Below are 231,193 nucleotides of genomic sequence, written 5' to 3'. Positions count from 1 at the left end.
CGTGTGCTTGTTTACAGTCACACCAAGGGAGTGCGAAATGGGAGCATTCCGAGCTTCCCGTGTTTTTCACGGCTTTACACCAACTCTACAAAACTGTGCTCAGAGCAACACTGTGAAGAACAAGATCCCCTGTATTTTGCTTGGATTTTATAGTGACGGCTTCAAAAAATACAATATTCCAAGGGGGAGGCAGGGAATGTGGAAAAGTCCTGTAAAGATTATTCTTCCTTCAGCACAAGGCATTGTGAGCTTTGTGAGAGCCAGGCTTGATGAGATGGTCAGGCTTGTAGGGCAGCATCATTTGTCCTGCAAGCAGTATCAGATCTGGGTATCTGATGTTTGCTCTGCAGTTTTTTGGGCACAGGTAGCAGTGGTGGCACAAGACACAAGACCCTGGGAAAGGACAAACTTACTGCTCAGCCTCAGACTCTCTTTAAGCTTCACAAGACTTTTGTTTTTCTGGCACTCACTGCAGCGTAGGAAGTACCTGCAAGTTCTTCCCATCTGCCATGTGCTCTGAGGGCTCAGTGCAATTGTTCTGAGCCAGGTGTGGCCACAAGAACAAAACCACCACGGTGCTCGGGCCCTGGGCTGACTGTTCAGCGCGGTGACCACAGAGCCGAGCTCCCTTGGAGGGGCCGCCTGTGGTTTCAGCGTGTTTGCTGTCCCAAGCTGGGCTGCACCGCTGGAGTTGTGCTCTGCACATGCAAGCTGAGCCTGGAGTGTGGCAGCTCCAGCTCCCAGGCTGTGTGCAGCGAGCTGCAGGTCCCTGCTCTGCAGCCTGATGGCTCGGTCGTGTTCGCTGACAGCAAAAGCAGCTCTTCATCACCAAGTGGCCAAGTCACAGAGCAGGAAATACAGCAGAGCCATTTTATCACACAGGTGACGTTTGCAAGGCTTCTGCACACTAAGGCATGACTTAAATGTGCGAGCTGCTGTTTTCCAGCAAGGGAGGATGGACAGGAGGACATGTGTGTCTCCTCAGTCACTACAAGGAGCACTGATGATGTATTTTCCAGGTACAGCTGCCTCTTCTCAGTTGTGTAATATCTGCAACATTCTCTCTGTCCCCCTCCCCTTTCTTCTCTTGGTATTTTCTCTGTTCCCTCTCCTGGTTTGACTTCCTCACCTCTGCTCCTCCCAAACCACTGGGAATACTGAGCAGCCAGTGTTTCCACAGAGTTTGCCTCCAGCCCCTGCTTAGCCAGAGCTCTGACTGATCTGAAGGAGGTTTTCCCTTTCCAAAGCTCTGCGGGGTCGGTGCCACGGCCCTCGGGGGAGGGTGTAAGGAGTATTCATGCAAAGTGGGATGCTGGAAGGTGCTGGCAGCTCTGCCACAGAGCCGGGGGCCTTGGGCCATGCTGTTAAACAAACTTGTTTGTCCCCTTTTATCTGGAAACAAAACGAAATAGTCATCACAGAGCTGTGCTGTAACACTCCCGGGGACCTGCAAATGAGGAGCACAAACTAGGCTTGTTCCTTATCACCTTGGGTTAAATCAACAATGAGAAGAATTAAAGGTGGCACAGTAAGACCCTCTTTTTTTTCTGACATGTCTTTGACATGTGTAAAACATTAAATTTGCGCATTAATTTCAATGTAATTAATTGTTGTCAGGCTTAATGAATTGAGTGACTTGGGGATTTTCTAACCGTCCTTTACCCACCACAGAGCCCCGTGTAGCAGCAAGGGGAAAGAGGTGGGAAGTTTGTTCCTTTTCCTGGAGGGAGTTTATATTCAAATACTTACCCCACAAATTTTGGTGATCCAGCATCATACATAAAACAACCACAGATGCACCTCCAAGTTGCTGAGCAGTAATTTAAAAATCTTTGAGTCTCCAAACAGCTCTGGTGCTACAACTAACATGATCGACCAAAATGAAAATACTCTGATAGACCTAGACTGAAAATCGGGGTTTGTAAGTCTTGGGTGAAGGCAAGATTTAATTTCTGTGGAAAGCACAACTGGTAGAGGCAAGTGATTGCCAGCTTGAACAAACAGCATTTTCAAAGATGCTTTGCAGAGCTGAGCACCTTTCTCACTGGGATTGTAATGAGCCAGCAGCTCCTGGTGCAGAGCCCTTCCTTCCGCAGGACACCCAGCACGCCCCTGGGGCAGTCTGGCACCCTGGCACAGAGGGAAAATTGTGCATTTTGTGCTTTCTGGCATCAATATTGCTCCTTTCTTATCGCTTTGCTATAGCTCCTTGCATTCCTGTCTCTGTTCCCCACAACTGCTTCCTGCTGATGCTACAAAGTTTCCCTCGTGCTTTTTTTGTTCCCAAGAGAAACCAGCCCTTGGTGTCCCTCCTCTGTGATCTGCTTCCTACTGCTCCATCCTCGCCAAAACGCACAAAACCCACCAAACCCTGAATAAAAACACAAGTTCAATAAAAACACACGTTCCCCAGCTCCACCCTGTTGCCTTCTCACACCTCAAAATCCTCCTGGAAGCTCTGGATTGCTCCCCTCCATGGAAAGAGCCCTCTGAGACTGTAAGGAGGGAGGTGATGCAGTGTCCAATGCAGGAATGCTGCAGCAGCAGCCAGAGCCAGGCCCCAGGAAATCCTGTCCCAGAGCCTGGCCACATCCCCAGCCAGCCTTGCAGCAATTTCAGGTGGAAGCCCTGATGCCTATTCCAGCCAGGCTTTCCCCCTTAAATCCTCCCTGACAAACTTCTTCCCAGCCCAGCCCTGCTCCCCACTTCGAGATGGTTCCTCCCAGGGCCAGATGCCGTATTATCTGGAGCGACTTTCCCTCCCAGCCTTGTTTTCCTCCTGCTCCTGAGTCCTTTGTCTGGCTGCCAAGCGGAGCAGCCCTGCCAGGCAGACAGCTGCTCCGCATCGCCGCACGGGTGCTGCCCTCTGGGCTCAGGAGCCGATTCCAGGCCCGTTCCATCTCCGAGGGGGACGCTGTGCCTCGGAGCTGCCGTGTACCAGCAGGACAAAGAGCAAATAGCACCTGTAAGGCTGTGCTGAGGCGCTGGGGAGGTTTAAGATAAAGAGGCCTTGATGGCTTTCTGGGTTTACCTCTGAGACAGGGTGAGCAGAGAGCCTGCTCTCTCCTGCTCTGGCTGGAGGTCTCCCTGGAGGAGCACGGAGAAGGAATGAGAAGTTTCCAAGCCCTCAGCCACATAAGCACAGGCCTGGAATTTCTCTAATGAAAGTTTTCCTCTTTGCAGTTTGCCAGGCAAACAAGCACCAGGCACCAATATCAAAACCAGCCCAGATTCCAATGAAAACCAGCAAAGAAACAGAGTAGAAATGAAACCACTTCATTTAGCTTGGTGAGTACTGGGAAATAAAACCACAGAGAAGGAGAGAGGGAGAGGGAGAGGGAGAGGGAGAGGGAGAGGAGAGGAGAGGAGAGGAGAGGAGAGCTCTCCCTGTGCTGCTGGGCACAGGCAGCCGAGCTGATGGTGGGACTCGGTCCAAGGGGCTCCTCCTTCCTTGCAGTTGCTCGCAGGGATGGAATATCACTTTATCCCCACATTACAGGGCTTCTTTGCATCATTTTTCCAGACAAACGTGTGCTCCACCCTGCCCGATTCCTTCAGTTTGCCTGGAAGGACTCTCCCTGCTTGCCCTGTGGGCTGGACTCCCGCTCCCCTCCCACTCGTGAGCCCTTGAAGGCTGTGCCAAGGAGTGAGCTGGCACTGCCGGGCTGCGGCACGGCCCTGCCTCTGCCTCCCTCCCCGCTGCTGCGGGCCCGGGGCAGGGAATACCCCGCCCTTTGGCTGGGGCAGAGGAGGCTCCGAGACTTCTTTCATCCCAGCCCTGTCTGGGAAATCTCCTGAACCTGCTCTGCTCTGGGAGTGCAGGAATCCACAGAGGCAAAGCTGAGTGCTGGCTCACCTGCAGTGATTCCTGGGGGCTGCTCTCAAACACCCCTTGTCCATGTGGAATAATCATCCACGTGGCACCTGTGAGAGCTGCAGATTCAGATCACAGTTTGAAGGGGCACACTGGGGTTAAACTCCACAGAAAACCTTCTGAGTGCAAAGCAGTGTCACCTGGCCAGTGTCATGCTTGAAACAAATAATGAGAAGCACAAACCCCTCTGACCCTCAGAGCCTCCTTGTAACACCAACTGTGCAGCCTGATGGGAGCATCCCCAATTGTTTTGTTACTGGTCATTTGAGCAAAGGAAGTGGAGGACAGAGTGGAAGCAAAGCCCAGGGTTGGAAAATGGAAATGACTGTGAGGAAAGGAATGTGGAGCTTCACATCGACACGGAGTTGGCGGGGGAGAGAAGAGCAGCGTGAAGGGGGAAGGAGGAGAAGCAGGAGGTAAATCACGGTGACAGGACAGAGCTCTCTGGAGCGGCCCCTCGGTGTCTGTGCCGGTGCCATGGAGCCCTCGGCTGGCACTGCCGGGCACGGCACCTCCTTCCCTCACAGCCCAGAGCACAGACACAGCTTCTGCCAGGATGAGTCTGACACCTCTGCTGAGCTCCTGCCCCAGGACACTGCTCAGAGCAGAAGGGAGAGCCCTGAAATCTCTTGTCAGGCTGGTGTCTGTGTATGAGGGCCACTGGTTTGAAGCCTCTGTGCCCAGCCCTGTGAGAATGTGGGTGCAGAGTCTTGCAGTGCCAATTCCCTCTCCCAGTGGAGGCAGGGTGATGCTAAACACAGAAGTATTTTTAGCAAGCCAAACAATGAAACTCTGCCTAAACATCTACCTGAATAGAGGCCAGCAGCCTCCTGCCCTGGCCCACTGCCTAAAATCCCTCTTCCTCTACAAAAGCAAAAAGGGGAGGCCATGGGGTCCCTCCAGACCTCTTGGAGTGTTCACACTGTGGGTCCTCCCCACGGCAGATGCTGCAGCCTGGCAGCCACCCCGCTGTCCCCGTGTGACAGAAAGGGAGGGACAATCCCGGATGGGAAGGATTTACAGCCCTGGCAGACGCTGGTGGGGGACAGCTCGGTCAGGAATTCAAACCGTGCAGGGTGAGACCAGTGATCAAACACCAGCCACGAGCCCAAGGCCCCAGAGGGGCTGCAGGAGCCAGGCCAGGCCCTGGCATCCTCTCCAGAAGCTTGTGGGGCTGGGATGGGCTTTTCTCTTGACACAGGGGAGGGAGGAGAGCAGTGCTGAGCTCAAGGCCACCCTGGGGGCAGCAGGACTGGGACCCCTCACTGAAGCAGGCAGGAGCTGTGGCTGGGAAGGTCCCAATCCCTGCATGGATCAGCTCTGCCCTGTCCCAAAGCCCAGGCTCCCCACACAGAGAGGTAACACTGGGAATTGTGCAGACCAGCTGCAGGCTCAGATCCTCACCACTCCATTGCTCACATCCACGTTTGAATTCCCTCCAGGTAACTTCAGGGGAGCCCTTACCAGGAGGGATTAAACCACTTGTACCCTGGTTTATGGTTTAACTCACTCTGGCCAGGCTGATACAGAGCTCTGCTCCATGCCCTGCAATTCATGGTGCATTTCACAGGCAAAGTCAGTTCTTCCACTTCACAAACGTGGAAGGAACAAACCAGAGCTGGACTTCCAGAGGAGGAAGCCGTCAGCTCCCGAGCTGCCTCGTTGGCATTTTTAAGGTGTATTATTTACATGCTGGACAGGAGCCAACCAAAACCTCTCCTCAGAAATTTCTCCCCTACTTACAGAACAAAGTCTACTGCTTTGTTAAAATGAATAATTAAATTCTGAGGTTTGGGCATCTCCATTTATTGCTGAGATCTTGGCATCATCACTTTTCCATATTTGGACAAAATGAGAATAAAAGTCAATGTTAAATGATGTACAAAACTAAGATTAGTCTGTTTACCCCAGACTAACTCTTTGGATAAAGGAAAACTATTTTCATACTTTGCATAAAATATGCATAAAATATGAAGTTGATACTTTCCAATCTTGATACAGTTTTTATAAACCCTCCTCTCTTTTTAAAGCCCAACACAATTAGCACTTCGAGAATGTTGTGAGTCTGCTCTTAACTACCAATAAAACCAGTTTAATTAACCAGTAACATTAACCAGATTAAGTGCCAGGATTCAAGTGGATTGAAAGCAAAGCTGGATCACTAGAACATGACTTCTGCTAGTCTGAGGGATCCTAAAATGGCGTGACAATGAGTGTGTTTAATGGATGTGTTGCTGAAAGGCATTCCAGCATCTCTGGGGGCAACTTCCAGAACAGAAAATTAAAAGGGGAAAGAGGAAAAAGAATCCCAAGATACCAATCAGTTTAATTTATTTAATAATTTTTTACCAAAAAAGAAAGAACTGAGTACAGAGTCCATCCTGTTTCAGTTTGTAATTTTGGGGGGTATAAATCTTTCTGGTGTTTTACTGCCAGGCACTCCGAGTGCTGCTGCTCTGGGGACATTTGGCACACGCCAGGGTTGGCTGCAGGGAGCAGGGACACAGCACAAGCCCAGGCTGCAGGGTGGAGCCTTTCAGCTTGGCAAAGGTTCCCATTAGGGCAGGCAATAAAACCACCTCACACAACTCAGCTGAAATCCCACATGGCTTTGGGATTCTGTCACCTCAGACTGTTCAAGGTGGAGAATGAATAAGTACTCACAGCAAAGCCCTGCTCAAAAAAATCAGAGTATTCTTTGTGCAGAGGCAGATTCCCAGAGTTACTGCAGGGCTGGGGTACAGGGAAGGTGATGAGGCAGCAACACCCACCTCCAATAAAACTCAATATGTCAATGACTGAAAAATAAATCAAATTACTTGGCAAATAAAAATGTGATTCTGTGACTTCAAGGAAGCTGGCATTTTCCTGGTTATCTTCTCCAAGCCAGGAAGAAGAGACATAAATATGTATGGCATCAGAAATGGCAGCAGAAATGTCTCTTTATCCCTCCCAGTACAAATTAAGTGTAGGAACACTCCTCCTGCACAGAGGCCCCCTCACTGAAGTGGTGCCCTAAGCACAGCTGAGTTCAGAGGCACCAACCAAAGTCAGCTCTTACAAAATAAAATGTAACCCACGTTGGTTCAGGTATTGACACTGCAGGACATCGCTTAAATGGGAACACACTTCTGTATTTTGGTTTAGCTGCCTGCTCTAAGTGCACCAAATGCTTTACTTTGAGCTTCCACACAGACATCTCAGCATCCCTCACACACAGGGTGCCAGCTTCACAGAACCCTGGATAAAGCAGGCAAAAAATTTCTTCCACGAGTTGTGGCCTCAGCTTAACCCTGTCCAGTTCCTATTCTTGAATCTTAGTGGTGCCTCAAACCTCTTTCACTCAAAAATTATTTTGGGCCAGTAAAGAAATAGCAAAGCACATCAGATCCAGGAAGTTCTCTCCATGTTTTTCACACCTCACTCTCTTCAGCACAAGCTTTTAGGGGCAACCTGCCTGCAGCTGTTTTAAGTGGGGCTGAGAAACAGCACCTTGCAGTTTTTCCTTCCCTGTTTTTATCCAGAAGAGAGTTGCTGCTTTTCATTCTACAGCCCAAGCAGCACCTGGGGCTGTTCCCAGGGAAGTGCCAGCCCCGAGAGTTCCCAGGTCTGGCTCTGCTCTGGTTATTTTGCTCCCTCTGCAGCCCCCAGCACTGCCAGCACCACCCCCTCAGCTCTCAGCATTCCCCGTTTAAAGCTCACACTGACCACAGAAAGTACCAGAAGAATTTTGTTGCTGTTTGCAGCTGCACACTTCTCCCACCCTGGCTCTGGTCAGCAGATTTGGCAAATCACTGAATGCAGGAACAACTGCACGGGCACAGTCCTTCCCTGCAGCTGGGAGGGGCCAAAGCCACGGGACAGCTGCTGGAAGCTCAAGGGCTCAGTATGAGACAAATTAATGGGATTTCTTATTCATCTCCAACTTCCTTATAAATATATTATTTTTACCTGGCAAATTAAAATCTGTTTTTTTTCCCCAAGGTAAGAAAGTCTCATTAGGTTCATTTTGCACATTTAGACATGACAGGAAGCTCAGAATCTTCCCAGGAAATAATGTTACAATAGACACATCTTTTCTCCTCTCAGGCACTGCCATTCTAGAGCACTTTTAAGACAGTTCACATTTAATATAAAAACAGTAATAGACTTTGATGTGTTAAAACTTAATTCTAGAACTCTGATTTTTGCAGCTCACTGAAGATACCAATAAGTAGAACAAAATAGAAGTGTTTCTAGGATTAAAGCTCAAGTTCTGAAATACTGAAAAGACTGAAGGAAACAATCTGCATGAAACCTCAAATTCTTGTTCCTGTGATACAGGCACTGAGAAGTGAACATGCATCACTGAAAGACATTGGGTCCATTTCTCTCAAGGGAATGCATTTTACACTAAAAATTTAGAATAAACCCACAGAGCATCAAAAGGATCATGGGAGACAGACAACAGAATCTTGAAAAAAAAATTGATGACAACACAGAACATCTACAATGCACACACACACCCTGGAAGGTTTATATATGCTCTATATATATTTCAAAGTACACACAAGCTGCCCATGTGGCAGGTTGAGAAAATAGGAATACATCTTGGGAAGGTCATGAAGGAAAAAACCACAGAGGAAAACAAGAGTTATTTACATTCAATAATTCAGTAGCCTTTAACACCTCTATATACAAACAGGCTCTAGTTATGTACAGACTGCGCTGGGAGCCGAGTGAAGTTATTCCAAACACAAAAGAAAAATACAAAACCCCTTGATAATTCACTTGAACAAGCGTTTACAGGTTGCAGAGATTTCTCCATTTACAAAGAAAATACTACACATGGAACAGAGAACTCGCATCTTTGGGGAACTTGGAGTCCTTACAAGAGGTGTGTGTTCCCATGAACCACAGAGCCCCTGGAAAAGTGGAATATTTGCAGTGCAAGGAGGCTTGGAGGGGGTTATAATTGCATTTATCATGCCAGACATATCTTAATTATGAAACTAGTTAACAAGTCATAATTTAGCTGCTGTCAAGGGACAATTAGAAAAGAAAATCCAAAATTTGGGTTTTCAATTCCCAAATCAACTCAAATATGAACCTTCCCCTCTGCAGCACAATTCCCAAATCCACACAGATGTTGCTGCCATTTTACACCCTTGTTACCAGAGCCCTCTGTCCTTTATAGGTTTTATATCCATTTCAGATGTACAAAGCATTTTGTATTTCATTTTGTACAAAGCAGATCAATACCCCACAAGCAGGAAAATACAGAGACCACCCCTGCCTGCCCTGGTAATTTATGATGCAATAATTGGTCTTTTCTTCCTCCCCAGGAGGATGTTTGTCTCACAGGCAGTGCTGCACAGGGACACCACTCTGCTCTTACCCCATCCAGAGCAATTTCTCTTCCCTTTCTCCCCAAGCTTTACCAGCAGCTCATGCAGGGAACAAATACCAAAATCCACACCCCAAGCACCGAGTAGGAATTTTCAAGAGAGAAAATGCTGCTGTGGCTTGAAGGCTGTTTTCTTTTTTTTTTTTTATGTTAAATTTCAAGATATTACAACAGTCCAGAGCCATGGCTGCAGCTGTTAGTAAGTGGATGGCAAAGCCAAGGCAGTGATAGTGCAAGGAGCAGGTAAAGAAGAGCAAGGAGAGGAATGGATTTCTGCAACAGGAACAGTTCTTATGGATCTTGGAAGTACTGTCAACTTTTCTCCCCTGCAGGGGATACAAGTCCATGGGAAGTTTAAAGGTTGAAGCAAAACTGTGTGGTTTGCTCATCAATACAGGGAATATCAGATTTGCTCATCCCAACAAAGTGAGCAGAACCAGGCTGAGAAGAGCACTTAGGAACTGAGTGTATTTAAATCATTATTAAAAAAAAAATAAAAATCACTAATTATGAATCTACCACTTCCAGAACTATTTCACTGAGAATCAAGACCTAAAATGTTATGTCACCATCTCAGATGGTAGAAGTTCCTACAGCAAAGAACAATTCAGCAGCAGAGACAGGGCAGTCCCCACACAGCCTGCTGTTACTGGCAGTTTGGTTCTGCTGCAGTAGTAATCTGTCAACACACTCCTCAAAATCCCAGCCCTGCTCCTGCAGTGGGTGCCAAATTCATCCCCTGGTGGGTACAGAACACAGGAACAGCCTCCCCCACACCCTGTGCTCGATGCTTTGCCAGGGCAGCACCAGCTCCCAGTGCTGTGGCAGCAGCCAGGCTCCCTTCCCTTGCTCCCAGCAGCCTGGAGATCCCCACAGAGCACCTGCACTCCAGGTATTTACAGAGGTGCAGCAGGACACAGGGAGCAGAGCATTTATTCCAGTTATCCCAAGCATGAGCAGGGGATTCCTCCCTCCTGACCACTTCAGCTGGGGCTGAGGAAGTGAGCAGATTTCCTTGCCACCCTGAGCTGCTGGCACAGGGGACATGACCAGAGCCTCAGGAGCTGCAGTTCCATGAGGGAACCCCCTTCAGCCCTGTTCTTTCTGACCCTTGAGTGGCTCACCGAGTGCTTCAGAGGTGCCACACCTGCAGTCACCCTGCTCTGGACCTTCCCTAAAACACACACAGAGGTTTAGACAGAGCTTAGTTCTTGCCTCATGAGCGAGTTCAGCTGAGAGATTTGGGCTGCAAGACAGAAGCCTGGTTAGAGCAGCCTGGAACATGCCAAGTCCTGTCCAATTCCAATTGTACAGACTTGTTAGTTTTTTTTGGAATATGGTGATTGCCTAAACAAGACTCCACTTCTTGTTAGTACAATAACTTTTATTTGACATCTACAAGATCATTATCTTGTAGTTTTTTGGACAGGTTTATACAATCTCAATTTTTCAATAGTGCAACCTGTGCAAGCAAGAAATGACAAACATTGTCCTTCACTTTCTTATAAACATCTACTATTATAGGCAAAACAAAACTTACCCATATTATAGATAAGTGACTATTCACATTTGTACATTACAATTTCTTTTAAACAGCTCCAGATAAACTCTACAATGTCTTACAACATATTAAACATAACAGAAACAGCACATACAGCGGAACCCTCAAGTGTTTCCCATTCTCTAATTTACAGCTCAAGTAAGGTTTCATCTTACAAGTGACAAATTAAATTATGTTAATGAAGTAAAAAATATAAGATTGTATGAGAGATGGAAGTGAATTTGCACTTAAGTTTCCATAACCACCTCAGATTAAGGAAATGCTTCAATTTAAGGAAAACAGGCATCCAGCCATCTTTGCAGTACACATTAGGAATACCATTAATACATTAAAAATGAACTAATTTTAATTTAAGATGTTTATCACAAAAAGAACATGTTGTAGACTCAAATATATAACTCCCAGGAGAGAACCAGAAAAAATGCAACACCTGGGTATAAACACTATAAAAATGCAATAACCAATGCTGTACAACTAAGATTGTGTTTCTCTCTGAATTCCTGTCTCGTGTGTTTATGCTGTCCATGCCCGTTTCCAAAGACATGCACTGTCAAACAGAAACTGGGAAGGAACCTGAATGCATGATGTGCAACCTCTAGGTTTCATGCTTTTATGAACTCAAATTGAAGAGAAAAACCCAATATATATTTTCTATATATATACTCAATACATGCATTCGAGATCTCCCACGGCAATGGCATCGATGCACTGCGTTAAACCCTGAGCACTGTATGACAAGATAAAAATAAAGCCTGCTTGGGGATTTTCAAGCATTTTCAAACAAATTGTGGTTTGTAGCTGAAAAGGCCAAAAGTAAAAGCAAACAGGAAGCACTACAGAGAGCATAAGGAAAGACAGATGCACCACCATAAACAACTGCTGGCTTTCAGTTCTACCAACCTTTTTAGATCTCTTTATTCCCAAAGTATTTGAGACACAACTGAACTGAAAAAGTTATATTTCTTTGGAATCTGTCCCTGATTTTTATGCAAGTGATATGCTTTTACAGCCTTTTCCTCAACCAAAGTCAACACCTGTAGCTTGTCCTCTCAGGCGTTGTTGAGGTTGGTGATGCTCTGGGGGTGGTGCTGCTGCCAGATCTGCTGCTGCTGCACTGCCAGCTGCTGCGACTGGTCGGACGTCGACAGGAGGTTCACGAGGGGGGACACACAATTTGCAGGAATGATCAAACCTGAGAACAGCAACACATCAATGGTTTCATAAAAACAACAGCAGCTGTGTTCATTGAGACCTCAGGTTGATAATTCCACCCTTTAATTTATGCAACTTTCAATAATGACTGTTCTCATGTCAGGTCTATCAGCACAGACACAAGTCTTGCTCCTCAGCCCTTCACACCCTTTAGTTGTGAAGCAAGAGAAAGAAATTCCCATTTTGCCTGACAAACTTTGTTCTCATGTTACCTGCTGTCACCACAAGTCAGCTATTTTTGCTTTTCTAGTCTCACAGAAATTACATCAACATGAAAGTTTAAACACAGAAAAACCTACCTCCAACATCCTAATTGGTAAAAATCCTAAATATCCTAATTAGAAAACTGGTACTAGAGGAGGAGCTGCCATGATATTGGCACATCCCACAGCAAGTCCACACTTAAGAAAACATTTGGAGAGTTTGGTTTCTGAGGTCCCTGTTTTGAGGGCCTCACTGTGAGGTTCAGTGATGAAACAATCATCTTGAAGTCATTCTGCACACTTCCAGTAGCTCAAAAACCATAAGAACAATTATTTCAAAGGCCTACTATTCATTGCCAAAAGTGGGGGGGAAAAGTGGAACCATTATGATGTCAAAGAACCTTGGCTGGAGCAGGCTGTGCATGACATTTTTGCTGCAGTAAATCCAAAAGAACTGAGGTAAGTGCTCCAAAGCCTGACTGAAAAAGAAACCTACCTCAATATATTGTATTTAGATTTCTCCAGCGGCACTTCTGCCCCTCCACAGCACACAAACCTGTTCTCCTTTAAACATCTTTATCCACACCCAGCCACGTGGCTGGCAGTAAGAGCCAAGAGCTGCAAGGAGCAGCAGAGCAGCAGCCCCTGCACCTACCTACGATCCTCTGCCCATCCTCTGTCCTCAGGCGAACAATTTGCATTTTGACGTTGGTGCCGCTGACCGAGGCCAGGACTCCTTCCACCTTTGTCCACACGCTCAGCACGGAGCCACACAGCACGTAGTAGGTCCTGCAGCGCAGCCCCACCTCACAGACCAGCCCCAGGCCTGCCTTCTTGCAATTGCCTCTCCTGCAGACACACAGAAAAGCTTTCAAAACCATTCACAAGTAAAAGTGTTTCATTAAAAGTGAGACTTGTGGTTATTTAATGTGAGTTCAGAGTTGAGCAAAGGCTGCACACACACTAAGGGAAGGATTCTCTGAGCACAGGTAATGGTAAAGTTGTGGGAAGGGTTGGCCTAGTTAAGGCCCCATCTAGAAAATGACTCAAAGCTCTGTCTGTGCAGAGATACCATCACTGAGGTCACCTGAGAGCTGGAGTGTTACAGGACACTGGTATCTGATCAGGGCATTTCAGAAGCTCCAATATTAATCTGAAACTTCTACCAGTTATGCAGTTCCTCAGGAATTCAGCCACCAGCTGAGGCAGCAGAGGAACAGCTGTTTCTGACATCCATCTCATCTCTAAACATTTCAACTATCAGACTACAATAACAGAACAGATTAAGGCACTTCAAGCACGAGCTACTCCTGAGTAACTCAGTGCAATTTATACACTAACATTCATCTCATGTATTTGGATTTTAGGGCAAGTGCAAAGCTGCATGTTTTCACTCAGGAGTTGGGTTATTTGGCTGGTCATTGGGCAATTTCCCTTACACAAGAAGCACAAGACTTTAGAGGAGGGACAGAAGAACAGAAGCAGTGATAAAGTAGCAGAATTAAAGCACAAACACTGACCAGTAGGCGTGGGTGCAGGTGTCTGCAGAGGAATTGTACTGCTCCAGCCAGTGTGGCAGAGCATCCTCAGAAGGTACCTGGAAGAGTCATCCAAAGTGGGAATAAAGTAAAACACATCAAAACTTCCATAGAATAAACATAATTTGGTCATGATCATGAGAAAGAAGTGAGCACCAACACCAGGACTGGTGTAGAGAAGTACAGCATCCTACATTATAATAATTTCAAACTATCCATCTCAAGGGAGGAGGAAAATGCTCAAACACAGCAGAACCTCAGAGTTTTTTCAATTATCCACCTGATTTTAGTTTCTTTAAGTTCTTACAAATTCAACACTTGCCAGACCCTAAGGAACCTCATCTTTTATTACCACACCACAGATATTTTATATTCAGAAAGAAGTTCAGAAATGGATCTAGGAATGCCAAAATCATATAGACCTGCTTAAAAAGACCCCAAAAAACCTCTGCTCTGGAGAAAGAGCCTACTTTGACTTGTCAAAATTACACTTTTTTTTTGTATTTATGTATAAGTATTTTCAAACTTTTCTAAGTTAAAAACAAGCATAACTTCAATGATTACCTTCTTATATTTCTTTTTCAGGTCTGCACATGTTTCTAGTTTGAGTTGTTTCCCAGTATTTGGTCTGTATATCAAAAAAAGCTTCTTTTTAGGATTCACTTCTTTTACTAGAATTGCTGTTTTCTTGTTATTTCTTATCTGAAAAAAAATTAAAGTTTTAAGTAAGAGTTATCAGTTTGGGCTCATATTCAGAAAATATCCTGAGGAGGTAAAAGGAAGAATTTAATATTCAGTGTTAAAAAATGCTTAAAATTAATTTTAATGTAAGACTCAATGTATTTTGCAAAACTGAACAATAAATTTTTCAGTTTAGCCCCTAAAACCTCTGATCATAATCCAAGAATCTTACCTGTAGTGACAAATAAAATCCATCATCTGGACCTGTCTGCTCTGCCCACATCTTTGTTGCTTCATCCCAAGACATTCCTCTCTCCACACTGATCTACAAGGGAGCAGAGCAGGGGTATTTGAGTGGGAACAGACTTGAAAATAGTGACACACATGGGAACACATTGTAAAAACTTACTGACAAATGTTAGTTCCTACAGAGATGATACAGGATTAACTTACTGTGTACAGCTCTACATGTCCAGAGGTAGAATATCCAGGAGTTAAAAACTTCTTAACATCTGCCTTCCTCACCTTCTCATCCCCAGAGCCCAAATCTGAAAAGGAAAGCAGAGTTTTATTCTGTTGCTCTGTTCTCACTGAAGTTCAAGTGCACTGTGAAATGATTTACTCACCTAAGATGCCCATGTCATATCTGCCATTCTTTTTAGCATTTTGAATAACTGCATTTAATGTATCAGAGAAGTACTGGAACAAAGCATTCTGCTGATGGACTTCCATACCCAGAATTCGATTCAGAAACTTCCCTATATTGTTGTAATCTTTAAAAAAAAGAGTAAAGAAATACATGTATTAGGTCCAAGATGAAGTTTGATAACCACAAGCCCTCAATCAGTATTCAAAGACTCTCACAAATGTTCCCAGGGACATTGTAAAGATGCACTGAAAACCCAAGTACCTTTATCAAGGGTCAGTATTCCAGATCTGTCTTCTACATTTATCAAGCCTACTCCAATCAATCCCTGACGAACATCTAGGAAAGAGAAGGAAGTGAAATCATAGCTGCTCTGCCATCTAAAAATACCAAGTGAAGTAACAGCTTGTTGAGCCATAAGATCCCATTCCAAAGCTCTGACACCCCTCACTTCCCATTACTACCCAATACATCAATAAACAAAACCCAGCTTTGCCTTCAGCCCCTGCAGGAAGCACAGGCAGGGGAAAGCACCAATGGCACCATGCACGAGAACAGTTCCAGCAGGCAATGGGAAAATGAAGATAAAAATCTGTTTATAATCCAGTGGCCAAGCAGATACAGAACATTCCTTACACTGAGAGTTCACAGATCTGGTTTCAAGTGTGAACTTCAACATTCAAGCAATGTGCACAAACTCCCACTGGGCATTTACTCCCATCTGTCTCAGCTGATCATTTTAAACTGTAACAATGTTTTACAGCTCTAACAGTATTTTCATTTTCTGCATACTGGAGAAGGATCAAAAGGCAGCTGAGGCAGCCAGTGCATTATCTTACCTTTGAAGAAGTCCCCAGGAAAATCAGGAGGAGGTGAGACCATTGGGGAGTCCAAGTTCACAATGGATTTCATAACAATCTCCAGAGCATTTCTGCCATACTGTGAAAGAAAAGAAAGTTGTTCTATCAATGCAGTGTTTGTGCCTCAGCCCCAGGCACACTTGGTTTAACAGGTATTTATAATTCACAATGAAAAGTTTCTCTGTGTAATAGTGAAGGGAATTGTTTATCACCTTTATGTAGTGCACTTTATAAATGAAAACAGCCCAGCCTTAATTTTTAATTAGAACTGCCAAATTAATCTTTCATTGTGGCTTTAAGGACACACACCATTTACTCCAGACTTTGATTGTTTGCAAGAGCAGAAAAGTGATTTTCACACGAGTGTTCCACGTGGCTTCACAAACAGAATTAGGGGTTACAGAAAGAGGCCTCCACCAGAAAATGATACAGGTAAAGGTAAGGGATAGAGGACCCTTCCTCAACAGGTCATTTGTGGAATAAACACCACAGCATGAGGTCCCCAACAGAAACAGAATTGTCACCTTGTTGTCAAAATTAAATCTGCTGAGGTCTCGAGTTTCTGTGGCCCGTCTGTCCCCGTGGGTGAGGGCTCCCTGTTAAGACACATTATTACATTAAATACAACTTTTTAAGAAAAAGAAACCTAAGTTGCATTTTCTCAAAGGAAAGAGAAGATCTCTTGAAACATCTTACCAAACTCTCCAGTCTTTTTGCAACTATAGATGCAAATCTTTGCTCTCCTGCCAGTTCAGAAATGAGGAACACATACTCTGGAGCAGTCACTTGGTTGGATCTATGAGTTCTTCCTGGATAATTAAGTAGAAGCATATGTATTAGAGAAATTCTGTTTCATTGAATATTTCTAATAAAACATGAACTGTGAAGAGCAAGGAAAAAAGAACTTAGTCCTGCTTAAAGTTAGTTTCTGCTGTAATACAGCAAACAGAAGGCAGCACAGGAATGCTCTAAAAGTTGTGGCAACTTCTATGAAGACATTTCACATGTGAATGAAACTCCAAAGCTGCAGCCTAGGCTTGTTTGTGATGAGATTTCTTTCAAAGCTTTCAAGCTATGATCACAGATAAAGCTGATTCTGTTCATGGGTACAAGAGACTGGAGGGGTCCTTAGGAGACTGCCCACTCAATCTGATTTTCCACACAGCAGTAAGTTCAGTGATTATTGCTGGGAAAGGACACACAGGGAGTGATTTACCAAACTGCTGGATTGCTCTGTCTGCGCTCCAGGGCAGCTCCAGGGTCATGTGAACCCTCCGCCTCTGGTTCTTGGCCCTGCGGTCGGCTTGCAGTGAGATCCCAGAGCTGGCAGCCTCGGAGATGATGGCAATGTTCTTCATTGGGAGAAGAGATGTGAGTTAGCAATCAATCCAACATCAAGTTGCCAGTTTCTAAACCCCCCCTGGTTTTACAACTATTACCAAACGTGGGTCTGGGAATGGTTTCACTGTTACTCCCAAGGCAAGGGAGGGCAGCAAGGTGTGGCTTTAGAAATGCTAATAACTGTTCTGAGTGAAAGGAGGGGGTTTGCTTTACTTTCCAACAACTCCCAGGGCAAACAAAGACTTGCCACCCCAGAGGGCAGGACTCCCTGACACTGGCCTGTACTTCAGAAGGGAAAGGGGAGGGACACAGACTCGTTCCAATAACAAACCACAGAAAAGACAAAACGTTGCTGCTAGTGCTGTACAAGGAAGAGGATCCAGCCACTCCAGTGCCTGAATGCATTTGCCTTGAAAGAATGTAAATGTTTGGACTGTGCACAAGTCACTTAGAGGAACCCATCTTTACCCTCAAGTGTCACAAGTTCCATGCACAGTGACATTTACTCCATTTGCCCTCTTGTGGCAGCATGACCCAAGTGAACCGCTGGGAAGGGTTTCCAACCCCCCACTCCTTTTATCAGAATTCTGCCATTATCCAGGCCAGGATTTTCTTTCAGAGTGCAATATAAAGGACAGAAGCCACCATTCCTCCCAGTGTTACTTCTCAATCCTTGTCAAATTTAACAGGCCCCACCTTCTCCCTTCACCCCTCACTGTAAGACTTCATACAGTGGTCTTCCCCATTTCCCAACTGAATTATTTCCTCTTTTGAGTGATCCAGATCAATGAATCAAAGATATCAATCTCAAATCTGCCTTTTAAACACATACTGTTTTACAAAACCAGCTTAAAGGTGCCCCAGCTTTCAGTCTGGCACATGGGTGCACACCAAGCACAGGCCTCTGAGGTCACCCAAACACAGCCTGACCTTTAAACACACTGGCCTGCTGAATATACTAATTTGAAAAACAAAACTGCAGTGAACTGAAAGTGCTGCTTAACTAACACTTCCAGCACCTGCAAGTGACTGGTGAACAGCTCAGAGTTACTATGGCATCTGGCACATTTATCTGCAGTCCATCTCTTCAGGGATTACCTTATCTCCATCCATGAACCTCTGCTTTTCTGTGATGTTCAGGATTTCAACGGGCACATCGAGTTCAGACCTTGACTCATAGGAGATGCTGCCATCATCATTGCTCACCACTCTCCCTTTGCGCCCTGTCATCTTTGGAAGGGAACAGAAGCTCAGTGTGCCAACACCAAAACCAACAAAAAAGCTCCAAGCAGTATTATTTATCCATGCACCCACATCCAAATGCTCAGTAATTTACTCCAAGTGCAAAACTACATTAGAGAACCTGGGTTATTTTTGGGCTGATGCCATTATCTGCTATGTGGAACATGACAGAGCAAATCTATGGAGAAATGATGTTGTATTATGCTCAAATCATAAGGGATTTACCAGCAGCAAACTAAACAGACAGCTTAGGCTGCCACTGATCTTAACAGGGTCTTTGAAATCACACTGATGCTGCTACCTGATAGAGACAGGAAGCTTAAAGACACGTTTCTGAAGTTATTGAGAGATTAATTAACCAGGTTTTTCATTAACACATAAAGGTTATTAGTCTCCACTGCCTTGGAGGATGCTCCTGTCAGTTTAATACACAGCAGCAGCAAATTGACTGCAGCCAGTCAGAGAAACAACCACAATAAAGAGAAACTGGTGTGATTTACCCAACTAGAAACTATCAAACCTCAGAAACAATGTGTTCACCCACTCAGAGCTCCCCCTGTATTCTAACACAACTGTAAAGTTTCTTCCATTCAGAGGCATCAGCAGAGTAATGTCTGCTCTCATTCCCAAGATCACTGTCCAAAACTGATAAACAACCTCTTTAAAAAAATTTTTCTCTATATGTTAACACCAGCCTACCTCTGCAACATTTTCAGGACCACCCAGTTCATCTATAAGCTCATCCAGTGTATTAGGTGGAAGATCTTCAGCCAGCTTTTCCAGTTTATCCAGCAGTTCTTTTTTCATTTGTTGGGCCCTTTCAACAGCATCCTGACTCGTTACAAAGCTGCTGTTTGTGTTACTGTTTGCTGAAAGTTAAGAAAGACTCTTTGAGATTTAGAATTTTATTGCCTAACTGCTAGGAAATGAACCAACATCAAAGAAAGTTGCTCTTACCAGACGTGTTGGTGCTAGAAGTGGTGGTTCCAACAGTGGAAGTGAAACAGCTGGGTCGTTTGGATCCCAGACCAGAGGCTAGTAAGGCACTTTGAATAGAATCTGGGTCTATGCTTTTCTTCTTCTTCTTTTCTTTATTTTTTTTATGCTCTTTTCTAATCAACCAAGGATCTGAAGTTAAATAAAAGTTTCAAACATTTACTAAGCAGTCATCCATCCCTTTGAAACAAATACATTCTCATTGCATAAAGTGACTTAAAAGTCTAAATTTGAGTGTACAAAAATCAAATTGAGGTTTCACATTCTGCTAACTGCAGTCTCACTGGAACTGAACTGCATGCTTAGCAAACACTTATCTGTGGCTCACTGAAATGTTTGGGAAGACTTTCTGCTTACTCTCTGCAAATACAGACTTGATGAAACAAACTCTTACCATCTTCATCATCTTCACTGGATTCATCTCTGAACGGGTTGAAGTCATCATCATCTCCAGAGCTCAAAAATTTGGAGCTCTCATTGTCACTTTCTTCATTGTCTGAAGCATCAGACTCGCTTTCACTCTCATCAGAGCTGCTGCCTGCAAGGCCACCTGTTTTGCGAGCTTTTTTGGCTTCTCTGCTTATTTCTTCACCTGATTCCATCATCCCAGAAGAAAAAGAAGTTAGTTTAAACCTTGTAGTCTGCACACTTTGAGGTCTATTTTACCATACACACTAGAAAGATACTCTATTTTTGAAAACAGAACTATTTAAAAGAAGCTAAGTTTTAAGCAAGACCTCTCTCCCAAGTTCTTTATGATTACCTACTTTTAATACAATCACTTTGGGAAGGGGGTGGTATTAGGCTTCTCTTCATTGAACCTCAAGATAAAGTTACTTGAGTGACTGTATCAAGTGGTCTGACACAAGCAAGGCATTTTGGGATTTGCTTCCATAGCAGATCAACCCAATTTTGAGCAAAATTAACTAAAATTTATAGGTTATATTGCTTCAGCAGCAATAGAACATCTATTAATGGCAATCTCTAACAACAGCCTTCAGACATCTGCAATACAATCTCACTCATGGATGACTGCACAGATTATTCCCTTTTTCCTCCCAACAAAGTTCACTCTTGGGCAGCTCTGGTTGCCATTTTCACTGTGGCATTAGTGCAGGAACTCCAGCATTACCTTTTCGTTTCTTCACTTTGTTCTCCTTGCAAGGGCTGTCCCGGGGTGAATTGTTATTACTCTGAGCAGTCAGGTCAATTCCCAACAAGCTAAACAGCTTCTTCCTGTCAGGAGCTGGAAAGTGCTTTTCAATAAGAGACTGGAATACTCCTCTGTTTAAGAAAAAAGGGTTGCTTAGTGGAATTTGCATTTATTTAAAGCACAAACCTGTAACATTTAACAACTTGCTTGACTTCTGTGAAGAATGATTTCTTGTGAGTGCAGCTGGGCACTCTCTGTATTATCACCCACATTACTGTACTTGTCACCTTCTTAAAAGTAGGAGACATTTCTTTTACAGCACTGTTATAATTTGTTAAATTTAGTTTTGGTAACAAGTGGCATTGCTACTGCCATTTTTTACCGCTCAATTTAAGTAAAAGATTAAGTTAATAAATTAAATCTTCAGCAAGGCAGCCTTGGGATTGGCTCTGGTCCATCTGGTCAAAGGGGGAAGTCATGGTCTGTAGCTTGCTATGGTATAAATGCAGCACACACTTGGCAGGTGTCCCCATCCTCCCAGTTTAGGGGAACAGTACAAGCTGTTCACACCTGAAAATACCAGTTTGGAATGCCAGGAGAACCAGGAGCTAACCAGTGCTGCCAGATTTTAGGTACAAGCAGCTTCAGTGAAGGACAGCAGTACCACAGGATTCTCAGCCTGCACTGACACACATTTGACACAGAAAGACAAATGACTGCACACACACACACTAAGCTGGATGAAGAGTAGTTTTGTAAAGAACAGTTTTAAAATCCAGTCTTACTTTGCTGTAGAAACAAAGTCATTCAGTTCCCCACCACCTTCCTCCAAGGCTTCCAATGTTCTGGCCTCTCCTGTCGACTGCAGGCCAATGACAACGCACTGAAGGACAAAATGAATACCACTGTCACTAGGATTGAGCTTTAAGTTGATTTTGCCTGAATTTCTGTTCATTAAACACCATGAACTACAAATGTTCCTACTATGGCTGAAATTATTTGTACTATATGCAAAAATAATTAATCTAACAGCTTTACATTTAAGACAAATGTTTGAAAAAAAGTCTCCATCAACTCACTTTGCCATTCTTGATTTCCTCCCGAGCCAGCTGCACCACCCTCTTCACCTTTGAGGCTATGCAAAGGTACTTGAAGAACCTCTGGTGAGCTGACCAGAACTGACCCCACATGGATTTCTTCATGCGCTGCTCCGCATCGATGAGATCGGCCGCTTGCTGGAACCTCTCTCGAGCACTGACCCACTGAGCAAGAAAAGGAGCATTCAAATTTCAACCAAATCCAACCTCTCAGAGCTCCAAAGAGAAAGCAAATTTAACAAGGGGTTCTTACCAGTTTCACAGATTTATTGTACATTTTAACGTATTCCTGTGAGAGCAGAACTTCGTCGATTTTGAAAGTTACACCTGAAAAACTCAACTGTCTGGCTATGTACATTCCCCTCAGCTTCATATCCATAGCAACTATTTCCATGGCACCAACACCTCTGAAATAAAGGAACAATTTAAGTCCATATTAGAATTTTCAAGAGCGAGGACTTGTTAAAAAACGCCTCAAAACACAACCTCAAGCACTTCAGAAAAAAAAAAATCTTACAAAAGTGAAGTAATATGTTCTCAAAACAATCTGAAATTTAGTCTTTACATAAAACTGTATCCTTGCCATGTATTAAGTGTATCCCAAGAGGTAAAACTCAGTTACTTTTTCCCAAATGATCTAGCATGGATTAGGAGACTAAGATTTAAATTGTAACTGGATAATAGTTGGTCCAAGTATTATCAAATTCTTGTATTCTAATTTTATAAACAGCTGATGATTTATAATAACACATACCATTTTAAGTTATTCAGATTTATGCTGCTATGAAAATTATTTAATTAGCAAATAACTTCAGTTCTCTTCAACAGCAACAGACCTTGGGAGCACAGAAGTCACCTGCAGAACAGCTGACTGCTGCTCCCAGGCTGGGGGCTCTAACTTCATTATTGTTCATTTGAGATGCACTCAGTAATGTAGTGAGGCTACACTTGCAGAGTCCAGAAAAAACAAACATCATGTAGATGGTAAACAAGATGCATCCTAAGCCTTATTGTGGTATTTTGAAGTGCTCAGAATTCTTTTTGAGTAGGCAAAGCAAGATGCTCACCCACCACAGAATGCAGCAGCAGTGTTTTCTACTGACCTCTCACATTTAGTATTATTAGTATGTTCTGAAACACCAAGTACCTTGTAACAGCACAAAGAATTTCCATGAACTGGGTTCTTATGCCAGGAAGCACAAGATTTCCTCCTGTTAAATTGCCCAAGATGAATGCATAAACATTAGAGGCCTTCTACAAATAGTGAGCCATTAACTGCACCGAGCATACTCACTGTAATACAGGGTGTTTTCATGGGGAGTAGCAAAGGATTTTGCTTTCCTAACACCCACATTTTTGAGAGGCCTCTTTTCCCAGAAAGCTTTTAAAGCTCTCAAAATTTTCTGTGAACAAAAGCAACATCTTATTTTTCACCACTTATGATAAATTATGTTTCTGCTAGATTTAGAAGCCAAAGTTCTTAGTGTGACAGGACAAGCTTGTCAAGGACTCGAGAGTAAAGACAAGGAGCTGGAGAACACAGTCAGCCACAACCCTGTGCATTCTTGCTGTAGGTCTTTGATATTTTACCTTCTTTCAACAGCCTGAATAAAATCACTGAATTCCCTAAATGGAGTTCCTTCCCCCCATATTCCAAGACGGTTCATGTATGCCATGTTCCTTGGCTCAGATGCACCTAAAAAGAGAAACATAAATCTGTACAGTGCCTGCAAAACCATCCAGAAACATTTAACACAACCCCAGCAGTACATACCTGTGGCACTGGCATAAACAACCCTGGCTTTTGGAAGTTTATTTTGAAGTTCCAATACAGCCAGACCTGTTTTTGTTGGTTTTGATGAACCAACAGGACACAGATTCTTTGCTTTATGACACTCGTCAAATACGATCTGAACTGTAATTAAGGAAAAGCTTTGTCCCACTAATGTATAGAATGAGGAGCTGGAATAGAAGGCAAGAAAATCTATTCACAATAAGGGGCAGGTGGAAATTGTAAACTCAGACACCAGTCATTTTAAAAACCTTAGAAAAATATTTAGATAGTAAGTATTTCAGAACAAAATTGCCAACACTTGAGTTCTTGAAAATGGTGATACTCCAAATATATATTAAAATAAATCTGTAAAAACATCAGGGTAAACTTAAGGTTCTTAAGGATATTAGTTTAATTTTATAGGTTTGATAGAGAAAAAAAAATCAGAAACTTCACTCTTGTACCAGAGTTGTGTGGCAACAAGTTGATGGTAATGCTTGGCACAAATTTTGTAAAACTGCAAGTGTAATGTCAGAGCCTGCACATAACTGACTGCCATTACAAATAAAGAACACTTTAAAATCTAAAGATACAAGTTGAAATAGCAATTTGGTTATAACCAAATGAACTCCAGGAAAAGGATACAACTCCATCAAAGTCTTCACCACACCAGTGCAGAAGCTGCTTTAATCGGGTTTTGTATTTACCACCAGACTGACTCTCCCCAATGAGAGAGGAGTAAGTAGCAAAGATGACACCTTTCTTCACACTTCCATTATGTTTGGAAGAAATCTTCCCATACTTGAACTGCAATAAACAGAAATCACAGAAATTAATCAAGAGACCCCTCCTCAACCCCTCCTACCAGATAATTAAGGGATGCTGGGGGTCTAAACTTAAAAGTGTGAACACTTGGGGCCACCCAAAACTCACACCATGATCAGGGCACAGCTGATGGCAGTGTGCTGAAGGGGTTTTACAGAGCCTTACTTAAACACTGACCTAAGCAAGACTAAATCTGAGCCTTCAAAAGCTCAGCAGCCACATTCCTTAGCTACATGGTTTCCTCAGTTAAAACACAGTAGAGATTTTAGTTTCAGTGTATCCCTTTAAGAGCCAATATCTCAAGGGTGATTTACAGCTGCTACCTTAAATGATTTCTAGAGCCTTATTTTAGAAATTAAGAACTCACAAAGCAAAAATATCAACTTAGACCAAACTTTTAAGTTCAGTAAATTCAACCAGTAATTACACTTCACAATTTAAGCAGCTAATGCAGAGCAGTGTCTCCAAAAATAACTGCACACACCACTGCTGATTTAATAAATTACTGAGCAAGTCTATTATTCAAGTATTACACAAAATGTATTACATATAAAATGTGCACTGAGAGATGGAAAGGAAAAAATTCAAATGCTACAAAGCTTTAAAGATGTAAAGAATATTTCAACTTCCAGAAAATACTCTACTAATAGTGTCAGTGGTGGCTTGAAGTGCAATTTTTAAAAAAAAAAGTACACATGCTGACTTAATCCTACAAGGGGCCTATTTACATGATTAACTTAAAGCTCTGTGTGGTTCTTTGTAAGATTTAGGCCTGTCAAACAAGACCTAGACAGCAAATTTATTGAAATTAGTACATTCTTGCTCTGAGAACAGTCAACATGCACAACTCGTCACACAAGCGTACCTAAAGGTTTGCCTCAACTGTACATAGTAAAAAGTTTCCACACCTTGTTTAATGAATGCACCAAAATGTTTTTTGCTCCAATATCTCTCAAATCTCTTTCAGCATCGTATTTCAGATCGTTTGACACGCTAAACCTGAGGACACAAAACAAAGCACATTCTGTGAGCTGCAGCAGCTCCAAAGGCAGGTGCTAGAACATTTGTCAGAGGACAGATGACCCTGAATTTAAGTCATAGAGTCACTGGAGTGTCTGCTCTAACAAATCCTGACACACTTACCAGACTGCTCTTTTTCTGCCTAACAAGTAATTTTCATAGATTATTCCAGCTATGGTCCTTCCTTTTCCTACACCAGCACCATCACCTATCAAGAATCCAGCTCTGTCTCCATTGGGCAGGAATGTTTCATGTTGCTGTAGGAGAAAGAACAAAAAACTTGTACCCATTCTCCAGAACACATCACAAGGGATTGTCAGAAAAGAGCAAACATAAGAAACATCCTATTGGAGGAGACCAGTGGTCCAAGTAAACTCCTGGCAGCAGGGAGAGGGGATTTTATCTAGGGAGAGCACAGCACCCCTAACTGCATTGTGATTCATTCTCCCTTTTCTTCCTTCAGCACCCAGAACTGCTCTAAACATCTGTCCAGTATTTTGTGCCTTTTCCTAACCCACTGATAGGTACCTGGAGCAGCAAGACCCAGACTTCCACAGCCTGGGGAATGCAGAATTCTGAATCTACCCATTTTAAACCACTCTCCTGTCAGTGTCACCAAGTTCTGCTTTGCTCTTAGTTTTGTGTGACAATCACTCATTTCTTGATTATCTTAATCCTGATTTCATTCCCTTTCCTCTCTCCTCTCCAGCCCCAGGTGTCCCAGCTGGGTCAGTCTCTTTTCAAGAGGCAACTTTTCCCTCCTGTGGCCATTTGAGTTGTGCTCTAACTCCACTGCCTCCCTCCCCAGCACACAGAGTGCTGCACACACACCTGGGGTGGGCACACTGAAGTTTAACCCAGCAGCAAAATAAAAACCAGTGCTGTCCTGTATTCCCCTCCCAAGGATGTCAAACAGGGCTGGCTTTCTCAGCCTGCTGCTACTGCAGCCATTAAATTATTTCAGAGACATAAAAATGACTAACATGCTCTAAGACAGTTAAGAGATCAGCACAGTGGAAGTGTTTTAGAGGAAGTTTTCCTAGGTGTATTACCTCACATTTATCTGAGCTGAAGCTCACCTGCCATCTTCTAATGCAACTCAAACCTTTAAGCTCTTATTATTTTATCTCCTTGTAAAACTGACATAGCTGCACTTGTCAGATTGCAGTTTTTCTTCTTAAATTCTCTGTTAGCTTTTAAGCTGTGCTGATGCCTGGCATACCTGGGCTGCATAAGTGATTGCTTCCAGCTGCAAAGCTGACAACCAGCCACTGTCAATTGTTTCCTCTGATATTGATGTCTGGTACCACACATCAGGAGGAGTCACACTGGATAATGAGCTGGTTTCCACTACTGGGTCAGGATGACGTAGACCAATTTTTACTGGTGGAGAAAGAAGGGGAAGGAAGGCAGAAGATGAAAACAAAATACAAAGTTCTGTTGCTGCAGCACAAGTTATTGCATTTATCCAAACAACTTAAAATTGTGATTGTAAAAGCTGAACTGAACAAGTATGTTTCACTGCAGCAATGTCCCAAGTGTTAAACTGCATTGCATATAAAGGAACACATTAATATAAATTTGTAACTGCAATCTTAAATTTCTCTTACCACCTTCCCACAATTTTTATGAGATTCGATAAAATTCACTTTACAGAAAATTATTGTGTACTTGACTTGTTTGAGAAAAATCAAAACCAGTCTGAACCTTGCCTTCCCAGAAAGGCCACAAGCAGCCTCAGGATGCCAGAATCACAAAAGCAACATTCTTCTCACTATTTATACAGTGCCATTTTTAAGCAGAATAAGAAGAGAAAAGATTTAGAACAGACATGGTTTAATTGCTGACAGATCTCATCAGCAGCAATAAAAATTAACCATTTAGTTACAAACTCCCTGCAAAATTTCTGCCTTGCTTTTACAGCAAGTCACTGTATTTAGCAAACAAGGTAACAGCTTGTTGTCAAAGGGTACAACAAAGAAAAGATAAAAAAGGGGAGATGGCAATTAACAGCAGTAAAAGATTCACTCAAAAAAACCAACCAAGAGGCAGCTCTAAGCAGTCAGCCAGGAACAATGCAGGAAGAATGTACTTAAGAGTGATTTCACACCAAAAGACTGAAACTAGATTCCTAAGTGTAGCAGTGAGCACTAAATTCCTTTATAAAATTTCCTCTGCTGAGGCACAAGGTATCTTAACAGAGGTAAAAAAAACCCTGATTTTGTTTCATCAGTCATATCTGTGAAATAAATACTGCTCAATGATACAATGAAGAATTCCTCTTCTGTTTAAAAATCCACTTATCTTCCAAATCTAAGAGCTAGAGAAGATAAATTTCCTAGGAAAACCCACAACATATTCAGGTCCTGTTAACTTCAGACAGGATCTGTTTTCTGTGTTAGTAATTTCACAAGAGCAAATAAATTAACTCTCAAAGCATTCAGCCTTTTGATGTAACAGAAGATCAGGTCATACATTTTATTGGCATGTATTCAGCATAGGTCTCTGCATGGCCCATTTCTTCTTCATCTTCTTCCTCAGGTTCCTCCTCTTCTTTTACTGCTGGCACTTTCTAGAATAGAGAAATACCTGTGTTAGTCAAACAGAACATCGTTAATATTCCATCTCCTGTAAATTAACAGGAGAAAGGAAATGAGGACAAACTTGCACTTCAATTTTTTTAACACATGTAGGGGACAAACCAGTGAATCACTGGGGAAACTACACACAAATGTAGATTTCTTACACTCTGAACAACCCTCTAAAGACACAAAAATCAGGGAACTTCCTCTTCTTTGCAAGGACATCAAGTACTCCAAACTCACATAAGTAGAATTAAAAAGAAATTCTTCTTACAGCATATTAACACCATTTCACAACTTTATAGTTAAATAGTTCTGTCCAGTAGTCTCTGAAACCTGACAGTTACTCCTTTACTGTGACCCTGACCAATGGAAATACATAAATATTTGTAAAGCGCTTAATAGATGAAAAAAAATCAAACCTCTTCCACAACTGCTAATGTTTAATACCAAAGAAGTGATCTGAAAAACTTCTATATGGCAGTCACTGAGCAGCACAGTTCTTCCCAAACATCAGCCTGAGTTCAGCCAAAACTCAAGTGTTTACAGCATCAGAATGGAATTTTATTACATTTACAAAATTGAATGATACTTAATTTACATCTTCAGTTCAACTGCCCAGGACAGCCATGCTAGAAGGAAGTCTCTCAGTTTCCTCATTGCTAGTGGTTTTAGAAGAAAATGTTTTAACCCAGAGGAAACGCTGTGCTTATCACCTTTCATCAGAGCCACACCCTTCTTGGCCCACAGCAGTTTCTGCTAAGGACAGTAATTTCTTGAAATTGTCATTTACCATCTAAGCCTGCTCTGCACAGCTGTTAACTTCACTCATCTCACCAAGTTTCATCTTGTGGAGCAACTGACCTTCTGAACAAACAGATGCACTCAACACTTCCACCACACACAAGACAAGTATGAGTAACTCCTGCAACTGGTCACAACTGTACATTGGTTTGGCAATGATTAATTTGTGCCACTTACCACAGTAGGTGAGAAACTTCTCATTTTAATGTCATTTATCCATATTCTTGCTACCTCTTTTGTAGAAGCCTCCTTCTTCACTGCACCATTGCTTAGGTCAGCTGCAAAAGAAAAGCTGTGCTTTACACAGTTCCCTCCAAACATGAACTCAGATTAATGAACTGCAAGTTTAAAGTATCCAGGAGCACAATGATGCTCCAAGTACACGAATGTGTAACAGGATCCTTTAAGAAGACCATTTACTAACCTTCCTGTCTTCAGTCACATTTGCAAGGAATAGAGCTCAGCACACAACTAGAATAATTTGCATAAGGATGGATGTAAAATAGTGAAAGCAGCTGTCAAACTTCCATCATACCAATGCTTGTAATAAACTTAGCATAATTCCCCCTAAAAACAATTAGGGCACTTGCACAAATAAATGTTTTCCTCAAAGACATTGCATAATTTAACTTCTTAATATTTTCCCATCTAGAACTCCTGCTGCCTGAATTATATAAGTAGAACATTTTCCAAGTATTTGTCATTTTTTTAAATAAACACAAAGAAAAATCCAGAGCCACAGGAACACAAATAATATTAGGAACACAGTTCCAGAAGTCACAGGTCTCTTTTTCTCTTTATACAGCAGCTACAGATTCAACTGTTTCCTGCAGCAGTGCCACTCTAACAGTTACTGTGTGTTGATGTCCCCTGTTCTGTGCTTCTGAGTTTTCACTTGGTTTAATAGCACTGACTTCTCCCTTTCTGCTTTCTCCCCTCCTTTATTCCCTGCCCCAACTTCAGTTCATGTCCCAACTTGGGTTTTGGAAGCCACTCCCTAAGAGAAAGCAATGACACAAGGAGGGACATTCTGCTTTTTGTTTCAGTTCTAACAGACAGCTCCTGCACTGCACTCTCTCTGCATACAGAAAAATAGGTTATGCCAACCACACCTATAAAATCAGCAAAGCTTGTTTCAGAGACAATGAAAGTCACAGAAATCCACAAAATGCCTGTGTAGCTTTCAGAAAGAAGCAGGAAGAAAGATATTTTCAAACTGAACTAGTCTGATCTTCATCTCATGCTAAAATCAGAACAACCTGAAAGAGTTAAAGTTTCACACACATGCAGCTTTTTCCATATATAAGTTGACCAAGTGTTAGAAATAACATACAAGAAAATATTATGGAAGGAATCACAAAAATGATTTAGAGTGTAGTAAAGTACTTATGGCATTTAACATTTCAAAAGTAATATGAAAATAAAGAACAAGTTTTTAGGACTGAATTTCTTGAACAATAGATCTGATGCCTCCAATGAAACAAAGGGACAGATTTTCCTTTTGCAGGAGACACTTCACACGAGCACCTCATGTGCTACAAATCCAGTCTGGAAGGTGCTAAATAGAAAGAAGCACTAGTTTGATGTAGTTCCAAGTATACACTGGAACAGCAAGTGGTGGAGACTTCAGTAATACAGTTAATAGACTTCAGTGACATCCACAAATTAATTTTACCAATTTTCCAGTTGCAATCTGTCATTTTCCTCATTCCATGCAGTAAATCAAGGGTTTAATTTTTTAACTCTGTTATTTCATACTACTTCACCCTGAATTCTAGCACTGCTACAGCTAGAATGAAGTTTATCATGTTTTCTGAACCACTTCACTTTTACCAGGATATTGTACTAATCAATTTAAAACACTGTAACCACAAAGAAAGAAAACTCACTGGCTGCTGTTGCTACCGGTTGGGCAATGTTAGGAGGTGGCTTCAATTTCATGAGTTCATTAAGACTATTGTTCTTGAGCAGATCTTTCAGCTGAATCTGGTCCTTGGAAGGTGCAGTGGTCAAGGCATTGCGAACTGCTGGTGCTGCCACCGAGGGCCGGGTGGTTGTGCTGGTCTGGATGATCTTTGCTACAGTGATCGTCTGCCTCGAGGTGGTGACAGGCGTCGTTTTTGTCACCACTATTGTCGTCCCCAAAGTTGGAAGCTGATTTATTTGATTCAGCACAAAGGTTGTGGTGGATGGTGGTTGCTGGCAATGAAGAAGGAGGGAAATTTTCAGAAAACAGTCAAAAAGAAAACTTTATTAGACTTCATTTAGCACACCAGTTTTAAAAGACACTTGTAAGAAATGTTGTCAAATAACAGACTGAAGATGCCAGAGTAGTTATCTTGTGCTGCAACAGTCTGAGCAAAAAGTATCTCTCAATACACTGTACATATTTCAGAAGGTTATTTTTAGATTTATTTATTTCCTTTTCCATAAAATACAAATGAAAAATGGATCCCTGTGTATAAGGTATCACCACTACAGTTTCCCCCATATCTGACACACCCAGTCCAACCCACTGCAAGACAGAGCCACCACCAGCCAAGGCTCAGCCAGACAGTGTCACTGGCAGTGCCTGTGAGAAGGTATTTGTTTAACAGGCAAAAACTGTTACACAGCTGGGATGGAGGAGTGAGCACAGGAGAAAACCCTGCAGACCCCAAGGCCAGTGAAGGAAGGGGAGAAGGTGCCCCAGGTTCTGGAGCACAGACTCCCCCTGCAGCCCTTGGAGGACCATGGATGCCAGGAGTGAAGTTGAGTCCAGGACAAATCAAGGAGTGAGGGGGAAGGTATTTTTAGATTTGTTCTTATTTCTCATTTTCCTTCTCCATTGTTAACTGGCAATGAATTAATTTCCTCGAGTTGAGTCTGGTTTGCCATGACAAATTGCTGATCTCCCTGTCCTTATCTCAACCCACGAGCCTTTCAGGATCATTTTTCAGCCTTTGTGCAACTGAGGAGGAGTGATAGAGCAGCTCAGTGGGCACCTGGTGCCAGCCCAAGCCAAGCCCCCTCCCCATCCAACCCTGGAGCAGCAGCTCTTACCCGAACATTTAATAAGGCTGGAGTGGACACAGTCTCAGGTTCTTGTTTCACAGCAGCTGCAGCCTCAGTCTCCAGGCCCAGTTCTAATGCACTAAGTGGTACTGACTGCACAGGGAAGAAAGCAAACAAGTCAGCAGGAATAAAACCTTAGGGTTTTTGTTCTCTCAAGTGGCTACACTGCCAGAGTGAAGGCCATCATGGAGCTTAAACATGGTATTTTTCATTACATTTGTTATGCATTTCATTGGAGAGCAGCTAGTCCCCAATGACATGAGAGCTCTCCATGGATACCTGACATTCTGTCCCCATGTCATGAAGTCCCCATGTTCAGAATTAAGCATATTTCTGTTTGTACTGACCTCAAGTGTTTCAGATTGGAAAATAACTTGCAAATTAATTTTAAACTTCTATACAAAAAAGCAATCTCAGTACTATGAAGCAAGAAACTTAAAACTCCACATGCTTCAGCCATTTTCTATGGACATCACCTCCTTTAACTCCCCCAGCACAGCAAACCCAAGCCCTAAAAATCCCCTATGTTCTTGTTTTAACCTGCTGAACAGCTGGAGTCGGTGCTGGATTTGCAAGAACCACGTCTGGAGAGTCAATATCAAAGAGATCATTTGGACTGATTCCACTCTCACTCAAAGCAGCAAGCAACAGATCTTGTCCTGGCTCCACCATCTCTGGAAAAAAAAAAAAAAAAGAAATGAAACTGTAAATAAAAGTACATTTAATTCTGATTTATTCTTTGTCCACACACAACCATTTCCTGGATTTAGGGCATTCACAGTGCAGTCTTTTGTACACACAGTTTCACTTTCTAGATTTGCTCTGGTGCTTTCATTTAAAAGCAGGGAGAATGAAATAAGTTTACTACACAAAGTGCTATCATACCCGTAAACTTCATTCACCTTTTCTAGTCTTTGAGGCACTACATTTTCAAGCATTACAAGAAATTCCAAGGGCAGAAATGGTGAGACCATGTTATGCTAATGATTTGTCTTTGTCAGTGAAACAACTGCACTAGGGAAGCACAATTAAAACTCATTTACTTTATCTTGTAACAAGATAGTGATAAAGAACTTATAGGGAAAGCTTTGATTTCTTGCTTGCCCTTACATTAGGTTACATTCATTCACTGGAGAAATTTTGTTGTGCATAGTGGAGAGAACAAATGTGCCACTATTGTAGTATCTAACTGCTTATTAAATAGGACACTAACATCAGGTCACAGACTCCTTTATGTGTAGGACAAGCAAAACTAATTTCAAAAAGCTATTCTAGACAGCATAAAAACTTATTAAAAAGCCAAATACTCCATATTTAAAGATGAAGAGAGAAGATAACACATTTCACTTGCTTAAGAAGGAAACCCATCTGCCCTAGTATTAAGATAAAAATTAAATGATTTCACAGAACTTTAACTGTTGCTTATACAGCCTAAAATGCACCTCAAGCAGATCTTAATTTCTCTTACCCTCCACACCCCTTAACACCCACTGGGAACAAAACACCAAAACCCAGTGAAGCCAAACACCTACTCTAAAGCAGGTAAGAGAGCAAAATGATTTGCTGGCATTTTCGAGGTTCATTCACAAGACTCCAAAACAGCACTGCCTCACTTATCCCTTCTACATGCCCAGCTAAGCCCCATGCAGCAGGCTGGTCACACATATTCCTCAGCACATTCAGCAGAACAGGTAATTCTTGTAACAAGCTCAGCCTCAGGCACTCGGTTCTTACTCTTCCCAGTTTTTAGTCTGTGCAACAGCAGGGAGAAACTTTTGGTTGTGGATTCATCCTGAGATGGTGGCACCACAAGGGCAAGGTACTGGGACAAAGAGACTCAAAGATGCTCCAAACAATACTGACCACACACAGCCCCATCACACATCACTTGTCAGAACCAGATTCCTCTCAAATGCATTTGAGGTGACCAAATAAATTGGCAGAATGGCCTGGTTTGCTGCTGGGAGGTATAGACAATATTAACAAGCCACCCAGCAGGTTTAATTGATATGGCAGCACCATGAAAGTGCATCACCAGCCACTAGCCTGTCTCCCAGAACCCTGAATGGACCAATAAAAGTGGTAAGAACTGACTTTTAGTTTCACCTCTCATTCCAGAAAGGCTGTGCTTCCTCTCTCAATAAAGGGGACTATATATGTATATACACACATTAACTAGGTAGGATAAACCTTTAATTTTCAGACTAAAATCTTAGCAGTGATCATCACATCTAAGTTCAGAAGCATTATTTACTAACTAGAACCAGGTGAGGAGAGGAAGGTTTAAGTCTACAGATGAAATTTTTTTGCTTATCAGAACTTGAGTAGCTACTGAAGATGAATTTCTCTACAGAAGGGGAATTAACAGAGGTCACCCCATCAAAACAGCTCCAAACCACTTTGAAATCAAACTTCACAGGATCTATTTGGGAAAGAGGCACAAGCACCACCTTTGCTCAAAGGACAAATAAACTAAAATGTCTAAATGGGAAAAAAACCATCAGTTCAGTTAAGTCATTCTTTATCTGTATGGAGCTGTGATCACCCCACTGCTAAACAAAGATATGACTAAAACTTGCTTGAGAGTTAAGGGACTGGACTGAATAGAGGCACAAAAAGGCAGAAAAAGATTTTCAATTAGGAGAACTAAGAGAAAATGAAAAGACTCAAGAACTTCTAGTCTGCTCTCACAATACAGAAAAGGCTTTCTATGAAGTTGAGACTCAAAGCAAAACCAAGGCTAGAAGAAAAAGCCACAGCACCACCACAAAAACACATCTTCCCCAGGCCACCCTACAATGGTGTCACAACCCATCACATCTGTTTCAAGTCCAGTTTAACACATCCACGATGCCACTGACCTCGACATGTTTAACCTTTAAAAACATCATGGATGATATCTTAAAAGTTTCAGAGTTCAGGAAAAGAAAAAATCATAGCAGTAATGCTTTAGCTGCTTATTTCAAAGTTTTCAGTAGATGACTGGTGATAGAAACCAGAAAAGCAATTCCTACAATTTCAGAGTAAATATCTCCAGTTTAGAAGCATCCCTTTCTAGCAGGGCTGTTTTAATGTAAGAAACCCCCCTGCACTTCTCCTGATACCCCAAATTTTAAGTCTTAAAAATTCATAGTTGCTCACAACCCAGCAAAAAGCTCAGGAAAACAACAGCAATTGTTTGTCTGTCAGTTTGGACAATGAAAGTTTGACTAGTTTCACTTATTTTGTTTCTGTACAGTAGGAACAAAGCTGCATTGTTTGAAACAAAAGGAATTCTGAACTTCTAGAATTTTTACATTAGAAGTCACTGAATACTTAGCACCCATTTTAGGTTTTGTGCAACTTCCAATCACCCAACGCTGCCCACCCTCCTCATTTTAATTTAGCAAGGAAATTAAATGAGGAAGAAAAAAAAAAAAAACCACAGGAGAAGCTGCATTGTGACAACTTAGTTTATTTTCTGTAGCACATCCTGGTTAAGTTTAAAACATTATCAGGCTGAAGCAGCTCCACAATCTTGCAAGGTAGGAGGCTCCTCAGTTAACACAAGTGAAAGTGGCTTTATCAAGCTCTGCAGCTCAGCCTGGCAACACTATATAAGGACCTGCTTGCCACATCTTCAAAATCTCCAAAAGAAAATACTTATTAAAAAGTTGTGAATATTACAAGCTGTTCTCTGAGCATTTCATCACTCGAAGAACTGTTTTGAGCATGTAGAATCTTGCAGATAAGACTGTCTATGTTTAGTGAGGTAGTCCAATGTCACTAAGCAAGAATCAGCCTATTAAATAAAACTAAATAAAATTTCAACAACAGAGTATTTTAATTACTTTCTTTGTATTAAGAAAAAGCAAACTGCTGCTATTTCAAGAAGGGTTACCAAACACAAACACTTTTGTAAGGTGCTCTCCTGATGAAGAATACAGCTTAAAACTTTGATGAAGAGACAGTTCTGTGATCACTGCACATTATGTAAATAATTCCTGATTTAAAGATACAAAACCAGAATGCCATGTTTAATATCATGTCATGTATCCATGCCAACCTGGCTCTCTCTCCCCTTCCATTTTAGCTTTGGTACAAAGAAACAAAACAAAAAAAAGAAGAAAAAAGGTTCTAAAACACATGTCGAGCAACCTGCTCCGTTTCCCCTGAGAAAGATAATGGTAGAATCCCAAACAATGAAAAGCCTTTTGATTTCTAGGTCTGTGAGTTACACATTGCAACACTGCACGCCCAAAGTGCTCATTTTAAAACCATAATCAATTCCAGGATCATAAATTGGTCCAAACCAAACATCACAATCACCCAGGCACTGCTATTCCCAAGCCCTTCAGACACCTGGTGCTGCACCCAACTGCAGAGCTGGCTGAGAGTGCTTGGCTGGGACACAAACAGCATTCAGCAACTTTTGTTTTTACTGGAAAGGTTTGTCCCACTGCCTTTTTGAGGAGCACCTGTCACCTGAAGTGTACTGGAAGCCATTTATAATATCACACAAATACTGGAGTTGTGGAGACAAGGCAGCTCTGCCCTGCAAATTCTCTGCCTGTCTAAACCATGAGTTATTATTGACCTGAAAACTGCACATCTCCCTCTGCAGCCTCTCACAGCAGAGGTGCAAGGGCTGCTGAGCCCCATCCCACCCAACAGGATTCTCTGGATATCCACGTGGGTTCTGCTCATTTCACAGCTTTTGCCTCCGGAATGCAACCTGGGTAACAGTAAAAAAAAAACAAAACCCTCAACCAACCCCTTCTGGTCCTCTCCAAGCCACCACCCAGTCAAAGAGCAAAACCCTAATTGATGAACTCACTCATCCTTCCATGACTTAACCTCAAGACTAGCAGTTAATTTTACATTTACACGTACAAAGGTGTTCTCACAGAAATCCTAAGTTCACTCCAAAACTGGAAAAATCATTTCCGTTTTCCCAAGGCTGGTTCCACTCAAACGTCAAAGCTTTCAAGGACATGAGGGACACTTCAGGGCACTGTGGGGGTCAACTCTGCCTCAATGCTTTTTAATGACTGTGCTACAGAATTTACAGCTGTCACGTTACACAGTCTGCAAATGTGAAATCCAGAAGTTTTGAAAACACCAAAAGTATTAACAATGCAATAATTTGGCATGAAATCAGCTTTCAGACTAAAAGGCTGGAGCTGGTAATTTGGTCAGTAGTGAAAGTTTTTAAGAAGTAAAAACTCAAAGAAATAAGAACAGCATGTGAGCACCAGGATCCTTAGTTTTAGCCTGGGAGGCAGTTTCAGGTGTGTCTCAAAGCACCATCACCTAGATCCATGCTTCAATGGCTTTCAGAGTCGTTCTCAGCCAGTTTTGAAACCAAAGAAATAGTCTGGGCTAAAAGACAAACTGCCCACATTTTATTTCTAAATAATATTAAGATTGCATACAAATATAACATCTCATGGCTGTGAGGCAGATACAGAATACCAATTCAAATGTCACGCTGTTACACAATTTCAATTGTCGCTTTACAACACCAACTACAGATTTTCAATTTTGGGAGAGGGCAGCTTACAAAACATTAATGTACGTTTTTAAATTATTTTAATCCAGACACAACCTGGGCAGTCTAAAGCCAAATAATCTACCACTGAGTTAATTCCTAACTTTACACTGTGTCGTTTGATCACACTAAATATTTTTTACTTACTCTGGAGTTACCTAATAGATCAACTCAAGGTTTGAATTTTTTAAGCATTTACAAAATTTGACCAAACATGTAGAACCAGGCTACGAGTACCTGAAAGAAAGTTAAAGAGCTCTCAAATGCAGTGTGGAACCTGGACAGCTAAAAATAATACAGAAACAACCTAAAAAAAAACAAAAGAAAAACCCAAAAGGCCTCTTCCCCATCAGACTGTAGGGGCATTTCTACGTTAAACTATTACTCACCCTAGCAACCTCTGTTTGAGGTGCGCTCGTTAAGAGTCCCTGGACTTTGAGGCCGTGTCTGTGGCCGCGGTTCAGCTCCCCGGGAGCAGCGGGGCCCCGGAGGGCTCGGCCGGGCGGGGAAAGCCCCCGGGGGAGGCCAAGGGAGAGCCGGGGGTCGGCAGCTCCTGCCCCGCCACCTTCGCACCAACACGTGTTCCCGACATAAACTTCCGGGTTGGGCCAGAATCGGCTGCGTAATCCTGTCCCATGCGCGACTTTTTGTTTCCAGATCTTCACCTCTTTAAAGATCCCTTCAACAGCACCGCATATCCCGGGGAAGGGCGGCAGGGCTCCTTCTCACGGCGGCTTTCGGAGCCGCTCCGGCACCGTAAATCAAACCCCCCCATCCCCCCCGCCTGCTCGCTCCGTTCAAACCTCAACAATCAGCGGCCGCGGAAAGAGCGCACAAAGGCGCGGGCCGGCCCGGGGGGCTCTGCCCGCGCACGGATGCGGCGGGGGGGCGGCCAAACCCACCGCGACACCCGCCCCCGTTAGAGAAGCGCTGCCCCAGAACCGGGGGGGCCCCGCCGCCCACCCCCGCACGCCTCCGGGCACGAAGTTCGCGGGACAACCGGGGCTCCGCCGGGGCGGCGGCGGCGGCGCCTCCCCCGCCCGCCGCGCCGCCCCCGGCCCGCCGGGACCCCTGCGGGGGCGGACGCACAGCCTTCCGGGGCTGAGGGACCGAGGGAGACGCGGAGCCGCTCCCAGCGCAACGGGTCCTCCCCGGACACCCCCGCGCTGCCGCCGCGGGCCCCGGTGAGGAGCGGAGGGGAGGAAACCCCCGGGGCGGCCCCACAACGCGGGGAACGGCCAGAGGCGGCCAAACAGGCGCAGCGCCAGGTAAAAGGACAGAGCGGGACTTACTCTCTGTCGCGCTCGATCCTCCCGCGGACTCCTGGAAGTCTCCGCCGCCGGCCCCGCCGCCCGCCGCTTTCTAACTCACAGCCGCCATCTTTGCCCTCCCTCCCCTCACAGGGGAGGGGGGGGCCGGGGGCCGCCCGCACCACGTGACCCGGGCCGCGCCTCCCTCCTCCCGCCGCGCCGCGCGCGCTCCCCGCCCACGTGACCCCGCCAGCCACCGCCCGCCGCTGGCGCGCGCTCGGCACCACGTGACCCGTCCCCCCGCCCGCGGGCTCCCCGGTCACGTGGCCGCCGCCGCCGCCGTCTCGCGCCCACCCCCCCCCCCGTTTCCACCGCCGCCGCCGCCGCGCCCCGGCGCGCGCTACCCGCTCTCCCCCTGTCACGTGACATGCCGCGCCCTAGTTTTTCCGTGCCCTCGGTAACGGGAAGGCAGGAAGCTTCCCGTTCCCTCCCCCCCAAGAAAACCCGGCGTATCCACCGTCCTTCGAATCAGCGAAGTCCCCGCGGGCGGGCCCCAGGGCGGCGGCCGCAGTCGAGCCTTGGCGATCCGGGCCCGGTTCCCGGTAGGGTGGGGGGAGGGGAAGGCGGAGGCGAACGGCTGCGAGCGGTCACGTGATCGAGGCTCCCGCAAGATGGCGGCTGCCGGCGAGAATTCGGCAGCGCGGCGGAACTCTCGCGAGATCTCGCGTTTCTCGCTGCATCACGCGGAGGGGGGGGGGAAGGCGCCGTGCGCGCGCCCCCGCCTGAGGCGGCGTTGGCGGGAGCGGCCTCGGAGCGGCGGGACCGGGCCGGGCGCGGCGCTTGGGCCCCGGGGGCTGCGGCGTGAGGGCAAACGGTGTTAGCCCAGCTCATCCCGCCCATGCTGAGCGCTGGTGAATGCGTCTCACTTCAGGCGGCCCCCCCCGTTCCCGTTCCGTCCCTCCGCGGTTGGCGGCTCCGAGCGCCCCGGTGAGGCCGGTGCCGCCCCGCCCTGAGGACTCCGCGCCCTCAGAGCAGCGCGGCTCTGCAGTGTTCTGCACAGAAACTCCCCCAGGAGAATGCGGGGGGACATCTCTGCTGCCCTCCCTGGGAGTGCTTCCCGTGGGGATGTGCTGGCAGATGAGTTTTCCCTTGCGAGTATTTTACAAGCTGCTAACGTGAAACTTGCTGCTGCAAAAAGTGAGTGAAAATCCATAGACCACTCATGCTAGCTTCACATTTGGAGACTTTTTAGCGCTGGAGGCCCCCAGACTGAGAAGACTTGTTAAGAGACAATCTTCCAATAAAATGCTTTCCCAGTTGTGTAAGAACATCAACATTTGTAAGAACTTTCACACAGAATTGAGCCAGACCTAGATGAAGTGTCAGCAATCATGAAATTCCTTCAAATGTTCAGTGCTACTCATTCAATCTTGTGCAAGTTTGCTTATTTTGTCATTAGACAAATTTAACAGGGATTAATATAACCAGTAAAGGATTAGACAGATTAAGGCTAAACTATTTAAAGACAAAGCAACGTTAATTAAACTGACTTAAGTAATTCAGATTAATCAGTGATGCTTCAGATGGAGAAAAAGACGACAGAAGTGTGTGGCCAGAGACCAGAGGAACAATTTAAATGGCAGCTTTTATCTTGATTATTGCCCTCTTCACACTTCAGATGAAGGCATGATGAAGTGCAGCTCACACGTGCTGAATAGAACTTTAAATCTCAGCAGCTCTGTACAATCGTGACAAGAAAGTGAGGGTTTCCATGTCTTGAATTGAAAAGGGAGTTACCTGTCAGCGTTTGTGATCATCCTCCACTGGAATAGGTGAGTAATGTGCTGGAAATGCTGCTTTCCATTGGCTTGGAATTAGCACACGCACATTTGTCTGCAGGACTCTGTTTCCATAGAATTTTGCATGTAATTCACGGATCTCACTGCATTCTCTAGTCAGAGATTTTTCTTTTTTTTTTTTTTAAGTCATTGGTAGATACAATTCTGGATGTAATTTCATTTTATAATCTTTGAAATGCAGTTAGCACCTACTGGCATTTTACTCAGTGACTTTATAAAATGATATTGCTTAATGTAATACTCAGCACTTACCCTCAGGGATTGTTTTTACTTGATTTCTAGTGGCTGAAGCTCAAATTGTAGGGATTTCATCTTGTGAACGAGAAATTTGTGTAAATGCCGTCATTTATTTTGCAAATTGCAAATATGACAGGTGCTTTGTGAGAACTTGCTCTCAGGTGGGAATATTTAACAAGCATCTCCTTGATATATTGGACAGAAAATGAAACTATGAATTCAAAAATAAAATAAGATTTTTTTTTAAGTGGATGAAGTGTTCATCTACACCGAAGAGATTCAGCTTGACGATTTTCTTCCCTCTCTGAGCAGATCAACGCCTCGCTCGTTCTTCCTTCCCTTCCCCCACAAAACAATTTCACATTTCCGCAGTAAAACGTGGTGCTCCCGGGATCTGCTCATGCGGCACCACGGGAGGGAATATTTAGGTCACTGGGTTTTAGCGCTGGTTCTAGCGGGAGCCGGCAGCGCTCTCTCCATGTGCTGTCCTGAGTCGCAGTGAGGGCGGCTCCAGCCACGCTCTTTGGGGCTGTTTTAACATTTGAACTTCTCCCCATCTCTGGTTTTTGGTGCAGCCAGCTGAGAGGTAAAGCCAACATGTTTTGCCAATTCACAGTGTGATCCCAGCGCGCTGAGCAGCGGCCAGTTAGAGATGACGTTGTTTTCTTTGTTGCTCTGGGGAAGAGAATTCCTTGGCTTCCTTTGCCCTCTACTGGTGGCCCGCACGGCTTCGATGCCAACTCGGTTGCTTTGTTTAATACACATGATAAAATAATTATTCAAAATATACAACGGCTGAGCAAAACCGCAGTTGAGGGCGTTTCCAGAGCTTTCCCAAGACATTAGGAAGAATGTTCCCTATTCCTGCAAGAAGGAAATCAACTTAGTAATTGATGAAGATTTTTTTTTCCCAGTTGCATCCCAGCTGTGTGATAAGTACAGTGCAAACTGGGGTGGAAAAATCAGAGCAGTGTCTGCTCTGGTGCTTTTGCAGAGAGTTTGGAGTACCTGCCTTGATGGAGGAACACCATGGACATGGATGTTCGTGGACATGATGCCTAGAGGATGTTAGCTTTGAGTTTACAGGAAAATACTAAGTGGGTTTTGGTTGTCTCTGTGTAAAATTCATGTACCTGGTGATCAAAGACCCAGATGTAACAATGACAGTGGCCATGCAGAGCTGGGTTTGTTCTGTCTTCTCCCAAAGTGCCTAAATGCAGAGCTAGCACAAGAAGAGGAGGGGGTGGCCTGGAACGCTGTGCTGCCTTCGGAGATTCCTCTGCAGTCGCACAATTCCTGTCCTGTGAGCCCCCAAATGCTCTGGCACAGCTCGGGAAAGTCCAGGCCCCAAGTTCTTGCTTAAGATGAGAAGGGTTTTTTCCTGTTCTTAAGGGAAAGGATGGTTTTCAGCTGAAGCAGCACACTGGTTGTTTATGTCACTGTGGGAATGCCCAAGAGAGAAGCAGCAGCCTGTGGCCTCAGATAAGCCTTGGGTGGGAAGCCACCCCCGTGGTGATAGCGCTTGGGGCAGTGCAAGTGCCACCTCCTCATGTCCTGAGCACACTCAGGTAGGCCTTGCTGCAGGAGGGGCAGCACAGATAAGAAACAGGAGTCATGCACTGTTGCTCAACAGAAGTGTTCTGCTTATCATGGAGCACCAAAGTCCTGTGTGGTGATTTCCTGGCTTCCATGATGGCATCCACCCTGATCCCCTGATCCCAGTGTGCTGTTGCCTCATTGCTGTGTTATTCTTTGTCATTGTACTTTCCTGATTTCAAAGAGTGTGTACTAGTCCTGTTCGCAGCTTCTGACCAGGAAATCGATGCCGAAGACAGTTCCAGCTCTCCTGGTGATAATGACAGCTCTGTCAATAGGCTTTGTAATATTATAGCTGCCCTGGTTAAGGAATGGGGATTTACACGAGGTCTTTAATGCTTTAGTGCAATGCTTCACTATTACCTGCCCTCCAGGCGAGCTTGGGAGATGGAACTAATAGACTTAAATTTCAGCTAAACATTGCGTAAAGCAGCCTAATAACTTCCCACAGCAGAGTTTTACAACATCGCCAGGATTAGGGGTTCCCCGAATCCCCGCTGCGAGGTTGCGGGGGCCGAGCGCCGTGCGGAGAGGCGCAGGAGGGAGGCGGCGCTGGCGGGAGGGCGGCGGGAGGTGCCGGTGCCCCGGCAGGGCGGGCGGGGACGGGAGGAAGCCCCGGCCCTCCCCGCGGAGCCCGGAGGGTCCCGGTGCCGGTGCCGGTCTCACCCACGTGGCGCGGGCCGGCCGCGGGAGGGGCGTTCCCTGCCTGGCCGCCAATCAGAGCGCGGCTCGCCCTCGGCGCGGGCCAATCAGCGCCCAGCGAACTCACATTTAAACGCTGTTCCCGGGAGCCGCCGCCACCGCCGAGTGACAGCGGGAGGGCGGGTTATGGCCTCCCGCGCCAATCAGAGGCCCGATAGCGATGATTGGCAGGAAGTTAAACCAATGGGGTTGCCCAGGGTAACGCGGCGTCTCCCTGCGGAGCGGTTGGCGGCGGCGGCGGGGACTCCGCGGGGACAGTCGGGGCCGCCTGGCGCGGGGGCTCCGGGGCGCGGGGCCGCCGCCGCCATGGCCGGAGGTGCGCGGGGCGGAGCGGGCATGAGCGGAGCGGGGCCGGGGCGCGGCGGGGCCGGCAGGGCCGGGCCCGTGCGGCGCGGGGCTTCTCCGCGGCGCGGAAGCTCCTCCTGGGAGGTGCGGGGAGCCGGGGCCGGCGGGACTCCTCCCCCGCGCGGTGTGCGCAGCTCGCCGGGAAGGGGCTGGGCCGCCGCGGCTCGCCCTGCCGCATCCAGCCCTTTAAACATGGCGCAGGCCGCGGCGGCCGGGCGATGACCGCGGGCGGCAGCGCCGGACATGGCTCAGGCGCCGATCTTCCCTCGTTGCTCCTAGGGAAGAACATGCCCAAGACCAGGGCGGGCGGCGTGGAGAAGGCAAGCCCCGAGAGCGCTGAGAGGAAGGGCTCTGGCCGCCCCCGGGCTGGCGGGGTAAGCAGTGCCCGGGCCTGGGCGGGCGGAGCGGGGCGGGCGGCTCCGGGGCTCTGCTGTGCCCTCCGCTTCCCCCCGGTGCGGGAGAGCCGCTGTGCGGGCTGCCCGGGGAGCCGCGGGGCCGCGGACCCCTCCAGTCATTCACAAATCGATTAACTTTAAGTATAGCCGGAGTCTTGCTGTGTTTCTCTGTGCCCTACCGCAGGCAGGCCCTCGGTTCAGTATTCCCTCCGTGCCATCTTCCCCGTCCTGTAGTTCTGTCACAAACAGCTGGCCGGAGGCTGCTTGTCTCTTTGCATTGAACTCCTAATGGAAATAACTGTAGCTATTGCATCAAACCCCGGAGCCCCTCAGCAGCCTTTGGTGTGCTTTGATGTGCTGAGAAAATCCCTGCTCTCCGGGGTCTCCAGCCTGGCACAGACAAAGACGTGGCAGCGGCGTCTCGGTTGCGCCAAGAGCGCAGCAGGCAGCTGGAGCAGGGAGCTGGGAATGAAGGGAGGAAGCTGTGCTGGAAAAATAGTTCTTCGTTTCCTGTTCTTGGTGTATTCAGAACTTGAAGGCTCAGCTGGCAGGTGGACTGCAGTTCAGTCCTTTGGGCTTTCTCCCAAAATGCCCATGTTTAAACTTCTTACTAAATCTTGAGGACTTTGAAGCTCAGGGTTCATTGTTTGCAGTTGTTAAAACGGAGTGTTTTGGTAGTATTTTATGCTTTGAAGCCCCAGGTTTTTAATAAGCAAGTTATGCCTTTCACAGACCTTTTAGAAGTGTTAGAGGTCGGGGGGTGTCCGTCTGATTTGCTTCTTCTCAGGCTGTTCTATTGTAGTGTCAATCTTTAGCAGAGTTTATTTGTGGACTAAGATTTGAGCCCTTAACTGGTGTGTTTCTGTGTGAATTATGTACATAGGAAGCTTGTTATTCATGACTACGTTAATTATTAAAATTCTCCTATCTGTTCTATTGTGTACTTTGTTTACTTTTTCACTGTCTATGACTGAAATACTGAGGTATTTGTTTCGTCAGCTATCTTTGAACTATCTTTTTTTAACTACTGGGACCCTTTGTTCCTTGCTTTTCTAAAAAAATAGATCCATTTTTTTTCTGTTTTAACTGGCTTGCAATGTCTGAAAATTGGTTTTGGTTGTGTCAAGCTATAGCCAAGATAAACTCATTCTGCCCAAGTTGCATTTACTTGTCCAGACACTGAGATTTCATGGTTGGAATCCCTGCACAGGCAAACAGAGCCAGGTGGTAGGAGACTAAAAGCAAAGGTGACAGGAATCTACTAATCTTTGCTAAATTTGACACTGCTCACTGTTGGCATTTTGGAGCCTGAGCCAGTGCTCAGTGTTCTGTGGTGTCTGGCTGTGCCAGAGGGTTTTGCCGTTTTCATGACCAGGCTTTATATAGACCTTTTAAAGGGCTTTTTTGCCATAAACAACTTCTACACTTTATTTTTGTGTCACATAATGGATAAAAAGCTAACACTGCTTATCTCCCATGCTTTGCTGAGAGGTGTCACTCAAGGTAAGGCTGTAAAAGTGATTCCTGTGCTGCTCAGTTGAGCATATAATTTGCTGCAGCAACATTTGACACCTCCTGAGAGTAGCTGGGTTGCTCAGACCTCTCTGGCTGTGAGAGCTCTGTACTGGGCCTGGACAATTTTTGCTGCATTATTCATATTTTTTTTGGCTTGAGCTCTTTGAGGCCGCCTTCCTCCCCAGAAGCTCAGGCTTGGGGTTTTTTTTAGCACCAAAGTTCATACTGTGAAGCACAAGGGTGGAGGCTGGAGTTAGCTATGATTACCCCATCCTGCCACATTTTATTTGAAAGCTCTCTGGGACTGAGAGCTTGCATTAGTTGAGTTCTCAGAGTGCTGAGCACTGTTCTGTTTTCTCTTAGGAATCACAAGCTCAGTGAGGGTGATGCTTCAAACAGTGTAATTTGTGTCAGCCCTAGTTGCTGCAGATTGTTGTGATCCCAGCTTGAGGTTCCTGGAATCTCTGTGCTGAACTGATTTTTTTATGTGGATCTGTTTTAGGAGAATGTGTTTATTGGTCAATCCAAAATCTACAGCTACCTGAATCCCAACAAAGCTCCTGGTGCTCGCCCCCCGCTTCAAGAAGAAAACTCTGTCATGTATCACGAGGTGAAATGTCAGGGCAAAACACTAAAGGAAACCTACAGGAAAGGAGCTGGTAAGATTGATCTTTGGATTGTTGATCTTGGTGAATGTGCTCCCACTCCCTCAATTCTTACACTTTCATCAAAGAACAAAAGCAGTGAGGAGGAGCCCAAATTGTGGCTGCTGAGTGCCAGGCTTCACACTGACAGTGCGGTGACTGGAAATGGGAATGTTCTCTAAGTCTGTGCAGGGGGAGAAGACCCATCTGGCTTGTGTTTCCAGGTGCATTTAACAGCCTTGGTAATTTGTCAAAGCACTTTGATGCAAACACTTTTAGCAAGCCGGCATTTTAAGTCCCATTTGACACAGGGAGCGTCTGGCTTTCTGGAAACTTGGGGCCTTTAGTTCCTAATTTGGCTCCCCAGTTTTGACAAGGAAGTGAAGATGGCTTTAGCTTGTCCTGCTGCTGAGGCCTTGCAGCTGTGCCTCTTTTCTCCACTGAGACTGAAACATCTGTCTCAGCAGATGGGACTGCTAAACCTGCTGATTTACTCTACATAAAAACGTTATTCAGCTCTAAACCACACTCACCTACCTCTGAGCCGGCTGTCTGACGAGGAGGATGTGGTTCTACTGGGGTAGGATGCAAAAAAACAACCAAATGTTGGTTGTGGGGTGTGTAGCTTTGTTGTCAGTGCCAGCCCTTTAGCTCCCATGGATTTAGTCTGGGTGGCATTGGCCACTTGGTACCAACATCTGCAGCTGCTGAGCCCAGCAGGGTCATTGCTGTCCTTTTTCTCTCATTTGACCACTACAAACCTCTGGAATTCATTTAAAGCACTCAGGTATAGTTGGCCCTAAGTTCAGAGCCTTATTCTATTTCCTTGTCACCAGGAAAAAAGAATGGTGGCAAAATCGTTGAAGGTGCTGTGAAACCAGAAGAGCAGAAGGATAAGGAAGGTGTGTGCAATCCTTCTGTGCCCTCTGATCAAAACCAAGAAACTGTGGAAACCCAGAAGACTCCTCTGCCTGCAGGCTCTGCTGAGGAGGCCAATGCAAAGCCAGCTCAGAAGAAGATGGTTAAAGCAAAACGAGGACCAAGGAAAAAGTGAGTGATTTGTGCAATTGTGAAATTGCTCTTTGTTTTCAATCAAGAATATCAGGCTTTAAAAACCCTAAAATAGCATCCAAGTACCTACTTTGCAGAGCACTTGTTTGTCTTGAAAGCAAGGTTAGTGTGTTCTATTGTTCCATCACAAGTGAAATATTTGCTGGTCACCTGTGATAAAAAAGAAATTAATGAGCCATTAAGACCTACTTTCCTGTGGACAAATGGGAATGTGTCTTGTTAAAAACAGAACAGTTGGAGGCTTCCTGGCTGAGCTGATATCCTTTCTCATGCTATCAGACTAATGTGACCTAACATTAATGAATTCCTTGCCAAGCAGTTTTCCTGACCTAAATTTTCGATGCCTTCTGGCGAGGCACGCAGGGGGCCCCAGACTTGTAACGTGACCTTCAGTTGGTTTCCAACGACATCTCACTTTTATTGTTCAAGAATTAGTGCTGGAGTAATGGAAATAGTGTGGGGAAGAAAAGGAGATGTAGCTTGAAGCTAAGAGTACATAAAAAATGCTGATTCATTTTGATCATCTTTTAACTTACCAAGCTCAAATAAAAATTTCTTGCACATACCTTTGCTCTAGAGATGTAACTTAAAGAAATAGTCTGAAATGTGTGTGTGTTCTTTTTCTTGCTCCTTAGAACACAAGGAAGGACACCAAACCGAAAAGTGACAGATTATTACCCAGTTAGAAGAAGTTCCAGGAAGAGCAAATCTGAACTGGAGGTAGTGATTCTTGTTAAAATGACATTACTTATAGCATGCCTGAAAATTTGGGGAAGTTAATTACCATTAACTGCTGGTAAATGGTCTCCATTCCAAATGCAAATAATGTTGTGCACTTGACATATTGTTAAGAAAATGCTTAAGATTTGGAAATGCTGGTCCAGTTTAGAACAAAATCTAGCTGCTTATGCATTTTTGGGGGGCAAAAATCTGTCTTTCTGCCATTCAGCCTGCTGGAAATACGAGATAGTTTGGAACAATGAGTGTCATTGGTGGGTAATTTCCTTCCAGCTCTAGAATAAGCTACAAAAGCTATCAACAATATTGTGGTTTTGTTTGTTCTTGTTTATTCTGCAGACTGAGGAAAGGAGGAAAATAGATGAGCTGATTACAAGTGGGAAGGAAGAAGGAATGAAGGTAACTACAGTGCCAACCTAGTCATGTAGTGTTTATTATACAGTATCTTGATGTTCATCTATTTAAACAGAGAGCAGCAGAACTCAGTCTCAGGACCCAGCAATTCTCTGATGAAAATGCAGGAAAACTGGAGCACACAGATCTTCCTTTTGAGTGAGCAATGTTGGTCTCTAAAGGATGTGTACGTGCAGCCTCACTTATAAATACTGAGGAGGCTTTAAGATCTTTTCAGAAATGCACTCTAAAGTCCTTTAATTGGAGGACTTTGTGTCCAGCTACCCTGTAACTCAGTGTGTCCCAAACTCATCCTGCATTTCTTCCAGTGTCATGCATTGTGCTTCTACAGCTTTGTCTGCAGTACACATGAATTCCCTTTTGCAGCATTTTTTTAATGACAAATCATTTCCCAGTAATCAGCATATCTGCAATGATGTAAATCAGCTGGGAAATGAGAAAGTATTTTCTTTTCAACTCCACAGATTGATTACATCGATGGCAAAGGGAGAGGAGTAATTGCTACTAAACATTTTAATCGAGGAGAATTTGTGGTGGAATATCACGGGGATCTCATTGAGATCACTGATGCCAAGAAAAGAGAGGCTGTGTATGCTCAAGACCCATCCACAGGCTGCTACATGTACTATTTCCAGTACCTCAGCAAAACCTACTGGTAAGCTCAAGTTTCCAGTGATGCAGGCTTTGAATGCTGCTAATCCTTTTCTTGTTTTCATGCAAATTTTTTGTTTTTAATGGGAACTGTGATTTATGAAATCTCTTGGAGTGCTGATCCATGCTCTGAGAGCCTCCTGTATGTCTGGGCTATGAGGAATATAAGTGACTCAAAGCCCTGTTTTTTGAAGTACAGCACAAGCTGTGTGGACAGTTAGATCTGCTTGAATGGCTTGTAGTTCTGCAGTGGTTTTCTGCCTAAATTATCCTCTTGTAAAATGATCTCCTTTGTCTGAGTTGTGAGGAGTTGGTTTGGGAAGCAGGATGGACAGGCTCCCTGGAAGAGAAACATTTCTTTCAACTTGCACTGGGTGTCCTTATTTCTCCAGTCTCTGACACCCACTTCTATCCAAGCTTTATCATTTGTGTCACATCTGGATTCTGCTATTCCAGTCCAAAGATTTCAGTTTCTGGGGTTTGTGCTAACTTAAAAATCTCCCAGAGCTGATTCAGTTTCCCTGCCTTGCCATATTATGGCTGTTGTTCCATAATGTAACATGTTAATGTTCTGTTTCTCCTTAATTTTTCAAGACTTGTGTGGATTCCTCCTTCTTTGCCTGACTGGCACTTTGGGCTTTGCCCACCGAGGTGCCCCTGTCCCAGGCACAATCCCCCCTTCTGTTCTTGCTCTTTCAGTGTTGATGCTACGAAGGAAACGAATCGTCTGGGGAGGCTCATTAATCACAGCAAGTGTGGCAATTGTCAGACCAAGCTGCACGACATCGATGGTGTGCCTCATCTCATCCTCATCGCTTCCAGGGACATTAAGGCAGGTGAAGAACTGTTGTACGACTATGGAGACAGAAGCAAAGCTTCCATTGAAGCTCACCCGTGGCTGAAACACTAACTCATCTTCCTTGGTTTGGGGTTTTTATTTTTGGACTGAGTGTTCTACAAGGAGTCAGTGAATTATTTTTTTTTTCCCCTGTCCTGACTTCCCTCAGCTTTCTTAGTGGACTGCTTATGGTCTTCCAAGCTCCTTAAAACTGCCTTTTTGCTTTGCAGTATTTAAATACCTATTACAGTTTTCCAGGCAGGCTTGAATAATTGATCTTAGATTGCCAAAACTTTTATATCATAAAAGGAAAACCCTCCTTAAGATTTGAATGCTTCTGCACAGTGACCAGTGCCACTTGAGCAGTGAAAGACTTGCACAGAAACTTAATCACTGGGGTTGTGCTTCTGCTTTTGCAAGGAAATCTCAGGCTCCAGTTTGGGGTGCTGAACTTGGCTTTATGACAGAAGTACTGCTGTACTCTGATCTGGTCATCCAGTGGCTTGACTGCCTGTCAGACTGCTCTTCACAGCCCAGTTCTGACAGGCTTCTTCTGAGATGGATGCTACTGTCATTCTCAAATAATTTGTGGTAGGAATCCAGTTTCTCCTGTGTCGTACATTCTGTTGGCAATGAACTTCAAATGCACTGGCACTGAGGGAAAAGGATGGTCAGACTGGCTGCTTCCTTTGGAGAAATGGCTCCCAGCCAAATGAGGATAAATTTTGATAGACTGGGTTGATACTGATTACAGATGTGAAGGTAGAACTTCACAGTGAGAATTGATGTTTGACTTTTACTTATTTTCTAAACTTTGAGAAGGTACCTTTTTTATAGTTGATGGCTGATTCCTGGAGGTGTCTCCCAGAGGATTTTAAAGAAGTAAAAGCTCTCTCCAAAATTTTTTATATTACCTTCCTATGCTAATTAGCCACATCAGAAGCTATTTATTTACTGTGAATGCTTGAAGTAGAGCATAGTGGTTCCAAAAATAGGAGTCATCTTCATATGCAGCTTCAAACTGTAGTGATGGAGTTGATGCAGTGAAGAAAGCAGATTCCTTATTGCCTGGTCCTGTAGGTCTGTCCAGCACGGTCTGGTCCCGCTGTCTCACATGGGGTTGGCATCTCGTGGGTGTTGGAATGTCACTGCTGGAGAGCCCAATCTGGGATATAGGCAGGCAATACAATGCAGGTCCTTTATGTTAAAGATGAATTCTTACCAGTTGGAATTTTTGCCAAGGCAGGCTTGGCATGTGTGTAGATGAAAATGGCTGTGAGCCATCAGCCACGCTTGCTGCTGGGAGATGTCAGCAAGGGATCTGTGGCTCTGTTAATGTCTTCTATTCCTCATGTCTTGAAGGCTGCTGCTGTTCCAGCTGAATGCCCTCTAGACAATCTTATGCTTGCCTATGTGATAGGTCAGATAGCAACAACATCCTGGTTGTGTGCTCCAGCAGCAAGAGAGGTGGCTTAGTGATGTATTTTTTAAATTAAAAACTTGAAGACAATGTCTCTGTAAAATAAAGAATATATTTATTATTGATGAAACGGCTGCTATACTACCTGTCTCCATTGCAGTTCATGAGCATTTTGAAAGAAAGCTGTGAAAATCATTAGCTGTTAAATGCTTTATATTATTTACTGCTTCACATAAGGCAAACTCGTCAGAGCAAGCCTGGGTATTTTCCCATTTCTGAAGAATTAACTGGAGACCTGTTCTATTTCAGGTAAGCCTCATTGGCCAACTTGTCTGAGTTGGCACTGATTTTTCTCTGGTCTCAGTAACAGAGACCTCAGCAATGTGTACAGTGTCCTGTTAAACTAAAGCACTTCCCTCAAGTCAAAATTGGAATAATTTTTTGTTTATTTTATTTAAACATTTACTTGTTCTCTATCAGGTTGAATAGCTTAAAACCTCTGTACTTCAGCATCACTTTTGTAAACAAGAAAGGGGGGGAAGATCTCCCTGTTTTACATAAAAGGAAAATGTCTTCTCTGAAAGCTTAACTGGTAATTGAGTAGCACTGCGTTGGAGGATGGAAATAAAGCTCATGTTGCACTGCTTATGTATCCTTTACTTTTCTAGGAACACATATAGACATCTATAAACCTATGTAAATGTACTGCTCACAGGACATGTCATTTGGATATTTATCTGTGTCTCACAGGAAGGCTTCATCTTTTAATAAGGTGTCACAGGGAAAAATACCCTTGGGTTGGGAGCTAAACTGCTTTTTTTAAAGATTGGAAAACACATCCCTGGATAAACCATGGAAGAGGATGGAATTCAGATCACATGTAAGCATCTCTCTCCAGCTCAGAGCTGTATCCTGGCTGTTGCTGATTGATTGTTTCTTTGTTTAATTTTTCTGTGTACAGAATCTCTGCTCAGGCAATGCAGTAACTGCCCTCCCTGCTGCCATGCTCTAGGAAATACACAATGAGGGCATGGCCAAGGCTTGCTGATATTTTGAAGATGGCAAAAGGACTTGAGTGGTTCTGTGCCCTGGCTGAACCAGCTGGCTCAGGTCAGCCTCTGTGGTGTGGCCTTGCTCACAGACAGTTGTTCCTGCCCTCTGAAGGGAGCTGCAGCTCTGCCTTCTGCTGAGCCACATTCACCTTGTGCAGCTGAGCACGTGTGAGCTGTCCTATATTCTTCATGCTGCCAGTGTAGGAGAGGGAATCAAAGGACTTCAGAGCCTGCTTTTATTTCTAAAGAGAGTAAGATCACAGTTTGATACCTGTCACTGCTGCTTTTATGTCTGTTCAGACTTTTCTGCTCTGGATATTCTCCCTTTCTAAATGGAGAACCTAACTGGTGTCTTTCAAGCTTCTTTTCCCACTCCTCTGTTTGCCCTATATGCTTCCACTGGTGCTAAATCTGATTACTGGGGCCAACACACAGCTTGTGGCAGGTGATTGAAAGAACAGAGCTTATGCAAAACACAACTGCCTAGCACAGGAGACTTTTAGCTGTCAGAAATGAAATGTTTGGTGCATCTGTTCCAGTCTGAGCATTGCCTGCACCTCAGTCCTCATGTGGGCAGAGCCCAAGTGCAGCAGCTTTTCTTCCTTTACTGTGCTTTTCTCCCCTGTTCATCTCACCCCCAAACAACCACTCATGAATGGCATGTCTCTCTAAACTTACCTTCATCTCACAAAATCATTTGGGCTGAATGTTTTGACACCTGGACAGGGTAAGTGTGCTGTAGTACAGATCATCACAGGCTCTTTTAATAAGAATAAACCACAACTTTGTATAAATGTTTTATTTTCTACATGTGGGTAATGTCTGACAGTAAGAAATATAAAAAGTATGTTTCAAACAGTTTCTGAAAAAACAGAGTAAGATCTATTCTGAGAGAATATTATACAACGTGATTGAAATGAGATTGCTCATTCTCTACAGCAGGAGTGATGCTGCTGCTTCCAGCCATTGTCTTTGCCAATGCCTCTGAGGCCCAGCAGTGCCATTCTCACCAGCAGCAGTTAAGTCCTTGAGGATACTCATTTTCCATGTTTAAAAGAAAACCTAAAAAAAAAAAAGAAAAAATCAATAGCAGAAAGGAAACAATAATGTACGACTGGAAAACAAGGAACAGGCCCTGTCAATGTGCTATTTTGGGGGACTTTAGGGACAGACCCTGAGCTTGTGTGTTCTGTGTGCAATGTAAACAAAGCTGGGGCCAGCTGGGGTGCCCTCACAGCACAGCCCTGAGGGGCTGGCAGGGGAGGCAATAGACTGCTTGTTTTTCCTAGGAAAAAAAAAAGTGACTCCCTGCTTTTGCCTGGGTGGAGGTTGCTTTCCTGTGCAGTGCTTTTTCCCCAGGAAGAGATTGCTTTATCAGGTTTTTAACTTTACATGGAGAGCAGAGAACAATATCCAGCCAACTATGCTAAAGTTCAGCATCCATCCCTGGATTCAGTGTAAGGAGTGGGTCCTGTTCTCACAAATTCTGCCCCAAAGTCCACAGGCAGACTTACAGCCGTTTGATGATTGTCTTCTCTTCACTGTTCTTGCTGCTGCCAGCACTGCTGCCACTGGCTGCTTTTTCCAGTTCTTCACTTTGGTCCCTTTTCTGTGAGATGATCCCACTGGGAAAGGAAATGGTTTTGTTTATTTTTTGTGGGTTTGTGCAGAGTGGGACAGTGCAGGAGTTAGACCTCACTGGGCAGCTAGGACATGGGTGAATGAGTGTTCACAGGACAGGGATGGCAGCCCAGCCTCTTCCTTGTAGTGAACTGAAAATAGTGAATTATTATCCCTAAATACAGCAGTGTAATGGTACCAGGGTTATGCTTGAATGAGAACACTAAAGTAACAACAAGATGACTTCTCCACAGAGAAAAAATGGCAAATCATAATGGGGGAGAGAGGGAAGTGTAATCACACTTGGATTTGTGCAAAAGTCCAAGGTAAGAGGAGGGTGCAGACACAAATGGTGAATTTCTGTGTGGTACCTCCAGTGCAGCCACCCAGGCTCACACCAGGCCTGGGAACAGATGGGAGATTCCCAGCTCCCCTGCAAGCCAGGTGCCTGTTCCTCTTTCCACCCTACAGAGGAGAGAAGAAAGGTTTTGCCTCAGCTCTAGATTTTGTGATCCCACTTGAGTGTTTCTACACTCCAGAAGCTGCAACCTCCTACTCCAGGCAACAGTTTCAGTTTGACCAAAGGGTGTTTTCCCTGCCTGGACTGGGGCTAGATTTTCCCAGCCTGCACACTCAGTGTTTTCACAACATGTCCTGAGCTGACCTCAGTCATTTGGAGAGCTCAGTGGATCAAAGCCTGTGCCTGCAGTAGCTGCAGGGAAAGAGTAGCCAAGCAACACTCAACTGGATTTGGAAATAAAAACACAGAGCACTTAAAAACTGGTGTGACACCAGGCACGGGGTAATTTTGAGGCAGACTGTCCTCTTGGATAGATGAGACAAGGAGCTGTTGGGTGACACTGCAGAGCTCTAACATCTGCATGGTCACTTCTACCCAGAAATCATGGTGAAAAATGCAGCCCCCCTACACCCCCAGTCACTCTGAGCCAGTCTCTGAGATGTTTGTTACCTTGTGTTATACAGAGCTTATTTTCTAATGTGTGCAAGGCATTTTAGAACATATATTTATCTTCTTCTCCTGCAGAGTTGTTCTTTACAAGAATTGCAATTAGGATTTTATGTGACTGTTTAGAGGGAAAATGGGTTTTGGCTTAAGCTGTAGCACTGTATGAGGAGATAACCTCACAAATTACTCGACCTGAAAAGCAGCCCTGCCCTGCTCTTGATGCACAGCACTGACTCACATCACTAAAAACCTGAAACCACTCCAGCTGTTACATTTTTAACTTGGCCTGTACTAAATTGTGTAACAGCTGGGAAATCAAAGCAAGAAGCCATTCCACTGCTGCACAGCAAAGCTTCCAGCTGAGCTGGGGAAGTGCTGTCAGGCAGTTTGGAAATTCGTGGATTTAAGTGTAACTTTTTGGCTTAACCTGGCTATTACAGACAAGGCAAAGGGCAGGGCTCACTGTATCCAGGAGGGTGCTGCTGACATATCCCAACTGCTCAGACACTTCTTGTCTAGATTAAGAAGTAATTTCTTGACCCAAAGAGTTTATAACCCAGCTGATGAGAGGGGCAGAGGTTGGGAAGGAGAGCTTTTGGGGTGAATGAATTTGTAGCACGAAGATCAAGACCCTTCCCACATCCCACCCTTTGACTCACAGAGACTCTCCCTTCAAGGAGGAGAAACTGCTTGCTTTGCACTTCAAGGGCCTTACACAACCCTCTGCTGGCAGCCTTAAAACCCCCACAGCTTATCATGAATGATGAAAGAGCTCAATATTCTGTTTCTAGATCAGTGCTGTACCCCCGTGGGAGTGAAGAACCGGAGATCAACAAGCATGGTGCTGCAGGAGGAAGGAAACTTTGACTAAAGCTGAGCTGGAAACCCCCTGTGCTCTTTGGTATGTAGTGTGGCTTTAGACACAGTGTGTGTGCAGCTGCTGAGACTGCACAGATGAATTCCTGTGCACGAGAACCCAGCCTGGATGTGGAGTGGGAGTAGCTGTGCACAGGCTGAGAGTGGGACAATTATGGGAACTGTGCAGAGGAAAAGGGAGTGTGGGTTTTAAATCATGTTGCATAGAGATTTCATTGTTCCCCCATTTTTCTTTGCTCACTTGTGTGCTCTGGGGAGCACAGGGGTCACTTAGAAACCTGGACCTAGGGGCCCAACCTGCAAGACTCTCATCTGATAAACTTCCCAGACATGAAATACTTGTTAGTAGCAGTATTAGTTCTCTGCTGACTTCAAGCTTTACCTCTTATAGCACTGTAGCTCCTCTTGCACCACCAGAAGCTGAGCTTTCAGCTGGTTCCTCTCCTGCAATACATCTCGGAGCTCCTGCAGGGTGAACCGGGGCCGGTTGGGGTCTGTGAGGTCTATCACCATTTGATCTGGTCCAAGGCTGCTGGGCTGCAAAATAAACAGCAGTGGATCTTGTAGCCTCTCAAAAAAACTCAGTATTCAGAGAGTAAAATATCTGGATTTTATAAATATGCAATTTTTAGGACTTGTATGGATTCATCACAATCCCGATTTTTTTTTCCAAGCAGTTAATTATAGTTCTTCATATTTTTGTATTCCGTTAGTGACTGTGTTCCCCAGCCAAGTATAGGTCACAACTGTGACAAGCTCTGACCACAGTTAAAAGCAGTCTCTGTCCCAAAGAGTTTGCAATTAGTTGTCAAGAAGATGCTTTTATCAGATTGTTCTCAGATGATGAGAGAGGCTCAGCCATCTAATGCCACATCAAAACTCCGTGTCAAAGACAGGTGAGAACTGAATTCGCCGTTTTTAATTAAAAACCTTTGTAGTTATCAAGACCTGTTTCCCTCACACGGGGATAGCAAAGCCTCAGTGTTTGCATCCAGTTGTTTCTATGGGGCCGGGGCTGTGCAAGAGCTGAACACGGCGGGTTTGTACTCTGAACTCAGTGCTGGGTCAGTCACTGCAGTGAAACTGCAGCGAGGAATCCACAGCACCGCGACCCGTAACCACCCCGAAGGAAACAGCTTCAAGGCTTTCATGGCCAAAGACGGGAAGTGACTTTGTGAGACTCGTCCTGCTGACGAGTCTCAGACCCACAAGCATCGGCCGGCCCCTCTGCTGTGGATCTGAGTGTGCCCGTGCTGGGGAAGGGGCTCGTGTCCCCTCCGTGTGTCCCCGGGTCCCGCACCCACCTGCGGGTCGCTCCCCCGGGCCGCCGCCCGCAGCTGCTCCAGCTCCCTCCGGAGGCTGTCCCGCTCTCTCCGCAGCTGCTCCTCGGCCACGCTGCTCTCGCTCACCAGCGCTTCCAGCATCTCCAGCACCCTGACGATCCTGAACTGCAGCCGGGCGCGGGCGGCGGGCAGCTGCGGCCCGGCGCGGAGCTGCAGCAGGTCCCGGCCCACCACCGAGGAGATGTCGTAGACATCCGCGGCCGTCAGTTGGAACGGGCTCTTCTCCAGGGCGCTCTCCGGGCCGCCATCCTCCTCCTCCTCATCCTCATCCTCCTCCTCCAGCTCCTCCTCCCCGTCCCGGCCCCGCTCCATGCCCGCCGCACCCCGGCGCTCCGTCCCTCCCTCCCAGCCGGGCCGGGCGGAGCGGCCGCTCCCGCCCCCGGCGCTCCCATGGCGGCGGCCGCGGCCCCGCGCCGCTCCCCGCCCTGCCCCTTCCCCTGAGGAGGCGCCGCCCGCTCTCCGCTGCCGGTAAGGGACGGGGAGCTCTCCGGGAACCGGCTCCGAGGCGGGAGAACGCAGCGGCCTTTCCGCAGCGCCGCATCGGCCTCGGCGGCTCCGGGAGCGGGGCGGGGGCACTGGCGGGATCTGAGCGGCCGGGAGCGGGGAGAGGCTGAAATCCACCCCGGCGGGAGCGGGGAAAAGCTGAAATCCACCCCGGCGGGAGCGGCTGCGGCTCCCCCGGGCCGGCGGATCGGGCCCTGGCGCCGGGAGAGCCGCGTCCCGCCCGCCGAGGGGTGAGGGCTCGGGCGGGAGCGGCGCTGAGGGGCTGAGGGGCCTCCCCGGGCCGGGCCCCTCAGGCCGGGGAAACCAGGGCAGGATCCGGCTCCACAACACGGCTCTGTCCCGGCACGTGGACTCAAACAACAGCGACGCGGCCGGTTTATCCTCGTGTGTCACGCTTTGGGGGATTTTTGGATGAACAGCAGTGCTGGAAGCGCTTCTTTCACAGGCTGCTCCTGACCCAGCCGTGAGCCTGTGCCGTGTGTGTTCTCCCCCACTAGGCCATGGCCGACTGGGCCCCCATAGCGAAGGAGTACGACCCTCTCAAGGCTGGCAGCATCGATGGCACGGACGAGGAGCCCCACGACCGCGCCATATGGCGGGCGATGCTGGCACGGTACGTCCCCAACAAGGGCGTCACGGGAGATCCTCACCTCACCCTCTTCGTGGCGAGGCTCAATCTCCAGACCACAGAAGAGAAGTTAAAGGAGGTGTTTTCCCGCTACGGAGACATCAGAAAGATCCGTCTGGTTCGAGACCTGGTCACGGGATTTTCCAAGGGTTACGCGTTCGTTGAGTACAAGGAGGAGCGCGCGCTCCTGAAGGCACACAGAGATGCCAACAGGCTGGTCATCGACCAGCATGAGATCTTTGTGGACTTTGAGCTGGAGAGAACTCTCAAAGGATGGATTCCCCGCAGGCTTGGGGGTGGCTTTGGAGGCAAAAAGGAGTCCGGGCAGCTGCGGTTCGGAGGACGGGACAGACCTTTCCGAAAGCCCATCAATTTGCCAAACATGAAAAATGATTTATACGGAGAAGGATCATCAGAGAAAAGAAACTGGTCTCGTGAGGGAACGAGGGACTGGAGAACCAGGGACCGGGACCACGAGAGGAGCAGGGACAAACGCTGGCCAGAAAGGGACAGGTCCTGGGCTTGGGGTGACAGTGACAGAGAGAGGGACTCCAAAGAGGAGAGGAGCAGGGGGAGGGAGAGGAAGGACAGAGACAGGAAGGACAGGGATCAAGACCGGAGCAGGGACAGAGATACCAAGAAGCAAAGAGACGAAGATAAACACCGCTAGGTGACCGTGCCTTGTCCCTGGGGTGTGACAGCAATCCCAGAACAAGCTGTGGTGTTGCCACCTTGTGCCTGTGGCTCTGCTGCCAGCAGCTCTCTGTAGTTCGGTTCCTAATGCAGTTCAGATCTGTGTTGAATTGTTCTTTAGAGAAAATAAATTTTTGTATTAATGTTTTTGAACTGGTGAGTGCTGTAAGAAATGCAGTGTGTGTTCAGGCATCCCACAGAGCTGAGCACACACCTTGTCTTGCCTGGTAAGGGGTTGTCTGTGGGCCAGGTGTCCTCTTGTTCATTATGAAACAGTCCCGTGCTGGAAACACAGGAATGGAGCAGCAACAAACTGAAACTTCTGTGCCTCAAAAACAGAAGCTGATGGCTTCATTTTTGTGAAGACACTGGGACAGGCAAGACCATTATTGATACTGTGGAACCGATCCACTGTCTGTAACAGGGAAAGGTGAAACTCCTTTGTACAGAGGAATGAGCACCACAGAGGAGTAAGCACATCAGAAAATGCCTCATGTTCCTGATGAATCCATGGACAGTCACTGAAGGAGGGTGTCATGGGTAAATGTGGTTGCAGCTGCATCCACTCTGTCCTCATCCTTCTGCACAGGGTTTAAATCCATTCTGGAAACTGGGTTTGGGCTGATTGTAGCTGAATTGGGAAAAACAGAGGGCAAAACATCTTTTTCAGGGCTAGGATGTGTAAATTAAGCTCCATTAAGGAACTTGCAGTGCTTTCTAGAAAAGGCTCTGTCATGTTCTTTGTCATTGTAAGCCATTCCTAAATACATAATGTGTTTTAAATTGTGTTTCATCAGTCTTGGAATGGCTCTGTCCTAAACCTTGTCTGGTTTAAGGCTGTATTTCCATGAAGAGTTGTACACAGGCAGATCCATAGGCTGCATCCCCAGGAATGGATGGTATTATTTCCACAAAAAGAAAAAGGACACAAGTCATGCAGAAATACATGTTTTTCAGAAATATTTATTAAACTGTTAAAATGATTTACTGCCCAACCAAAAAAAATAAAATAAACCAACCCAAAAAATGTCAGTGATCCTGCACTAGACAGGCAGGATTGTTACACCCCTTACCTGCCAGCATCCTGGCCCCTTTTCTAAAAGCAGATTTTCCTTGAATATTGACAAACAATACACAACAGATCTTTAGATCTTTACAAACGCTTCCCTCCATGCCATCCTCCCCGACGGCACTTGGGGTGTGTGAATGCAGCATTGCAAACATGAGAAGGAGTGGTTAATGCCAGCAGGTCAGGAGGAGCTGTGAGGTTTGAGGTAAATGGGCTGCAGGGATGTGGGGAAGGCTGTCCTGCCTCGTGCTCTGGTTTGGTGTTGGCTGCAGAGCTGGCCCAGCACAGCCCCAGGCTCTGCTGTACGTGCTCCAGCCTGGAGATTTCCTTTGTGCTGCACTGGCTGAGCTTGGCTCTGTGCAGTTCCATTATCCCAGCTCGTTGCTCTCAGCTGATTTCCAAAGGCATCTGCTTACTCAGGCCCACATTGTGGCATTGTTTGTGCTCACTGCATCCCTCCTGCATGAGCCACACGACTGAACTGCACTCGAGATTCCATGGGGTCATCCACGATTGAACTGCCTGATGTGACTGCACTGCACTTTTTGTTTCCTCACATGGAAGTGAAGCCACATCTTGGCAATTTAAGTGTCATTAAATTAAGACACTCCCCCCATTTAAAAACTGATTTTCACAGTAGGGGTGAAGTGCTGCTGTTTTAAGGATGTTAGCAAAACATAACCAGGCAAAAACTCATCTACCCAATACCTAGGTAGGGCTCTGGTCACCTTGTCTCATAAAAGGCCACAAGTTCCCCCTGCCCCGAGCTGCAGTGACACCAGGGGGGCACAGTCAACACTTTCCCTGCCTAGAACACGCAGGAAGTCCTTGTTGGAATGAAGCAGTTACAGCCAGGAGCAGGGCAGCACACAGGAGAGGTTTTACTGCCAGGATTTTACTACAGATGTGCTAAGAACCATTTGCTGCTCACACACATTAAAAATCCACTCTTGGATCACCCTGTAACAACAACAACTGGCCTGCACTAAGCTCTCTGGATCCTTTGAGAATTCCTCCTACACTCAGTACCTGGAGTGGTTGGATCTTTGCTCCAGCCTGAGCTGTTTCCTGTCCTTGGTGCCACTCCTGAGAAGAGGCTCTAAGAGCAGCTGGAGCAGCTGGGGTGTGGTGCCAACAGCAGCTCCCAGCCCCTGGCACTGAGCTGCACCTGCAGAAATTGCTGGCACAAGATGCTCCCCATGAGCAGTGGTCTCCAGCCCATGGCCACAGAGACACCTCAGCCCTGTCCTCACATGGATACCTGCACCCTGTCCCAGCTGGCCAGGTTCCTTTGGAGTGTGTGGAGCAGAGGTGGGGAGTGCACTGGCACTGGGTGTGCACAGCACTGATGCTGTGGGGTTTTAGTGTTGGAAGAACAACCTCGCTCAGCCCGGGGCTCACCAAAGCTGATCCAGCCCCAGCCCCTGGGCTTGCTGCTGGGCTCTTGCTGCTGAGTTCAGCCCTGTAACAGGGGCTACACAGACATCTGCACCACCAGAGGAGCAGCCTCACACACAGAACTCATCTGCTCTGCCCATGTAGTGTTTAGTCAAGAGAAGAGGTTGGGGTCATGTCTAGGTCAGTGAAATAGTTCCTGTCAGCCAGGTGAGGATGTGTTTCCCTCTGAAGTTGGGCAGTCTTACCTAGACAGGAAACTGAAGTGTGACTTAATTAAAAACCTGTCTGTGGGAAGATCTAATCCCTTTACAGCAGCTGCCTACTACACTGTGAGGAAATCCCTGGTAAGAAGGGAAAAAAATTCACGAGTTAGGATTCCTCCCTGTAAGCAATCTGTTTTCCATTAATACTGCAGAACACAAGGCACGCTCACCTCATACATCAGCTCTTCATGCTTTAGGCACTGTAAGCACAAGGGAAATGTACACTCACTGTCCCTCTCAAGGCTACTCCAGTTATCTCTGTGTCAGGTGCATTTCCAAGGGGTCACTCTGCAAGACGCCGATGCCAGCGGCACTGACAGGACACAGCAGAGCTTGGGCTGCCACCAAGGGCCTCCAGCTGTCGTATCCCTCTTGAAAAAAGTCTTACAGAAATAAAAAGCAAACAACCAATAGTGTTAACAAACAGGGTAAAAGAGTCCTTGCCCTGTACTAGATATACACTGCAAACAAACTTCTAATAATGGCACAGGTCCTTTTTTGGTTTAAAGAAGCTTGTGTTACTGTAGTTAATGCATGAACGAGATCATAGACTTGTTATTCAGCACAAAACAAGTCATCTAGAAGCTTCCATGTCCCAGGGTGACAGCAGCTGTTACTACAAAGCTTGGGTTCTTGTTTGCAGCAAACAGTCACCAAGTGAACAGTGAGGGATCCCTTTTGGAGAGTCTGGAACAGCCCCCAAGGTGTGCAAGGCAGGTAGAAGTGACTGAGCTGCCACGATGCTTTACAGAAGCTTCTTGTTACCAGATCTACTGCAGCAAACCAAACACCTCAGGGTTTAGTCACAGGTGTTGCAGGGCTTCTTGTCCTTGTTCCATGTAGGAGTCATCTCTGTTTGAATGTGACCATTCTCCAAAAGTTTCCTGGAAGTGGACATTTTTCTGTGCCGCCTGCATGCGTTTCTTATCACGAGAGAAGAAACTAAACCTTCCGGGAGGGAGGGAGAAGAAATAAAGAGTCTTTACCATCCTGGAAGCACTTCAAACACCCACCCCAAAACACAGCACAACAAAACACCAAGCAAAAAACTCTGTTTGCATCTGCAGAAAGTCAAGGCAGAGCAGCCTGATGGGAGTGCAGGTCAGAGTGTTGTTAGGGATGGAGTCATTGCAATCTCAAGCGCTTTGGCTACGGAAGCTTCAGGTAAGCTCTAAATGCTGTTGACTCTACAAGGTGCAGGTATCATTTAGATGTACATTCCCCCTTCCCCAGCCCTCAGGTAACAAAGCCACACAATCCAGGTTAGTTTCTTGGCATAAGTAAAGTGGTATCTTCAGTATTAAATCTGTATATTTTACCACAAAAGAAAAATAGAATTTTTTTAAGGTTGTCAGCAGGGAAGTTCATAAGATAAGAGAATATTTTTTTTTCCCAGTATAGAGGTTTTGATACACAGACTTGGTTCCTGCAGAAATGAATGAATAAATGCACTATGTGCACTAGAGTTTGCAGGATGAAGGCTCTGAACAGATGCACACGAGTGTGCACGTCATTTCCTGTCACACAGCTTGGGTGCTCTAAGATAATGACGTACATGAACCAACAGCCATTTAATACAGCTAAAAATACAGCTGGAAAAATCCTTAGTATTGTTTTATTTGTATGGGATGGAGTTATTGGATTAGGCAAATTCAGTGTTCATTGTGGGTTCAGTACAAGAGGTGTTAGTGCAGTGTTTAGGCTGCAGGGAAATGCAAAAGTTGTGGTTCCAGCTACCAAAGCACTGAGCTGGCTGTGGATCCCTTTGGTCTCAGGGCTGGGTGGGTTTCAGGAGGTGAAGATTGTTCTGCCTGCACTGTACCAAGTGTCACACAGTTCCAGGACAGGAACTGCTAGATGTTCCACAGGAAGGGACTGTGCCAATATAAACTCAGCTTTGTTGGGTGGTGGAATATTGGTCAGGGCATAAACCTGACCCTGAGTCCACACTCACCTTCCTCAGGTTCTCCCTCCTCCCACTCCCCTTCACCACAATCCCAACCCTCCCAGCTGCCTTGTGCAGACCTTCCATGTCTCTCCATACACAGGGGGCTGGATGATAATCACTGAGGATATTAACAATAATTACTTGTTGATTAGAAAGGGAAATAAACCACCACACAAGCTAAATGCACATAAATAACAGTGCCAGCAGGACCTGAACTTTTGCATTTCCTGGCTTCAAATGTGCAATAGTGAAATAAGTTTTCTGCACTTAATTAGCCTCATACTTTTCTACCACCTTCATCACAGGAGCTCATGAGCTCACACACACACACTCTCTATTTTCAGGGCCAGAGATAGCTCCAGCTGATAAAAGAAGTGTTTAGTGACCAAGCCTTTCTGCAGAGCACATTTGGTGCTGCCTGCTCAGGGTTACTGTCTGGAAGCCCACACAAAGGACTGCTGTGTTTATACAGTCAGTTTCAAATGTCAAAGCTCAGTAATTTTTCACTCTATCAGAAAATTAAGCAGGAGAAAAATAAATTTGTGAATCTCTAAAGGGTTCAGCTTTTTAAATTCCTTCAGAAACAATGGAAATTGTTATTATGGCTAGAAAATTCTCATGGAGGATGTTTGGAAAAAGCCTGTCTGTGTGGAGAGGAAACTGTCATTGCTGTAAACATAAAGAACAGTAAAGCAGCAGTTCAAAGAGACTTTGCATTAACAATTATCAGTATGTCTTCCAGGGAGAGCCAAGAATTGGATGACAGAATTGATTATGAAGAGTTTACACTCTATTCCAAAATACATAATTAGAGACAAAATATACAGGGCCTAGATAGAAAGACATGAAAGCAACAGCCTGTAATTAACAGTGGAAATTAATGTGGAAATCAGCCACTCCATTCTGTAACTCTAACTAATGATTGTAACAAATTGTTAGAAACGAGTGAGAACTGTGAATAGCCTTGCTTAGGAAGCAGAATTAACAGTTGCTGATTAAAACTGCATATTGCACTGATTTTCCAAGGAATACTGTTTGGTTTAGCATGGCAACATTAAGGCAAAGGTGATAATGTGTCAGTTGGAGGATGAGCATGGAGGACTGGGATGAGTATTGGCACTGACTGGTCATTCTGATTGGCACTTTGATCCTCTGGGATCCCACTGGCAGCCAGGAGAATGAAACCAGCAGCGCTTGTTAACACGGGGTCATGCAGGAGGAAAGCACAGTACCAAACATTTTAAAAAATTCCTACAAGGGACACAAGTCTTCTTATTGGCTGCAATGTGGGATCGTCTGGAATCAATCCAGCTGCTACCATGGGCATTATGGCTGTAAAGATCCTGGTCAGGAAAGTACAGACACAGAAGAGATAAGACTGGAGCAAGGGAAAGAAAAAGCATTCCATTAAAAAGAGAAGAGGCAAACATGATACACGGGGTTACTTTGAATTACAGCACAGGACACGTTACAGAGAGAGGGGGATCTGCATCACCCAAGAGAGCTCTCAGTGAAAAACTCTTGTTTAGAAAAAAACAGTTATTGTAGCAGTTTCAATTGCTTTTGGATTTCTAAAAGATACCACTTTCCTGTTGTGAGGCAGCCTGCAACCTGGGTTGGATTTCATCAAGGTATGACCACGTCTAGCAATGCAGAGCAGAGTGCACTTCATTGTTCCAACAGACAAACAGGCACAGACACAGTGAAATGAAGGATGAAGGTGTATGTTAAGAAATACAAAACAGGACTCTGCTGTGACTACTGGACACTGGCACAGGGTTAGAGAGGACCAGCATTACTACATCACAGTTAAAGATTTCACAAGGATTACAGTTGGTATTTTCAAATTAAAATCCAGTATTGCAGGTGAACTTTTGAAATAACTTCCTAAGAAACCCCGTGGTTAAAGGGCCTGTCTGTTCCAAAAGAACCTGTGTTACTTCTCATGCAGAAAGATGCCAACTGCAGGCAGCTGAATGCTTTTGGGAAGCCTTGCAGCTGCTCTGGCAGGAGCACTTTGGAGCTGGCTCGCAGCAAGACGAGTTCTTTGTGAGGGTTCAGCACTTGCACTGAGCATTAGACAATCCATGCACACAGAGGCTGAGAGAGCCCAGCCCTGTGCCCAGCCAGCCCCACACACAGCTGCCAGCACACCTCCATCCATACCTGCAGCACCCTCTGTTTGTCTAGGGATTCTCTCTCCTCAGAGGTTCTCCCTTGTGCCAAATATTTTTTTGAACTGTGGACTAATGTCAATTAAAGATTAAGTTGAAATCATTTCACTTGTGACCAAATGCAGCTCTCCCCAACTCACTCACTGCTGTTCTGAGATTAAAATTGAAAACAAATGGGCAAACTCTGTTGGATCATTGGGAGCAGCCAGGATTGCTATTTTTATGCAGTGTGGCACGTCCTGAGCTGCAGAACTGACAGACACACCAGCTTTTGTAGACTGCAAGAATAGGAAGAAAACTCCTGGCTGTTTGAGGCATGACATCAGGGACAAACAAGCACGTAGTCTTAAGGAGAAAACAAAAGGGTGTTTTCTGCTCCAAACAGAGGGAGCATTTTTAATCCTTGCATTTTTCCTCCTCAGTAAAGCCTCCTGGTTACATTATTTCATTAAAACTCTGTCATGTGATGTGGGGAGACAAATGTACGAGTCAGTCAGTCTGAGATCAGAACTCAGAGTTTGCCCCAAATGTGCCAACCCAGAAAAAAATGCTGATTTCTGTAGCTTCTGTTTTCCTTTCTTTATGGATTTGCAGCACTGAATCACCTGAGCACATCAGGGATGGCACAGGCTACACCTCCACATGGCTCATTCCCTCAGACTCTGTGCTGAAGGGAAAAGGGCACACTGCACAGGCCAGCACAAAACTTCCCTTGAGAGGGCTCCTATGTTTGTACTTCAGCTTTTTGTTTAATCAGGAGGAAAACTCTGAAAGAGAGGGAAAAGCAACTCCACTTTCTCTGTGAAGGCACTCTGCATGCAGAGAGCAGCACTGCAAGTTTCCATCACATCACTGGGCACAGAGTTGATGTGCCAGAGCATTTCCCAGGCAGCCAGAGGGACCCTGGAGGGGGAGAAGGGAGCTCTGGACACACCTTGCAGCAGGGCAGGAGGTGTTGGGACAGGACAGAAGCTACTCTTGGCTTCTTTGGTTTACCTTTTTAAAAGGTTTTCCTGACCTTTTAAAGTCTAACTACAAATACAGTGTTGACAACACACAGAGAGGGAAGGAGGGAATAAAAATAAAACCCCACCAGAGAAATCCTATCCAGACAGGCTGCAAGAGTGAGACAAACCTGAAAACCATTACCATCCTTCAGATTACTCAGGTAGACAGTTTTATATTCCATTATTTAATATGATGGCTAAGTGGAGAGAGAGCAGAGTGAAACCTGGGGACAGAGCATGACATCTAAAAGAAGAAATTTCAGCTTAGGCAGAGTCAGAACTAATACCTCACCAACATGTGCTCTGCCTTACAACCTCTATTTACATTTTTGTGCTTCATCAAAGGCAGCATTTCAAATCAAACATGGAAGCTGCACAACACAAACTGTGTGAGCTGAAACCAGCCATTCCCTACAACACAATTAGCTTTAAAAAGCTCTAAAAGAAATGTAAAAGAGAAACTTTACAGTGAAGATCTTGTGCAACACAGTATTACCATCATCATCATCAGTTGCAGAATGAAAACTGAAATCCAAACTCAAAGTGTATTTTCTACTCATGTGAGAGGAAGGTTTCTCTCAGCACAGGCAGAAAGCTGCAGACTACTGCAGATAATCAACAGTGCCCTCCTGACTCCAGGGTGTTTGGGTCAGTCCAGATCTTCCCATGGAATTTACTCTCACAGGGCTGTGCTGTTATTAAACAAGGACTGAAGGTTGTGGACATGGGGACAGGATGGAAGAGCTCTCTAGATGGAAACAACTCTTCCAAAATCACTTATGCAGTTAAAAAAGTTTAGCTTCCAGTGTCACAAAAATCCAAAGAGCTGCTATGAGATTAGAAGAAGACTTATTTTGGAATAAATAAATGTACAGGAGGGAGATTCAACAGAGAAAAGAACTGGCCAGCACAGTGATTTTATAACTAAGTGATACTCCAGCACAGCACATCTCTGGCAGTAAGCTTTGGTTCCAACAGCAGCATTCATATTTCAGAAAAAGGTGGGGTTCTTTTAGCCAAGCAAGTGCCCATCCTCTCAGCAGCACATTTGCTCAGCAAACAGAAGGTTTTTATGTGCCCACATAGTGCAAGTCAGGGTCTGAAGGCTTCAGTCAACAGGGAAATGGGCACAGTGAGGTCATGGGAAAATGATAATCCAAGGCTGAAAGTTGTCCCAGATCTAGGCAAAAGTTTTGGCCAAAACCAACTGTTGTTTCACATCTGCCAAGTGCTCATTCAGTGGCTCTCTCATATACAGTAGGAATGTGGTTTTCTGAATTTTCAAAGTCTTTTAAATTGTCCTATGCATAGGAAACATTTGGTATTTCCAGACCATACCCAGTATATTTAGTAAATATGCTACTTACAGTCGTTTGATTCCAGATTCAGGCTGAGTTGAGGGTTTTGGCTGAATTATGGGTGTAGGCTGTGGGGATCTAGTTTCTTCTTCCATTTCCTCACTTGAAAGAAAGAAAAGATAATTAATGTTCTCCTCCCAAGCCATGGAAGCACTTTGAGATCCACAATTCAATCTGAGATAGCACTGTTGATGAAGGAATGCAAAGATCTGTTCAAAACCCATTCAAATCAATTGAAGATTTTTTATCAACCAAGAACTGGGTCTCCATTCAATATTTTCTTCCCTATGAGTTTATCATCCAGCAGGACAGGAGATGTAACCCACCTTTTGTAATATAAAAGCTCCTCTTGAAGCAAGAACACTCTGGATTTGAGTTCATTCCTCTCGTGCAGGACATCCCGGAGCTCCTGCAGGGTGAACCTTGGGCGATTGGGATCCTTTAAGTCCATTGCCATCCTCTCTGACTCAGAGAGACAATCATCATTGTTTGGTTCTGCCTGGGGAGTGAAATGTTGGCTTTAAATTCGCTGTCCAATTCAAATGTCCAGCTTTTGGTAAGTCAGTTTTAGGAATTCATACTTTTAACAAATGGAGTAAATCAAACATCAGTTTTTTATAAAAACACTGAGAGGTCATGCAGTTCCTTCCAGCTCCTCCCACAAAGAGATGTCTTCTTAAAATGTAAACATATAAAGTGGAGATTAAAGTTTCTATCCCCCCTTAGATTTCATTAAAAAACAGGAAGGGTGTTAGCACCAGATCTGGCTACAGAGGGGCAGAAAATTGCAGCTGAGGAGTTTATACACGTGTACCCTTCCCTCTTCCTTTCCTCTAAGAGTTCCCTGGAAGCTTGGAGGAATTTTATCTCCCACCACTCAGTTTCTGTGGCTCCCAACAAGCCACAATTTGCTCTCTACAAGTCTTGATTCCCAGGCCTGTGGGGCTGCTTCCTGTCACCTCAAGCACTTGCTCAGAACTCTGTGGCACAAACTGCTTGTGAAAACGTGGTCTGTGTAAGCACAGCACACAGGACACCTCTGCTCAGGTCCTGTGCAGTTGTTCCACTCAGTGGCTGCACAGAAATGATGAAAAATCATAAGGTTCTGGGTAACTGGAATCGAGATTCTGAAAAGCAGCTCCAAGCCTTAAGAGGTCTGCAGGAGTTATAACAATTCAAATAAACACAGGACACTCTGTTCCAGGAAAATACACTTGAAATGTAGCAAAGTCCATTTGAAATGTGATGCTTTCTGCAAGGACTGCTAGAGGCCAGCACATGAAATCAGAGCAGCCAGGTCAGCCACTCACCCTCCTGGGAGGATGCAGAGATCAGAGTCTCAGAGCTCCTGTGTGGCTGTGACAGATTGCTGGGATACAAGCTGGAAATTTGAGGAGTTGAGTACTGAAATTCCTACACAGTCCACTTTTTGTAATCCTGACCCTACCCTCTTCTAAGCTCCTGTGTTTGTGAAACAGTTTTGCAGTACACTGATCTGTGGTTTCAGGCTGAACTTGGCTAAGGCTGCTGCAAGGTGAATTTTAGGTGAATTTTAGGTGAATTTTAGGTGAATTTTAGTGCCTGTCCTGCAGGGATGAAGACATGGAGTGATGCTCACTTGGGCACTGTTTGATCACCCTGTTCATCCAAACACATTCCTTTGCACAGACTACAAGGAATCAAGATTGATGCAACCCAACAAGAGGTTCAAAGGAAATTACTCAAACACTTTTCCTCCTCTTCACCCCCTAGGTATGGGTCTGAACTGGTGTCTCTTCTTTTAGTTGCATATTTGTCCCACATCTCTGCCCCAAGAAGCTCTTTTTGCTAGATTTGGCTCAAACCAGCAAAGACTGAGCTGCCTGTGCTGGATGCAAATGTCCTTGACTGAGGCCAACAAGCAATGTCCATTCTGGAGCATGCAGCTATTCCAGCTTTCTGCTTGCCACTGCAATTCCTGGGGAAGCAGTGTCCTGGCAGAGGGAGTAGGGACAGCTCTCATTAGAAGAGGAGCCTTTGCCATGGAACTGATGAGTTAGAGAGAGGTGAAGAATGCATCCTTTCTGTGCAGACACTGAGGACACTTTCACTCCTGCTGGCTCCAGGCCTGAGCTCCCCAGCCCCGTTTCCAAAGCTGGGAGTGCTGGCTGAATGAACAGCAATGAAATAATCCTTTTCATGATGAACACAGTGCTTGCCCAAGTCAGCAGTGACATGTTAACACAACTGACTGTCACATTCCCAGGGGACCAAGGTACCCCATCAGCACTTGTCTCTGCTTTTGATGTGAATTCCTGCCTGTTGGCAGTAAATGGGTGTTCCACTGGATGTTTCACTGAATGTTTCACTCTCTGCTGCAGTCTGTCAGGCATTTACACTGTGGGGCTCTTAGCAGTGCATCCAGCTGAACAGCTCTGGGGGACAGAGCTCCTCTAAGTTCTTATCATGACACCCCTTATTGCATTTGCTACTCTGCTATCATTAGGAGAGGGAAACACAGTACATTTGCTTCAGGAATAAAAAAGTAATGTCACAGACACAAAGGAAAATACCAGGAACCATAAAGAGGACTAAGGGATCAATAGATCAGTGCATCTTTTTCTCAGGAAGCTTCCCTCAGTTTGCATTTGTGCTGCTCTGATCTCAGCCCAGCTCCATTTGCAGACTGTCACTCTGCCTGTTCTGCAAGAACCTGGCTCTGCCAGCAGGAATGTTGGCTCTTCATGAACATCTGTGCTCACAACACTTCACTGCACAAATTCTAATAGGAAGCAGAAGCAGAAATAAGGCCAAAGCTGGTTCCTCTAAAAAGTGCCTTAAAATATTTATATGTTTGGTAGCACTTAACCAGCTTATTCCTGACTGATCCAAAGTGCCATAAGCACTGCAGGGACCAGGTGTGCAGAGCTCTGCCCTGACTCTGGGACAGCTTCTGGCCCAGTTTCTGTTCCACTGTGGTTCATCTGCCACCATCACCCCCGTGCACCCCTGTGACCCATCTGGCCTTGAATATCTGCAGATCTGGCAAAGCTGAAGCTACTGTTGGTTGTTTGTCTTTGGAAAACCCAGACTCTCCAAGGAATTGGTTTTGTTTTCCTTTGGAGGAAGGGCTAGGTGTGTACAAACAAAATGAAGCAAACATGCTGCCACAGCCCTGCCAAAAGGAAAAGCTGTTTAAAAAGTGATTCAAGGTGCCTCTTACCTTTACCTCCTCCCCATTTTGGCTGGCCTGGCTGTCCTCACCCTGCAGCTTTTCTCTGAGCTTGCCCAGCTCTGCTCTCAGGTTGCCCATCTCCTGCTCCTTGGTTTGCAGATACGCTTCCAGCTCCACCTTCTGCTCGATCAGCGCCTTCCCCTGCGCCTCCACCACGGTGATGCGGTGCCGCAGGTCGTGGTTAATCTTCATCAACCTGTTCTGCTGCTGCTGAAGCTGCAAAACATCCAGGAGTGTCCATTCAGCCATGAGCCACGGTGGCCCAGTCCCAAACATCATCTTAAAGCAATGGGTTCCTGTTGCATTTAATCTGAAAAATTCCTCCCCCTCATCACCCCCAGATTAATTTTTCTAATATCTAATTATCTGCTACAATTTCAGTCACCCAAATTTAATTGATTTCTAGAGTAAATTCCCCTAGCACAGGGAGTTGTTCTGATAAAAGCAAATCCATCATTTCTGATATTAGTTCAAGGATAGGGTGGCTTATGGGATTCTGAATCAAATCTTAACCCAGGGGAGAAGAAAGACAAGACAGGAATCCTTAGTGTTCAGTTTGTAAGAACTTTGCTTTAAGCTCCAAGGCTGTCTCCAAGGCAGGATGTGACCTGCTGGGTGTGTGTGGACAGCCCCAGCTCAAAAGGCTGCAGCACCTGCCAGAGGGACTTGGACAGAACAGAGATCCCTTAGGCCTGGCCTTAACAGCACCAGGAAAGTCCCATGGCCCAAGGACATGAGGCAGTGTGAGGAAAGGGAAGCAAAATGTGGGTAAGGAGGTCACTCCACAGAAAGTGCCAAATCTCATGTCATGCCTGGAGTCACAGTGGAGTCTGTGACTCATCTGAGGCTAAGCCCTGCACAAGTCACTGCTGGCAGGGGTGGCCTGGGCTGAGCAGTGCCCTTCTCACTCAGAGGTGACCACACTGCATCCCTGGTGTGGCACTGCACTGAAGCCTGAGCACTCTGGACACTCCACAGCTCTGCTGGACACTGCAGCTGCAGGACTATTAATCCAGCACTGTTGACACTTTCTATATTAACTCCAAACTCAAAACCAGGCTATGGAAGTGTGGGAGAGAAGGAAGAGAAGCAGGAAGAGCAAGAGCCACTTACAGCCTCTACATCCTCATTTTTAAGTCCGAGTTCCCGGTCCTTTGCCCTGATTTCATCCCTCTGTTTATCTACCACTTCCTTCAGCTTCTTCATGACTTGCCGCTCTCTCTCTGACATCCCTGGTTAAAAAAAGAACACAGAACACAAACTAAGGACAGTCAGGAGCTGCTGAGCCTGAGAACAATAACAATGAGAAATATTTAAGTAGACTCTGGAAGATGCCTGCTGGTAGAATTACAGAGATGCTTTAGAGGTTACTTCAAGGGTAACAGAGAACACAGATGACAGAATCCACTCCATAAAGCTACTGCACAGAGACTCCTTAAAAAAGGAACTGACAGTCCTCAGAAACATTTATAACAGTGAGTGACACTGCTGCATCTTGCTGCCTTAGTAGTTTTACATCAATGTTCACACTGTGCCCCAGGGAGCTGGGTTATCTGTGTGATTATCTCTGGAATCAGCTGGCCAAGGCCCTGTGAAAATTGTAAAAAAGATTGTCTGGATCTTCAGCAGGATGTAAACAAGAACTGATGGATAATGGAGCAGAGCAGGACAAACCTCAGAGAAGGAAAGGGAGTAACTGGAGGGGACCAGAGCAAACAGGGGGACCCTCAGTGCTAAAGGAGCAGAGCTGTGGTGCTGCAGAGAACAGGGAATTCTCTGCTGGGAAAGGACTGGTGGTGATGGCTGCCCAGGAATTTGGTTCACAGGACGTGTTCCTGTCAAACCCCAGAAGAGAACTGTCAGTGACACAGTGTTCACATTCTAGTGTTACATTCTCATCCCTTTAAATTCTGTGGTACATTTGCCTGCTCTATTTCTGGACCCTGGTTTTTATCAGCTCTATGCTGCTCTGGGTTGTAGTTCTTCACAGGATAATTTTAATTCTTTGCTGTGGTACCAGCTCATACCCACCAGGGAGTACAAGTGTCACAAACACAAATTGCTGCTTGAATATTTTAAAAGATCCACATTCCTCTATCACAGCACAGGTCTGGTACTTGTCTGCACCCACAAACCTCACTGCAGGTTTCTGGATCCACTCACTGCAGCCAATCTCAGAGCTGGGGCCTGAAACATCAGCTCTATTTAAAACCAAAAGAATCCAAAACTTTGCCTTGAAGTGGAGGGACTGCAGTGAAACTTTAGAAGGAGGTAGCACTAGTGAATGCAGCTGTATCCATTCGTACTTGTGAGATGCTTTAAGATCTCTAGATAGCAGGTGCTATTTAAAGCAAAAGTACCATTCAGTGCTGACTACTTATCCTCCCACTGTGCTCATTTTTCTTGCCAACATTTGGTGAACCTAAAAGGTTCAATTGTGTGCACAGATCACTACAATTTTTATTTCAGGAAAGGAAAGGTGGGGAGTTTTGTGAAACAGTCACATCTCCTTCCATTTCCTCAGGCACTGGGAAAGAGGAGAGGGAAATCACTAAGTGCCCTAAATGTAAAATAATTATCTCTAAATAGTTCAAACTCTAATAACTGCAAGATCTTAAATGGCACACCCAGCTGGCTTCCCCAGGCACATCCTATGAGCAGCTTCCTGTGGGTTGCTGTGATCCTGGCATTGTTCCAGCAAGAGAAGGGAAAGCAGCTGGAGGGGAGGACACCAAAAAACAGAAAGAAAAAAACATTCTTTATGTTTAGTGAATAAACACCATCACTACAGGCCAAGTGGCAGGCAGAACCTGTGGCACTGCACCATTCCCTAAATACTCAGAAAAGTTCAATTCTCCTTCTGAAGGGAACTGTAGGTCCTGCAGCACAGGAGGGTCACACAAGTGCTGCCATCCTGCTCCCTCAGCACAGGCAGCTGAGGCAGCAGCTCCCCTGCATGGCACAGCAGCCTGCTCGTCCTGTCTGACACACTTGGGACAAGTTTGCATGTGGAATTTTCCTGGGATATTCCAATCAGTCAGGCAGAGCTGGGTTTGGGCTTGGAAGGAGTGGCTTTAATGGGTGTTACAGGCTCATCTTTAACCCCTCCCTTGTGTTTTGTGTTCTGCCACAGGTCCTTTCACCCTGCTCTGACAGAACACTCCTGTTTGCTCAGGACTGCCTCTGCCTCTCCCAGGAACACTTCATCAAGTGAGGCTCTGAGAATTAATTGGCAGGACTGGCTCTCAAGGTCTTGCACACCAAATCAGTGGCCTCTGTGTAAAATAACCCCTGTGAGTGTCTGGTGAGTAAGCAGTGAGTGCTGATCCCTGGGGCCAGCACTGAGGGGAGATGTGATCACAGTGCTCAGCCATGCTCAGATGGGAGCACTGGAGTCTGCTCAAAATTAGCCCTGAGTTGGAAATCCTGCCTCTCTGGACTCTGTATCAGACTGAAAAAGAGCAGCAAACTGCTTTCTGACACTATCCAAACAGGTCATTTCAGACAAACCTATCCCTGCTCATTAATGGCAATATATCCTAAAGGAAAAAAACAGCTGAGTTTGATATAATAGACCCAAATAATTAAATGGGGTTGATATAAATGAAAGATTTCATTTAGACTGAATATTTTGGCCAAAGAATAGAATTGATCTCAGAATCCAAGCTCTGGAATGGGCTTGTGGGTTTTGTTTGTGTTGTCATACATGGGTAGACACAGTAAAAATAACAAGAAAAGCACGACTGGCATTTGCTTGGCTGGCTGGATGAGGAGTGTGGCTAAATTTAAATGCAAGCACATGAGCTGCAGTGAGCCAGATAGCCACTACAGGAAGGGAAAAAAAGAAGGAAAAAAAAAAGAAAAGAATGGGGAAACTGGTTCTTTATAACCATGTGTTCATGGTCCATGACTCATTGCTGCCATTCTGAATTTGCATGGAGTTTGTCAGCCTGATGTTGAGCTACTTCTTTGCCACTAATTGACTCCTAAATTGAAAGCATTGCATTTATTTTAAAAAGTATCTTGAGAGGTTTACAATTTTTACTTTTTGAAGGTTTCATTATACTTTTCCCCAGTGCAAGTGAGCAGCACTAAGCCTCAGGGAGAGAACAAATGCAATTTCCACAGTGTTGGACAGAATTTCATCCACCTCCAGCAAGCCTGCATTAAATCCTAGCCTCCAGAGCTTGGAAAAGGATATTCCCTCATTCCCAATGCTCACTGGAGAGCTGGGATGGCTCAGCTGTGTGCTCTGCTTTCAGACTGCTCAGTCACCCTCTGCATGCTCCACTCAGGACACCAGGAAATGGATATGTGATCTCAGAACCTCAAATTCTGTGCTGGGAATGGTGGAGCAAAGGGACATCTGTTCCTCTGCTCCTGGGAGAGAGCTGTGGGTCAGAGCTGAGGCTGGCAAATGTTTCAGTTGCTGCAGTGAGATCTATCTGTACTTGCAGGTCTGTCTTGAACTTCATTCTGCCTCAAGAATGCCCACAAATGAATTGTTTGAACTCCTTAGATTCCCCCCCTCCCTGGATTATAAATCTCCTGACTTATTCTACATTGGCTATAAGCCTTCAAAAAAACAGGCAGGTAAATCAAGTAAAACCAGCATCTCCTCTTCCAGGAGAATATCATGATATTCTCCTAGAATATCTCCACATGAGGGACTGATAAAAATTTTCACAAAGAAATCTCGATGTGCTACTTATCAAACAGTTATCCTGAACAGATCAACAGCTGCTCTTGCTTTTGTGCATGATGGGTGAAATTAACACTTGAATGGATTTTTCTGTTTGTATTAAAAAAACATAAGGAGGGCTTAAGAATATTTTTTGCAAAATGAGAACCCAAACAAGTGATAAACCAAAAGGTGTATTTAGGCTTTACTTCCAGAGGTTGGTTTTCTTTCCCTCATCCCTCCACCTCTTATGTCTTCAGTGTCATCATGTATTCTGAGATTTTCTATTTAGGTAAAGAAAATATAAATAAACAAGTCTTCAAACCCCAGATCTGAATTAATCTACAGGAAAAAAACCCACACCAGAATATCCAGTCAAAGTATTTTGATAAAATATTGCTTTTTGTAACAAAGCAAGGACTGAATTTGAAGTAGCAAACTTGCCTTCGTGCTTCTGAAATTCCTCTTCTGTGAAATTAATGTCTTTGTGAGACAAGTTTGTCATCAGTTGCTTATTCTCCTCCTGCAGCTGTGCAATTTGGGTAAGAAGATCCTGTGCTTCCCCTCTCCAGACATCCTCCACCAGTTCTAATTCCTATGGGGTAGATCAGGACAACACATTTATATTTTAAAACGTGTTAGGAGTCTTTGACTGGACTTACAGATCAAACTAGCAATGATCCTACTGATTCTTATGGAAAACAATTAAATGAAGAGTACTTTGAGTTTCTTAGAAGACATCTGCTTTTCTAATGCCACCACCAGGAAAGCAGCCACCAGAATCCCCTTTGCTCTATGCTGAATGTAAACACCTGGGGGGATCATTCCTGATGCAAAGCAAGTTACCTAAAGGATGGCTCCTTATACCTTGCTTTGATGGCTGCAGTGTTAGACAAATAATGGAACAGGAGCACCAATTCCCTCCTGCACCCCAGGAACTCAGAGCTGTTAGAAATGCCCCCAAAGCATCCCACAGGGTGTCAGGGCTGGACATGCTGCTCCTGACACAACAGCCTGGTCTAAATTCCTGTTATGAAACACAAGTGTGAACTGCTGAGTGTGTGATCCAGGGCAGCAAAGCTCCTGGTGAACACCAGCCCAAAGTGTGCTGCCTCCCATGGAAATTGCTCTCCTGGAATGTCCTGAGTGCTGTCTGTGTTAGTGGCAGCCTGGCCAGTCAAAACAGCTCCCATTTGTTGGGACACTGTGTCAAGAGCAGCTGTCACCAATCCTCAGGAAGGTCAAGCCAGGACAAAAAGTAAAAAGTCCTCAAGGAAAACAGTTGTATTTAGAGTCTTGCTTGTTCCAAAAGCTTCTCTGCACATCTCACTTCTCCAGTGAGGGGCATCCCCTGCTCCATTTTCACTGAAATTCTTCAAACAAAAATTCTGCATACAAATCCCTGGAGCCAGGCTGAGTCACTGCTGACTTTCACATCCATCCACATGCCCCTTTCCTACCTAACAACAAAACACATTCAGACAACAACCCAGCCAAGCACAGCTCGGGGCTAAAATAAGCTCTGCTCAGAGATTAAAGGATAGCTCTCTGCTTTGATAATGGGAACTCATCTTCCTGGTCACTTTTGGGTCTAAATGCCACTTTATTCCAGCATTTATTACTGTATTGCTGCTGAAAGTGTTGCAGGAAACAAAGAATAATAAATAGCAAAGGTGTGGTAAGCTATGCAGACTTAACTATTGAAAAGGAAAGAAAATATCATTAATCACCTATTTTACTTGAAACTTTTTATCTTGAGAGAAAAATAAATCTGTAATGAAATGCGTATTTCAAAAAACCTGGATTATTTACAGTGATGCTGCCTGTTACAATTCTGTAGCTAAAATAATGCAGTGACCTATTTTAGCAATAAACCAGCACATTCATCACTTACAAGCATATTGATAAAACCAAAACAGAATGTACACAAACCCCCAAACAATCTAAACTCATACCATTTCTATGTGGCTGCACTGTAAACACACAATTATCCTAAGGTTTGCCTGGGCAAACTTTGTCATCTATTGCTATTGAAGAGCAGAATTGGAGCAGAAATTAACTTCTGAATCCTCATTAATGGAAGTGCCAGACAGGGGAGCACATCCCTGGGCCAGGCAGTGCCAGCCAGCTCAGGAAGCCCCAGGCAGTGGTGCTGAGCCAGGTCTGCACAGAAAACAGATTCACACAGAAAGTTTAAGTGCTGAAATCTCATAAAATGATGCTTGCAAGGACTACTAAAAGCTTTTCTGGGTGTTTCTTGGAGGCTTTGAGATCAAAAACTATTTCTCAGTATCTGATTTTTCCTGCTTATCAGCACCTGTCCTACAAAAGAGTCTTCAAACCCTCACACTGGAACAGAGAAGTGAGACCACAGTTCTTCATGCAGTTTATTTTCCTATTAAAATCTATTCAGACAGAAGTAAATTGTTTAAGCACTCCCTGAGCCACTTCACGGCCCTCAGAGAAGCTGCCAGAGCAGAGGTGGTTGTGGCAGGGAGATCAGCTGACACGTTTAGGAAACTTTTTAACACTTATAAAAACTTCAGAAACATCTACACAGAACAACTTGTACAGTGATGCTGTGTCAGTTCAGTTTCCACTTCACCCTCAGCCTTTGGTAAATATCCAACATATTTATATCTATTCTCTAGACCTATATTCGTGCTCTTGAGATTTATCAAGGCTTTGAACATTAAAGGTCTTTTACCTTCCTTTTCAGAGACATTGTCCTGAGACTTCCTCTGCAAAGTGTTGCAGGGTTTATCCTGCATTTTCCATATCCTGGGTGAAAGTCCTTTAGCTAACCCTTTTTAAAATATAAAACTGGGATTTATCCACTTAAGCCAAATCTTGAAGCTGGGGTCTCTCTTCCAGAATCCCCTGTGTCCTGTTTATCCTGATTCTGTGTGTGGAATGAGGAATGGCAGCAGTGATGATTTAGCACAGTCATTTACCAGAAGAACCATTTCTTATATCAGTTATGTGGATGGTTTAACGAGTGGATCTGCCACTTTTGCTGCAGTAACTGGAGCATGCTGTCCTGCCATAGGAAATGCTCTCAACTTTGGGTTTTATTGGGAGTGGGGCCAGGGAATGCTGTGACCACTCCAGAACAAGCCAAGGCACATCTTCCATCCGAGGATGGAGCAGCAACCTGGCAGAGTGCTCTTCCCTGCTCTTCAGCTCTAACTCTGCTCTGAAATCACTCGGTTCTCCATCTCTCTCCTAGGACTTGCCTAACCCGAAGTCTGCGCCAGGAAAACGAGACTGCTAAATCATTCCCAGCTCCGGAGAGGAAAGTGTATTCTTGTCAGTGACCTTTCCTGGCCTAGCAGGAAGCAGCGCTGCCCTCTCGTCAGGAGAGGGGATCGAGCAGGAGTCCTAATCGGGGACACACAGGGGAAGGAAACGCAGCGGCTGGGGAAGGGGTGGAGAAAGGGAAGGAGGGAGGAAACTTCCAGGAGGGAAGGAAACAAAAAACAACAACACGCCCAAAGGCTCGGCGGCGCTAAGGCAGCATCGGCGCAGATCCGTGAGCCCGGCCGGGCTGCACCGCACGCGTGCCCCGCCCGCTCCCGCGGCATCCCGGCCCGCGCCCCGGCCTCGCTCTTTGTTTTCCCGGCAGAACGGCGGCGGGGGGGCCGGAGCCCGGGGACAGCCCTGCCCCGCCGCGTCCCCCCGCTCCCCGCCCGCACCTTCTGGTGCTTCCGCTCCTTCTCGATGCGGTCCATCCTCTCCAGGCGCAGGCGGTCGAGCTCCAGGCGCAGCTCCTCCATCTCGGGGTTGATGTGGTTGCGGCTCACCAGCACCTCCAGGATCTCCAGCACCCGCACCACCTTGGGCATGAGGCGGGCGATGGCCTCGCAGCCGTGCTGATCGATCACCCGCTCAAACTCCTGCCCCACGGCCGAGGCGATGTCGTACACGTCCATGACCGTCAGCTCCGCCGCGTTCTTCTCCAGGGCGGGCGGCACCCCGCCGCCGTCCATGGCTCGCCCGGCGCCGCGGTGCCCGCATAGGCGGCGGCGGGGCGCGCTCCGGGCGGGGCCGTTCCCCTGCAGCCGCTCCCGCTGCCCCGCGCCCGGGCCGCGGCCCCCGGCAACTCCCGCGAACTCCGGGCGGCTCGGCCGGGGGTGTTTAAACTTGGCCGGGCGGGGCTGGCGGAGCGGCGGCGGGAGGCGGGCGCGGCGTCCCCGGCACCACCGCCCCGCCGCCCGCGGCCAATGCCCGGCGCAGGGCGGGCCGGGGGCGGCCCCGCGCATGCCCCGGCCCCCGCAGCCCCCGCAGCTCCCGGGGCCCGCAGCTCCCGCAGCTCCCGGTTCCCGCAGCTCCCGGTGCCCGCGGCCAAACCCGCGCGGTGCAAGTCTCGGCTCCGCGGGGTTTGCTGGCGGTGCGGAGAGGAGCATCGCCGAGCTCTCCGCTCTGTGCTTGTGCCCAGCACCAGCGGGAGGGTTCTCAGTACCGACCCCTCGTCCGGGGAGGAGAGCCGTGATTTGAGGGTCAGAGCTGGAACCCGCCCGTGTTCGGGGCTCGGGTCCCACGCAGGCGATGCTCACAGTCGTGATGTCCGGAGCAGGATCGGCAGGGGATGCTCCCCTGCTCCCGGGGGATCACGGATGGCTGCAGGGACATGGAAGGGGCTGAACAAACCCAGCAAAGGCCTCGCACACAGCAGCTGCCCACCAGCAACAGGGGTTTAGGCTCTGCTCTACAAGAGCACAGGAAGAGTCTTTACTGAGCACTTATTCAGAAGATCAGTGGAGATTTTACACATACCAGAAGCTTGCTGGCACGGATCCACTTACAGAGGAATTTAAATGAAAGCAAAATGTATTTTTCTGGTCAGGTTTTTCAGTATTTTTGCTTTCAGAAAGTTTAGATGTTCTTATTTCCATAGGGTTTAGGAAGAGATGCTCCAGATGAGTCTCTACAGACAAGTGCCTGGAAATAATTTTAGGTCCCAGTTCTGCCATTTGCTGTATGCAGAGTAGGAAGAATGCGTTTTATTTTGGACAAGATATGACGGATAATCTCAGACACTGGAACTCATCAGGAGAAACAGCAGTGGGGCTGCAAAAGCCAAGCCTGGAATGACTTGACACGTGCTGCATTTGTGATTACAGCATTAATGATCTGTTTTTGGCAGACACAAAATCACAGTGCAAGTGAGTGGAAGGGATGAACTATGAGAAAGAAATGTAATGCTGTAACATTCAGAAATTCAACACTGTGACACCCAGGCCAGCTTTTTCATGAAATTCTGTAACAACCTTGTTGTGCCACGAGATACAAAATTTTGATCTTCCTCATGCGCTGCCAGGGCAGCCAAGAGGGGAGCATCAGTCCCCAAATATCTGAGCTTGGCAATCAATTCCCTAAGTTAGAGCAATAACCCAGTGAAAATATAGCTATATATTGTTCATGAAACTTACTCCCAAAGCTGAACACCACAGGATATTGCACAAAGTTCCAGGGAGAGCAGGAGGATGAATAATGGTGTAGTCATCCTTTCCTGGATGAACACACAAGGAGGAGAAGCAGCCTGAGTAGAATATTTGGAGAACACTCTGCAGTACCTCAGGGGAGAAGCTATGTTGTGAAATCATCGTTTTGCCCAAGTTAGAGATGAGAAAAAGAGTTTTTGCCACAATAATTTGATATTACTGTTGTTCTGTTCAAGTGCAGGTAGAGGAAAAATAAAAGTGTAGGGAACACGCGTGGAAAGACTAAAACTACAGCTGAGAAAGGTGAAAAACCAGCACAGTCTGTGGTATGGGAATGAGTATGTTCGATGTTCATGGAAAACGACTTGGCAGGAAAAGTCTCTTATCCAGCCAGGTTCGTGACCTGCAGCTCCTCAGCTCAGCTGTCTCACAGAATTGTGTCGGCTCTTGTGCACAGGCTGTGCCTGCACGGACAGCAGCTCTGCCGGCTCACACCTGGAGCTGCAGGGGACAGCAGAGTGTGTGAGGTAAATCTGCATTTGTCGAATAAACACGTCCGAGTGTCACCTGGAGCACAATAACCGGCAAAAGTTATTGGCAAAACCAACATATTGGCATAAATATTTCACTGGAAAGCCAGATGGTGTGTTAGTCTTTAACTCTTCTCCACATCATTAAAACAGCTAGACATGAAACAGGCTGCCTTGAGCTCAAACATGAACTTCTGCATTTCTCCTTGGAAGGTTTAATTGAAAATTAGCGCTTAAGCATGGTCATGCAAGGAATGGGTTTTTAGACAGTTACTCTCTGGTGAACCAGAAACTGGACGTGCTCTGAATAACCCACAAGCTGGATTTCCTTATTAACGTCTTAAACGTTGGCTACGCCCCAAACCTCTCTCTGCCTGCAGCAAGTTCGGTTTCCCGGTTTTAGCAGCAGCAGCAGCAGCAGCAGCCTCGGCCGCGGTGATAACCGTGGTGCCGGATCCTTCAGGGGCCCCCGGATCCCTCAGGAGCAGCCCGGATCCCTCAGGAGCAGCCCGGATCCCTCAGGAGCCCCCGGTTCCCTCAGGGCCCCCGGTTCCCTGAGCCGCCGCCGCCCCCATCCCCTCAGCGCCGTTTCCCGCCTCCCGCGCTCTCCCCGCCCCGTTGCCGGGCAACGCCCCCTCATCCCCGCTGCCCGCGCCTCTCTCCGATTGGCTCTCGCCGCCACCGTCCCGCCTTTTCTCCGCGCTCATTGGCTGCTCCCCCGCCTGGGTCCCGCCTCCCGCGCCGCGCGGGCGCTGCCTCAGCGCTTTGGCGGTGCCGCTGTCCTTTGTCTCCCGGCGGCCGCCGTAGCGCAGCCCGTACGTGGCAGCGGGGCGGCGGTGGCCAATGAGCGGCGGCCCCGTGCGCCGGAAGGGGCGCGGCGCGGGCCGGAAGCGCCGCTCGGTGCCGCCGCCGGTCGCTCCGCCATGTCGCCGGTGCGGGCGGTGCTGGCGCTGGTGGCCGCGCTGGCGGCTCCGGCCGCCGCCTACTTCGTCAGCATCGACGCGCACGCCGAGGAGTGCTTCCTGGAGCGGGTGCCGTCCGGCACCAAGATGGGGCTCATCTTCGAGGTGGCCGAGGGCGGCTTCCTGGACATCGACGTGGAGGTGCGGCGGCGGCGGCGGCGCGGGCCGACCTTGGGGAGCGGGGCCGTCCCGGGTCCGGGCCCCGCGCAGTGCGGCCCCGCTGTGTGTGGGGCCTCTCGGGAGCGCGCGGCGGCACCGGCAGGAGCGGGTCAGAGCCGCCCGCGGGGGCTCGGGGCGGTCCGGAGCGGGGCCGGTGCCGCCCGCGGGGGCTCGGGGCGGTCCGGAGCGGGCCCGGTGCCGCCCGCCGGAGCTCGGGGCGGGCCCGCCGAGCTGCGGGGGCTCCGTGCGGCGGGAGCGCCCCGGGCCCGGCCTGGGCGGCCTCGGGCAGGCCCGGCTGCTTGCGCGGGGTGTCACCCCTGGCACTGCTGCACGAGGCTGTGCTGCTCCATCTGTTCACCCTTCCCTTGGGATTTTCGGCCTCCTCCCGCTCCGCGCAGTGAATTATTTGGCGGGAGGAATGTCCGGGGTTGCTCCCTGGGATCAGATGCTGCCTGTGCTTCAGAAGCAGCGTACTTCGTCTTGAATCCAAAAGTGTTGTCTTTCATCTTGGTGATTGGCATGGGGAAGGTTTTGAGCCAATAGTTATCTTCAAAGAGGAATCAAATCACGAGAATACTGAGTGTGAATTGCCTCCATCGTGTTATAGAGCAGAGAGGTTTTTGGTTGGGATATCACATACGTCAGAGTTGTTGCTGAGAGTTCTGTAATAGTTAAAAATGACACATGGTTGTGACACAGGACAGGGCTGGAAGCTGAGATCTCCTTCACGTGGAAGCTCAGCAGGAGTTTGGCCAGATGGGATGGGAATTTAGGATCACAGTGACCCTGAGAGCTCAGAACTCAGGTCTTCAGTCCATGGTAGCTGCAACAATGCTCGACTGTGTGTCTAAAGTCGATTGGAGAATGTCTTTTTTTTCCTTTTTGTTTTCCTTCAGACATCAGAGATAAGGTTTCCCCTGCAGTTGTTAATTTGACAAACAGCCAGGGTTTGTGGTTTGCTTGTTCTTGACGGCTTATCTCGACCATAGGAGGCCAGGGAGAGAGGCTTTTGTAAGACTTTCTTTACCAAGAAGTTTGTGGGGTTTAAAAAAAAAAAAAGATTTCTGTGCAGGGAGCTGCACCAGTGAGTTGTAGGAGGGAAAGAGTGAAGTGTGCCAAAGCAGCCAGAGTACAGCTGGTGTTGGTGCCTGGCTGCAGAGTGTGCTGGCAGTGCTGTGATGGTGCATTTGAAACCTCTGTGTCTGAAATAAAAACGTGTGATTGTGATCCTCTGTTTTCCCCACACAGATTACAGGGCCCGATAATAAAGGGATTTATAAAGGAGATCGAGAGTCCAGTGGAAAATACACCTTTGCTGCCCACATGGATGGAACTTACAAGTTTTGCTTTAGCAACAGGATGTCCACCATGACTCCCAAGATAGTGATGTTCACTATTGATATCGGGGAAGCTCCCAAGGGGCAGGACATGGAGACAGAAGGTGAGGAAGAGTCCTGGAAGGGAATCAGCTCCAGCTCAGGAGCTTTTCCCTACGTGCATGACTTGTGAACTCGAGTAGGGCTCTCAGGATTCCCGTTCCTTCAGGTGTAATTAGCTGTTCTCTTGCACAGTTAAAGTGGATGTTTTTAGATCTGGTTACACAATTTGAGGCAAAATCAGCCATCTGCAGACACTAATGCTTCCATCCTTTAGCCCTTCATCAGTGCCATCCTCTGATTCGTAGTAGGCTCAGCAGTGTGTAGCCTTAGTTGATAAATGTGCTAATATAAAACTTTTCCTGTAGCTGTGTAAATGACTGTTTTATCTGCAGCCTTTTGTCCTGTACCTGTGTTCATCTCTTACACTTTCCTCTAGGTGGTGGAGATACCTGGGATGGTATGTGGACTGCTTTTTGAAAGCTCCTTAGCATCTTGTCTCTGGCACATGTTCATTCACTAACAGCTAACTTGGCTTTTTCTCTGTAACATTGGTTTGGAGCATGAGAATGTCTTTTTAATAAACTACCCCAAAGGTCTGATTCTGAGCAATGCTGAGCACCTGCAGGCTCCCATTGGCAGGTTTATACCCTGAGCAGCTCTTGGGATCAGGTCCTTGCACTGGCCATGGCAGTTTGTCTCCAGGTGCTTATTTATGGCTGGCAGAAGATTTAATCAGTTTAGGTGAAATTGAATTAAAACACTGAACATCCAAGAATGCTGGATGGTTTTGGCAGTGTTTGCTCTGTTGCTTAAGGGGATGTTGAGTAATCAAAAGCTTTTGGAAGCAATAAGCTGCTCGTAGGTTATGAATTATTACTGATGTATCAGGGGAAAACCTCAAACTTGTCATTTGCTGTAAAAAATAAATTAATGTATTGTGTAGCAAGTTATAAAGTTTATTTAGAAATAACTTGGGCATTGAGTCCTTGATATCACTTAAAGTAGAACATTCCTAACTTTTGATTTTTTTTTTTTAAAGACTCACAAAAATCTTTTATTGAGTCTCCATTTATCTGTTGTAAAGAATATTTGTGCAATAAGACAATTTTTTAAAGTGAATTTTTGGAGTGTTTTTAGACTATTCCCTGCAGCTGTAGTTTCTTCTCTTACTAATAAACTGCATTTACTGCAATGACCAGTTGGCCATGAAAATAAGGGATTTGAGATATTAGGAAAGTGAGTGTGGTCTGCACAACTATTTAGATTTTAATTGTAACTTGTATGAGTGTTATTCTCTGGTCCTCTCTTTTGACTGTTCCCCACAAGGTGTGTGTTTTGAATAGCTCTATTTTCAGACTGTGATCTGAAACACTTAATTCACAGATAAAACTGTAGTAAGGTAGCTTCCAAGTCAACTATGTCCCTTGAAAGGAAAATATGTTGGGTTTTGTGACTTCTAAAGAGAGCTGATTGCCCAGGGATTGTCTGTGGAATGATTCCTCAACCTGATGCCAGAAAACTTTGCAAAGGACTTGCCTAATTTATACATTTATGAGTGGGCAGCTCTTTGAGCGTGAATGTATTAAAAAGATCCTGTGATTGACAGTCAAACCACTAAATCTTAGATCTCTGAGCCTTCCATTTGCTGAACTGTCTCAAGCTGGTTTTGTGCTGCTGGTTTGGTATTTAACTCCTCTCCTGCTTTCACAACACAGCACAAGTGAAGGCTGTGCCAGGCCCCCTGGGCATTGTGCCCCCTGAATCCTGGGTTTCAGCTGAACTTGAAGATCACAAGATGTGATTTTTTTGCTTCATGATTTGCCAGCATCATGATCTTGAGCTAAATTCTCAGTTTTTCTATTTTTGCAAGCTTAACAACTAGGAAAAGCTGTCATGTTTAAGATAATTTGCTTGGAATATATTGGATGATATTGGCAAAATAGATATTAGTGTGTGGTATTGATCTCATGCATTCTTCCATTCTGTTCTCCTGGAAAAGTGTGTGCACAGTGGAAATGTGGGGTCTGTACTGAGCCTGAATTGTGTCTCCTCCCATTTGGATGTGGAGAAATGTTTTGTTAAACACCACAGAGACACGTTAGGGAAGGTGGTGCTACAGAAACTGGACTTGGCTGTAAGGACAGAAAGTGTTCAGCTGTACTGTCAGACCTCCTGCAGCAGGAAATTACATGTAACTGTTCATAAATTCATTGGAACTGTTTTTTTCAGTCATTAACAGACTTTCTGATGCTTCTGAAATTATTCTGCAGCTCATCAGAACAAGCTAGAAGAGATGATTAACGAGTTAGCAGTGGCCATGACAGCTGTAAAGCACGAACAGGAGTACATGGAAGTCCGTGAAAGAATACATAGAGCAAGTATGTGTCTGACTCAGTCAATGCCTTTCCTCCCTCCAGTGAACTTGGAAATGCTCATGTTTAAATATGAGTCCATCAAAGCTATTCCAAGTGACTTAAAAAATAATTTAAATCCTGAAGGGCCTGCCCATGGAGTAAAGAATGTAGGTGTTGCTTGCAGTCATCTTTAAATTGGCTTCTCCTCATGTAATCAGGGTTGTTATACAAAATAACATTTGCTTAAGTGATGCAAATTCTGCAGTTGTTTGAATGGTGTGTTCATGGAGGTAGCAGTGATGATATTATTTAATCCATGTACAAGGACAGGACAAGGGGGGGGGGATGGTTTTAAACTGAAAGAGAGGAGGTTTGGATCAGATTCTGGGGGTAAATTCCTTCCTGGGCTTCACAGAGAAGCTGTGGCTGCCCCATCCCTGGAGGTGCCCAAGGAAGGTGTCCCTGCCCAAGGATGGGGTGGGGCTGGATGAGTTTTAAGGTCCCTTCCAACCCAAATCATTCCATGATTTGGCTCCCAGAGTTTGGTTGAGCTGTTACTTCACCTTGAAGTGGATATGGTTTAATAATTGAGTCAAAGTCTCTTTACAATGTTTTGTTGAAATAGAGCAGAAGTACTGCTACTTCCATGGGTGAGAATCAAGGACAAGTATTTTTCATGAGAAAACACATTATATAAAAGCAATTCTCCTCAATTATTTGAAGCTATGAATATTTCCAGTTTTATGACATTTGTTACTAATGGTCTGATTTAAGAAAAATCTGAATATTTGGAACCAAAGATGATCCTGCAGAGATCAGAAGTTCCCTGCTTGACTCTGAGACTGGAAAAGCAAGAGGCTTTGTTTGGCAGCTCAGAGGTCAGGAGGGTGGGCAGAATAGAGAAAGATGCTGCACTATGTGCCCAAAGTGGGTTTAAAAACAAACTGTTCAGAAAAATCCCCCCTCAGATCTCATTTCTGAGGCTGCAGGGCCCTTCTGGGACACCTTTGATGACCTGACACAAACCCAGTGCTTTATGTGCAGTGTTCCAGTTTTGTGGCAGAATGTTTTCAGTTTAAATGCTTTGTTACTTACTACTTTTTTTTCTTTTTTTTTTTTTCCCCAACAGTTAATGACAACACAAACAGCAGAGTGGTTCTTTGGTCATTCTTTGAAGCCCTTGTACTAGTTGCCATGACACTGGGACAAATCTACTACCTGAAGAGGTTTTTTGAAGTCCGAAGGGTGGTGTAAGATCTTCTGTGGTCCCGGATTTCAGTTCACTCTCTACCAAACATCCTGGTCACAAAAAAAAAAAAAAGTCATTTAGTTTCTGAACCCTCTTTACTGAACTGTAAAACTTATTTGCTTATGTTCCTTCCTAGTTAAGAAAGAAAAAAAAAAGAATTGTTTTTATATATCTTCTGTAGCAAAAGCTGTGCTGAAATCTTGTCACTTTATTGGCATCATATTTTTTCCACTGAGATCTGCCCAGTCTGTGTGCTAAGCAAGGTCCAGGCAAGCTGCAAACTCTGTAACTCACTAGTAACAAGCTGTTCTGTCTTTTCTAACTTTTTTCCCTGTTTCCAGAAGCACTTGCAGTTCTGTCCAGGGAAACGGTACAAGGCCCTAACGTGACTGTTTGCATTGTTACATCCTTAACCCTGCAGTAGGTGTTTTGAAATTGAAATAATCCCTTCTCCACTCACAGAAACTGCCAAGGAAAAGGTTAAAATTCACACCTAGTTACTATTTAAAATAGAGTCATCAGCAGTTGTCTTAATGATATCAACTTCTTCCCAAAGTTCTTTTTGATTGGATAGTTGATATGAAAATGCTTTTTTTTTTTTTCCTCTGCTCATCACCAAATGTTCCTTACACGGTTTTTAGTCTCTCAAAGGTTTTATTTAGAAGCCAATTGTGTGCAGTGTCTTGGCAAACACTCATGAACCCTTTGGCTTTTGCAGGTCCAAAGCTCAGACTGTTTGCCCAGTGCCCAGGGCAGAAGTGTTCAGGAAATCTGGATTCCTGAGGCCAAAGGGTTCCGAATTCTGGGGGTTTAATCCACGCTATGCAGCCCTTGTATTTAAGTGCAGTGGCAAACTCTGCCATGATCTGATCAGAATTAGCATAATGCTAAATACTGGTGTGTTTTCTTTTTTCAGGCACATGTAGATTTGTTTTTGTATAAAGTTACTTTCCTCAGTTATCTGATGATTGGTTTAAAAATTTAAGAAGCGTCTGATGTGGGTGCTGAGCCAGGATTATGTTGTGACTGATGTATATTAGTTGTAATCATTTTTGGGGGTGGGGTGGGGTCTTTTCCAGGGGGGATCCTCTACAAGTAACACACAGCAGTTTTGTACAATTAATTTAAAATTTGTTACAGGTTTTCATGTTCCAGGTAAAGTTTTTTCAACCTCGGGCAAACACTTGCAGCAGTTCTTCAGAGAGGTGGCTGTTACACCTTATTGCAACTGTTGTGTGCCAATATTTTTGTGTAAAACACTGAAAATTGAATTCTAAGATGTACATTTAAAAATTGCTCGTGAATCTAAATATGACCCAGGTTCGATAAATAAACAAATTCTTTAAAAAAAAAAAAAAAAAAGCTTTGTGGTTTTTTTTTTTTAAGGATGTACAGATTAACACAGAGGGGTTTTTATATATTATTTGTTTATGGCCATAAACTAAACCACAAGAAGTTCCATATTAACAGGAGGAAGAACATTCCAGAGCACTGGAACTGCCCAGGGAATTCTCTGTGGAGACATTCCAAACCCACCTGGATGTGTTCCTGTGTCACCTGCTCTAGGTGACCCTGTCTTGGCAGGGGGTTTGGACTGGATCAATCCAGAGTTTTCTCACAATCCTAACGATTCTCAGATTCCCTGCTTTCTTAGAATATCAGGAATTTATCCAGAGTCCATCCCGCTTTGGGGAAAGGTAGAAAAAATATCAAGTAACTCTGACCCTACATCTTAACTTGTGGTTACTCGTGTGGCACAGCGCTGCTGTAAGACCCGCAGAAGTACTTACTACGCTAGGCAGCTCGCCATAAAAATAGGAATTTGCTGCTAAATCCAAAGTCTGTGAAACCGGGCGGGGGATGGCGGAACTGATGTGCCCCGGAACGGGAGGTGCCGCGGTGCGCGTTTCCGCCGAGCGCGGGCGGGGCGGGGGAGCGGCGGGGCGGTGACACCGCCGGGCCAAGATGGAGGCGGTGACTGAGGGCGGCTGGAGCTCGCTGCCGGTGCCGCTGAGCCCGGGCGTGCTGCGGGCGCTGCGGGAGCTCCGCTTCCACCAAATGACCCCGGTGCAGGTGCGGGGCCCCGCGGCGCTCCCGGGGAAGGGGAGGCCGGGCTGAGGAAGGAGGGCTCGGGCGGTGTGAGGAGCGCTGGGGCCGGGCCGGTGGCGGTCGCAGCCCCGCGGTCGCAGCCCCGCGGTCGCGGCAGTCACCGGGTTCTGTAACATCGAGAGAAGCCGCATCCGTGACTTTCCCACCGGCTCTGCTTGGGTGATGTTCACAGCGAGCTTTGTTGTCTCGGAGGAGTTTCACCTCTCTGGGATTTACCACCGCTTCACCTGCTCATGTGACGCTTCTCTTTTTTCAGTCTGCGACCATCCCGCTATTCATGAGTAACAAAGATGTGGCTGCAGAAGCGGTGAGAAGCTTTTCCTTCGTCCAGCTCGTTGTTTTCCAGGCTTGTCTCTAGAGCTGAGGGAGGGCTGACGCTGTTTCCACTCTCACAGGTCACAGGCAGTGGGAAAACCTTGGCATTTGTGATTCCCATACTGGAAATTCTTCTCAGACGGGAAGAAAAATTAAAGAAAATGCAGGTGAGATGAAAATATTAAGTACTGAGTATATTTTTATGATGTGCCAATAAGATTTGAGAACTTCAAGAAAAGTATTAATGAGGAAAATTACCTACCCACAGAGTGACTGTGCTCAGCTCCTTGGTGTAAGAGTGACAATAAACTGTTTAAAACTTGGAAATAAAACTGGGGTGCTCTCTTTGCTCTTAGATACATCTCCTTCTTTGACATGATCAGGACAGGGTCCTGAGCTGTTAGAAAAATGTCCCAAAATATGGAATACACTGATACACTGCAAGTGAAATTTGAATGCTTTTTGGCATCCAAATACATTTTAGCATTGAATACATTTTAGTGTGCAGGGAACTTCACTGTCATTTGCTGTTAAATGTTGTTATTAGATGCTGCTCTTTGAGCAGAGGTATTTTACACATTTATGCAAAGTCTTTCATAGACATTTTGGGATGGATTTTATACTTTATTGTATTTCTGTGGAAATATTTTGTCTGAAACCAGGCTCAAAATCATGGCTCATATCCACTTAGCTGGAAAGAGAGGATTCTGCCCAAATGTTTGTTTTTCTCCCCACAAATTCCTGTTTTTGATGTGCAGGTTGGAGCTATAATTATCACACCAACGAGGGAATTGGCCATTCAAATTGATGAGGTGCTGTCACATTTCACAAAACACTTCCCCATGTTCAGGTGGGTGAACTCCATAACTTCCATGGCCACACTTCCTTCTGTCACTTGTGAGCCAGCAAAACTTAAAGAAGACCCAAATCTTTCTGTTTTATTGTTTTAGCCAGATTCTTTTAATTGGTGGAAGGAACCCCATGGAAGATGTTGAAAAGTTCAAGGAGCATGGGTGAGTTGTTTGTCAGTGTCTCAGAGCTGTGGTTTTCTCCTTGTCAGGGTTTTCACCCCTGCTGGAGCTGGGATGGTGCTGCAGAATCTTTTGGGGTGAGCTGGGAAATTTTGGGGTCTGTTCCTGGAGTGAGGAGATGCTCTTGAGTGACATCAGCACCACTTACCTGCTGTTTGGGTGGAGAGCAGGGCTGGAAAGTGTCTTCAGTGAATATTTCACTTCTCCCTGCTCAGTTATTTCCTGAAATTGTTTGGTGCTGATACTGGTGATGGAGTTTTGAAGGAGTCCTGTTTGCCACTGGTGGTATTTCCTGTGGCTGATAGTTACTTTCCATGCTTGCTGTTCATATTCTGAGCTGTTATTGCCACAGAGGATGTGCTTTCACCTGGGCATTTCCCCCTCCCATGGCATCTGACAGGCACTGAAATATGGATGCAGTTAAAAGTGACAGAATAAATAGTTTCATTGAAGAATGCAGGGCAGGGCTATGCTGTGATAACAAGATTGGGAGTTCTCCCAAATCCCTCAGCCTTGGTTAGGGAACTGCTCTGTGTGTTCACCAACAGTGGGAACATCATCGTGGCCACCCCGGGCCGCCTGGAGGATCTGTTCAGGAGGAAAGCTGATGGGCTGGACCTTGCCAGCTCTGTGAAGGCTCTGGATGTGCTGGTGTTGGATGAAGCTGACAGACTTCTAGACATGGGCTTTGAAGCAAGGTATGAAATAATAAATCCTGGTGGTTCTTGTGCAGTTTTAAATGAGTTGATGTGTAAATGAGCATGGCCTGCAATGACTTCCAAAGGTAATTTGTTCTGTTTTGTTCTTTCATCTTTGCTCTGTAACTACACAAAGCATTTGCTAAGGAGGAAGAGAAATAGGAAATGTGGAGCCTCAATGAATGCAGAGTTTCCTTTGTTGAAATGTATGTTAACATACCTCTGTTAATGCTTATATATCATTATTCACACACCAGAATGGCTTAAAACACTTTAACCAATAAGCTTTGATCTCTCTTTTCTGTCTCTCAGAGTTAAGATAATTCTTTCAATAGAAGTTTGACATGTGATAACAAAGCCTATTTTGCTTGTAAAGTCCTACTTCCAATGATGAAACCTCTTCCTGAGGGGAGCCTTGGGACAGTTACATTTTCCATGTGCTTCCTTTCAGCATAAATTCCATTCTGGACTTTTTGCCCAAGCAGAGAAGGACAGGTTTGTTCTCAGCTACCCAGACCCAGGAGGTGGAGAACCTGGTGAGAGCAGGTCTGAGGAACCCCGTCCGCATCTCAGTCAAGGAGAAGGGAGTGGCAGCCAGCAACACCCAGAAAACCCCAACACGCCTGGAGAACTATTACATGGTGTGAGCCTGGGCTCTGGCAGAGCCTCCTGTTCCCTCTCCTGTTTTTTTCCTGGTTCTATCAATAAGATTTTAAGTCTTGTCCACTTAATATTGTATTAAGAAAGGAGCCAAAGTCCATTTTCTTATGTTTTTCTTTTGCATTTTTTAGATCTGCAAGGCAGATGAAAAATTCAACCAGTTGGTGCATTTTCTTCGGCAGCACAAACAGGAAAAACATCTGGTGTTTTTCAGGTAATTCTGTTTCATTGTGAGAGCAGTGTGGTGTTTAATTACTTAAATTCCAAAACTCTGCCCTTTGTTGCAAAGGACACAACTATTTTCAAAGTGATTAATTGTGAGAGCTGTTTTTTAGAATATGGTGCCTAAAAAGAGATTCATCATTGCTTCATGTCAGGATTGTGTTATTAAGCAAAACATAAGTTTTATGCATTTTTAAAGTAAGACATTATAGATGATTATCTGTTAATTATAAAAATTGTGTGCATGTTTTAAATGAAAGTAGTGTACATTTTTGAAAGAGCTTGGGAAACTCTTGACTGTCTAAACCTGATGAAAAATGCAGTGTAACCTTTTGCTTTTATGCCTGTCTTTATCACAACAGCACGTGTGCCTGTGTGGAATACTATGGGAAGGCTCTGGAATCCTTCGTTAAGCAGGTGAAGATAATGAGCATCCACGGGAAAATGAAGCACAAGCGCAACAAGATTTTCACGGAGTTCCGGAAGCTCCCGGGGTAAGAACGTGGGAATGGGCTCAAGGAGGCAAAACAGAGGGGGAGGTGGTTTTGTCTGGCTGTTCTGCTGCTGCTTAGTGTGGAAGGATGGCTCAGGTGAAGGATGCTCCAGGCTGGCTCTGGTGTATTGATAATATCACAAATTGTGCTGAGGTACCCAAAGTGTGACCACAAACAAAGGGAAAATGTGACTGGAGCTTCTCTGCCCTGCTTTAGATAATCCATGTGGCAGCACAGGAGGTGAGCACACTGCACTGTCACTTGCACCATCACACATTAGCCCTGATGTTTAAACAAACTGGTAGCAAAAAAAAAGCTTTTCCTGATTAGCAACCAGAGTGGAAAGCCAGGATATTACTTTATTAGTGTATGAACAAAAACATGGCACCACAGTGCTGTCACCTACCCACAGGGAAATGTTCTTTGGCAGCTTTGCAGGATGCTGGTAAGAAACTCTTACCTCATCTTGTCATTTGTTTTATTGCATAGGACCTGAGTTTTGGCTTTTTATATTACGAAAAAAATAATTACCAGCAGATTGTAAGAACAGCTGTTGAACAGAACAACATGTCAGTTTTGCAAAAATTGTCACTCAAGTCTTTTAATTTAAACATTTATTATAGTACATTCAGCTGTGGTGGATGCAGTGCTGGTTTAAAATTTGAATTTGTAATGGGGAATTGATTTGTCTTAGAAATGTAATATAAATCACAATATTTTTCATAATATTTTGTAGAATTTTAGTTGGTGAAAGCTGCAATTACCTTATATTTTGTCTCTTAAAAAACCCAAATATTTTAAAATGTTTTGTTCCTCACTCTCCAGTGAAGGTGCAGAGCACACAGCTGTGAGGAGGCTGGCTCTTCTCAAATGGCAGGTTAATGAAAATACACTTTTTCTTCTTCCAGGGGCATTTTGGTGTGCACAGATGTGATGGCCCGTGGCATTGACATTCCAGAAGTGCACTGGGTGTTGCAGTACGACCCCCCCAGCAGTGCCAGGTACAACTTCAGATCCTGAGATGCTTTCTCTCTCTGGGTGGGCTTGTTACTGCTCAGGTATCAGTTAGGAACGAAAAGCTGCATAAAACACATTTAATCACTTCCTGGAGGTTAATCTGGGAGAACACACAAAATAGTGCAGGAGCAAGGGAGGCTGAAACAGCCTCATTGAAATGACTTTGTGGTGTGTATGTGTCAGGTGGGTGATTTGTGAGAGTATCAGAGAAAGTGTGAGAGGTGACAGAGGTGAAGGAGAACAGAGATGAGAGCAGGGACAGAGCTCTTCAAGGAATGTACATTGGAAGCTCACAGGAAAGGAGCTTTTCCATGGATTTTAACTTTTGCTGTCATAATGCTTCCTACAGCCTGCTTGAACTTCACTCCCTTGCTTTAGCCAACAGCTGAGTGGGATTGCCACACACCTCTTGTGTTACACTTTGCTAATTCCTGTTGGTTTAGTTCAGTATTTTCCATCCCACAAGATTTGCCCTTTGCTGCCCAAATCCAGCTGAGCTCTCCTGGGTTGTTTCAGTGCCTTCGTGCATCGCTGTGGCCGCACGGCACGGATCGGCAACGTGGGCAGTGCACTGGTGTTCTTGCTTCCCATGGAAGAATCCTACATCAACTTTCTCTCAATCAACCAAAAGGTGAGTAGGCTTTTATTCTACCCCAAAGCAGGAAAGAGGAAGGGCAAAGACTTGCTGAAAGGAGCCTTGAAATCAGAATTTGTAGAACTTGGGTAATGTTTTAGCAGAGGTGCAAAATTAAAAGACAAGAGCTGCTTATTAATCACCAAATGCAGCTGGAACATGATTGCTCCAGTGTTACTTACTGGGTTGTAAGAGGAATTTGTGATGCAATGTTCCTAAGGATGTAAATTGAGCATTTGCAGGAGGGCAGTGCTGGCTTACAGTCCTGCCCCAGCCCTGCCACCTGCAGCTCACAGCCTGCAGCCTCTCTGTTTCTTTACTTACAACTCCTGCCATCTCCCATGCCTGCTCCTGTGTTTGTGGGATTAATTGTGGGAATTCTCTGGAGACCTCTTAATGACACCAGAGCTTGATAAAGCAAGAGATGAAGATGTTGTCTCTGTGAGCTGCAGTGTGAGAACTCTCTGCTGTGTGGGGCTGATGGGCAGGGAAAGGGCTCTAAGCTGAGTGAGGATTAACTGGGCCAGAAGCACATTTGAGGTTTCACTTTTCCTTTGGTTTTGTTGTTTATTTTCTGGTTCCCAGTGTCCCATGCAGGAAATGAAACCTCAGACCAATGTGTTGGATCTTCTCCCCAAGCTGAGGTCCATGGCCCTGGCTGACAGGGCAGTGTTTGAGAAAGGGATGAAAGCCTTTGTGTCTTACGTGCAGGCTTATGGCAAACACGAATGTAACCTGATCTTCCGGATCAAAGGTAATTCCCAGCAGGGCTGCTGCCTCTCACTGCTTTTCTCAGGTAACAAAAGCATAGTGGTGGTGTCCACAAGCTTCAGCTCCTCATTCTGGATGTCAAATTCACTTCCTGCACCATCAGATTTTGACAAAATTATTTTTTTCAAGCAACTTGTTTCAAGAGAAAACACTCAATTATGGAGCTTGACCAAACTCATAAAAAGCACAAATAAAAGTGACTTGGTATTGTTGCTAGTATTAATGTATAGAGTACAAACAATACATTAAAATAATGTTGATTTTTTTTCCTTTCTCAGTTAAATTAACTTTTTATCCAGCAGGAAACTGACTTTATCATCTTTATTTCAACAGATCTGGATTTTGCCAGTCTTGCTAGAGGTTTTGCATTGTTAAAAATGCCAAAGATGCCTGAACTAAGAGGAAAAAGTTTTCCAGACTTTACTCCAGTCACTGTCAATACAGACTCCATTTCGTTTAAAGATAAAAACAGAGAAAAACAGAGACAAAAGAAATTAGAAGAACAAAGAAAAGAAAGAGAAGAAAATCAAGGGAAAAAGAAATTTGTAAAGAACAAAGCATGGTCAAAGCAGAAAGCCAAGAGGGAGAAGAAAAAGAAAGTAACAGCTAAAAGGAAGCGTGAAGAGGTCTGTGTCCATTCCCTTTAACTCCAAGTGATTACTGTTGTCTTTCCACTGCCAGAGCCCTGGGATTTTCGTGTGGTGGAACTGATAGCTATAAAATAACTTTTTAGGACTTGGACAAGCAAAGCTTAAAATAATTATAGAGGTTTTTAAAGCCTAACACTTAAACAACTTCTCAGCACTGATGCTGGTCAGTAACAGGATTTTTATTTCTCAGAGGTGCAGAAGTATGGCCTGAGGGTCCTTTTGTCAATTTTCAGCAAGTGCAGCTGAGAGTTACAGTTGCCTGGGCAGGAATTGAATATTATTTCCTGTTTGGATATTCCTGGCAAACTCTGACTTCTAACCTTGTGTTCAACTGTATAGAATGAAAACCTTTTGGTGTTGTGTTTAATTTGTTGTTTTCAACTTCCAACAGGGCTCTGATATTGAAGATGAGGATATGGAAGAGTTGCTGAATGACACAAGACTATTGAAAAGATTAAAAAAGGGAAAAATTAGTGAAGAAGAGTTTGAGAAAAAACTGACAGGCAACCAAAGGTTCAAAGCAGAAAGTGTTGAGGACGTGGAGTCTGATGGCTGACAGTGACTCTAACCTCATTTTTACATCAAAGCACTGCTTATTTCAATAAAACTGGATTTTTGTAAAAAAATGATGCAGAGAACAGAGCTGATCTAATTTCTTCATCGAGACACCTGGCATCCCTAAAGACACAGAGCCTGCAGTTGTTGAGAACAAAGCTGAAAGCACCACCCTGCTGTGGCAGGAGCTGCAGGTTTCCATCAGCAGCCTTGTGCATGTTTTAATTTTGGTTTTTTCAAGTACATACCACAGATCAGTAACAGCACACCTCAATGAGTCTGGAAATACCATAAAGGATTTTATTTTACTATATCAAAATACTCCACCCCTCTTTAAAATAATTTAGTTGTGGCCTTTAGAAGCTGTAATAACTTTGGGATTTTTTCAGTAGTGGTCCATAATTGTGTTGTTAATCCTTGCCATGTTGATGTATCATCCTCCAAGTTCTGAGAACCCTGATGGTCACTGAAGATGACCCATCCTGTGCAGGAGTCTCTGAGTTACAGGTAGAGTTTGATGAGTTCATCACTGACAGCTGAAGGAGTCAGCACTCCGAGGTCTGTGAACAGCAGTGTGATCAGTGATGGGGAGGTGTAGTCAATCCAGGGGTGCTCCTCTGTTAGATTCTGACCTGTTTTCAGAGTGTCTGCTTTGTACTAGAAGGAAACAGAGACCATTAATTACTACACAACTGCAAATTAAATCCTCTGGGCAAGAGCAGTGCTACAGCCTCGAGCAGATCTTTGTGGTAAAACTGAAGGAAGTCAAGTGCATAGACTGGTCCCACCTTGGTCTCAGCTCTTTTATCTTGTGTAAAACACAGTTTGTAGTTCTGGAGTTCATTGGTTTAACTGTTTCTTACCCTCAGCTGCTCCTGTGCCCTAAAGGAACTGCTTTAGGAACAGAGTATCAGTATCAGGAGTGATTGTACCAGGTACAACCCCTAATACACCACAGCAGAGAGGTTCAGACAATCAGAGATGCTCAGAAGACAATTTTTCACAGACACACCAGTGTCCACCTAGGCTGGGTAAGATGGAAGTTCAGTTTTTCTTACCTTAAACCTGTCAGGGACGTCCTGCTGATTGAGAGGGAAGAGTCTTACAAACTTGAAACTTTCTGCTACCACATAAAATGGTTTATTCTGGGCTTTGGCACACACAGCAATTTGATTGGTGCCAATCTGTGGAGACAGATGGAAAACAACATTGCAGACTCAGTGCTTGCCTGACAATATTTCCCAGTTTCCAACAATTAACAGACATTCACTGGGTAAAATCCAAATGGAAGAGGTTTTTCAAAAAGCTTTAAATACTTCAAAGAAACTGAACTTTAAAAGTCCAGAGTTTACAGAATGATGTAAGAAGCTCACCTTGTTTATAATGCCTCCACTTTCAACTACACCTTCAGCACCAACTAACACCAGGTCCACTTTCTCCATAATGTAGCTGTTAAAAGGGGGAAAAAAATCCAAGCTTTACTGGGTAATAGGACAAATGACTTGCTGAACAGAACAGAAAGGAGTAATTCAAACAATCTTTCAATTTTCTGCACCAGTTTAATCTACCTCCTGTAAGTCCACATGCTGTTATACATCCTTGGAGTGAGACTGCTTCTGCTTCCCTGCAGGAATATTTAGTAGCCACATCTTCCCCAGCCATAGCTCACCCTGGCAACTGTGTAAATGCTGGAAGAAGCTGAACTCTAACTAGGAATGCTCAGATTTATTGTAGTTGTCTCTTTTCTCATGTACTGGACTTGTACTAAGCAGTGGTAATTTAGCAAATACCTTAAGAAACCACAAAATGATCACACTTATGCAAATTAGGAAAAAATTAGCAGCTCAGTTCTTTTTTACAGATCTGTAAGAGTTCTTAGGTTCTTTCTTTCATTCCAACATGCAAAATCAAATGCTTGTGTTGTAGCTGACACATTCTAATTGTGCACCTAAAGCTGTAACTCGTTTGGCCTGTTGGATGACTACAACAAACTAAGTAATATCCCTGGAGTTTGAACAAGCTGCTTCCATGTAAGTTTATTTTGTCTTGCTCTCAAAATGAGATTGTGATGAAAAATACTAAAATTTATGATCAGACTTACCCAACTGCAGCATCCAGAATCACAGTCACAGGAATGTTCAGCTTCCTCAGGGCTTTTGCCATTTTTTGCCTATTAAAGAAAACGTTTGGACCTTAAAATTTTTAATTTTAAGATAATGATAGAAAAATATTGTCTGAAAAACTGAAGTCTGTGACTGCCCTCATCCCCCTGCTGGTAGAACAGAAAATGAGTGGAAGGAATTGTTATGTGTTGTTAGTGACATGTGTTACCCAGTGTGCAGGGTTTACTCCTCCACTTATACAACAATATCTGCTCTGAAGGAATTATTTGGCATCTCTAAATGACATTGTGAGCTGTATATTTTACTTTTCTTATGGTTAGCATAATACTGATTATTTTAGCCTATTTCTTAAAGAGACAATTAAAAAGCAGTTGTCTCCCATCTCCCAAGGTTGCCTGGCACTGACCAAAAGTTTGTGAACCTTTGAGGAAAACCTAGATAACACTAATTAGAATATCAAGTATGGAAAGTTAATTACCAATATTTTTTAGGATTTTTTTATGTGTCCAGAATAATACAAGTGACACTTGCTGTTCGAAATGCTCCAACCTAGCCTAGCAGCTTTTCTTAAGGCAGGACAAGCTGGATGGTAGCTGTAACTTACCCTGTTCACCAAGATAAAAACCAAATTAATGAATACTTGCCCTGCTTCATCTGGCTGTGATTCAGTAACATAAACACTGAATCGTTTCTTGGACTCCACAGCTGCTTCCAGCACCCTGAGGACCACCCTGGAGTAGGCGTGTGTCAGTATGCGCTGCAAAAAAAACTCACAAAATTTAATTTATGAGCCTTGCCAAACCTTTACTTTTGTTAGCAGTGTCAGGGCTGGCTGTGCAGAACAATGTTGTGCAAAAACCCCCATCAGACTCCTCTCCCCTCCTGATCCTTCTCACTGCCAGCAACAGCCAAACCCAACAGGAGTGACCCTGCCCCTACTCACTGCACCATCTCTGATGAACGGGTGGCACAGCTTGGCGATTTTATTCCTCGAGAGAGACACTTTGGTCAGGAAGATCTCCCCGCGCTCGATCATGATTTCTTTGCACTTGGAATAGTCCTGGAAGAAAGAGAAGGATGGCGCTGAGCGGCTGCAGGCTCCGGCAGAGCGGCGGGGCCGAGGGCAGCCCTTACCGAGTACTCCAGGGACGTGAGGCTGATGAAGCGCAGGAACAGCTCCCCGCCGGAGGACACGGCCACCGACGAGTCCACCCTCGACAGGGTGTCGATGGCGTCCCGCAGGCTGTTCCGCAGGCCCTGGATGGTTTCCCCTGAGGAGAGGCACAGACCTCGGTCAGGGCTCGCCCCGGGGCCAGCCGGGGCTCAGCGGGGGAGCCGGGCCCACCTCGGTCCTGCTTGAGGAACCCCAGCAGCGCGCGGATGGCGGCCACGGCCGAGGCGACATCGGGGTCATCCCTCAGCTGCGCCCTGAACGTCTCGATCAAGTCTGAAAGGCAACGAGGAGCGTCAGGCCCTGCCCGGCCCTACCCCGCTTCCCGTCCGTGCCCATCGCCGCCGCCGTTACCGTCCGTGCTCATCGCCGCTCCGCTCCGCACCGCTCCGCTCCGCCCGGCGCGGGGCGTGGGCAGGGCCGGCCCGGGGCGTGCCCGGATGGGGAGCGCCGGCCCGGGCGTCATCTGCGAGCGCCGCCGCCGCTGCTGCTGCTGCCCGGCCGGAGCGATGAGCGCGGGTGAGCAGGGCCGGGAGCCCCGGCGGCTCTGAGGGTGCTCCGAGGGGTTCGCGGCGGCGCTCGGGCTCCTTGTGGGGAAGCAGAGCCCGGGAGCGCGGCCCCGCTCGGGGCCCGGGGTGACGCTACTGTGTGTGTGGTTCCTTTGCTGGGTGACCCTGCTGTGTGTGTGGTTCCTTTGCTGGGTGACCCCGCTGTGTGTGTGGTTCCTTTGCTGGGTGACCCTGCTGTGTGTGCGGTTCCTTTGCTGGGTGACCCCGCTGTGTGTGTGGTTCCTTTGCTGGGTGACCCCGCTGTGTGTGTGGTTCCTTTGCCGGGGTGACCCCGCTGTGTGTGTGGTTCCTTTGCTGGGTGACCCTGCTGTGTGTGTGGTTCCTTTGCCGGGGTGACCCTGCTGTGTGGTTCCTTTGCAGATGATGAGCTGAGCCTGCTGATCATCGTCGTGGACACCAACCCGATCTGGTGGGGGAAGAGGGCCCTGGGAGAGGCTGAGGTACGGCCTTTGGGTGCTGGGACTACTGATGGTGTTTCTGGGGGAAATCGCACCGTTTTCTTTGACATCTGGACTGTGCTAATGTCTGCTGAAACACGTTTATAATGGGTTTCATAATACCTTTTGGAATAGCTAGGCAGCATTCTGCATTCATTGGAGGTCTTTCTGCATCTTCAAGTTTTTCTAACTGTGCTCATTTCACAGATTTCTTCTGAATTGCTTCTCTGTAAATGTTATTGTTCTCCATCTCTATTCTCTTTCCCAGCAGTTCACCCTGTCGAAATGCATCGATGCAGTGATGGTGCTGGGGAACTCTCACCTGCTCATGAATCGCACCAACAAACTCGCTGTAATAGCAAGTCACACTCAGGAAAGGTAGAGCTGCTTCTCAACAGTGTAAAGGTTTCGAGTTTCCTGTATCTGTCTCCTGATTTTTGTGTTTGATGGCAAGAAATCAAGTGAAAAGCATGTAATGTGTCATTGCCTGAAAAAAAACCAAATTAGCTGAAACTACATAGGAAAGAATCTTAATGACTTACAAAGCAACCAGAAGAAGACAGAAGGGAGGTTTAAATAGACTTAAAAAAAGCAGAGAGAGAATGGTAGATATGTGTGGAGTGGGACAATGCAAGTAGCATTGGGGATATTTTTCTCCCCAGATGCTTGTGAGTCTCAAAAGGAAGGAGTTGAATGTGGGTTTTACTCCAATTTAAATTGAAGGTCACTTAGCTTACACAGCCTCTTTAATGCCCCAAGTATCAAAATGATTTTAAATTAAACTTCAGAGTACTTATATCTGCAGCTGATTCATTGATAGCATTTTTTCTTACATGAATACTTTGTTTTTCCTCTTTTTCAGCCGTTTCCTGTACCCTGGGAAGCGCTGGGCTGCTGCAGATCCCTTTGGAGAGGGAGGCCCTTCCGTGGAATCTAATTGCTCCGGCAGCAAGGATGGAAAATATGAATTATTAACAGCAATAAATGATGCAATTGCAGAAGAGATTAAAGACCTCATGACAAAGAGTAAGGAGAAGAAAATTCTAGGCTTAATATGCAGAATTGCAAAGCACTTGGACTGTGAAGGAGTTACAGAAATGCCCTTTATTTTCATCATATCGATTTTAATATGCTTAAAGTAGATGAGTTTATTATGCTTGACACTTCAGGCCTCTGCATTAGTATTATTTGCCAAAGATTAAAATGTGTAGTATTTTGTATTGTTAGGTTCAGTAACTGTTTTTATATATAAAAATAACTTCTGCACTTTTTCTTGTATTGCAGCTGACATGAAGGGCCAGCAAACAGAAACCCTGTTAGCAGGATCACTTGCTAAAGCACTTTGTTGTATCCTTCTGATCTCAGAATCTTCAAAGCCTTTACGTGTTCTTAAGATTGTTTCTCATAACACTGACTTTTACTATTCTTGTTTTGTTATAATACTTAAAACATTTGCCTGATAACTGTGGCTCGTGTTTATCAAAATGTGTATTGGCCAAGGTGAATGTGTGGTGTGGATCATGGAGTTATTTCCAAGAATGGAAATAGATTCCTTAATGCTGGCTAATGTAGACATCAACAAGATGGGCAAAGACCTAAAAGGTAAATCCTCTTTTCCTGTTTCCAACACTCAGTAAATATTTTAACCTGAATAACAAATACAATATTCTGAGGTCAGATGCTACAGAATTAAAGGGGTGATACAAACAATGTGCTGATGCATTTCTCTTTCTTTTTAATATTTAGCCAATCAAGAAATTAAATCAAGGATTCTGGTAAGAACTTTTGCTGTCACAGTTTTCTTTTAGTTTTGAAATCCAGTGATATATGTAGGCTAACAAGTTTGAGTTTTTATTTAGGTCATAAAAGCTGCAGAAGACAGCGCATTGCAATACATGAATTTCATGAATGTGATCTTTGCAGCACAGAAACAGGTGAAGCTGGCCTTTCTTCCATTTATATTATCTTTTATTTCTCTGCAAAGATAACACAAATGTTAATTTCTCATATGATTACATGATTTATAGTGCATTTATCATGGAAATAAATCATGACAGTAACTCTGACAGAGCTATGTGTGTCCTGGCTAAATTTGTTTTGCATGTGTTTCATCTCTTGCAGAGTATTTTGATTGATGCCTGTGTCTTGGACTCTGATTCGGGTCTTCTACAACAGGTACAGACTTGCTGTTCTTATTTGCCATTTATATTAACTCATAAATACTTGGTATTAGTTCAACATGTTCTTCAGCTCTTTCCTTTAATCAAGTGTGGGTGTGGAAATAAATTCAGTGGATCTGACAGCTCCAACAGGCAGACCTTGTGCAGTACATGGATATTTTAAATGTCCTGTTAATGTCACCAAACAGCAATCTGATCACTGTCTCTGCTCTGCAGGCCTGTGATATTACAGGTGGCATATATTTGAAAGTGCCCCACATGCCATCCCTTCTGCAGTATTTGTTGGTAAGTCACTTAAAAAACACGTCAGTGTTTTCCGTGTGTCAGATGTGAAAAATGAAAAATGACTCATTTCACTGATGAGATGATACAGGAATACCAACTCACAAAATACTTTTCTCTGTCCATGCAGTGGGTTTTCCTCCCTGATCAAGAGCAGAGATCACAGCTTGTCCTTCCACCTCCTGTTCATGTTGACTACAGAGCTGCCTGCTTCTGTCACCGGAACCTCATTGAGATTGGCTACGTGTGCTCCGTGTGCTTGTCGAGTAAGTTTATAAATATTTAACAGTCTGATTTCTTACATTCGAATGACCTGTTTTAGTGAAAGCCAATTCTTTGATTTTTCAGTATTCTGCAACTTCAGTCCTATCTGCAGTACCTGCGAGTAAGTGTTTGTTCTTTGTATTTCAAGGGTGGGTGTGGGAATATGTTCAGTGTATCTGACAGTTGCTTTTCCATATTTTTTTCTAGAACTGCTTTCAAAATATCATTGCCACCTGTCATGAAAGCGAAGAAGAAGAAATTAAAGGTAGCTGCATAGCAACATTATGTAAATACATCATTACCTCCTCCAGTAATTTGATGAAATGGAACCTACTTGAGAAGTTGGTGGCACTTTTTATTGGATATGAAAGAGAACTGTATGCAGTGCTATCACTTGTTTCTTAGGGGATAAATATTTAAAATGTATGTCTTCTATGCAGCCTGTTCAGTAACATCACTGTATTACCATGCAATCTGTGCTGTTTTAAATACTAATTCTTAACTGTAAGAGGAATCAGAAGTTACGTCCTGGTAAAGAGACACAGCCTGTGAATTTGAGGCTATTCTGTCCACTGCAAAGTTTCACACCTCCAAGTTATTTTCAAAGTCAGGAAAGCTTCAGTTCTTTCTATATGTTGGTGTAAAGTTAAAAATGACCATTTCTAGTGTGTAGGATCAGAATTGTAGCACTGTGTTGTTCCAGGGACTTCAGCTCCTTACTAGCAATATGAGCCATCATTTTCAAGATGGTTTGTGAGCCACTTGGGAAAAAAAAAAATGGTGCTACTTGCCCTGCATGTGCACTCACATGTGTTCATATTTCTGTGACTACTGTCCTTGTGGCATTTCTTTATCAGTTTGATATCTCTTCATTTGTGAATGAAATGGCCTCCCTTTTTTAAAAATAACATCAGTAAATGCAGACTAGCTGGTTAGTTTTCTAGGTTTTATTTTGAAACTGGAAAACAAGAAATGTAGTTATAATATGATGACAGGCACACTTCTTATTTTTAATATGTGGGTTTCCATCTGATGTGTGACAAGAACAAAGACTTTTGGATTGGTATCTTTTCTGGCAGGAAGGTCTGCTGTGTGCTTCTGAATGTGGCTTTCATTTAAAGAAACAAACAGTATCTCCTTCTAAAGGAACAATATAATTTGGTAGTTTAACCTTTCTCCTGAAAGGAATAGAGATATTTTTTTTTTTCAACATAGGAAACAAATTATTTTTTCCTTCCCAGTCTGTATACAGGAATTTTTCAGGTCTTGATATTCACATCAGGTTTTGTCACTGTAACCACTGCAGTGCCAGTTTTTTCTGGGCTTGCCAATGTAACAAGGCGAGCTTTTCTTCATTGACAAAAGCCATTTTGTGTGAAGGCTGTATTTATAATTTATGTTGTATAAAACTTTTGTAATAAAGACAGTCTCTTTTGCAAATGTGGTCAGATATTGTTTTGGTATTTAAGGGTAGGCTACATGATTTTCCTGGAGTTTTGTTGAGTCTCGTGGTGTGATGTGGCTGACAATGGGAGATGCTGAGGGACAGACGTGCCTGGGATTGTCACCAAAAACCAGGAAATCAAACTCTCTAGCTGGAAGCTTAGAAAATCAACATTACTTTATTCAACATTGAGGTAGATGGGAACTGCTCCATAAAATGTACGTCAGATATGAAAACTTAACTATTTATACATTCTAGCAAACCAAGGGATTAGTGTTTATTTGCTACAAGTTACATACTCTTATTAATTAATACTCTAATGCCTATTGGTTAATGATTCTTGTGCTTCTTGTTCTAATTAATCCACACGCTCAGTTTCTCTCTTTCGGGTTTGGGGGTTTCTTGGGTCACTGGTCTCTTACCAGAATTACTTTTTACCAGCTTGGACCTGATCCCAGCACAGTTACTGAGCTGATTTCATTCGTTTCTTCCTTAACTTGGAAGTCCAGCCTGATGTCCTAATGCTCCATAAATTCTGCATTCCGTACTGACTCCCTCCCCCGGGTCTGACAGCCGTACACTTTAATTTCTCGCACACTTAGAGCTTGTTAGCATTGTTAGTTTTGTTATTTTGTGCCGGAGCCGTTCTGTCACCCCCCTGGCTCCCGTGAGGCGGCCGCGTTCCCGCCCTTTCCGTGAGGCGTTTCCCGCCCTCCCCGTTGCCATGGCGCCGCGCCCGCGCTGCAAGATGGCGGCCGGGCGGCCGCCCTAGCGCTATGAGGGCTGCCGGCCTCGGGGCGCTGCTGCTGCTGCTGCTGCGGGCGGCTCCGTGCCCCGGGCAGCTGGCCGGGGACACCGGTGAGCGGCCGCGGGGAATAGCGGCCTCTGGGGGGCAAGGATGGGCGGGGGTGTGGGGATGGCGGTCGGCCCGCGGCGGGTGTGAGGGGAGGCGGCGCAGCCCCTGAGGGCTCCCCAAGGAACCCTCCCAAACCCCAGCCCTGCCGAGGAGTTTCTGCCGCTGCTCAGCACAGATGGGGAGGATGGGACAGTTTATGTAGGACTTTTCAACTTTGGCAAGGTCTAGAAATAAAAATTCGGTGAAACTCCCAACTTCGAACCCTAAGCTTGGCACTGCGTCGACAAACTGAAGGCAAGAACCCACAGCTCCCGGATCGCAGCTAGCGGGACATCCCTGGCACAATTCATGGCCCCAAGAAATTCAAAAGTGTTAGCAGAAGTCAGCAAGAAATACTAAATGTGGTGTTGCCTAAGCTGTGTAGTATCTGTGCGGGCTGTAAGTGCTATAATGTTATTTTATTGCCTGTTTACTGGGCATCTTCACACACTGTGGCATAGAAAGCAACACCCACTCCTCCAGCACTTGGCAAGAATGGAAATACAACCCTGTACTAGGCCTTACATGATATTTTTCTTCTGTTTGTTACAATTTAAAGTCTAATAGTGTAAGGATATAGCCCAAGCACAAGATCTCTATGTCTTACAGATGTTACCTTTTCAGTCAACTTGTTCTTTTCTCTTTTTTTCAGTCTTTCAGCCTTCATTTATTCATATGTCAGGGCCCAGAGTGAATTCATTTTTCCTTGGCAATTCTTCAGGAGTTAATTTTTCTATAATTTTAAGTCCTAAAGATGCAGAGACAGGTAAGAACACTTCAACCCCTTTTCCCATGTGAATAAATACATTTGAATTGTTAATATTTTTTGACACAAAAATTACTAGAGAAATGGTAATGCATATAATTTTGTGTCTTAATAGTTAGAGAAACAAGAATTTCAGACATTCCTGTGATTAACCCCTTAGTTCTCAGTTGGTTCCTTGTCACTGGGCCTGAGGGTGTACCTAAAGGCACAAGAGGAGTTTAAATGTACTTCTCATTTCCTAGTCTTTTCTAAATGACAGTGGAATACCTTTATTTTTTTTCTTTTGTTATAGGAAAATTGCAACTTGCAAATTGCAGCGGAAGTAAGAGAGCTGGAGATTGGAATTTGGATGTAATTCCTGGTGTGGTATGTCAAATACTGATTCTTCTCCTATTCCACTTCATCCCAACTTCTCTCTCAGAAGCTGAAATCAACATTTATTTTGTGTTTTTTTCCAGAACACTGTCAAGGTGACTGTGAGCCTGAACAGAACTCTGGAGCTGTGTTTGCCCAATGCCACCGAGTGCTGCCCCTCACCTCTGTGCAAGGTGGAGACACTCCAGGTTTTAGCTTGTCGTGGTTCAGTGATGCTGGCACAGCTCCTGATTCAAGCTGAAATATTTGCCAACTCCTCCTTTGCAGGAAATGTGTCAGGTGAGTTCTAAAGAAGAAATGGCATTTTGGCTGTTCTTTTTCCTTTCTGTATGGAAATTTGGGGATTTGGACAGCAATAAGAGATACTGAGCAATCAAAGAAATTTAAAAAACAGTTTCTACATGGAATAAACTGCAGTGTGCATGGTCTTTTTATTTGGATCTCAGTCCACTTAATCTGATTTTCTCTTCTACTTCTGTTACAGAAAATGCAACTATCATCCCAAACCAGGCATTTAAGCCTTTGGGCTCTTGTCCTTGTAACTTAACAGCTGGAGCTTGTGATGTTCGTTGTTGCTGTGATCTGGTACTTATTTCTTTTCAAACTTTGATTAAGTGTTTGCAAAGTTTCTAGACTCTCTTAATCTGTGGGGAGGATGAGGTACTGAATGCTTCAGACTAGATGGGCCAGTAAATATTTCTAAAGTAAATGTGTTCTCTGCAAAGTTTGATTTACCTTTAAGTTTGGCTTTATATTGCCATAAGTATTGCAATTACCTTGCTAAAAAGTGGTCACTGTTCTCCCTTTCAGGAGTGCACACCAGACTTGCAGCAGTTGTTCAGTGGATCATGTTTCACTGGAGTGTTTGGTGGGGATGTAAACCCCCCTTTTGATCAGCTGTGCTCTTCCCAGTCAATGGAATATACCCCTGAGTGGTTTCCCTTCCTTTGTGTACAGTCTTCTCTTGACAACACACCATTTCTTGGCTATTTTTATCATGGCTCTACGTAAGTCTTAAGAAAATTTAATATTTTATCACACTCATTATGCAACCAAAAATATAACCTCTCTTTATAATGAAAGTTACTTTGAAATTAAGGAAATCTTAAATGCAAGTGGAGAAATGTCATTGGCAGAATATAAGAACAGGGGACATGAAAGCAAACCTGTAATTATTTATGTGAGGTGAAGAGTAAAGCAGTGTGTAATCTTTAAACTTTTTTGCAGTTCTACACCCAATGTTCCTTCATTTAAGATCCCTTTACAAACTTCTCCTGGGAAACCTTTCACTGGTTACAGAGAAGGAGATCCAATTATAACAGAAGAAGATGAGTATTTTACTGTTCCCCAGGTAATCACTTGGTGCTTATGAACTTTTGATTCCTCTTGCTTTGTTTGGAACTCCCTGCATCACACTGTTTATGGCTTTGCATCCAATTTCAGCTACTTGATGTTGGGAAGTGGTGGGGTGTATTTGTCACAAAAAACCCTCAACCAAACAAATAAAAAACCCAAACAAAACCACAAAGTTTTGCTTATAAAGTAAGCATCATCATTCCTCATCCCCTTGCCCATCTCTGCAAAAGGTAATATATTTTGGAGACACTTGTTAGTTGTAATTATTATCACAAATGAAGATGAAGTCATGGTGTACATTGAAACGACTTTTAAAGCTGTGCTCTCTTTTGCCAGAGGCTGAGGGGTTTTTATAACACCAGGTAGCTTGCTTGTCCAAGTGTTATGTAGTGCACACGTGGGGCATTTTATTAACAAGAAATCTTCAAATGAAAAGCAAGGGGCTGGAAAATCCTTGTTTGTGTGACCCACCCACAGCAATCCATGGCTGGGCAGTGTGTTGGGAATGCTCCCGTGGCGTTTCTCCACAACTTTGATGTCAAGTGCCTGACCAGTTTGGAGTCTTACCAGGAAGGCTTGCCCCATGACGTGAGGATAAACACTGGCACTGCAGGTATGCTGCAGAAATCCAAGCAGGAATGTGTTCTATGTTTCTCAGAGCTGCTGGAACAGAACAAACCCAAGGGCTGTTGGCACAGTCATTAAATGTAACCTGTGTGTTACCTGGTGGCTGCAGTTCAACATTTGGGGATGTTCTGTTCCTTTTCTCATGACCTTCTAGCAAGTGTCCCACCATTTCCCAAGGTTTAGGAGGTAAAAAATAATGGGATGGGCCTTTGTTTCCCATTTGCCTGTGCCTGGTGACTCATTTCCAGACTGTTGCAGAGCCTGTGTTCTGTCAGGAGGGTGCAGCATCAGCGTTTTAGAATTAGTGATTACTCTCTGCATTACAAAAGCCTGTACTTATGATAGAGTCATTCTGGAGTTTGAGATAATGTGATTACCAGCATGAACATATTTTATGCTCCATAATACCTAATTTTGTTAGTCTGTATTACCTCTGTAATAAAAGCTGTGTTTTCAAAACACATAAACAATCTGGGTCTTTACCAGAATTAATTTTCTAAATAATTTCAGTTTTCATAACAGCAAGGATTGTGCCTTGGATGTGAAAACAGAAGTCTTCGTTTGTTTTTCATTCTCAGACTTCATCCAACAAAATGTTGTCTATAGAGCCATCACTGACAGGGGCAAATTCATCACTGAAAGTGGTAGGTCTCTTCCATTTAATTAATGTTTCTTACTTAACCTGGATTGTGTATGAAATAGCTTATTTTGATGTCTCAAATGTTCACCTGCTGCAATTCTTAGGAGGAATTTTGTATGTTATCTAAGACTGAAAAAGTGAACTGGCTTCCTGCAAAGCAGGAAGTATTTAATTAACTCCAGTTGATCACAGTTGGTCAGGAAATCAGGTTCCTTACCTTGCATATATGGGGGATTGTACCACTGCACATTGAAACAGGAAAATAAATCCTCAAAAGATGAATGTTGTAATTTCCAGAATTTTGCCAAGGTTGTAATGTGTTCTTTCTCAGCTGCAGTAGCAGAGCTTTCTAATTAGAATGCTTTTCATTATGACCTTTTTTCTTTTCCTTCTGCCAGAAAACCTTCTTGCTGCTGAGGTTCAGTGTCAAAATGTAACTTTTGCAGAACATTATAAATTCACTTGGAAAGACGAGAACATTGAGCAAATGAATGTCACTGTCTTCCTTGGAACCTTGTGTGATGGAGGTATCATGACATTTAGGATTTCTGATTTATTTCTTTGTCTTCTGGATGGAAATTCTGTGATAGAATCTATTTACTAATTCTTCTTAAAAATAATTTCCCTCAAACTCTAGGAAGCAAATTATGGGGCTGATTTCCATTGATTTGTGTTAATTAGGCTCTTCAGTCACTAATGAAAGACAGAAGTTTGTGCCCTACACAGAAAATACATTTTGCTAATTTACTTATTTAAAAGTCATACTTTTCTTCTTTTCTTTTACCAGAAATCCTGACACAGAGATTCACAGTTGAATTTCTAAGTTTAAACAGTACTGATGGGGAGGAACTGTTTGAGAATCCAGGTATTAATACTTTATTTTGCCTAATAAAGTAAAAAATTTGAACTTTACAGACTCTTGTCAGTGATTACATTTTATATTTCTTTTGTATTTCTTCATGTTGCCAGCCTTCACCTTCCTGCCTTACTGCACTGCCAAAAGCAGTGAGTGGTTCTTAGGCTTTTGTTGCATAGATATTGATTATTTAAAGTGAGTCCATTCCCTCTGTAATGGGAATGTCTTGTCAGGTGCTTCAAGATTGATGACATGTAAAACAATGCTAATGCCTACAGATTCTTGGACAGTGTTCATAATTTACCCTTCTCTCTTTAGGGTATCAAGTTGGAAAACCAGTGAGAGCTGCAAATCTGAATGCTTCTGATCCTCTTGGAAGCCTGAACATTTGGCAGCCAGGTATTGGCTTGTGAGGTTGCAACTTCAATTGTAGTTAATGCTAAAATGTTGGAGTTTTAGTTGCGTTTTAGATTTTTAAAACATATTTTAGTTAAAAATTTCTGCCAGATTTTGCTTTTCTTTCCCAAACTTTCAAAGGTCAGTAAGAAAACCTTTAATGCTTTCTTGGAAAATTGAATGGACTTATATCTGTTTTTTAACTCTACCATGCTGAGTTTGCATTCTAATCTTTGATGTTTTGCACAAAATTGAAAGCTACAGATCCAAAGGTGGATAATAGGAAAGCTCAAGTAAGATTTTTTCATTTCACAGCTGGCAGAGGTTTATGTGCATCAGCAAGTTACAGACCAGTTCTGTTTGGAGTAGACTCATACTCTGGGTGCATTCTAGAAGTTGATATTAATGAGGATTGCAGCCTTTTAAGGTGAGCTGCACAAGCTGAATTGTTTATCCCTGCCTCATTCCTCTTGCTGATTGTTATGTGTCTGTCTACAAGTGCCTCCCATCAGCACTGGTGCATTCTTTTAAAATATTCATGTTTCAGCTTCCTGTGGTTAATAGTCTCACTTTTGGTTTTGATGGGAAATCATAATAATGGTTTCACTCTTTACTCAAATGAGGATTGTGTTGGCTGCAATACTTGGCCATTTCTTCCCTTCAATAGTCAAGTTTATTTTGGTTGTGTGATAACATCTTTCAGATTAAACTGACCTTAGGATACAGTAATATTGCAAGGTGGAGTGGTGACAGCAGTGATTTACATTCTGTGTGATACATTCTTACTTTGCAGAGGAAATGTGACTGAGAGATTGAATGCATTAATACAAGCTACTCACATTGGAAAGAGGGACAATTCCAGTTACAGTGATCTCAATGACTGGGTGGAACTGATACGTAAGTGAGGCTTGAGTTGTTCTTTGTAGGTGAAATATGACCATGCAGTAAATAAAGCATGTCAATCTAAATCCAAATCTTAAATTTAAATACCTAGAGCTAGTGATATCCATGTATGTGTACACATATATGTACACATAATTCAGTATATCTGTGGGTACTGCATATTTCACTGTACACATATGACTTGGTATGTATCCATTGATAAATTACTCCTTTAGGTGTTTTTTATAGAGAAAAACATTTTAAATATGTTCCTGTATATTTACATTTAAATCCCTCTGTTCTCCTTCATAGGTCTTGATCCATTTAGCTCTAATGTGAGCACTGGAGGTTTAAAAGGCATTTGTCCAGATATTCCTGCAAACCTGAATATTCGCATCATCTTTGCTAAAGTGGGAGCAGTGCAAGGGATTCCCCAGCAGCAGATTCTTGCTGTGCAGATCAGGTAAAGTCAGCTGTGTCTCTGGCTATCTGACAAATAAATGCTTCATTTTGAGCTTTGCTTACCTAACATATCCCAAATTAATTTTATAAATAAAATTTTTATTTTTACATGCCTTTCACTTTGCAACCCAAATTCCTTTGATCACAACCAGGCTGGCCTTTTTTCCTCTGAAATGAAAATTAAAGAAAAAAAAAACTTAATGATTAAAAGGAGATGATTTTTATACTTCATTGAAATATTAAATAAAACACATGATGCTGCCAGCAGCAAGCATACACAGCAGTCATGTGGTGGAAGCAACAAGATTGTCCTGTGGCCTGGCTTACCTCACTGCTGAGCTCTTGGGAGCTGTGCTAAAGGCTTTACTCTTCCCTGAAACAGGGAATTGTCATTCTACAAACACTTCCCTCCTTCCACCAAGTCAATCCCTATCAAATAAGTGGGATCTGTTCTGTTTCACCTCTTTTCCAGACTGTGCAAGTTCTCCCCTTGTACAATGTAGAAAATCCAAGGATTATCAGCCTCCACATAAATACTGTGTGTTTTGTCCTTTCCTGCTTGTGTTTAGGGTCTAAACTTCCATTTCCAGCCTTCAAAAAATAGTTATGCTTTTTGTTGCAGTTACTCAACAGTCTTGTGGCAGTTCCAGTGTGGGATTGGCTGCAAAAACACGCTCAGCATTCTTCCCATCACAGCTTCTGTTCAGTTCATTGAAGTCCCAGCTCAGCCACCCCTTCCAGTGACAAGGTACTTTTGGTAAAACACTGATGATCTCCCCTTATGTTCAGCAGATGTAACAGGAATTGCATTGACCAAAAGGTTCCCTTTTTCCAGGTATCACAAGATTTATGCAGAGTTTGACTGCAATAAAAATGAGGTGTGCTGGCCACATCTCCTTTATCCACTGACACGCTCTTACACAGGTAAAATAATGAACAATGTGGGGTGCCACAAGCATGAGAGGCCATAAACATAATTAGATGTGGGGAGTTTAGTCTGAAAGAATGCTTCTGCATACACTTTAATCTACATTTTTGGGTTGTTGTATAAACTAAAATTTAGCTCTCACACACTTAACACTTTTTTGTTTTTTGTTTTTGTTTTTTTTTTCCCCAGGAGAGCCATATTCCCAGAGTCTTGCTAAAGGACTTTTCCTGGCATTTCTTGTTTTACTTGCAGCAATTATGAACAACCCTTGGTTTTCTAAATTATGGAGCAGATAGGTAAAAATTACAGAGAAACTTTCTTGGATTTTGTAGACAATTTATGTGAACATTTAAAGGTACATAAAATCGGTACTTCTACAGCATACAGAAAACGGCTGTTACTTAAAACAAAAAGTAATAAATTATTTTTAAGCTCTAGGCTCTGTGTTTGGAGTAGCAAAGTGCAGAGTTGACTTCAAGAAGGTGGCAAGTGCAGCCCAGAGGCTGCAGCAGGGTTGGGATTGTTCTCGTGGATGCATCATTGTCCTCTCAAGCCAGTTCTTTTATCCTAGAAAACTGTTCTCTTGACAGTAAACCCCTTGTGCCCACCAAGTTTTGGGGCAGTGGGCAGACTTCTCACACTTCTCACAAGTTGTAGCCCTTCAGCTGTTTTTATGTGTTGATCTGAAATTCTTTTTTTCCAGTTAATGCTTTGCATTTGCTATGTCTGTGCGCAGAAAACATCTACACATTGTGCTTAGCTGATGGAATGCAACATTTGGGATTTTCTCGTGGTTTGGATGGGCCACAGAGTTGAACTAGATTAGTTCAGCTATGGGGACAGGCTGCAGTTGGGGATGTGCAGCCTGGAGAAAAGATTGTGTGGAGACCTCATAGCAACCTTCCAGTATCTGAAGGGGCCTGCAGGGCAATGCAAAGGGACACTTCATCAAGAACTGTGGAACAGGACAAGGAGTAATGGGTACAAATTGAAAGAAGGGAAATGAGGTTAGTTATTAGGAAGACATTTTTTACTGTGGGGGTGGTGAGACTGCAACAAGTCGCCCAGTGAGGCTGTGGATGCCCCAGGCCTGTCAATATTCAAAGCGGAGCAACCACGGCAGGAAGGGCTGGGACTGGGTGTTAATAAAATCCATTCCAAGCCCACACAGTGCGGCTCTGGTGCTGTGCAGAGCCAGGAGCTGGCCTCGATGATCCTTTTCATCCCTTCCAGCTCAGCATTTTCTGTGATTCTCTGACGTTCTCTCAGGCCTGCATTATCCTCCTCTCAGCGGCTGCTAGTACCGGTTGCCGTTCCCGGTAGCTCCGGCAGCAGTGCCCGCGCCGCCGCCGGTTGGAGCCGCGTTCCCCGCCCGTTCTCTGCCCGTTCCCCGCCCCGGAAGCGCAGCCGGGCCCGCCCCGCCATGGCCGCCCCCGGGCCGCGCTCCGCCCGCCCGCCGCGCTGAGCCCCCCGCGCCGGCAGCCCCGGGCCGCGCCGCCGCCATGGGCGCGCTGTTCCGCAGCGAGCCCGTGTGCCTGGTGCAGCTCTTCCTGCAGAGCGGCTCGGCCTACGAGTGCCTCAGCGAGGTGGGCGAGCGCGGCCTGGCCGAGTTCCGAGATGTGAGTACGGCCGGGGCTCTCGGGGGTGCGGGGCCTGAGGGGGCCCGGCCTGAGGGGGCCGAGCCGGGCCCGCGGCCGCCCTGGGGAAGGGGTGGGCCTGGCCCCGATGGGGCGGTGGAAACTGCTGTAATTCCCGTCTTTCCCCGAGTCCCCACAGGCAGGTGTATGGCCTGTCCCTGTGTGGCATTGGCCTGAAAGCAGGATCACTGAATCGTTAGGGTTGGGAGGGAGCTCTGGAGATGATCCAGTCCAGCCCTGCGAGGCAGGGTCACCCGAGAGGTGGCACCGGGATGGGTGATGGGAGGTCTGTGGAGCCCCGGCCTCCCCGGCACTCTCGGGAGGAATGCTTTACCATGACTGTATCCCACCTTTCTCGCTGAAGTAGCTTAAACTTGGGGTTATTTACAGCGAGATGCCATGGCAAAGCCCCTGTCCCACCTTCAGCCTGAGCGTGTGTGCTCTGCTGATGGATCCATCCACCACTGACAGATACAAACACCTGCTCTGCAGCTTTACTGATCACAGGTTCCTGTTCCATGAGGGGCACATCCCCTTGCAGGAAACTCCGTGCTGCCTGCCTAACATAAAGTTGGGCTGGGCAATAATTAGCCACGTCTCTGTGCTGTCTCATCATAATTATATGATCTTTGCTTGCTGAGACTTTGGAATGTCTTCCAAATACACATTAGAAATGTAGCTTGCAACATCGTTGCAGGGAAAGCTGGGAAGATTTAAATAAACAGCTAGTTAGTAAATATGGCAGGGAGGAGGATATGCAGATATGCAAGAGTGATTGCATGAGTGTATGTTTAACATTTTGATGTCTTTCTACTTACCTGATACACTATTGTAGAAATAATGCATTAGTGGTTCTGATTTAATAGCTGGATAAGTAGTCAGTGATATTGCATGTTCATATTATGGGGATGTATATAAAATTTAATATTTCAAATAGACTGTGGAAATGCATCACAATAATTTTTTTAAATGGTTAATTTGAAGTCATTGAGCAATATTTAAAAACTGTTGAAATAAGATTAGGAATGGTTTCTCCAGTAGACCTTGTTATTTTGTTGTTTGATTAAAATTAGCCAATAGCATGGATAATTCTGCTTTAATAAAACCGACTTTTTGAAGACTTTGTAATCTTTTTAGGTTTTTGTACCTTCTCAGCTGAAAAGCACTTAGAGCGCAGAGTTCATGCAAATTGTCTCCAGGAAGTTGAAGGAACAGCTGAGGTTCTTTAGGGGAGGTTACTGTTTCAAATTCCTAATAAGCATTTTGTCCTTCTCCTTCAGCTTAACCCAAATGTAAGTGTGTTTCAGAGGAAATATGTGAATGAAGTGAAGAAATGTGAAGAAATGGAAAGAATACTTGGTGAGCTTTATTTTCATGTCTGCTTTCTCACCTGTGGCATTACCAGAGTGACTCTACTTTGGAGGTTTCAGCCACAGGTTTTTTTAACCTTCCCAGGTTTTGTAAGTTGTGAAATTTACTTACACTGCACATAGATTCTGGGGTTTTTTTTAAACTCAGAGGTGAAGAACAGTTGCTAATGTGTTGCTGATAAATAGAGGAGGCTGTTTCAGTGTTTACTACTTGAAACACTGCTAGGAAAAGGGAACCCTTACTGTGGATTAATCCTTGACTGTAGGATACTCAACTCAATACTGTTGATTTTCCACCCTCAGAAATATCCCAAGTTATTAATAATTGTGTTCTCATGGTAGTTAATGAATAGAGAGAAGGATATGCAGAGCATTACAGCCAAGATGCAGATGTTTTCAATGTATCCTGAGGAAAAGTTACAATTGAAGGATTCCTTTGATTGGAATCTCTCATCAGAGGCATGTGCTGGTCATGCCAGCAGCTATTCTGGCAGTCCCTCTGCCCAGTGTGAGTTGCATTTGTTGTCAAGGTTGCTTAAGCTGCTTTGTTTTAAAATTTTTTAATTCCAAGCATGGGTCAGTGAGCAACACTTCTGTTTCTGGCAGAGAGTGACACTATTGCACCGTTAGCAGAAAGTGACACTGTGCAGCAACAAAGGGGTTCTGTGAAATGGTAAAAGCTTCTTAGAAAATACTTGTTAGGAAAGAGAAGCTCTGAAGTTTGCTTGCCTCTGCAGACTTCCAAGGCAGGAAAAGTTTTTGTGTTTTATCCCCACCACTCTCTGAGTTCCTCTTTTTTTGAAGACTTCTGTGTGTGTGCATTGTTGCTAAAATGAATGAATGAATGAAACAGCCAGGGCTTGATGCTGCAGTGTGATTAGCACCATCAAGAGCAGCTGAAGGTCAACTCTGCAGCACTCTAGGAAGTGTGGGCAATGCAGTTTCCTTTCTGATTCTGTTTTTCTTCTCCCTCCAGGGTATTTAGTACAAGAAATTAAAAAAGCAGATATTCCACTTCCTGAAGGAGATGTTGCTCCTCCTGCCCCCTTGTTGAAACACATTTTAGAAATCCAGGTAATTTCCACTAAACAGATGCTGAAGTCTTGTAACTTGATTTCAAGCTTAATGACTTCCTATCTTACTACTTATGATTTCAGTTAGCAGGATGTGGAGGAGGGGCAGAAGCATTTGTTCTCCTTTTTGTCTGATCCCTTGCTGCCAGTGTGGCTTCAAAGCCAGTGAGGTTTTGGTATTACATAAAATTCCTGTGGAAAGGTGAAAGCAAACTCAGGGAGCCTGCAGTCATCTGTTGTGTTTTGGTGGGTTGGCAGACTGGCTGTAGATGCAGTCCCTCAGCCTCACTCATTGGTTTGGTGCTTACCTCAGGCTCTTTGTGCATCCAGAATTTCCAGGTGTGTGGGAATTTTGCTTGCCCAAGGCTCTGCAGGTGCTGGTCACACAGCAAAATGTGGTGCTGTTTTCTCTGAATGCTTTTTCTGGTGTTGCATTCAATGTAGAAGGTTGTAAAACACAGATCTCATTTTGAATAACATTCTGTTTTGTTGTAATTATATTAAAGGAATAAATGGGGATCTTCCACCCTGTGCTGTCTGCAGTTCTAATTCCAGGTCTGCATTATTTTGACACAAATTAGGGGCAGAGCAGCAGGCTGAACAGATGCCAGTGGAGGATCCAGTGTACTCAAAACAAAGCAATCTTTGGTAGATTGAGGGATAAAACCTATGGAGCTTTAGTTAATTGAGAAATGGGAAACTCCTATCACTCTGTCAAATTATTCTGTGTTGGAAATGGATCCTACTCCTGTTTCCCAATCCTGTAACTGATTCTGTGTCTTTGCTTTACTCTTTGTCTTAGGAACAGCTGCAGAAGCTGGAGACAGAATTGAGGGAAGTAACTAAAAACAAAGAAAAATTGAGGAAAAACCTGCTTGAACTGACAGAGTACAAGTACATGTTACAGATCACACAGAATTTTGTCAGGAGAACACCTGAGGTATTGCTTGGGGTGTTTGTCAGGGATTGTTGTTGTGTGGCTTTTTTGGGATTTTCCCTGTTGAATTGCTTGAAAATGAAGGTGTAATTGTGTTATTTTGGTGCAGAAATTATGTTACGAAATTTACAGTGTAATTTTGCAGCACTGACTATAATTGTGAAGAGCAGTGCATTTGAGATCCAGGATCCCTCTGTTGCCTGAATTGAACATGGAAATGAGTTTTAGATTTTTAATTAAACCATTTGCCTAAATACCTTTTCTTCTTTAGAATAATAGTGGAATGAGAGGGGTTTTTCTTTCCTGAAAGCAATGAATGTTCTTTATTTACTAGCATGAATCCCATTTACATGGAAATTTTGAAGAATTTCCTTCTGTGGAAAACGAGCCTTTGGTGGATTACGGCCGCACGCACAGACTGAGTGCCTCTCTGGGGTGGGTATGGCATGTGCTGTTCCAGAAGAGCTTGATGAGGGGCTGGAAAGAATGGATTGTTCTCTTAAAAGATGGCCTGTAGTGATTTCAGGTGTGCCAAACAGTTTTACACAGGACAGGAGCCCGGCCCCAATGTACCTTTATAACAAACCCAGATTATTTGGAGAGATAAACAGGACAGCACCAAAACAAGCTGTCACAAAGCTTCCATCAAACCAGGGAAAATCTCTAAATCAATGCTTCCTTCTATTGTTTAAACTCTTTTTCTCTGATAAACACACAGTGTTTCAATCACCTGGCTGTATCAGTTGTAAATGTGACATTAATTGTGTTGCCTTTGAAATGCTGAATGGGTGCTGCTGTCTATGGCATTGTTATGAGAGGGTATCTATCAAGAAGAAAAATATAATCTCACTATCACAGAAATAATCAGCTAGAAGTAATTCTAGTTGCGTGCTCAGGTCTGTTTATTTTGCAAATAAAAATTTTATATACCAGCTGGCATTTTCTATACCAGCTACTTCCTGTTCAGGACAATGCTTCCTTCCCTAGCCATGGCAGATACTGAATTATTGTGGTGATATACTCTGAATTTCAGGGTTTTTTTTCTTGTAAATGTTATGTTATATTTCAAATTTTTCCTTTTCCTAGATTCATATCTGGGTTAGTTCACATAGCAAAGATTGAAGCATTTGAAAAAATGCTGTGGAGAGTCTGTAAAGGCTATCCCTTTCTTACCTATGCAGAGTTGGATAAAGCTCTGGAAGATCCAGATACAGTGAGTAAATATTGCAATGATCACTTTATTTCTTTTGTACTTTTCATATAATTTGGAAGAATTGCTACTCCAGTCTGTCTGCAGTAAAAATGATTTTCCAGTGTTCTTGGAGGAAAAACTGCTTTAAAGTATTAGAATTGTAAGATTTGAAAATTCAGGGTTGTAGAAGTGGTTATTAATTTGTCATGGTTCAGCTTGAGGAGTGCAGAACTTCATTGTGGAATAACGATGGCTTTATGATTGGCCACCTTGGTCAAAATACGTGGCAGAAATGGCTGCTTGGATATTTATTAACTAGGTCTGTACAGTGGATTGCCTTTTAATAACCTTTCCACTTGTTCATTCAGTAGTTAAGAGAAAGTCAAGTGCAGCAAGCTTTCTGCGGAGTTTTTACTGTGAACTTTAAAAAATAATTTTTTATAAATCAGTTATGGCTTCCTAATCTGTCATTTTTTTTCTTGAATTCTAATTTGTTACCTTTTTAAAATATTCTTTTCTTCCTAAGAATTCTGAGATAGTAAAATATAATGTGTCTTTGATTTTTCCCTGGAAACTTCTTCTGATTTTCTCTAGTATTAAAAAAAAGAGATACTGATACGGTTGAATTTTATTTGATCTTTATTAAGCAGATGGAAGATTATTGCTCCTAACACAGCTTTTTATAGTTGTTCAGCTTTGTTACTTAGCTTTATAACTATGTCACAGTGGAATTGTTGGTTAAAACATAATTCATCAGCTCTTCTTTTTATGGTTTTTTAGGGTGAAACCACAAAGTGGGCTGTTTTTTTAGTGTCCTATTGGGGTGACCAAATTGGTCAAAAAGTTAAGAAGATTTGTGACTGGTAAGAAGTAAATCTAACAATATGTACATTCCTTTCCACCTGGGGCATATTCTAGTTGTTTTTTCCCCTGCACCCCTTTCTGATTTGTGTTGATTTTTAGACAAGGTTTTTTATGTTAAATTTGTTCCTCCCTTTATTACATCCAGCTCTATAATTATGCAGCGTACAAATAAATATATGAGTCATTTCACTTGCAGTCTTTACCAAGTACAGGCAAAATGCTGCCTCTGAGCTGAATTTGTTCCATGGTTATTAAGTGGTGTGTTACAGACTTGGCTGTGGCAGGGGTTGGGTGATGCTTTTGGAGGAGTTTGGTCATTTAGCACAGCCCTGTGTTCCTGCAGCTATCGCTGTCACGTGTACCCCTACCCCGACACCACCGAGGAGCGCCAGGCCGTGGTCGAAGGGCTCAATGTTCGTATTCAGGATCTTGAAATTGTGAGTAAAGAACAGATTTCCTTTTGCTGGAGCTGTTGCACCATAGGAAATCACTTGAATCCCAGTGTTAAATACAATTTCTAACATACATACAGCTTGGGAGCTGGTGGGGCAGTGAGTTGTGTCCCTGGTCTCATGCTGCATTTATCAGTTAAACCTCCCAGCACTTGGCATTGCCTTCTGTTTTCAGCAGAGGTTTGCTTGCCCTCCTAAAAACATGGCCCAGCACTGGACATGTGTGATGTGCTCTTGCTGTGACCAGCACAACCACTGTCACATTCTCAGTGACATCTTTGGTTTTTCTCAAAGGTGCTGAATAAAACTGAGGAATATTTGCGCCAGGTCTTGTATAAGGCATCAGAATCCATCTACACTTGGGTTATCCAAGTGAAGAAGATGAAAGCCATTTACCACGTCCTCAACCTGTGCAGTTTTGATGTCACAAATAAATGTTTAATTGCTGAGGTTTGGTGTCCAGTGGCTGATCTCCAGAATCTGCGCCATGCGTTGGAGGAAGGCTCAGTAAGTTCACTGATGTTAAAGCTTTGATCTTGAACTAACTATACACATAAGGAAAGAAAATAATCATTAACAATAGACTAAAAGTAGGCACAGACAGATCTGGGTCTCTGTATAAAACAATTTTTTATAAGCAGAGCCTTTATTTAGTGTTGTATGTAGTAGTTTTTTTTTTCTTGAATAACTTCTGTATTGGACCTGAGTCCAGCTCAGCCCATGGTGCTGTTTGCAGAAAGTGCCAGTTCCTTTGCATTGATTTTGTTTTGAGAGAGAAAGTTTGTAATAACAAACTTTGCTTTATAATATTGTGACTGCTAAGTCTCATCTGATCCTTGATACGAAGTAAGAATTAGAGCACTGTGCATAATCTGTTTTTAGAGGAGGTGCAAAGGGATAAATGTTAAACTTGGGGCTTAATTTCATGGTATTTTTGGATCAGTGAAACTGCTGATACACCAAATGTTTTCACTTTGATTAGAATAACAGAGATCTTACACAAATCTGTCTTCTGTCTGTAATTAGAGGAAGAGTGGAGCTACAATTTCCTCCTTCATGAATACCATCCCAACAACACAACCTCCTCCGACTTTGATACGAACCAATAAATTCACCTCAGGGTTCCAGAACATCGTTGATGCTTATGGAATTGGCAGCTATGGGGAGGTTAATCCAGGTTGGTCCTTCTGAAAGCTGAGCTGTGCTGTCATTGCTGCTTGCCTTGGTACCTTGCTGAATTGGACATTGGCAAAGGCCAAATGGTGACAGTCATACTGCTTGTTAGTAGCTGTTTTAAAATTTTCAGTAACTCATCAAAAGCACAAGCAGTGCTCCAAGCAGCAAGATGGGATTTGGTTTTGCTGTTATTTTAGCATGAAAAGTAGTGGTAATAGCTGTATAAATTTACTTTTATATGTTTTACTTTGGGTAGGGAAGATATTTAGGGGATAAAAAAAGAAAACTGGTAATGGTAATTGAAGTGTGGAGCTCATCACTTGAAAAATGCAGCTTGTTGTATAACCCATGTAATATATACTTGTAGCTATATTGACTGGCTCATTCTGCACTGGAGAATGTACTTTATAATACAGACCTGAAACAGCCACAGAGGAAGAAGTGAGCTTGGGTTTGGTTGGGTTTTATTTCCTGGGCTGATATTATTATCCTCAGAATTGTCAGCTACTGCTCAACTGTGAAGGTGTCATTGCTGCACTTTAAACAAGCTTTAAACTGAGTTAAATTTACAATGTGGAGGAAGGGTCTATGAGTAGGGGATGAAATGTATGGGATTGCTTGGGGATAATGCAGATATAATCTCTTGTGCTGTGCCTGAAATCTGCTGTGCTGTCCTTGCAGCTCTCTTTACCATCATCACTTTCCCCTTCTTGTTTGCTGTTATGTTTGGAGACTTCGGGCACGGGCTGCTCATGTTCTTATTTGCACTCCTGACAATATTGTATGAAAACCACCCTAGGCTGAAAAGAGCACAAGATGAGGTAAAAGGAATTACAAATAATTTACTTCCCCTCCAGCCAGATCATTTGAATAGTTTCTGTGTTTCTGGAAACTACTGGTTTTTTGCACAGATATTTAATTAGGGTTTTTTCCTTTCTTGTAGGATTTTCTGTGTTTAAAGCCCCCATATTCCTTGAGATCTATGAATGCTACTCAGTGATGTGTTTTACAGAATGTCATTACAGTAACAATTGTGAGGAGAAAATGATTTTTCAAATTCCACCTTGTATTGTCTACAAAAAGAGTTGCCATTTGAAATTTATGAAACTTCACTTTAATTTTTTAGTGATACGGGTTGGAATGCAGGAACAGCTGCATCTCTCATTAGAATTATGTTCAATTAAGAATGCCTGCAAATGTGTAATTTCTTGTAAAGTAGTCCAGGAAGGAAATGCTCAAAAAGACCATTCCTTAGTGTAAGGAAACCTGTGATAAAAGTCTCAGTGTGTGTTATGGGAGCTCATATTCCTTAACAATTACTCACTAATAAATTTTAGTTTTTAGAAAGCTTTATGTGTCCAAAAATGTGTTTCTCTTAGACACATCTAGCTAACCTTTTGCTAACATAGCAGTTGATCTTCTCAATTTTTTCTTTTACCCCCTCTACTGACAGATAATGAAAATGTTATTTGAGGGCCGATACGTGATACTGTTGATGGGGCTGTTTTCCATATACACTGGATTGATCTATAATGACTGTTTTTCAAAGTCAATAAATATATTTGGATCTGGATGGAATGTTTCAGCAATGTTTGAACAGAAGGTTTGGAGGTGAGCTGCATGTTTGCTATGCCATTAAATCAGAGATGTTTTTCCTGCAGCAGTTTAACCCTTTTGTTCACATGTTTTAACTGTCCTGTTATGGTTTGTCTTTACATTGATATTTTAGTTTATATTTTCCAGGTGTGTGTGTGTATGTCTATATAAAGATTTTCAGAGGAATAGAAAACACAGGTCTAGTTTTGGATTTATTTGTCCTAGGTCATGCTTCTGGAATGAATAGCTGAGCAGCATTAGCCTCTACTAAAAGAAATTAACTATTAATTAAGTAAACTAATTACCTGGCAATCATTAGTCTCTGTACAGCTTTTCTTGATAGTTTAAAAAGAAAAAAAGGTCTATGTGAATTGTCAAATCTACCAGAGGGGATAACCTCATTAATTTGAGGTGTCATTACCCTTTGATACACAAATGTTCACAGCTCACATCTCATGGTGCCTTACAAAACAGGATGTGGCTTCAAATAGTCAAGGCTGGCTTTGGTTAAAATTTGAACGGGTTGGGTGTGCTGTGATAATAAAAAACTGTATGAAAATAAAGCAGGAACTTCCCCAAACGCAAAAGAGAAAAAAGCTAGCACTTTTTTTTTTTGGGTGTTTGACAGGGAATTTTATGTAAAAGCAAACTGAACTTTTAAAATGAAACTTTGAGTTCTAGGGGAATGTGGAATAAAATCCATAAACTTTGTTTAGAAAGATAGTGAATGTGAACTAAGCCCAGATTGTGAGGTTCTAGATGGTTTTTTGATTTTTCTTTTTGCTGTTGTTTGTATTTGTGCTTAGAAATCCTTTCACCCTTTAAAAAAAATTGTCACAGTGGGTGAATTAGGTAAACAGGAGCAGTGTCCTGCAGAACTGAAAGTGTGTTGTCATTATGTTTAAAATGTCAAATCTGAGTGTGTTTTTCTGTCACTCCAGCCTTGAGGATGTGAAATCTAATCGATATTTAGCACTGGATCCAAATGTTTCTGGTGTCTATAATGGAGCTTATCCCTTTGGAATTGATCCGGTGAGTTCCATTCTTCTTAATTATCCACTTGTGATTTGTTCTGTGATGATCAGTCTTTGTCCATTAGATTTTGGTGTGTGTATAAGTAAGATAAATCTGACTTAGAAAAAAAATATTTCTGTTTGCATTCCCTCTTCAACAAGACCTTTTCTTCTGACAAGTCAAAGATTGACTTATTTTTACTCAAATTTCAGTTGTGACCAGAATTCTGGTCCCCAGTAGAAAAAGGATACTGGTTTATTCCTTCTGTTATTGTGCTCTTCAATGCTGGTTTGGTGTTTTCTTCTTCAGATATGGAATTTGGCAAGCAACCGTCTCACTTTCTTAAATTCATTCAAAATGAAAATGTCTGTGATCTTTGGAGTGACTCACATGACGTTTGGAGTTGTGTTGGGGCTGTTTAACCACTTGTAAGTACAAGAAGTTACAATAATAGCAACATTGTATTTTTTGTCAAGTCTGGAATTACAACAGTTAATCTTGTAAGAGAAACTGGAATTATTTTTTGAGACCAGAATATGAGTAATTGTGAAAACTGTTTTTAAAAAAAGATATTAGTGGAGAGGTCTTCCTTAACATATGTAAGATGATGGCTGTATTATAGTAAAAAAATCCCAAAACAAATTAATACAAGACTTTATTTCACTTATTGGTAAATAAAGATACATGCCTCTTACAGTTTTTATTTCCACTGAAATACCTGATAAAATTTCACTGAATAAAAAGAAGTCAGCTCTGGATTGTAATCTCAGTCTTGCTGTTTAAAAGTGTTTTGTTTTATTGAAATCATATTTGGGCTGTGTTGGTAAAACATGTTTTTATTTTTTCCCCGTTTCTACCTTTCAGGCATTTCAAGAAGACCCATAATATTTATTTGGTTTTTATTCCTGAACTTTTATTCATGTTGTGCATATTTGGCTACCTGGTGTTCATGATCTTCTTTAAATGGCTGGCATACTCTGCAGAGGACTCGAGTGCTGCCCCCAGTATTCTGATACAATTTATTAACATGTTCCTGTTTCCTAGTAGTGAAACAAAGAGCTTCTTCAGTGGCCAGGTGAGTAATGCTCTTCCAGGCCTTTGGAAATCCTGTACTTTAAAGGAAAAGAGGATGGCTTTTCCTACTTTGGATTTTATGATCTAATCTAATTTTCCTCCCCTCCCAACAGATTCCTCTGCAGAAGTTTTTACTTAGTGTTGCTTTTCTTTGTGTTCCTGTAATGCTGCTTGGTAAACCACTTTATTTATACTGGCTGCACAGTGGAGGCCGAGGCATAAGAATGTACAGGGTAAGTACTGAAAGACACTCATTTCATCAGTGTGGGAGAATTCAGCTGCTGTTTTATTGCACAGAGTATGTCCTTACTGAGCATTTCATAGAATAAATTGGATTGGAAGGGAGCTTAAAGCTCATCTCATTCCACCCTCTGCCATGGCAGGGACACCTCCCACTGTCCCAGCTTGCTCCAAGCCCCTCCAGCCTGGCCTTGGACACTTCAGAGATGGGGCAGCCACAGCTTCCCTGGGCAAGCTGTGCCACCCTCATAGGGATGAATTTCTTTTGTATATGTAACGTAAATTTCAGTTTGAACCCATTACTCCTTGTTTTACCAGTTTCTGCTCAGTTGGAAAAGTTTTGGACTGAAACACATAAATAGTACTTTGTTCCTCTAAATCGTTTTGCCTTTGCCTGTGAGTACTCTAAGTAAATTTAAGAAATGACAGTGGCAGCTTGCTTGAAGAGACAACACATTTCTATTTTGTAGAGTGGCTACAAGCTTGTCCGAAAAGAAAGCGAGGAAGAGCTTTGTCTGCTGTCGTGTCATGATCTCGAGGAAGGCGTCAGTCATTCAGACAGCGGGCACAGAGAGGGGGAGGCAGAGGAGGTAATGTTGGTGCTTCATCTCTGGTTTGTATGTTCTTAAAAGCTAATTAGAAGTGGGCAGTCAATAGATAACCTGAGCAGTTTTGAAGGAACTCAGCTGAACCTTTACAAAGCCCTTGGTGCCCAAATGCAGTTCACTTATAGTTACTTGTTGCTGTTTTTTCATTATTTTTTGGTATTTTCAGACTGTTGCAGTAAACCACAACCTTTCTGTAGTAGAGAACAGAGTCTGTGTTTTATTTGCAATTAAAACTCTGCATCTAGGAGTACAGGTTTCCTTATGTTGAAGAGTGGGATAAAAATCCTGGGTTTTGTCTGGTTTTATGGATTTTTAAACTTAAGGCAAGGTGGTGATTGCCCAGTTTCCTGTTTATTAATCTTGGCTTTTCATCTGGACAAAAGTCTTTCTGTGTCTGCAAATTACATCTTGTGATGAGGATTATTGCTAATGGGGGTTGGGGGACATGGGCAGCATTCCTAGTCCTCACCCACTGCTGCTGTTTAGTTTGGCCAAATTTTTAAAGGTCTGGGTGGATTCCACTGATTCCATGTGAATTGAAAGACAAAGAAAGAATGGTTTCAGTTTCCTAATGTGCAGAATATGTGTAGCCCTTGTCTCACTGGGGTAGTAGACTCTTGTTCCTTGTGTATAGAAAATGCAAGAATTATTTACTCAAAATCTATCTAAAATTTTCAGTAGTATCAGCTTTGAAACTGTTAGTAACGAGTATTTATATTGAGAACTTACAGTATTAATGTGGCTATCTTTCTATTAGTAACATTACTGATAATTACTCCTGTTTTTAAAGATGAAAAAATTGATACTGTAATCTTAGAATCTCAATAGAATGGGAATTAGAACCATGGCTGGTTATAGTACTTAAAAGTTTTTGAGTATTAAATCATATTCCTTGTGGAAAATATAAATTCATTTGTTTATATCTTTCAACAAGGTAATACTGGAAAACTGTAGCATCTGATTTTTTTTAATGTTATCTCTGTAATAAGGATCTTCTACATGGCACACTTTTTTTACTTGATATAAAATCAATTTATTACCCTTCAGTGGAATTCCTCTTCCATGTAATAAGGATTTACAGATTAATGTTATGGTTCTCTATGTTGTTAAAATTGATGCAAATGTATTTTTATCTTTTAGCTGAACTTTGCAGATGTTTTTATGAATCAAGCAATTCACACCATTGAATACTGTCTGGGCTGCATCTCTAACACAGCCTCATACCTGAGACTCTGGGCATTAAGTCTTGCTCATGCACGTAAGTGGGGGTGGGTTTTTTAAATTTTTTTAATTTGTTTTTGGTTTTTTCCTGCATTTGTATTTTAAATGCTCTTGGAGGGAGGCTGGCCTGGTTCAAATGATGCTACTATGAACTACACTTTTCCTTAATTAAAAAAAGTATCCCTATTTCAACTAATGATGATCTATGGAAGCCTCCAAACTAAAACTGTGACTTGATGTAAAATCCTGCTCTCAGTAGTTCTGATTTTGACACTGAGGTCTGTCTTTAAACGTTTGAGGGGATGGGGGAGCTCTCTGGAGAGGGGGATTGCTCACAGTTCCCATGTTCAGCAGCTGCTCTTGTATTGGTGATATGAACAGGTCAGAGTGGCTCAGTACCAACATTAATGATGACAACTTTCTGGTTTTTATTAGAGTTGTCAGAAGTTCTGTGGCAGATGGTGCTGAGAATGGGGCTCCATGTGGATACAAAGTTTGGTGTCTTGCTGCTAATCCCTGTTCTGACAATCTTTGTTGTGCTGACAGTTTTTATTCTGCTGGTCATGGAGGGGCTTTCTGCTTTCCTCCATGCTATACGACTTCACTGGTATGTTTGGTTTTTTTCTGTATACCACTTCAGCATATACTGGCTTGTTTAAAAGGAATTTTTATGGCAAAATTGTAGGTGTCTTATTAAAAAGGGGAAGTGTAAAATTCAAACAGTCTCATTGCTACTGAAATACATGTATTTAGTTATATTAAATAAATGGCTTGTTAGTTGGATGTGATTGTTCCTTTGGAATATTTTCAGTAGATTCAAATATTATATTGGCTTATGATGCATTTTAAATTCAACCACATTCATAAAATATTATAAAATATTTCATAATGTTGAATATTAGTAACTTAGATAAGTATTTTTAATTTCAGTTTGCTTATCTCATTATCTGGTTTCAGTCAATTCATTAGGTTCAATAGAACATTTATATTAATGAGTGGGGCTGCCAACCCTTAAGTATTTTAATCCTTTCTTAGTCTTGCTATCACAAGCTCTGCACTTTGGAGTGGATTCAGAGCATGTTTAGTTGGAAATCTGATGAAATTTACAGTTTAAACAAAGGTGAGTAGTGTCCAAAGACAGGAGGTGGAGCTATGTACATGACAGATTGTCCTCATGATATTGGAAATTTGCGAAACAATTGACTACAACTCGCTCAGAAACAAATGAGAAGCCCAGTTTAGTGTGTGTGGGTCTCCTGAGAAACAGAAAGTTTTAGCTGGGACTGTGATGGGAGGGTTAAATAGCTGCACAGAAAACAAGAGAGGATTGGAGCTGGTTTTGTTCAGCTTCTTGGGTTGCAAGACAACTCATTTTGGATTCATGTACAGATTCTGGTTTTTTGTCTCGTTTCAGGGTGGAATTTCAGAACAAATTCTACTGTGGTGGAGGATACAAGTTTACGCCTTTCTCTTTTAAGCACATTTCTTTACATTTTAATAAAGATGGTGCATTATAATTTGGCTGCTGTCAGCAGAAATGTTTGGAGTTGTCTGCAAAGAGCTGCGTGATTGGATCTTGCCTATGAATGGTTTCTTGTGGAACAAAGTGGTTTTCACTGATTGCCTTATAATGCAGCCAAACAATTCTGTAAAACATACCTCCCATAGAGAGACACAGCAGATCTGGAGCATCTTGTAAAATATATAGATATAAAATGTACATTTTTCTTGATAAACTAATGTTGTAAAGTAATTTTATTCTTAAAAAAAAAAAAAAGAGTTGTTACTGCTTGTCCTGAAACCCATGTAGGCATTTTTTTGAGTCTCTTTATTTTCTTGAATGGTTACTTTTAAGTTATCTGAAATACTTTTCATTATATTAAACATTCATTACTAATCACATACTTAACCCAGCTACATCTTGTGCACTTTGGGAACTGAACCTTTCAACAATGCAATAGAAGCACTGTCTGTTCTCAGTCTGTATTCCAGGATGACTATGAAGTTAATAGAAATTTATACACACCAATGCAATGTGCCATATTTAAAATTGCACTGGAAATGTTTTCTGTTCATTCTGGGTTGCTACTTTAAGCTTTTGGAAGCCACACTGATATTTATATTTATATTTAATGTTATGGAAGAAGGCAGGATTAGAAGTATTACTCCTCTTTTTTTCCCCTGTAGCGAGGAATAACTTTTGCACATGGAATAAAGAATTTGCCTCGATCCCTGTTTCTGTTTGGCTGTAAGGAGACACAAACAGCACTCCCTGATGTTGTAAAACCTAATTTATACCGCAGAGGTGGACAGAGGGGTAGTTTTATATTATTTTTGTATCAGTGTGAAAAAGGGGATATTGCCATGCTATTTTAACGTCTGTGCCATACGAACAGCACAAATTAAATTTTGCACTTTCCTACGAATTCCCAATAAAGCCTCGTTTGCGCTGCGCCGAGCGGGCGCTGTGTTTGTCCGTGGCTTTCTCCTTGCCCGAGGCGGCGCTGAGGGGAACGAGCGGCCCTGAGGGATGGCCGGGGCCGGGGAGAACCAGTGCTCCTAAAGGAGGGCGGATACTGAGGGGAAAGAGCGGCCGTGAGAGCCGGCCGGTGCCAGGGAGAACCAGTGCTCCTAAAGGAGGGCGGGTACTGAGGGTGATGAGCGACCGGTGCTGAGGGAAAGGGGCGGCCGGTGCCGAGGGAAAGGAACAGCTGCGAGAGGCGGCCGGTGCCCAGGGACCCGGCGCTCGTGAGGGGCCGCCCGTGCTGAGGGGAGCGAGCTCCCGTGAGAGGCGGCGGGTGCTGCGGGGAACCAGCGGTTGTGAGAGCCGGCCCGTGGCTGAGGGAGGGAGCGCTCCTGAGGGGCGGCCGCACGGGGCGGGCTCTGTACGGGAACGCAGCCGTTCGAGGCGCCTCCTGAGGCGGGCACGGAGCCTCCCGAGGCGGGCTGAAGGCGGGCAGAAGCCGTCGCTCCTCCCCGCACCGTTGCCGTGACCACCGGGAGGCGTCGGGCCGGTCACCGCCATGAGCCTGGACGATGTGCGGGTGCAGTGGCTGCGGGACCGAGCGCTCGCCCTGCTGGGTCTGAGCGAGCCGGCGCCTTTGGAGAAGCTGCTGAGCCGCGGCGAGGATGCGCGGGTCGTGCTGCACTTCTTCGGCCTTGGCGCTGAGGGCAGCGAGGATGCGGGCACGGCGCTGCTGCTGCTGCGGGCCGAGCGGCCCGGCCCGGCCGGTGAGGAGCGGGGGGAGAGGGATCCCTGCCCCGGCCCGCCAGGCTCTCCCTGGGCACTGCCTGAACCCAGCTCCCTGTTTACCCCTCCCTCAAACTCCTCTTCGTCCCATCTGCTGATCCCTGTCTTCACCCCTTTTCCCGCCTCTCCATCCCTTGGGCTGTGTTCTCCTGAACCCTTTCTATCCCACCCATTTCTAGAATTTTGTCCGCTCTGTTTGTGGGATTTGCATCGTTCCTCTGCAGTGTTATATCATGCTTTCCTCCCGTTTTGCATTTGTGCAGATGCAGGTGGCACAAATGTGCGTTTCTATGTGGCTTTTAATGAAATTCCCGAAGAGTTTGTGTCAAATTCTACTGTGTATTTTCTGAGAGACGCCAAAGGTATGTGTCCTGAAGAACTGCAGCCTCAGTGTTTTCAGTTTTGCGTTAATCAGTTTTGCATTAAACAGCACTTCCCATCATTGTGAAGATGTGATAGAGGCTGGGACTCAGGATAGTGCACATCCACCTTACTTAACTGGGTAGGAAAACACTCAGACTAGAGCCAGTGCCAGGGATGCTTTGTCATGTAACAGCATTTCTGTGTAAGATTTTCCTCCTCTGTCTGTAGAGCAGACGTTCAAATCAAGCCACTGTTGTTTCGAACAGAAAACTATTTTCTATCAGACTGGCTTGTAAAGACTTAGAATCAGGTGATGATGCTGAAGTTTTTTTCTGCCCTTTCTGAAAAAGTATTTGCACTATTAAAACCAGCACTGATTTTAAACCTGACTTGTACCAAACCTCATAGTGTTTTATTGGAGTTTTAACTTATTATGAAAATTACTTTATACTTTCTGTATCAATTAATTAGATTTATACTAATTTTTTGTATACTGTTTAGAAAGAGTTCCTGTACCTAATAACCTGACTGAAGCTAATGAGATTCTTCCTCAAGTGATAAAGTCAGGTGTGCTGACTGATGATAATCTCTTGATGCTAAAGAATGCCATCTCACAGGTAAATGAGTTACAGCTTTTATGTATGGAATCCTGAGTATTTCTAGGAGTGATTTGCCTATTTAGTATTATATGGACTATGCATAAGAAATATTAATATTTATTAAGTGACCTTCATATGCCAAAATGAAGTTTTTGTTAATCCTTATTTGTTATTTTGTTTCCCCATTTTCCCCCTGTTTGAGAATCATTTAAGGGTGTGAGACCAGACACCTCTATTTCTGTGCTCACAGACTTTCATAAAGGTGTGCTGGAACTATTTCCCTGCACAGCTTGAAATGGAAAGAGACACAAATTAAAGTTTAGAACAATATCTAATGGTTAAGAGGATTGCTAGTAAGTTGGTTTTTTTTTAATACAAATCATCTAATCTATGGCACCTGTTTCAATCCTGGCAGTTTTCACCAGCCCAGCAGCAGACTGAGAAAACTTCCTCTGATTCAGACAATGAAAATGCAGATTCTGAAGAAAGGAATTTACCTGAGACTGAACCTAGAAACTCTGTGGACTCTGATGCTCTAATGAGTAGTGAAACTCAGCTGATTATACCAGGTGAAGTGAATATTTTGCCTCTGCCAGCACTGTGGTGATTAGAGCACATGGCAGTAGAATGAGGTTCACCTGAAAGTGGCTTTGTACAGTGACAGATTTGATTAAAGCTGCTCTTCACTGATACCAGCTGTGCTTTTCTCACCCTGAAGTAGAGCAGGCAGCAGGGAGAAAAGGATGGAATCAGTGATAAGTCTTTGAAAGAGTTTGGAGTGAGAGTAGGAGGCATATCCAATGCTGCCAGAACCAGACAATTCATTCTGTGTGCATTTTCTTCCAACAGATGAACTTAAACTGGAGATGCCAACTGTAAATCTAGATAGAGAAGTGACTCTTCTTGCCACAATTCCATCAGTGGTGCAGTCTCTGAAAAAGTGTGCAATGACCTGGCAGAAATTAATATCCAGAGTTCTGGAGGAACAACTGAAAAAGGTTCCAGAGGTAACTTTTCCTGTAACATCAAGATGCTTTTATTCCTGGAGACTTTACTTCATTTCCCCACAATAATTGTGTTAATTTTTAATTCCTCTTCATGGTTGATTGTTGGAAAACCATTTACTAATTCTTGAAAAGTAGAACAAACAGAACAAACAAACAAAAATTCTTGAAAAGTAGAACAGAGGAACTGTGTGGCTCTGGGAAGCAGAATAGAAATAAAATATGAACTAATTCACTACAGATCCTACCCACACAGGATAACTGTGGAAAACTGAGGGACTTTTGTTTATTGAAAAGAAGGAACAAATATAATCCTGTTTATAAATATTCACTCTTGCATAATGATAATTCAGCTTTTTTTATTTGATTGCACATTACTTGTAGGGTAATGGTCCACTTGCAGAGATTTACCTCTGGCGTGAAAAAAAAGCTACTTTAAGTGCTCTTACTGAACAGATAAAGCGTCCAGAGGTGCAAAAAGTCTTGGAAATACTACAGGAAGCTGAATCTGGGTTTACTGAAGGTGTGCAGATGGTCTTCAGTGACCTCAGAAGACATCACGTGCAAGCTGAGGATAATGCAAAGTTTCTCTCAACTCTCGAGCGCCATTTGAAGGTAGCTGTCCTTGAGAAAACTTGAACTGCACTTAGATTAGTTTGGTTTCTCTCATGATGTAATCACCTCTTGTTTATTCTTTCACTTTTTAGCAGCAATAAAGATATACTATAGATTAACAGATTATATTTAATTTAATAAAAGAGTTGCTTAGTTTGTTTGAGTTTCAGTGGTTCTAATGTTTGAAAACTCAGAACTGTGAGCACTTGCTTTCTAGTCCAACCTTGGGAATTTTGATGGCATAGCTGGACTGGGGAAAACAAAGATTGCTCTACTCCATTTTTTTAGATAGTTTCTACCACAAATTACAGCTGATGTTTCAAAGTTTAAATTGTATTGAAGATCATCCAAACAAAGAATTGAGCTAAAATTTAAAATGGGGACCTAAAATAATTTGGAGCAAAAGGCACAGATTTGCACATCTTTAACCACATGTGTTATTTAGACACCAGGATGTCTCCTTGTCCAGGTTATTTATTTAACAATGCCACAGACTTTCATTTCTGAGGCATCTACAGAATGCACATTAATTTACTGAGTACAAATTTATATGTTTTCATGACCTCTTACCCACAATATGCATTTCATAGAATTTATCAAGTGGCACTGGGGTTGAAGTTATCTCCAGCACAATCCCTTCCCTGCTGAATGCCCTGAGGCTGGTGTGGATCATGTCACGGCACTACAACAGGGATGAGCGCATGGTGCCCCTCTTGGAACGGATTTCCTGGGAGATTTGCGCACGAGTGCGCCGAGTTGTGGATGTGCAAACGCTTTTCAAGTGAGTGCTGGGTTTTTGTTTAACTGGGATGTGTTTATTAAAAGCTTTGTCTTGCATGAAGTGCAGTAGGTGATACTTCCACCAAAGAGGTGTCTGCATTTTTCAGCCATCTGAAGTTGTATTAGGTCAATTGAAAGTCCATTTGTTTTGTAATTTTCATAAATTACTAAATCAACCCTGAAGAAATAGGTTCTTGTCCTCTTTTGTATCGAAAGAACATAAACCAATATAACAAATAGAAAGACAGAGGTAAAAAAGTGGCATAAATATAACCAAAATCACTCCTCAAATAATATCTCCTTTCAAAATCCCATTGAAAATAAGTTTTAAGTTTTGCCTAGACCTTGTGTGGTTAGAAGCTGCTAAACCAGGGTACATTATTCCAGTTGAGATACAATTTTTTAATCCATAATATTTCTATCTATAATATCTTAACTGTGTTGATTTGATTAATAGACAAGACACAGCTACTGCAAAAAAGAAAATAACAGAAGCCAGAAACACTCTTGAACAATGGAAAAAATGTTATTTTACTACTTGTATCCAAGTGGAAGAGTCAGGAAGTAAGCGATACTGGAAATTTGACGTGAAACGTTTATTTGAAAAAACAGATTATATGGTTTCAGTCTGTCAAGATCTCTATGATATTTTTCAGGTAGGAATATAGACAATAAATAAAGGGATTATGTAATCACTGTGTTCTTCTGTAGAGGGGATTCTTCTGTGTTGTAGGAGTAGACTTGTTAACAACTTAGTTTTGTATTTGAGACCTGAGCAGTGTCTTTGATTCCAACAAAATTGCATTTAATGCTGGAGCTGGAAGAACTTTTCTCCAAGTACTGGTTGGGGAAAGGTGCCACTGTGTACATGGTGTGAGCACAAAAGACTTGCAACAACTGTTTCACACATTTGTGATTTTCATGGGCTGCCACCTTAATGAGTTTGATAAAATACCATTTAAGGGTATTATAATATTTGGCCATCTGTGAATCTGTGTATTAATTGCAGAGTAACATGAATGGAGAGATGCTGTGTTTAGGCTAATGTAAGTCAGGGTAATTAGCAATATGGTCCATCAATAAACCCTGTGTAAAGTGGAGTGAAAAGAACTAATAACTGAATATCACCTGTTTAACAACTGAAGTGCTGGGCTTGTAGATTCTTGCTGTGATTTTTGCAGTGTCTCATATTAAAATATTTGAAATTTAAATCACAGCAGAAACCAGTAATTCTCTGAGTGGTTGATATTTTTTAAAATAAAAAATTAACAGTAATGTGTTCAGTGGCAGAAAATAATATTAAAAAGAAAGCTTTATGGTATGTTCTTCTGAATGAATAGGTCACTGAAGAGCTTCACAATATGTTTATTCCTGAACTGATAACTGTGTCAGAAAACCCAAAGGGTGTTGATGAGCTACAGAGAGAAGTGACTATAGTAATTAGTCTTATGGAAGATGTGACCTTTGACCCTTTTAGCATGGAAAGGGCACGTGACTGGGGATTTGTTATGGAAGAATTCAGAGAAGATGTTACAGTAAGTACCATGTACTGTGATTCCCAAAAAACAGTAACAACAAACTTGACTGCTATTCTAAAAAAGTATTTTCATTTTGCCACCCTTTCTGGTTTTGCAGAATTAATTCCTAAGTGACAGTGAATTTCTTTGCTTTCTTCCTCTGTTTAGGATATTGAAGAAAAGATGACAAGCTTCATTGATGAATCTTTTACCTCCCTTCGATCAGCAGAAGTTGCTTTTGACATGCTGATGAAGTACAAACACATGCAGATTCCTGAAACTATTAATAAGCAGTTAATGGAAAAGTTCAGTGATGTTTTGGAGCAATATCGTAAAGAGGTATTCAGTTTAGGGATTTCTTATCCAGTGCATGAAGTTCTTTACCTCATGAAAATCATAAATCTGTGTATGTCTAATTACCTGTGTGGTGTCATTTACTATCACTTTTATAAATAAACATGATAATTGCTCTCTTTTTTTGGGACCAAGATGGAGAAATAGTCTGGTTAATTTGCTGAAATGCACTGTGTGAGAACAGGAGGGTGCTCTGAATGCAACAAGGCTTGTGGCTATTCCTGCACCTTGTAAACAGCAGCTCAACCTTCCTGAGAGAATGGATTTTTTGTACCCTACAGCTTTCTTGTCATGGCCAAATTAAAGACAGGATCAGAAGGTGTCATAGATCAGTTTTGGAAGGCTGGAATGTAGAAGACTGTATGTTGGAAAGCTTTTCATATCAACTTTTTTCTTGATATTTCAAAGAACATTTAACTTAATAAAATGTAATCTTACAGACAATGCTGCCATAATGGCAACTCCATGAGAGAGAAATGAAGAGGAAATAAATATTTTTATCCTGCTACTGGAATTATCTTCAGAACTTGTGCTGTGTATCAGTGATCATGGGCAAGCAATGGGAAAGTGATTCTTGGCAATATTTTGTTCTCTTCTAGGTCGAAGTTGTTAAGCAAATCTTTGTTGAGAAGCACAAGGATCCACCTCTGTACAAGAACCACCCTCCAGTGGCTGGAGCAATATCCTGGTCCCGCTCCCTTTCCCATCGGATCACACACACCATCACTCGATTCCAAGAGGACGAGGAGCTGCTTGCCTCTGAACGTGGAAAGGAAGTATGTTGTGTCTTTTGGTACTTGGTGAAGGAAGAAACACTTTCTTTACACACTTCTAAAGATGTGAAAGTGCTCTGTTGTGAGGGGAAATCCCAAGTCTTTGCACACAGCCTTGTTAGATGTGAGAACTGGATTGAAACCTTCCCACTGTTTCCCAGGGAGAAGTGATGGAATCAATTACTTCATTCAAGAGCCCAAATTCTCCAGTGTCTGCAGGTGTTACCTGATCTCTTATCTAATAACAACCAAAAACCATATTGAGAGGCCATATTAGGACAGGCTAGTTGAACATTTCTCATGGTCTTTAAAATGAGCTATACACAGTTGTCCTTTCTAGGTGAAACAAATGTATCTCCAAGTGGCCGAGAAAATGAAAGAGTATGAAGATGAAAAATACCGTCTGTGGAGAGAGAGGACAGAGCACATAATTCCACTGTTACTGAAAGAGACTCTGCTGGCTGTTGTCACTGATGGGGCTGCAACAAATGTTCATCCAGAGACTTCTGAGCAGGTGAAATGTGGGAAGATTGTGTACCAGGCTTCTCTGAGGGGAAAAACTGCCTGGTGGTCAGCAAGAATTTTCTGGGAGTAATGTTTTAAACACAGATTGAGAAAAATTTCTGAGCTCAAAATTTCTTGTGATCCTTTATAGTTCTTGAATCACCTGGCAAATGATTGAATATTGTTGCTCTCTGTGTTCTTCTGTGCTGTAGTGCCTGTTAATTTGTAGTTTTTGGTACAACATTTTGAGACATTGTTACAGTGCTTGGGACTGAAGTTAGTTACAGGCAGATTTCCAGTGGAGATCTTGCAGAATCCTGTTCCTACTAAACTTTTGTCTGATTCTGAATTTCCACTGGGATTTCTGTTGTAATGGGTGCAGCAGTGTGTAAACAAAAGTGATTTGGTTTGTTCCTTGTAACTGACAGCTGAGAAGGTAGTTCTGTGTCATTTCTGAACCAAGAATCTTGGGGCTACTATCATATTTTAAAGACATTTCCACAAGCTGTGAACATCAGACATTCTGGCTTTTACCTTCTGCCTTATCAAATGTCTCCAAAAGCTCACCCTGACCTTGTAATGCAAGGTGTTTCTCTCCTTTCTGCTGCTCTTTTCTGTGCTGTAGGGCTCTGCAACAGAGGAGCCTGTCACCACCAAGAAAAGTGTCTGCTTCACTCTGAATTTTTCTCCTGAAATCCTAGAGATTATCACTGAAGCCAAGTACATGGAACAATTAGGGCTTCCAGTGCCAGAAATGGCGAGATACGTGGCACTGCAGGAAGACCAGTACCTTAGGTAAGGCTGTAACAATGTCTGCTCACATACAGGCTCATGGCTGCATTTCAAATGATTTCACTCCAAACAGAACAGGCCCTGAGTCATCACATTTTGGAAATATGAGAGCCCTTAGTGATTATTTTGTTTTTAAGGGTACAATTTCTAATGGCCATGTTGCACTGATAATCTTTTCTCTGGCACTCTTTGCATCCTTTATGCTGTAGGACTGTTATACAAATTAACAGCTTGTCCAAATCTGAAAGGAAAATTATTTGCAGTAAATTGTTACTGCCCTTTAGATTTCAGCTCATTTAAACTCACTATTGCATTCTTCCTGTACAGCTTTGGGTAAGGCAGTTGTGTCCAAATTATCACAGACATTTAGCACACAGATGTATCAATAAGTCCCTAAATGGGTTTTAAAGTTCCCCAGTTCACTAATGTGCTTCAAACTGGGGCTGTCTCCATAACTTTCTGAGCTGAAGCAGGAGAGGTTTGTCCAACCACTGTTGGAACCATATGAAACTTTGCTTTTGTTTTCAGTGGGAAATAAATTACATTTATAATCAATACACATTTTCTGGTTAGTTCTGCAAATTTTGCTTTATGTGGAAGTGTGAATAGAATGATGGAAGTTCTCTACTCTTTGGTAGAGTTTGGAGCTGTTTTTCAATAAAACAATATTTTTTGTGTTTTGTTGTTTTGTGTTTTTTACATTCCTTAGATACACAAATAAAATGAAAGCCATGCTGGATCGCTATCACAAATTAATGGAGATGATGAATGAAGCAGAAACCAAACTTCTTGGTCACTATATCCAAGAACTCCGGAGAATATTGAAAGCAGGACAGAAAAGACTCACGTGGAAGTCTGTAGGTAATGGAAATCCTATTTTAAAATGGCCTTAGACATTTATTTTAGTTAAAAACATCTCCTCAATTCTGCAATCTACTTTTTATGATGGCAGAACATATGATGTATCCTCTTGCCACAGGGGCAAAATAACAGGTTAGACAAACCTGATCCAGGAGATATTTCTTGTATTTTTATTATAATTACAACACTGGAGATGGTTAGAAATCCTTAGCTAAAAGCTGTAAAGGGAGCAAGATGAAGGATGAGCTGAGAAAAAAATCTAATCTGTGATTTTGCAGAACGTTTGATTGTTCTTAGAGATAAAACACAGATCGTGGCAATTTTGGTGCATTGGTGAAATACTTGTTAAAAGAGAAAGAAACTAAATGGTTATGATTTATTTCAAGGTATTGGTGAATTTATTGTCCAATGTACACAAACCATTGGGAAGTTAGAGTTACTTGTCCATCAGATTCATCATATTTCTGAAGACATAAGCAGCAAACTTCAGTCCATAGAATCAACAAATCTCTTTAAGTTTCCACATTCAAAAAATGGTGACACACATCCTGGTAAGTCTTTATATTTTCATTTACAAGCCCTGTGGTGTTTTATTTTTCTCTAGCTGCTACTTTGTGATTTTAGTTGCAAAGATCAACCCTTTTTAATTGTTACCAAAGCTGGTTACAGTGGTAATTCAGGATGTAACAGAGGATGGAACTGGTTCCCTCAGCTGGAAATGGCAGTGAGCTGCTTGTCTGACCTCTCTGTCACTTGAGTGGGTGATGGATCAAATTTCTTTCAACACATCTTAGCTGTAAAAAGGTTGCTATTAAATAATTGAATCCAATTAAAATCCATATTTCAGAGGGCTGAAATATTAATAAATTAAGCATTATAAATGAAGATACCTCTTATCATTAGTAAGTGAAGATGTTTTATCATTATATAAGATCAATTTTGTGTTCACAAATAAAACTAAGGTAATTATTTTAGTATATAAAATGTAGATATTTTGCAGTTAATAATGCTATTTTTTGTATCTGTTACAGGAGCAAAAGAATTTTTTGACTATGTTAAGTGCGAACAAGCCAAAGTTGTGGAACAGCTGGTTAGAAAGTATTCTGCAATTCCACAGTTGCTAATAGAAGTGGAAAGACGAGTTGCCAATACAAACAGTGGCAAATCTCCAAAATTAGCTTCCTATTATGCATATTGGGAAAACAGGATTTATCAGGTGTTGACACAGTTAATTGTGAAGTAAGTCAGTTGTTTGTTTAATGGGTTTCCAGTCATCTTCAGGTTCTCCTGGATCTGTTGATGAGTGTGTGTACTGACATTCTGTTTGAACCCATCAGTGACTTACAGTTTGTGGAAGATTTGTGTTTCTACTGATTTTCTTTTCTGTGAAGAATGGAGAGCTGATAAAAAGGTACAGAGGAAACAAAACTTCTGAGGAAACGGATACTGGCATGTTGTTGGCAGAAGACAGAAATAAGGCACATTTTCTGCAATGTGTGTTGTTGCACTTCCCTTGTTTATCTCTAAAATCAAGGTCCTTTGTTCTCCTAAAGAACATGATTTTGAGAACTTGGTGTCTGGGTGCCAGATGCCTCCCTGTACTGCATGGGACATGAGTCCAGGAATAAAGTTTTACTTGTTCTGCAGTGGCTGAGGCCAATGCTGGAGCAAGATATTAGAAGGTTTCTCTTACAAGCAAGGTATTACTGCAATACTTACTGTAACTCTATTGTAATTCCTACCTGAGCTTCCCAACCATCTCTTCTTCCCAAGATCCCTGTTCTGTATTCTGATCCATGCTCAGATGACCTTGCTGTCATTTCTTGTCTGGGCTTTGCAGTGAAGTTGACCACAGTTTCAGGATCCTTTTGCACCAAAACATCTCCATTCATTCCTTCCAACAGTTTCTTTTAGCAAGTCATGCTATTGCATTAAATCATTTTAGCAGGACAGTTTTTCTCCCAGACACATCAGTGTTTCCAGCTGGTATCAGTGATAACTCAGGTTACAGATCTAAGCACACACTTGAAAATTGCAGCCTCTCTTGGGCATTTTCCCAGGGGCAGCACCTGATTATTTCTATCTTTGACACTGTTTTTTTTCGTTTCTCAGGAATTTACAAGTTTTTAATGCAACTGTTCTTGCAAATGTGCCACTGTTACAAGTAGAAGCTGTTTTATCTGTTCCTGAGATAACCCTGCAACCTAATGCCTGTGAGATTGAAAAAATGACTGCACAATGTATCCAAGACTGTGTTGAGGTCACTAAGGTGATTCTTGATAAGGATTTCTTTTTGTTTCCAGAGTTTGCTTGTGATTATAATGAACTAATCTTATTGTATGCTTGGGTAACCATACATGTCAAAGGGGAGATTCATATTGCTTTATCTTGAAATCAAAATATCCACTACATTGTTCTAATTTTGCAGACTGTCTTTATTTTACAAATTGGCGATCAAGGGAAAAAAATCCATACGATTTTTGCTCCAGTACAGATCAGCACCAAAGTATTTTTCAGATTGCACTGCAGATGTTGCTTTTGATTTTAGAAGCAGATTGAGTAATGCATGGAAAAGTTTTGTTAGGATGAAAGTAACTCTTCTCAAATTGATAGGAAAGTGTGATCTCTTTTTTTTGCTGTCAGAAAAACAATTGATTTTGAGAAATCATTGATACCACTTCCTACACTGTGTGCTAAATAATGGAGAATTCCTTCACTGGAAGGGGAGAAAGCATTGGAGCAGGCTGCCCAGGGAAGTGCTGGAGTCACCATTCCTGGAGGGTGTGTACGGTTTAATGGGTGACTTGACAGTCCTGGACTGCTTGGTCTCAATGATCTTAGAGGGCTTTTCACCCTAAATGATTCTATGAATGATTTAACTAAAATCACTCAGCAAGGTTGCTGTTTTCTGACCCTGTTTTTAAATCTGCAGCACTTCATACGGTGGATGCACGGTACGTGTATTGAATGCCCTGCTCAGCACGTCAAGGCAGATGAAGTTGTCACTTTTAACTTTTACAGTGATGTCTCCCAGAGCCCTCTGATAATTGAACAGGCTGATCTCATCACTCAGAACATCCACAAACTCCTGGCTTCTCTCAGCAAGTTTTTGAACCAATGGAAGAAGTATGACCTGCTGTGGAAATCTGACAAAGATGCAGTCCTGGAGCGTTTAGCTGCAGAAAAGCCTGCCTGTGTTGTCTTTGATGAGCACTTGCAATTCTATGCGAAGGTAATTCAGGAAGTGACTCAACAGCCCCTGATTAAAGATGAACAATTTATCAGGCTTCAGCTGGCTCCTTTAGCCTTAGCAGTGCAGGAGAATGCTAAAAGCTGGATGATGTCACTTGGGAAATTGCTTAATGACTTAGCAAGAGAGGAGATGTTCAGCCTTCAAGATGAGATTCAGGTAGGTGTTTCCAGCTTGGTTTCTTTGTTATCTTTATCACATGCACTAAAAATGAATCTGGCATGTTATCTGCTTGTGTTTTGTTTTTGACTAATTATTGTAATTCTTGCAATTTCTTTGTCAGTGTTGATTCTAGAAATGATCTTTACTATTTACAGAGGTTATCAGAGAATGTGAACAGACCTCCTGAAACCCTGGATGATCTCAGAGTTGTCCTGAGTGCATTTGGGATGGTCAGAAGCATTTCCCTTGAGGTGGAACTGAGATACTTGGACATCGGCGAGAGATACAGAACTCTTGAACTGTACAATATTCCAGTGAGTGCATGTCTCATCAAAACATTCAGATCTCAGCTAAGGGCACAAATGCCTCCTGTGTGAATGAAGAAATGTTTTCCTTTTAAGATGTGTTACAGAATTACAGTGTTGTTGAGGTTTGAAGGGATGTCTGGAGACTCTGTAGTCCAGACTCCCTTCTCAAATCAGTAGTCCACTTTAAAATGGACATATGGCTTGTGTTTAAATCTGATTAAGGTCCCTTCAGTATTGATTTTGTGCTTTTGCAAATGTATAAGGTGAGCACATATTCCTCACTTTCTTGTGAAAGTCTCTGTCTACCTATGTCTTGTAAGAGGTGCTGCTTGTTTTGTTTTAGGTACCCAAAGAAGAGCAATTCAAGTCTGACAATCTTAGGGAAGCGTGGGAGACTGTCCTTATGGAAGCAGCAGAAGTCAGTCGCAGCCTAGATTGTAAAGGAGGTGTAAAAGAAGCGTTCACAAAGGTAATATTTGTAACTAGTGTTGAAAACAATTGGAAATGGAAACTGTTTATTGGAACTGGAACCATTTAAAGGCTGTTCTTTTTAGGTGGCACAGCAACAAATTGAGGACTATAGCAAAGAGACAGAAGATTTTTTCCAGAAACTCTTGACTGAGGGGCCTGGTGTTGTTGGGGATGATCTTGATAAAGGTAAATGGATTAATGTGTGTGAAGTGATGTTTTGAAAATACTAATTTTTGGACAATTCAAATTTTATGTAAAAACAGAAAGTTATGCTTTCCTGATTAACATAAAAACTCATCAACCAGGAATGTGAACATTTTTAGTACTGAGACATCTAGAGACTGTGCAAATTCTGTCTTATTTATTTCCCATAAACCCTGTGATAATTTATCTGGAAAAATTCCTCTCCTTTCCCAGGTCTAGAACTCATGGCTATATTTGAAAAAGAATTAGAGAAACTGGAAAAAAGGCAGAAGGAACTGGGCAGTGCTGAGAAACTTTTGGGCTTGCCAACAACAGTGTACCCAAACTTAATAAAAGCACAGGAAGATGCAAAAGCTCTGAAGCAGATCTATGACATTTATGCAAAACAAAAAGTGAGTGTCACACTGAGTCTGCAGGGACACAGGTGTTCATGCACAGACACACAGCAAAGGTGGGGCACAGAAGAGGCTGCATTGCCCCCTGGTTACTGTCAACTCTGAAGTCTCTGTATGAAATAAGCTCTGCCCTCTGAAATTATTTTAATAATATTAGTGCAGCACTGTCAGTGTCTCCATGGGGCACCAAACACGTCCTCTCACCAGATGGGAACAGATTTCTCCCAGCCTTTGATAATTGTTGGATGGCATTTTACTGCACATGGTTTCTGATTGGTTCAGTGACTGTGGGTATATCAGGCTTTAATTATTTTTTTAAGAAGATTTACTTTTCCAAAATTTAAATGCCCTCTAAAGTATGGTCCTGTTCTCCATACTCCTTTTTAACTATTTCTTGTACAACTGGTTGTGTTTGGCTATGAATCTGTCTTGGACATCAACTTACTTGTTTTACAAACATAAAAATTTTACATTTGTAAAATGTTAATGCAATTACATTTTGGGGATCAAAACTAAAATGAATATGATTTTTTTCCCCTTCTTAATGTCCTTGTTTCCAGGCAGCTAAAGAGGAATGGTCTCGGACACTCTGGATAAATCTCAATGTCAAGGTTCTTCTGGACGGCACCGAAGGATTTCTGAAAGTCATTCGGAAGCTGCCCAGACAGCTGCGTGGTCTGCCAATAGCTGTCCAACTGGAAAAAAAACTGAAGGCATTTCTAAACTCCATTCCTTTGTTGCTTGATTTGAAAAATGAAGCTTTAAGAGAAAGGTTTGTTTTGATTTATTTATATCACTATATGTAGAAGTATTTGATGAGTTTTGTTGGAACTTTCAGTTTCTGTTACCAGGATCATGCTGTGTCCTAGAGCTTGGAACTTTATTTCTGCCTAATGAACTTGTGTAATAGCATAAAAGGTGCTTCAATGACTGGGATACCTCATGTGTTCCAACTAGTTCTTGTTTAAACAGCAGAATGCTAAAGATGAGTTCATTATTATATGTTACACTTGGTTTTAGTTTTTGTCGTATCATGGTGTTAAACTGATGTGTAAATTTAAAACAGGCATTGGGAAGACCTCATGGAGAAAACAGGAACAAGGTTTGAAATGAAAACAGAAACATTCACTTTGGAAAATATGTTTGCCATGGAACTGCACAGACATGCTGATGTTATCAGTGATATAGTTGGAACTGCTGTTAAAGAACTTAGCATTGAGAAGGTAATGTATTGACTTACAGAATCATAGTAAAACTAAAAAGACAAGGATGACAACAATCAGTTTTATTTAAGATTTTTGAATTGGCATGACTGCAAGTTTGGCCATCTTCAGGGAGCTGCCATGAGCTGCATGAGCTAAGAACTATAGCTCTGTTAATGAGCTCCTCCTGGCACAGGATCCTTGCAGAACTGGGTTTGGCAGCAGCATATTGGATTTGTGTGATTGCAGTAAGAAAGTTTGTCCTGTGAAAATGGATCTGAAGAAGGATGCATTCTCTTGCTGTCATGCTTTGAAATAGACCCTTCTTTATAAACCAGAGTTAGAAAATCTTTGCAAAAATTTTGCTGGATTAGCTGTTTAATTTTTTTTTTTGCTAAGATTATAGTTCTCCAGTTTTTGAAGGCTGAAATATGCATCTTTTTATTCACATGCAGGCAATGAAGGAAATAATAGAAACGTGGGAAAATATGAAATTCCCTGTAGAAGTGTACACCAAAGGCACTGAGACACGAGGCTTTATTCTGGGAAATATAGAGGAAATTTTAGAGACTCTTGATGACAACAATGTCAATCTTCAGAGTGTTTTGAGCAGTCGATTTGTGGGTCCTTTTCTTCCAGCTGCTCAAAAATGGGAAAAAACTCTGTCATTGATTAGTGAAGTAAGCGAGGTAGGAGGAAAGTGCTGAACTAAATAATTAATGTTTATTATTTATAATTCAAATTTTCTATTGTATTTCTGCCTCCTCTGATGGTAACATTTGATTCCTAGATCTGGATATCAGTTCAGAGAAAATGGATGTACCTGGAGAGCATTTTTGTTAGTGCAGATATCAGATCACAGCTTCCAGAGGAAGTCAAAATATTTGATCGTGTAGACCAAATGTTTAAACAGGCAAGTGACTGACTTGTGATCAGTGTAACTATTTAGTGCATTTTGCTTCCAGTTCCGTAGTTACTTATAGTGTTCTGTGACATGTGTAATGCTGAGAATGATGTGCTATAATTTGATGAATATGAGATTGGGGAATTTTGTGTTTTACTTCACATCTGTCATAACCTGAAGAGTTCTCCTGATTTAGCTAAGATGGGCAGAGGTGAGATCCTTGGCTGGCAGCATGGGGTAGGCAGAATCTCCTTTTCCTTTCATTGTTTACAACTTTTTACTTTTACCTTGATAAGAAGCTTAGATGTGTTGCTGTTAATTGAGGACCTATGTACATACTAAAAAAGCTTTCCTGCTTCATGCCACTGTTCCCATACTGAACACATGTTCCTGGTATGAATATGGCTTACTTTTCTGTTTCCCATGTGCAAAATTGAGGGAGTACTGTGATTTTGAAATATGATGTTTGATCACTCCTAGAAGTATCATTGTGTGCAGGAGCAAAGTCAGGTATGTGCTTAAGCTGGCCTGACTGGGGATACAGGCTTGTCTGGCTTACACTTGCTTTTACTCCATAAACACACTCCTTTCATGTTGTGATACAGCACTGCAGCACCACAAAATCATTTCAAAACCATTTAAAAACCTTTCATTTACTTCTATAAGGACCTGTACTGCTTGTGCTGTCTGCATGCTTTGTCATGAATTAAATATAATTTAATATAACCTATTACTGCTCAACATTTTCCTCTTCTCCCTGTACAGATAATGGAAGAAACTGTAAAAGACCCAACAATAAAGAATTGCTGTGAAGTCCCAAATCGTCTATCAGACCTCCATCATATAAATGATGTGCTGGAGAAATGCCAGAAAAGCTTGAATGATTATTTGGATTCCAAGAGAAATGCTTTCCCGAGATTTTTCTTTATATCTGATGATGAGTTGCTCAGTATCCTTGGCAGCAGCAGTGCACTCTGTGTCCAGGAACACATGATAAAGGTACAATGTCTGACTTTCCACAGTGCCTTGTGCTTTTAGGTGCTTTAAAACCTTTAACAGACTGTACTGTACATACTTATAAAGATGTGTGAATATTTTCTGCATACAAAGAGAATCCTGGCAGCATCTTGAAGAAGCTTCTGAATAACTAGATCAAATCTGATGCACAGTCTCTGCTGCCTCTCACTCTGGTTGGTAGCAGTTATGGTAGAGGAACATTCAAGATACACCAGAATGATCTATGATTAAAGAACTTTCTCACAGATTGTAGCTCCTCCTAACTCTTATTTTCTAGGGAAAAAAAATTCAGTGTAATTTGGGCCTGATTATTTGCTTGATATTCTGCAGTTCTGCTGCTGGGCTATATGTCAGCATTTGTATTTGAGTACTTAGGAGTCAGGTCCATTTTTCTGGAGGAGAGCTGGGACTGCACACACATCTTGGAGGCTTTGTTTCTAAAATGCCAGTGAATTTCCCTGTTGGTGCATTTCAGATGTTTGATAATGTAGCCTCGCTGAGGTTCCACGATGGTGACAATGATGAGAAGATTGCCACAGCCATGATCTCAGCTGAGGGGGAGGTGATGGAGTTCAGACAGAATGTCCCTGCTGTGGGCAGAGTGGAGAACTGGATGACAGTAGTGCTGGAGGAAATGAGACGCACCAACAGACGCCTCACCAAGGAAGCCATTTTTCGATATTGTGAAGACAGAAGCAGGTGAAACAATCAGTGTCAAGGACAACACAAATAACCTGATATGTTAGTGATATAGAAAAGTTAAGGCATAATTTCATAATTCCTACACAATTTAGTCTGCACTTCTCTGTGTGGAGGGATATGAATACATTCACACGCACTATTCTAACCAACCATGAAGAATGCATAATCTCTCATATCTATTTTCCTAAATCTTGAGTTTTATTTTTGGTGTTATGTGTTCAGTAAGTTTTTCTCACAGTTAATACCACATGACAATTTTATACCTGGAACAAGCAGCTTTTCTATTAGAATATTTCTAGGCTTTTGAAATCCCCCAGCATACTTTGATAGAATTCTGTATCTCTCTGAAAAGTCTGGTTTATGTTGTAGCTGTTGAAGGAACCAGGAGGAAATAATTTTTTGTTGTTGTGTTAGTTGTTTTTTCATGATCAGTTACTTAAAATAAACAGTAACTGAGCCTCCCTCACTGTATGTGTCTTCTGTAGAGTTGATTGGATGTTACTCTTCCAAGGCATGATGGTGCTTGCTGCTAATCAGGTGTGGTGGACTTGGGAGGTAGAGGATGTCTTTCGGAAAGTGAAAAAGGGAGAAAAGCAGGCAATGAAATTTTATGCTAAAAAAATGCACAAACAAATCGACGACCTGGTAACCCGCATTACAATGCCCTTGAGCAAAAATGACAGGAAAAAATACAACACTGTTCTCATCATCGACGTGCACGCCAGAGACATCATCGACGTATTCGTCAGAGACAGGTAAACAGCGCCCCCAGCTCCTGGGCAAACAGCAGATCTGGAAGCTGTGCTGTCATCCTTGTGGCTCACGTGAGCTCTGTCGTGCAGCATCCTGCAGGCTCAGGAGTTCGAGTGGGAGAGCCAGCTGCGGTTTTACTGGGAGCGCGAGCCGGACGAGCTGATGGTGCGGCAGTGCACCGGCACCTTCTCCTACGGCTACGAGTACATGGGGCTGAACGGGCGGCTCGTCATCACCCCGCTCACGGACCGCATCTACCTCACCCTCACACAGGTGCACCTCCCAGGACGTTTTGCTAACAAGCTCTTTGTCACATCCTTGTTTTATTGCCCCTTCCTGCTGTCTCCCAGTGTGAGCGCTAAGATGTTTGAGATCAGTGATATCCTTCTCACCTCATTGCCCCAAAGACAATATAGAAGGCATTCACCTTTTTGTACCTAGGGGTTTGTTTGTGGTTTTGTTACCAACCTAACATAAATGTAATCCAAGCTTTGCTTTGCTTTTTGGTTTGTCTTCCAAGGCTCTGTCAATGTTTTTGGGAGGAGCACCAGCAGGGCCAGCAGGCACAGGGAAGACAGAAACAACCAAGGACCTGGCCAAAGCACTGGGCTTGCTGTGCGTGGTGACAAACTGTGGAGAAGGCATGGACTTCAAAGTAAGACTTAAAGATCTGTGTTCTCTGATAAAATGCCAATTTCTGCTCTTTATCAGTGCCCAGGATAAGGACATGCTCTGAACTTCTACATAAGTATCATCCCTTAGAGATATCATACTGTTTGATAATTAAATTGAGTAAAAAATGTTGATTTTGAATAAATTCCTGAAGGAATTTCAGACCCTTTCATGCAGGGGAGCAATGGCTGTATGGTATGTGTTTAAGTTTGTGATAGGCAATCTGCACTTGGCAAGTAACTATTGCAAGATCTTATTACTGATAAATATCCAGAGGTTTATCCACTATTGAGAATTTTAGCATGTTCCAAAGTTTTTTGATGCAGAATGTTTTATATAATCACTGCTGAGAAGATTTTCTTGTTGTTCCTTTCAGGCAATGGGTAAAATTTTCTCAGGCCTTGCCCAGTGTGGTGCGTGGGGATGCTTTGATGAATTCAACCGCATCGACGCTTCTGTGCTTTCAGTCATTTCTTCCCAGATTCAGACGATCCGAAACGCTTTAATGAATGGGTGGAAAAGATTTCTGGTAAACATTAAAAAAGAAGAGTAATTGTGAAGGCTGATCTTGGTTTTCAGGCTGAGATACAGGGTTAGACCCCATCCTTAGATCAAAGGGCTGCTGCTTCTGTAATTCATTTGTGCTGAACATTGCAAACTCCTGAGTATGTACTTTTGGTTTGAAAGATGTTAAATCCTTGCTGATTGCCTAATCCTTTGCTAGGTTCTTCCTTTGTGAAGAGAGATAAAAGTGATCTCAATAGGATAATAGCAAGTAAATGGGGTAATAGTCTAGTAGTAATGAGGAACAGCAGTAATTTAACTTGATGTGGATTGTGAGGCTTTATTTCCTGAGGGTTTATTTACTGATGGGATTGGAATTCAAAAACCTCAGACAGAAAATTGGATGCTTGTGGAGTATCTTAAAGAAGGTACATTCATCCCACTGTTTGTATCAGGACAACTGTCTAAAGCTAAATATTTTAGTAGTTTGTCCTAAGTGGGTGCCCCAGTATTACTGTTTTTCTCTTTGAGCAAATAGTATTTTTAAATTTTTTTTTTTTAGTTCCTAGTTGACATTGTTCTAATGTTTTGTTATGCCTTCAGTTTGAAGGGCAGGAGATTTCCCTCGATAGCCGTATTGGCATTTTTATTACAATGAATCCTGGTTACGCTGGCCGCACTGAGCTCCCCGAGTCTGTAAAAGCTCTCTTCAGGCCTGTGGTTGTTATTGTACCAGATCTTCAGCAGATCTGTGAAATAATGCTGTTTTCTGAAGGGTTCCTTACAGCAAAGGTGAGAAAATTCTATTGTTACCCATACCATGTACCCATGTTTGCATGGCCAGTAGCAGTGGCCACATTTGTGATTATTTAAATTAAATCTCCAACAGGTTCTTGCCAAAAAGATGACAGTGCTGTACAAGCTGGCAAGGGAACAGCTTTCTAAACAACACCACTATGATTTTGGACTGCGGGCCCTGAAGTCAGTGTTGGTAATGGCTGGAGAATTGAAAAGAGGATCAGCAGAGCTCAGTGAGGTAGATTTGCTGCTTAGTTTCCCTGGGCATATCATCCTTTTCATTAGAAAGGGGATATGTTTCTCCATCTGATGTAGTTTGTCTGCTTTGGAAATAGGAACATTGGTGTTATTTGTCTTGTTATTTCACTTTGTTTTTATTGAGTTTCATTGTGCTCTCTGCCATTAGAACTCCAGTCAGGTAGGGAAATCTATGGAAAATGAGATATTTTACTGCTTGTTAAGTCCAGGATGCAGATAGCCAGATGAATATCTCTGGATGACTAGCAAAAACTGTGAACAGTGAGTGCTCCAGCTCAGGAAAACTGGGGTGTGGGCCGCTGCAGCCATTTGGCATTTGATTAACATGGTAGAAAAAGGCAGTGTACTATTCTTAGCTATTGATATGCTTTATCTGTGTAAAGCCACCTCTGTTGTTTCCACTAAGAACTGATGACAAAAAACATTCCAAAAGCTGTACTGAAATAATCAAGCTATAGTTTTTAACGATTTAAAGTTCCAAAGTACCTCATTTCAGCTGCTTAGTCAACTATTTGGTAAAGATTGATTTTGCTATGATTTGTCTAGGACGTTGTTCTAATGAGAGCTCTGAGAGATATGAATCTTCCTAAATTTGTGTTTGAAGATGTGCCTCTCTTCCTTGGCCTAATCTCTGACCTGTTTCCTGGCCTGGATTGCCCTCGAGTCCGCTACCCTGACTTTAACGATGCTGTGGAACAAGTGCTGGAAGAACGGGGTTACATTGTTCTACCAGTCCAGGTATAAAAAATGTGAATTGCTTGAGGTTCTGTTGTAAACATGAGGCTGCAGGTGCATTGTTGCACCCTGGAGTGGCTCCAGGAAAACTTAGCTGATATAGACCAGCTGCTAACCCTGTCCGAAGAGTCATGGCAGTAGTCTACTGAATCCATGTTTATTTTTCAGGTGGATAAAGTAGTTCAGATGTATGAGACAATGTTAACTCGTCACACTACAATGGTGGTTGGACCTACTGGAGGTGGCAAGACAGTTGTTATTAAAACCTTGTGCCAGGCCCAAAACAAGTGAGTGTAGAATGTGAACCAGGCTGTAAAATGGCACAGTCTGTATTACTTAGTCCAGTCATGACAGGGTCAACAGCTGCTCAGAGTATTTGCTTGGATTAACATGAGATGATAGTGTGACATTTTACTATTGCTTTTCTTGCTGTATCTTTAGGCTGGGTTTATTGACAAAGCTTTACACACTGAACCCTAAAGCTATGAGTGTGATTGAGCTGTATGGGATCCTTGATCCTGTCACACGGGACTGGACAGATGGAGTCCTGTCAAACATTTTCCGGGATATCAACAGACCCACTGAGAGGAAAGAGCGAAGGTAGGCAGCTAGAAATCACTGTGGTGGTTTTGAGATCCTGGGGTTTGCATCAATTGAAAATTGAAAAAAAATTGATATGGCACTGATTTAAAAAAACAAATGCTAAATAAATAGAGAGTGTCTAGGCATCTTTCTGTCTCCTGTGAGTTTCTAGTCTCAGTGAAACTATGCAATTATAAAAAATGAAGGGTAGAGTTCAAAATACCTGGATTGACAATGACACCATTGACAACACTTCTGAATGCAAAAATATGTTAGCAAAATCAGAGATCAGTCAGTACCCCATGGCTCTTGTACACAGGTACATTCTCTTTGATGGCGATGTGGATGCTCTCTGGGTTGAAAACATGAATTCTGTCATGGATGACAACAAGTTATTGACCCTGGCAAACGGGGAGCGGATTAGGCTTCAGGCACATTGTGCTTTGTTGTTTGAGGTAAGAAATGATGGTACTATTTAACACACAGGAAGGTTTAGATACAGATGGGGCTTCAAACCCTAAAAAGCAGTTACTGTGTATCATTATCTTGTGTGGTTATTTCATAGGTTGGGGACTTACAGTATGCATCTCCTGCCACAGTATCCCGCTGCGGAATGGTCTTTGTAGATCCTAAAAATCTGAGATATGAGCCCTTCTGGCAGAAGTGGGTCAAAGGAAGAGAAAATGAGGTGGGAATTATTGCACTTTTTCAGAGAGTATTTGTATTTAACACTGAATTGTAGACAGTCTTTGGTGGAATTGATTCCTTTAAGAGCAATCATATCTGGTCAGCCAGGCACTGATGGGAAGTTCTGCTGTCAAAATTTTTCTTTCCAGCTGAATTATTGTCTTTTTTTGTGTTCCTTAGAAAGAGAGAGTGGAATTGGATCGTCTCTTTCAAAAGTATGTGCCCTACCTTATTGATATGATTGTGGAGGGAATTGTGGATGGCAAACAGGAACGGAAGCTGAAGACCATTGTTCCTCAAACAGATTTAAATATGGTAAGAAACAGAGAATAAAGATTGAACAGGTTTAACTCAAAAGAAAAAGAATGATGGAGAAAGCAAAACCTTCCCAAAGAAAGCACAGGAGGAGAGTCTGTGCTAAATATCAGTTTGCTACTGATGAGTACAGAGACATCAAACCAATCAGCACCTAACAGTGATCTCCTACTGAACTTAATACACATAGCAGTAGATCCACCTGTAAGAACAAAAGAACAGCAATCATATTAACCAGCAAACATATTAAAATGGCAATTTTGTTTACAGATTTATCCTTTTTCCAACAGATTGTGCAACTGACTGTGATGCTGGATGTCCTACTGGTACAGCCTGAAAGTCCTGATGTTCTGGAGTGTTTTTTCTTGGAAGCTTTGTATTGCTCCTTAGGTGCTTCTCTTCTTGATGCTGGGAGAATTAAATTTGATGAAAACATTAAACGCATTGCCTGCATGACTATTGTTCAGGGTGACAACATCCTGGCTAAGCCAGGGGAACTGCCAGGTAGGATCTTGTCATAATTTAATCTGAATCCCATTCATTGTAATAGAAAAGTGATAGCTTTCATGAAGGTTCTAGAGTAGAGGAATTTTGGTTGATGCCTTAGTGGGTTAAAAGACTCGTAAATAGAACAAAATGTTGCCCAACTTGGTCTGTAATCTTACTCTTCATTTTCATCTCAGTCAGATTGTTTTCTTAAGAAATATTTCAGTGTCCTAAAAAACTTGCAGTTGCTTAATGGTTTGCAGGTCAGCTGCCAACTTTGTATGACTTCCATTTTGATGCATCTCAAAAAAAGTGGGTACCTTGGATGCAACTTGTTCCTGAATATATTCATGATCCTGAAATGAAATTTCTTGACATTCTAGGTGAGTAGAAGATAAAATACAGTGATGATGTGCTTTTAATTCATAATGTGCCACCACTGAGTGCCTGGCACTTAACATGAGACATCCTTTTTCTATACTGGAGGTCGTCTACTCAAGTTCAGTTCCTTGTGATGGCACAAATCAGTTTCTCTAAAGTTCTTTTCATAGTAGTTTAGCAGTTATTGATGTTTACAGCATTGTGTAATAAAAAAGGGAGGAAAGGATGAAAGCACATTTCAGTTAATAAGGCTTATTTAGGAGCTAATAATGCCCTTTAAAAGCTGAAATAGCGGAAGATTCACAGTTTACCAGAAATTCTAGGAAAACAGCTTGTGGTTCAGATATTCAGTAGATAAAAATGTAATTTTTAGGGCTGTTATTGGTTGTTACTTCAAGCATTGCCTAATGGTGCTTTTTATAGTTAAAGACAAACTTAGGCACATTAATTTACAGTTATACTCCAGCAAGCACAGGTTAACTTCACTGACATGAAAGATAAATTGATGATCTCTGAAGTTGCTCTAAATGCAGGCAATTCACATAGAAAAAAATTCATCTCTGTGGAGTTCTGGGAAAATGCTTATGATCCAAATAAATCCTGATTATATCCTTGAAATAGAGATTAAATGGAGCTTAACCAAACTATGACCCTCCCATATGAAAGATAACTTCTTTTTTAGTATGCATATATAGAAGAAAAAATCCCAGTGACAAAGACTGAAATGAGACTGTTAAGCAATTAAAATTTTCTCTCAGTGTTGTTAGTAAATTGATAATTCAGATTATGCCTTTGTGTAACTGCATGTTAATACCTTGAGAGTGTGTTCCAGCACTCTTCTAGAAATAGAAATCCCACAGCTGCAGTGCATTTTCATTTAGCCAGTGATTGTGTTCCTGCTCTTTTTCAGTGCCCACGGTGGATACCACACGCACTGCTTGGTTGCTGGAGCAGATGGTAAAAGCCAAACGCCCGGTTGTTCTTGTAGGTGAATCGGGTACATCTAAGACAGCAACTACACAGAACTTCCTAAACAATCTGGACAAAGACTATAATGTATGTTTGAGGCATTTTGCCCTGTTTATAAATCTGCATTTTCATTCTTTACCCTTGTGTTACATTTGCCTTGTGAAACCTGAGTCTGTGGGTTGCAATATTGACTTGGGTAACGTGGCTACAAACTCCAGACCCAAAGTGTGTGACTGTTTTTAAAATCCTTCAAGATCAAAGATGTTTTGTCCTCTTTTACCTTGTACAGACTCAATTATAGAAAGTAAAAATATATTATCAAAGTGCTAAGGATGGGCTTACTTTTCTTCTGTAGTTCAAGTGAATAATGGACCTGAGCAGCATTTCCTGTATGTCTGACAGCTAATATAAAAAATAGTTTAGAATACTCTATTAAAAAAAGAACAAGAATCCATTCTTAACATCTCCTCCTGTTTGCAGCTGGTGCTGGTAATTAATTTCTCTTCTCGTACAACATCCATGGACATTCAGAGAAACCTGGAGACAAATGTAGAAAAACGAACTAAAGACACTTTTGGCCCTCCCATGGGGAAACGTCTCCTTGTGTTCATGGATGATATGAATATGCCAAAGGTAAGCTGTCAATAGTTTTGCAAGGTAATATAGAAGCATTTGGCACAGATATGGTCCCTGTGTGCACAAATCCAGTGTGCATTTAGTTTATCTCAGAGAAGAGGCACTTTTCCCATAGGAGACATTGGGATGAGTGTCCACAATCAGTGCCAGAGCATTACAAGTGTCCCTTAGTCCCTGTAATGTTCTCCTGAGTATGGAATCCAATATTCCCACATTTAAAGCAGTAATTGGTGAGCTGATGCACTGTGCTTTGATGTATCCTGACTCTTGTGCATCCTGCAGGTTGATGAGTATGGCACACAGCAACCCATTGCCCTGCTGAAGCTGCTGCTAGAGAAAGGTTTCATGTACGATCGTGGTAAGGAGATGAACATTAAATTTCTTCGAGACCTGGGTTTTGTTGCTGCCATGGGCAAAGCTGGAGGAGGTCGGAATGAAGTTGACCCTCGATTCATCTCGCTCTTCAGTGTTTTTAACATCCCTTTTCCTTCTGAGCAATCACTGAATTTGATCTACTTCTCCATCCTGAAAGGCCACACTGCGGTAATTTCACTGTTTTTAAAGGATTGCTCAACAGGTGTATTGTTTTTAAACAGACATAACCTCACACAAACCTTTCTTTTCTGTATCTCAGTGGGTTTTACATTGTTTAGATAAGTTCTTGTGTAATATGTAAACATTCAAGCCAGCAGATAATTTATAAACCTGGGGCTTTTCATGGGTTGAAATATGTGAATTATTTAATTACAGTTCCTTTAAGCAAATACATGAAGATCAGAAAACTCCTGAATGAATGTGAAAAATGCAATACACTGCATTACTGGCAAGGTACCTGCAACATTAGATAAGAAAAGAGCAGTTTAATTTTTCTGCTACAGAAATCTTGTAGAAATTCCAGTCACTGAGTTAGATGTTATCTTGAGCACTCAGAAAGTTCCAGAGTGAAGATGGAGCCTGCCCTAAACATTTAATAATTTTCATACTACAGAGAATTTTTGAACCAAACAGGTTTAAAAGCTGGGAAGCAGATTATGTTTAATAGCATTGAGTTCTCTCTGGAAAGTCTCATGAGAACACCTCTTCTTTCTCATGTTTCAGACCTTTAATGAGTCCATATCAGCCATCTCTGACAAGATTACTCTGTGTACTTTGGAACTTTATAAAATGATTGTTACTGACCTGCCCCCTACTCCTTCCAAATTCCACTACATTTTTAACCTGCGGGATCTTTCCAGGGTCTATAATGGACTTGTTCTTACAGATTCAGAAAGGTAAGAGTAGAAAAATTGTCATTAGTGGTCCTGCACCTATTTTTTTATTTTTGGTGAATCTGAGTGAAATTGAGGTAATTTGGTACAGGGAACCAGTCACATTTGGTCACTTTTTGTTAAACCACAATGAGAAATAGAACATCCTAAATTGTGATCCTATTCTCAATGCCAAACACTGATGCATTAATCTCTCTTAAATAAGATACCAGAGGTAAAAATCCAAGTGAATTACTTACTAGAAAAAGAATCAAATCATAAAGAGTAAAAAGGTCAGTCCAGAATTTGGTCCTTGTTATTAACCATATGGCCTTAGGAATCATGCCAGCTCATTTGGTGCAGTCTGATATTTTGATGTTATTTCAGGTTTCACACAGTGACCCAGATGGTGAGAGTTTGGAGAAATGAGTGCCTGAGGGTTTTCCATGACAGGCTGATTAATGAAGCAGACAAAGAATTGGTGAGTAATTTCTTTCAGTTTTTTAGTAGTCACTGACTATTATTATAGCAATTAATTTGCAACAGCAACACTACCAAGTGTTGGACTCAGGTCTTGGTGTCCAACGGCAGATTTGTCAAGGAATGTGTTGCTCATTAATTTAAAACACAGCCCAAGGAAGATTTTTTCCTAAGACAACGTGATGATGGCACACTAAGAAAGCAGATCTGCTGAAGGAATGGAAAGTACCACTTGGCTTGCCTGTCCAGGAAAATTGATTGGCAGAAGTGGAGGTGACAAAGTATGAGAGAAGTACAGAGGAGAGCTCAGGAAATCAAGTCAGTATTTTCATTCAGGAAGGATTGTACCAGAATGTGACTGTACAATCAAGTAGTAAAAAGGATAAAAGCCAAGTTCTTACACAGTGAATTCAGCCCTGGCTGTTACACAAATTGGAAAATGCTTCAAATTATATCTAAAAACACAAAAGAGAACAATGTCAATTTTAAACCCAGAGATTTAGGAGAGAAATTGAGGTAAAGTCTACTCACCCAGAAGCAATTTGCTTTGCTTTGGAAGTTGCTTAGATGAAAAGAGGTATGCCAAGAAGGCTTCAGATTTTTCCAGTTAAAACTTTCTCCTCTGACATGCAAAGATACATCTCCAGCTCAGTTTTCATAATGCAGAATATTAATGCAGACTTTGAAACTTGTGAGAGATCTTTCTGGTGAGACATCTATGAATGCTGGAAAAGGAAGTTTATTAATATGGTGTTTACACCAGTAAAGGTGTTTTATTTAACAGGCTTCTCCTTTTTTTGTTTTGAAGTTCTACAGCCAGTTGGTTTGAACCATTCTTGAACTACCTGTTAGATCATTTTAGATCATACATAGAACACAGAAGGGGGCTGTAATCTTTGGATCTTCTAGTGACATAAGTATCACCTTGAAATAAATCAATATTTGAGCAAGAATCTGCATTATCACCTTTCTAAGTATTACTGGATTCACAATCAAATGCTTTGTTGTGTTGCCTGACTAATTTCATATCCTTGAAGGTACAAGGCCATATAAAAAATTTGGTTGAAGAGCATTTCACGGATGACTTGGAGTATGTCATGAGGGATCCAGTTCTTTTTGGAGATTTCAGAACAGCACTGAATTATGCAGAACCTCGTGTTTATGAAGATATCCAAGACTATGAGATAGCAAAAGCTCTCTTTAAGGTAGAGTGCATCAGCTGGGAACTGTGCCTGAGGAAGAGGCAAGAGCCTGCCTCAGACTGCAGGAAATCTGTTCTCTTCTGTGTGCACACAGAACTTTATGTGCTTTGATGCCCATTTAGGGTTTGCACTGATGAAAACTGAGGCTCAGCAAGAGAGTCAGCAGTTCCAATAGTTCATTTTCCCTGAGGAATGGGAAAGGAATAATGTTGCTGAATGGGCTATTTTCTTAGTGTTATTAATTGTTTCATTGGTCTCCTAGTAACATTCTGTTCACCTTTTTCTGAAGGAGATTTTGGATGACTACAACGAGTATAATATTAAAATGAATCTGGTTCTTTTTGATGACGCTCTGGAGCATTTAGTCCGTATCCATCGCATCATCCGGATGGACCGCGGGCACGCCCTGCTCATCGGGGTGGGAGGCTCAGGAAAGCAGTCCCTGACAAGACTGGCTGCTTACACAGCTGGCTGTGAGGTTAGTGACCCTGTATCTTGGCTGTGAGAAAAGACAAGGAAAGTGCAACTGTGGTTGGGATTAAACTGGGGATGGGGGTGAGTCAGTCCATCAAGACAAGACGAGGCTGGCAGCTCTTCCCTGTGGAGAGAAGCCCAGGGGAGGTGATTGCCAGGAGGTCCAAGGTGATGACAATGTGTGATCTGGGAAGGAAGCTGTCAGTGCCTGAATCTGGGTTTTGGCACTGGGGAAGGAAAACAAGGATGGGTTTGGTGATGAACAGGCTAATTGTCCCTAACTGCTGCTGCTGATACTTACATGTATTACAGCAGCACTCCAGTGCTGCTTGAGGAACCTTGTTGTGATTGGTACTGTATTATTTCAGAGAGGAAATGTTCCTCTCAGAGGCACTTTACTTAAAAAGGCTTGGAAGGAAAGAACAAAAAAGGAGGATGAACACAAAGCAATTTTGAAAATGCCAGCCTGCAGGGTTGTACAAATGCACAATTTTATTGATACTTAAATATTTACTGATGACTGGGGCCAAACCAACCCCCTTGATTCAGTCTAATTGAAATTCAGTTACCATCATATCTTGGATCCATCTGTGTCTTCTCAGTGTATGTTTTCATCCTTAGGTATTTGAAATCATCTTGAGTCGAGGATACGGAGAAAATAACTTCCGAGATGATTTGAAAAACTTGTACCAGAAGCTGGGTATTGATGACAAGTCAATGGTCTTCTTGTTTACAGATGGCCACGTGGCACAAGAGAGCTTCCTGGAACTCATCAACAACATGTTGACTTCAGGTGCCACTGGCAGCCTCTCTGCTTGTGACTCACAGTCTCTCAACTGTATCCTTGATACAGCTATTGCTGGTTCACCCTGTGTCCTCTGCTGCTTTAGTTACACCTTTCAGTATTACCTGAAATGGTATTTGCCTTAATGATGGCTTTCTGGAATCTTCTTAAAGTAATTTGTTTGCCTGGAGAGGTTATAGGGTTCATTCATGCTGGTGATGATGCTGGAGGAGTCTCAGATTTCTTCCAAGACTGAGAGAAACTTCAGCTGCATTTGGCCACAAACCCACTTGTCCGATTGTCTTTTGAGTGGCATTCACCTGAATTGCAGTAACTGTCCATATGTATATTTATGTACATATGTCCTGAAATGTAATTTGGTATCTCCTAGTGAAGGAAGCAGCTGGAAATGAGCAGCAGCTGGAACTGTGTGACCACCCTCTCTATAGAAATTCCTACCCAGTCTGATATGAGAACAGACGAGTTGATTTTATCCCTTTCCTTATTCTAGTTTTCCATGTCCCTGGTCTGTCATTAGGTTACTTATGCAGTATTTGCCACAAGATTAAGAGAACAAAAATGTGAACTGATTGTTCACAGACACTAATGAAGATTTTCTTTCCAGAGTCCTGTGACATTTTGTATATGTTGCTGAAGCCCAAACAAAAATGCATTAATTGTTCCCCTAAATCCCAAGTATGACCTATTTTCCATGATGACTATGGGAATGAGGAGAAGCATAGAGAGATTAATTGGTTCATTCAAAACTACTCAGAATCATTTTTGCAGAACTAGGTTTAAAATTGGTTTCTCATCTGCCCTGTCCCCAGCCATATGGTTTCCTCTTACTGGTTGTTCTCACCAGCATTCTTCTGTCCTTATGTTACAGGGATGGTGCCAGCCCTTTTTGCAGATGATGAAAAAGATGCCATACTAAGTCAGATTGCAGAAGAAGCTGCTAGAGCTGACGTGGGCCCAGCTAAAGAGAGTATCTGGCAGTATTTTGTGAGCAAATGTGCAAGCAACCTTCACATTGTCCTGGGAATGTCCCCAGTTGGGGACGACCTGAGAACATGGTGCAGAAATTTCCCAGGTATCAATTGTACACAGTGCTTAGTCCCTTCCCTGTGAAATACAGATTTACAGGCAAGAGAAAAATCTCCAGTGGACACTGAGAGATGTCTGGCAGCTAAAACTAAGTAGAACAGGTTTCATGATTAAGGATTTGCATTGCATGGGATTTTTTTCCAGTTACAGTAATTTCACGATTATAAGCAGCACCATTTTTGACTAAAATTTTGGTCCAAACCCAAAGTGCAGCTTATACTCAGTGCGGCTTATAATCGTGAAATTACTGTAATTACCACCTATTAGTGAACAATATTGATTAGCTTTTATCAGATCAGTTCATTTTCCAGCTGAACAGCTAGAAATCAATTGGTCATCCTCACTGAACTGGAAATACACAGCCTTTGCCAGCAGCCTCTCTTCTGTAGTTTACAGCAGACACCATGGTGTTAAATCGTTATGAAACTGTGATGGTGGGGAAAGAAACAGTTTTGTATCCATAGCCAAAAAAAGGGCATGGTGGGAGAGACTCCCACAGAGAGATAAAACACCTGAGCCTGGCAGGTGCTGCAGGTGGCTGAAAGGAGTCCTGGGAACAGAAGAGACTGAAAGATGGGTACAGGTGGGAATGCTAAACCAGGGCCTAAAACACCTTCCTGCAGCTCCTGACTGTGTCCTGCAGAGCCCAAGGGATGGTACAGGGGGTTAGCAGGACACAGGGGCAAAGCTCATTATTTATTGTCAAAATGGAAGTATGGACTTGGTGGTAAATTCTGTTACTAAGAAGGAGTCGAGACTAATTTGCAAATTATTGATGTGAATAAAGTAAATTAGAGGATTGTCTGTCTGATAAGGGATTAATTTTACAAAGGAATTTTTCAGATAACACTGTCCTTTTATTTTAAGGTCTGGTCAACAACACTGGTATTGACTGGTTCTTGCCCTGGCCTGCCCAGGCCTTGTGTGCAGTTGCACAATCCTTTCTGGGTATGTAACATGTCAGTATTTCAACCCCTTAACCCATGGCATAGCCTGAGAAATGCATTCTTTACTTTGTAGTTGTTGAACATTTCACAATTTCATTTCCCATTGTGCTTGTTACCTTGAGTCTAAATGGGTAATGCAAAAACCCAGCCAAAAAATGTCACTGGATGGCAGTTTCTTAATCAAATAGATTTTTTATATTGCTAAAATTCAAGTTCCTAACTCTGGGGGCTGTCTACCAGGAGGTTCCCTTCTGGCTCTACCCTGGTCTTGCTTTTTGCCCCAGAAAAGACTTGTTTTGTGCCTGGCTTAGATGTACATGAGAAAGATGGTAATTGGTGTACTCTGAAAAAGCCATAAATCTTTTTTAAATTTTTTTTTTTCTTTCTTCTGCCCAATTTTAGAAAAAAACCCACGCATCCCACCAGAGAACTTCCAGTCAGTGATTGACCACATTGTCATGGTGCATGAATCTGTTGGGAGTTTCAGCAAGAAATTTCTGGAGAAACTGAGACGTATAAATCACGTCACACCAAAAAATTTTCTTGATTTTCTCAATACCTATGCAAAATTGCTGGAGGAGAAAAATGAGTTCATTTTAGGTAAGTCTATGTAGATGTTCTCTCCTTTTTAATAAGTGATTTAAATATTTTGAAACCAAAAGAAGTTCTGGTGAGAATCCTACATATTACCCAGAATATGGAAAAACTGTGTTAGCAGTAGTATCTCAAATGCTGTGCTGGCACTCAGCTGTGGGGCTGTGTTTTGACATTGACCCAAAATCCTGCCTCCATGTGAATGTTCAGACTCTGTCAAACAATGGGCTCTCCTCAAATAGTTTTGTGAATGAACATGAGCCAGAATCTCCAAACCACACACTCCTCTGCTTGGGGAAGAGTAGTGATGAAATCTAATACCAGCACAGCCTCACTCAGGGTTTAACTTTCTTCTTAAGCAGCAATTCTTATTCATACTTCAGTGGCACTGAAATATGTGAAGAGGATAAAACACAAACAGTGTAATATGGCAAATAAGTTGTGTCACAGGGCCACTGTGTCAGCTCAAGTGACCTTAACATCATTTTGGCTGGGAGGCTCAGGAAAGGAATATCTCTCAGTGCACCTCTAAGATATATTCTCTTTGTGAGATTGTCTGTTGCTGTGTGCTTGAACACAATGAATTAATGAATCACTGACTTTTTCCCTTTTTTTCCTGCCTAGAACAATGTAAACGGCTGGATGGGGGCTTAGTTAAACTGAAAGAAGCTGCTGTACAGCTGGCTGAGCTGAACATAAAACTTGCTGAGCAAAAGATTGTGCTGACAGAAAAAACAGCTGCTTGTGAGGCCTTGTTACGAGACATTAAAAAAAATACAGAAATAGGTGGGTAGTTTAAACCACTGAGGTGTCCCATGTTTGCCTGCCCTTGTCTTCCCTTTCCAAGGTGTAGGGCATAATGTGGGAAAGGCAGTGGCAAGGAAGGCAACTCCTGATTCAGAAATTCAGTATTAGAGAAAAATCAGAGGGAAACATGGAGGAAAAGAGATTGTGCATGTGAACATTAACTGTTCCTAACCTGGGGATGTAGCTGTAACCAGAGACAAGCTGGCAGCAAAAGGTTCTGACTTGATGGTAATTTCTGATTTTCAGCAAAGAGTAAATCTCTGTTAGTGTATCAGTGTATGTTCTGTATACAAACTTGAATGATGCATTTATGGTCCTGCCTTTACAATTACTAGCTGAGGAGAAGAAAAAGATGGGTGAAGAAAAAGCTATAGAGATACAGGAGCAGAATGCAATTATTGCAGTGGAGAAGGCAGAGGCTGAGGCAGCACTGGATCAAATCAAGCCTATGATGGAAGCTGCCAAACGAGAGGTCGAGAAGCTGGACAAGGCAGAAGTTACTGAACTCAGGTGACTCATTTGTATCTACAGTGGCATAACCTCTTGGAAATACACTGAGAGACCTTTGTTTTCTGGATCTGAGCCTTAACCTCATCTTCCTCACCTGTCTGTGAAGGTCAGGACATCAATTGTCAGAGGTCACAACAGAATGCCCTGATTTCTAGCCCATGGCTTTGCCTTAAGGCAGCTCTTCCAGGCCTTTGCTGTTTGCCCCATCATTCTCTGGCCTGTGTCTGATGCACCAGAACCTGCTCTGATTTTTGCCTGAGCAATGGCTGTCCAAACCTGTTCATTCCTCCTCTTTTTTTCCTATGTAAGTAGGAACACATGACAGTTATGTGTCCCCAGTTATGACAGGGATACTTTCATAGAAAGAAAATGTATTCCTCTGCTGAATTTATTCCTCCCTGAATTTTGACAATACATCTTTTTTTTGAGGATTGATACAAAGACACATCCAGTCTTTGGCTCTCCCTGAAATAGTTGTGCCCAAAATAGCAATGGCTCTCACTTCCCTGCCACACTTGTTCAGTTTCCTTTCTCTCATAGATCTCTGGATTTTTCTCCAGCTGCTTCACTGCCCTAGGAAAGAATATTGAGGCTGAGTGTTTGAAACTTTCCACTGTTGAAATCCATTAGTATTTTGTGGATCAAATTATCTGAATACAATAATTGGTTTTGAGCTTTTGAGTAGTTAATAATTTATAGTCTGACTTGGGTTATCTTTTTCACTGATGGCTTGTCTTATGTACAAGCTCTTGTATTGCAATGCCTCTCTTAACAGAAAGTACCCATGTGTGGCATCATGTGCTTTATCTCCTTTTTTCTCTTCCTCTATCCCTTTCACCTGTTCTCCAGATCCTTTGCAACACCCCCAAAACAGGTGCAGGTTGTTCTGGACTGTATTCTTATAATGAGAGGTTACAAAGAACAAAACTGGAAGAATGCCAAAGCAATGATGGCTGACACAAATTTCCTGCGGCTTCTGCTGACGACGGATTTTAGGGAGATTCCATGGAGCCATGTGAAAGCTATGAGAGGTGAACTCCTGTTCTGTACCAGCAGTGAATGCAGGGTATTGTTAATGGCAACAGCCAACAGAGTCTCTTTAATATTCTGACAAAAATTTCCTATTGTCTGCCATGCTGCTGGTAGGAATGGCTATTTCTTTGTGGGTTTTTGCACAGTTATTCAACTCACTTTGCAATATTTTGTGTTTGCTAATGTAGCTCTCTTAAAGATCTTAATACAACGTGGGCTGAAATGGAAGTTATCAGCAGAGCAGGACTGGGAATGTTAAGTTTGCTGAAGCAGTGGTGACCTACTGTGATGTAGTTAAAACAGTCAAGCCAAAGGAAGAAAAGGTAAAATATGTTGGAATCAAACTCAGAGAAGGTCAAAATGTGATCCTGATGGAAAAGATAATACTTGACTGTTTCATAGACTGCCCACTTTTCCTATTGAAGTGCTTAAAAAGTGGTGTTTAGGAGAGCTATTGCAGTAGCAGTGGAACAGGTTGTCAGTCATAAATTACTGTATTTGTTGTGTCAGGATGGTGCACTGTGGGTTGTCATCCATACCAGTGCTTGAGGGATGAGGGAGGAACATGTTCAGCTGGAATTTTGTAATCTAACATCCTTAGAAAAACACAGTTTAGGGCTGTTTACTAAAAACAAACTTTAAAACCCATGGCATTTGGACAGAGCAGAGGTCAGTAGTACACTAATCCATGTTTCTTAAGCACAGACCTTTTGATTAGCTTTTTCTAGGCTGACTGGAAATTCAGCTGTATTACCAAGGGAAATCTAATGTCCAATAGATGACACTGGGAAATTTTGTCGATAAAAGGTTGTTATGAACAACTGACTACAGAGAAAGTATATTCACTAGATGATGTGTCTGTCTATTTTTGGAGCCTTAATATTACTGTTATTAAGCAAACAAACCATTCTTTTTGTCAGGGCATGAGAGTCCTACTGACCTCCAGTGCTTTAATATTCCTTGTGGGTTTAAAACTGGGAGATTTCTCTGCTTTGGAGCTGCAGTGTCAGACCATGATGTGTATTTGGCATGGGGAAAGGAGGGTGACACTGTCAGATATTTTGGCTTGCACTGTTTATTACCAGAACACTTTGAAGAATATGATATGACCAACAGAAATATGAGAACTTAATACTTGTCTCCAAAATCCTTCTGTCCTCTGACACTCTTATGTTTCCTTCAAAATGTACTTTAGGTGGCCAGGCTAGAACGGAACTACGAATTAAGTAAGCGGGAACTGGAAAAGATACAGGCAGAGCTGGCTGCCCTTCAGGAGGAGCTTAGATCTTTGGGGGAAAAATATGAGCTGGCAATAAAAGAAAACCAAAAGTTACAAGCAGAAGCAGAGATAATGCAGAGAAGATTAGAGGCTGCTGACAAGCTCATTGCTGGCTTGAAATCTGAGAATGAGAGGTAAGTGTAGATTCAAAGAGATCATTTTTGACACCAGAGGTTCATGTGTCAAGAATAAAATCTATCTGATGGAGACATTTTTGAAAATGTTGCTTTCTATCGTGTTTGTTTCTGAGAAGAGCTATTATCTCTTCTGAGCTGTTATCCATTAGCTCTTGGAAAATATCTGAGATTAAATGGAAGAAGGTTCAGATCCACTCAGTGTCTCTATAATAGCAAGAGAAAACTGATTCCAAATTCTCAACCTGTATCTAAAGTAGCAGGAAATTCTGCACATAAACCTCATTTTTCTGGTACAGAATCTCCCATATAATTCTATCAGGTGGACAGAGGAATTCAAGGAATTAGAAATACGAAAGGTGAAGTTGCTTGGAGATTGTCTGCTCGCTGCTGCCTTTCTGTGCTATGTGGGAGCCTTCAGCTGGGAGTTCCGCCATGAAATGCTCTATCAAGTGTGGCAAGAAGATATTTTCTCACGAGAAATCCCTGTCAGCCATCCATTTAAATTAGAGAGCCTCTTGACTGATGAGGTGGAGGTGAGCAGGTATGTCCAGTCAGGAGACCCAAGGACTGTGAATGTGACATTATAAGTGGGAGTCTGGAGCTGAGTCTCTAGCACAGAACTGGCATTTGTGGGTGGAGGCGCACAGCCACACCAGAGAGAGAATCCTTCATGTCCTTCTGATTAACAGGGGCCATTTGTTTGCCACAACTCTTGTACTTAACACTCCAGAGACATTCACTGAGCTGAGACACATGGAATACAATTTCTAGGAAGTTTTTTAGGAATTCTCTATAGAATATGTTTCCATAACCTAATAAGTGTCTTTTCATTGACTTCAATGGGTTTGGTATTAAACCTAAGCCCAGGTACCCCATGTATCAACTACCACAGGACTGCTCACCTAAGGCAGCAGTCAGTGCTTTGAGTAGTGCAGCTACAATGAGCCAGTCTGAGCTGTGGCACTGTCCCCATGATCACATACACTGTGTGTGTGCCCTTGTGTGCTTCTGTGAGTTGCAATCATTTTTCTGATAAATTAAATGTGCTGCTCTTCCATCGAGGTTTCATCCCAGGCTGGTCTTTGGCCCATTCTGTTCCCAGGTGGGTTTCTCAAGGATTGCCCCCAGATGAGCTCTCTGTCCAGAATGGAATCCTGACAACCTATTCCAGCCGCTTCCCGCTCTGCATTGACCCACAGCAGCAGGCACTGCACTGGATTAAGAAGAAAGAAGAAAAGAATAATCTGAAGGTAAAGATGGAAGATTGCTTTACCTCATTACTGATTGTTTTGAAAGCTGCATAAATATCTGTCACCTTGAATGAGGAACCAGTTATATTTCACACAATTATTGAATGGTTCTGATTGGCAAGGACCTTCTAGTTCCACCCCTGGCCATGGCAGGGACCTCATCCAACCTGGCCTTGGACACTGTTGGGGATGGCACAGCCACAGCTTCTCTGGGAACCTGTGCCAGGGCCTCAGCACCCTCACAGAGAAGGATTCCTTCCTAATATCTAATTTAACCCTGGCCTCATTCAGTTTGAAGCCATTCCCCCTTGTCCTGTTGCTAAATGTGCTTGCCAAAAGCCCCTCTCCAGCTCTCTTGGAGCCCCTTTAGGTTTTGAAAGGTGCTATAAAGTCTCCCTGGAACCTTCTTCAGAATGAATAACCCCAGCTCTTTCATCCTGTCTGCAGATTGGGATTTATCTCAGCTACAGGATGGACCTTCCATGTAGGACAATAAACACACTTAGAGGCACAGCTAAAACTTTAAAGGGTAATTTCCAAATGGAAATTATTCTCAGCTAATCAGAAGAAAAACACCTTTACTGTTTTGTGCAACTGCAGTTTATATAATCTGTGAGAGGAAAGACAAAAAGCAGGAAAGAACAAACTTCATTAGTGTTGGCAGCTCTGCAAAATAATAATGTTCAGCAATATAAATATCAGTTCTCCTTTCATGTTTTCCCATTGTTCTCTTGCAGATGGCTTCCTTTAATGACCCAGATTTCCTGAAACAGCTAGAACAGGCCATAAAGTTTGGAACCCCTTTCCTGGTGCACAGTGTTGATGAATACATCGACCCTGTGATAGACAATGTCTTAGAGAAGAATGTCAAAGTTGCACAGGGCCGAGCATTCGTTGTCCTGGGGGACAAAGAGGTTGACTATGACAGTAATTTTAAAATGTACCTGAACACCAAATTAGCAAGCCCAAAGTTTTCTCCCTCTGTGTTTGGCAGAGCTATTGTTATCAATTATACAGGTAAGCTCAAGTGTACTTAGTAACAAAGTAGGGATTATGCTGTTGTGCAAATTTAGGGTCATTGTCTGAAACATGGAAGAAACTAAAAAATTCTTACTGTCCCTTATGCTCAGCATCTTATTCAGTAGAAAGTCCTTCTCAGTTCTCTCTTCTAATCTGCAACTGAGCTAAATATCTCTTCCTGTACTGGTCAGGTGAGGATGCTTTTGTAGAATTAAGATACACAGTCATTAACCAAGTCACTCTGTTGCACTGCTGTGGTTTTATGAGAGATTAAATAAATTGTATAAAAACTGTCCTGTGCTTACAAAACTCTGTGTTCTGTCCATGTGTTGTACCTGTAGTTACACTCAAGGGCCTAGAGGATCAGCTGCTCAGTGTCATTACGGGTTTTGAAAGGAGGGAGTTGGAGGAGCAGAGAGAACGTCTCATCCAGGAGACAAGTGAAAACAAAAACCTGCTGAAAAATCTGGAAGACACTCTCCTTCATGGACTGTCAACTTCCACAGGAAACATGTTGGACAATGTGGAATTGGTGCAAACCTTGGAAGAGACAAAATTCAAAGCTACTGAGGTACCAGCTCTGGGCTTTTTAGAAGGGTGTCTATGAACAGAATGTAGTCTACCTTCAGGGAAGTCCTACAAAGGACCAAAATATGTTTGTTTACAGTGCTAAAGCAAAAGAATCCCTCCTTGGAGTTTTCAGGCCACAGCTGGGCAAAGCCACACTGGACCTGATCTAGTGGTGGTCATAACCCAGCTTTGGAACTAATACTATTTCCATGATTTTTTGAAAATCTTTCCCTTCACTTTTCATAAATATACAGGATGGGAGTAATTTTATCTAACTTTTAATTTTTATAATTCATACAACTTCTTTTGAGTTACCTGCCCAGATTCCCTCTACATTCACACAGAGAGGCAGGCACTGAGCAGCTCTGATTGCTGTGATAGAATAGATCCACTCTGGATCAGCACAGTAATTCCAGGTGTGTCAAATCCCTGTCTGCCCAGGTGATTGAGAAACTGAAGCTGGCGGCGACGACTGCGGCGGATATCGACCTTCTCCGAGATGGCTACAGACCAGCTGCCAAGAGAGGGGCCATTCTCTTCTCTGTGCTGGCTGAAATGGCATTTGTCAACATCATGTACCAGTTCTCACTGGTCTCCTTCTTAGAGGTTTTTGGATCCTCTCTTCGGAAATCCATGCCCAGTCCTATTCTTCCTAAGAGGTTAAAAAACATCATGGATACCCTGACCTTCAACACCTACAACTATGGCTGCACAGGTCAGTGCTGTTTAGCCAGGGGCTGAGATTGTGTTGTGCAAATAAAGGTGAAGCCCTGACTTCAGCTGGTTCATGATAGAGAGGAAAGTTACCAAGCAGGGAATTCAGTGATGTTCAGGTCTCAGCACTGCTCCTGGTTCACTTTCCTCCCTGCTATTTCTGTTAGAAGGGACATTGCACATTACCCATGTAACTCTTGCAGAAATGTTTTTAACACAGTTACAAATGGCAAAGGCAGCCATAGAGCTCACAGGGGCTGTATTGACTCTTCAAGTCTGATTCAAAGCTCCAGCTTTGATCCCCCTGATCACAGAATCATTGTTTAGGCTGGAGAAGACCTTTAGGAATATCAATTCCAACTATCAACTAAATGATCTTTGTAGGGTGACCAGATCATAGAATCACAGAATGGTTTGGGTTGAAAGGGACCTTGGGAATCATCTGGTTCCAATCCCCTGCCATGGGCAGGGATGCCACTCACTAGATCAAGTTCCTGAGGGTCCCATCCAAAATGGCCTTGAGCCCTCCCAGGGGTGGAGCTCCCCATCAACCCCACAACAGATGCAGGATGTGGCCTGAAAACTGCTCCAGTTCCACAAGCTTTAGCAGCTGATTTTTGAAAATGTCCTTTTAACACAGGTTTGTTCGAGAAGCACAAGTTATTATTCTCCTTTAATATGACTGTCAAGATAGAACAAGCTGAGGGTCGAGTTCCACAAGAAGAATTTGAGTTCTTTTTGAAAGGTAAAGTGAATATTTATATGTAAGTATGTAGCTCTGCATAGCAATAGCTAAAAGATCTTTTGAAGATAGATCTTTGACTAGAGATGATTTACTGTGAGCCAGCACCTCCAGAAGGGGAGCTCTCCCACTGAGGAGAGCTGCACTGTTGGATTGCACAAACTTGGGATCCTGCTATTTCCATTTCACATTAGCTGATTGTTAGGGTGTTACATGAGGAAAGTAATCTGTAATTATTTTCTGACTATGTTGTAGTTATTTTCTGACTGTGTACACATAATTTTAGAACTGTTTGCAAAGATAAAACTCTGGCTTTTGCAAGCACTTGTAAAATGCCTTCTTTCCTTCAGCAGACCAGCCCAATCTTACAGTGCTTCCAGGAACAAATTTCCCCTTGGTTCCTCTGTGCAGAGGGACTGTATGTGTGGTCATGCATTGGAGGATTCCTGACATGGACACTGACTCTGGTTTCTAATGTGCCTAGGCAATATTTCCCTGGAGAAGAGTGCCCGAAAGAAACCATACACTTGGCTTCCAGACCAAGGCTGGGAAGACCTAATTCGCTTGTCTGAACTATTTCCTGAGAAATTTGAATCTCTTCCAGATGATGTGGAAGAAAATCCAGATGTATGGAAAAATGTACGTGCTTTTTTGCAATGCTGTTTTCTCTCCTAGTTTTTCATCTGGTATTCAATGTTCAAGTGGGATGCAATGTGTCACAGCACTCCACAGGAGATGTCACTGTGGGCTCCTTCCCTCCAGGCCTTTCTCTGCTTTTGACCCCAGTTAGTGATTGGCTTATTTGCAGAAGAATTCAGGATTATATTATCTAAAAAACCAATCAAAATACCTTCCCTGGTATACTGTAGAATTTTTATTTATCAGTCAAATGCCTTAGAGGAGTTATTTACCCTGTTGAAGTCAGTGGAAATTTTCTGTTCAACAGTCAACATTTCAGTGGTGTTTTTGTGCAGCTAAATTGTGCTTTGATCTTCTTGTGGCAGTGAGTTCTATAGGCTATTGACAAACACAGATTTCCTTTGTTGCTCCTTTAGTTCATTCCATGTCTTCTTGGTTTATAGAAAATCTTCCTGCAAGCAATCTGTTAATCCCTTTTTGCTTGTGATGCTATTTTCTACATCTTAAGAGAATTAGTTGACATAAAGTGAAAGTACAAATGTGTTTCTGGACTTGAATACTTCATACTGAAAAAGTTGGATTTTTTACATTCACCTGAGCTTTTAATGTTTACTTGCAGCTGATTGACTTTGTTTGTGTTGTGTCTCTTGGCCCTTTATTCATCGAATTGATTTTCTCTTTCCTAGTAATTTCCCTGACAGAGCCACTGGGTTTGTTTGCATTGTGTGCTGTCTTTTCTTGCCAGTGGTTCGACACAGATGCTCTGGAGCAGATCCCACTGCCCATGCACTATGAGGGCAATGTCTCAGACTTCCAGAAGCTTCTCCTGCTGCGCTGTTTCCGGGTGGATCGGATGTACCGGGCGGTGACCGACTACGTGACAGTGACAATGGGCGAGACGTGAGTCCCTGTCCCCTCTGCCATCCCAGCACAGCACTCACACAGAGCTGGAGCTGTGATCAGCTTTGTCAATGCTTCTGTAATTTGCCTAAAGAGCAGAGCAGGGGTTGTGTGTGAATGATTTCCATGTGCAGTCTGTGGTGAGCTTTGTGCTTCGTGTCCAAGGCTCTGTTCACACGGGGCAGCTGCTCTGTGCAGATCATCCAAATTATTGGGCTTCTCCCTCTGCCAGGTATGTGCAACCCCCTGTGATCAGCTTTGATGCCATCCTGCAGCAGAGCACCCCTTTGTCACCTGTGGTTTTTATCCTAAGTCCTGGCTCTGATCCTGTCAGTGACCTCATGAAACTGGCTGAGAGGACAGATTTTAAAGCAGATAGACTCAAATTCCTGGCCATGGGACAAGGCCAAGAAGAGGTAACTTGGATGGGAGGGTGGGGATGTGCTGTGTGCAGTGAGTGTGAATTGCAAGCCATGCTCCCAATGCTCTGGGACCGATCAAATTTCCTTTCCATAGTCTGCTCCATTTTAAATGGAGTTACCTCATGGTTCTGACATAGATTTGTCAGTTTGGGAATAACATTTTACTGAACATGAAAGGGGCCACTTGGCTGACTGGTTGCTGTTCTGGTTTGGGTGAGGGTAGATCCAGAATCAGATTTTCAACTGTTAAAAAAGTAAAGATGAGAAGATGTTGCTGTGAATGGACATGAGGAGTTGGAAGTTATTGTGTTTGCTACCAGAAAGTTCTCTTGCTGCTGCTCCTGCCTTTCCTGTGACTTTCCTTTTTGTTATGGACACTAAGGCAGGATGTCCAGAGCTTAACAGCTGATTGAATCTGCCATGATTTCAGCCAGTGGGAGAACTCCTATCAGACTCATTTAGGCCACCACTTTCCCAGCAGGAAACCTCCACTGCATGAGCCCATCAGAGGCAGTTTGTTCTCAGGGTAAAGGGAGAGCTACAGATGGTTCTCCTCCTGTCCTCAGATCGCTTTGCAGATGCTGGAGGAAGCAGAGGTTCATGGACAGTGGCTCATGCTGCAGAACTGTCACCTTCTGGTGAAGTGGCTCGTCCATCTGGAGAAGGCCCTGGAGAAAATCACAGAGCCTCACGAAGAATTTCGCCTCTGGCTGACGACTGACCCGACCGAAGGCTTCCCCATTGGAATCCTGCAGAAGGCCTTAAAGGTGGGGAAGCCCCAGCCAGGGGGGCAGTCCTGGCTCTGGCACTCAACAGAGCAGCCCAGAGCCTGACCTGAGTGCAGCACACTGGGCCAGGCTTATGGACTTGCTTTTTGTCTCTGTTTAAGCCAAATCCTTTTTTCATCATCCTGTTTATTTTACTGGCATGTTTTCTTTGGGTGAAAACTGTTCAGCAGTTATTTCAAAGCAGAGGTTTGTGAGTAAACCTGGAAATGTGACAAATGGTCCTTAGTTTTAAATGCTGCCACAAGTGAGGAGTACCTGGAGACAGAAATAGCCCAGTCAGCCCTGATGCTGCAGTGCAGAACCAAGGCTGTGTCAGCCTGGCAGTGCCAGGAGCAGATGCTGGAATAGGATAATGGCTTCCAGCTGCTACTTCAGGCTGCAGTATTTATCACTAAAAGCTGAGCTGATTATTTTGAAGGCACAGGCCATGATTCTGCCCTAATGTTCTTTTCTGTGACTGCTTTATTGCTGTTATGGTGCCCTGTCTTGTGAACATCATTATTTCATTTCACAGGTTGGAAAGCAGTGGCTCAGTGGCAGTGGCAGCTCTGGGCTGTTCTCCCAGTCCTGCTGCAGTGGGAAGGGAGCCAGAGTGGATTTTTAAAGGCTGCAGATCTGCGCTTTGTGGGTCTTGCCAGGAGCAGTGAGAACTGAGGGTTTAGAGCCCTTTGAAAAAGCTGCCAGGAAGCAGCTCTGGCAGTTTGATCAGCAGTAAAGCCACATTGTTAAAGCATCTCACTGTGGGGATATAGGGCACATTCAAATGTGTGAAGTACTGGTATTTCAGTAAATTAGATCTTCAAGAATGAGAAATATTAATGTCTTGCCAATAACATGACTAATTCCAAAATAATATTGAGTTATCTTTGCATAGGTGTGTTTACCTTGATAAACTTAAAAGGTTTGTTTCATGTCTTTACTTAAGAAAATATCCATTATTTCATAGGGATTTGGAAAACAAAATATCAAGCTTGCATTGTATAGCTTACTTCATGTGATACATTTGCAACTTATTTTCCTCAAGTTATCCAGTAATTGATGGCTTCCCTGATTATTTTGATAGGTTGTAACAGAACCACCTAACGGTCTGAAACTGAATATGAGAGCCACCTACTTCAAAATTCCCCCAGAAGCCTTAGAGCAGTGCCCACATCCTGCCTTTAAATCCTTAGTCTATGTCTTGGCATTTTTCCATGCTGTGGTTCAGGAGAGAAGGAAGTTTGGGAAGGTTGGCTGGAATGTACCATATGATTTTAATGAATCTGATTTCCAGGTAAGAAAACAATTGCAGTGCCTCTTATATTCTTGAGTAGCTCAGATTACTTTTGAAAACACAGAATTTATCCAGCTTTAACCTTTCTCACAATTAGATTTTACTTAATATTTTTTTCTGCTTCTGTCGAGTCATGTAGACTCCTGATCCTCTATAATATCAATTTGGGATGCTAAAAATTAGATTCCCAATCTTTCATGTTTTTATTACCTCTCTCGTGGGTTTCTTTTCTTAAGAGGATTTATACTTCACTTTTTAATTATTTCAGAAAGAAGTAATTGTTAGTTTTCCAACAAGAACTGCATTAAATAAAACCTATGAATATGTATATCTGATTTATGAATCTTATCTCACATATTCCAACCAATTCATTAGGTGTGCATGGAAATCCTTAACACATACTTGACAAAAGCTTTTGAACAAAACGATGATCAAATCCCTTGGAGCAGTCTCAAGTATCTTATCGGGGAGGTGAGTGCTACAATGCCACAATTCAGATGAGTGAAGTTTCCTTTCTGCATGGGCTGCCTCAGGTAAAGCTGGGACTATTTCCTGGGCAGGTTTGAATCTCCAGTGTAGCCCTGAGCAAGGGCCTTAATCTCAGGGAATTAGGGCCACTGTGTGCAACTGCACAGCAGGGAGTGATGGTGCTTAATTAATTCTGAGAGAGCCCTTGGGACCCTGTGCTGGGAGAGCACAGTGCTGTTTGCACGTGGGGTGCCACTGCAGCTGTACAAAGTTGTGTTCTTAGAACTCTGGCAGCTGCTGCAACACCAAGTCCTGCAGGAAACTGTTGCTTTGCAGCACTGGATCCCAGCTGAGCATGAGATGGTTCCTCAGGAAGGTACCTGCACATAAATCATCCAGATGGGCCATTAGGAGTGCCCAGAGCAGCTCTCTCCAAAATATTTCCTTCCTGTCCCCCTGAGAGGGGACTGGAGATGTCCTTGGGATCCATAAGGGAGACAGTGTTACACCACAGCCACTGCAAAGAGCATTTTTGACCTTTCAGTGATTTTTTAAACTGTATTTTCTGCTCCAAAAGCCAGTGCTGTGGCACTGCTGTCACTGATTTCCAGGTCATGTATGGCGGGCGCGCAATCGACAGCTTTGACCGGCGCATCCTGACTGTCTACATGGACGAGTACCTTGGGGATTTCCTGTTTGACACATTCCAGGTGTTCCACTTCTACAAAAGTGACACAGTCGATTATAAAATTCCAGATGGGAAGGGAAAAGATGACTATGTTGGTAAGAAATGCTGCTCCTGCTATATTAAAAAAAAAAAGTCTGCTTCCCCTGTACAGTCTCCACACACTGCTGCTGGGTGTGAACAGAACACCAGGCACTGCTGGTGCATGGATTGCAGTGTCACAATCCTCTGCTTTACAGGAGCACTCCTTTGGAACATGAGCTTGTCACTGAGCTCCTTGGGTGTTAAAAAAAACAAACAAAAATAACCCAAACCACAAAAACCGTAAAGCAGTGTGGTAATTTTTTAAAGTGATATATAATATTTCTATGGGGGTGTCTCTGTGTGTTTAGAAATGTTTATTCAATCTGTGCATTGCTCCAACACCAGGTTTAACATTTTTATTTTTAGATATTTTTATTTAAGCAGATCAGCAGCAAAATTGCTGTGGTGTTCTGGGTTACCAGAGTTTGTGTGGTTGTATTCCAGAGGCCATAGAAGCTCTGCCACTTTCCAACACCCCCGAGGTCCTGGGCCTCCACGCCAACGCCGAGATCGGGTATTACATGCAGGCAGTGCGGGACATGTGGGGCCACCTGCTCGACCTGCAGCCCCAGACTGGTGCGTGCCCTGTCTGACCTGAACTGGCTTTGTGAACAGGAAACCTCCAGGGACGAGTGCTGAGCCCTGGGGACAGTGACAGCAGCCCCTGTGTGTGGGGAGTGACCCTGGGGCCCTTGGGGAGCAAAGCCCTGCCAGGCTGGGAGCAGCCCAACCTGCCCAGAGGCACAGCTGGAGATCTGCAGGGCTGTGGGCAAATGTCAGAGCAGAAGCGGGGGAGACTGATGCCAGAACGTGGCTCAGCTCTCAGCCTTCTCTCAGATTCAGTACAGATTTAATCTCACCAACATTTTTTGGTTTCAGGTGAAACTGGGGCAGGAATTAGTCGGGATGAATACATTGCAAATGTTGCCAAGGATATAGAGAACAAATTACCTCAAGTATTCGATCTTGACCACATACGCAAAAGTTACGGCGTGAACATCTCCCCTACGACTGTGGTGCTGCTGCAGGAGCTGGAGCGTTTCAACAAGCTCATCGTTCGAATGGCAAAGTCGTTGGCTGAGCTGCAGCGTGTAAGTAAAATCCCAGCAGCTGGAGGGGACAGCTGGGCTGTGCCTGCCCTCAGAACTCTCACCACTGTTGCAGGCCCTGGCTGGGGAGGTCGGAATGAGCAGTGAGCTGGATGATGTGGCTCAGGCTCTCTTCAATGGGCAGATTCCCGGCATCTGGCGGCGGCTGGCCCCCGACACCCTCAAAACCCTTGGGAACTGGATTATTTTCTTTAGAGCTCGATATGAGCAGTACACCAGCTGGGTAAGCAAGTGCCTCCAGAATCCTTTTGTTGTGTTAACCTGCACGATGAGCTGTGCAGGCTGGTGCAGAAGCCAGTGAACACTTCAGGTAAGTTCTTGAACTGAGTGCCACCATTGCGTAACTGTGGATGCAAGGCAGCCTCACCCAGCTCCTCTCTCAGGGCACTCTGGGGTGAGTACCAGGTGCTGCCCTTCCCTGTCTGTGCTTGCAGGTCAGCGATGGTGAGCCTGAGGTGATGTGGCTGTCAGGCCTGCACATTCCTGAGTCCTACCTGACTGCTCTTGTTCAAGCCACCTGCAGGAAAAACAGGTGGCCCCTGGATCACTCCACCCTCTACACAGAGGTAACCAAGTACAGGAAAGCAGAAGACATCACTGAATCCATTCAGGGTAGGTGTTTTCACAGTTGTTTGGCAAAAAGTAGTTAATTGGTGAGTGAAAGAAATTGCTTGGCACACTAAACTACTTTGGTTAAACCTTGGCAGGTGTTTGCCTTGGGTTTGCATTTCCCAGTCCTCATCATTTCCAGCTGGGAAGTAGCTGGGTTCTGGTCCTACAGAGCTCCAGTGTGCATGAAGCTCTTCCCACCCACAGGCAGGGATTTGAACTTACAGGTCCCCCTTGCTTGCTCCCTATATATAAATATATACATATACATAATGTATACATATATATTATGTGCATATATATACACATATATAGGTATATATGTATGTATATATATATGTGTGTATATAATGACACTGATTTCTTTATGCCTAGAACATTACCAATCCCAGCAGCTTGTAAAGATCTATTTACACCACAAATAAAGTATTGAAATGTACTAAAGCAAAAAGTACCTGTAAATATGTATCATTTAATGTGAAAATCTCTCTTTATGGGCTCTCTATGACTAGCACTGCTCTAGTAACTAAATATAATAAGCTGGGTACAGGGAGCAGCTAAGCAAGGCTCTGAGTACCAGCTCTGATTAGGAACAGAGGAGGAAAGAAGTCTTTATTTTTTTTTGTTAAATGTAAATGCTGTACTTGGTATTTGTACCAGAACAACTGTCCCGACCCTTTACCTGCTCTCAGTGACCCAATGATCAGGCCCAGGGGAGTTACAAAGCTCTCTGTGACTTGGGCAATTGGAGGGCAGCAAATCACATTTTTATTCCTGCTACTGTTCATCTTGTGTAGTGCAACTGAGAATTTAATTTGATTTCCTAATACTGCAGGATGATAAAAACAAAGCTGCACCCTGTGCAGCTGCAGTTGGAGATGCAGTGTGTTTGTGATGACTGTAGTGCCCAGAACAGGGACTGCAGGAACAGTTACCTTTAAAGGTCTCCTAGATCTTTTCCAGGAGCTCAGTTTACCCAAATGTTGCATTTTCTGCCTTTGCAGGCTGCTATGTTTCTGGCCTGTTCCTGGAAGGAGCAGACTGGGATGTAGAGCAGGGCTGCCTTATCCCGAGCAAGCCCCGTGTCCCGGTGGTGGAGCTGCCCATCCTGAGGATCATCCCCATAGAAGCACACAGGCTCAGACTCCAGGTACAGCTCCTGAATTCCCTTCCTTCTGCTGTCACATCTCCCCAGCTGCCAGGCCCTGCTCTCTCTGCCCAGAAGATGCATTTTATCTTTATTATCATGCTTTATTGTCCTACATGAAGCACCTGGTTTAACACTTCTCCTTACACTACCCATCACTACAGGTTTTTTCTTCTAAGGGGGTTGATGCATTTGTTGCCTCTTTTCCCTTCAGGCACTCTGGGACAGGGATCTTGTGACACTCTCACACTCCCCCTGCTCTTTCAATTATTTCCCATCCCCAGTACACGACATAATCAACATTTACATTTTCTGGGTATTGGCTATTTTAAGACTTCTAACAAAAGCAGTGAATTTCTGAAGCCAGTCCTGTCTCCTCGAGGCCCCTGCTGTTTGCAGCTGTGTGCAGCAGCTCAGGCCCTGCTCAGTGTCCTGCTGCCTTCCAGAACACGCTGCGGACGCCGGTGTACACAACGTCCCTGCGCCGCAACGCCATGGGCTTCGGCCTGGTCTTTGAAGCTGACCTTTACACCACCAAGCACATTTCCCACTGGGTCCTCCAAGGCGTGTGTCTCACCCTGAATGCTGAATGACAGTCAAAAATAGCTACTGTGTTCTTCCCCCAGAGGCACAGGGAAAAACCCCTCAACCTGGGCAGAGATTTGGCACCTTGGGTGGGGTTGTGTTCACTTAGGCACACCTGACTTTAGTTAGTATTAGCTTGGTTGTTTTATACTCCCAATAAACATGTTTGAAGAATAGAGTGGTTTTGGTAATGTGAGTTTCCTTTTGGAACAGCTCCAAGCCAGTCTGTGGCTGCAAAGAAAGAGTAAGTTGGTCTCACACACACAAAGACTGAGGTTTGCCTGGATGGTTGTAAGAAATGTCTTTAATTGCCCAAAGCATCACTTCTGCACTGCCTGGCAGCGGTGCCTCCCGCCAGCCTCCAACAAGTGGCAGGGTCGGTCACTCATACAACACAGACCATAAAAATATGGTGCCAACAACCAAAGTAACCAAACCAGCTGCTGGTTAATGCAATCCACGTAAAAACAGTAAACCCCAGAGTAACAACCTTGCTTTAACCAACCCCTTTCTGGGAACAGATTTTCCCTATCCCTCCCCACCACTTGTGAAACAAATTCCTACCACAGAGCCAGCAAGGCGCGAGGCTGAGGCGGGTCTGGGACTCGGGGACAGCGAGTGACAGAGGGTGCAGAGGGCAGGCAGAGGGCAGAGCCTCGCCCAGGATCAGCCCTGCTGGAAGGGTCATGCTGCGGGAATCACAGGCGGGAGAACAGCTCTGCCAGCCTGCCAGGGCCTCTGCTGGGGACACTGACAGGGGGCCAAGGCTCTGGAGGGAGACACACACCAACACAGCTGCAGAAAAAGCTTACAAGGGGCAAACTACAGCTGGCGAGGGGAGGGGACAGGGCAGGCAGGGATCCTTCATCAGCTGTCACAGAGAATACACGTTCCAAATTTTTAAAGGCACATCATAAGCTTAGCAGCATTTGGGAGCCAGTGTTTCTTGCTGGTCCTACTCAGAGGCTGCAGACAAGAGTGAAGCAGAGGTGAAGTGAATGTAAGAAAAATGGACAAACTCGTGCTCCTGTCCCAAAACTACACACCCTCCCAGCTCCCAGTATGCCTTTCTTTCCTAGGAAAAAAAAAATTTAAAAAAGAATCAAGTAGTCTAACAGCTGTTGGGTCTACCTGCTACTTACTATAAAGGAGTAGGGGAATCTGGTCAAGTGCAAGGCAAGTCCATCCCAATCGACAAGGACAGAAATCAAGGATGCCAGGTTCTCCTGTATGAATTGTTTACATCACTTAAAACTAAATACTCACATTTTAGAGGGGCAGCTCAGGTTTCTAGGCTGGCAGCAGCCAGCACTGTCTGATGATGCCCAGAACAAGACTAAGATTTTCAGGAAAAAAAAAAATCCCTTTACAAAAAAAGTGCAGGTTAGAGCATAAAGAACCATTTCCATATTGGATAGCCAGTTACATTTTCTCCCTGGAAAAGGAGCTCTGAGCCAGTATGGAAGGTGCTACAAGTGCAGTGTACTGACTAGCATAAAATGTGTCGTGAAGCCATTTGATTAAAAAAACCCAAAACAATCCCCACAAATAACCCAGTGTTCATACTCTTCCTATGAGGGTCATTAACCCTTTAAATGGTGCTTCCCCCCCCATATTTTACTTAAAGCCACAAACCTAAGTATTTAGGATTAATCAAGTAGTGATTGCTGGGACTCTGGGGACGTCCTTAGGTCATTAAAGTGAACATACACGTGCCCAACTCTGAGTGCTGCTGTGGCAGAGGTCAGTGATGGCTCTGGAGTGCTCACACACACTGTGGAGACAAGAGAACCCCTGCCAGGTCAAATGTCAGCAGCCAACACTGTGGCTGCAGTGTGAGGGAGGGGTTTTGTCTCTAGGAGCTCTCACTAATGCAGCCCCTGCCTTTGTCCACACGTGCAGTTACACTAAATGGAGCAGCACTTGGAAGCAAGCGGTCAGGTCCCCCTGATTTGGCCACAGCATGGAGTGGTTATATACCTTGCCATATGAACACAGTCCTAGGAGGTTTCATTAGAGCAAAATGTATTAATGATGTACCCGGGAGGAGTTTGGCATGCATGGGGCATCAAAAGAAACTTCACCGCAGGTGCTATTTACCCTACAGGCTCACAGTGCATAACCAGCACAGAACGGCGCTTCCGTGGCCTACTCAGACAGTTCTGTCTGTCCCCGAGTGCTTTCTGACCACTTTGCTTCCGTGCACCTGATCCACCGCCAGGGTCTCCACGTCCTGCGGCTGGGCGGGCGCGGCGTGGTGGATGCGATGAGCCACCCCGATGTGCGCCTTGTGCGGCTTCTCGCGCCCGGGGCTGTGCGACTCGCCGGGCGCGCGATCCGAAGGGATGGGCGGGATCACCAGCGGCCTCTCCTTGATCAGATGCACCTCAGCCGTTTCCCTGGCCAGCAGGAAGGGCGTGGGATCGGGCATGGCATCCACGGGCTCCCGCAGCACCAGCTTGCGGCTCTCCGCCCCTATTCTGTAGGCCTCTTCGAACTCGGGGTTCAGCGGTGTGGACAGGCTCTTCTTCATCCTGCGCCGCGGCGTCTCCGGCAGTTTGTCCTTGGGAGGGGACGGTTTGTAGCTGGACAGCACGGGGCTGCCAGACGGGGTCCCCTCCGAAGTCCCGCTGGCACTCAGCAGCTTCTTCTTGGCCGCGTGCAGCTGAGAGGTCAGATAGGCAATCGTGCTCGCTCTCTGCTCCAGTTCACTGGACAACATATTGAGCTTATGGCTTTTCATTTTTAACTCTTCCAAATACTTCTTTTCTCTTTCTTTAATAGTATTTTCCAGCACCATTATCATCGCGTTCTTTTGTTCAAGTTCTTTCAACAATTCGCTGTTTTCAGCGTCTTTGATTTTCAGCTGAGCTTCAAGATCCTTGCACTTACTTTTGAGTTCATCGCTGCGTGAACCGCCACTGTCTGGAGGAACAGGAGAAGCAGAAGTGTTTCAAGTTAACAAGAGCCATTATGTAAAAGAGTCCAACAGGGTTCCCCTGCCGTCCCTGAGAGGAATCCCAAAGATTGTTCAGCTGTATCTCATCCCACACCATCCCTGATCCAGGGTTAACCTCAGGGAGTTCTCTCATTCCTGCTCTTTACCTGTTGTTAACATAATACATATAACTAGGATCTAGTCTATACACACACATTTATATAAATAAAAGCTTTGTGGTAATTACAGCACCAGTTCAGCTAAGTTTTATAAATAGTCTCACTCATCTGCCCCTAAAATCTGTGTTGTGTGTTCCCATGCAGCAAGCAGGGAACTGACTGTCTAGTGGAGTCAGCAGTTCCAGGTGCTATTCCTGGCTTTTTCACAGATCTCCTGTGTGACCTTGGGAAAGAACTTTTGACATTTACTTCATAAATAAGTCAGGAGAATAGAAAAGAAAATACAAACATTGAAAAAGATTAGTAAATTGAACATGAACACTACAAGAAAAATGCCTTGTATTCCTTACCTGACGAGTCTGAACTCTTTACAGTCAGCTCATAGGTTAAATCTGAGGAAAAAAAGTTGTTTATTTTTGTTAGAACATCATCATGGAGCCCATACATCACCTGGTGAGCAGATTCACAAAGACAGCTTTCAATAAATACAGAATTAACTCTTCCCAGTGCCCAAAGCAAGAATAGGAGATTCACTGCAAATTAGCAAATATGGAAAACAATCCAACTATCAGCTTTTTAAAGAACAAATAAAAAAACTTGGCTTTGATCAGCCAGTTTGCCACAAGATATAAACTGAAGACCCTAAATCCACCCTGCTGAGGTTTCCCTGAAGTGGAAGCAGGGACTGTAAGGGGTGGTACCTGTGCAGCGCTGCTGCAGCCGGCGCAGCTCCGCGTGCAGCCCCTTCAGGGTGTTGGCATGTTCCCGCTGCAGGAAGAGCAGGTTCTTCTGGGCACTCTGCAGCTGGTACTCCAGGGTTGAGGTGGCCATCCTGACCCTGCCAGGGAACACACAGGGAATTGTGACAGTGAATTACCTTGCACATACAGGGATCCTCCCTCTGCAGCCAGGATCAGCAGGAATGCCTGAATTCTACTGTTAATGCATTGACTGATGTGTGATCATCAAATGCCACAAAAGGTTTTTCTGCTTTAGGACTATTTTGATTACAAGTGCTCTAAGTTCTTCAAAAGCCTAATTATACTGTAGGCTGGAGCAGGGAACTCATTTGTTTGGAGGTAACACATTTAAAGGATTAACTTCAGACAGTCTAAGTCATTAATCTCATTACAAGTTAAAAGCAGAGCTCTGAGGAATGGGCTACTGTGCCAGTCTTGCTGAGGGCTTCCACTTACCTCAGGGGACACAGGGATTGGTAAAATCCTTGGCAAGAACAAGGAAGAAAGCACTAAAATGCAGCAGCTCTAAGGAAAAAGGCAGAGCAGGGGTCTGAGCACTGCCAGGCTGGTGGCACTGCCGTGGATGTGGCTGCCATGGGGGTCTGAACTGAGATGTGGGCGCTGGGACCAGCACAAGGGAAGCTCCAGCTGCTCTTGGGCTTCCCCAACACCAGGCCCAGTGACACAGAACAAAACAAGGACAATGCTTCACTCAAAGAGAAAACAAACAGATTTTTCTTGCTGAGGTTAGGAGTACATGGACACCTGTTACACCACTGGGTTTCCCTTACAGAACAGCCCTGGCTGCAGCAGTGCTCACACCCACAGACAGACACAGACACAGAATGATGGTGACAGACAGCCCTGAAGAGCCCTGTGCTGCCACTGTTGTGACTGGTCCTGGTAAAGCAACAATGGATACAGCAGGAAAGGCTAAATTCTGTTATATGTGTAGAAACCATTACAGTAATTAGGTTAGAAGGATAGGTGAAGAATCAGAACTCCTGCTGCCTGGACAACCTCCTGCAGTGGCATTGCAACCTGGAATTATGGGACCACACCTGGTGTCTGAGATGGACCTTGAGGGGTTTGCCTTGGCATGGCAAGTGTTCTCCACTGGGGCTCTTTGGTATGGAGTTCTCATGGCAAGAATGTTTTTCTACCAGTTTAAAACTGGTAGAGCATAAGCTCAGAGCAAGTGACACACTTCTGTTATTCCTAAACATATCACAGCCCTGTGTTTAATTTTATACCTTAATTCCCCAAAAGAACCAGACTTGGTTCTCCTGCATTTGGTGATGCACTAAAGCACCTGGGGATGGGCTGTGGGAATCACACACACAGAGCCTTCCTGATTGCATCAGTGACCTGAACTGACTTCATCTTCTACTGATTTATCCCTACAGAAACAAATATCTGATTGTAAAAAAATAAAAGGAAGGTGTGAAAGATGTTAAGAAATCCACTTTGTGCAGGAGCCAAACAGCCTGGTTACCTTGTAACAGAGATCAAGGATTAAGTTCAGTGCTAAGAATGTGGGCAGCAGTGCCAACTGTGCTTTGTGGAGGGAATGGGTCATTTTACAGTTACCATGGTTAGTAAAACAAGAAAAAATTATGGACCAAACACATTCTAAAAAGAGATTTCTAGGGTGGTTAAACCAATTTTGCAAAACCCCATCACTGCCACACTGGTGGTCCCTCACAGCCACAGTGCTGGAGGGCTGTTGGAAGGGACACTACACAGTCACAGCAATTACTGTGGGGAACCATTAATTCTGAGGAGTGAGGATATTTCAGCTGTGATACATTTTCAAAGTGACATCCTCTAGCTTGCAAAGCTGACATCAGACAGATGGGAGCTTTACTGAATCACCCCATTTCTTCAGTGTTCATCCTGCTCTGATGGACCAAGCGTGACAGCAGGAGAAAGCCACAGCTGGAGCTCTGACTGTGCAGGACTTTGAGGCTCAGAAGGGATTCTTCATCGAGGAATGTATTTTCCCAAAGAAACACTAAGCTGTGATAGGAGTAGTGAAAAAACAGCCTCCACATAATAGGCCAGAGCTTCTGTTCTCACAATGAGTATTAATGTTGGCTTTACACTGTAACCATAACCTGAACAGGAAAATACTTGAATAGGAAAATATTTCATCACCAGCAATAGACACTAAGTGTCCATAGCTCAGTCCTTGCAAATAAACACATTCATTAAAAACTAGTTTCTAAATGTTCAAAAAAAAACCAGAACAAGGTCCTCACTATTAATCTCCTCAATTGCTTTTTCACTTTGATCTTCTGCATCTGAAAGATCACACCAGGATTACCTGCTCTGAAGAAAACAAATATAATCAGAGGCAAGCGAATGTTAAAGGCTTAAGAAGAAAATAAGCACTACCAGCACCAGAGCATCATCTTCCTGCAGCAGCAGTAAGTTAATCAGTGACATTAATTAAATCAACCCACAGTGAGTTTTAGCTGCAGCCCTCTGCACTAAGCTGTTTCCCACAGCCCTCTGCAGCCTCTCTGTGTTTCCCCCTCACAGCAGCCTGGCTGGCTGCTGTCCTCTCTCCTTCCCTTCCAGGGAAAGGCAAGGCCAGCGAGGTGAAGCCACAGCCTCCATGATGTGTGGGCAGCAGATCCAGCTCCAAACCCCCTCACCCATCCACTCAGGCCTTTTTACACAGAACAGCCAGCACTGTGAACTCTGCCCCTGTGCTCTAGGAAACAGCCAAAAACATCTACTGTCAAACCAGGGAAAGGGAAAGAAAGTGTCATGCACAGACAGTCATTATACAGAGACAGATTTGCTGTGTCCCACAGTCCTGGGAGTGCACTAAGCTGATTTCACCTCAGGCTCTCTAAAACAAGAAGGTCAAAAACCACAAGCCAAGGGTGCCCTTTACAGCCCAGAGGAGCAGTCTCCACCTCTCACCACGGAAAATGGTGGGACAAGCTCCCAGATCTACCAGGCTCTGGCTGGATGCTGGCAGATAAATGACACCAGGGCGGGGAAGAACGCTGTGACTGCATACACAGCACAAAGTTGTGTCACTATGGTTTTTCCCCCTTCCCCTTTGTCTCCAAAGCAAAAAGATGTTCACTACGTTCTTACACAGACAGAACTGTGCAATGCAGAGCTTGGCAAAGTCCCCTGGGAACACACACAGCATTTGGGAAGGTGACAGAACACCACAGGGACACTGCAGTGTCCAGGGTGATGGTGAGGGTGACACCTCTCTGGCAGCAGGACAGGCCCTAAACACCAAGTGTCCAACCTGTCAGTGACAGAGGCTTTGTGCAGATTATCCACCCTTCAAACATTCACAATTTCTCATTTCTCAGGACCACCACACCACCAAATGTTTCTAATATATAGCTTAGCAATTGAGCCTGAACTCCTCCAAACAATGGATTCACAATTTCTCTTGAATATAGCCAAGGAGGAACAAACGAAATGAGTCAAACAGAATTCCCTTGGGAACGTCAGGTACAACACTTAAATCATGACTACACCTACCTAAGCCATCATCTTCCAGTGAAGCAAAGAAGGTAACTTCAATTGTCATTCCTGTAAGCTCACCTTAAAAAGGAACTGTTCTGTCTCCTTACAAGTGCATGTTCTCTTCAAGAGGGAATACACACACACACACAAAATCTTATATGGAAAAGGGAGAAAATATTAAAAAATACTGGGAACTTTCAAAATGCAACTTAATCACATGAACAGTCACTAACATTTTAACAGCCACATCTTGCCTTGCAGAGGATGTGCAGGCTCCAGGCCATTTTGGATCTTAAGCATTTGGAGAGAGTTCAAAATGTTTCAAGGCAACGAGCATCTGGCTGCGTATCAGATGCCTTTGCACAAAATCAGAGCATCTCCATACCCTGCTGCAAGATGGGAGGAGGGAGCTGCTAATCCCTGACCTTAGACACAAGTCCAAAGGATGGAACGAAGCCCAAACAACAGTGATTTAACATTTCCATCCCTGTTTGGTATCCACTAAGAACACAATAACCTCCTTTGACGTGGATGGGGTGACCATCACCTGAGAAGCTGCTTCAGCTCCCTGCCAACTCACAGCCTTGAAATATGTATGGGCAGGCATTTTCCTCTCACTGCTCACTGGCCAGCGCTCCATCAAATTGTAATGAAAGCTGCCAAAATGTCACTTGTTTGCTATACAAAATACAATTTCCAAAACTAAGTAAGGACAGTGGGTACCTCTTGTAAGAACCTCCAAAGCTTTAGGCAGAGCCCATTTTAAAGATTGTCACTGAACTGACCAAACCTACCTAAACACAGCTCTAATGGTGAAATTACTGACAGTCACTTTGTTGTTCTTTGCTTAGGTCAGCTCTCCATCTCTGAGACATAATGCCATCTCCAAAGTGTTTGCTCAGCTTCTTTCAAAGGACACCACAAAGGAGACCCTGGAGCCTCCACAGCCAACTCGAGGGCTTTGCTCTCCTTCTGCTTGGACATTTGTTTTAAGCCCCCCACAAACCAATTCTATCACCACTACACCTCTACTAAAGCAGATTCAGCAATAACACAGCTCAGTGACAAACTGTTCAGGTTTCAGATTTCTGCTTATCCCTCCTTCATCTGTGCATCAGACTGAGCCAGTTCAACTAGTCCAGTGTTCCTGAAGTCGAGATTTTCAGACAATACACTCAGCCTACACATCCACCTGGAGACATCCCCTCCCTTCTGCAGGCTCCCTTATCAGTGAGTACCTCTTGCAGCAACACCTCCATCCTCAGCTTCTGCATTACAATATAACAATGGTAACACATCATTAGTGACCCACCAGCTCGTTCTCTTAGTCTTTTCATTTGTGTGTTTTAAACCAAGCATAATTAGTAGTTCTTTCCCAGAGACAATGGAGGGGAAGAAGGAACTGTGCCACTGTCCTCCCAGAGGAAGGACATGATTTTGCTTTCTCAGCTCCTTTTCCATTTCTACTGCTTTGGATGCTATTTTACTCAGTGGTTTCTCTGCCTGACTTTCTCATCATTTTCTGATCAGAGGCTGTGTAAACTCTTTACAATTAATCTCTGAAAGTCCTGCAAGTACACATTTAGAATTTTAGTAAGAAGATGATTTTTTGTTACTCCTACAGCAGCTGGTATGGCAGCAGGAAGAATAATCGAGTGGACACCACCCTGGTAGCAATGATTTCATTGTGGATGCTCCAAAGGAACCAGCTGGTACTGCTGCACAGAACTCACCAACTGCCTGCATGCCTGACTGCCTACCTGGAGCCAGGAGCACTGACAGGAAGAGTTCATGTGGTGTTTTCTCTGTCCTTGAGACCACCCAACCCCAGAGCTGTCACAAGGGAAGAGACTAAAAGGAATCAGATGTTAAAATCACTACTGTGACAGAGTATTAGAGAACCAAACCAAATGGTCCTGCAGTGGCATTTCATACAGACACAGTTATTGTGACCAATACCAGGGTATGCAAAGCTAGGGCTGTACAGCTGCCAGGAACAAATAGCTTACTCTGGCAGGAAGCTTTGAAAATTACCTAATTTGAGTTTAATTCACTTTAGGGAGACAAAGAAGGTAATACCTAAATGAAACTACTTCAAAAGAACCCCTTTAACAATGATGAAGTGACAATAAAAGTCCTCACAAGCAAGACTACATCCTCATGTAGAGGAACAGGTCGCTTCTCTCCTGCTCTCCAGCACATGCTCCTAAAGAATGGCTCTTCTATTTTATTCACCCTTTCATTCAGAGGATAAAACAGTTTGTTATTTTAATATAACCTCCAGCAAAGCCACAGGATCCAAACTGCACCCCAATCACATCCAGGCAGTCACAATATTGCAAAGACACTTTAGTCTTTCTGGTAAACCAGCTTCTTTTGTCAGAAGAATGACAAGAAAATTAATATTCATTTCTCCCAGACTAACACAGTATCAATGTTACACATGAACACAAACCTCATTCTATTTTTTCCCAAAGTCATTACTAAAGTTCTCCAGCTTCAGTTAAAGCTGAATCAGGACTTAAGTCAGTAAGGTGGGCTGTGGGTGGTTTTGGTACAAGGATCAGTTAAGTGTAACTCAAAATTCATGCTTGGAAATCACACTGTACTACAGAATAGTCATGGGCTTTTTTCACAGATCACACACTCACTTATGAACACTGCATGTCCTCTTTCAATGTTGTCCCCTATGATCAAGAATCTGTGAATTGCACCAGAAATTGAAGAAAATGTATTTGTGCAATATAAAAATTTGCCCTTCCTGAAGCCTGCTGAAACACAAGCCAAAAGAATTACTAAGCTGGTTTCACATAACCAACTTGGCTGGGCCTTTTCCCACTCCCAAACTCACAAAAACCCATCACCACACGGACATGGGGCTATTTCACCTCCCAGCCCAGACACGACTTTGTCTCACCCATCCCACTCACACACACTGAGCAAGAATTTAGTGCTGCATTCCTGAAATGCTCCAGAATCACCTTCCTAGTCATTCAGTGAACCAGGTCAGGGAACTGGTGCAGCTGAAAACAAACCTGTTCTCCCACTGGCTGTTTTCAGATGGCAGGCTCACTGTGCAGCACTGTAGATGCCTGGGGAAGGTGAAAAAAATAAAAACAAAAAATAGAATCTGTAAGCAGGTCAGGGGGTGGTACAGGCAGAATTGTTTCCTGCAGCAGCACCAGCTCCATGCACTCACCTGAGCTTGAGCTCCTACTGCATGAACTGCAGAAATTATGATTTTCAAAGGCTACCAGAAAGCACTGAAGCCTTAGAGCGAGCTGAGAGATCATTTACAGAGAGCAGCTATTGTAAAGCAACTCCACAGAACTGCACAACTATTTCCAGGCAAGTGTAACAGGCTGAGGAGATGAGATTTTCTCTAATGCATTCTGTGATGCTGTTTCATAAGGCATCGATTTTTATTATTTTAGAACAGCAACTACGATCAAACGCACAAAAATTGGTCTCCACTTTGCTGAAGGTTTTGAGAGCTGCTGATGAAGGAAATCTGGTATTGGTGATGACCTATGTCCAAGGCCCTTCTTAAGCAAGATTTTTTTTTGGTGTTAAATAGAATGCCAAGACAAAGGAACCCAAAGAGAGGTGCTTTATACCCTCCCTTACATAACCCAGGTGTCTCAAACCGAGCCAGAACAGCTCCTCAGCTCAGATAAGCTTTCCTGAGCTGGAAAGGGAACAAGCAGCCACACTTCCAGCACAAAGGGAACCTGCCGGCTCTGACATCATTCCCACGGCTTTTCCTCCCAGATGGACTCTTCCCGAGCTCCACACCTCTGCTCCACAGAAATGCGATCTGCTGTGCCTTTTGTGCCCTCCCTCCGGGCACCACTCGGGTTACAGGCAGCTACGGTTCCCTGACACATTTTCAGCTTTTCTGGAGACAGCCACCATTCTGTTCACAGAGCAGCCATGACATTTAACAGTTTTCAGTCCAGCACTGTTTTTAAAGAACACTGATTTTAAACCCCATCTCTCTCAATCAAATAATTAAAATCAACAAGCTGCAACGTATTTTAACATTTTAAATACGAGTAAAATGAGAATAAATATGCTCTCCAATAGCAGGAAAGAAATAGCAATCCAAAGAAAAGCCTTTTTTCAATTATTATTTAAAACCACTCAAACGAACAACTTACAGAAGTTCTAATACACTCTGATATCGTCAGTTTCAGCAATATTTAGTCATGCCTCTAACGTCTAGTAGTAAGTAAATCTATTGTTCCTATTTATAGTACCATAGTCTTTAACATCACTGTCCCACACTCAGCTTTTCCCCCTCCTCAACTTACTTGACTGCTGAATTTTCAGTAAAGTGCTGCTCAACTAAACCCAGCACTTTTAGTTACTAACAGACACATATACATAAATAATCACAGAAAGCATCACTTGTCAGCAAAAAAAATTACAAATTTTCAGAAAGATGAATGTGTCTGTTCTCTCTATAAAACAAACTACAACTTGCTACCTTTTTAAAACTTTACTATGCAAAACAAAGTTAAACATGAACTTGAGTAAAATGATTAATAGTAATCTTTTTACCCAACACAAAAACAATCCTTCACAATTTTGTTACTTTAAACCACATTGTTATTTTAAACCACAGAACAGAAATGAGTTGCCTAAAAATTACAACTGTACTCCCTCTATTATGCTGCTTATAATATTGAATAAATATTTTATTTTACTTTACATTATGATCCACATTCTGCCATAACAGCACTGGAGAGTTTGTGTTCTACCTCCTGCAGTTAAAGGACTGACTAATGTGGTAGATCTGGATGAACAAATATATCACCCTTAACACCTCCAGCCTCTTGAAGTAGGGCACACTAAGGAACAGTGGGATTTTTGCAGCAGAACACATTTGGAAAAAAATTTAAAACCCCTGAAAACATGCAGCTGTATCTGAAATCTGACGTAAAGGAAATAACTTAAGATATGAAATTATTGCTGTTCTACAGTTTGCAAGAACTACTGGACTGGAAACTACTCAGAGTATCTGGATTGGTCATGAGACCTTTGTCTTTTCCAAGGGGATGAGGGAGGAAACTTTACAGATATTAAATAGAAGTACAACAAGAGGATGAAAACAAGTGGTTAGAATCAGTTTAGCCAATATTCTTTCTTTCCACTTAAGCAGCTGATATTTTCCTCTATTATGACCTTCCAATCTTTGTTGTTTCACTACAAATGACTACTGGGGCCTCAGTACAACCAAAAGCTTGAAAAATCAACAATATTACAAGTCAGCCATTATCTCTGTATAAAGCACTTGCTTTTAATTGTCAAACCAAAAGGCAATGTGCAGTTTAAGAGCATAAATGTCAGTCTCCCAGAGGCTCAGTCATAATAACACACTACAGAATTGCATTCACTAATGAGCAAATTATATGGGAAAAGGCACTGTGTTTACAGTCACATCCATTTGTCTTTTATTTTTTAATTAAGGCGCATAATTGGTATTGCAAAAGCCCAATATAGCTTTTTAAGTGTAAGCATCTTACCATCTAAGTAAAGCCAACAAGTACCCTGGATGCTTCCCATGCACCTGCAATGCAGATCAAAATAGACAATTCCACCCCCAGGGCTGCTCAGTGCTCACATTTACCTTCCCTGTCTCAGCTTTACCGATTTATCAAGGTGGGCTCAGGTGCATTTTGCTGCCGTCCAGAGCAGGAAGGGCCCCTCCTTCCTCCCGGCTGTCCCACCCCATGTCCTGCGCAGGGAAATGCGTCTGGAAGCATCTCCGTGTCTGAAGACGCCCTGCACTCCTCCGCTGCCGTATCCACAGACGACAGGCGTTCTCCTCCAAAGGAAACATCTCCTCCTCCCAAACGAAGGGTATTCCCTACCCACTCCAAAACACACACAATCCACCCGCGCAGCCCTTCGCAGGCCCTGTGCTGCTGATGAAAACGACGCTGTTGTCACTTTGTAAAGTGGAAAGGCGCGATGCAAACGGCGCCTGCGATGGATGCGGGAGGATGCGGTGTCAAACCCGCCCCGGTGGGTGCAGCGGGCGGCGATGGGCGGCATCCCGAACACAAACACCGACACAAACGGAAAGACAACGGGGGTACAGCGAGGTGCAGGGCACTCCCTTCACCCGCGGTGCTCCAGTGACCAGAAAAGGGCCCTGGATGCTCTCAGGAGGCGCAGGAAGCGCTTTGGTCCAGCGCCAGCGCCCGGCGCACCGGCCCGGAGCCGCCCTGCGCGCACCCGCCGCGCTGCTCGCTGCCCGCAACGGCCCGGGGGGCTCGGACCGGCCCGGGGGGGCTCGGACAGGCCCGGGGGGGAACTCGGACCGGCCCTGGGGGGAACTCGGACCGGCCCTCGTCAGGGTCTGATCGCCCCTCAGGGTCCGATCGCCCCCAGGGAATCTCCCCCCGCCGCCGAACGCGCCCCCACAGCCCCGCCCGCCCCTCACGGGAGGGTCTCCCGGCGGGCGGAGGATTCGCGTGAGGCGCAAAAAGGCCCCAGCAGCGCTGCCGCTGCCCCGTTCCCCACCCAGCCCCGGGGGTCGCGATGCCGCTGCCGCCCCCTCAGCCGGCCCGGGGCGGAGGGCACAGCGCGCCTCAGCCCCGCGCCACCGCCACCGCCCCGCCCGGCCCCTCACCTGCTCAGCCGCAGCCGGCTCCGCCGCTCGCCCCGCCCGGAGGACCGCGGGCGCCCCGCGGGGCCGGCTCTGAGCGGCGGCGGCACCGGCACCGGGGGCGGCGGCGCAGGCGCAGGTGCGGCTGCGGCACCGGGCCCGTCGCTCTGGCAACGCGGGGACAGCGCGGCCGCCCCGGCCCCGCCCGCCCCGGGCCCGCGCGAGGGGCGGGGCGCGCACGGGGGCGCGCGCGGGGGCGCGCACCTGGCAGGGACAGGAGGAAGAAGGAAAAGGAGGAAGAAGGAAAGAGGAGAACGAGAAGGGCACCAGGTGTGCGGGAATGTGGGACAGGAGAGAAGGTGCATTCCCGGGAGGCGCTGTCGTGGTTGAAGCCCAGTTAAGCACCACGCAACTCCCCCCTCTCTTCTCCCCGCCGGTGGGATGGGGGGGAGAATCAAAAGTAAAATTTACAGTTTAGTAATTGGAAGTAAAGTGAATTGGAATAATAATGATAATAAAACACCCCAAAAAATGATGCACAAGGCGATTGTTCATCTCCAGCTGACTGATGTCAGACTGCCCCTGCCCAAACCCAGATCAGCCCCTTCCAGGTAACTCCCCCAGTTATGCCACTGGGCATTATGTCCTGTGCTGTGGAATATCCCTTTGGCCAGTTCTGTGCCAGCTTTGCTTCCTCCCAGTTTCTTCTGCAAACCTCCTCACTGGCAAAGCATGATACACAAAAAAAGAAAAAAAAGAGTTCTTGACTTAGGCTCAACAGAACTTACCAAAAACCAAAACAGTGTGTTATCAACACCATTCTCACTCCAAATCCAGAACACAGGGAATAACTGAGCTCCCTCCCTCCCAGCTGAAGTGAGGCCAGAGTGCTCCAGGTGTGTCCGTGTGTTGGGAGCAGTGTGTGCACGTGTGTGCTGGTGTGAAGGACGAGGGGGTGGAAACACATCTGTGAGCAGAACTTGTTGTGTGTGCTCCAAAGGATCATGGCAATGTGTGTGGATATGTGGGAAAAAGCCTGCCTGGAGTTTGGGGGGGTTTGCTATTGGCACATGTGTGTGTGAATTCTCCACAAGCTGAGCCCCAGGAGAGCTGAGGGTTGGGATTCCTGCAGCCTGTCCTGATCTGCACATGCACCCTCACCCTGCACTGCCACTTCTGCATTAATGTCTGAATAAATGTGACCTACCACCAGCAGGGCAGGCTCTGGGTGTGCAGCCCTATGTGGCTGGATGTTCTCTGCATTTTCTCTACAAATCAATATTGAAGATGATGGCACAGGGCAGTCACTGGCCGGTGATTCTGTCTCTGGCAGATGCACACAAGCATTTATGGATGCAGTGTCTTTTCTGTGTTTGTAATAGAAATAAAATACTTCATTATAAGGGGCTTCAAAATTAAAAGACACAAACTTGGCTTTTTGAAGCAACCAATAGAAAAGGCCAATAAAGTTTCTAGAAGTGAGAGATAATTTTCTTAGTCAAAAGATGCACTATATACAGCACAGGGAAGTATTTCATACCTCCACCAAAATCAAATTCAGCATCAGGCTGTAAACTGCTGGCTCTACCTACCTTCAAGGTGATTATCTTTTGTGTGAGGACACAGAGGATCTTTATGTATTTTACACCTTGCAGCTCCTAAAGCCAGGGAAAAGGAAGCACAACATAGCCTAGAGGGAAATATTTTAAAGAAAATTCATTAGTCCTTAGTCAAAGCTGAAACCAAGGATGACCAGTTTTAAATGGGTGTTTAGAAGTGAAAAGGTACAGGGGGAGATTCAGCTCTGCCAGCAGCAGTGCAGGAAGGCCCTTCCATTTTATCTATCCAGCTTTTCATATAAAGCATGGACTCTTAATTTAGGATCCTGTTAGGTGACAACCCAGTCTGGGAAAATGATTCAGTCAGAACCTGTGCCAAAAGAGAAATGCATTTCTGAATCATCCTGGCAGGAAAGACAGAAAGATGTTAAATTCAATATGGATCCCTAATAACCGAACACAAATGAAGGAAAACCCCCATCTGTGTTGTTCCAAAGAAGGGCTTTTTATTAACAGGCCTCAAGATGTGATATTTATAGAAATATGTACCTGTACTCCATGTAGGGAAAACCTATTGGAAACCAAGTGATAAAAATAGATTCATTCAGAAATAAAACTGAAATAGTCCCTGAGCATTTTTCCCATGCCCCTGGCTTTCTGAAATTTTCAGTTCTCAGAAGTTTCAGCCTGCAACTGAAATTCACCCAAATTCTTTGAAAGGCTGCTCTGCCCCACTCCAGGTGAGCAGCACTGAGCTGCTCCAGTTTCTTCATGTTCAAAATGGAATGTGAGCATGGTAATTATGTGTCACTAATATCTGTAAAATTCTTTAACAATCCTGAAGAGGGGAGTGCAGTATAACAGTTACAGCTCAGCAGCTATAACTGGAGAAAGTTCTGACTCCCATTGCAATCCCTGAACTTTGGAGATAGCCAGAAATTCAAATCCCCAATCCATCAAAGTGCAAACAGCAGGCTCTCAGATATGAGCATTTTGCAGTAATATCTCACAGTGTTTTTGGTCCCTCAAAATCAGAGATCACAAAATCTTTGTCGTGATGTGCAGTGGTCTGTAAAGCTTCTTGCTGGCTCTCTGCTTTCCAGGTGCCTCTCTCCTAATTTTTCTTTTGCTTGCTTTGTTTCTTAAGAAGCAGAGGTTAGAGGGAGAGGGGAGAGCAGCAGAGCTGGCAGCAGGAAGGTTTAATCACCTCTCCTGTGTGTCAGCACACGGATGCTGTTTCTCTTTGCTGTGCATCTCTAACATCAACAAGCACAGCTGGCCTGGTTTTGATTCCGGTGATGCAGATCTAAATCCAGGCACCCTCCACCCTATAAAGCCAAAAGAGTTATTCTTAATTAGATCAGCGTGGCTGAGATGAGAATCCGGGATTAGCTTCCCATTCACCCTGTCAGGGAGCAGCACACTGGAGTGGCTGTTCCTCTGTCAGAGCAGGAGCTCCCAGGCTGTGGGATGAGCTCCCTCTGTCAGAGCAGGAGCTCCCAGGCTGTGGGATGAGCTCCCTCTGTCAGAGCAGGAGCTCCCAGGCTGTGGGATGAGCTCCCTCTGTCAGAGCAGGAGCTCACAGGCTGTGGGATGAGCTCCCTGCTCCCTCTGTCAGAGCAGGAGCTCAACAGCAGCACCAGGGGAAGGGATTGTGCAGAGCCTTTCCCCAGAGCTTGCTGGGGAACAACAGCCAGGATGAAACTCAACCAAAACATTGAAATCTTGTGGGTGATGTGAACCCTCCCCATTTTAAAGGGGAAGATTTTAAAAAATCAGAACCAAATATATATGTGTGTGTGTGTAGAGAGAGAGACCTCTAAGAGTGAATCTTATTTTGTACCTCTGCTGCCAGACATCCTATTGGAGGAGCATCAGTTAAAATCCTCCGTCTGATCCCGCTCAGTGGCACCATCCAAGCCGGCATTCCTCCCGCAGGGCTCTTCTTGAGCGCTGTCTTTGGTCCCTTTGCTGCACTTTACCACCAGCCTCTAAGATAATTAGCAGTCATCAGATGAGAATTAATTTTTAACAATCTTCTCCCTGCGTGGGAGAGGGAGTGGAAAGCTCAGTGAATGGCAGGAAAAGTCTGTGCAGGGAGTGACGACAGGTCCTTTTATCGTCCTCCGAAAAAAAGCGACATGACCAAGGATTTATTTACAGAAGCTGGGAGGAATAAGGGAGATGCTGTCAGCTCCTTAAGGCAGAGACTGGTTTTAGTTATTGTTTCTGCTTTGTTTGCACAACACTTGGGCCGGGGGGCTCCTGGTAGCAGAGGAAACACAGAACATCTGATGGCAAGTGCTGCAACTGCTGCCCAGACATCTCCTGAGGAGCAGAAAGCAGGTCAGGATGCAGGAGATGCCTAATCCAGCCTGACACGTGGGGCTGGAGGAGCAGAAGGTGGGAGCTGCTGTGAGCTGCATCTCTGTGCATGGAGGGGGGCACAGCACACAGATCCTTCCTGCGACTCAGCTGCAGCCCAGCAGGGAAATGGTGCTGAGCAGAGCGTGGCCAGCTGTGCCCCAGCTGTGCCCCACTGGCCTGCACCCCCTGAGGGTCACCAGGAGCACCAGCAGCTGTTTTGAGTAGGAGACAGCATCATCTGCAAATAGCTTTGCTCTGGCTCTGCCTTGCTTTGGCTCCCTCAGCAGCCAGAAGGGTTTTGCATCCCTTGGATCATATATTGCCCAGAAAGCTAATTTAGTGCAAGCTGCCCTTATCTCATCCATTAAATGTGCAAGTGAATTGACCTGCTCCCTGATCATAAAACATTGCTGGCTGGGAGAGGGCGTCAGCCCCTTACTCAGCTCCCTTATCTCCACTTTACCAACCAGACTCTTAGTAAATCCATTATTTTTCAGCATTAATTCATGAGATGGCCATTAGCCAGAATTCTGTGACTGTACAAACAAGGGCAAAAGCAGTTCCCACCTTTCAATTATACCATGGGCATTTCCCAGAAACCTGGGGAGCAAGGGTTCTCATTCCAATCAGAAAGGGTGTAATTAAGGCCCAGAACAGCTTTCAAAAAGCTCTTCAGCTAAACTTAGACAATTAGTTCACAAAGAAAAAAGGATGAGTTTCAAATAGTTTAGAAATAAGAGGAGAAGAACAAACTTTTTTTTTTCCCTCGGGCAGAAGAAAACCTGTGAAATCTACATTTTAAGACTTCCTCAACCCCCCTCAAAAATTAATATAATATAGCCTGCAATCTGCAAGCATCACTGACAGGTTTAGATGTGTATGCTCAGGCTCTCCTACTGTATTCTATCAAGGATCATGAGGAGAAAACCACTGACCTCTGTGCTGGGGGAGCAGAGCACCCATCCCGAGCTGCCGGTGCTGCCAGCCCCGCTGGATGTGCTGGAGCCATTACCGTGCATTAGCGCTGTCACACACATTTACACACGAGCCACGATTGCTGCCTTTCAGGTCAGTGAGAAAGCTGCTCTGGAGAAGCAGATTCGCAGTGGGAGATGTACCCTTGGGCCAAAGAATCATTAAATTATCAGCATCAAGAAACCTACTGCAATGTGACTTGACAGCTGTACAGTACAGTTGTACAGTACTAGGCTGAGGCTGTTTACTCTGGATTTTTTAAACCTGGCCTACACTGAATTTTTTTTCACCTCTCTGAATAATTTCCCATCATTGCTGAGTCTGATCACCTTGCACAGCCACAGCCCTCCATCCCCTCCTCATAATAAACAGTGCCCATGGGAAGAGAGCTTTCAATCTGGTTGGACAAAAAGTGGGAGAAATCATAGAAATATTAAGCTTGGAAAATACCTAAATATAGGATTCCTTTTGCTGAGATTCAAGGCATGGAAATATTAAATAACCTGCCAGAGCACACTGGGAAGCTGAGCTACATTGCCTGAGGGCCTGCCTCACATTCTAAGGGAGATGATCTCTATTCCTGTGGAACAGAATATGCTCACTGTTAGCTCGGGAAGTACAGATGCCTGTAATCTGTCTTTTAAAAAGGGCTTTTAATGACCAGGAAACAGCACAAAGATCTGAGCTTGCCTTGTAAACCCAAACCACGAACTGGCTGTAAGCATAGCATTCCCGTCCCCTCAACTCCATCCTCTCTAGGTAAAAGAAAAGGAAGGGAATTTATTTTATCTTCCCTGATGGTGGCTGGTAATGACCTGCGAATTGTGTCATGTGTGGCTTTCTTCTTTTTTTTTTGCAGGCTGTAAAACAATTAGGTCTGGTCCCCAGTTAGAGCTTTGCTCCCTGTGTCTGGGAGGGTTTTTGTACTGCCGGGGAGCACTGGGTATCTGGGAGTTGTAAAGATGTCTGTGGTTTTATTGCTAGTTTTTTCCAAACCTCAGGTTTGTATTTTTATTATGATTGCTGCTGTGAGGACATTAAAAAAAAATCGTGTTTCTCTTTGAGATTACATTTCACTCTGTTGATCTTTCTCTTGACATTTCAGGGAGTTGGGGGATACTGGCAAAACATGGAGAGGGTAAGCAAAGGAGATCTTCACCCCAAATCCTACCTTTGCCAAACCGGGGAGGCACAGGATGTTTCCATGTATTAAATTAACACAGACTTGGGTTGGTGGGAAGCAGAGCCTGAACAGAGCAGGGCTTGCTGTGATGCTAACAGCCCAAGACAGTGCCATTTTCCCTTTCCTGTTAGAGCTGCTGAATCTTTTCCCAGCCTTCTTTTTTGCTCAGCCAAACCTTATCTAAATATTCTGTTCTTGGGGCAACAGACAAATTGCACAGCTGTTTAACTGTCACTGCTTCAGACTGCAGGGTTGTGTTTCAGATTGATTAGGCAAATGATACACAAAGAGGAAATCTCTCCCATCTCTTAGCTGAGACTAATGGTGAAGTTGAGATGTGGAGATGTGCTGGCATTTGGCTGCTGTAGAGCTGTATCAATTCTCTGTTCTCACTAGTCAGGGGAATTCTAAAATCTTTTCATATTGCCTTAAAGATACAGAATTGGTTTTCATCAGCTTGTTGAAAAAAACCGAAAAAGGCACATAGAAACCTGCAGACTTGAAACCCACAGTCAGTCTCAGCTCGTATCTTTTTATTATGTTCACTTTCAAAGGACCCCAAAGAACTTGGCAGTTATTAAGGAGGTGGTGATAGAGCTGTAAATTACATGGCAGTGCCCTGGAAAGAGCCAGTTTCAGTATTTGGAAAGAAGAAAGCTAAAGTCAATTTACTGTATGAGCTGTTGCAAACGCTCAGAATTTCTGATTGATAGGATAAAGATGGGAGCAATTTAGGACAGAACAATTTTTGATGTCAGGAGTTATCCTGGATTATTTATTATCAGAGATGGTTCATTTCAGGCACTGATAATGACAGTGCTGTAGTCACCAAGTCTCAGCCTTAAATAAACTATTTATGCGTACCATTAAAACACTGTTGCTCACGTCCTCAGCAGATTTGGCCAGGATGGACTCTGAGATGAGTGGCTGCTTGACAAATTGTCTGGAGCCTTTGCAGGGTTCAGGGTGCTGGTTTTCCTTCTGCTCTGTGACCTTTATCAAGGCAGTTCCCTTCTCTCTGCCCACCTCCTGCCTCAGGCTGTACAGATCTGCAGTGCCTGGAACAGCAGGACAGGGATGTTGGTAGAGGCTTCTTGGCAGCAGAGGGATGCCAGCAGCAGATAATCACCAACTGGAGTCATGGGGTTTGAATGAACACAAAGCTGCTCCATCAGAGTCAGCCTGTGCCCTGAGCAGGCTCTGAGCCCTGGCTGACAGCAGCTCTGTCCCTGGGGCAGGTTCTTCCCTGGGCTTGGGGCACCAACAGTGCTGGGCTCCGGGGAACGTCTGTGAATAAAACCAGAGAAGATAGAAAGCTTTGGGTTTTTTTGTTTTGTGTTTTTTCCATGCGGGGTATGGTGGTTTGGCATCTGTCAGGCAAACAGATTAAGAACAGATGGGGAAAAATGTGAAACCCCGATGATCTCCAAGGGATTATTTCAGAAACACAGGGAACAAACGCGTGCTGGATTCTGGCCCCTGCTCTTACGTCCTTTCTGTGCTGTGCCCCAAATGTGTGAACAGTTCTGCCCCTCGTGCAGAGGATCAAAGAGGAGCCCCCAGGAGCTACAGAGACCGAACAGTACCAGAGGAGTGCTGACAAAAAGCACACCAGACCCTTATCAACTCCCACCAGGAGCTGGAAGCGACCCCTGAGCAAGTCCTCGCCCCTGCTTGCTGAAATCGCAGAGTGCACCAGCAAATCTGAACGAGCAACCGCAAGAACCGGAAAATAAACTGTATAAAAATGAACTAAAACTGCTTTTCGGTGCGAGCCATTGGCGGAGCAATGACTCCCTGGCGGCCCAGCACTGTTTTGCTCAGTTATCACTTGCTAAATTCGCTTGCTAATAAATTTGCTATGAAAAAACAAAAAAACCAAAACCAACCAACCAAAAAACAAACAAACAAACCCCCCCCAATAAACAAAAAAAAAAAACCCAAAAAAACCCAAAAAACAGAAAACAAAAACACCACCACCCACAGCGTTGCTAGGGAGCGCTGCAAAGCGCGGAAGTGCTGTAAAAAGCCGCCGCTAGGGAGCGCCGTAAAGCGTGAAAAGTGTCGGTAAAAGCCGTTGCTAGGGACCACCGTAAAGTGCGGAAGTGCCGTAAAGCCATTGCTAGGGAGCGCCATAAAGCGCAGAAGTGTCATAAAAAGTAGTTGCTAGGGATTGCCGTAAAGCGCGGAAGTGTCGTAAAGAACGGTTGTTAGGGAGTGCCGTAAAGCGTGGAAAAGTGTCGTAAAAGACCATTGATGTGGAGTGCCGTAAAGCGTGGAAATTGTCGTAAAAGCCGCTGCTGGGGGAGTGCCGTAAAGCGCCATGAGCGGCCAGAGGTGGAGATGGATCAGGAATTTATTTCCTGTGTGAAAACCACGTTTCACTGTCCTAGTAAAATTTAAAAGGTTTAATAAAAAGACAGTAGGAGACACACATAAAGCAAAGGGTTAAAATGGCCGGGTGCTTGGCAGGCTGCCAGAGCACAGGCCTGCTTCCGGAATGTCCCTTTAAATTCACTCCACAATCCATCAACCTGCTGCACATTCACAGTCCTTGCACCGTCAAACGCCTTCTGGGAGCTGTTTAGCATGGCCACTCCTTGGGTTTGCCTTTTTTGCGTTTCTTGGCTTGTGGGTTTAATCCTCTTCAGCTTTTACTTTGGGTGGCGGTCCCGGCCCTTTGCAGTATTGATAATTGTGTCAGCTGCAGGGCCCCCATCACACGTTCAGGGGCTGTTATCTCAACTAAGTGGGGAGTTTAAGAATACTATCGCTAAAAAACTTATGTCAAACTTTTGCTATTAGAAGAAAAGAAAAAAAAACCCCTATATTGATACAGAAAAGGTATTTTAACATCATACTTATAGCATTTATCCCAATAGTTGTGAAAATAGTTGTAATTTTTCTCGGGGACGACAATTCTGGTTTACGGGAACCTGTACTGAGACGCAGTTTTCCTCGAGGACTCTGGCTATCCCATGGACGGTGCTTATTGTGCTCTTATCGCTGGAGCCAGTCCTATTCATGTCTTAATCAGGGCTTTTGTCCACTGCTGCAATTCTGTGAAGCAATCCTGCCTTATCCTTCCTTTGTGCTGTGGCAAGTCTCTTTATTTATCTCTTTATTTATATCTCATAAATCCCAAATTGACACGAATTGCTTCATAGCATATACCACAGTCAGGAATGGTTGGGAATGGGTCGGGAATATTTCGGGAATGGTTCGGGATTGGGTGCACACGGGAACCGGGACAGCACGGGATGGACCCCGAGGAAAAGTAAAAATTAAACCTCAGGGAGGAGCCAGAGAAGTGTGCAGCGAACTCTGAAAATGCTACACTCCCTGTGTTATGGAAACTCATCTATCAGTGATCACTTGTCTCCCTAAATCCCCCCTTCTTTAGGGGACCCACACACAGAAAATGGAGTCAGATCAGTTTAAAGCTATGTACACCATGTGTATGCTCCAGAAATAAATCAGTACCTGAATTCCTGAACGGTGCTGGGAGATGCCCATGGTGCCTGGATGAGCCTGGGTTTTGATGAGCTGGCTACTCCTTTTCTTCTGTGTTGGATGGAAATAGGATTTTACTCCTGGCCCACAAAGCAAATCTTGGTCTTCAACGAGCCATTGAGCAAAGTACCTGGAGCTGGGAAGGGAACACAGAAAATGTGCAGAGAAACAGAAAATGTGCAGAGAAACATGTCTAAGTCTCAGAGAAAGTGCTGCTGCCTTTCACCACAAGTGGGCCTCAGCGGAGCTCTCCTGAGGAATACCTGGATGTGATGGATCCTGCCATGGATCCTGGCAGGCAGGAGCAGCACTTTGGGGTGTGTGGTGCTGGAGCCCAGCCTGGACGTGGCCCGTGGACTCTGCACCTCACCAGGGGCTCCCAGATCCACCTTGGCTCTTGCCAGTACTGCAGGAATAACCAGGGCTGCGGGGCTCCATCGCTGATCCCTGCCTGCCTGTAACTGGGATCAGAGGTAGGAGAGCACCCAGGAGGTTCCATGTGGCTCAGCAATTAAAATTCTCTCCATCCCAGAATCAGCACGAGCCAAATCTCTGTGCAACAACTTCAGGGATGCATTTCTAGGAGTAGAACCAGTGTGTGTGGCAGCTGAAGTGCCTGGCTAACCAGGGGAAGATGAGGTACAGCCAACATCCAGGTGGACTTTGGGTCCATAACAGAGGCCAGAGCCCTCACTGGCCATAAAAGTCCTACATTAGGCTTTAAAGATTTGTTAGCTGTAATTAAGCAGCTTTCTGGTCTCACCAGCTAAATGTAACAATCCCTCCTAGCCCATTAACAAAAGGAGCTGGCAAGCCTGGATTTGATGACTGACTGAACAATATGAAGAGGTGGTGATTTGCTGGCAATGTGTTAAAACAGGCAACAAATCAGCTGGCAACCTGCACTGGACTGAAACAAAATCAAAGCAAGAGGCAGATGACTTTGAATGGGCTCCAAAGGTCACAGAGAAACAAGCAAAAACTGATAAAGTTCACAGGAAAGCAGAGTGAGCAGAAGGAGCTCTGCATCTTCTTGGCACTGGGAGCAGTTGGCATCCGACTTGGAACGAATGCATTTCTGAGTTAAAAAAATACATTTATCTGGAGGGAAGCTGGAGGCATAAAACCCAAAATGAACTGGTGCATGTGAGCTTGGCTGTTCCAGCACAGGGAGAGCGTGCAGGGACTGTGGTGCTGGCAAAGGGGGAGTTGCTGCGGAGCTCCAGTGCCACAGGGATGGGGACAATGGGGACAGAATGGTGGTGGCTGTCCCCCACAGTGGTGCCAGGGGTCACAGCTGCAGGGCTGTAACTGCACCCAGTGGCTGCTTCACACTGTCCCATCAGTCACAGGTCAGGAGAATAATACAGAAGAATCAGTTCCAGCATTAGAGCTCAGTCTGAAGGTCCTTACATGAGAAAGAAGCAAAAAAGTCCCTTTGCATTGAGGATGCACCAAAAAGTGCATTTTCCCAAAGTGGAAAAAGCACTGCCAGGCCAGCACAAGGAGTTCAGAACATCCTGGAGGTGGGATGAAGATCCTGGAGGTGGGATGCCTAGAGCAGAGGAGGATGAGTGCTACTTGGTACTTTCCTAATTACAGGATCTGCTTAGCTATTTTAAGCCCTGTTACATGCAATATTGAAACACACAAGTTTTCATCTTTTGGCAGTTTGGTTGGTACAGCATCTAATTATCTCTGCAGCTTGGGGATGGTAGAAAATGCTTTTCAGACACCCAGCAGAGATAAAATAGGTAGAAAATGTGCAAGCATTCCCTTCTCTCTTGGATTTTGGCAAGGGCAGAATCCAGCTCCCACAGTACCGCCTGTCTTAGTATTTGCCTTAGGAAGCATCTTTAGGAGGCTTGGAGCAACCAAGCCCAGAGAAATGGGAAACACATAAGGGAATGGTTTATACCAGTTCCTCCCAGTGCTGTGACATGAAGAATTCAACTCAGTGTGTGAGTTGCAAACTTCCTTTAGTTCCTGAGGGGTTGGAGCTCCTGGGCATCACCTTCCTGCAACCATCAATCTTCAACCTGTACATCAGAAACAGCCCAGTCCACATGCCAAACCAGGAGGCTCTGACTGCCCCCAGCTAATGGCACTGGGCTTTTGGGATCCATGGCAGAGACCTTCACAAAGATCCCAGCCTGAAGCCTCTTAGGAATGTCTAGGTTTTGTAATGCAAAAATATCCTATATCCTGCAAGGCCCTGCATGTCCCTGCCATGGGGTTGTGGGGGGTTCATGGCAGGGAGGGATTGTATCCCTGCTGTCTGGTTTGGGTGGAGGAGTGGGTGGTGGATGATGCCATTTCCAATTCCTAGCAGGAATCTGGATGTGTCTGTGCTGGGAAATTGCAAAATAGAACATTGTGCTAATTAATGCCAAACAGGAGGGGTTTGAATATACATCATCAGAATAACCTTTAGCAACCACTAGATGCCTTCCATGCATGAGTGTCTCATGAGGAGAATTCATATTTATTATGTGGCAGTGGAAATCCATCTCGAGAGCGACCTGCCCAGTGCAACTATAATGCCCAGTTAGGACTGAATTGTCCAACGTGCACAGAATGAAACACCCTCCATTCATTCACACTCTGGGAGTGCTGGTTTCACCACTGGCAGCCCTCTGCACTAACAAAAATACCTCTGAGCCAGTCCAACAAGTGGTTTTTTCCAGGTTTGTTTCTCCATGGTGTAACCACAGATCGTGCTCTATGGAAAGCTTTGAGCCTTGAAAAGTCTAGAGTTACTGTAGGTTGCAGTGGTTGGATTTGATCCTAAAACAATGAAACCAAATGTGAAAAAGACACAGATGGCTGTCGCCTCTGTGCCATTTGGAGTGGGGTTTGGTTTCCAGCCAGGCAGCCCCATGCCACAGTTATGCAAATAAAGGCAGCAGAGTTGGGTGCACTCACCTCTGACAGGCTGTGGCACGAGGGATAAAACAGCAGAGGGATTTCAGAGAGGGCAAAAAGGTCACCACACCTGAAGGACAGAGGATTTAAGGACACAAGGTCATCAAGTCCTGATTCACTTAAGGAAAAGGAGGCTTTGCTGTGGCTCCTGAGGTACCTGGATCCCGAGTGCTCCTGGGCATGGAGAAGCCTGAGAGCCCTTCCCTGGGGGAGCTCACTGCCTGTCCTGTGAAACAGCAACTCCTTGGGATGGGCACACTCACGTGCAGCTCAGCAACAAAGAGAGGCAGAGCAGGGAAGAGCCTGCTGAAAGGAGGAATGAGAAGAAGTCATGGGAAAATAATTCAAATTGCCTTAACCGAGGGTGCACTGCCAAGGTCCAGACCTTGAATTCAGTGTGGTGTAAGGGGATGTAAACAAAACTGCATCCTCAGACTCCAGGGTGGATTTAGTCCTGTCATGGATTCCAAGAAGACACAAAGGGGTAAGACTGGGCTTCAGCCTCCCATTAAAAATTCTCTTCTCCAGCGAGACACTAGTAATAGAGCAGATAGCTCTGATAATTAAACTACTAATCAACCCCTTTTAAAAACTGCCTGATGGTTCCCATCTCAATCTCCTGTGAGGATGGGGAGGCTTAGAAATTTAATACAATTCTGTGGTTGAGTTAAACATCAGGCAGGTTTCAGACTGTGCTTTACTAGAACCAGATGAATTTCTAAGCTCAAAATCCAGCATACAGAATGCTGATTAAGTTTGATCTGGTGACCATCTGTCCTTGTGTTTGTAGTATGAGTAGCTAAATGAAATTCTGGAAAAAAAGGGGTTATCTTAAATACACACAGGATAAAGCAAATTGAAGAAAGCCCCTTTCACTGTTGCTATGTGAATCTTCTCAGCAAGAGGGGAAGATTAGGTTAGTCTCTGAAGTTACATATGCTCAAGTTCACTTTTTTTGACTCTCAGAAGCTGAGACATCAATCTGTAACTTTTGCTTGAATTGCATCTTGTGAATTTTCATTTAACTGCACACTAAACCCAAGCAGACACTCAGCTGAGTTCTGTAGTGAGAAATGTTTCATGGTCACAGAAAGTCAGCATCTTGGAAGGTGTAAATTGGAGCAGCTCAATGCAATTTCCCTTCCTTTCCAACTTGACTTGGGCCAGTAATCACCCCAAATTGCTCCCCCACTCCTTCATCCTTTAATTTGTCTATATCTATTGATTTACCCATCTTTTTACTTAGATAGAGCAAGTGAAGACAAATTATGAGTAATAGCTCAATAACCAACCAAAGAACCAAAGTTCAGCTAAGAGCAGAGGTGATGGCTGCCAGACTTTTTTTTTTTTCCCAATCATAACGGAAAGTTGCTGGAGAAAAGAACAGTATGATAAATGGTGGCACAACATAATGCCCTCCTTTGAAGAGAGCCAGCTAAGAGGCTGGGCCCAGTTGCAGACTGAATAGGGAAGAAGAGAAAGTATTGGGAAATGCAGAAAAATAGCTCTGTGGGGATCACAAATACCAAAACAGGCAGAGCTCGTCCGGCTTTCGAACGGAAATGGTTTCTGACATGCAAAGGCACCAGCTTGGGTCCCCAAGCCCCATCTCAAGCTCCTTCATGTGAAGCACCACAGGGAGCACAAAGCAAAACCAAATCCAGGCTGTGTCCTTTGCCAGCTTTCCCCAGCTGCCCAAGGGACTCTGCTCTTTGAAACGGAGGGTATCTGTTCTTTGGAAGGAGTTGTTCACATGTCAGCACGGCAGCCTGTGACCAGCAGAGATGCTGAGGATGGCTGCAGGGCTTGGGCTGGGGCACAGGACAGCTCCACAAGAGGAGGCAGCTCAGCAGAAACCACAACAAACCCGGCTGGCTGAGGTTTGGGGAGCTCCTTGGGTGGGGGAAGCTCTCTGCTACTAGGGCAGCTGCCTGTTCCAGGTTTTCCTACTGCTCACCCCGAGCCTGGCTGCTTGATCTCCTGGTAAATGGGAAAAGTCTGCAGCTGGGATGCTTTTCTGGGGGAAGAGAGAGCCATGAGAAGTCCCTTGTGGGGAGGCATGAATGGAGTTTGGCATGAAAAGCCAAGCAGATGCATTTGAAAGTCCATGTTTATTGTCTGGCTGGCTCTGGTGAGTCCCTGCATCCCCAGGCACACGCTCCTGCCTGGGTTAATATTCACTTGGGGTGCTCCTTCCCAGTGCCTGGGAGGGAGGTCACACACACAGTACCTGTGCAAATGCATCTGGCTTTGATAAACCCTTGATTCGTGTTCAAAGGCTCCAGCTGACACAAGAAAAGTCCAGCATTAGGATCCTTCCTACCTCAGACAACCCTAGGAAAAGAGAGCACATTGTTTGGACGTCACAGGGCTGCATCTCTGCTTTTTACGTGGCCCTTTGCTTTGTATTTTCATTTTCTTTGTGAAGTTTAAAGAGACGCTTGTTTTTCTTGCTAATTCTTTCCTCCCGGGTGCTGATAGGGATCTCTGTAACATGAGGCCAGCTGGAAGAAATTCAAACTGCTTTCTAAATGTTGTTATGATAGAGTGTGGGGGACGTGTCTTTGAAGCTGCTGGGCTCAGGAGAAGTTAGGGGCAATTAAATTCTCTTTCTGGAACAAATTTGGAGCCCCTACCTGTGAAATCATGAGCCACTAGGTGGTGTCAGCCCATGCCAACCTCTAGGCTAGAGAAAACTGAAGTAGGGGCTGTTCCATTGATGTTTCTGCATCCTGGGAGGATGAGATCCGTGTCCTGGTGCAAAGGAAGGTGCAGCCTGGCTGTTCAAGCTAAACAGTCCAGTTCAAGTGGAGGTGCACTGATTTGTGCTGCACATCTCAAATTAAGCCTTCTTTAAAACCAGGGGGAGGAGTAAGGGAATCCTCTCTCTGCCTTCTCGCTTCAAACAAAGGTAAATATTTTCAAGTCTCTCACTAAAAGCAGAATCTGTTGCTGGCAAATTTGTGAGGCAAGTCAAGGCCTTCCCACTCTCTCCTTCCCAGCTTTTTCTGCAGCCTGGGTTGAAAATGCCCATGGAACAGGGCTCTGCCAGCCCCACGGACACCCTTCCACATGGCACTTACTGCTTATCAGCCCCTTGGCAGAGATAAAGGGGGCAGAAAAAAGAGAAGCCCTCTAGAGAGGAGATATTCACCCTGTTCAGCCTAATGTTTATATTACTGATTCAGTCCTAGTATGGGGGAAAAAACAAAAGGGAAATAAAGGCTTTGCTCAGAGCCAGACTGTCAGAAAAGCCCAGTGGTTTATGGAGTGCTGGCCCTGTTTGAAAATCTGGCTTCAGTCATGGCTACTGAGCTCTTACAAGTTTCTTCTTCAGAGGAGAAGGGACTTGATGGGACCCGGGCATGGTGGGAGGCTGAGAAGCCCTCATGAAAGACATTTGTAATGTGTGGGGCCTTGGAAGCAACATGAAGAGACAGCCAAGAGCCCTGAGGAGCTGGAGAGGAAGAAGCTGCACATGGTCTCTGAGAATCCAGGTCTGCTGGGCTTTGCCTCCCTCCTCTCCTTCCCTTTGTAGCTGTTTCCTGCACAGACAATTTCTACAGGCATTTCCTGGGAAGGCTGCACAGCCAAAGTTGCATTTAAATTTTTTTTGCTGTTGTTGTTTTTTTCAAACCACACTTTTCAGAGTCAGAGTGTGTGTGTGTGGAGCACAGAAGTACAATAGGAATGCAACTTTATCTGCACGGACAAAGCACAAGCAAGTTACAGCCAACTCTAACAGACTCTACATCAAATCACACAATCTCTCAAAACACACAGTGGCAAAAGCACGGCGTGGAGGGAGCCCACTCCAGCCTTCCAGGGCTCTGCTCCATCATTCCCTCCTTTCCCCAGGAGGGAATGCAAAGCCCACAGCAAAGCAGATGCCCTCTGGCCACCTCCTGGCCCTGGGTGCTGTGACAGCTGCTGTCATCACCCTGTGCTCCCACGTCCCTCCTCTCTCCCTCCACCTGCTTGCTCTTGCCTTTTCCATGATGCTGGGAGTGTTTTGGAGCAGGAATGGTGTGTTTGTGAGACTGAGTAGCAGTTTTTGTAAAGGGGCCCAGTTTCCTGGCTGAGGGCTCTGAGTGCTCCAGTATCCACATCTCACTGGACATTACAATTCCCTGCCTTGGAGGAGAAAGTGTGGGGTCATTTTCTTTCTTCTTTGGCTACAGGGAGGCTTGGCAAAAACCTCTAATAGGGATGGATTCACCCTTCTATGCCTGCAGTTCCTGTGGCAAAGCCCTAGGAAGGGCTCCTTTCATGGGAGGGTTTTAGGATAAACATACACAGCTCTGAGGAGTGAGAAATCCTTGCTCCTGCCCCACAGGACAGGGAACACCAGCACCAGGGACATCTAATTGCAATAAATAATGGCAGAAATCAAACAGCTTTGGCTCTGCCTGGTTTCTGTTGGCTCCACAGATGACCAAAACTAGGGTGATATTGGACAATTCTAGTGCCAAGGCAGGGCAGGAAGGTTTGGAAAAGAAAAAAAATCCCTCTTGACATCTCCGCTGTGAATAATGCTTCATGAGGGTCAGGCACAAGACCTGAAGTCCATGACGACCCCACACAAGAACTGATGCCAGGTTGGCCCAAAGGATGCAGTTGAGATCTGCCAGCTAATTATTTCATTAGTAATTTTAAATTACTGACTCAGCCAAGGATGAGCACGCCCAGCTGTGACACCTGTAATTGAAACGACGCAGAGAACAGGATGAATATCCCCAGATAAAATCCAGGGAAGGCACTCCTGCTGCTCTCCCTGATTGAGCCTCTCAAGACAAGAAACAACACAGAGCAGCAGCCCAGGTTGAAATGCCCACGAGCAATTAAGCAGAAGGAGCATCCTGGCAAGAACACTGGCAGGTGAACATGTCCTAAAAACCCCCAGGAACCAGTGAGGACAGAACCACCCTGTCCTGAGCTTTGCTTCACATCCATCTCCCCTGAAATCACACTGAGTGCTCAGTCCTCAGCCCCACATGGGCTATAATCCAACCCTTCCTCCCCATGTCAGAGGTGCCAGTGAATCTCATTGCCCTTAACTCCATCAAAACCCAAGATTATGGAGCAGCACCAGGAATATGGAGCAGCTTCCAGAACTGCCACCCTCAAAACCCAAAGTACAGAGTGGGTTTCAGAATAAAAGCAGTTTGAGCAGTGTCAGCTCTGCCTGTGTTTGTTTCTATGGAAAATTGTTCCTTTAATGTGAGTCATGGGAGTAATTAAGGGATAAATAGCAGCGCTGCAGTTCATCAACATGCTGGTGCCATTGCAAAAGCAAAGGGAAGTGTACACATTCCTACAGACACCAATCCAGCCAGGGTGCTGGCAAAATAACTGCTCCCATCTTTTGGGCTTTGGCAGTCTCCTCTGGTCCTGGGCTGCTGTGGGTCAGGAATGGCCCTGCTGATGTGATCTACCAGAGAATCTGGGAGGTTGGTTCCAGGTAAGTCAGGACACACAAGAAAGGGACCAGTGCAGGAACACAACCTCATAAACTGGGGCAGGCTCAGATGGCTGCTGTTCGTTAAACCTGACAGCAAAAGAAAAACATATTGCACCTTTGCTGATTTTTCTTTTTTTCTCCTTTTTCCTTTAGGATATGCTGAACAAAAGGAAGAACTTGCAGATGTTCCCTGTAAAAGCACTGACTGAATGGCAACTGTGCCAGTGCTGTTCCAGCCCTCCCTGTGAGATCACCAGGCCAGCACGGTGGAATTTGGAGGTGGAAGGGCTGTGGGATGAGACACTGACTCTTGCCAGATGTAAGAGGGAATCTCCATCCTGGCTATTTGGCTAAACTAGCACCTTTCCAGTCTGGCCCAAAGGTTTTAGCCAAGGAGCTTGTGTCCAGAAAAACATTAATCAGAACCCTTTGGTGCTTCTGGACCCACCTCTGTGGCACAAAGGAACTCCACCAGGGCACAGCCATTCAAATGGCTCCAGGCTGGTGGGGCTCAGCAGCCCAGACTGCTCTGTAGGAGATTCCTGCATCCTCATTCCTTCTGCCCAGCAAAATCCAGCACCACAGCCCCTCAGGGCTTCTGGGGGGCACTGGCAGCCACTTTGGAGAGGGATCTGAGGAAAGACTTGAAGAGTAGTGAGTGCCAGGAGTGCTCTGCATTTGCACCTGTCCATGTGGAAAGACACTTTCTCAGCTGGAATCCATGCTGTGGCCCCTTCCTCTCTATCCCTTTCTCCTTAGTATTTGCAGATGATTTCAAGCAACTCAGTTTTCCATTCTCTAATGAGCAATTTAAATGCTAAAGGGCAGTGCCTCTGTTGAAGGCAACTGAAGCCAAGGGAGCTGTGACAGTTTATGCCAGCTGAAGCTTTGCCTTTAAGTAAATGTTTTAAACTTTCCACTAAGGAGCCTAAAATAAGCCATAGCATGAAACATTAAGAGCAAAGAATGAACTCTGGAGACCAGAGGGATTTGGGAAATGAAATGAGATCCATCTTGCTGGCACATTTTCCCCCCTTGTCTATTTTTGGAATTTAAAAAATTCCCCCAGATTTGTCTTTTACAAACCAGCCTTTTGTTCAGTGAGCAGCACTGAGCAGCATCCTGATTCACAGAGAGCAGGTGAGCTCTGGCAAGGCAGGATGCAAAATACAGAGCTGGAAACTATTAATATCTTTTACTGCTGGAAGAGCTTGGCACAGGTGCTGCTTGTTTTCTTTAAAGGGGTTTTCAACTGTGCAACGTGCAAACAAATAGGAGAGGAACGAGATTTCTAGTTGGGGAGCAGAGCAAGTTGTGATGATCCCAACTTTTCTCCAGGGCACTGTGATCCCTGCCAGGTTTTCCTGGGGGATTATAGATGGGTTTGACCATGCAAGGTGTCTTCACACAGCTCTGCTCAGCAGACAGGCTCAGGAAATCTGGGCTCTAACTCCTGCCTGTGGGATTAACTTTTGAGGGGACCCCAGGCTGTCACTTAAAGCCCTGTTCCCCCTCTGGCTTGCAACCACACTTTCCACTGACTTTAAATGGAGCAGGGGATCTTTGTTGCTTATGAAAACTGAGCTTCCAAACACTTCACTCTCCCTATGTTTAAAACAAGAAGGAGAATATTTTGAGATCAGTGGATAAGAACACCTGGGAGTGCTAATACCTATGTGCCCTGCCAAGATACTGGGAGATTAAGCAAATATTTTGAGGGCTGTAAGATCTTATGAGGCGGGTATGGGGCTGTTTAGTATATCAAGGATATATTTTTTCCCCTCCTTTCCTTTTTTTTCCACAAATGAAAGAACTCAGGCAGAGAGGGGTTGCTATTGGGACTCATGAAGGGAGTCTAAATTGAAAACAAAGAGCACATCTAATGGCACCCTAAGATTTGGCCTGAATATCACCAAAGAAGACATAGCTGAGAAAGTAAATAAATTTTGGGGATGCTGGCTACACTGACTATTATTCCAAACAGGATGTTACGAAGCTGATAAGGGTTTGGAAAAGATTTTCCCTGTAGTGGGAGACTCCATCCCCTCAGTATTTGGAGCAGTATACATTCAGGAAGACAATAGACTGGAGTGTGTGCAAAGAGAATAAAATGAATGATAAAGAGGTTTTGAAAACATGACCTGCAAAAAAAGGTGGAAGGAAGGGAATTTGTTTAGTCTAGAAGAGAGAAGAATGAGTGGAACATGATAATGATCTTCCAATATTTGCAAAAGGGATAGGAACTGTTCTCCAGAACCTTGGGAAGGGCAAGAAGAAATCAGGCTGATTTATTGCCAGGAAGTTTTAGACAGTACTGTAGGTAAAGCCAACTAAAGTGAAAGTTTTAGGATGGGCTGCCTAGGGAAATGGGAAATGTCCATCATGGGAAGTTTTTAAGAAGAGACTGTAGCAATTCAGATATAAACTCAGGTACTTTACAAAACAAATCATGGTGTTTGCAGAGACAAGAATACCCCAGCGTGGGCAGACAGTTGCTTACACAAAAGTGTTTTGAAAGTCACCCAGGTGTAACAGCACTGAATAGCAGTTGATTCATTCCAAATTAAATAAGTATAACTGGTGTGGGAGTAACAAACTGCATTTTTGTTTCCAAAATTGCTTTTAAACCTCATCTCTAAAGAGTAAGTAGTTTCTTAAAAAGCACTAATGACAAAGGAAATTACAGAGAAAGGTGACTGTGGTCCTGACCTCAACAGGAGAGTGCTACAGCACCTGGAGGGTTTCAAAGCTGGCAGATCACAGCATAAATAATCTAATACAGACTCTAACTCAGGTAATGCAGCCTTAAGAGGAAGCACCTTTATCTCTGTCTACTCTTCCTCTCACTTTCTGTGCCTGAGGAGTAAAAATAGCAACTTTATGTATAATTTTACACTCCTAATCACTGGCCCAAGTTGCTGCTCTTGCAGCCCTGTCTCCCTGCAGCATGGAAATCAATCCTGCACTGCATGATGGAGAAAAGTTCAAGATCCACTCCCCTGCAAGGCACAGGGTATGGAAATGCTGGGAGGGCAGGGATGCAGCACGAACTGGGCTCATGGCCACAGGGATGGTGCTGGGGGTGGAGGCTGCTCACTCACCAGCCCAGGCAGAAACCTGCAGGCATCTCCTGACACACACCCCAACCCAGCTCTTTTTGCAACACTTGATTTCTAATTGAAGGCAAAACATCCTTCCCCAACTGAGCCTTGAATCTTGTGAGTGCTGCTGGTTGTTTGGAAAGGAGAAGATCTGCAGAAAGTTCTGTTCTCTGATCACCTCAAAAGGGAATCTCCAGTTTCATGACGGGAAGAAGCAGCAGCATATTGGCCAAGAGGAGACCACAGGCTGCTAATAATATTTGAAAACCCACATCCAGTTATGTTATACCCCCAAAATCTCCTCCAGGGCTGTTTTCAAACAGCACCTGGAGAAATTCTGCTAGAGAATGGCAGCACAGGCCAAAGAATGACTCAAAACCATCTACTCCTTTTAGGATATCAAGTGGTCTGAAAGGATTGGATGCTCCAAAGGTGACAGCTGGCTGTGTGGCACTGCTGCATAACAAACCTTCTGGAAGCTCTGGATAAGAATAACGATAATAATTCCTATCTTATAGACACAGCCAGCTTCTTTGTGAGCCCAGAGATCTGCTCTACACCAGTGTGAATTCGGATGTTCCCAGGGTGGGATTCACAGCTGCATGACAGCAACACATCCCTGTGGGGCTGCAGGAATTTCATGCAAGCACTACCCTGCTGAATTCCCTGGAGACTGCCTGCCTGCTCTGATTTGCTTGCCAGAAGGGCTCTTGTGTCTGGGCTTCGCTGCAGGGATGCCCTGTGTTAGTTCCTCTTCCATTTTTCACTTTTTTTTTTTTTTTTCCTTGCCTAGGAAACCTCTTGTTAGGCAGGACTGAGCGTCCTTGAAAGCACCAGTTACAACAAACAACCAGGGGCAGATCTCAGGCAAATGCTGCACGAGTCACAGGTCACAGCTGGAAGTGGTTTTAGGGGAAATTCAAAATTACTGTCAAAAGCAGTTCTCTCTCATTTTAATTGTAATTGGTTAATCTCATTTTATTTGCCTTGCGGCTACGGCTGTGAAGCTCAGGAAACTCTCAGGGCCCCTGCTCTGCTCTCAGTTACCCTGGGAGCAATTCTGAAGACTTCAGCAGAGTTACTTTGGGTTTATCCCTTGTGCCACCGAGACCAGAGGCCATTGCTCTGAAAAGTCCTTGGCAAAGGGAGGAATGAATGTGGCAGGCGGCCGTTCCTTTTTCAGAAATGAAACCAGACAAATGGTATTCGCTGATTTAACCTTCCATGTGGCCCCTCTGCTGAGCTGCCAGCTCAGGGAGCAATGATTTTGTGGAGCTGGAGGAGAGCAGGGATGGGCAGAGCTACAGCTGGGAAGGGGTGAATACAAAGCCAGGACAGCATCAGCTGAGAATATGAAAACTCCATGAAACAGAAACCAGCAGGAGCAGTCTGCTGCTGTAGGCACAAAATGCACCGTGCACAGAGCCATGGGCAAGCTCTCCACTCAGAGGTTAAACCTCTCCCTGCAGTACACAGTGTTAGTCCAGTGGCATCCATCAAACTGCAGAGAAAACAAACCCTGGGGATGAGCAAGATGCTGCAAACACGGGACGTGTTACCGAGCCTGGTGAGGAGTTTGGCACAGACCCCAGCGAACACAGCACAGCCCAGGGAACTCACCGAGCACCAGGCAGGGTGTCCGAGGCCTCTGCCTCTCCACATGTGTGCAGTCGCATGGAATTTGCTGTTTTGACTCGCAGGCAAGTCAAAAAGCTGTCGAACAGCGATCGCATCTAGCACCACTCATCATCACCATCAATTGTTCTCCAAATGAAACAGGCCACGTCGCCAAGCAAAATGCTTGGGAAGATATTTTTCCACTGGACATGCGTCCAAAATAAATACAGGAAAATCTCCTTCTCCAAGCACTTTTCCTGATTACTTTTCATTTGAATCATTAGTAAACCCGTGATACACACACAATAGCACAAGACTGATGAAAACCCACTTCAACATAGTGCCCCATTTTTTTTCCCAGAGATTAATCCTCTTTGTTATTCTCAGTATATGAGAAAAACATTCCTCCAGCCTATCCAAAGCCAAAAAAAGATGTGAACATCTTCACATGTGCATCCCTTGTTACATGGATGCTTTTTGCAGCTGGTCATTTCAGCCCTGAAGAACTCTCTTGCCATGGTGTGTATAAGCCCACATTTACTGTTAAGTCTGTCTGCCCTAACATGCCACGTTAAGATGAAACCCTGTTGTTGCAGCTTTGCTTCAAGGGATCACCAAGGTCCACCCCAGACAGATTCCAAGTTTACTACCCTGATTTGCAATGAACAGGGCCAGGGAAGAAACCCCTTATTTCTGTGAGGATTGAGAATGATGACCACCTGCACTGAGATCTGCACCAGGGCAGAAGTACAAGAACAGGAGAGCTTGGAACAGCAGCCAGGACTTTCCTCACTGCCTGTGTCCTGAGCTCTCAGCACTCATCCCTTCACTGGAGTGCTCAGTGTCACTTCAGGAAGGGCTCTCCAGGCCCTGGGAGCAAGATGTGCTCATCAAGGCTGGAGCTTAGTCCTGCCAAGACCTGGTCCAAACCACACAGAGCCTCTTAACTTCAGTGGGTCCCACCCAAATGGCCCAGGTTCACTCAAACCTCAAACCAAGACCTGTCCCAGGCTCTGTGCACAAGACCTTCTCTCTTTTTCTCTTTGTCCAAATCCCTGCAGCGGATGCCCTGGAGAACCTGGCTTGCAGTTGGAGACCATAATGAAACTTATGGAATGTTCACTCAACTCCAGTAACCCAGAGATGGGGAAGGCAAATTACAGGCCTCTAGTCCTTGGCTTTTCTGTGCTGGCATTGCCTCTGAATGTGCTAAATGCTGTGGACAAGAAATGTTCTGGTTTGCAAGAAAGCAGGTTTCCAGCCAGCTGCTTTTACTTGGTGGGTTTTCTGATGGGTCAGTACTCATCTCTGCTCGTCTCCATTTCAGTGTGACAGGACAGATCACTGGAAATGGATGCACTGAGCTGTGGCACAAGCAGGTGGGACTCCAGGGATTTTCCTGGCTCCATCCCACACCTGGCATACCAGACACCAGGCTGGTTACTCATTTCTCTGCAAAGCAGTGGGCGAGCCCAGGGCCTTGTCTGGAGGTGACCACACCTAAACAGAAGCCATTCCTTTCAATCCATCCTGACCTCTGCATGCAGTCCAGCCCCACTGCTTTTTGCAGTGAAGGTGGGAGTGTTTAGACATGAAACATGCCAGAAGCTGAAGCTAGGATTGTACCACTGCCTATAGAACCAGCATTTCCAGCACCTCCAGTCTTAATTCTTAATCTAATTTACTTTGCCCTGCTTTGAATTGCTTCCTTGGCTTATTCCTAACAAGGTCTCTGCCTGTCTGTGGGAGCAGCCCAGAGTCCCTCAGCTCACTGCTGTGCTCCTTCCTGGATGAGCTGGAGCTGGTGGCCTGGCAGGCACATGTGCTGCAGTGTCACAGCCTGGGAGGTACCAAAGCAGAGCTCTGTGCCAAGGGCAATGTGCTGTCTGGAATGCTCTGTATGTGCTGGAAGTGCCCAGAGCAAACTCAGCCCTGTCCCCTGCAAAGGCAGAGTCACAATCACTGCCTGAGAAGAGAAGCCCTCTCTCTTGGCCATCTGGATTGCTGTTCTGATGAGCACTGAGATTCCTGGCAGAGCTCTGCTTCACACAGCACGGCCTCAGGACTGTGCCAAGCCTGTGCCCCTGCTCCCCCTGGCCAGGATGAGCTCTGGAGATCTCTGCCCTCACTTACTGCTCCTCCTTTTCTGTCCTGTGCTTACACAGTACAAGCTCTCCCCTCAGATGAAGGTATCTCTCTATGGTGGCCTCTGAGCCACCCCACACCAGGAAGGTGGTGCTCCCCAGAGGTGCTGGTGACTCCAGGAGAGCCTGGCATATCTGTTTGGCATGGCTCTGCCTGTCCCTCCTGCTCTGCTGCTGCCAGCCCAGTGCAAACCAGTGCTCTCAGTCACAGGATGCTGTGCCAGCCCCTTGGCCAGCCCAGCACTGTCCTGGGTGAGCCATTCCTTGTCAGGAGGCCTCAGGATCTGAGGCACAAGATGACAGGAACCTGGCAGAGAACAGATGCTTTCAGAAAAAGTCCCCTCTTCAGCAGCCCTTAAACCTCCCAGCCCCAAGACTTGTGTGCAAATACCTGACCCTTACTAGCATTGCCTGAATTTTGGGTGAGGGCTCCCCCTCTTCCTGCTCCACATTTTAGGAGCAATGATCCTGATCTCATATGATAAACTACATCCAAACCTCCTGGGGTTGCAGCCCAGAGAGCAAACACTCTGTATTTCACCACGTGGAAGCTGGGGCTCTGGACACAGCACTCTGGGTGCACCAAAGCTGTGCTGAACTGTGCAGCAGCTCCAGCTCAACCAAGAGCCTTCCCCTAACTCACAGCCACCAGCAGGCATTGTTCAGAGCCTCTTCCAAGCAGAGCTCACAGCAATGGATTATGTTTTCATAAAAAGCTGAGGGAGGAGGCAGCAACCATGGCAGGGACTGTGGCTGTAGGAACTGCTCATACCTACAAAGCAGGAGATGGAGGGAGGAGAGGGCTGGAGCTGCATTGTGCTGCTTCACCAGTGCTGACATCCCAACAAACCAGAGCTTTGGAACAAATCTGACTTTGTGTTTCCTCCTTCTTCCCACCCCCAACCCACTGCATTATTTCTCACAGAACAAAAATCCTGTCTCTTGCCCAGCTCTACCACCAGAGCACTAATCCTTTGGCTGTGGTGTTGGATTAAGTCTTGGACCCTGAGAAAGCACTTCCAAGGCACAGTGAAGGTTTTGTTTGTTGGGGTCTAACCCATGTGCAGCTCCCAGCTGCCATGGTTGGGAAATTGTGCCTTTTCTTTTGCTTTTAAGCAGCCCACATGAAGCAAGGAAAGGAGGGCTGTTCTGAGAGACTATTCCTAATGGTCTGAAAATAAACCCAGTGTTTTTCTTGGCTTGTAAAGGAAAATGGTTACCTTGATTGCAACTTGGTTCTAACACACATTTCAGACAGTAATGAAGACTGCAGATATGAGACTTGTACAGGCTCTGTTACACAAACCTTCACAGATTTTTTCCCCCTTTTTCTTTCCATTCTATACCCAAAACTCTGCCTGGTATAGCTAAGGACTTCTAATGGCTTTTTATCTCAGGTGCTAAAGTTGGGAGCCACCTTTTATTCTTTGCCATGCTGACAAAAGGTTAATGAAACAGAGCTGGCATTTCATCAAGGCCAGCACTGAAAATTAGGGACAGAACTGCCATTAAAAATAACCAGATGCATGTGCTTCTACCCCTGACACACCGGTCTTGAAATATCTCCCTTTTGGGTTGTACAGCTTCCAAGGAATAGCAGGAAATTACAATTGTTACACTGGCCAGAGAATGGATTTAATTTGTACTGTTTTATCCTCCCTGTTGGAAACTATCCTCTCTTTTCTTCCACGCCAGCTAGAAAGAAAAGAAAAAATTCAGCAAACCCAACACATTTCTGTATGAAGCCTTCCATGCAGTTGGATCACAGCCCACCTTGAGGCGTGCTTGCTTCCTCTATCAAAGGTATGGATTGTTTCCCTTCTTCAGGGTTTATTGTGACACATCCACATAGGGCATTCTACAGGCAAATCTATGGGTGTTTAATTAAAGATAGTTATTGAAAACCACTGTTGGTGAGTTCAGCTGGTACACCAAGCTGATGCTAGGGGTGTAGGTGTCCAGGTGCTACAGGAAGAGCTGTTTCTTGGGGTGATAAAGAGCTGGTTAAAGGGGATGTGAACATGCCAGGGCAAAGCCTGGTGATTAAAGTGTCTGCAAGAAGAAAATTGACTTTTTGGATGCAGAGGAAGGAGGAAGCTGCAGTACAAGTAACACGTCAAACTGTGCAGGACCGACTGTCCCAACAGAGGCTCCAGAGCCCAGGCTGGTTTGGATTAGCTCAGCAAGCATCAGACTCTTACTAAGGCAACCACATTGTGCAAGCTCAGAGAAGGAGCTGGGCAAGTTATGAGCATGTACACAATGGTGAGGTTGCTTCAGCTGAAGGGCAATTACTTGTTGAGCAATCATAATCCAAGTCATCTGATCTCATGTCTGTATGAGAGAGGTTTGCATTCATCTAAGCCACCTGTTTTCCTTCAGTAGGTGCAACTGTGGGCTGCACAGGTGGAAAGAGCCTTTGGAAGGACAGGTTGCTGGCCTGGAGAGATGACAAAGAGCTGCAGATTTATGAGGAATGAGCAGTGATAGACAATTTTTTTTTTTGAAAGATGAATTTTGTACTCTTGTGACATCACAGTGGGAATATATTTGGCTCTGTGAAGGATGGGGAGATGATTGCAGTGACTGAGTTACAGAGGCTTAATGAATTACTGCTCGTCAGCAGAGCTGTGGTAACTGCCTGTGCTGTTGGACACGCCGTACATTGTGTTAGCTCATGGCTGATTTGAGGCACAGTGAGGCATGATGTGGTTATCCAGAAACTGGCCTGAGCCCACAGCCCAAAACCCCTTTGCTTTTTAAAAAGTACCTACTCATGTTAATTGGCTCCAGTGGGATGGCTTTAACAGCTCATGTGGCTCCAGAGCACAGCAATCCCCAAGCTCACAGGACTGGGGGTGGTTCTGAACTTAGGGATGCTCAGTCCTGTTCCAGCCAGGCTCTGCACCCCTGCAGACAGCACAGCCCCAAGATCTGCCCCAGAAGTGGCTTCTCACTGACTCAGGAGGGAGGAATCACAGGAATGTGGTAGCAGCACAAACCTGGGAGGTCTAAAGGAGGTCAGGGAGGAGAAGAGCAGCTCTGCAGCAGGGCCATGGGAAAGCACTGAGCTGTTCTGCTCCAGTGCTCCAGCCCCGAGGTGATCTGGCTGGAAGCAGATGAAAGGCTCAGTGAATCACTCCTGTTGGGAGCCTTCCCTCTTTCAGCAGGGCCTGTAGCCAAGAGCTGAAGTGACTCACGATAGCAGCATGGGCAGATGATGAAGCAGAGGATGGCACAGCTCTGATCAATGCCTGTCATGGGGCCAGGCCATGTCAGGTCCATCAGCCCCCCTGGGGCAGAACTGCAGCAGCATTCTTGGTGGGGCTGCCATTGCCAATGCTCTTGAGATTTTCTGGCTATATTTTCTGCCTCCTAAAACTTAATTTTCTCTTCTCTAGAGAGGAGCAGGAGTTTCCAGAAAACCTGCCTCTCTAGCTGCCTTCAGCCCTACCCTGCCAAGTGTTGAAAGAGGGAGGATGTAGAAAGGAGAGGAGAGCAAGACTGAGAAAGTGAAGCAAAAGGAGCAGGACTGACAGGGGAGAGCAAAGGGCACAGGCTGCTGCACTGGGGTCTGTGGCACTGCCACAGCCCTGAAATCAGGTGGGGATGCAGAAAGGAGGGAGAGGATGGGTGGGGAAGGAGAGGAGAGCAGACATCCAGCAGCAGGGACAAGGCTGTGACTACGAGGTGCTGGAGTCTGATCAGGCAAGCAGGCCTGGATAAGCTGTGCCCAGAGTTTCCTCCAGGTGCCATGCACACAGGCTGTGGCTTACAGCTCCCAGGGCCACCACGAGGGGATGCAAGCACAGATGGGGGCTTGGCTGCTGTGTGTGTGATCCCTCCTGGGGGCTCCTGGCTTGACACAGCCTGCAGAAACGCTCAGCAATTCCTTGCACCTTTATAGTGGTCTGGACAAAATTTACAGCAAGAGAAGGAGGCCCAGGAAAAGCTGTTTGCATGGTAGGTCCACACAAAGAGCACTTAATCCTGGGCTTTGCTACCTGTCACAGTGCATTACCCTCCCCTGAGCTGACCCCCGCCGTGGAGCAGGGCTGCAGTCACAGAGCTGTGTTTGTGCTCAGGAGGGCTCTTCCCAAGGCATCAAACAAATGGGGAGCTCTGGGAGGTGGGGCTGAGAGTAGGCAACTGTCAAACCCTTTTATAGAAGGTCCCACAGGAATTTGTTTTCCTCCTATTTTTAGGTTGAAAAGGATCGAGTTTCACTGCAGGAAATAGTTCTTCTCCTCCTCCCTCCCACACACCTTTAATTTTTTTCTACAGCATGTTGGAAGAGCAGGCTGCTGTCTGCTTCAGGTTCCCAAGAATCAGGCAAACTGGAACCAAAGCACTTGTTATGTGCAGCCAAGGAAGCAAAGGAAGAGAGGCTGGAGAAGAGATGCTCCTGTCTGCAAATGTTCAGAGCCTTAGGGTGTCCACCATCCATGCACAGGGGCTCTGGACAAAATGCACCTAAGCCACCAGATTGAAACCTGCAGTTCAGCTCCCAGTCTGTCACCAAGGATTGAGAGCAGGGGTCTGGCTAATGAACAGCAGCCTGATGGACACCTTTTGATGCTCAGCATTGACAGCCCAGTGATTGCTCACCCACTCCTTCCCCATTCTGCTGATACTCAAGTTTGCTCACCAGGCACACCCACCCTTCCCTCACCTGCTCCAGCTCATTTCTCCTGTTTCCCTTCAGTGACAGCACAGACAATGCCTCCTTTATAGGTGCTTCCACATGCCTGGTGGAAAACCTATTGAGACTAGCACAGTTGTATCAATGATCTCCTGTTTATTATTCCTCTCTAGCACAGGCAATGTTTTCCATTCATCTTGTCTCAGCCAGTTGTTTGCAGTGGGGGGCTTCAGGAGAGACAAAGCTACAATTGATGGGAAGCTTTAGGCCAGGCTGCTGCCAAAAGGGGGTTTCCTCAGGGATATCATAGCCTTAGAAATAGTTACTACAAGCTATTTCAACAGTGGTTGTGCACACCTGTTAAAAAAGCTTTGCCTTTGGACCTGTCTTTCTGTTGACCTTTGTGGGCCACCTGTTACTCAAACACTTTTTAAGTTCACATCCTTCCAGTGCAATCAGGATTGGGTAAATAATTCCTTCTCACTCCACTGAAGGCAGTGACTTACTCTAGAGTGTGCCAGAGGGCTGTCCCTGCAGCAGGACAGCCCCTCAAATCTCAGGGGCTGATAAGTGTTTCTGGCCTGCAGTGATGTTAGTGTGGTTTCAAGTAAAGCCCATCAGACACTCACCTGCACGCCTATTCCAAGAAAATTTAAGTAGATGTCTGCTCTCCTCAGAAGGGCACAGAATAATCAATTACATGCATTTCCCAGGCATCACAAAATACGAAAAAACATTTCAAAACTAAAGATCTAAATTTTTTCAAATCTGAAAAACCAAGTTCTTGGTTTTTGCTCTGGTGCAGAGGTTCAGAAACACCCTCTCTGATCATGCTAACATTGTTCTGGCTAACATGGCCAATTCCCTGGAGCTGGGTGTGTTTCCTCCCAAATTTGCCCTAAACCAGCACATCCATGGACATAAAACTTGAATGGGGCTGAATCTTTCAGTCTTCAATAAGTCAAATGTCACAATGAGAGCTGCAGCAGTAAAGTTGCTGACATAACCAGCCTTCTGCTAAATACTTTGGACTAGAAGATTTCTGCTGTTATTAGAGCCTTTTCAGTCACAAAGAGGCAAGCAGGATGCTTTGCTCTAAAATATAGTATGGTATATAGTATATATATGGTATAGTGTATAGGATATATATGGAAACTTGGAGTTGTGAAAACTGAACAAGACACACAGGACAAACTCAGGAGATCAGATTTGAGTTTGCTAAACAAACCCAGCTGGCAGAGGGAAGATGTGGATTAGAGCAGACAAAGAGTGAGAGTTCATCTGGGGAACAGACCACAGCTATCCCGGAGGAAGAGAGAACTTTTCCAGCCCTCCCTTCACAACAGTTTCACTGGGAAGCCTCACAGATTTTGACCTAGAACTGCCCTCTTCCTCCTCCACTCCTGCATGGACTGGCTGTCTGGAACATTATCTCAGCCTTCTCAGATCCCACCGGGTTCTCTGTGCCTGCACCTCCCAGGCTCTGGTAACAGATACCTCTGAGGCAGAAGATGAAACCACCACGTTGTGGTTATTTCAGTTCCTTCCCTTTTGTTCACCTTTAGGAGCCAGTGGTGGCTCCTGGAAACAAATCACCCAGCCTGGGTGGAGCTTTCACCACGGAAAGACCAAGGTCATTGCTGATCAGACCCTCCAAGTCCTGGACTCTCATTAGTAGAACAATATTGCTGCCTCAGTCACTCTGGTAAACCCACACACAGTCAAGAGCTGCTTGGAAAGATTCACATCCCACAAGCCCAGGGTGAGTCTCAGCACCCTCCAAAAAAGCTGGAAGGGTGCTGCAGGCAAGCCCTTCATATTTCACATGGACCTTCCATAGAAATGTGGCCAGGTACAGCCCAGCAGCCAGGGGCTACTCCCGCCTCAGTGAGCCAGGAAAACCATGCAATATGGAAAGAGCCCCTGGAAAGAAGGTGAAGAATTTAGCAAGTTAGAGAGGAGAAACAACAGGAAATGCTGCTGCTGGCTAAGCATCTTCATTCAGAAGTTATTTGTAAATACAGCTCCTGCTGTGGTTTTGCCCCTTGGCATTACAGAGGAGCTATAAATACAGGCAGTGATTATGCCAAAGTCTGGGGAAGGTGCTGCAGCCTGACTTAAAATGTGGGCTGGCACCCCTCCTGTGCAGAACAGAAATGTGCTGTTCCTCCACAAAGGGCTTAACATTTCAAGCCAGCCAGTGGGAACAAATGCCCACAGACCTTTTTATTGTCAGAAGAGACTGGCAGAGCCTCATCGACATGCCCAGAGCCCCAGAATGCCTTTCCATGAACACTTCCAAGGATAAAAACATTCTTTTGTGGCTTGCATGCTGGAACACCACTGTGTCAGGAGATTGTCCCAAGGAGGGATGTCCAGGCTTGACTCACAGCACTGTTTGTTTTTCTTGCAGGAGAAGAGGGTAGGCAGTGAGGGGCTAGATCCTGTCTCCAGCTCAACCTTCAGAGCATCCACACAGTTGAGTGTTTCTAGAACCAAATGCCAGCCTTGCAGGAGGAATGGGATCCCTGTGGGATTTGTCCAGGCACTTTGGAGCAATTCAGAAGGTTACCACCATGAAGAACATACCTGTAAAAGCCATGGGCAGAAAAATGGGCTTTTGTGTGCCTGTGTTCGTGCAGTAGGTTCACACTGATAATGCTGTCTGGATTTGCAACTGTCTAGACAATGGGAAAATCAGCATCATGAAACTGGATAGTTTTGTGAAATGCCCAGCCAAATATCTGGGAAATATTTTTGTAATGGTTCTCCTCAGAGGGAGATATGAGTCTGTCCACTAGAGATGCAGTTCTTTTGTTTTGCATTCTGGTGAGGGATGGAGGGGTTTTACTGAGCCCACTGAGCCTCATCTGCCATGGTTTCCAGCCAGACACTGGTGCTACCGTGGAGGAAAATAAGCCCACAGCACAACCATGGCAAATGAGCTTTCTGTAGGCTGGAGCTGCTGCTTTTCTGGCACAGAAAGGGAATTCCATCCTAAGAGCTCGAGGCTAGGACTGTATGAACAGTGGTTTACCTCTGGAGACAAACAACTAGAAGCCAGTGTCTCCCCAGCCTGTTTTACAGCCTGCAGTTAAGTCCAAAGGATTCCTAGGCTGCAGGGTAAGAGCTCACAGAGAGCAAACAAAACTCATTCTGTGCCTCTTGCCTGAAGGCCCAGGAGCACAGGGCTTAGAGATGGACAGGGATCTCTCCTCCTCTCACCCTGGACAAGATGCAGCAGCCAGAACTGTGCTCACAGCTGGGAAGTGCTTTGTCTCCATGGCCACTCTTCCACAGCACAGTCAGACACCTGATGCAGAACAGCACCATAAGAAAACCTGGATGCAGAATCTAGGCCAGAAGCAAAACAGGTAACTACAATCTAGTCCCCAGCTGGTTTGTAATACTTGGAGTGAGCTCAGTGGTCCCAAAGTGTTGTACTTTGATCAGCCCTCTATGTTCAGGATTTTAAAGAGGAAGGCAGTTTTGAGATAGTGCGGAAGCAGTTCAGAGAAATAAAAGCCTCTGTTCCCCCATTGTATGTCAGAGGAAGATACTAATTATTACCCTTCACATCCTATTGAAAGAATTTCCTACCTATGACAAAATAAAACCACCATAATGTTAACATTTTTGTGCAGCAGATTCTGTTGTTTGACTTTCCTGAGCTATTTCCTTGCCCCCATTCATCACAACCCTGACTGGATAATTCCACCCCCCCTCCAGTTTTTGTAGAAGTAATCTTTAGAGTTTTGTGAAGTTGATCTTGGCTCATGGCACACATCCCACATCTGTTTTCCTAGGTCTTACTGTTTGACTCAGAGTGATTGCATTTTAACTTCATCCCCCCACTGCTACCGTCAAGTGTAAAACCCAAAGCGAGCACTCCCACCACCCCCAGGGCGTACCTGATGTCTGGGGAGGCACATGTCCCCTCACCTCCTGGTACTGAGCACTGAGAGGTTACTCTAAGAATGCTGACTGCTTATTTATTATCCTTGAAGATGATATGGTATGAACTGTCAGCATAGGTTAAATACAATTATTCTGTATGAGTGAGTTTTCAAAGCTCTGCTTTTGGTTCTTATCCAAGATCCTTAAAAGCACATCATTAAGGATAAGCATGCACACAGAGCAGTGGGATGTGACGTGTTCTTTAACTTGTCATGTTGGTTTTGCTGCCCTTTGAAATCAAAAGAGAGAGAAACTGCCCATCCCTGTTCTTGGGCAAACTGCCACACAATTCCAGGAGAGTTTAGAGCAAAGACCTCACATGTCCAAGGTGGCTTGGCAGAACCATCCTCAGGTACTGCAAGATACAAACTTTCAGATGGAAAATATTTGCTGAAAAAGCTTGGTCTCTCAAAATTCAGACTTTCCCAAGTTGAAATTTTAAAACTCATTCTCTTTGAAACCATCAGCTCTTGGCTTCTTAGCACCTTGCTGAATTTCAGCAGGGGTGATTGGAAGAGAAAAATGCTGAGCTCAGTAAGGCAACATGTACATTTGAGATAGGATAGAGACAGACAAGAGCACATCTGTTGGGCACATAGTCAGAAAATCTCTGCTGGACCTCTGCTGATTCATGACCTTCAGGTCAATTTGGTTAGGTATGTCTGGGCTGGATATGCTGCCTACCATTCTGCATCTGGTAATAGAGTTAATAATTACTTCCTTCAGCATCATCTTTCCTGTGGTATTTTGCTCAGTCCAATTCTGCTACTAGGCAGAACTCAGAAATGCAGGAATCTGCCAGTTAGAGGGGAAGGATTTGTCCCAAGTACAAATCCAACAAGAACATGAAGGCCATGGGTTAACACCAACTTCATGCCAGAGTAACCCCCTTTCCCAACTCTGAGCACTGCAGAGTGCATTTTAGTGCAAGATCAGGCCTCCCCTCCTCACCTCACCTGGTCCAGAGCTCCTCGTGTCCCCTTGCAGCTGGAGTCAGGAGAGCTCCAGGTCACCCTGCTGCTGTTACAGACTGTTCTGCTCCATCTCACTCATTCCCTGGAACTTCCTATAGTCCCTCCTTTTCGCCCCACACAAAATAAAGATCCTAGAGAATGTAGGCACATCTGGGAACAACTGAAAGAATCTAAGACTTTCTAAAAGTCAAGTCCAAAGTGAGAGCAACACATTTACAATGATCACCTGAGCACAGCACTACCAAAAATACCAAAAGCAAGAGAGTTGAACATGGCTTTTTTAAAACTACAGACAGGCTGCATTAACCACAAAGGAAACCCAAGGAGAGCTTGTGTCTGGAAGCAATAAAACATTTGCACCACATGCACTGTGCATTCAGTTCTAGCAGAAGGTGCTTGGGACCTCCTTGGTCAATGGGAGTGCAAACCCAGAAGTTCTCTCCCTAAAGAGGTTTGGAAGAACTTCCTCAGGTCAGTGTCCCACCACAGGTACCATTCCACCTTTCACACAGTCAGCCCAATTTCCAGATGACCCCTGCATCCAATGGCAACCATTTCTGGATACCAGAAGCAGATACACAGAAGAAATTCCTATGTTCCAAACAACTACAGAAAAGGTTTAACCTCCTAACCCTGTGCTGGAATTAGGGCACACAAGTGTCCTTAGTGGTGGTACAACCACCAAGCACAGAGCACCATCAAAGCTGCAGTGATAAAACTGTGCAGGTGTAGCAAACCCAGTCCTGCTCTCTGCACTAGCCCAGAGGTTGCCAGCACAGTTTCTCTCCACCACTGTACAGTTTATCCCTCCCACGTGCTGAGGTTGCAATAAATCCCAACTGTTCTCCACTGCAGGCATCACTCAAGTGCTGATGGCTAGACCAAGAGAACTTAAAACCACCCCACAAGCCATACTCATTTAAACACTGTCTCACCCTTTTTTTGCTTCAGAGGACATGACTAAGAATGGATACATCAGTGCAGGAACAGCATCATCCAAAACCACGTCCTCACACGTTGTTGCCACGTGTCCCATCAGGGCACAAACCCCCTTTAACACAAGTAATCAGGGCCTGTGTGTTTTGGAGCAAGGGGAATGTGGCTGAGATTCTTCCTTTGCTGACACACCACAGTGCTGAGCTGCTGTGGCAGGCAACAGAAGGAACAAATGTAAAGTCAAAGCCATTATCTAAGGAAGGGCTGGAGAAACCCAAACTGAGATGTCATAAAAACATAAGCCAGAACTCATTACCCTTGTAACCAAAGAGAAACTACTGATCTGCCAGTTTCCACCATAAATAGCTATAGTTGAGGGTCTGAGTTTATAAAACATTGAATGACTTACCATATGTTGCACTGGATGGTTTTGGTCGGAAGTCCACGAAAGATCTGTTAGACAGCAATTTCTCCTGTTGAGACAAAAACTCAGAGGTAAAAACTGCCTTGCCAAGCCCAGAAGATAAGCACAAAGACACATTGTTTTAAATCACAGGAGAGCAGAGTGTGCTGGAACAAAGCAAATACAGACTCTTGGGGTGTTTAGACTACAGCCTGTCTGCCTTTTTCCAAGTTGGGTTGAATGAAAAAGCAATTTACAGCGAGTTCAGGATTGCTGCAGACATGCCAGAGAGTCCCAGCTGCACAGTGCATTGTTTAATCTGGGACAGCAGCTCATTTACAGGTAAAGCTTCCAGGTGTTTACAAGGCAGTGTGGTAGGGAGGAGCTGGCTCACCACAACTGGCCCTGATCCTGTTCCCCCATCTGCTCTGTGGATGCCCAAGCCCCTTGCCCAGGTCCCCCTGCATTTTCTGCCTTTATCCAGGATAGCTTTATCCCTGAAGATGTGGCAGGGATGGGTATGGTCAGCAGGAGATATCCCAGGTTTTCCTTTTCCTGCCAGGGATTTGCTTAGTTCCCATGCCCTGAGCACCTTGTTCACCACAGAAGAAGGTCTAATATGCAGGTTTTAAACTTGCAATTCCTTGGACTAGAACTGGTTAGTGGAGGTATGTAAGAAGTGTGGAAAAACAGTTCAGACACTGCAGATTCTCCATGCTGATTGCCAGACAGATTAATCCTGTTGACCTCCCAGGGCTGGGTGGGTTTTGTCACAGAGGACTCCAGGTCCAGTTTGACGAAGGGGAGATCCAAGGTTGGCCATGAAGCTGGGAAAATGGATTATGGCACAAACCTTCTCACTGTTCACAGAGTCTCAGGAATTAGGCTGAATTCTCCTTTCCCAAGGATTTTGATCACATACCCTCAGGTTATTTGCCAAGCTTATTAAAACAAACATGGGGAAGCTCCTTGAGGCAGGACCCACAATTTCCCAGCTCCTGAAGGTCTCAACACAGCATTTAAAAGGCAGGAGGGGAGCAAACAGCAGTTGCTTTGTGTGACATGGAGGGCTGAGGAAATTTGAAAGACAAATGATTCAAAATAAAAAGCAGTGCAAAAACAGATTAGGAAACTACTGTGCCGTGACTATTAATGAAGCGATAGAAAATATCAATCACTCCCTGACCTCTGAAGCTTGCTGTGAGAGAAGAATTAGGAGATTTTATGTTCCAAGTACCAGGAAACCACAGGGCCCTGGTGCCTAGTTTTCAAAAGAACACTGAATCACAGGGAGGAAAGCAGAGTGCTGCAAAGAGCCAAGGGCAGAGTTTAAAAATAGCAGCTTTCAGTTTTGCTGCTTTTTTCTTCTTCTTAAGTGCCTGGATATAGGATCATGTCAGAGGGTGGATAAAGAGAGCAGACCAGCCCCTGTGGAGAGAGAAGTGTTCCTGAATGAAGTACTGCCAGTTGGGGATTGTGGGCTGCTCATTTTGCACTCCAGCTCTCCCCCTCAAAGGAACCAGCCTCTGCTGATCCTCCTTCTGCCCAGCAAAGAGAAGGGCACAGGGGAGTGGGGACTGGGGAGCTTTTCAAGCCCATCAGAGTGTGCAGAAGCTGGTGCAAATGAGCAGAGCCAGGGGTTGAATGTATGATCCAGCCAGAACCTTCCCATTCTGGGCACATGCAGGGCCAATTTCCCATGGAATTAAGGGCACTTTTGAAATGCTGTGCAAGGAGTGGGATTTACTGAGACATGTGTGCTGATGCTCTGGGTCTATGGGCAGGGAGAAACATGTCTGGGCTGCTGTACACTGGCAAATGCACTAAACCAAGAGAAAAGATATCTGACTTCTGATATTGCT

General features: G+C 44.3%; 13 protein-coding genes and 1 long non-coding RNA gene across 20 annotated transcripts; 8 read left to right on the top strand and 6 right to left on the bottom strand.

Moving 5' to 3' along the window:
* Window positions 1-8,383: 8,383 nt before the first annotated feature.
* SBNO1 (strawberry notch homolog 1) lies at window positions 8,384-38,790 on the bottom strand. 2 transcript variants are annotated; one of them, XM_033076211.2, is made up of 32 exons: window positions 38,672-38,790; window positions 32,390-32,523; window positions 31,838-31,942; window positions 30,685-30,994; window positions 28,973-29,073; window positions 27,885-27,981; window positions 26,632-26,792; window positions 25,533-25,666; window positions 25,298-25,388; window positions 24,210-24,371; window positions 23,565-23,700; window positions 23,381-23,486; window positions 22,044-22,197; window positions 21,773-21,955; window positions 21,479-21,576; window positions 20,673-20,824; window positions 19,935-20,132; window positions 19,502-19,672; window positions 19,244-19,413; window positions 18,401-18,532; window positions 17,178-17,313; window positions 16,658-16,770; window positions 16,486-16,557; window positions 15,941-16,040; window positions 15,366-15,440; window positions 15,082-15,228; window positions 14,909-15,003; window positions 14,688-14,780; window positions 14,339-14,476; window positions 13,757-13,833; window positions 12,892-13,085; window positions 8,384-12,013 (listed from the first exon to the last, which is right to left on the bottom strand). In XM_033076211.2, exons 2-32 carry the CDS (start codon window positions 32,519-32,521, stop codon window positions 11,871-11,873), a joined length of 4,176 nt encoding a protein of 1,391 aa, XP_032932102.1. In that variant the 5' UTR covers window positions 32,522-32,523; window positions 38,672-38,790; the 3' UTR covers window positions 8,384-11,870. The 2 variants fall into 2 exon arrangements, with proteins under 2 accessions (XP_032932102.1, XP_032932103.1); XM_033076212.2 differs by lacking the exon at window positions 38,672-38,790 and adding an exon at window positions 37,769-38,175.
* Window positions 38,791-43,134: 4,344 nt separating this feature from the next.
* Window positions 43,135-51,700, top strand: KMT5A (lysine methyltransferase 5A). Its single transcript, XM_033075426.1, has 8 exons — window positions 43,135-43,339; window positions 43,648-43,742; window positions 45,781-45,937; window positions 46,759-46,972; window positions 47,629-47,713; window positions 48,071-48,130; window positions 48,610-48,800; window positions 49,496-51,700. The coding sequence occupies exons 1-8, from the start codon at window positions 43,150-43,152 to the stop codon at window positions 49,704-49,706; spliced, it is 1,203 nt and encodes a 400-aa protein (XP_032931317.1). The 5' UTR covers window positions 43,135-43,149; the 3' UTR covers window positions 49,707-51,700.
* Window positions 51,265-57,236, bottom strand: RILPL2 (Rab interacting lysosomal protein like 2). Of its 2 annotated transcripts, none has more exons than XM_033075429.2 (4): window positions 56,874-57,236; window positions 55,952-56,106; window positions 53,621-53,731; window positions 51,265-53,168 (listed from the first exon to the last, which is right to left on the bottom strand). In XM_033075429.2, exons 1-4 carry the CDS (start codon window positions 57,222-57,224, stop codon window positions 53,144-53,146), a joined length of 642 nt encoding a protein of 213 aa, XP_032931320.1. In that variant the 5' UTR covers window positions 57,225-57,236; the 3' UTR covers window positions 51,265-53,143. The 2 variants fall into 2 exon arrangements, with proteins under 2 accessions (XP_032931320.1, XP_032931321.1); XM_033075430.1 differs by lacking the exon at window positions 51,265-53,168 and adding an exon at window positions 54,098-54,191 and having other exon boundaries at window positions 53,640-53,731.
* Window positions 54,198-58,890, top strand: SNRNP35 (small nuclear ribonucleoprotein U11/U12 subunit 35). 2 transcript variants are annotated; one of them, XM_033075428.2, is made up of 2 exons: window positions 54,198-55,594; window positions 57,914-58,890. In XM_033075428.2, the coding sequence occupies exon 2, from the start codon at window positions 57,917-57,919 to the stop codon at window positions 58,712-58,714; it is 798 nt and encodes a 265-aa protein (XP_032931319.1). In that variant the 5' UTR covers window positions 54,198-55,594; window positions 57,914-57,916; the 3' UTR covers window positions 58,715-58,890. The 2 variants fall into 2 exon arrangements, with proteins under 2 accessions (XP_032931319.1, XP_032931318.1); XM_033075427.2 differs by lacking the exon at window positions 54,198-55,594 and adding an exon at window positions 57,319-57,380.
* Window positions 58,891-59,680: 790 nt separating this feature from the next.
* RILPL1 (Rab interacting lysosomal protein like 1) lies at window positions 59,681-79,995 on the bottom strand. 2 transcript variants are annotated; one of them, XM_033075425.2, is made up of 8 exons: window positions 79,545-79,995; window positions 76,294-76,444; window positions 72,282-72,400; window positions 71,157-71,384; window positions 68,281-68,453; window positions 67,964-68,056; window positions 64,671-64,758; window positions 59,681-62,415 (listed from the first exon to the last, which is right to left on the bottom strand). In XM_033075425.2, the coding sequence occupies exons 1-8, from the start codon at window positions 79,836-79,838 to the stop codon at window positions 62,410-62,412; spliced, it is 1,152 nt and encodes a 383-aa protein (XP_032931316.1). In that variant the 5' UTR covers window positions 79,839-79,995; the 3' UTR covers window positions 59,681-62,409. The 2 variants fall into 2 exon arrangements, with proteins under 2 accessions (XP_032931316.1, XP_032931315.1); XM_033075424.2 differs by lacking the exon at window positions 64,671-64,758 and having other exon boundaries at window positions 79,545-79,989.
* Window positions 79,996-82,666: 2,671 nt separating this feature from the next.
* Window positions 82,667-88,070, top strand: TMED2 (transmembrane p24 trafficking protein 2). Its single transcript, XM_033076043.2, is given in 6 exon segments — window positions 82,667-82,735; window positions 82,738-82,926; window positions 84,193-84,385; window positions 84,760-84,780; window positions 86,594-86,701; window positions 87,807-88,070. Coding segments are annotated over 6 exon segments (705 nt in total). The 3' UTR covers window positions 87,932-88,070.
* A 1,798-nt stretch (window positions 88,071-89,868) lies between these two features.
* DDX55 (DEAD-box helicase 55) lies at window positions 89,869-97,155 on the top strand. Its single transcript, XM_033075976.2, has 14 exons — window positions 89,869-89,999; window positions 90,292-90,342; window positions 90,431-90,517; window positions 91,109-91,200; window positions 91,301-91,363; window positions 91,930-92,079; window positions 92,531-92,720; window positions 92,871-92,953; window positions 93,324-93,455; window positions 94,364-94,456; window positions 94,989-95,103; window positions 95,692-95,860; window positions 96,211-96,503; window positions 96,919-97,155. Exons 1-14 carry the CDS (start codon window positions 89,892-89,894, stop codon window positions 97,081-97,083), a joined length of 1,791 nt encoding a protein of 596 aa, XP_032931867.1. The 5' UTR covers window positions 89,869-89,891; the 3' UTR covers window positions 97,084-97,155.
* A 201-nt stretch (window positions 97,156-97,356) lies between these two features.
* EIF2B1 (eukaryotic translation initiation factor 2B subunit alpha) lies at window positions 97,357-100,774 on the bottom strand. The gene is made up of 9 exons (XM_033075978.1): window positions 100,731-100,774; window positions 100,551-100,652; window positions 100,340-100,476; window positions 100,149-100,265; window positions 99,850-99,962; window positions 99,184-99,252; window positions 98,456-98,531; window positions 98,141-98,266; window positions 97,357-97,739 (listed from the first exon to the last, which is right to left on the bottom strand). The coding sequence occupies exons 1-9, from the start codon at window positions 100,741-100,743 to the stop codon at window positions 97,584-97,586; spliced, it is 909 nt and encodes a 302-aa protein (XP_032931869.1). The 5' UTR covers window positions 100,744-100,774; the 3' UTR covers window positions 97,357-97,583.
* Window positions 100,775-100,855: 81 nt separating this feature from the next.
* On the top strand, window positions 100,856-105,552 carry GTF2H3 (general transcription factor IIH subunit 3). Of its 2 annotated transcripts, none has more exons than XM_033076190.1 (13): window positions 100,856-100,895; window positions 101,306-101,385; window positions 101,654-101,760; window positions 102,245-102,408; window positions 102,667-102,729; window positions 102,955-102,984; window positions 103,129-103,157; window positions 103,242-103,316; window positions 103,504-103,557; window positions 103,779-103,847; window positions 103,975-104,110; window positions 104,193-104,229; window positions 104,316-105,552. In XM_033076190.1, exons 1-13 carry the CDS (start codon window positions 100,886-100,888, stop codon window positions 104,383-104,385), a joined length of 924 nt encoding a protein of 307 aa, XP_032932081.1. In that variant the 5' UTR covers window positions 100,856-100,885; the 3' UTR covers window positions 104,386-105,552. The 2 variants fall into 2 exon arrangements, with proteins under 2 accessions (XP_032932081.1, XP_032932080.1); XM_033076189.1 differs by having other exon boundaries at window positions 101,651-101,760.
* Window positions 105,553-106,286: 734 nt separating this feature from the next.
* TCTN2 (tectonic family member 2) lies at window positions 106,287-114,172 on the top strand. Its single transcript, XM_033076207.1, has 18 exons — window positions 106,287-106,410; window positions 107,100-107,213; window positions 107,506-107,579; window positions 107,672-107,867; window positions 108,073-108,173; window positions 108,399-108,595; window positions 108,816-108,939; window positions 109,422-109,557; window positions 110,150-110,215; window positions 110,610-110,738; window positions 110,999-111,076; window positions 111,386-111,466; window positions 111,779-111,890; window positions 112,257-112,360; window positions 112,658-112,808; window positions 113,430-113,555; window positions 113,643-113,731; window positions 113,925-114,172. Exons 1-18 carry the CDS (start codon window positions 106,329-106,331, stop codon window positions 114,029-114,031), a joined length of 2,067 nt encoding a protein of 688 aa, XP_032932098.1. The 5' UTR covers window positions 106,287-106,328; the 3' UTR covers window positions 114,032-114,172.
* Window positions 114,173-115,213: 1,041 nt separating this feature from the next.
* Window positions 115,214-130,663, top strand: ATP6V0A2 (ATPase H+ transporting V0 subunit a2). Its single transcript, XM_033075849.2, has 20 exons — window positions 115,214-115,354; window positions 116,653-116,731; window positions 117,719-117,816; window positions 118,618-118,755; window positions 119,087-119,187; window positions 119,839-119,965; window positions 120,725-120,807; window positions 121,152-121,245; window positions 121,555-121,767; window positions 122,287-122,437; window positions 123,118-123,257; window positions 123,890-124,047; window positions 124,974-125,064; window positions 125,356-125,474; window positions 125,911-126,121; window positions 126,234-126,353; window positions 126,831-126,950; window positions 128,109-128,226; window positions 128,625-128,796; window positions 129,604-130,663. Exons 1-20 carry the CDS (start codon window positions 115,238-115,240, stop codon window positions 129,704-129,706), a joined length of 2,553 nt encoding a protein of 850 aa, XP_032931740.1. The 5' UTR covers window positions 115,214-115,237; the 3' UTR covers window positions 129,707-130,663.
* Window positions 130,664-131,161: 498 nt separating this feature from the next.
* On the top strand, window positions 131,162-180,676 carry DNAH10 (dynein axonemal heavy chain 10). Its single transcript, XM_033075852.2, is given in 78 exon segments — window positions 131,162-131,420; window positions 131,703-131,801; window positions 132,304-132,419; window positions 132,817-132,970; window positions 133,251-133,408; window positions 133,790-134,020; window positions 134,611-134,801; window positions 135,258-135,456; window positions 136,141-136,335; window positions 136,486-136,656; window positions 137,271-137,447; window positions 137,785-137,958; window positions 138,574-138,743; window positions 139,450-139,601; window positions 139,988-140,152; window positions 140,633-140,840; window positions 141,714-141,870; window positions 142,534-143,010; window positions 143,169-143,327; window positions 143,665-143,790; window positions 143,876-143,978; window positions 144,210-144,388; window positions 144,952-145,163; window positions 145,458-145,614; window positions 146,049-146,282; window positions 146,384-146,506; window positions 147,263-147,496; window positions 147,990-148,213; window positions 148,702-148,971; window positions 149,059-149,242; window positions 149,490-149,624; window positions 150,018-150,170; window positions 150,749-150,937; window positions 151,035-151,181; window positions 151,748-151,939; window positions 152,105-152,223; window positions 152,378-152,536; window positions 152,838-152,973; window positions 153,084-153,206; window positions 153,386-153,520; window positions 153,811-154,024; window positions 154,270-154,389; window positions 155,298-155,443; window positions 155,837-155,989; window positions 156,275-156,535; window positions 157,091-157,263; window positions 157,627-157,720; window positions 158,757-158,924; window positions 159,211-159,399; window positions 160,017-160,188; window positions 161,069-161,272; window positions 162,154-162,234; window positions 162,636-162,833; window positions 163,452-163,613; window positions 163,970-164,144; window positions 164,994-165,185; window positions 165,365-165,429; window positions 165,432-165,499; window positions 166,372-166,589; window positions 166,912-167,133; window positions 167,695-167,842; window positions 168,580-168,859; window positions 169,204-169,433; window positions 169,874-170,147; window positions 170,787-170,891; window positions 171,373-171,527; window positions 172,273-172,427; window positions 172,660-172,843; window positions 173,416-173,616; window positions 174,701-174,910; window positions 175,286-175,381; window positions 175,990-176,161; window positions 176,592-176,723; window positions 177,027-177,238; window positions 177,312-177,479; window positions 177,691-177,868; window positions 178,870-179,015; window positions 179,459-180,676. Coding segments are annotated over 78 exon segments (13,563 nt in total). The 5' UTR covers window positions 131,162-131,212; the 3' UTR covers window positions 179,606-180,676.
* CCDC92 (coiled-coil domain containing 92) lies at window positions 179,884-193,662 on the bottom strand. Of its 2 annotated transcripts, none has more exons than XM_033075850.1 (4): window positions 193,599-193,662; window positions 183,416-183,552; window positions 183,065-183,106; window positions 179,884-182,522 (listed from the first exon to the last, which is right to left on the bottom strand). In XM_033075850.1, exons 2-4 carry the CDS (start codon window positions 183,543-183,545, stop codon window positions 181,750-181,752), a joined length of 945 nt encoding a protein of 314 aa, XP_032931741.1. In that variant the 5' UTR covers window positions 183,546-183,552; window positions 193,599-193,662; the 3' UTR covers window positions 179,884-181,749. The 2 variants fall into 2 exon arrangements, with proteins under 2 accessions (XP_032931741.1, XP_032931742.1); XM_033075851.1 differs by lacking the exon at window positions 193,599-193,662 and adding an exon at window positions 189,994-190,050.
* Window positions 193,663-196,985: 3,323 nt separating this feature from the next.
* LOC117004944 lies at window positions 196,986-200,925 on the bottom strand. The gene is made up of 3 exons (XR_004419723.1): window positions 200,523-200,925; window positions 198,436-198,619; window positions 196,986-197,176 (listed from the first exon to the last, which is right to left on the bottom strand). It is a non-coding gene; the product is annotated as an uncharacterized LOC117004944 (long non-coding RNA).
* Between the last annotated feature and the right edge of the window lie 30,268 nt (window positions 200,926-231,193).

Source organism: Catharus ustulatus, chromosome 18 (assembly GCF_009819885.2).
Source record: "Catharus ustulatus isolate bCatUst1 chromosome 18, bCatUst1.pri.v2, whole genome shotgun sequence".
Classification (NCBI taxonomy): domain Eukaryota; kingdom Metazoa; phylum Chordata; class Aves; order Passeriformes; family Turdidae; genus Catharus; species Catharus ustulatus.
The sequence above is the reverse complement of the archived record's forward strand: the minus strand, read 5'-3'. Positions and strand labels throughout refer to the sequence as shown.

Bases quoted from the DNA above. Each gene is read 5' to 3' on its own strand.
- SBNO1 (XM_033076211.2), bottom strand. From the start codon at position 32,521: ATGGTGGAGCCAGGACAAGATCTGTTGCTTGCTGCTTTGAGTGAGAGT. The intron at 16,041-16,485 runs GTGACAATTCTG...TTTCTTTCACAG, and splicing joins GATTTAATTTTGACAACAAG to TATGGCAGAAATGCTCTGGA. The intron at 15,229-15,365 runs GTACTTGGGTTT...TTTTTTTTAAAG, and splicing joins AATACTGACCCTTGATAAAG to ATTACAACAATATAGGGAAG.
- KMT5A (XM_033075426.1), top strand. From the start codon at position 43,150: ATGGCCTCCCGCGCCAATCAGAGGCCCGATAGCGATGATTGGCAGGAA. The intron at 43,743-45,780 runs GTAAGCAGTGCC...GATCTGTTTTAG, and splicing joins GCCGCCCCCGGGCTGGCGGG to GAGAATGTGTTTATTGGTCA. The intron at 47,714-48,070 runs GTAGTGATTCTT...TTTATTCTGCAG, and splicing joins AGAGCAAATCTGAACTGGAG to ACTGAGGAAAGGAGGAAAAT.
- RILPL2 (XM_033075429.2), bottom strand. From the start codon at position 57,224: ATGGAGCGGGGCCGGGACGGGGAGGAGGAGCTGGAGGAGGAGGATGAG. The intron at 53,732-55,951 runs GTAAAGCTTGAA...TTCCTTTCCCAG, and splicing joins GAGCTACAGTGCTATAAGAG to TGGGATCATCTCACAGAAAA. The intron at 53,169-53,620 runs GTAAGTCTGCCT...TTTTTTTTTTAG, and splicing joins AAGACAATCATCAAACGGCT to GTTTTCTTTTAAACATGGAA.
- SNRNP35 (XM_033075428.2), top strand. From the start codon at position 57,917: ATGGCCGACTGGGCCCCCATAGCGAAGGAGTACGACCCTCTCAAGGCT.
- RILPL1 (XM_033075424.2), bottom strand. From the start codon at position 79,838: ATGGACGGCGGCGGGGTGCCGCCCGCCCTGGAGAAGAACGCGGCGGAG. The intron at 72,401-76,293 runs GCAAGTTTGCTA...TTTTTTAACCAG, and splicing joins GGAATTTCAGAAGCACGAAG to GGATGTCAGAGAGAGAGCGG. The intron at 62,416-67,963 runs GTAAGTAGCATA...CCCTCCCGGAAG, and splicing joins GAATCTGGAATCAAACGACT to GTTTAGTTTCTTCTCTCGTG.
- DDX55 (XM_033075976.2), top strand. From the start codon at position 89,892: ATGGAGGCGGTGACTGAGGGCGGCTGGAGCTCGCTGCCGGTGCCGCTG. The intron at 94,457-94,988 runs GTACAACTTCAG...GGGTTGTTTCAG, and splicing joins GACCCCCCCAGCAGTGCCAG to TGCCTTCGTGCATCGCTGTG. The intron at 95,104-95,691 runs GTGAGTAGGCTT...TCTGGTTCCCAG, and splicing joins TTCTCTCAATCAACCAAAAG to TGTCCCATGCAGGAAATGAA.
- EIF2B1 (XM_033075978.1), bottom strand. The intron at 98,267-98,455 runs GTGAGCTTCTTA...CTGTCTCCACAG, and splicing joins GTGGAGGCATTATAAACAAG to ATTGGCACCAATCAAATTGC. The intron at 97,740-98,140 runs GTAAGAAAAACT...GTTTCCTTCTAG, and splicing joins ACGTCCCTGACAGGTTTAAG to TACAAAGCAGACACTCTGAA.
- GTF2H3 (XM_033076189.1), top strand. The intron at 103,158-103,241 runs GTAAGAACTTTT...GTTTTTATTTAG, and splicing joins AAATTAAATCAAGGATTCTG to GTCATAAAAGCTGCAGAAGA. The intron at 103,317-103,503 runs GTGAAGCTGGCC...CATCTCTTGCAG, and splicing joins TCTTTGCAGCACAGAAACAG to AGTATTTTGATTGATGCCTG.
- TCTN2 (XM_033076207.1), top strand. From the start codon at position 106,329: ATGAGGGCTGCCGGCCTCGGGGCGCTGCTGCTGCTGCTGCTGCGGGCG. The intron at 108,174-108,398 runs GTACTTATTTCT...TCTCCCTTTCAG, and splicing joins TTCGTTGTTGCTGTGATCTG to GAGTGCACACCAGACTTGCA. The intron at 110,739-110,998 runs GTATCATGACAT...TTCTTTTACCAG, and splicing joins TGGAACCTTGTGTGATGGAG to AAATCCTGACACAGAGATTC.
- ATP6V0A2 (XM_033075849.2), top strand. From the start codon at position 115,238: ATGGGCGCGCTGTTCCGCAGCGAGCCCGTGTGCCTGGTGCAGCTCTTC. The intron at 119,188-119,838 runs GTGGGTATGGCA...TCCTTTTCCTAG, and splicing joins AGACTGAGTGCCTCTCTGGG to ATTCATATCTGGGTTAGTTC. The intron at 120,808-121,151 runs GTAAGAAGTAAA...GTGTTCCTGCAG, and splicing joins GTTAAGAAGATTTGTGACTG to CTATCGCTGTCACGTGTACC.
- CCDC92 (XM_033075850.1), bottom strand. From the start codon at position 183,545: ATGGCCACCTCAACCCTGGAGTACCAGCTGCAGAGTGCCCAGAAGAAC. The intron at 183,107-183,415 runs GTACCACCCCTT...TTTTTTCCTCAG, and splicing joins GCTGCAGCAGCGCTGCACAG to ATTTAACCTATGAGCTGACT. The intron at 182,523-183,064 runs GTAAGGAATACA...CTGTTCCTCCAG, and splicing joins AAAGAGTTCAGACTCGTCAG to ACAGTGGCGGTTCACGCAGC.